The 243793-nt window shown below is 37.3% G+C and overlaps 1 protein-coding gene and 2 long non-coding RNA genes across 4 annotated transcripts; 1 reads left to right on the top strand and 2 right to left on the bottom strand.

Moving 5' to 3' along the window:
- Window positions 1-8362: 8362 nt before the first annotated feature.
- Window positions 8363-179470, bottom strand: LOC131438696 (sideroflexin-2). 2 transcript variants are annotated; one of them, XM_058608873.1, is made up of 7 exons: window positions 179215-179470; window positions 178104-178144; window positions 158218-158375; window positions 151432-151602; window positions 39538-39889; window positions 8646-8785; window positions 8363-8587 (listed from the first exon to the last, which is right to left on the bottom strand). In XM_058608873.1, the coding sequence occupies exons 3-7, from the start codon at window positions 158364-158366 to the stop codon at window positions 8434-8436; spliced, it is 966 nt and encodes a 321-aa protein (XP_058464856.1). In that variant the 5' UTR covers window positions 158367-158375; window positions 178104-178144; window positions 179215-179470; the 3' UTR covers window positions 8363-8433. The 2 variants fall into 2 exon arrangements, with proteins under 2 accessions (XP_058464856.1, XP_058464855.1); XM_058608872.1 differs by lacking the exon at window positions 178104-178144 and having other exon boundaries at window positions 179215-179469.
- Window positions 179471-218325: 38855 nt separating this feature from the next.
- Window positions 218326-219173, top strand: LOC131435951 (uncharacterized). Its single transcript, XR_009230559.1, has 3 exons — window positions 218326-218425; window positions 218712-218990; window positions 219048-219173. It is a non-coding gene; the product is annotated as an uncharacterized LOC131435951 (long non-coding RNA).
- LOC131435950 (uncharacterized) lies at window positions 219163-220024 on the bottom strand. Its single transcript, XR_009230558.1, has 3 exons — window positions 219786-220024; window positions 219364-219639; window positions 219163-219304 (listed from the first exon to the last, which is right to left on the bottom strand). It is a non-coding gene; the product is annotated as an uncharacterized LOC131435950 (long non-coding RNA).
- Between the last annotated feature and the right edge of the window lie 23769 nt (window positions 220025-243793).

The following is a 243793-nucleotide window of genomic DNA, read 5'->3' as shown; positions in this document are numbered from 1 at the left end:
CGACACTGCACTGGAATCGCTAAGCAATCAAATGAATGGTATGACAGATAAAATTGGTGCACTGGAAAACCGAAGCGAGCTTATCATAAGCGGTATTCCTTACAAACCCGACGAAGATTTAAATTTGACACTGAAGGAAATCGGTAAACAGTTAACAGTAAAAGACATCTCTAACGTCCCAGCGGTGATCAGGCGTATGAAATACAACGGCAAATTTAACAACGACAGCCTTATAGTGGTCGAGTTTGCATTGAAGACATCACGGGACGAGTTCTACAGTGCCTACCTACGAAAACGCGACCTTAATCTAAGGCACATTGGATGGGATTCCGATCGCCGTGTGTACATCAACGAGAGTCTTACCTCCGAAGCACGCAAACTGAAGTCGGTGGCTCTACATCTGAAGAAGGCGGGTAAGCTAGCGTCAGTGTACACTAAACAAGGGATCGTCTACGTGAGGACTGCTGCTGGTGCACCATCCATCGTGATAAAATCCGTAGATGACTTAAATAAGTATTCGTAACTATATGTCAGTACTATTATTAATTTTTTGTTCGTTCACTTTTTGAAGTTTTTGTTTATGATGTTAAAATTATTTGTATTGTGAATTGTTGACACGACAGAGATAATTATTGTAAATTTATGACAGAGATAATTATTGTAAAATCCTTTGACACTATGCAGCCCACTAAAAATTGTTTCCCTTATTATACTTGATGGTTCCACCACAGAATCACACCTCAACGAACATTCCTGGAGCGGTGCTGAATGCTGCTCTATTATCTGGAAAGCTAAACATTTGTCACGGGAACGCTCAAAGCCTTTGTGCGCGTAATGCAGACAAGCTTGACGAAATTCGGTCTCTTTTGTCTTGTTCCAAAATCGAGATTGCGTGCTTCACCGAATCGTGGTTGACTTCAAAAATTAGTGACAGTAGTATCGGAATCCCTGGGTTTTCGGTTGCGAGAAACGACAGGGGTTATCGGCGCGGTGGAGGAATAGCTGTTTACTATAGAAAACATCTAATCTGTTCCAAGGTTTTCAACACGGCCTTAGTGGAAAATTCAATGGATAAAACTGAATGTTTGGCTTTAGAGTTCCGAATAAACGGCCAAAAGATATTGCTTTTGACGGTATACAGTCCTCCCGATAACGATTGCTCATCCTTTTTAGCAGAAAAACTGGTTGATTTCGCTGTTCGCTATGAGACAATTTTTCTGGTAGGAGACTTTAACACTGATATGCTTCGTCCTAGTACAAAACGTGCACGTTTTGAATCGATGCTCTTGAATCATTCACTGTCATTCGTGAGCGAAGAACCGACTTTTTATCACAATGAAGGGTGCTCTCAACTTGATCTGTTGATAACAAATAACAGCGAGAAGGTTTTAAAATTCGGCCAAGTAAGTTTCCCGGCATTATCACAGCACGATCTCATCTTTTCGTCAATTGACTGTGACATATCTCGACCTTCTGACCGTTGCACGTATCGTGACTATACGAATTTTGATTCCCAAACTTTGGAAAATGCTTTGTTATCCATTCCCTGGAACCAATTTTATGAAATTGAAAACCCGGACGGTGCCATCGCTTTCTTCAACGCACACATTAAAACGATACACGACTGTTGTATTCCGCTTCGTGTTCGGTCAACCCGTAAACGATATAATCCTTGGTTTTCGGAAAGTGTACGTCAAGCTTTACTCGAACGAGACTTGGCTTACAGGGATTGGTTACAGGCTCCAAGAAATTTGAAAGACGAAAAACGACAGCGTTACAAGGTCATGAGAAATCGCGCCAACACAAGCATAAGTCATGCCAAACAGCAATATTTTAACCGATTTTTGGACAGTAGGACTCCGTCAAAAACCCTCTGGAGACGAATAAAAAATCTTGGTGTTGGTAAAGTAAAAACAACGCTACCGTGTGAGTACGATCCAGACGAAGTAAATCGCGCATTTTTGGCTAGCTATGCGGATAGCACTCCTCGAAGTGAAATACTTGTTACATCAGCACAATCATCGCCACAGAATTTCTCATTCCAACAGGTGGAATATTGGGATGTCGTCAAAGCTCTCTGGGATACAAAGTCGAATGCACTCGGACTAGATGGTTTGCCGATTAGATTTATTAAGATTATCTGTCCGTTAATCGTTCAACACATAACACACATGTTTAATCTGCTCATTCGAACAAGTACATTCCCCGAATGTTGGAAACACGCTAAAGTTGTGCCGCTGAAGAAAAAAGCACATCTGAACGACATCACCAATCTTCGTCCAATCAGCATACTACCGTCATTGTCAAAGGTGTTTGAAAAGCTTCTCAAGCAGCAGTTGACAACATATATCGAAACGAACAATCTGTTGTCGGACTTTCAGGCTGGTTTTCGCAGAGGTCAAAGCATCAAAACCGCCACTCTACGAGTACACGACGACTTAGGAGCCATCGTTGATAAAAAAGGAACTGCCATTCTTCTTCTTTTGGATTTTTCCAAGGCTTTTGACACAATTCCACACAACTTACTGCTGGAAAAACTGAAGGCACAGTTCAATTTCTCATCGGCTGCTGTAAACATGATTGAATCGTACCTGTGTCGTAGAAAGCAAACCGTTTTTTGTGGTAATCGTTACTCAAACAGTGCTGATGTTATGTCTGGTGTTCCGCAAGGCTCAGTTCTTGGTCCCCTACTGTTCTGCTGCCATATAAATGATCTCCCAACGGTATTGAAGTACTGTTCGATTCAGATTTATGCTGACGATGTGCAACTCTATGTTGGTCGGGTTGGACCGTGCGTGCGTGAACTGATAACAATGATAAATAGTGATCTTGAGCAAGTCGAAATCTGGTCTCGACGAAACAACTTATACGTGAATCCAAATAAAAGCAAAGCATTGCTTATAACAAACCGGCGACGTAGAACCAACGGATTTACTCTACCAGTGCCCTCGATTGTCTTGAACGGGCAACAAATCGATTGGTCCGAAAACGCAAATAACCTTGGGTTCATTTTTCAAAGTGACTTGCAGTGGGATAGACTAATAAAGCAACAATGCGGAAAAATTTATGCCAGCTTGCGAACGTTGTACAGCTGTGTTCCTACCGCCCCGTCATCAACAAAACTGAAACTGTTCAAATCGTTGATCTTGCCACATTTCTTGTTCGGAGATGTTCTTCATGTCTCCCCTAGTGCCAACTTATTTAACCAGCTACGCGTAGCATTGAACTGCTGTGTGCGATACGTATATGGATTAAATCGCTACGACCACGTTAGTCATCTGCAACAGAACCTCATTGGATGTACTCTAAATGGATTTTATGCATATCGTTCCTGTGTTTTCCTTAGAGGTCTTCAGAAAACTCAGTTCCCTGCTGTACTCTATGGAAAACTTATTCAGTCTCGAGGACGTCGTTTGGAAAACTTAGTGATTCCTGCTCATAATACGGTGTGTTACGCTAGTTCACTGTTCGTTCGAGGTGTGATAAATTGGAACTTGTTGCCACCTGCAGTAAGACGCTCTCCCTCGGAAACAATTTTTAAAGTTGGCTGCATCGATTTTTTCAATCGTAACTAGTACCTAGTAGTATTTTAATTGTTAAAATAAGAAATTAAAATTAGATATAAGAATGAATATGCGAACGGTGAAATCGGATGTAGTAATAATTAAAAGATGTCTTATCTTACACTACTGGACAATAAACAAACAAACAAACAAACAAACAACACAGAGAGACCTGTTGATAGAAGATGCGCCTCTGAACAGCGAACCCTGACAAGACTGCGAATCGGGCACACTAACTTCACCCACTCCTACCTAATGGAACGAAGCGCACCACCGATCTGCCGTTTCTGTGGAGATCAAACCACTGTAAAGCATATCCTCGTGTACTGCCAAGGCTACGCCCAACTGCGAAGGGAGTATAACATCACTGGATCGATTGCTGATGTGTTATCAAACGATAGTGAGAAAGAAGCATCACTACTAAAATTCATCAAGCAAACACAACTAATCGTTTGACTTAATATCGGTTTCCCAGGAAACCAAACTGACACGAATGCCACAAAGATGGTAAAGTGTCATTATTAAAAAAAAAAAAAAAAATAAAGAACTATATTTGATATTTTGTAATATTTAATTGTGTGTCAGAATGTTTAATGTAACTAATCTGTACTTTAGTTAAGGAGTATCGTTTCAAATTCTAGTTGTCGATCAACTAATTAATATAAGAAAGTATAAAGATAGAGTATCAGTTTTATTCGTATTCACGACATCCAGTTATGTCTCTGACATTACACACCCGTACTTTTTTCTGGTTCATGAATTTATTGTAAACAAATTTCATTTTACTAACGAAAATGGCTAAACTATATTCCAATGCAAAACGAAGCAATATAATATAGGTAATAAACCCGAGATCGACGATATACGATTTAAAAAAAATATAGGTAATACATTTATTCAGTTTACTTTGACGATACGGATGACCAAACCAATTGTTAATTTCCTGGACACTCGAGTTCTCACGTATTTTCGCTGCACGCGGATTTTTCATACGGTTTGCTAGTGCGAGTTCTACTCCGCAATTTACTAATTCTAACGGATTCTTTGTGAAACTTTTGAGGATAAAATCAATAACAATCGATAAAAATAACAGTTAATGTGTGATTTACTACCGATTAGCTGCTTCAACTGAGGATGTATGTTGGTTTGAAAAAACTGATCATCATAGGATATATTCGTTGATATCAAGTCCTTATGAGCAGCATCAATGAACACGACTGTAGCCGATAACGCTTTGGTCGAATGCATTAGGCTATGAACTTTAATCTGAACCGATTTTTTCGGAAAAACTGTTCCGTCCTTAGCATTATCCATGCTATTTTTTCTTTTTTCTCCTACTTCTATCAAATTTGAATATTAACCGCGCTTCGCTTTTTTTATTATCAAAATTTCCGTTCGGTCCAATGATATGCTTGCAATACAAGAATTATCAGTTACTTGTACTGTTTCGAAAAATGAAAATAAGTGTTACAATTTAGAAGAAAACTCCATAAATAAATTTCAAAAAGCACATGGCGTTTGTATGAATCATTAAGTAACATGATCCCTATATTTATAGACGTAATATTCACAGCCTTATAGCAGGAATCGGAACTAATTGGCTCAAGAAAAACGTTCCCCTGATTATTTGGAGATTTGTGCCTTGATGTGACTTCTCATCATTTTCCTGATGGGAAGGTAAGGATAAAAGGAACATTGATGGGAATTGCTAAGTGAGTAAGGTAGGAAAAAAGTACAAAACTAAAAACACCGTTTCTGAAAGTACGCTGCACGATCAGTAGGTGTCATAATGCTCATTTAATAAAACCTTAATTCCATGGAAGCGTTTAGAATTTCTACAAAACCAACACTATTCAGCACTCCCAGAAGAACGAATTACAAAATGCATGAGCAGAAGTAAGTTTGGCGCCTTATAAGAAATCATTCAATCCAAGAAGAACGATGCATCCCTCTGACTATATCTCTTTTTCACATTGGGTGAGAAACAATGGAATAACCTTCAAAAGATGAGTTTCAGTTAAAATAGCAATATCGGCATTCTTCTCTTGAAGAAAGTCGGACAATTCAGCAGTTTTGCTCCTGAGTGAGCAAGCATTCCAATTTACAAAAACCAAATCATTATGCTGCATATTCTATGATGAATTTGCCTAAGGCGTTGATTTGATCTAACCGCGTTCTGCAGTTTCGTAGTTTTGTTGTCATTGTTTCAAAAATGACGATCAGTTGTTCAGCAGAGAATAAATCACCAGAGTCATCCTTTGCTTGTGGTTGATTATTGCCCCATCCAGGAGGGATTTGGAGGAAGAATCTTTTTGTGATCCAGCGGCTGAATCTTTTGGATTGCTGTGAGAAAGTGGCGGCAAATTTTGAATATCCCTCTTCGGTGGGAGCCGTGGGAAATTAATTTCATCCTTCTGTGGAACGTTCTTGCGCGTTGATTGTTCACGGAATGCCTGTTGTCGAATTTTTGTGAACTCAGCACGTTTGGGACACAATTTCCTAGTAGATGGATGGTCGCCATCACAGTTCACACATTTTACTGCGATGTCATCTAGTAGGCAATCGTTGGTATTGTGTGATTCAGCACATTTCCCGCACCGACTTTTCATGTGGCAATTTCTCGCTCCATGGCCGTAGTTCAAACAGTTCGTGCACTGTGTGACATCCCGATGTACCGGTTTATACTTTGGCCATTCGATGATTATATGAAATAACGATTTTATCGTTTTCAGTTGACTCATGGTGATGGAGCCCTTCTCCAGATGAATGAAGTACAGTTGATCTCGATACTTTTGATTGTCCGTGTTGTGTCGTTTCATTTTAAACACCATCACAGGCTTTAATCCAGCCTTCGACAGTGCCTGCTTTAGTTCGGCTTCCATCATGTCGGGTAGTCCTCGAAGTACAACCTTCATAGGTTTGTTGGCGGCAATATCATGTGTGAAGTATTCCGCTTTTGACTGCTTCAGGTAACATTGCACTGCTTTGTAGTGATTCAAAGCCGGAACAGTTATTTTGTAGCCTTCAGTACATAAACGGATTGTTGCCTGTAGTCCTTTGCTGATCAGCGTGTTGAAATCTGAGCGTAGAGGCGGTGGGAAGCCCTTCAGGTAGAAAGGCGGCATTTTTTCCTTCTGCAGTTCCTCTTCGACATCAACTGGCAGATCAGCGTATTGGTTGTTACTCAGAAAACGGTCGTTCACCTGTACATCACTTGGCTTCAGACGCTCAGCATCCTTTGGATCCTTCTCGGATCTATAGCGCGTTTTACCCATAGCGCGGGTAGGTAGGCAGCTGCGAATAAGAGATAAAACAAAATCGAAACTAGTCGTAGCAGGTTATTCGTCTATCTACATCGAGTGTTAGATGACGAATGATGATCGATTTTCAACCAAAGTTTACCTTTTATACTCGTCCAGTAGATAATCAGAACTGCTATGTATTTGACTACTTCAAAACCGTCAGCCGGGTGCGAAAACGGCAAGCAAACATGATGAATTTTCCTCATTATTTTCAAAAGTTTCCATTTGTTTATGGTTCTCTCACACTGTTGAAAATTTAATCACAAATATTTGGTCACATTTGCGATAGCTTGTAGAAAAATAAAGTTGTTTGGTTAAGTACATTCAAGAGATATTCGCGATAAAGCTCTGCCCATTCTTGTACAGGCTAAATTTTGAAAAGGCGCCCCATAGTAAAGTAAGTCGTATTCGCGACAATAAACGCCTGAAAACGACATCATTGAAGCCAATTTAGTTTCCAGCGGGCTACCTGTACGATAATGTTGACACCTCAATATTGCCTGTACGAGCTTTGCATGAGACACAACTCTTAGTCCTCATGAAGTGAATATTGTGAACATCAGCTCCAGATCATCACAACATGTCCTTGAGATGGAACACGAATAACCGTGCATCCAGACAAAGCAGTAACTTTTATTTGACCCGGCCCAGTAGTCCAACCGCCACTTCTCGACATCAGCAACCAACTTACACGCCTGAGTGTCATCAACGAAACATCAACAAATACTTACAAGCATCGTTAAACATCATCAGCCATATGTCAATAATCCTTATCGTATATGATAAAACAACCACTTAAAAGTAAGAAGTGATATACACAGTTAATTACCATGGTTCCTTAAAAGAGTTGAAAACTCACTGGTGCTTATTGTATACATTGTTTGAAAAAAAAGGAAGAACGGTTTGTATGCCTGCTGTAGAAAACTCTAAAGTAGTTCACATCAATAGGCTTTTCTCTATTGAATAGTTATCAATAAATCACTGAATTATTGGAACCTGAAATTATAGGAGAAAAAGTTGTGAATATTTTTACTCCCAGTGTATTGATAGATAATACATTGTAATGCCAAAAAAACTCGTGAGAAAAAATATCACAGCTATAAAACTAAAAGCTGTAACCGTTTTCATTCTGGGAAAATTTTGCTACAAATTGTACTACTCTGAATATGATGAAACACAACTCTTAGGGAAATTGGATTGAACTGATATTGGTTAAATTTTAAGCCTCGCTCCTGTGTTCTTATGTTATAACGAAGGATTTATAATCAAATAAATCTGTGTATCCTTTGTTTTAATATAGACAAGTGATTTTTTTTTAATTCACACACTCTTGTTACAATTTGATCTATGATCTTGTTATTGGAAACAAATTCTTGATTGTTCATACAGTACAAGTAAGCATACTTGATTACTTACCGGCCGCTTCCCTCCTTCTTCATCGTTCCTACAAAGAAATATTGCCTTTGGGTAACATTTCGGCATGAAATCAATATACACTTCTTGAATAGAATGTTTCCGTTTAGCGTAACATTTTACTATTTATTTAACGTTAGGTTGCCAATTTGTACCTATAGACCTTTGTTGAAGTATACTCTGGCAGGAACGTAACCATTGTTCTCCATTTTTGCATAAAATTCAGGTTCTAATATTTTCATCAAACTGGTGTTGATTGCGGCAGTTTGTGGGAACAAAGCACAGGCAATCGGAACCATAAATGTTAGGCTACAATACTATCTACATTAGATATTCAAAATCAATTAACATATTAATGCATACTTACAAGCATCCTACCACCATAACTTGAAATGGAGCATGAAGGAATGAAAATTGCTTGAACAAACGATGTTTTTCTAAAGATTCCATGATAATTGGTAATATTAACATTCCTGGGGCGCACATGGCAATTCTGGAAAATACGACCTAAAAAGATATTATGAAATTAATTGGCTCGTACATTATCGTATTTGGAGATTAGACAAGTAATCTCTGAAAAAACTATAGGTTTTATTTTCCTTTTGATGTGGAACACATCTTTGTTTTCTATTGTAGAAGTGCAAATTAAAAACTCAAGGAAAAATACACGTAGAAATGTAATCAGGATTTGAACACTTACAGCTTCGTCAATTTTGTGTCAATTATTCATTTTATTTTACCATTTGGTTGGAAATATTTCTACCTCTCGACTTGAGTATATCAAGCCATGTATTTTCAATTATATATGATTAAAATTTTGATTAATAGTGAGCTGTGTCCTATTTTGTCAGCTAAAAATCTAAGACGCTATGCTGGCTTACTGAGTTTCCATTACGGAGACGATGGTTTTAAAGAAGTAAGCGATCTATTAGCTGTGAAGCATCGCTCTGATTGGTCAATTATTGCAAAAACGAAGCTGCAGCTAACGTTTCATTCTGTGTTTTGTTTTCAACGAGTACACAGTTAAAACTTTGATACATATGAGTGAATTGGAGAAGATGTCGCTTAAAGTGACCGATTGTGAGAGAGACAGTTCGGGACGGTCCGTGAAGCGGAAGAAAACTACAAGTTCCAGAGCATCATCTGTCGGCCATGTGTCAGTGGCTACAATGAACACCTACGCTTCACTGGATATTGACTACAATCCGAAGCCGATCCGGATAATATGGATAATGCATTCAAGTTATGCAGTTTGGGACCAAGCTGCTTTGCAACTCACAGTACGAGTATGATCTGGTAACGAAACATCTCCAGGAAACGGAAGCGGAATTTTTCATTCATGACAAGAACAGTGAAAACCCATACAAAGTTGTGCTGAGAGGTCTTCCGTTAGTCACCTTATCACCTTATCAAATCTTAAAAAACCGGCTCTGGCAATTCATCGAATGAAACGTCGAGAAGAGGATAAAGCTGTTGAATTGGATACGACGATCGGAAAGATAAAATTCATCACAGCATACAGCCCTAGACAGTGCTCACTGAACCAAGGAACTCAATCACAACTAAGAAATGATCTGCAGAAGCTGACAAGAGGACGAAATAAATTCATCATCGCCGATGATATCAATGCCAGACATCAAGCCTGGGGGAAATTCCAGAAATAATCGAAATGGAGCAGTGCTGAACGACGCCCTTAAAAACGGCTACTACACTATCCTGAGTCCGGATAGTTCAACGTGTTGCCAAATCAGGGACATGCTCCATCATCGACCTGTTTATCACCAATCTTGCTGAGAACATCTCTCGTCCGGTCATCATTGAAGACATCAGCTTCAACCACTATTCTGTTGTGGTGGATGTTGGGTCCGGTGTTGAAACCCAGCAACGTACTCGGCGTGATTATCATTATGTCGACTGGTCAGCATTCAGCAGCAGTGTGGACAACAACATTAACTACGATCGCCATCCAGAATCAGCAGAGGACATCGACAGGTAACTGAATGAAGTTGAGCGTGCCATCGCCAGAGCTCGAGAACTAAAAATAAGAGAAATACCAATATTCCGTAAATCTACCACCACTGATTCTACCACTAAAACGATAATTACGTTAAGAAATATTTTTCGAAGGCAGTACCAGGGAACAGGACTCAGGGAAAAGTAAACTTCAGCCTAATAATCTAACTAATATCATTAGGCCTAATAATCTCATTAATATCATTAGGCAAAGACTAAAAGTTATCAAAAACAGCACGGAGAACCCTCCGATCATAAAATTGCGATATCGCGATCTTTGCGATAGTTGATTCAACTAATTTCTTTTTGATTCAACCAATATGGTTTTTGATTTGGATATATTCAAGTAGTTGAAGAATATGTTGTTTTGAATGCTGTTAAATGCCGGAGACAGTTGAAAGCAAAACAACAATCGCAATGCAAAATCAACAACTTTTTCAGTTGATATTTGTTCGCGTCGCATCAAAATGTCAATGAAAACAACATCGATGATTAAAACGTTTGGTGAAATTGTGTTCATTCGATTTGAGAAATTTATGATTCCATAACAAGAGTTTATCTAACAGCGGTGTTGTGATAAAGTTAACCTTGTTTAAGATGAAAAAGATTTGGTGACAAATTGAAAAATGTTTACTGATTTGGTGTTACAAAAATCAAACAATTCACACATATTTGTACCCCTGAGAGAAATTGAAATTAAAAAAAAGTACAGGTGTGTAATGTCAGAGACATAACTGGATGTCGTGAATACGAATAAAACTGACACTCTTACTTTATACTTCCGAATATAAATTAGTTGATCGATAGTGTGAATTGTGCAAGTTTTGCTCTTTTACACTACTAGAATTTGTAACGATACACCTAAACTACAGTACAGATTAGTTACATTAAACATTCTGACACACAAAGATCACGAATGCTTCTTCCGCTTGCGGTAACAATCTTTGTATTTTGCTTGGAGATTCTTCGATCGCACCATAATTAACACGATGAAAACGACAGCCAAATTCGAAATGAATGGCTTCTGAGTCGGTGCTACGCATTTATATAGCAAATCTGCAAAAAGTTTACTACAAACTACAACTGATTGAAAAATGGGCCGTATACAATATAGTGCAGTAAAATTTCGCATAATTCTTTGGGTATAAACTTATGGTTCTAAATGGCACCTTAGAGAATTTTGATGTCGATTATTACATTTCGGATTTCAATATTTTAGTAAAAGTTACTATCAAAATGCTGTACGGGATTAATTTTCGGCATCCCAGAAGAGCAAATTGTATAATTTTCTAAGATATTGAACACTGATTCGATATAAACAATTTTAAACACTGTTTTAGAACTGTGAAAATTGCAAAAAAATGGTCAAATTATCTTAGATTTGCACTACACTGATAATTTTAATTTACGATTTACAAAGAAGCAATCTTTATAGTTCTTTAGGTAACAGTTAGAGCCATTAGAAGGGCGGATTTTGCAGAATATTCCACATTGTTGTCCATTTTCCGTTGTATTTTGCTCCAATGCAAACGACCACCAACAGGTGACTCTACGACCTGAGCGTTTGAGGTCTGTTCTTATTACTAGCGACTGCTCCACCTGACGACCGAAGTCCAAATTAGAGCATTGACGACTGCTGCTCCCGACGATTGAAGTCCAAATGAAAGCACGACCTAAGCGTTTGAGGCCTTATAACACGCAAAAGGCCTGCTTTCATTGCCAACTGCTCCACCGGACGACTGAAGTCCAAATGAGAGTTGCGACTTGGGCGTTTGAGGTTTTTAATCACGCAGAAAGTGCACTCTCCGAAGCTTCTGGTTGACTAAATCATTCCCACGACGTCCGCTTCCTTTCAACACACAAGAAGAAATGATCGATTTTTTACCACGGTTCACCTTTTATACGCAGTCAGTTGAAGATATGTGCCTGACTACCTCAAAATCGTCGTCCTTGTGTGAAAAACCCAAGCGAAAGTAAAGAGTTTTCCGCGTTGTTTTCAAATTTTCAGAAAATTTAATTTTTGAGTTGTTTGTGGTTATCTCACACTGTTCAAAATATTATCCTAAATTCCTGATCATATTTATGATGAAATAGTGAAAGAATTATGTTGCTGCCATTAACACAAGTCGATATATTCACGATTAAGTTCTGCCCATTCTTCCATATGGCTAATTTTGAAAAGGCGCCCCATAGTAAAGTAAGTCGTATTCACGACAAAAGGTAGCTAATAACCAAATATCATCAATCAATGGGATTATCACTCATTGCGGAAGGCTCTATATTCATTGAATATCGCACCAACATTCAAGTTATGCAGTTTGGGACCAAGCTGCTTTGCAACTCACAGGACGAGTATGATCTGGTAACGAAACATCTCCAGGAAACGGAAGCGAAATTTTTCACTCATAACAAGAACAGTGAAAACCCATACAAAGTTGTGCTGAGAGGTCTTCCGTTAGTCACCTTATAACCTTATCAAATCTTAAGAAACCGGCTCTGGCAATTCATCGAATGAAACGTCGAGAAGAGGATAAAGCTGTTGAATTGGATACGACGATCGGAAAGATAAAATTCATCACAGCATACAGCCCTAGACAGTCCTCACTGAACCAAGGAACTCAATCACAACTAAAAAATGATCTGCAGAAGCTGACAAGAGGACGAAATAAATTCATCATCGCCGGTGATATCAAGCCTGGGGGAAATTCCAGAAATAATCGAAATGGAGCAGTGCTGAACGACGCCCTTAAAAACGGCTACTACACTATCCTGAGTCCGGATAGTTCAACGTGTTGCCAAATCAGGGACATGCTCCATCATCGACCTGTTTATCACCAATCTTGCTGAGAACATCTCTCGTCCGGTCATCATTGAAGACATCAGCTTCAACCACTATTCTGTTGTGGTGGATGTTGGGTCCGGTGTTGAAACCCAGCAACGTACTCGGCGTGATTATCATTATGTCGACTGGTCAGCATTCAGCAGCAGTGTGGACAACAACATTAACTACGATCGCCATCCAGAATCAGCAGAGGACATCGAAAGGTAACTGAATGAAGTTGAACGTGCCATCGCCAAAGCTCGAGAACTAAAAATAAGAGAAATACCAATATTCCGTAAATCTACCACCAATGATTCTACCACTAAAACGATAATTACGTTAAGAAATGTTTTTCGAAGGCAGTACCAGGGAACAGGACTCAGGGAAAAGTAAACTTCAGCCTAATAATCTAACTAATATCATTAGGCCTAATAATCTCATTAATATCATTAGGCAAAGACTAAAAGTTATCAAAAACAGCACGGAGAACCCTCCGATCATAAAATTGCGATATCGCAGTTTTTGATCGTTGCGATAGTTGATTCAACTAATTTCTTTTTGATTCAACCAATATGGTTTTTGATTTGCATATATTCAAGTAGTTGAAGAGTATGTTGTTTTGAATGCTGTTAAATGCCGGAGACAGTTGAAAGCAAAACAATAATCACAATGCAAAATCAACAACTTTTTCAGTTGATATTTGTTCGCGTCGCTTCAAAATGTCAATGAAAACAACATCGATGATTAAAACGTTTGGTGAAATTGTGTTCATTCGATTTGAGAAATTTATGATTCCATAACAAGAGTTTATCTAACAGCGGTGTTGTGATAAAGTTAACCTTGTTTAAGATGAAAAAAATTTGGCGACAAATTAAAAAATGTTTACTGATTTGGTGTTACAAAAATCAAACAATTCACACATATTTGTACCCCTGAGAGATATTGAAATTAAAAAGATAGCTAATAACCAAATATCATCAATCAAATGTATATTCGTTCGTCTAAACCTAATCATTGTCGTTAAATTCATGTTAATTCATGTTAAATTCATGTTAATTCATGTTAATGATGCCTTTCTCATATCAATCATACTATCATATGTAATACATTAGTATTCTTTAGAATAATTTTCTTCGATTCCTGAAAAGAATAACTAAAATAGGTTTGTTTGACCGTCTACTGATAAAAACTATTAATTGGAGAAGATTTGAGGTCGATTTAGAAAACTTTTTACGGTTTTTCGCCCTTTTCAGTGATGGTATACAATTTTTAACACACTTTACCGTATATTTCCGGATCCGGAGATCGAATCGAGATAAAATTCAGGAATTACGTATGGGACAACAGGACCTTTCATTTGAAACTAAGTTTATGAAAATCGGTCGCGCCATCTATGAGAAAAGCTAGAACACATATTTTCATTTTTTTTACTTATTTTACCCCATAACTCCGGAGCCGGAAGTCGGATCCACACAATATTCAGGAATTTTGTATAGGAATACAAGACCTTTCATTTGAACCCAAGTTTGTGAAAATCGGTTCAGCCATACGAATCGAAACACTCTATAGTTCCGAAACTGAAAGTATTATCCACAACGAATTCAGGGATTTTGTTTGAAATCCCTGAATCCCTTTTTCCTTTTTTTAACGTTTAACCCAACAGTTCCAGAGCCGGAAGTCGGATTCAGTTGAAAATCAGACATTTTATTTGGGATTATAACACCTTTGTATACATTGTTGTAAGAGGCGAATTGTTTTTGCCTTTCTCATATAGAAAGGTTATGCAATCACTTGAAAAACCGACTAGTGAAAATTGGCCCGGAGGTCCAAGTGTCATATACCATTCGACTCAGTTCATCGAGCTGAGCAATGTCTGTGTTTGTGTGTGTGTGTGTGTGTGTGTGTGTGTATGTGTGTGTGAGTGTGTGTATGTGTCAAATAATCTCACTAGGTTTTCTCGGAGATGGCTGAACCGATTTTGACAAACTTAGATTCAAATGAAAGGTCTCGTGGTGTGTTCAATATTTCTAAACAGGTCTCAAAACTACACAAATCGAGTCATTATCAGTAGGCAATTAAACAAACCGATTCCGGCTGTCCTGGTTCCCGGTATCCGGTTCCGGAAGTACCGGAAATATTAGTCATATATACCAAAATGGATCTCACTCACTTTTCTCAGCGATGGTTTGACCGATTTCTACAAACTTAGATTCAAATGAAAGGTCTTCCGATCCCATACGGAATTCCTGAATTTCATCCGGATCCGACTTCCGGTTCCGGAGTTATAGGGTAAAGTGTGTTCACTGTTGTACACCGTCACTTAAACCGGCGAAACAAAAAACGTAAAAAAATTTCTAAACCGGTCTCAAAACTACACAAATCGATAATCATTATCAGTAGGCAACTAAACAAACCGATTCCGGCTATCCTTGGTCCCGGTATCCGGTTTCGGAAGTACCGGAAATAGTGGTCATATATACCAAAATGGATCTCACTAACTTTTCTCGGCGATGGTTTGACCGATTTCCACAAACTTAGATTCAAATGAAAGGTCTTCCGGTCCCATACGGAATTCCTGAATTTCATCCGGATCCGACTTCCGGTTCCGGAGTTATAGGGTAAAGTGTATTCAATATTGTACACCGTCACTTAAACCGGCGAAACAAAAAACGTAAAAAAATTTTTAAACATGTCTCAAAACTACACAAACCGATAGTCATTATCAGTAGGCAATTAAACAAACCGATTCCGGCTATCCTGGTGTCCGGTATCCGTTTCGGGAAGTACCAGAAATAGTGGTCATATATACCAAAATGGATCCCACTCTCTTTTCTCAGCGATGGTTTGACCGATTTCCACAAACTTAGATTCAAATGGAAGTCCGGATCCGACTTCCGGTTCCGGAGTTATAGGGTGTAGTGTATTTGACCGATTTCCACAAACTTAGATTCAAATTAAAGATCTATTGGTCCCATACGGAATTCCTGAATTTCATTTGGGATCCGACTTCCGGTTCCGGAGTTATAGGGTAAAGTGTATTCAATATTGTACACCGTCACTTAAACTGGCGGAACAAAAACCATACAAAATGTTGTAAACTGGACTCTAAACCGTTATTCCCAATCTTAGGGTCAATTGAAAGGTCTTATGGTCCTAACAAAAATTACTGCATATTTTCGGATGCAACAAACATTTAAATCGTAATTTAGAGTGCGTAGTAGTAGAGTTTGTATGTCATGTTAGTTGGTGGCCGTACGAACCGACTTTGATTATACCGGTTCTCGGGTTCCGATGCCGGAAGTGAATATAGTAGTGAACCCACTTCGTTTTCTTGAGGATGACCTACGCAATCAACACACTGTTTTATTCTGTCTGTTATATAAGTTATTGTGCAAATAATCTCTTGGTTTCTTTCAAAAATCGAAGATAAATTTTTTGAATAGAATACCACAATATTATACATGAGAAAGGCATCATTACACCACTAGGTGGATTAAAACAGGTTTTTTTTTCTTCCGTGTCAGCTCGTTCTGCATCTTCATTTTATATGGCGGTTTGAGAGCTGCGACACTTACCGCCCTGTAATTGCGGAAGCGGTATGATCCGGATAAAATTTCACAGTAGTTTTTGAAACAATATGAGCTTCAACTTAGATTTGTGAATATCGGTTCAAGCATCGCCGAAAAATCGAAATGTGTTCTACTTGTGAAGTTTTTCTTCACTACCTTCGGTGCTTCCGGAACAGGAAATGGAAAACTATTAGTGCCGAACCAAGTTTTTATGCCTACAAATAAATAAGTTCTGCAAACCAGAAGAATTTATCAACCCATTTTATGGGATTTGTACTTGTGTTTCCCAACGTTTATGAAAAAACACACACGAAATTGAAAACTATCCACTTATCGTACACTAGTTCTGGAACCGAAAGTCGGTCCATTTTTTGACAACAGATACGATAACAGCGAATTAGAGATGGGCAATCCGTTCTCGAACGGTCCAAAAGAACTAGTTCTTCTCGAAGAATGAGTGAGCTGGAATTCTTTATTGGAAAATTATAGTTTTCTAGTCTCTTCAATACAATGGAAGTAATCGACCCATTGAGAGAGTCTCCAAATTATTTGCGTGATTTGAAATGGTCACAGGTTTGAAGAATCTGATACAAATTGCATACATTCACGATCTCTCAGAAAATACACAAATGAGATTGTGAATGTGAGTCACCTGTTATTTTTAAACATTACTCGTCTTTCAATCAATGAATTGTGATAAAATCAAATACAATAGCTTTGCTTCGGCTCCAAGAAGCAATACTGCAGAAAAAGTAAGAAAATTTCATCTTGCTCGTGAAATCAATCTATCGACAATTTTTTTTCCATAAATACGTTTATTTCATAGGCAGTATACATAAGTTTTTCTTCGCCGTGGCATCCAAACAAGAGACACTCTCATTCGCTTTTCGGACATCGTAGCGAACAGTCGCCTTCAACCTGCAGCAGTAGGAAGCTGAAATTTTTATTATATTCTAGAACTGAATTCAGAACCCGGATTCTGGATCACCTTATTTCTCAACTCAGTTTCAATTTCAGAATATAAAAACTATGGCCGACTGACTGAATACTATTTCTGAATTCTGGAACTAGTTTCATGACTAAACTTTAGAACTAAATTTAGTTCCTTAATGTCTGTTCGGAATTCTAATCCAGAATTTTGATTTAGGTTTTCAACTTCAGAATTCATGAACAATATTCATGATATGAATTTTAGATCTGTATTCTGGAACTAAATGTTGAAGCTGAACTCCGAATCTGTATTTTGGAACTTCTAAATCAGAACTTAATTCCTGAGTTCAATTTCAGAACTCATTTCCAGAATTCAGAATCTGCATGCTGGAACTAAATTCGAAACATGGATTCTAGAGCTAAATCTTAAAACTGAGTTCAGTTTCTTTATTAGGATTCTTAATTCAAGCTTAGTATTCAGTTCTTGAACTGAATTCGGAACTTGGATTCTAAAAATGAGTTCAGTTCCTTAATTCTAGAACTATATTTATGACCTAATTTCTTGATCTGGGTTTCGAACATGAATTTTTCAACTATGTTCTGAACTTGTCCCAGATAGTTGGCATCACTGGGAGAGTGATGCGGTACATGGGTGTTGCTCTCAAAAAAGTCAAATTTCAATGTGTAGCAGTAAATACATCATATTAACAAGATATCCAGCTCTCACATTTCCCAAACAAATCATTGGCAACATCCTTGCGAGCATGGCGCCCTCATGCGAGTCCACATCGAGTCTCGTACACAGAAGTAGGGAAGAGAAATATGAGAGACATGATATGTTGAATGTGATGCCGTTCGATGGTTTTGTTGAACTGAAGATTGATTTCGCTCCAAGCGACAGGGTCTGGTATCAGACTACTTATTTTAAAGTAATTGATCGAAGCATTTATTTTGAGTGATAGTGCCGCTGCGGCAAATGTGTGTTGTTTTGTAAGAAGTGTTATTATTGAACATTGCTGATTCGCGAAAACGAAAAATATTCCAGCGACGGAAACTGAATTTACCGCTTAAAATTAAACGACGTCTACGATGCGAATTTGCCGCCAAAAATTAAATGACATCAAAACATCGATGCGCCATCTACATATCATTGTCAAAAAAAAGGAGTATTACCTACTCAAATTTTGCGAAAAACATATTTATCCAAAGTGTCGTAATACCCATTGTACTTAATTTTGGGTAGGTATGTTTTTTACGAAATACACGGAACGACCGAAATCAGCATTTTCGCGAAAAATTTAGTTGATTTGCTGATTTTAGTTAGTTATTTTTTGAGACAACTAAAAAAATCTTACTTTTGCTGATTTAGATTTTTTATTCTCATTCCCTTAATAATAATAAAATATTTGTTGAAATGACTATTTTTTTTAGTTGAATTCACAAATTAAACGTACTGTCATTTCTTAGCTAAGGCACACTTCATATCCAGTCAACTAATTTTTTAGTTGAATTAAAGAAATATAATGTTGTTTTCAACCAATATGAATGGTTGAATTGGCTTCTGCAATCTGCACCTATATGGCGCCCTGTCACCGAAACGGTAACACCTTAATGACTACTAGCCACTAGATGGCACACTACTGCCGAAAAAAATTCAGACGCGGTTGTCTTTTCTATATTGGCAGGTATAAATACGATGTTGTGTTGGAGAAAAAGACATAAACGAAACGTAAACATCTTTTTGAATTTTTTTTCATCTAAATCACTGTTTTCTTCATTCTCACTGAAAACTTTGAGCACTCGGAAAACAAAAACCGAATACAAATAGTACACCGAACGGCGCAGCTCGGAAGGTTAGAAGATACAAAAAAAAACTTCAACACAATTAGAGTGAAACATTCGAAATTCACTTCACTGTTCCGCGTAAAAACATTATTACGCACAATCGCTTCAAGTGCGCACAAATTCTGAATAAATACGATTTCCACTAACAGTTTACGACATTTTTACATATCGGTTTAGAAATTTAAATAAAGATATATCGAACACATGCGAAAAACATCAAAACAATGTTCAAGCAGTTTCAATAAGACTGTCCCTTTTAGCTTTTTAATGGATTGTTTTGCTTTGATACTTCTCATGAGTTTTTGGCTAATAAACTTGTTAATAATACCCATTTCAGTTTTGGTTTTTTTGTGCTGTCCTTCAGTAATGATGGTGATAGATAAATAGAAACAAATTTTCTGATTTTAATAACAAAATTAGTTGTCAATGAGAATTTCGTGTTGGATTGAAATATTGCTGGTTTGAGTCCAGGATATTCACCAACTAAACACATTCTCTAAAAATAAGAGTTTTTTCAGCAAAGTAAATTCTCAATTTTAACTAATTTTATAGTTATTTTGGAAATTTTGTTGTTAAAATCAACTAATTCAAAAACAGTAATACGAATTAGGCGCAGAGCTAATTTCGGTCGTTCCGTGTAGTGCGACTTTTGACCAGATTTTTTAAAACCACAAATAAACATGCTCATTATCTTCACACTGACTGCACTCAAATAAAAATAGTCCGTAGTAATCACTTGAAAAATCACGTGAAATGGTTTCAGAGGTTAAACTGCATATTATACGTGACGAAAATGAATGTTATGCGAACATCCCCTAAAATGAATAGAGTTTAATTAAGAGACGGATAGGGTCTAACACATTTGAAAAATCATTTATTTTTGCTTTATATTTTCTTATAGTAAAACATTTCAAGAATATTCTGTGAAACTTTTAAGCCTTTCGGAACAAAACTCAGCAAGTTATGGGCTTTTATCTTTGCTTATCTCATACTGCGAAAAAGTAAGAGCTCGGCACATAGGCCCAAGATTTCTGCTTCGATTGACTTGAAAACTTGACAAAACAATTTTGAGATGTTTCATTATAACAAATTATAAAAGGAAAAACAAGATTTTTTGAAAATGTTAGACCCTACGGGAACTCCCTTGAGTAACAAATTGTTTCCATTGATTTTATAGACAAAAAACTTTAGGCGCATTTTTCTCGTAAGCAGGTTTTGAAAGTCCGTCTCCATCGTCAATCAAAAACTACTGCACCAATGTTTATAAAATTTTGCGCACGCTTTCTACATATAAAAACCAGACCCCAACGTTTTCCTTTTTGTAATTTGTTACTTTGGGGAGGTTTTATAGCTACAAAATGGTGGATTTTTTTCGTGAAAAATTGTAGTTTTAGCTTTGAACAACGACCAATAAAAAAAACAAAACAATAATCAAACAGAAGCGTTGGGTTCTAGAAAAACTTCTACTCTAACAATGCTGCTTTGATTTTTTAACTTCTGATTAGTCTGCGCTGAGATACAGTGGACACCGCAAATCATGATTTTCAAGAAGCGTTCTCAAAAATACTTCTTCACCGACTTATTTGTCAATTACAAAATGTTGTTCGAATGATGCTTTGTATTATACTAAATGTTTGAGATTATTTTGTTAAACGATATTTCTGAAAAAAATCGCAAAAATGAGGATTTTTTTCATCATTTTAACCCTGTACCCTGTAGTTTCAGAATAGAAAGATTAATGCTTTCGGAGCAGTGAATTTTTCAATCACGACCCGCACTCACGGAGCGTACCGCAGCGTAACTCGCTCGGATACGGGCTTAACTTGTCGACACATATCGTGCCACTGATCGAATCCAAACTTTGACAGTTTATGGTTAGCGACGTTTCAGTTAAGATCGCGGTGTAAAATGACGGATGGGTAATGGGACATAACTGGATGTCGTGAATACGAATAAAATTGGCACGCTTCCTTCACACTTCCGAATATCCGTTAGTTGATCAATTGTGTGAATTGTGCAAGCATTCCCTCTTGTTCTAATACTAGAATTTGAAACGATGCACATACACTAAAGTACGGATAAGTAGTATCAAACATTCTGACACAGAATTAAATATTACGAAGTAATTTTCAATAGTTCTTTATAATAAAATAATGGTGGTTCTAAAAAAAACCATTCATGAAAGCGTTCGTGGTGGAGAGTGATGAGCTGGATTCGAATTCCAATGTATGCCACTGACTTCCGTCATCTATTTCCAAGCTGACCTGTTGTTCGTGGAGATACTGATATGGTACCGATTAGAATATTCCAACGAAGAAAACATTAATTCGTTGGGTTGATCAATCATATAATAGGCCTATGATATGAAAAGTATGAACTATATCTACGGCTTCCTATATTGATGATCCTAGCAAATATGAGATCAATACATGTGCCTCCAAGCGTAGTAGCTTGTTAAGGAGCAGATTTCATATCCAAATTCATATGGGGTAACGGCTCCCTATTTCTTCTCATTTGTAGGGACGTTACCTCAAAAACCTGATTTAGCCACTAAAATCACTATAATTATTTCATATTTCTGCTTAATTCGCCTTGCTCCACATTGGGAATTAATTCACATTTGTTATAAATCAAACTTGTATTCAAAAATCCGTTATAAGCACTTCTGATATGTTAACAACTCTGCTCTTAATTTAATCTCAATGGATTTTATTAATCCTGTCGTTGGTCCTTTATTCATCCTATAAATTAGCAATGTCGACCGCAATCAAAACAAAATATCGCACTATTGCGCTCTCATGTTCAAAATGTCAGAATTCTTCTTTAAAAGGGCCTAATATCAACTATGGGACAACACACGATATTTTTTGAACCAGTTTGGAATAATTTCGACGCCCCACAATTTTTGGGTCGTTTTCGTTACCTTTCTTTCTGAATTGGAAATTTTACTGTAAAGTTAATTTGGTAAACTTAAAAATAAATTAAATTAGTCTTTTCTCTCTGAGTATCTATTGCAGTGATTTTTTAAAAGTTTATTAATCAATTCTAATGAGTGCGGCAATGACTTACCGAATGCCGAATGAAACCAGTGCTACTAGATTCGCCACATTGCACAGTGGTTCAAAAGCGCAATTTCAAGCTCCTAATTGATAACTCATAGAAACGTGGTTTTTGAGGTACAGTATTTTCAGCAAAGTTGCTCAGAATGATAGACGCCATCTTTTGCCAAATTTTATTTGTGTGATTAATCCTACTAAAAGCGAGATAAAAATATTATTTTTGCTCAGGGCCAACATAGGGGCTAAGTTACTTCGACAAATTTATACAGAAAGTTATTTCAAATAATTTTGCTGAAGGTACTATTCCCCTAACTTGAGTGCAATTCATGATATGATGTAGGGATGTCCGAAACCGAGTCGATACTTTGAGGTATCGATACTTTTTTTCAAGAATTTTTTTAGTTTCAATTATGAAGACTTTAGCCTTGAGCCTCTTCAAGCCAGAAAAACCTCGTACCCGTCCCAATGAAACATTTTTGTCGTGAATACGACTTACTTTACTATGGGGTGCCTTTTCAAAATTAGCAATATGGAACAATGGGCAGAACTTAATCGTGAATATCTCGACTTGTATTTATGGCAGCAACATAATTCTTTCACTATCTCATCAAAAATATGATCAGGAATTTAGGATAATATTTTGAACAGTGTGAGATAACCACAAACAACTCAAAAACTAAGTTTTTTGAAAATTTGAAAACTACGCGGAAAACTCTCTACTTTCGTCTGGGTTTTTCGCGCAAGGACGACGATTTTAAGGTAGTCAGGCACATATCTTCAACTGACTGTGTATAAAAGGGGAACCGTGGTCGAAAATCGATCATTTCTTCTTGTGCGTTGGATGGAACCAGACGTCGTGGGAATGAATTAATCAAATAGCAGCGTCGGAGAGTGCACCTTCTGCGTGGTTAAAAACCTCATACGCTCAGATCGCAACTCCCATTTGGAGTTTAAATTTTGGACTTCAGTTGTCCAGTGCAGCAGTTGGCAATTAAAACAAACCTTTTGCGTGGTATAAAGCCTCAAATTCTTAGGTCGTGCTTTCATTTGGACTTCGGTCGTCAGGTGGAGCAGTTGTCAGGTCGCAGAGCCAATTTCCCTTCGAAGAAGATCGCATACATCATCCTGTTGGTGGTCGTTTGCATTAGAGCAAAATACAACGGAAAAAGGACAACAATGTGGAACATTCTGCAAAATCAGCCCTTCTAATGACTCTAAATGCAACCTAAAGAACTATAAAGATTGCCTCTTTGTAAATCGAAAATTAAAATTATCAATGTAGATAATTTGATCAGTTTTTTGCAATTTTCACAGTTCTAAATTCGCAAATGTTTAAAATCGTTTATATCTGATCAGTGTTTAATATCTTACAAAATTATACAATTTGGGTCTTCTGGGATGCCAGAAATTATTCCCGTACAGCGTTTTGATAGTATCTTTTATTAAAATATTAAAATCCGATATGAAATAACCGACATCAATTTTCTCTAAGGTGCCATTTAGAACCATAATTTTATACCCAAAGAATTATACAAAATTTTACTTCACTCTACTGTATATGGCTCATTTTTCAACCAGTTGTAGTATGTAGTAAACTTTTTGCTGATTTGCTATATAAAATGCATAGCACTGACTCAGAAGCCAATTTCGAATTTGGCTGTCGTTGTCATCGTGTTGATTATGGTTCGATCTAGGAATCTTCAAGCGAAATACAAAGCATGTTACCGCAAGAAGACGGAAGTCAGTGGTATTCATTGGAAGTCAATGGTATCCTTCGGAATTTGAACTAAACTCGTCACTCTCCATCACGAACGCCTTCATAAAAGGTTCTTTTCAGAACCACCATTATTTTATCATAAGGAACTATACTTGTTATTTCGTAATATTTGTGTGTCAGAATGTTTAATGTAACTAATCTGTACTGCAGTTTAGGTGCATCGTTTCAAATTCTAGTAGTGCAAAAGGGCAAAACATGCACAATTCACACTATCGATCAACTAATTTATATTCTAAAGTATAAAGTAAGAGTTTCAGTTTTATTCGTATTCACGACATCCAGTTATGTCTCTGACATTACACACCTGTACTTTTATTTCTTCGGCTTCGACGTAGTGCCAAGCTCGCGTATGGATTGGTACGGTGAGGACTAGCCGTCGTTGAAATTCGTTCTCGACAATCTCGCTTTGTCCCACAGGTGCGCTGAAAGCGAGTGCACAAATACTTTCAGAGGTTTCAATCATTTCAATTTTTCACAGTCATTGCACTCTCTTTCGATGCGACTAATAGCGATTAAATAATAGCAATAGGAATTGGCTTTCAGTGTAGTATTCGTGTATCGACATAAAGGTTATGACATGAAAATTGTTGAGAAAATAAGTGAAATGTGAAATCAACACAAAGTGGCGTGCGGAAATTCTTTGACGTGGACCAAAAATCGCGAAAGGCGAAGTGCAATTTATGTGGCAAGGAATATACGTATAATGGTGGCACAACAAATTTATGCACAGCAAAAAAATGTAACAATCTTGATGCGATTATCGATTAATGTGAAAAAATTAAGAAGTACTGAACATCAAATGTAATAATTTTCTATTTTCAAGAAATATTGCAGATAAATCACACGTTATTACATCGAATCAACGTATTGAGTACTTTACAGCACCTTAACTGAATACTGTATATGATTCTGATATTAAATTATGCATCTTTTCGTGTAATATTACAACCTTTAGAACGACACCGAGATTGTTGTGATATTATATTGTAATCGCTGCACATCAGTATTGAGTAGTGATGTGCACAATTTGGATTTATAGGAAGGTGTTCAGTTACCGGCACCCCAACGTAACTTTTGACAGAAAGCAGATGTGTGTGCAATAGCAGCACGGTCTTTTTGTGCCGAATACCGAAGCAAACAAACGCTTTTACATTTTGCAGCATTCAAAACAAATTTTAATTGCGTGAAAATCAACACTAAAGTTTTTTCTGACTTTTTTTATAGTATCATAAATTGAAGAGCATCAATCGGAAAGGTAAGTGGATTGAATATTTATGAGGTGAAATCGATCTATTTCGTGATTTGATACCGGATGCTACCAAAATTTTCGCAACCAAAGATTTGTTTTCAAAATGTCTACCGATTTCGGTTACCGGCACCCCAAGGTGTTCGGTTATCGGTACCCCATTTTTTCGGAAAATCGTGAAAAATTGTCAGTGATATGCAGGCTGCTATCGAGACAAAGCAAGCCAAAGATTTGGCCAAACATCTATCAAACGGATTAACTTAGTTTCTTAATCAGTTGTTAGCTAGGGAATTTAGCTCTTCATTGATGTTAGATGTCCGCATAATGTGCACTAAGTCAGAAGTTATGAGCTTAAAATTATGGGGTGCCGCTAACCGAACACTCTCTCGTATTATCACAAAAGTGTTGGTGTCATTCTAAAGGTTGTAATATTAGACAAAAAGATGCATAAATTCAATTTCAGTTTAATGAAATAGAGCCATTTTTCATGTTTTTTTTACAGAATTCCAACTTGTCTATCATCAAAAGGCGCAGAAAGGTGCAGATGAGACTACTTACATATTAAACTACTTCAAAAGAGCTTTCATACCGTGGTTGAATAACTTGTGCGGGCGAGATATGTTCTTTTCAAATATCCTTGTCCTTGACATTTGCAATGAGAAGGTTAATTGTATATCAGATCAGATTTCGGTATATATTCGTTACCAGGGGTGGCAAGTTCCATGAAATATTGGGAGGGCACAAAAAATTATTATTACAGAGCATTTTCATAAAGGAAACGGAGAGGTTAGAGCAAATAAAAAGCAACCAAGTAAAAATCACAAACATTTTCCTTACTATTCCAGTAATAACCAATATTCGAAAGTGGAAAAGTATAGCACATTTCACATTGTAGTGAATTAGTGCACAAAATTTTAGTAAATTAGTTAAGAAGTCCACTACCAGGGGGCTTCAAATTGAAGCTTTTTAGTATGGGGGCGTGTTGGGCAAAAAAAAATATGAAGGACTACGGAGAAGAATTACGGGGATAACAGAAAAAAAGTGTTATATTATAAGATATTTCTAGCGAATTTTCAAATATTTATTGGGGGGACATGGTAACTCTCACAATAAATGATTTCTATGGACATCGAAGTCTAGAAATAGAAAAGTTAAGTAATCATTACAGACGTTTGTTGAAAGTAACTGTCAGACGTTTTATGAAAGTGAGATAAGAAGCCACGATTTTGAAAAAAAGGCAATCATCATGTCCAGAGCTAATAAAAGTCATATTCATTGACTGAAAAATAGACGAAAATGACAAGAAATTACTGTTACTCTCAGCTTCGCTTGCAAACTATGAGAACGAAATCCATGTCCATTCAATGACATAAGCGGGACAGTAGTTTCAAAATTGTGTTTTTTCTTCCATTTACCCTTTCAGTCATTTGCAGTTTTCAGTGAAAATCCCATAGTATGTAGTGTCGATATTCAACCAAAGCTGTGAGAATTGAAAATGACAGAAAAAGGTTTCACAATAAGTATTAACTGTTGGTGCTCGAATTTGTAGTGGTTTTAGTTTAAAAAGAAGTTCTGGGATGTAATTACTTCGATTTGCCATATTTTAGTCACTTTTTATAGCCAAGCGTCCAAGATTTTCAATACATCGATGAAAGAATGAGAATTAAAATTCTGCTGATGCTCCCTGCAGACGTTGGTTTGGTTTTGTCTTGTCATAAAGGAAAGAGTGACGTTGGTAATTATGCTCTCTCATTTTTCCGATGAGAAACGAAAATGCTTCGTCTTTTTTCGTTTGTTTTGGTGTCGGTCATTCACGAATGAGAAAGTAAAACATTGAAAATGAGACTGTTGGAATGGTTTCTTTCATTGAGAATGCGTGAAAATTTTAAGCTCTGATCATGTCGAATTACGTTATGTCAGATTTTGGTAAGTTTGTCTATAGAAAAGCTCTGTGGATAAATATCCTCTATTCATCAATTAAAGCGGAAATCGATAAACGCTTGCTGTATTGTACTGTTCATAATGATTAAGAAATTACTTTTATACAGATATCGGGAGTATTATACACGCGAGCAATTCATTGCCAAAATATGGCGTCTATCATTCTGAGCAACTTTGCTGAAGATACTGTACCTCGAAAACCACGTTTTTAATGAGTTATCAATAAGAGCGTGAAATTGGGCTTTTGAGCCACTGTGTATTGGTAATTTAATTAGTAGTCACACGCGATTTCTGATTATATTCGAAGCAGAAACAGTTTTATTGAAATATAAATATCAATAATATAATTGAACTAAAGTCACGGATACCAAAAAATACTTGCTACTGCTGATGATAATTTGGAGAAAAAAAAAATTTATTGTAACATTATGAGAAAACTTGGCAACTTTGCGAAACCAAATGAGATGAAAATAAAGTACAATCAATTGAACTCCTTTGAGTGCATTACACATAAATTTTTTCCTTACACTGACAAAATCCATTACCATATAAAAAAGGCGGGTGGGTAATGTCAGAGACATTACTGGATGTCGTGAATACGAAAACAACTTACATGTTCGTTAACACTTTCGAATATCAATTGTATAAATAACTAGCTGACCCGTCGAACTTCGTTTCGCCCAACAATTATTTGTTCGAATTTATGTTTTCGGACATCACAATTGTCAAACGACTAAATGGTTAACGTTTCTCTCCGTTATTTTTCTGATTAACCTACAATGAATGGAATTCGACACACATTCGCTTTAGCCCGAAAAATTAATATCACCAAAAATTAATGTGAAAATGTGAAATACTTCTGTTAGGCAAAAATTGAGCAAATGTACAGATTATCATCTCATTCTTTGAATCAAAATAGTGAACAGAGATCTTTCACTAATGACTTCGAAATAAAGTATATAAGGTTCCTCGTTTTCTCTTCCAGATGTAATTCTTGCTTTCGGTAATCGATGAAGAAGCTCACTAACCAGAGGTTTGTATTGATAAACCTAACAAAATGCTGAATAGTTTCTCTTCTAGAGTTGTTCATTCGGTAGAGTAGGATATGTTTACAGTTTGTGTTTAACCCAAGTAACTAAAAGTTCGTAAAAAAAAAAAAGATTTCTGAAGAGCATTTTGAACAATCCGTTTTTAAGAAATTACTTATACTTGAATGTTCGCCCGACGGAACAGAACAAACTTTGATGCTTTTACAGCTTTTAAGTAGTGAGAAAGTTTTCTCAGAACTTGTTCTGTACGTTCAAGTTGCCAAAAAGTGCCCCGCGTACTTTAGAGCTCAAATAAAGTGGATATTTTTCAGGTACTGTGGAACTTCTGGTTGTTTGGATAGACGACGCTTAAATTTTAATTTGATATTCATCTTACCAATTTGAACCTTCTTCACGGAATATGGAATATAAAATGACAGTCTCGTTCCATTATGGTAATCATCTTGAACATTGATCTAAATGCAACTAATTATGTGCGCTTAGTGTAATCTGAATCATTAGAATGCAAAATGCAGTGAAAATCTCTTAGTTTGATCTTAGCGCTTCTACAGTACAATCTTTTCATTGATTCACTCAAAAATATTCTGATTAGTTGAACTCGCACTTGCGATGACCAATACTATTCATCTGACTCCATTGAACACAATTCATCAACTGGTAAATGATATCAGAACTTTTTCTCCTGGCTGAGCATTTCGTCATTGAGTCATTTGGCAAGCAATAATCTCGATACCCAATTAAGCACGTGGCTCGAAATGAAGAACCACATGAATCATGAATCGTTGCGCGCCAACAGATTCTTTCAACGATCTAGTATTCTTTTCTTCGACCGTCAAACACTTATGCAACTCGTTGCGCGTCAAACATCAATCGTAGATCTAGCAACCATTGGTGACTTGTTCAACGGAAAATTCCATTGTCCATACAAAACAACCCGGTGGAGGTAAAAACTGTTCAAACAAAAAAACGAATCATGTAAATCCGTCCATCCGTTCTTACGTGATGCGATTACAAAGAATGATCTATGCATTTTTATATATAGACTAGCTGACCCGTCGAACTTCGTCTCGCCCGTTTTTTTTAATTTATGTTTTCGGACAGTAGAATTGTCAAACGTTATGCTGTCAATGTATCTTTCCATTATTTTACTGATTACTTGGCTGCGATGAATTCATAAAAAATTGTGAATATGTTAAAAGCTTTTGTTAAGCAAAAATAAAGCGAATGCACCGCGAATCATCTTTTGAGTCAGTGCATCGAATAGCGATGGTTGATCTCTCTCAGACTATGGTTTCGACATGTGGAATAAAAAGTGAAGCAAAAATAACTGAGATGACTACTTTAAATTGATTAGAACAAATTTACAAAAGCTGCCCTCGCGACTTGTAGTTCGCCACTTCTCGCTAGTCTGGTGATATTATTTAATCGTGTTTGATGAATGTTCGTAGCGTAACAATCACAGGAAAAAATTTCCATTAACAATTTAGCGATAAAACTTTATTTTTACTTTTAATGTATGACTTCTGGTCAGCCAGTAACTATTTAGTAAATTTTTTGGCGTGGGGGAGTGTGGTGGGCAAAACAAAAAAAAATTTAACATATCAGAGACTCAGATGTTTCGCATCGCTAAGTTCGACTCCTCTGGTAGACGGTAAAAGTTTAGATGCGAGAAATCTTCTTCTTACTTAAATGAACCTTGTTACGTCGAATTTTCCGCACTTTATCTTCAAATCCTTACTCCTCCTTGAGTACTATGATTAGTTTAATATTGTTAAAAAATCGAATGATAAAATGAGTAATTCTTGGACATTAGAAAGTTCAAATTACCATTTTTTTAAATATTGTATCTCATAACTTTTACATGAACACTGCATTCGTTTAATAGTTTTATCAATAGTCATCTCATTAGTCAACACCACATAATTTTGTTTAGTACCCCACCTACAATTAATGAATGGTGGAGTTCGGCACTGAGAATCTATATCAGAAAGTTTTATATGAAAATAATGTGCAGTTCTTCTGTTATAGAGGAGTGAAGATGAGGAGTGGTTGTACCAGTATGCAGCTTATCGTTTGAGTCAATGCATAAAATCTCACAACTAATGGTTTTCAATCCACCAGAATTTACCCGACGCGAACGAACTTCAGCATGCTAAATTCAAAGCAAACCTCTATGATTGATCTCATTATTAAAACAGCAGCATTTTATCATTGATTCGTACAAAAATCGTTCTATTTATAAGGTGATTTGTTCAACTCACGCCTACGATGGCCAACAATAAACAACTAACCGATTACATTGAACACAATGCATCTTCTGGTAAACAGTATCAGAACTTTTGATCATGTTTACGGTATAGCTAGAACACTCATATGCGTTTCATCATTGAATCATTTGGCAATCAATAATGTTGATACCCAATTATGCACGTGGCTCGAAATGACGAACCACATGAATTCACACAAAACAACTCGTTGCGCGCCAAATGATTCCTTCAACGATCTAGTATTCCTTTCTTCGACGGCCAAACACTTATACAACTCGTTATGCGCCAAACACCTATCGATGATCTAGCAATCATTGGTGACTTTTTCAGTGGAAAATTCCATTGTCCATACAAAATAACTTTATTGGTTTTTCCCACTTTTCCGGTAAGTTTTCCTAATTTTTTTGATGTACGAACCCGGTGGGGGTTAAAACTGATCAAACAAAAAAAGCATCTCAATCCGTCCATCCGTTCTTACGTGATGCGATTACAAAGAATGATCTCTGCATTTTTATATATATAGATGCAAGCATTCCCCTTTTCACATTTTTCGCAAAAACAAAGAGAGCTTCACTTGATCTCGATTACTGTGAATTTCACACAGCGAAAAGTGCACAAATCTAAGCAAACTGTTCTTGATTTGAACTAAACTGAAGATAATTACCTTCGATTTGCGAACAACAAATTCTAATAGTTCTTTAGAAAACTTTTAGAGCGATTAGAACGGCTGATATTGTGTAATGCTCTCCAACGTTGTTTTTTTCCCAATGCTAATGACTGGCAGCTGTGACGTAATCGCTCTTGTCGAAGCGAAACTAGCTGTGCAGACGACACAAAACACATCTGCTCGCAGTGGCGATAGAATCCAAACTGATTCAATTTTTGTTAAGAGATTTTCTTTTATGTGATTTCGTTTGTAGCTTTTTCACTAATGGGCGGTCCTAACGGCTATAAAAATAGCCGCATACAGAATTTTATTGTCGATTATTTCATTTCGGATTTGCATAATTTATTGAAAGAAACTATCAATATGCTGTAGGGATTCGTTTCTAGCATTCAGAAGGACCAAATTGAGGAACTCACTGCGATATTCGCCACTTTTCGGACGATTTGTTGTAAAGCAGCAGATATTTTGTTCTCTTCCTTAGAACGCGTTCTGATTGGCTGGTGTTGACATGGGTCAAATGAGACAGGTTTTTCAATAGTGTACTATTGAAATACTTCAATGCTTTTGCTATACACATTTAAATTGAAAAATTTTGATTCTATTGGTAGTTAGATTATATAAATCCTTCCACAGATCACTAAGCTATGAGCTTTCAAAATACGAGAAAGGCAAACTCGCCTTATGAATTATCCTCTTTGATACTCGTTTATACCAAACATTTCAGAAAAATTTAATTTTGAATTTTTTGAGGTTATATCACGAAACTGAAAATTTTATCATAAAATTGTGATCATATTTCCGATGGCATGTCGCAAGAATTATGTTGATTCATTAGATACAACAATAGATATTCACGATCAAAAACTTATCACTCTCTCAGAGGGTAAATTTGGAAAAGGCACCCCATAGTAAAGTAAGTCGTATTCACGACAAAATTGTCGAAATTTTGAACGTGCGAGTGTGCTGTTATCGGTTTTCTGTTACACGTTTCTGTATTCAATACATTTAAATTTACTGCCCTTAGTCAATTATAGAAGCAAATAGAATTTATCCACCTGCTTCTAATCCTACATAAGTAGAAAAGAAAAAGAAATATTGTAACCAGGCGCGTATACAAGGAGGAGTTTAAGGGGTTCAAACCCCCTACGAAACTCAAAAAATTATTAGGGAGGCAGTGGTTAGACCGGACAGCTTAAATATCTTAGCCTAAACCGGACAGCTTAAATATCTTAACTTAATATAAACCTGCAATTAAATCGATTCATGGATTGACTGTTAAGGCCATCGTCCAAGTACCATGCGCGCGGGTGGTTTTAGGAAATTTTCGATGGAAATTTCGAAAAATTTGACAAAACCAAAAACATACAGACCTTTGAAATACTTTTATCTATCTACAGGGTGAAAATGACTGGGAAATTCGGAGGATTTTCCGAGTCTTATCAAAAATAGCGCTGAAAAAATTAGCTTTTTTTTGTAATTTTTCACAATTATTTGAAAAAATATTTCGATGGAATGAAATTTTTTTTTCAAAAAAAACCTCATGCTGTCAACAAGGATCACATTCAAAAACATTTTTGGAAAACCTTTTCACGTTTTTCATGGAAAATCAACGAATTTCATATAACCGATTTCGTGGAAATTTTTGAAATTCGTGGATTTTCTATGAAAAGCGTGAAAAGGTTTTCCAAAAATGTGTCCGAATGTAATCTGTGTATTCATAATAAGGTATATTTGAAAAAAAAAGTTCATGTCATCGCTTTATTTTTTTCAGATAATTGTGAAAGATCACAAAAACACTCATTTTTCAGAGCTATTTTTGATAAGACTCGGAAAATCCTCCGAATTTTCCAGCCATTTTCACCCTGTAGATAGATAAATGTATTTCAAAGGTCTGTATGTTTTTGGTTTTGTCAAATTTTTCGAAATTACCATCGAAAATTTCCTAAAACCACCCGCGCGCATGGTACTTGGACGATGGCCTTAACAGTCAATCCATGAATCGATTTAATTGCAGGTTTATATTAAGTTAAGATATTTAAGCTGTCCGGTTTAGGCTAAGATATTTAAGCTGTCCGTAAATGTATTTCAAAGGTCTGTATGTTTTTGGTTTTGGCAAATTTTTCAAAATTTCCATTGAAAATTTCCTAAAACCACCCGCGCGCATGGTACTTGGACGATGGCCTTAATGCGCTTAGAGATGACGCGGTGGAGATGACTAGGGAATAAACCCAGTTTTGATGGATGTTTTTTCAATTTCTGATGGATGTTTTACTCAATTTCTAAAAAACGATTTAACCTCGGTCTCCTCTATATTATGAAATTATGACAAAATATTAGCCTGTGTTTTTGGTGTGAATTCAGTACGTTTCGATGGCATGTATCAAATTGATACATTAGAGCCTTTGTGTTACAATTTTTGAGGGACGGATGCGGGTTAAACAAATTTGGATTTTCAGCGGTGTTAAGAAATTCTTTCCTTTCGATGGTTCTTGGCGTGTAAACTGATGACTTCAGCTGGCAGGCTTCAGGTGTGGTTGCGCTGGCTACCCGGCCCGATGTTATTTACGTGTGTGTCTTGCTTCGACAATCGTTGCTCAGAAAATGGAAGAAAAAGTGAAATATTCAGCTTTTGCATCGATGCAGCAGCAGATATTTTGTTCTCTTCCTCGGAACGCGTTCTGGTTGGCTGGTGTTGAAATGGGTAAAATTAGACAGATTTTTAAAAAAATGTACTATTCAAACACTTCAATGTTGTTGCAATACACGTTAAAGTTGAAAAATTTCGAATCTATTGGTAATAAGATTACATAAATCCCCCCACACATAACTGAGCTATGAGCTTTAAAATACGAGAAAGGCAAACACGCGTCATGAGTTTTCCTCTTTGATCCTGATGCCAAACATTTCAGATAAGTTTAATTTTGAATTATTTGAAACTATGTCACACAACGGAAAATTTTATCATAAAATTGTGGTCATATTTCAAGAGTTATTCACCATCTAAAACTTATCACTCTCTCAAAGGATAAATTTTGAAAAGGCGTCCCATGAATTCAAACATCAAAAACATTCGTTGCGTTGAGTTTCTTCTTTCCATCTTGAGAATTTTGATTTTTTGCAAGCAAATGATGTTTTTTGTGGACCGTGTAAGCAGAAAGCGATTATAATTGGGAAAAAGGATTTACGTGAGCAATAAAATAGTGGTGACATATAGTTTAACAGTTTCAATTTTGCTATGATATTTTTTGATTACAACGTTTTACTACAAAGCAAAACTAATTGTGATTTTGATTTAAATTAATCTGTCGACTATGCCCGTCTTGTCAGCCTTTCAAATCCACACCCACGATGTTATCGGTAGCTGGTGGTTTTTACAACTACTGAACTTCAATGCAATTTTGCTGAAATTGCTAACAAATTTTTTCATGGTAGAATCCTAATGATTTATATAAAAATTTGAAAAAAAAACTCCAACCAATATTTAAAACAACAGTTCTCTGGTATCTAAATGTGATATGAGTACTGCACCACATTTTATCTATGAATCACTCAACTTTTATTGGATTATGCATTAAACAGTTTACATTATAACCTACGTGAAAAATAGTGTCTGACTTCAGCATCTTAGAGCTGAAGTTAGATCCTATTTGCCTTATTCAATATATTATTAAAAAATAGTAGAGTGGAAAATATTCACATAACTATGATGTGATCATATTTTGTGTGTGTGTGTGTGTGTGGGGAGGGGGTGTGTGTAGAGAGAGAGAGAGAGAAAAAGATAGAGAGAAATATTGTCACTCACTGCTCTCGGAGACGACAGAACCGATTTTCACTAACTTTGATTCAAATGAAAGGTCTTGTGATCCCATACAAAGTTTCTGAATATCATTTGGATCCTACTTCCAGTTTCGTAATTACAAGGGAATATGCAACAAAATTGTGGAAATGTTGCACCGAAACTGTGAAAATAATGTCACTCACTTTCCCAGGAGATGGCAGAATCGATTTTCACAAACTAAACTTCAAATGAAAGGCTTTACTATCCCATACAAAGTTCCTGAATTTCAATTGAATCCGACTTCCGGTTTCAGAATTACTTGGTGATATGCACCAAAAGTGTGAAATAATGTCACTCATTTTTCTCAGAGATGGCTGAATTGATTTTCACAAACTTCTATTCAAATGACAGGTCTAATGGTCTCATATAAAATTTCATTTGATTCCGAATTCTGGTTCCGGAACTACATAGTGATATGCACCAAAAATGTGAAAAAATGTAAGTCACTTTTCTCGACGATGGCTGAGCTGATTTCCACAAACTTCGATTTAAATGAAAGGTCTCAAGATACCATAAGCCAAAGCCTTGGTATTACATTCCTGTAGTGGAATTTGACCTTCTGTTTCAACAGACTTCGCAGCCGATTCAGCGTGTACAGAACCATTGCATGGCTGGTGCTTCGGTTCTACTGACACTACGAATCCTTCCAGGTCGGGACTCGAACATACGACAACTGGTTTGTAAGACCAGTGCCCTATGCATTGAACCGCCAACCCATACCAAGAATATTCCAATTTTCATTTGACTTAAACCCCTGCTTCAGGAGATAGGGTGCTTAGTGTAAAAATATCAGTTTCAATAATATTTTTTTTCATAATCTCCATTTTTATATTGGCTAGTTAATTTCTCTAGTTTGCAGACCATGAGAGTCTGTAACCAAATAAACCATTGATAATCCCATAAAAGATCTGCTGAATTTTATTCAAGTCCGACTACAAGTACATTTTTTTCCTAGACCATTATTTTGAGTGAATCCAGAAATCGAGGACCTGGATGGCGAAAATAATCTATTCGCCAAACCCTTCTGAAAACACTCATAACTCTATATCCAACAGTATGGAAAAATCCATTATTTACGAAGTTCGAACCTAGAGCTAATTCTTAATAATACTTTAGTGGCTTAGAGAAACCACCAAGAAAATATGTGTTTAATTTGTATATTCCTAAGTAATCCACAAACTATGTCGAAGACACTCTTCAAAACAATTCTCATTCCTAGTTATAAATGCTTGGAACTTCATATACTCACGAACGCTAGATACTATGAGAAGTATTTTATCAATCATCTAATAGATCTTGGAACTTTAATACACTTTTCCAAAGAAACCGTCTAACTAAATCTTCATAATTTTGAGTCACAGAACTAATTCTGCGTCAAATGATCGTAAATTATATGTCTACACAAGAACTAAAAATTTACTGAAGAGATTCTGGTTCTATCTGTGATCAGAAGCGAAATATTCGTTCATTATCCCAATTAGTCGAAAAAACAAATGGTTTGGGATACCTTATTGCCGGATTCCTAATTCACGTTCCCTATGTTGTAGGAGACTTCATTGTAAAACGTTCGGTCTTCAGAGCCTCTAAATTCGTATTTCAAAGTGATTACATGTGCGAGTTGTATGAGATCAAGTAGTTAACTCAATTTAATGTTATTACGTTTGAATGCTACAGCTTTGGATATGAGAAGGACAAAGAGAACATTTTCATACTGTGCTCAAATAGCCACGCTGCTATTCACGGTGGATGCGGGATGGAAGCGATGCAACGAGTGCATTAACAGAAACTACCTGCATACAACTTTGTGAAACAACACTGCTTGTCACATAACCGAACATTTACCGTCTCCTTATAGCTAGCACTTACAGTCCATAGCAATCGCAAAAAGTTCACATTCCAAACCACGTAAGTTCGAAACCGGGATTCTTCCCGCGGTAGTGTGGATATTGCATAAAATCTTTTTTTCTTGCTTGCGACTAATATGGAGATTGCATAAAATCTTTTTTCTTGCTTGCGAGTCATATCGCCTAAATGTATACTATCCCGGACCTGTTTTGGCTGTTCTATTTTTAGCTTATGTTCGTGACGTATCATTTCGATAAAATCTACATCATATTAAGTTTTCAATGTGCTTTCACTGAGAGCAAAACTAGTTTTCAGTTTGATGTCACACAGTATTTTTTTTGCTTTCGATTTTAATCTTTTAACCGTTAAAACGACCAAAACGATAGCAAATTAAGTAAACGATGTATACGAACAGCACAACATCAAATTGAGTTTTCTTTTTGATCTCACAGTCTACTCGGGAGATCACATTATCTACCAAGATAAATCCTAATCATTTCCTCGCCCCACTAACACCACTCCTTTCCTGTGAGACTTGTGATGATGCAGAGAATTCCTCGGTCATTAGTAGCTAACATTCCTTTCGTTCCCATATTGACCTGCATGGGCGTGGCCATCTACGTTATTGATCAGTCCATGTTCTAAGTCAGTTTAGGTTGCACGTTGAGCATGATCTACGACCTATCATGCAGTTGGTTCAATATGCAATTTCAACTGCTCTCTGATCAATTCTGGGAAACTCACGGGCGATCGTTTGAATTGTAGTTTGTGAAAATCGGTTAAGTTATTTCTGAGAAAATCGAGTGCATATTTTATACTTAATTTTGACAAATTTTGATTCAAATCATAGGTCTTATAGTTCTATAGCGTGCAGTTGAATTTGTTTTAGATCCGACTTCTGATTCCCGAGTTATAGGGTAATATAACTCCGGAACCAGAAGTCGAATCTAAAATAAATTCAACAGCACGCTATGGGACTATATGACCTTTGATTTGAATCAAAGTTTGTGAAAACCGGTTCAACCAACTCTGAAAAATGTGAGTGCATATTTTTTCCACATTGTTGGTGTACCCTGTAACTGTGAAACCGAAAGAAGTCGAATCAGGATGAAATTTAATTGAAGACTATGGGATCAAAAGACCTTCCATTTGAATTTTAGTTTGTGAAAATCGGATCAGCCATCTCCGAGAAAAGTGAGTGCATATTTTTGTTACATACATGCACACATCCACACACAGACATTTACTCAGTTCGTCGAGCTAAATCGGGTGGTATATGACATTCGGCCCTCCGGCTCTCGATTGAAAAATCGATTTTCACAGTGATTGCATAGTCTTTCTGTATAAAAAAGGCAAACCACGCCCCTGAAAATGGATTTTTTATACCTATCAGTTTGTAATTTCGGAAACGGAAGTCATATCCGAATAATTTGGTAGAGTTATATGGGTTTGCAAGACCTTTCATTTGAACCTACGCTAGTGAAAATGGGATGAGCGGTGTCTGAAAAAATCGATTGCACGTTTTCGATTAATTTTATACATTTAACCCCGTAACTCCCGAACCGAAAATCGGATCCGAATGCAATTCAATAGCTACCTACGGGATTATAAGACCATTGATTTGAATCTTAACTGAAGGAAATCGGATGAGCGGTCTCTGAAAAAATCGAGTGCATTTTTTTTTCATTTTTTAACACATTTTACCCCGTTACTCGCGAACCGGAAGTTCGTACCGGGTTAAAATTCTACAGCAACCTATGGGACTCAGAGGCCTTCTGTTTGAATCCAAGTTTGTGAAAATTGGTCCACACAGACATTTACTTAGATCGTCGAACTGAGTCGAATGATATATGACATTCGGTCCTCCGGGCCTCGGTTAAAAAGTCGGTTTTCACAGCGATTGCATAACCTTCCTACATGAGAAAGGCAAAACACAAAAATTTGAGAAAATTTATGAAATCTTTATTGGATTCGATAGAACTTTCTCCAACATATCGGCCGAAATTTCACGAATAAATGCTTCATTATTGCCTTCCAATGCGTCAATCGTTGCTGGTGTATATTTGTATACATGAACCTTAATATGGCCCACAAGAAATAGCGTAAGTCGATTCATGATAAAATCATAGACCAAACTAAACAAGTCTGACAATGACACAAGACACGATTCACTCGTGATCTGTCACAAACAGTGTTGCCAACAAGATACCACCAACAAAAGCACCCTTTGCCAAGGCTTTACTTTGATGTGCACATCGGTCGAGCCTTTTTCGAGAAATCCTGGTGAGATGATTTGACACATACACACATATACAAACACGCACACAGACATTGCTACATTCAACAAAGTGCATCCCTCTGGGCCTCGACCTAAAAGGTGATATTTGGTTACCTGTGATATTCCTTTTGCGGCAGCGACTCTACTATACCCAACAGAGTTTCCGGTTTCATCCTGAATTTCAATTCCAAATAATAGTTCGTTTTGTCGCATAAGTGGTATGTTAATGCAATTCGCTACAGCAACAGCCACAAATGGTACATAACGCTGAAAAAATGGACTTGCTGTTCTAGTTAAATAGCCTTTGTAACCAACTGCAGCAACAAGCGCCGAACTGGTAGCTGTGACATATGATACAGCTAATTGTGTTGTTGTCAAAGATGAATTAGCATTCCTATTCGTATAATTAACCAGAGCGTTGAACGATTGATTAACCCATTGCCAGAAGATTACCGCTGGGTTGGTCCTAAAATTTGAAGAAAAGAAATCATAAAATAAAGCTGGATACAAGTATATATACATGAAAAATCAAAAAATTCCACAATTCGCCCAACATAATATTTTTGTGTGCTACATCAACGATTTACAGTACAATTGTTTTTTCACCCTTTGGCCTTTCATCTTTGTTGTTCATACGATTCATTAATAATAGGTGTTTTAGTTACTCTTGTTTTACATACTAATGTTTGATCATAATATTTATTTTAATTGTTAATAAAATATCTACCTACTTATAACTATCTCTAACCTAATACGTACAAATTTCGAATCATTTGTAATAAAGCGATTGAGCACCTCTCTTCAAATTTCGTGCAGTATTGTTCGAATTTTTGTTCTAGTATATCCAGGGAGGCCATCTCATGTACTTCACTAGTCCTTGTTCAAGGGGGCAGATTTAGAATCATCTTTAAGATCTTACTTCGAATGCAAGGATGGCTTTTATCGTATCAAAGAACGTTCAATCTTCACTCTTCACACGATTGAATCAGTGCCATCAAAGAGAAATGGAAAACATCGCAACAACAAACACCCGACATGGCTTATTTAACATAGAATAGACACCAGTGCGAGAGTGAATTTCTCTCGATGACATTTCTGAGAATCAAAGGTTAGCACGATGCTGTGGAGATCCTCTCTGAAGCAACAAACGGTCGCTTATTCTCGTTTCGCGATCCGATTCTGTATGGGCAGTGGATAATTGCGATAGAATCATTTTACTATTGCCGCTTATTCTAACTATGTGCATATAACCTTTGTATAAGTTGTGTCTATGAAAATGTATGTGAATGCTCCACACAAGGGTTTTGAAATATTGCAACCTAGTATGAGAAACATCAAGATGAACCATCGATTCGATTTTCTGCGATAATTGTTAACTCTCTTGGGAAATTCCACACAGCAACGATCATTATCAGACTGTATATTTTTTCATGGGCTGTGAAATACTCAGAGTATGAAGTGGAGCGAAGAAATGTAGAAAAAAATCTCTCGCGGTTCATGCATTGAGAGACTCGAGTTCTTATAGCATCTTCTACCGGATTGAAAATGTTGTACACAATATAGATAGCAATATAGCAGCTTCTGTCAAATTTTCGGCAATCACCAACACTGTTTGAATGTACTGAGGCCTAAGTTTGTGCGTTCGTGCACAGCCCTGCCAAACAGGGACTGCGTATTCAATTGCGGGGTAGATGATTTGTTTATAGATAGCCATCTGATTCTTCAGGCAAAGTTTAGATGTTCTACAAATAAATGAATACAGAGACCTAATGAGTATGCTGAATTTTTAAACAATTTTGTCAATATGTGACCTGCATATCAGATGTCTGTCAAAAGTGAGTCCTAGATAGATAACATCGTAGGACGATTGAATGACCTCATCACCGAATCGTATTCGGCATTCGTCTGATGGAACAAGTTTTGGAGATCTTGAATGTGGAAACAAGATGACCTGAGTTTTTGTTGCATTGATCACAACCTTCCAGCTTGCAAAATATTCATTTAGAGCGTCCAGACCTATCTGTAGTTTATTCTTCAAAGCATTAATTACACGACCTTTGGCAGTATCAACAGCAAATTGTGACAGAACACCACCACCCGGAAGAGGTGGGTTGTCTGATGTAAAAATGTTGTATAGGATGGGACCTAGGATACTTCCTTGGGGTACACCAGTAGGAATAGTAAATCTTGTTGTCCTGTCGAGCCTGTGAATTCTATGATTTAAAATCAAAATAGAAATTTCAGGTTCAAGATGAGTTTCAGTTAAAATAGTAAAAAACCGGTATTCTTCTCATGAAGAAAGTAGGACAATTCAGCAGTTTTGCCCCTGAGTGAGCAAGCATTCCAATTTTCTACAACACACTCATTATATCGCATATTCGATGATGAATTTGATTAAAGCGTTGATTTGATCTAGCCGCGTTCTGCGGTTTCGTAGTTTTGTTGTCATTGTTTCAAAAATGACGATCAGTTGTTCAGCAGAGAATAAATCACAAGAGTCATCTTTTGCTTGTGGATGATTATTACCCCATTCAGGAGGGATTTTGGAGGCAGAATCTTTTTGTGATCCAGCGGCTGAATTTGGATTGCTGTGAGGAAGTGAAGGAAAAATTTGAAATATCTCTCTTCGGTGGGAGCCGTGGGAAAATAATTTCATTATTCTGTAGAACATTCTTGCGCGTTGATTGTTTACGGAACGCCTGTTGTCGAATTTTTGTGAACTCAGCACGTTTGGGACACGATTTGCTGGTAGATGCGATGCGATGTCATCTAGTAGGCAATCGTTGGTATTGTGTGATTCGGCACATTTCCCGCACCGACTTTTCATGTGGCGATTTCTCGCTCCATGGCCGTAGTTCAAACAGTTCGTGCACTGTGTGACATCCCGATGTACCGGTTTAAACTTTTGCCATTCGATGATTATATGAAATAACGATTTTATCGTTTTCAGTTGACTCATGGTGATGGAGCCCTTCTCCAGATGACCCAAGTATACTTGATCTCGATACTTTCAATTATCCGTGTTGTGCCGTTTCATTTTAAACACCATCACAGGCTTTAACACTCCAAATACCAAGCCTCAAAAAAAGTTGGAACGGTAACATTGAGCTGTCATAGCTCAGCTGTTTTTCAACTAATCTCAATAAATTTTACACCCTCGAATTTTGTGAAGTTCGTAGATTGATTCCAAAACTTTGTAGCTGACGATTGGTAAAGGAAAACCAATCAAAATTTGATTTCTCCCGTTCCAAGTTTTTTTCACGCGCCCAATATGCCCTATCGGCTTTTCAATTTTCTTTTATTTGGCTTAAACGTCGCATAGAAAATATTGAATACTTCAACTTTACCGAGTCATAACTTTGTTGTTTGTCAACCGATCTTCAAAATTTGTTTACCATTTTAAAGGTACTACTTCCACAATTAAAATGCACTGAAAAACACTAAAAATAGGGTTGTCTACCCAACGTTATAATGTAGATAGATGACCTAAGAAAAGATGAGACTTTTTACAATGATCGTAAATATCTCGAAATTCAAAGCGATGACCTATATATTTTTATACACCATTCGATTGATAGTGATACCAGCTACAATTTTCGCTCAACTACCATTCCTGCACAATCAAAAGAAAACAATAAACAATCGATGAATTTATAAATATATATGAATTTTTCATTTTTTTTTTCATATGTTTGTATATAACTCAAAAATTAAAGCGATGACATGTACATTTTTTTTTTCAAAATATTGAAATCATTACCAGAAACAATGTATTGATGACCGAAATTATATATCCGTTCAAAGAAGCTCAAGAAATTTGGTACAAATACAGAGAATTTCTATTAATGGGAAAAATTTTCAAAAAAAATACAAATCAAAACTTTGAAATTTTATGACATATATTTTTTGCCTTTCTCTATAGAAAGGTATTAGAATTGCTGGAAAAACCGACTTTCGAACGGAGCCTCGGAGACCCATAGTGTTATATACCATTCGACTCAGTTCGTCGAGATCGGAAAATGTCTGTGTGTGTGTGTATGTGTGTGTGTATGTATGTGCACTTTTCGAAGATATTTGAACGCGCTCAATTTTCTCAGAGATGGCTGAACCGATTTGAACAAACTTGGGCTCGTTTGAAAGCTACTGTCGTACCATTGATCAAGTTCGAAGATCAAATGGTTGTGAGTTTTGGTTCCGGAGATATGATCGTATAAGTGACGTAACCGACAAAAAGCGTTGTATTTGAACGCGCTCAATTTTCTCAGAGATGGCTGATCCGATTTTAATAAACTTGGGCTCGTTTGAAAGCTACTGTCGGGCCGTTGATCAAGTTCGAAGATCAAATGGTTGTGACTTTTGGTTCCAGATATATGATGGTATAAGTGACGTAACCGACAAAACACGTTGATTTTTACCGCTCTTATATATATAAGGGTGCCAAAATTTTGGGATCAACTCTATTTTCGTAAAGTTCTAGTGCTCAAAAGTTTAAGCACCTCGAAAAAAGCCTTCATGCAAAATTTGACCTAAATCGGACATGCTTAAGGGGTGCTGCCCGGTGGTAAAGGTTTGGCAATTTTCGATCTTGAAAAAGCACCATAGGGGGGAGTACATGAAATTTCCAAAATCGAAAATTTTTTTTGATGCCAAAGCTCTTAAAACTGCATAAAACATCGAAATTTAGTGTCATCTCAAAAAAAAATTTTTTTGAAAAAATCAACTTTCTGGGACTTAGAAAAATTTTCATATTTTTTCTAAGTCCCAAAAAGTCGATTTTTTCAAAAAATTTTTTTTTCGAGATGACACTAAATCTCGACGTTTCATGCAATTCTAAGCCTTTTGGCATCAAAAATTTTTTTTCGATTTTGAAAATTTCATGTACTCCCCCCTATGGTGATTTTTCAAGATATATGAAAATCTCACTAAGTGGACTAAGAAGGTTTTTGCCTTTCTCTATAGAAAGGTATTAGAATTGCTGGAAAAACCGACTTTCGAACGGAGCCTCGGAGACCCATAGTGTTATATACCATTCGACTCAGTTCGACGAGATCGGAAAATGTCTGTGTGTATGTGTGTGTGTGTGTGTGTGTGTATGTGTGTGTGTGCACTTTTAGAAGATATTTGAACGCGCTCAATTTTCTCAGAGATGGCTGAACCGATTTTAACAAACTTGGGCTCGTTTGAAAGCTACTGTCGGGCCATTGATCAAGTTCGAAGATCGAATGGCTGTGACTTTTGGTTTCGGAGATATGATTGTATAAGTGACGTAACCGACAAAAGGCGTTGAATTTGAACGCGCTCAATTTTCTCAGAGATGGCTGAACCAATTTTAACAAACTTGGGCTCGTTTGAAAGGTACTATCGGGTCATTGATCAAGTTCGAAGATCAAATGGCTGTGACTTTTGGTTCCGGAGATATGATTGTATAAGTGACGTAACCGACAAAAAGCGTTGTATTTGAACGCGCTCAATTTTCTCAGAGATAACTGAACCGATTTTAACAAACTTGGGCTCGTTTGAAAGCTACTGTCGGGCCATTGATCAAGTTCGAAGATCAAATGGTTGTGACTTTTGGTTCCAGATATATGATGGTATAAGTGACGTAACCGACAAAACACATTGATTTTTACCGCTCTTATATATATATGGGTGCCAAAATTTTAGGATCACCTCTATTTTCGTTAAGTTCTAGTGCTCAAAAGTTTAAGCACCTCGAAAAAAGCCTTCATGCAAAATTTGACCTAAATCGGACATGCGTAAGGGGTGCTGCCCGGTGGTAAAGGTTTGACAATTTTCGACCTTGAAAAAGCACCATAGGGGGGAGTACATGAAATGTCCAAAATCGAATTTTTTTTGATGCCGAAACTCTTAAAACTGCATGAAACATCGAAATTTAGTGTTATCCCGAAAAAAATTTTTTTTGAAAAAATCAACTTTCTGGGACTTAGAAAAATTTTCATATTTTTTCTAAGTCCCAAAAAGTCGACTTTTTCAAAAAATTTTTTTTTCGAGATGACACTAAATCTCGACGTTTCATGCAATTCTAAGCCTTTTGGCATCAAAAATTTTTTTTCGATTTCGAAAATTTCATGTACTCCCCCCTATGGTGATTTTTCAAGATATATGAAAATTCCACTAAGTGGACTAAGAAGGGTTTTGCCTTTCTCTATAGAAAGGTATTAGAATTGCTGGAAAAACCGACTTTCGAACGGAGCCTCGGAGACCCATAGTGTTATATACCATTCGACTCAGTTCGACGAGATCGGAAAATGTCTGTGTGTATGTGTGTGTGTGTGTGTATGTGTGTGTGCACTTTTAGAAGATATTTGAACGCGCTCAATTTTCTCAGAGATGGCTGAACCGATTTTAACAAACTTGGGCTCGTTTGAAAGCTACTGTCGGGCCATTGATCAAGTTCGAAGATCGAATGGCTGTGACTTTTGGTTTCGGAGATATGATTGTATAAGTGACGTAACCGACAAAAGGCGTTGAATTTGAACGCGCTCAATTTTCTCAGAGATGGCTGAACCGATTTTAACAAACTTGGGCTCGTTTGAAAGGTACTATCGGGTCATTGATCAAGTTCGAAGATCAAATGGCTGTGACTTTTGGTTCCGGAGATATGATTGTATAAGTGACGTAACCGACAAAAAGCGTTGTATTTGAACGCGCTCAATTTTCTCAGAGATAACTGAACCGATTTTAACAAACTTGGGCTCGTTTGAAAGCTACTGTCGGGCCATTGATCAAGTTCGAAGATCAAATGGTTGTGACTTTTGGTTCCAGATATATGATGGTATAAGTGACGTAACCGACAAAACACATTGATTTTTACCGCTCTTATATATATATATATATATATATATATATATATATATATATATATATATATGGGTGCCAAAATTTTAGGATCACCTCTATTTTCGTTAAGTTCTAGTGCTCAAAAGTTTAAGCACCTCGAAAAAAGCCTTCATGCAAAATTTGACCTAAATCGGACATGCGTAAGGGGTGCTGCCCGGTGGTAAAGGTTTGACAATTTTCGACCTTGAAAAAGCACCATAGGGGGGAGTACACGAAATGTCCAAAATCGAATTTTTTTTTGATGCCGAAACTCTTAAAACTGCATGAAACATCGAAATTTAGTGTTATCCCGAAAAAAATTTTTTTTGAAAAAATCAACTTTCTGGGACTTAGAAAAATTTTCATATTTTTTCTAAGTCCCAAAAAGTCGACTTTTTCAAAAAATTTTTTTTTCGAGATGACACTAAATCTCGACGTTTCATGCAATTCTAAGCCTTTTGGCATCAAAAATTTTTTTTCGATTTCGAAAATTTCATGTACTCCCCCCTATGGTGATTTTTCAAGATATATGAAAATTCCACTAAGTGGACTAAAAAGGGTTTTTGCCTTTCTCTATAGAAAGGTATTAGAATTGCTGGAAAAACCGACTTTCGAACGGAGCCTCGGAGACCCATAGTGTTATATACCATTCGACTCAGCTCGACGAGATCGGAAAATGTCAGTGTGTGTGTGTGTGTATGTGTGTGTGTATGTGTGTATGTATGTGCACTTTTCGAAGATATTTGAACGCGCTCAATTTTCTCAGAGATGGCTCAACCGATTTTAACAAACTTGGGCTCGTTTGAAAGCTACTATCGGGGCATTGATCAAGTTCGAAGATAAAATGGCTGTGACTTTTGGTTCCGGAGATATGATTGTATAAGTGACGTAACCGACAAAAAGCGTTGTATTTGAACGCGCTCAATTTTCTCAGAGATGGCTGAACCGATTTGAACAAACTTGGACTCGTTTGAAAGCTACTGGCGGGCCATTGATCAAGTTCGAAGATCAAATGGCTGTGACTTTTGGTTCCGGAGATATGATTGTATAAGTGACGTAACCGACAAAAAGCGTTGTATTTGAACGCGCTCAATTTTCTCAGAGATGGCTGATCCGATTTTAACAAACTTGGGCTCGTTTGAAAGCTACTGTCGGGCCGTTGATCAAGTTCGAAGATCAAATGGTTGTGACTTTTGGTTCCAGATATATGATGGTATGAGTGACGTAACCGACAAAACACGTTGATTTTTACCGCTCTTGTATATATAAGGGTGCCAAAATTTTGGGATCAACTCTATTTTCGTAAAGTTCTAGTGCTCAAAAGTTTAAGCACCTCGAAAAAAGCCTTCATGCAAAATTTGACCTAAATCGGACATGCTTAAGGGGTGCTGCTCGGTGGTAAAGGTTTGACAATTATCGATCTTGAAAAAGCACCATAGGGGGGAGTACATGAAATTTCCAAAATCGAAAATTTTTTTTGATGCCAAAACTCTTAAAACTGCATAAAACATCGAAATTTAGTGTCATCTCAAAAAAAATTTTTTTTGAAAAAATCAACTTTCTGGGACTTAGAAAAATTTTCATATTTTTTCTAAGTCCCAAAAAGTCGACTTTTTCAAAAAATTTTTTTTTCGAGATGACACTAAATCTCGACGTTTCATGCAATTCTAAGCCTTTTGGCATCAAAAATTTTTTTTCGATTTCGAAAATTTCATGTACTCCCCCCTATGGTGATTTTTCAAGATATATGAAAATTTCACTAAGTGGACTAAGAAGGCTTTTTGCCTTTCTCTATAGAAAGGTATTAGAATTGCTGGAAAAACCGACTTTCGAACGGAGCCTCGGAGACCCATAGTGTTATATACCATTCGACTCAGTTCGACGAGATCGGAAAATGTCTGTGTGTATGTGTGTGTGTGTGTGTGTGTATGTGTGTGTGTGCACTTTTAGAAGATATTTGAACGCGCTCAATTTTCTCAGAGATGGCTGAACCGATTTTAACAAACTTGGGCTCGTTTGAAAGCTACTGTCGGGCCATTGATCAAGTTCGAAGATCGAATGGCTGTGACTTTTGGTTTCGGAGATATGATTGTATAAGTGACGTAACCGACAAAAGGCGTTGAATTTGAACGCGCTCAATTTTCTCAGAGATGGCTGAACCAATTTTAACAAACTTGGGCTCGTTTGAAAGGTACTATCGGGTCATTGATCAAGTTCGAAGATCAAATGGCTGTGACTTTTGGTTCCGGAGATATGATTGTATAAGTGACGTAACCGACAAAAAGCGTTGTATTTGAACGCGCTCAATTTTCTCAGAGATAACTGAACCGATTTTAACAAACTTGGGCTCGTTTGAAAGCTACTGTCGGGCCATTGATCAAGTTCGAAGATCAAATGGTTGTGACTTTTGGTTCCAGATATATGATGGTATAAGTGACGTAACCGACAAAACACATTGATTTTTACCGCTCTTATATATATATGGGTGCCAAAATTTTAGGATCACCTCTATTTTCGTTAAGTTCTAGTGCTCAAAAGTTTAAGCACCTCGAAAAAAGCCTTCATGCAAAATTTGACCTAAATCGGACATGCGTAAGGGGTGCTGCCCGGTGGTAAAGGTTTGACAATTTTCGACCTTGAAAAAGCACCATAGGGGGGAGTACATGAAATGTCCAAAATCGAATTTTTTTTGATGCCGAAACTCTTAAAACTGCATGAAACATCGAAATTTAGTGTTATCCCGAAAAAAATTTTTTTTGAAAAAATCAACTTTCTGGGACTTAGAAAAATTTTCATATTTTTTCTAAGTCCCAAAAAGTCGACTTTTTCAAAAAATTTTTTTTTCGAGATGACACTAAATCTCGACGTTTCATGCAATTCTAAGCCTTTTGGCATCAAAAATTTTTTTTCGATTTCGAAAATTTCATGTACTCCCCCCTATGGTGATTTTTCAAGATATATGAAAATTCCACTAAGTGGACTAAGAAGGGTTTTGCCTTTCTCTATAGAAAGGTATTAGAATTGCTGGAAAAACCGACTTTCGAACGGAGCCTCGGAGACCCATAGTGTTATATACCATTCGACTCAGTTCGACGAGATCGGAAAATGTCTGTGTGTATGTGTGTGTGTGTGTGTATGTATGTGTGTGCACTTTTAGAAGATATTTGAACGCGCTCAATTTTCTCAGAGATGGCTGAACCGATTTTAACAAACTTGGGCTCGTTTGAAAGCTACTGTCTGGCCATTGATCAAGTTCGAAGATCAAATGGCTGTGACTTTTAGTTTCGGAGATATGATTGTATAAGTGACGTAACCGACAAAAGGCGTTGAATTTGAACGCGCTCAATTTTCTCAGAGATGGCTGAACCGATTTTAACAAACTTGGGCTCGTTTGAAAGGTACTATCGGGCCTTTGATCAAGTTCGAAGATCAAATGGCTGTGACTTTTGGTTCCGGAGATATGATTGTATAAGTGACGTAACCGACAAAAAGCGTTGTATTTGAACGCGCTCAATTTTCTCAGAGATAACTGAACCGATTTTAACAAACTTGGGCTCGTTTGAAAGCTACTGTCGGGCCATTGATCAAGTTCGAAGATCAAATGGTTGTGACTTTTGGTTCCAAATATATGATGGTATAAGTGACGTAACCGACAAAACACATTGATTTTTACCGCTCTTATATATATATGGGTGCCAAAATTTTAGGATCACCTCTATTTTCGTTAAGTTCTAGTGCTCAAAAGTTTAAGCACCTCGAAAAAAGCCTTCATGCAAAATTTGACCTAAATCGGACATGCGTAAGGGGTGCTGCCCGGTGGTAAAGGTTTGACAATTTTCGACCTTGAAAAAGCACCATAGGGGGGAGTACATGAAATTTCCAAAATCGAAATTTTTTTTGATGCCGAAACTCTTAAAACTGCATGAAACATCGAAATTTAGTGTTATCCCGAAAAAATTTTTTTTTGAAAAAATCAACTTTCTGGGACTTAGAAAAATTTTCATATTTTTTCTAAGTTCCAAAAAGTCGACTTTTTCAAAAAATTTTTTTTTCGAGATGACACTAAATCTCGACGTTTCATGCAATTCTAAGCCTTTTGGCATCAAAAATTTTTTTTCGATTTCGAAAATTTCATGTACTCCCCCCTATGGTGATTTTTCAAGATATATGAAAATTTCACTAAGTGGACTAAGAAGGCTTTTTGCCTTTCTCTATAGAAAGGTATTAGAATTGCTGGAAAAACCGACTTTCGAACGGAGCCTCGGAGACCCATAGTGTTATATACCATTCGACTCAGTTCGACGAGATCGGAAAATGTCTGTGTGTATGTGTGTGTGTGTGTGTATGTGTGTGTGTGCACTTTTAGAAGATATTTGAACGCGCTCAATTTTCTCAGAGATGGCTGAACCGATTTTAACAAACTTGGGCTCGTTTGAAAGCTACTGTCGGGCCATTGATCAAGTTCGAAGATCGAATGGCTGTGACTTTTGGTTTCGGAGATATGATTGTATAAGTGACGTAACCGACAAAAGGCGTTGAATTTGAACGCGCTCAATTTTCTCAGAGATGGCTGAACCAATTTTAACAAACTTGGGCTCGTTTGAAAGGTACTATCGGGTCATTGATCAAGTTCGAAGATCAAATGGCTGTGACTTTTGGTTCCGGAGATATGATTGTATAAGTGACGTAACCGACAAAAAGCGTTGTATTTGAACGCGCTCAATTTTCTCAGAGATAACTGAACCGATTTTAACAAACTTGGGCTCGTTTGAAAGCTACTGTCGGGCCATTGATCAAGTTCGAAGATCAAATGGTTGTGACTTTTGGTTCCAGATATATGATGGTATAAGTGACGTAACCGACAAAACACATTGATTTTTACCGCTCTTATATATATATGGGTGCCAAAATTTTAGGATCACCTCTATTTTCGTTAAGTTCTAGTGCTCAAAAGTTTAAGCACCTCGAAAAAAGCCTTCATGCAAAATTTGACCTAAATCGGACATGCGTAAGGGGTGCTGCCCGGTGGTAAAGGTTTGACAATTTTCGACCTTGAAAAAGCACCATAGGGGGGAGTACATGAAATGTCCAAAATCGAATTTTTTTTATGCCGAAACTCTTAAAACTGCATGAAACATCGAAATTTAGTGTTATCCCGAAAAAAATTTTTTTTGAAAAAATCAACTTTCTGGGACTTAGAAAAATTTTCATATTTTTTCTAAGTCCCAAAAAGTCGACTTTTTCAAAAAAATTTTTTTTCGAGATGACACTAAATCTCGACGTTTCATGCAATTCTAAGCCTTTTGGCATCAAAAATTTTTTTTCGATTTCGAAAATTTCATGTACTCCCCCCTATGGTGATTTTTCAAGATATATGAAAATTCCACTAAGTGGACTAAGAAGGGTTTTGCCTTTCTCTATAGAAAGGTATTAGAATTGCTGGAAAAACCGACTTTCGAACGGAGCCTCGGAGACCCATAGTGTTATATACCATTCGACTCAGTTCGACGAGATCGGAAAATGTCTGTGTGTATGTGTGTGTGTGTGTGTATGTGTGTGTGCACTTTTAGAAGATATTTGAACGCGCTCAATTTTCTCAGAGATGGCTGAACCGATTTTAACAAACTTGGGCTCGTTTGAAAGCTACTGTCGGGCCATTGATCAAGTTCGAAGATCGAATGGCTGTGACTTTTGGTTTCGGAGATATGATTGTATAAGTGACGTAACCGACAAAAGGCGTTGAATTTGAACGCGCTCAATTTTCTCAGAGATGGCTGAACCGATTTTAACAAACTTGGGCTCGTTTGAAAGGTACTATCGGGTCATTGATCAAGTTCGAAGATCAAATGGCTGTGACTTTTGGTTCCGGAGATATGATTGTATAAGTGACGTAACCGACAAAAAGCGTTGTATTTGAACGCGCTCAATTTTCTCAGAGATAACTGAACCGATTTTAACAAACTTGGGCTCGTTTGAAAGCTACTGTCGGGCCATTGATCAAGTTCGAAGATCAAATGGTTGTGACTTTTGGTTCCAGATATATGATGGTATAAGTGACGTAACCGACAAAACACATTGATTTTTACCGCTCTTATATATATATATATATATATATATATATATATATGGGTGCCAAAATTTTAGGATCACCTCTATTTTCGTTAAGTTCTAGTGCTCAAAAGTTTAAGCACCTCGAAAAAAGCCTTCATGCAAAATTTGACCTAAATCGGACATGCGTAAGGGGTGCTGCCCGGTGGTAAAGGTTTGACAATTTTCGACCTTGAAAAAGCACCATAGGGGGGAGTACACGAAATGTCCAAAATCGAATTTTTTTTTGATGCCGAAACTCTTAAAACTGCATGAAACATCGAAATTTAGTGTTATCCCGAAAAAAATTTTTTTTGAAAAAATCAACTTTCTGGGACTTAGAAAAATTTTCATATTTTTTCTAAGTCCCAAAAAGTCGACTTTTTCAAAAAATTTTTTTTTCGAGATGACACTAAATCTCGACGTTTCATGCAATTCTAAGCCTTTTGGCATCAAAAATTTTTTTTCGATTTCGAAAATTTCATGTACTCCCCCCTATGGTGATTTTTCAAGATATATGAAAATTCCACTAAGTGGACTAAAAAGGGTTTTTGCCTTTCTCTATAGAAAGGTATTAGAATTGCTGGAAAAACCGACTTTCGAACGGAGCCTCGGAGACCCATAGTGTTATATACCATTCGACTCAGCTCGACGAGATCGGAAAATGTCAGTGTGTGTGTGTGTGTATGTGTGTGTGTATGTGTGTATGTATGTGCACTTTTCGAAGATATTTGAACGCGCTCAATTTTCTCAGAGATGGCTCTACCGATTTTAACAAACTTGGGCTCGTTTGAAAGCTACTATCGGGGCATTGATCAAGTTCGAAGATAAAATGGCTGTGACTTTTGGTTCCGGAGATATGATTGTATAAGTGACGTAACCGACAAAAAGCGTTGTATTTGAACGCGCTCAATTTTCTCAGAGATGGCTGAACCGATTTGAACAAACTTGGACTCGTTTGAAAGCTACTGGCGGGCCATTGATCAAGTTCGAAGATCAAATGGCTGTGACTTTTGGTTCCGGAGATATGATTGTATAAGTGACGTAACCGACAAAAAGCGTTGTATTTGAACGCGCTCAATTTTCTCAGAGATGGCTGATCCGATTTTAACAAACTTGGGCTCGTTTGAAAGCTACTGTCGGGCCGTTGATCAAGTTCGAAGATCAAATGGTTGTGACTTTTGGTTCCAGATATATGATGGTATGAGTGACGTAACCGACAAAACACGTTGATTTTTACCGCTCTTGTATATATAAGGGTGCCAAAATTTTGGGATCAACTCTATTTTCGTAAAGTTCTAGTGCTCAAAAGTTTAAGCACCTCGAAAAAAGCCTTCATGCAAAATTTGACCTAAATCGGACATGCTTAAGGGGTGCTGCTCGGTGGTAAAGGTTTGACAATTATCGATCTTGAAAAAGCACCATAGGGGGGAGTACATGAAATTTCCAAAATCGAAAATTTTTTTTGATGCCAAAACTCTTAAAACTGCATAAAACATCGAAATTTAGTGTCATCTCAAAAAAAATTTTTTTTGAAAAAATCAACTTTCTGGGACTTAGAAAAATTTTCATATTTTTTCTAAGTCCCAAAAAGTCGACTTTTTCAAAAAATTTTTTTTTCGAGATGACACTAAATCTCGACGTTTCATGCAATTCTAAGCCTTTTGGCATCAAAAATTTTTTTTCGATTTCGAAAATTTCATGTACTCCCCCCTATGGTGATTTTTCAAGATATATGAAAATTCCACTAAGTGGACTAAGAAGGGTTTTGCCTTTCTCTATAGAAAGGTATTAGAATTGCTGGAAAAACCGACTTTCGAACGGAGCCTCGGAGACCCATAGTGTTATATACCATTCGACTCAGTTCGACGAGATCGGAAAATGTCTGTGTGTATGTGTGTGTGTGTGTATGTATGTGTGTGCACTTTTAGAAGATATTTGAACGCGCTCAATTTTCTCAGAGATGGCTGAACCGATTTTAACAAACTTGGGCTCGTTTGAAAGCTACTGTCGGGCCATTGATCAAGTTCGAAGATCAAATGGCTGTGACTTTTAGTTTCGGAGATATGATTGTATAAGTGACGTAACCGACAAAAAGCGTTGTATTTGAACGCGCTCAATTTTCTCAGAGATAACTGAACCGATTTTAACAAACTTGGGCTCGTTTGAAAGCTACTGTCGGGCCATTGATCAAGTTCGAAGATCAAATGGTTGTGACTTTTGGTTCCAAATATATGATGGTATAAGTGACGTAACCGACAAAACACATTGATTTTTACCGCTCTTATATATATATGGGTGCCAAAATTTTAGGATCACCTCTATTTTCGTTAAGTTCTAGTGCTCAAAAGCTTAAGCACCTCGAAAAAAGCCTTCATGCAAAATTTGACCTAAATCGGACATGCGTAAGGGGTGCTGCCCGGTGGTAAAGGTTTGACAATTTTCGACCTTGAAAAAGCACCATAGGGGGGAGTACATGAAATTTCCAAAATCGAAATTTTTTTTGATGCCGAAACTCTTAAAACTGCATGAAACATCGAAATTTAGTGTTATCCCGAAAAAAATTTTTTTTGAAAAAATCAACTTTCTGGGACTTAGAAAAATTTTCATATTTTTTCTAAGTCCCAAAAAGTCGACTTTTTCAAAAAATTTTTTTTTCGAGATGACACTAAATCTCGACGTTTCATGCAATTCTAAGCCTTTTGGCATCAAAATTTTTTTTTCGATTTCGAAAATTTCATGTACTCCCCCCTATGGTGATTTTTCAAGATATATGAAAATTTCACTAAGTGGACTAAGAAGGCTTTTTGCCTTTCTCTATAGAAAGGTATTAGAATTGCTGGAAAAACCGACTTTCGAACGGAGCCTCGGAGACCCATAGTGTTATATACCATTCGACTCAGTTCGACGAGATCGGAAAATGTCTGTGTGTATGTGTGTGTGTGTGTGTGTGTGTGTGTGTGTGTGTATGTGTGTGTGTGCACTTTTAGAAGATATTTGAACGCGCTCAATTTTCTCAGAGATGGCTGAACCGATTTTAACAAACTTGGGCTCGTTTGAAAGCTACTGTCGGGCCATTGATCAAGTTCGAAGATCGAATGGCTGTGACTTTTGGTTTCGGAGATATGATTGTATAAGTGACGTAACCGACAAAAGGCGTTGAATTTGAACGCGCTCAATTTTCTCAGAGATGGCTGAACCAATTTTAACAAACTTGGGCTCGTTTGAAAGGTACTATCGGGTCATTGATCAAGTTCGAAGATTAAATGGCTGTGACTTTTGGTTCCGGAGATATGATTGTATAAGTGACGTAACCGACAAAAAGCGTTGTATTTGAACGCGCTCAATTTTCTCAGAGATAACTGAACCGATTTTAACAAACTTGGGCTCGTTTGAAAGCTACTGTCGGGCCATTGATCAAGTTCGAAGATCAAATGGTTGTGACTTTTGGTTCCAGATATATGATGGTATAAGTGACGTAACCGACAAAACACATTGATTTTTACCGCTCTTATATATATGGGTGCCAAAATTTTAGGATCACCTCTATTTTCGTTAAGTTCTAGTGCTCAAAAGTTTAAGCACCTCGAAAAAAGCCTTCATGCAAAATTTGACCTAAATCGGACATGCGTAAGGGGTGCTGCCCGGTGGTAAAGGTTTGACAATTTTCGACCTTGAAAAAGCACCATAGGGGGGAGTACATGAAATGTCCAAAATCGAATTTTTTTTGATGCCGAAACTCTTAAAACTGCATGAAACATCGAAATTTAGTGTTATCCCGAAAAAAATTTTTTTTGAAAAAATCAACTTTCTGGGACTTAGAAAAATTTTCATATTTTTTCTAAGTCCCAAAAAGTCGACTTTTTCAAAAAATTTTTTTTTCGAGATGACACTAAATCTCGACGTTTCATGCAATTCTAAGCCTTTTGGCATCAAAAATTTTTTTTCGATTTCGAAAATTTCATGTACTCCCCCCTATGGTGATTTTTCAAGATATATGAAAATTCCACTAAGTGGACTAAGAAGGGTTTTGCCTTTCTCTATAGAAAGGTATTAGAATTGCTGGAAAAACCGACTTTCGAACGGAGCCTCGGAGACCCATAGTGTTATATACCATTCGACTCAGTTCGACGAGATCGGAAAATGTCTGTGTGTATGTGTGTGTGTGTGTGTGTGTGTGTATGTGTGTGTGTGCACTTTTAGAAGATATTTGAACGCGCTCAATTTTCTCAGAGATGGCTGAACCAATTTTAACAAACTTGGGCTCGTTTGAAAGGTACTATCGGGTCATTGATCAAGTTCGAAGATCAAATGGCTGTGACTTTTGGTTCCGGAGATATGATTGTATAAGTGACGTAACCGACAAAAAGCGTTGTATTTGAACGCGCTCAATTTTCTCAGAGATAACTGAACCGATTTTAACAAACTTGGGCTCGTTTGAAAGCTACTGTCGGGCCATTGATCAAGTTCGAAGATCAAATGGTTGTGACTTTTGGTTCCAGATATATGATGGTATAAGTGACGTAACCGACAAAACACATTGATTTTTACCGCTCTTATATAAAGGGTGATTTTTTAAGAGCTTGAGAACTTTTTTAAACAATAAAACGCATAAAATTTGCAAAATCTCATCGGTTCTTTATTTTAAACGTTAGATTGGTACATGACATTTACTTTTTGAAGATAATTTCATCTGCCACAACGTCGAATTTTCAGTGAATGGGCCCTAGAAAAGTTGGCAGAAAATCCGCTTTTTTATCGACAAATTTTGTTCAGCGATGAGGCTCATTTCTGGTTGAATGGCTACGTAAATAAGCAAAATTGCCGCATTTGGAGTGAAGAGCAACCAGAAGCCGTTCAAGAACTGCCCATGCATCCCGAAAAATGCACTGTTTGGTGTGGTTTGTACGCTGGTGGAATCATTGGACCGTATTTTTTCAAAGATGCTGTTGGACGCAACGTTACAGTGAATGGCGATCGCTATCGTTCGATGCTAACAAACTTTTTGTTGCCAAAAATGGAAGAACTGAACTTGGTTGACATGTGGTTTCAACAAGATGGCGCTACATGCCACACAGCTCGCGATTCTATGGCCATTTTGAGGGAAAACTTCGGAGAACAATTCATCTCAAGAAATGGACCGGTAAGTTGGCCACCAAGATCATGCGATTTGACGCCTTTAGACTATTTTTTGTGGGGCTACGTCAAGTCTAAAGTCTACAGAAATAAGCCAGTAACTATTCCAGCTTTGGAAGACAACATTTCCGAAGAAATTCGGGCTATTCCGGCCGAAATGCTCGAAAAAGTTGCCCAAAATTGGACTTTCCGAATGGACCACCTAAGACACAGCCGCGGTCAACATTTAAATGAAATTATCTTCAAAAAGTAAATGTCATGTACCAATCTAACGTTTAAAATAAAGAACCGATGAGATTTTGCAAATTTTATGCGTTTTATTGTTTAAAAAAGTTCTCAAGCTCTTAAAAAATCACCCTTTATATATGGGTGCCAAAATTTTAGGATCACCTCTATTTTCGTTAAGTTCTAGTGCTCAAAAGTTTAAGCACCTCGAAAAAAGCCTTCATGCAAAATTTGACCTAAATCGGACATGCGTAAGGGGTGCTGCCCGGTGGTAAAGGTTTGACAATTTTCGACCTTGAAAAAGCACCATAGGGGGGAGTACATGAAATGTCCAAAATCGAATTTTTTTTGATGCCGAAACTCTTAAAACTGCATGAAACATCGAAATTTAGTGTTATCCCGAAAAAAATTTTTTTTGAAAAAATCAACTTTCTGGGACTTAGAAAAATTTTCATATTTTTTCTAAGTCCCAAAAAGTCGACTTTTTCAAAAAATTTTTTTTTCGAGATGACACTAAATCTCGACGTTTCATGCAATTCTAAGCCTTTTGGCATCAAAAATTTTTTTTCGATTTCGAAAATTTCATGTACTCCCCCCTATGGTGATTTTTCAAGATATATGAAAATTCCACTAAGTGGACTAAGAAGGGTTTTGCCTTTCTCTATAGAAAGGTATTAGAATTGCTGGAAAAACCGACTTTCGAACGGAGCCTCGGAGACCCATAGTGTTATATACCATTCGACTCAGTTCGACGAGATCGGAAAATGTCTGTGTGTATGTGTGTGTGTGTGTGTGTATGTGTGTGTGCACTTTTAGAAGATATTTGAACGCGCTCAATTTTCTCAGAGATGGCTGAACCGATTTTAACAAACTTGGGCTCGTTTGAAAGCTACTGTCGGGCCATTGATCAAGTTCGAAGATCGAATGGCTGTGACTTTTGGTTTCGGAGATATGATTGTATAAGTGACGTAACCGACAAAAGGCGTTGAATTTGAACGCGCTCAATTTTCTCAGAGATGGCTGAACCGATTTTAACAAACTTGGGCTCGTTTGAAAGGTACTATCGGGTCATTGATCAAGTTCGAAGATCAAATGGCTGTGACTTTTGGTTCCGGAGATATGATTGTATAAGTGACGTAACCGACAAAAAGCGTTGTATTTGAACGCGCTCAATTTTCTCAGAGATAACTGAACCGATTTTAACAAACTTGGGCTCGTTTGAAAGCTACTGTCGGGCCATTGATCAAGTTCGAAGATCAAATGGTTGTGACTTTTGGTTCCAGAAATATGATGGTATAAGTGACGTAACCGACAAAACACATTGATTTTTACCGCTCTTATATATATATATATATATATATATATATATATATATATATATATATATATATATATATATATATATATATATATATATATATATATATATATATATATATATATATATATATATATATATATATATATATATATATATGGGTGCCAAAATTTTAGGATCACCTCTATTTTCGTTAAGTTCTAGTGCTCAAAAGTTTAAGCACCTCGAAAAAAGCCTTCATGCAAAATTTGACCTAAATCGGACATGCGTAAGGGGTGCTGCCCGGTGGTAAAGGTTTGACAATTTTCGACCTTGAAAAAGCACCATAGGGGGGAGTACACGAAATGTCCAAAATCGAATTTTTTTTTGATGCCGAAACTCTTAAAACTGCATGAAACATCGAAATTTAGTGTTATCCCGAAAAAAATTTTTTTTGAAAAAATCAACTTTCTGGGACTTAGAAAAATTTTCATATTTTTTCTAAGTCCCAAAAAGTCGACTTTTTCAAAAAAATTTTTTTTCGAGATGACACTAAATCTCGACGTTTCATGCAATTCTAAGCCTTTTGGCATCAAAAATTTTTTTTCGATTTCGAAAATTTCATGTACTCCCCCCTATGGTGATTTTTCAAGATATATGAAAATTCCACTAAGTGGACTAAGAAGGGTTTTGCCTTTCTCTATAGAAAGGTATTAGAATTGCTGGAAAAACCGACTTTCGAACGGAGCCTCGGAGACCCATAGTGTTATATACCATTCGACTCAGTTCGACGAGATCGGAAAATGTCTGTGTGTATGTGTGTGTGTGTGTGTGTGTGTGTATGTGTGTGTGTGCACTTTTAGAAGATATTTGAACGCGCTCAATTTTCTCAGAGATGGCTGAACCAATTTTAACAAACTTGGGCTCGTTTGAAAGGTACTATCGGGTCATTGATCAAGTTCGAAGATCAAATGGCTGTGACTTTTGGTTCCGGAGATATGATTGTATAAGTGACGTAACCGACAAAAAGCGTTGTATTTGAACGCGCTCAATTTTCTCAGAGATAACTGAACCGATTTTAACAAACTTGGGCTCGTTTGAAAGCTACTGTCGGGCCATTGATCAAGTTCGAAGATCAAATGGTTGTGACTTTTGGTTCCAGATATATGATGGTATAAGTGACGTAACCGACAAAACACATTGATTTTTACCGCTCTTATATAAAGGGTGATTTTTTAAGAGCTTGAGAACTTTTTTAAACAATAAAACGCATAAAATTTGCAAAATCTCATCGGTTCTTTATTTTAAACGTTAGATTGGTACATGACATTTACTTTTTGAAGATAATTTCATCTGCCACAACGTCGAATTTTCAGTGAATGGGCCCTAGAAAAGTTGGCAGAAAATCCGCTTTTTTATCGACAAATTTTGTTCAGCGATGAGGCTCATTTCTGGTTGAATGGCTACGTAAATAAGCAAAATTGCCGCATTTGGAGTGAAGAGCAACCAGAAGCCGTTCAAGAACTGCCCATGCATCCCGAAAAATGCACTGTTTGGTGTGGTTTGTACGCTGGTGGAATCATTGGACCGTATTTTTTCAAAGATGCTGTTGGACGCAACGTTACAGTGAATGGCGATCGCTATCGTTCGATGCTAACAAACTTTTTGTTGCCAAAAATGGAAGAACTGAACTTGGTTGACATGTGGTTTCAACAAGATGGCGCTACATGCCACACAGCTCGCGATTCTATGGCCATTTTGAGGGAAAACTTCGGAGAACAATTCATCTCAAGAAATGGACCGGTAAGTTGGCCACCAAGATCATGCGATTTGACGCCTTTAGACTATTTTTTGTGGGGCTACGTCAAGTCTAAAGTCTACAGAAATAAGCCAGTAACTATTCCAGCTTTGGAAGACAACATTTCCGAAGAAATTCGGGCTATTCCGGCCGAAATGCTCGAAAAAGTTGCCCAAAATTGGACTTTCCGAATGGACCACCTAAGACACAGCCGCGGTCAACATTTAAATGAAATTATCTTCAAAAAGTAAATGTCATGTACCAATCTAACGTTTAAAATAAAGAACCGATGAGATTTTGCAAATTTTATGCGTTTTATTGTTTAAAAAAGTTCTCAAGCTCTTAAAAAATCACCCTTTATATATGGGTGCCAAAATTTTAGGATCACCTCTATTTTCGTTAAGTTCTAGTGCTCAAAAGTTTAAGCACCTCGAAAAAAGCCTTCATGCAAAATTTGACCTAAATCGGACATGCGTAAGGGGTGCTGCCCGGTGGTAAAGGTTTGACAATTTTCGACCTTGAAAAAGCACCATAGGGGGGAGTACATGAAATGTCCAAAATCGAATTTTTTTTGATGCCGAAACTCTTAAAACTGCATGAAACATCGAAATTTAGTGTTATCCCGAAAAAAATTTTTTTTGAAAAAATCAACTTTCTGGGACTTAGAAAAATTTTCATATTTTTTCTAAGTCCCAAAAAGTCGACTTTTTCAAAAAATTTTTTTTTCGAGATGACACTAAATCTCGACGTTTCATGCAATTCTAAGCCTTTTGGCATCAAAAATTTTTTTTCGATTTCGAAAATTTCATGTACTCCCCCCTATGGTGATTTTTCAAGATATATGAAAATTCCACTAAGTGGACTAAGAAGGGTTTTGCCTTTCTCTATAGAAAGGTATTAGAATTGCTGGAAAAACCGACTTTCGAACGGAGCCTCGGAGACCCATAGTGTTATATACCATTCGACTCAGTTCGACGAGATCGGAAAATGTCTGTGTGTATGTGTGTGTGTGTGTGTGTATGTGTGTGTGCACTTTTAGAAGATATTTGAACGCGCTCAATTTTCTCAGAGATGGCTGAACCGATTTTAACAAACTTGGGCTCGTTTGAAAGCTACTGTCGGGCCATTGATCAAGTTCGAAGATCGAATGGCTGTGACTTTTGGTTTCGGAGATATGATTGTATAAGTGACGTAACCGACAAAAGGCGTTGAATTTGAACGCGCTCAATTTTCTCAGAGATGGCTGAACCGATTTTAACAAACTTGGGCTCGTTTGAAAGGTACTATCGGGTCATTGATCAAGTTCGAAGATCAAATGGCTGTGACTTTTGGTTCCGGAGATATGATTGTATAAGTGACGTAACCGACAAAAAGCGTTGTATTTGAACGCGCTCAATTTTCTCAGAGATAACTGAACCGATTTTAACAAACTTGGGCTCGTTTGAAAGCTACTGTCGGGCCATTGATCAAGTTCGAAGATCAAATGGTTGTGACTTTTGGTTCCAGAAATATGATGGTATAAGTGACGTAACCGACAAAACACATTGATTTTTACCGCTCTTATATATATATATATATATATATATATATATATATATATATATATATATATATATATATATATATATATATATATATATATATATATATATATATATATATATATATATATATATATATATATATATATATATATATATATATATGGGTGCCAAAATTTTAGGATCACCTCTATTTTCGTTAAGTTCTAGTGCTCAAAAGTTTAAGCACCTCGAAAAAAGCCTTCATGCAAAATTTGACCTAAATCGGACATGCGTAAGGGGTGCTGCCCGGTGGTAAAGGTTTGACAATTTTCGACCTTGAAAAAGCACCATAGGGGGGAGTACACGAAATGTCCAAAATCGAATTTTTTTTTGATGCCGAAACTCTTAAAACTGCATGAAACATCGAAATTTAGTGTTATCCCGAAAAAAATTTTTTTTGAAAAAATCAACTTTCTGGGACTTAGAAAAATTTTCATATTTTTTCTAAGTCCCAAAAAGTCGACTTTTTCAAAAAATTTTTTTTTCGAGATGACACTAAATCTCGACGTTTCATGCAATTCTAAGCCTTTTGGCATCAAAAATTTTTTTTCGATTTCGAAAATTTCATGTACTCCCCCCTATGGTGATTTTTCAAGATATATGAAAATTCCACTAAGTGGACTAAGAAGGGTTTTGCCTTTCTCTATAGAAAGGTATTAGAATTGCTGGAAAAACCGACTTTCGAACGGAGCCTCGGAGACTCATAGTGTTATATACCATTCGACTCAGCTCGACGAGATCGGAAAATGTCAGTGTGTGTGTGTATGTGTGTGTATGTGTGTATGTATGTGCACTTTTCGAAGATATTTGAACGCGCTCAATTTTCTCAGAGATGGCTCAACCGATTTGAACAAACTTGGGCTCGTTTGAAAGCTACTATCGGGGCATTGATCAAGTTCGAAGATAAAATGGCTGTGACTTTTGGTTCCGGAGATATGATTGTATAAGTGACGTAACCGACAAAAAGCGTTGTATTTGAACGCGCTCAATTTTCTCAGAGATGGCTGAACCGATTTGAACAAACTTGGACTCGTTTGAAAGCTACTGGCGGGCCATTGATCAAGTTCGAAGATCAAATGGCTGTGACTTTGGTTCCGGAGATATGATTGTATAAGTGACGTAACCGACAAAAAGCGTTGTATTTGAACGCGCTCAATTTTCTCAGAGATGGCTGATCCGATTTTAACAAACTTGGGCTCGTTTGAAAGCTACTGTCGGGCCGTTGATCAAGTTCGAAGATCAAATGGTTGTGACTTTTGGTTCCAGATATATGATGGTATGAGTGACGTAACCGACAAAACACGTTGATTTTTACCGCTCTTGTATATATAAGGGTGCCAAAATTTTGGGATCAACTCTATTTTCGTAAAGTTCTAGTGCTCAAAAGTTTAAGCACCTCGAAAAAAGCCTTCATGCAAAATTTGACCTAAATCGGACATGCTTAAGGGGTGCTGCCCGGTGGTAAAGGTTTGACAATTATCGATCTTGAAAAAGCACCATAGGGGGGAGTACATGAAATTTCCAAAATCGAAAATTTTTTTTGATGCCAAAACTCTTAAAACTGCATAAAACATCGAAATTTAGTGTCATCTCAAAAAAAAATTTTTTTGAAAAAATCAACTTTCTGGGACTTAGAAAAATTTTCATATTTTTTCTAAGTCCCAAAAAGTCGATCTTTTCAAAAAAATTTTTTTTCGAGATGACACTAAATCTCGACGTTTCATGCAATTCTAAGCCTTTTGGCATCAAAAATTTTTTTTCGATTTCGAAAATTTCATGTACTCCCCCCTATGGTGATTTTCAAAGATATATGAAAACATCACTAAGTGGACTAAGAAGGATTTTGCCTTTCTCTATAGAAAGGTATTAGAATTGCTGGAAAAACCGACTTTCGAACGGAGCCTCGGAGACCCATAGTGTTATATACCATTCGACTCAGTTCGACGAGATCGGAAAATGTCTGTGTGTATGTGTGTGTGTGTGTGTGTATGTGTGTGTGTGTGTGTGTGTGTGTGTGTATGTATGTGCACTTTTCGAAGATATTTGAACGCGCTCAATTTTCTCAGAGATGGCTGAACCGATTTGAACAAACTTGGGCTCGTTTGAAAGCTACTGTCGGGCCATTGATCAAGTTCGAAGATCAAATGGCTGTGATTTTTGGTTCCGGAGATATGATTGTATAAGTGACGTAACCGACAAAAATCGTGCTATTTGAACGCGCTCAATTTTCTCAGAGATGGCTGAACCGATTTTAACAAACTTGGGCTCGTTTGAAAGCTACTGTCGGGCCATTGATCAAGTTCGAAGATCAAATGGCTGTGACTTTTGGTTCCGGAGATATGATTGTATAAGTGACGTAACCGACAAAAAGCGTTGCATTTGAACGCGCTCAATTTTCTCAGAGATGGCTGATCCGATTTTAACAAACTTGGGCTCGTTTGAAAGCTACTGTCGGGCCATTGATCCAGTTCGAAGATCAAATGGCTGTGACTTTTGGTTCCGGAGATATGATTGTATAAGTGACGTAACCGACAAAAAGCGTTGCATCTGAACGCGCTCAATTTTCTCAGAGATGGCTGATCCGATTTTAACAAACTTGGGCTCGTTCGAAAGCTACTGTCGGTCCGTTGATCAAGTTCGAAGATCAAATGGCTGTGACTTTTGGTTCCGGAGATATGATCGTATAAGTGACGTAACCGACAAAAAGCGTCTTATTTGAACGCGCTCAATTTTCTCAGAGATGGCTGAACCGATTTCAACAAACTTGGGCTCGTTTGAAAGCTACTGTCGGGCCATTGATCAAGTTCGAAGATCAAATGGCTGTGACTTTTGGTTTCGGAGATATGATTGTATAAGTGACGTAACCGACAAAAGGCGTTGAATTTGAACGCGCTCAATTTTCTCAGAGATGGCTGAACCGATTTTAACAAACTTGGGCTCGTTTGAAAGGTACTATCGGGCCATTGATCAAGTTCGAAGTTCAAATGGCTGTGACTTTTGGTTCCGGAGATATGATTGTATAAGTGACGTAACCGACAAAAAGCGTTGTATTTGAACGCGCTCAATTTTCTCAGAGATGGCTGAACCGATTTGAACAAACTTGGGCTCGTTTGAAAGCTACTGTCGGGCCATTGATCAAGTTCGAAGATCAAATGGCTGTGACTTTTGGTTTCGGAGATATGATTGTATAAGTGACGTAACCGACAAAAGGCGTTGAATTTGAACGCGCTCAATTTTCTCAGAGATGGCTGAACCGATTTTAACAAACTTGGGCTCGTTTGAAAGGTACTATCGGGCCATTGATCAAGTTCGAAGTTCAAATGGCTGTGACTTTTGGTTCCGGAGATATGATTGTATAAGTGACGTAACCGACAAAAAGCGTTGTATTTGAACGCGCTCAATTTTCTCAGAGATGGCTGAACCGATTTGAACAAACTTGGGCTCGTTTGAAAGCTACTGTCGGGCCATTGATCAAGTTCGAAGATCAAATGGCTGTGACTTTTGGTTTCGGAGATATGATTGTATAAGTGACGTAACCGACAAAAGGCGTTGAATTTGAACGCGCTCAATTTTCTCAGAGATGGCTGAACCGATTTTAACAAACTTGGGCTCGTTCGAAAGCTACTGTCGGTCCGTTGATCAAGTTCGAAGATCAAATGGCTGTGACTTTTGGTTCCGGAGATATGATCGTATAAGTGACGTAACCGACAAAAAGCGTCTTATTTGAACGCGCTCAATTTTCTCAGAGATGGCTGAACCGATTTGAACAACCTTGGGCTCGTTTGAAAGCTACTGTCGGGCCATTGATCAAGTTCGAAGATCAAATGGCTGTGACTTTTGGTTTCGGAGATATGATTGTATAAGTGACGTAACCGACAAAAGGCGTTGAATTTGAACGCGCTCAATTTTCTCAGAGATGGCTGAACCGATTTTAACAAACTTGGGCTCGTTTGAAAGCTACTGTCGGGCCATTGATCAAGTTCGAAGATCAAATGGTTGTGACTTTTGGTTCCAGATATATGATGGTATAAGTGACGTAACCGACAAAACACATTGATTTTTACCGCTCTTATATATATATATATATATATGGGTGCCAAAATTTTAGGATCACCTCTATTTTCGTTAAGTTCTAGTGCTCAAAAGTTTAAGCATCTCGAAAAAAGCCTTCATGCAAAATTTGACCTAAATCGGACATGCGTAAGGGGTGCTGCACGGTGGTAAAGGTTTGACAATTTTCGACCTTGAAAAAGCACCATAGGGGGGAGTACATGAAATTTCCAAAATCGAAATTTTTTTTGATGCCGAAACTCTTAAAACTGCATGAAACATCGAAATTTAGTATTATCCCGAAAAAAATTTTTTTTTGAAAAAATCAACTTTCTGGGACTTAGAAAAATTTTCATATTTTTTCTAAGTCCCAAAAAGTCGACTTTTTCAAAAAAATTTTTTTTCGAGATGACACTAAATCTCGACGTTTCATGCAATTCTAAGCCTTTTGGCATCAAAAATTTTTTTTCGATTTCGAAAATTTCATGTACTCCCCCCTATGGTGATTTTTCAAGATATATGAAAATTCCACTAAGTGGACTAAGAAGGGTTTTGCCTTTCTCTATAGAAAGGTATTAGAATTGCTGGAAAAACCGACTTTCGAACGGAGCCTCGGAGACCCATAGTGTTATATACCATTCGACTCAGTTCGTCGAGATCGGAAAATGTCTGTGTGTCTGTGTGTGTGTGTGTGTGTGTGTGTGTGAGTATGTGTGTGTGTGTGTATGTATGTGCACTTTTCGAAGATATTTGAACGCCTTCAATTTTCTCAGAGATGGCTGAACCGATTTGAACAAACTTGGGCTCGTTTGAAAGCTACTGTCGGGCCATTGATCAAGTTCGAAGATCAAATGGCTGTGACTTTTGGTTCCGGAGATATGATTGTATAAGTGACGTAACCGACAAAAATCGTGCTATTTGAACGCCCTCAATTTTCTCAGAGATGGCTGAACCGATTTTAACAAACTTGGGCTCGTTTGAAAGCTACTGTCGGGATATTGATCAAGTTCGAATATCAAATGGTTGTGAGTTTTGGTTCCGGAGATATGATCGTATAAGTGACTTAACCGACAAAAAAAGTTGTGTTTGAACGCGCTCAATTTTCTCAGAGATGGCTGATCCGATTTTAACAAACTTGGGCTCGTTTGAAAGCTACTGTCGGGCCGTTGATCAAGTTCGAAGATCAAATGGTTGTGACTTTTGGTTCCAGATATATGATGGTATAAGTGACGTAACCGACAAAACACGTTGATTTTTACCGCTCTTATATATATAAGGGTGCCAAAATTTTGGGATCAACTCTATTTTCGTAAAGTTCTAGTGCTCAAAAGTTTAAGCACCTCGAAAAAAGTCTTCATGCAAAATTTGACCTAAATCGGACATGCTTAAGGGGTGCTACCCGGTGGTAAAGGTTTGGCAATTTTCGATCTTGAAAAAGCACCATAGGGGGGTGTACATGAAATTTCCAAAATCGAAATTTTTTTTTGATGCCAAAACTCTTAAAACTGCATAAAACATCGAAATTTAGTGTCATCTCGAAAAAAAATTTCTTTTAAAAAATCAATATTCTGGGACTTAGAAAAATTTTCATATTTTTTCTAAGTCCCAAAAAGTCGATTTTTTCAAAAAAAATTTTTTTCGAGATGACACTAAATTTCGACGTTTTATGCAATTCTAAGCCTTTTGGCATCAAAATTTTTTTTTCTATTTTGAAAATTTCATGTACTCCCCCCTATGGTGATTTTTCAAGATATATGAAAATTTCACTAAGTGGACTAAGAAGGCTTTTTGCCTTTCTCTATAGAAATGTATTAGAATTGCTGGAAAAACCGACTTTCGAACGGAGCCTCGGAGACCCATAGTGTTATATACCATTCGACTCAGTTCGTCGAGATCGGAAAATGTCTGTGTGTGTGTGTGTGTGTGTGTGTGTGTGTATGTGTGTGTCTGTGTGTGTGTATGTATGTGCACTTTTCGAAGATATTTGAACGCGCTCAATTTTCTCAGAGATGGCTGAACCGATTTGAACAAACTTGGGCTCGTTTGAAAGCTACTGTCGGGCCATTGATCAAGTTCGAAGATCAAATGGCTGTGACTTTTGGTTCCGGAGATATGATTGTATAAGTGACGTAACCGACAAAAATCGTGCTATTTGAACGCGCTCAATTTTCTCAGAGATGGCTGAACCGATTTTAACAAACTTGGGCTCGTTTGAAAGCTACTGTCGGGCTATTGATCAAGTTCGAAGATCAAATGGTTGTGAGTTTTGGTTCCGGAGATATGATCGTATAAGAGACTTAACCGACAAAAAAAGTTGTATTTGAACGCGCTCAATTTTCTCAGAGATGGCTGATCCGATTTTAACAAACTTGGGCTCGTTTGAAAGCTACTGTCGGGCCGTTGATCAAGTTCGAAGATCAAATGGTTGTGACTTTTGGTTCCAGATATATGATGGTATAAGTGACGTAACCGACAAAACACGTTGATTTTTACCGCTCTTATATATATAAGGGTGCCAAAATTTTGGGATCAACTCTATTTTCGTAAAGTTCTAGTGCTCAAAAGTTTAAGCACCTCGAAAAAAGTCTTCATGCAAAATTTGACCTAAATCGGACATGCTTAAGGGGTGCTACCCGGTGGTAAAGGTTTGGCAATTTTCGATCTTGAAAAAGCACCATAGGGGGGAGTACATGAAATTTCCAAAATCGAAAATTTTTTTTGATGCCAAAACTCTTAAAACTGCATAAAACATCGAAATTTAGTGTCATCTCGAAAAAAAAATTCTTTTAAAAAATCAATATTCTGGAACTTAGAAAAATTTTCATATTTTTTCTAAGTCCCAAAAAGTCGATTTTTTCAAAAAAAAATTTTTTCGAGATGACACTAAATTTCGACGTTTTATGCAATTCTAAGCCTTTTGGCATCAAAATTTTTTTTTCTATTTTGAAAATTTCATGTACTCCCCCCTATGGTGATTTTTCAAGATATATGAAAATTTCACTAAGTGGACTAAGAAGGCTTTTTGCCTTTCTCTATAGAAATGTATTAGAATTGCTGGAAAAACCGACTTTCGAACGGAGCCTCGGAGACCCATAGTGTTATATACCATTCGACTCAGTTCGTCGAGATCGGAAAATGTCTGTGTGTGTGTGTGTGTGTGTGTATGTGTGTGTGTGTGTGTATGTATGTGCACTTTTCGAAGATATTTGAACGCGCTCAATTTTCTCAGAGATGGCTGAACCGATTTGAACAAACTTGGGCTCGTTTGAAAGCTACTGTCGGGCCATTGATCAAGTTCGAAGATCAAATGGCTGTGATTTTTGGTTCCGGAGATATGATTGTATAAGTGACGTAACCGACAAAAATCGTGCTATTTGAACGCGCTCAATTTTCTCAGAGATGGCTGAACCGATTTTAACAAACTTGGGCTCGTTTGAAAGCTACTGTCGGGCTATTGATCAAGTTCGAAGATCAAATGGTTGTGAGTCTTGGTTCCGGAGATATGATTGTATAAGTGACGTAACCGACAAAAAGCGTTGTATTTGAACGCGCTCAATTTTCTCAGAGATGGCTGATCCGATTTTAACAAACTTGGGCTCGTTTAAAAGCTACTGTCGGGCCATTTATCAAGTTCGAAGATCAAATGGCTGTGACTTTTGGTTCCGGAGATATGATTGTATAAGTGACGTAACCGACAAAAAGCGTTGCATTTGAACGCGCTCAATTTTCTCAGAGATGGCTGATCCGATTTTAACAAACTTGGGCTCGTTCGAAAGCTATTGTCGGTCCGTTGATCAAGTTCGAAGATCAAATGGCTGTGACTTTTGGTTCCGGAGATATGATTGTATAAGTGACGTAACCGACAAAAAGCGTTGTATTTGAACGCGCTCAATTTTCTCAGAGATGGCTGATCCGATTTTAACAATCTTGGGCTCGTTTGAAAGCTACTGTCGGGCCGTTGATCAAGTTCGAAGATCAAATGGTTGTGACTTTTGGTTCCAGATATATGATGGTATAAGTGACGTAACCGACAAAACACGTTGATTTTTACCGCTCTTATATATATATATATATATATATATATATATATATATATATATATATATATATATATATATATATATATATATATATATATATATATATATAAGGGTGCCAAAATTTTGGGATCAACTCTATTTTCGTAAAGTTCTAGTGCTCAAAAGTTTAAGCACCTCGAAAAAAACCTTCATGCAAAATTTGACCTAAATCGGACATGCTTGAGGGGTGCTGCCCGGTGGTAAAGGTTTGGCAATTTTCGATCTTGAAAAAGCACCATAGGGGGGACTACATGAAATTTCCAAAATCGAAAATTTTTTTTGATGCCAAAACTCTTAAAATTGCATAAAACATCAAATTTAGTGTCATCTCAAAAAAAATTTTTTTGAAAAAAATCAACTTTCTGGGACTTAGAAAAATTTTCATATTTTTTCTAAGTCCCAAAAAGTCGATTTTTTCAAAAAATTTTTTTTTCGAGATGACACTAAATCTCGACGTTTCATGCAATTCTAAGCCTTTTGGCATCAAAAATTTTTTTTCGATTTCGAAAATTTTATGTACTCCCCCCTATGGTGATTTTTCAAGATATATGAAAATTTCACTAAGTGGACTAAGAAGGCTTTTTGCCTTTCTCTATAGAAAGGTATTAGAATTGCTGGAAAAACCGACTTTCGAACGGAGCCTCGGAGACCCATAGTGTTATATACCATTCGACTCAGTTCGTCGAGATCGGAAAATGTCTGTGTGTGTGTATGTATGTGTGTGTGTGTGTATGTATGTGCACTTTTCGAAGATATTTGAACGCGCTCAATTTTCTCAGACATGGCTGAACCGATTTGAACAAACTTGGGCTCGTTTGCAAGCTACTATCGGGCCATTGATCAAGTTCGAAGATCAAATGGCTGTGATTTTTGGTTCCGGAGATATGATTGTATAAGTGACGTAACCGACAAAAATCGTGCTATTTGAACGCGCTCAATTTTCTCAGAGATGGCTGAACCGATTTTAACAAACTTGGGCTCGTTTGAAAGCTACTGTCGGGCTATTGATCAAGTTCGAAGATCAAATGGTTGTGAGTTTTGGTTCCGGAGATATGATCGTATAAGTGACGTAACCGACAAAAAGCGTTGTATTTGAACGCGCTCAATTTTCTCAGAGATGGCTGATCCGATTTTAACAAACTTGGGCTCGTTTGAAAGCTACTGTCGGGCCATTGATCAAGTTCGAAGATCAAATGGCTGTGACTTTTGGTTCCGGAGATATGATTGTATAAGTGACGTAACCGACAAAAAGCGTTGTATTTAAAAGCGCTCAATTTTCTCAGAGATGGCTGAACCGATTTTAACAAACTCGGGCTCGTTTGAAAGCTACTGTCGGGCCATTGATCAAGTTCAAAGATCAAATGGCTGTGACTTTTGGTTCCGGAGATATGATTGTATAAGTGACGTAACCGACAAAAAGCGTTGTATTTGAACGCGCTCAATTTTCTCAGAGATGGCTGAACCGATTTTAACAAACTCGGGCTCGTTTGAAAGCTACTGTCGGGCCATTGATCAAGTTCAAAGATCAAATGGTTGTGACTTTTGGTTCCGGAGATATGATTGTATAAGTGACGTAACCGACAAAAAGCGTTGCATTTGAACGCGCTCAATTTTCTCAGAGATGGCTGATCCGATTTTAACAAACTTGGGCTCGTTCGAAAGCTACTGTCGGTCCGTTGATCAAGTTCGAAGATCAAATGGTTGTGACTTTTGGTTCCAGATATATGATGGTATAAGTGACGTAACCGACAAAACACGTTGATTTTTACCGCTCTTATATATATATATATATATATATATATATATATATATATATATATATATATATATATATATATATATATATATATATATATATATATATATATATATATATATATATATAAGGGTGCCAAAATTTTGGGATCAACTCTATTTTCGTAAAGTTCTAGTGCTCAAAAGTTTAAGCACCTCGAAAAAAACCTTCATGCAAAATTTGACCTAAATCGGACATGCTTAAGGGGTGCTGCCCGGTGGTAAAGGTTTGGCAATTTTCGATCTTGAAAAAGCACCATAGGGGGGACTACATGAAATTTCCAAAATCGAAAATTTTTTTTGATGCCAAAACTCTTAAAATTGCATAAAACATCAAATTTAGTGTCATCTCAAAAAAATTTTTTTTGAAAACATCAACTTTCTGGGACTTAGAAAAATTTTCATATTTTTTCTAAGTCCCAAAAAGTCGATTTTTTCAAAAAATTTTTTTTTCGAGATGACACTAAATCTCGACGTTTCATGCAATTCTAAGCCTTTTGGCATCAAAAATTTTTTTTCGATTTCGAAAATTTTATGTACTCCCCCCTATGGTGATTTTTCAAGATATATGAAAATTTCACTAAGTGGACTAAGAAGGCTTTTTGCCTTTCTCTATAGAAAGGTATTAGAATTGCTGGAAAAACCGACTTTCGAACGGAGCCTCGGAGGCCCATAGTGTTATATACCATTCGACTCAGTTCGTCGAGATCGGAAAATGTCTGTGTGTGTGTGTGTGTGTGTGTGTGTGTGTATGTGTGTGTTTGTGTGTGTATGTGCACTTTTCGAAGATATTTGAACACGCTCAATTTTCTCAGAGATGGCTGAACCGATTTGAACAAACTTGGGCTCGTTTGAAAGCTACTATCGGGCCATTGATCAAGTTCGAAGATCAAATGGCTGTGATTTTTGGTTCCGGAGATATGATTGTATAAGTGACGTAACCGACAAAAATCGTGCTATTTGAACGCGCTCAATTTTCTCAGAGATGGCTGAACCGATTTTAACAAACTTGGGCTCGTTTGGAAGCTACTGTCGCGCTATTGATCAAGTTCGAAGATCAAATGGTTGTGAGTTTTGGTTCCGGAGATATGATCGTATAAGTGACGTAACCGACAAAAAGCGTTGTATTTGAACGCGCTCAATTTTCTCAGAGATGGCTGAACTGATTTTAACAATCTTGGGCTCGTTTGAAAGCTACTATCGGGCCATTGATCAAGTTCGAAGATCAAATGGCTGTGATTTTTGGTTCCGGAGATATGATTGTATAAGTGACGTAACCGACAAAAATCGTGCTATTTGAACGCGCTCAATTTTCTCAGAGATGGCTGAACCGATTTTAACAAACTTGGGCTCGTTTGGAAGCTACTGTCGCGCTATTGATCAAGTTCGAAGATCAAATGGTTGTGAGTTTTGGTTCCGGAGATATGATCGTATAAGTGACGTAACCGACAAAAAGCGTTGTATTTGAACGCGCTCAATTTTCTCAGAGATGGCTGAACCGATTTTAACAAACTTGGGCTCGTTTGAAAGCTACTGTCGGGTCATTGATCAAGTTCGAAGATCAAATGGCTGTGACTTTTGGTTCCGGAGATATGATTGTATAAGTGACGTAACCGACAAAAAGCGTTGTATTTGAACGCGCTCAATTTTCTCAGAGATGGCTGAACCGATTTTAACAAACTCGGGCTCGTTTGAAAGCTACTGTCGGGCCATTGATCACGTTCAAAGATCAAATGGCTGTGACTTTTGGTTCCGGAGATATGATTGTATAAGTGACGTAACCGACAAAAAGCGTTGTATTTTAACGCGCTCAATTTTCTCAGAGATGGCTGAACCGATTTTAACAAACTCGGGCTCGTTTGAAAGCTACTGTCAAGCCATTGATCAAGTTCAAAGATCAAATGGCTGTGACTTTTGGTTCCGGAGATATGATTGTATAAGTGACGTAACCGACAAAAGCGTTGCATTTGAACGCGCTCAATTTTCTCAGAGATGGCTGATCCGATTTTAACAAACTTGGGCTCGTTCGAAAGCTACTGTCGGTCCGTTGATCAAGTTCGAAGATCAAATGGTTGTGACTTTTGGTTCCAGATATATGATGGTATAAGTGACGTAACCGACAAAACACGTTGCTTTTTACCGCTCTTATATATATATATATATATATATATATATATATATATATATATATATATATATATATATATATATATATATATATATATATATATATATATATATATATATATATATATATATATATATGTATATATATATATATATATATATATATATATATATATATATATATATATATATATATATATATATATATATATATATATATATATATATATATATATATATAATTATATATATATAAAAGTGCCAAAATTTTGGGATCAACTCTATTTTCGTAAAGTTCTAGTGCTCAAAAGTTTAAGCACCTCGAAAAAAACCTTCATGCAAAATTTGACCTAAATCGGACATGCTTAAGGGGTGCTGCCCGGTGGTAAAGGTTTGGCAATTTTCGATCTTGAAAAAGCACCATAGGGGGGAGTACATGAAATTTCCAAAATCGAAAATTTTTTTTGATGCCAAAACTCTTAAAACTGCATAAAACATCAAAATTTAGTGTCATCTCGAAAAAAAATTTTTTTGAAAAAATCAATATTCTGGGACTTAGAAAAATTTTCATATTTTTTCTAAGTCCCAAAAAGTCGATTTTTTCAAAAAAAAATTTTTTTTCGAGATGACACTAAATCTCGACGTTTCATGCAATTCTAAGCCTTTTGGCATCAAAAATTTTTTTTCGATTTCGAAAATTTCATGTACTCCCCCCTATGGTGATTTTTCAAGATATATGAAAATTTCACTAAGTTGACTAAGAAGGCTTTTTGCCTTTCTCTATAGAAAGGTATTAGAATTGCTGGAAAAACCGACTTTCGAACGGAGCCTCGGAGACCCATAGTGTTATATACCATTCGACTCAGTTCGACGAGATCGGAAAATGTCTGTGTGTATGTGTGTGTGTGTATATGTGTGTGCACTTTTAGAAGATATTTGAACGCGCTCAATTTTCTCAGAGATGGCTGAACCGATTTGAACAAACTTGGGCTCGTTTGAAAGCTACTGTCGGGCCATTGATCAAGTTCGAAGATCGAATGGCTGTGACTTTTGGTTTCGGAGATATGATTGTATAAGTGACGTAACCGACAAAAGGCGTTGAATTTGAACGCGCTCAATTTTCTCAGAGATGGCTGAACCGATTTTAACAAACTTGGGCTCGTTTGAAAGGTACTATCGGGTCATTGATCAAGTTCGAAGATCAAATGGCTGTGACTTTTGGTTCCGGAGATATGATTGTATAAGTGACGTAACCGACAAAAAGCGTTGTATTTGAACGCGCTCAATTTTCTCAGAGATAACTGAACCGATTTTAACGAACTTGGGCTCGTTTGAAAGCTACTGTCGGGCCATTGATCAAGTTCGAAGATCAAATGGTTGTGACTTTTGGTTCCAGATATATGATGGTATAAGTGACGTAACCGACAAAACAAATTGATTTTTACCGCTCTTATATATATATGGGTGCCAAAATTTTAGGATCACCTCTATTTTCGTTAAGTTCTAGTGCTCAAAAGTTTAAGCACCTCGAAAAAAGCCTTCATGCAAAATTTGACCTAAATCGGACATGCGTAAGGGGTGCTGCCCGGTGGTAAAGGTTTGACAATTTTCGACCTTGAAAAAGCACCATAGGGGGGAGTACATGAAATGTCCAAAATCGAATTTTTTTTTGATGCCGAAACTCTTAAAACTGCATGAAACATCGAAATTTAGTGTTATCCCGAAAAATATTTTTTTTTTAGAAAAAATCAACTTTTTGGGACTTAGAAAAATTTTCATATTTTTTCTAAGTCCCAAAAAGTCGACTTTTTCAAAAAAATTTTTTTTCGAGATGACACTAAATCTCGACGTTTCATGCAATTCTAAGCCTTTTGGCATCAAAAATTTTTTTTCGATTTCGAAAATTTCATGTACTCCCCCCTATGGTGATTTTTCAAGATATATGAAAATTCCACTAAGTGGACTAAAAAGGGTTTTTGCCTTTCTCTATAGAAAGGTATTAGAATTGCTGGGAAAACCGACTTTCGAACGGAGCCTCGGAGACCCATAGTGTTATATACCATTCGACTCAGTTCGACGAGATCGGAAAATGTCTGTGTGTATGTGTGTGTGTATGTGTGTGTGTGCACTTTTAGAAGATATTTGAACGCGCTCAATTTTCTCAGAGATGGCTGAACCGATTTGAACAAACTTGGGCTCGTTTGAAAGCTACTGTCGGGCCATTGATCAAGTTCGAAGATCGAATGGCTGTGACTTTTGGTTTCGGAGATATGATTGTATAAGTGACGTAACCGACAAAAGGCGTTGAATTTGAACGCGCTCAATTTTCTCAGAGATGGCTGAACCGATTTTAACAAACTTGGGCTCGTTTGAAAGGTACTATCGGGTCATTGATCAAGTTCGAAGATCAAATGGCTGTGACTTTTGGTTCCGGAGATATGATTGTATAAGTGACGTAACCGACAAAAAGCGTTGTATTTGAACGCGCTCAATTTTCTCAGAGATAACTGAACCGATTTTAACGAACTTGGGCTCGTTTGAAAGCTACTGTCGGGCCATTGATCAAGTTCGAAGATCAAATGGTTGTGACTTTTGGTTCCAGATATATGATGGTATAAGTGACGTAACCGACAAAACAAATTGATTTTTACCGCTCTTATATATATATATGGGTGCCAAAATTTTAGGATCACCTCTATTTTCGTTAAGTTCTAGTGCTCAAAAGTTTAAGCACCTCGAAAAAAGCCTTCATGCAAAATTTGACCTAAATCGGACATGCGTAAGGGGTGCTGCCCGGTGGTAAAGGTTTGACAATTTTCGACCTTGAAAAAGCACCATAGGGGGGAGTACATGAAATGTCCAAAATCGAATTTTTTTTTGATGCCGAAACTCTTAAAACTGCATGAAACATCGAAATTTAGTGTTATCCCGAAAAAAATTTTTTTTGAAAGAATCAACTTTTTGGGACTTAGAAAAATTTTCATATTTTTTCTAAGTCCCAAAAAGTCGACTTTTTCAAAAAAAATTTTTTTCGAGATGACACTAAATCTCGACGTTTCATGCAATTCTAAGCCTTTTGGCATCAAAAATTTTTTTTCGATTTCGAAAATTTCATGTACTCCCCCCTATGGTGATTTTTCAAGATATATGAAAATTCCACTAAGTGGACTAAAAAGGGTTTTTGCCTTTCTCTATAGAAAGGTATTAGAATTGCTGGGAAAACCGACTTTCGAACGGAGCCTCGGAGACCCATAGTGTTATATACCATTCGACTCAGCTCGACGAGATCGGAAAATGTCAGTGTGTGTGTGTGTGTGTATGTGTGTGTGTGTATGTGTGTGTATGTGTGTGCACTTTTCGAAGATATTTGAACGCGCTCAATTTTCTCAGAGATGGCTCAACCGATTTTAACAAACTTGGGCTCGTTTGAAAGCTACTATCGGGGCATTGATCAAGTTCGAAGATAAAATGGCTGTGACTTTTGGTTCCGGAGATATGATTGTATAAGTGACGTAACCGACAAAAAGCGTTGTATTTGAACGCGCTCAATTTTCTCAGAGATGGCTGAACCGATTTGAACAAACTTGGACTCGTTTGAAAGCTACTGGCGGGCCATTGATCAAGTTCGAAGATCAAATGGCTGTGACTTTTGGTTCCGAAGATATGATTGTATAAGTGACGTAACCGACAAAAAGCGTTGTATTTGAACGCGCTCAATTTTCTCAGAGATGGCTGATCCGATTTTAACAAACTTGGGCTCGTTTGAAAGCTACTGTCGGGCCGTTGATCAAGTTCGAAGATCAAATGGTTGTGACTTTTGGTTCCAGATATATGATGGTATAAGTGACGTAACCGACAAAACACGTTGATTTTTACCGCTCTTGTATATATAAGGGTGCCAAAATTTTGGGATCAACTCTATTTTCGTAAAGTTCTAGTGCTCAAAAGTTTAAGCACCTCGAAAAAAGCCTTCATGCAAAATTTGACCTAAATCGGACATGCTTAAGGGGTGCTGCCCGGTGGTAAAGGTTTGACAATTATCGATCTTGAAAAAGCACCATATGGGGGAGTACATGAAATTTCCAAAATCGAAAATTTTTTTTGATGCCAAAACTCTTAAAACTGCATAAAACATCGAAATTTAGTGTCATCTCAAAAAAAAATTTTTTTGAAAAAATCAACTTTCTGGGACTTAGAAAAATTTTCATATTTTTTTCTAAGTCCCAAAAAGTCGATCTTTTCAAAAAAAATTTTTTTCGAGATGACACTAAATCTCGACGTTTCATGCAATTCTAAGCCTTTTGGCATCAAAAATTTTTTTTCGATTTCGAAAATTTCATGTACTCCCCCCTATGGTGATTTTTAAAGATATATGAAAACATCACTAAGTGGACTAAGAAGGTTTTTTTTAGATTAGCATCACTGTTCTCATACAAATAGGCAACGCAAATGTCAAGCACTGGTTTGGAAAAATGATGCTGACTGTGTGACATAAACTCTGAAGCATGCTTTTGTGACCTACTCGAATCAATCTGAATCAATTGGTGTCAAAATTGGTATCCAAAATTATTTAATAAAAGTATGAAACATATTTTCATGAGACTGTTATGAAAGAAGAGAAAGGCATTATCGCACCACTAGGTGGATTAAGAAGGGTTTTTTTAGATTAGCATCACTGTTCTCATACAAATAGGCAACGCAAATGTCAAGCACTAGTTTGGAAAAATGATGCTGACTGTGTGACATAAACACTGAAGCATGCTTTTGTGAACTACTCGAATCAATCTGAATCAATTGGTGTCAAAATTAGTATCCATAATTATTTAATAAAAGTATGAAACATATTTTCATGAGACTGTTATGAAAGAAGAGAAAGGCATTATCACACCACTAGGTGGATTAAGAAGGGTTTTTATTATTTTAGTTGGAAATTTATTATGAACAAAATTTACAAAAAAACTGAAACTTGGTTTTCACTGAAAATCTTAAAAAAAAATTGTAAATATACTTAAACTATAAAAATAACTATGTTTTTGTATTGGACAAAATATCTAACCAATTTTTATGCGCAACCCAAACGGAACTGATAACTACTAAAATTAGGTTTTTTTGTTTTAGGTTTTCAGTAAAATCTCAAAAAAACGGTAGAAAATCGGAAATTTTAAAATTTCTGGTATATATTGCGTTCCAACGTTTCTGCAAATCAAAGTGAAAATGTTGGAATTCGTGTTGATTTCATCTGTTTCAAAGAGACGTAGAATTTGTTTTTTAATAATAAAATAAATTTTGTGACAACACAAAAATTTTAAATTATTTCAATGGCTTTGTACAATAAGAAATAGAACGTTAAATTATATGAATTTCATATACTAACCCATGGCAAAAGAAACCAACTACAATTTAAAAAAAATTATTGCTTGATTTTTGTTTTACAAGCAATTAAGAACAAAACCAGATATGTAGCATCATCGCTGCAACAAATCAACGTGACATCCGTGCAACATTCGCACTGGTCATCGCAGCGCATCTCATACGATATCACCCATGTCTACCCGAACAGAATTCAAAGGGCATTTGTTCCGTATATTCCCCATCCTTTTTCACGTGATATTCAAATTGAATTTATTGTACATAGACAAAACTTTTATTGTTATGAAATCATATATAAGCTATAGACAAAACTTTTATTGTTATGAAATCACATATAAGTCAAATTGACGCACAGAATAAACCCGTATTACTTTGAAATCGAACACGCTATTTACGTTAAACCCAACGAGAAAGCCCATAATTGGTGACCCCGACGTGATGTCAACAGAAGTCAAGCATGGATCTGGAACCAGTTCTTCGGAGGGATTGGAATCGGGCAACATCGAGATTATCAACAGCCCACGTTTGAACCCGCCGAGCATGACAGCATCGAACATCGAATCATATTTTCTGTCACTGGAGTTCTGGTTTGCTGCTTCTGGAATCGAATATCAACACGACACAAAGCGATACAACATCGTCATGGCTCAGGTGCCCCCGAATAAACTGAGCGAGTTACGAACAATAATCGAAGCGACACCGGCCACCGACAGGTACGCGCACATCAAAAGCAAACTGATCGATCACTTCGCCGATAGTCAGCAGAGACGTCTCCAGCGCGTACTATCCGACATGCCGCTTGGTGATATGAAACCCAGTCAATTATTCAACGAGATGCTTCGATTGGCTGGGAATTCTCTGTGTGAACCAGTGCTTTTGGATTTATGGGCATCAAGACTTCCAACACACGCGCAAGCAGCAGTGATTGCTTCTAAAGGAGATGCAGCGGAGAAAACGGCCATCGCCGATGCGATCGTGGATTCATTGGGTCTTCGCAGTATCACCGCCGACACAGTAGCGATCGGTGCGTGTTCGAAAAAATCAACAACGGTATCTACAGGCCCACTCGGCTCGGAGACCTTTTGTACGATGGAAAGCTGGAAAGAAATTTCGCAGCTATCAAAAAAGTTTGAGCAGATACTCTCTTCACTAAAAAACTCGCGAAGTCGATCAAGATCCCGCAGACGAGACACATCGAACTATCATACCAGCAAATCATCGAGCGAAATATGCTGGTATCATCGCACATTCGGAAGGGAAGCAAGGCAATGCCGAAAACCATGCTGTTTCGGACAAACGTCTAATAGTCAGCAATAACGCTAGCAGACTGAAGCTGTATCGGACCTAAACGAAATATCCGATACAGCACCAATCTTTCGTCTCAAAATTTCGGACACAACCACTAACATGAGATTTTTAATCGACACCGGTCCAGACGTATTTGTGATTCCGAGAGGATCCGATTTGGGCCGATCGAAACCAACCGATATCAAATTATTTGCCGCAAATGGAACGCCGATTAAAGTGTATGTGGAAGCACTACTGAAGGTAAACCTCGGCCTTCGACGTGAGTTCCTATGGAACTTTCTCATCGCAGATGTTACATCAGGAATAATAGGTGCAGATTTCATCTGCCACTACAACTTGCTTATCGACTTGAAGCATCGCCGCCTGATCGACAATACAACGAAGCAGGAAGCAATGGGAGTTCTGGCACGAAGTAGTGAGTACTCTATAATGACGTTTACCACTACAACACCATACGCAGAATTGCTAACCGAGTTCCCATCCGTGACACGATTGGCACCACCCGGCACGATCACCAAATCAGCTGTTGTTCACCGCATCGAAACGACAGAAACTCACAGCAGCACGCAATGAATTCGAATATCTGATAAAACTGGGAATTTATCGTCCCTCATCCAGCAGTTGGGCTAGTCCTCTTCATATGGTGAAGAAAGCGGACGGCTCATGGCACCCTTGTGGTGATTACCACGCCTTGAACGCTCAAACGATTCCCGACAGATACCCGCTGCCGTATCTACAAGACTTCACGACCATTCTGCACGGTAAAACAATTTTCTCTAAAGTTGACTTGCAGAAGGCCTTCCATCAAGTACCCATTCACCCAGAAAACATCCCGAAAACTGCGATAACCACTCCATTTGGATTATTCGAGTTTGTTTACATGATATTCAGTTCGCGCAACCTTCAAATGACTGATACACGAGGTGTTGAGAGGATTTGATTTCGTATTCCCATACATCGATGATATCGTCATTGCTTCGGAACCTCCAGAAGAACACCGTGACCATCTGCGACAGCTGTTCACCCGACTACAAGAATACAAATTAGCAATCAACATAGCCAAATGTGAATTCAGCCGTACCGAAAATTCTTTCGTCGGTCACTCAGTGTTAACCGAAGGAATACGACCATTGCCCGATCGTGTAGAAGCCATTCAAAACTACCAACGTCCATCTACTGTGAAGGAACTCAAAAGCTTCCTCGCCATGATTAATTTCTACCGGAGGTTCATCCCGAACGCAATAGAGCCACAAATACCACTACTTCAGATGACCCCCGGTAACAAGCGCAACGATCGCTGCCTGCTGATTTGGACAGCCGAATCCGCAGCAGCATTCGAGCAGTGTAAGCCTATGATCGTGAATTGACGGGAATCTGTTTGGCAGCACGGCATTTCAAATACACGCTTGAAGGACGAAATTGCCATATTTACACCGATCACAAGCCGATCGTGTTCGCATTTCGGCAAAATCCCGATAAAGCCAGCAATCGCCAGGTAAGACAGTTGGACTATATTGGACAACTCACCACCGATATACGCCACATATCAGGGAAAGAGAACGGGAGCGGGTCATTTCGCCGAAAGGGTCATTTCGCCGAAAGGGAAATTTCGAATACATCAAATTATTTTTTATGCCTCCTGTATAACTGATGTGGCGCAGCCACATAACCGAATCCAAGATGGCTTGGCGGCATAAAGCCGCCGAGGCGACGCCGGCTGAGTTGGCCGCCGACCCGCCGTCGGAAGCGGCGGCCTCTTGCATACAAACCTGTAACCGCCTAGTTTGCCCGGTCTACTCAAAGCTAGGTTTCTTTGCTTTAGTTAGGTCCGAACGAGCGGTAGCGAGGTCGGACAGCACACGAATCATATCGATGTGGCGAAGCCGCATTAAATATTTTTTTATTTAGTAAACGGAAGATACAACATACATTTGCTTGGTAGATATCTATGGAATTGCTTTGATGATTAGTAGTCAACAAGTTTCTTTGCGAACTCCGTTCTGAGGTTCATGCATAAATCTTTATTCAAGAAGTACAATTGTAGGTCAACAAAACGGGCGTTAACGTTATTATCTTTAATTTGTCTTTATTTTAAATCGATTCCCATTACGATTTTAAGACATTTGTAGGAATCGGCGGAATAACCCTTTCGGCGAAATAACATTCGGCGAAGTGGCCCATTCGGCGAAATGACATTCGGCGAAATGACCCTTTCGGCGAAATGACTTTCGGCGAAACGGCTTTCGGCGAAATGGCTTTCGGCGACATGACCCTGATCCAAAGAGAACATCGCTGCCGACTTACCCTCTCGCATAGAAGCAGTTCGTGCAGTACCATCAGTTGATTTCGACGCTCTCGCTGCCGAGCAAGATACCGATGCGGAGCTGCTTGCTAATCTGGAAGGTAAATCATCGTTAAAGCTACAGAAGTTTATCATTCCAGGCAGCACTCGTCAGTTATATTGTGACTGTTCACAAGGTCGCATCAGACCTTTCATCACGAAACGATTTCGTGAACAATGTTTGGATGCAACACACAACCTGTCTCACCCAGGAACTTGAGCGACGGCCAAACTAATGACGCAACGGTTCGTTTGGCCGAGCATTCGAAAGAACAGCATTGCCTTTGTGAGGAGGTGCATCCAGTGCCAGCGGTCAAAGGTGAATCGTCACACGCAATCACCACTTAGCCGATCGTTTTTCACGATGGCCAGAGGCGATACTAGTTCCAGATATGACAGCTTCTACAATCGCCCAAGCGTTAGTTTCTGGATGGATATCGCATTTTGGTGTGCCGAATTACATCACATCCGATCAAGGACGCCAGTTCCAGTCAACCCTCTTCGCAGAATTGACCCGAACACTTGGTGCTACCCATCTTCGAACATCACCTTATCATCCTCAGGCAAACGGCATCATAGAACGTTGGCATAGAACCTTGAAGTCAGCTGTTCTATGTCAACAACCCGAACGCTGGACCGAACATCTTCCGATGATACTTCTTGGATTACGCACCATTCATAAAGAAGACATCAGAGCATCACCAGCAGAAATGGTATATGGAACTACTCTCCGAATACCATCAGAGTTTATCGCTGAAAACCCACACAACAGCACCGAATCGGAATTTGCGAACAACCTTCGTGAAGCCATGCGTGAGCTGCGATTCTCGGATACGGCTTGGCACAACAAACGCAATGTGTTCGTACATCCCGATCTCGGAACGAGCAAGCACGTGTTTATCCGCAACGATTCGATACGACCATCCCTTTCGTCGCCGTACGATGCGTACGATATGCAGTGCTGGAACGAACCAACAAACACTACAAAATCAACATCAACGGACGGACAGCGAACATCTCGATCGATCGGTTGAAGCCTGCATACACAGTTGAGAATGATCAACCATAACAACCTTCCATCGATCGTTCGGCTACAACTACACAGACCGATAGGCCGACGGTAGTCACTCGCTCTGGACGACGAGTTAAGATTCCTCTTCCCTATCACTGATCGTCGCCCAGTCTAGGAAGGGGGTAATGTAGCATTATCGCTGTAACAAATCAACGTGACATCCGTGCAACATTCGCACTGTTCATCGCAGCGCATCTCATACGACATCACCCATGTCTACCCGAACAGAATTCAAAGGGCAATTGTTCCGTATTTTCCCCATCCTTTTTCACGTGATATTTAAATTGAATTTATTGTACATTAAGCTATAGACAAAACTTTTATTGTTATGAAATCATATATAAGTCAAATTGACGCACAGAATAAATCAGTATTACCTTGAAATCGAACACGCTATTCACGTTAAACCCAACGAGAAAGCTCAGTTATATATCTTCAATTTTCCGCTATCCTAAACGACATCAATTATAATCGATAGAATATTAAAATTTAAATATGTATGTATGTGTGAAGCCACCATCAGTTCAAGACATTACCAATGGATGCAGGTAGACTTACAGTAGATCCGAATTTGATTATCAGATAACTTTCATATTACTGCTGTTAAGAAGGCCAAAAAGGGCTTGAGGACCCGGCGCCTTCCAGCAATAACATCCGGCCATATAATAAAAGAATTCGCTGTACCAGCTTCAACCTGCCTGATGGTTTGTTTGTTAGAAGGGTGCGTCTTACTCATTTCAGACCTTCTGGGGAAAACACACAGCTTTCCCCTGTGAATCGGGTTGACATTTCACTCCTTCATCCAGTCATTCACTTGTAAGATACCCTGATGCACTCCCATCCCTCTTCCCTTACAATGTACACGGAGAACCCTTCGATCATAAAATTGCGATATCGCAGTTTTTGATTTTTACAATAGTTGATTTAACTAATTTCTTTTTGATTCAACCAATATGGTTTTTGATTTGCATATATTCAAGTAGTTGAAAAATATGTTGTTTTGAATGCTGTCAAATGCCGGAGACAATTGAAAGCAAAACAATAATCGCTATGCGAAAGCAACAACTTTTTTAGTTGAAATCTGTTCGCGTCGCTTTAAAATGTCAATGAAAACAACATCGATGGTTAAAGCGTTTGGTGAAATTGTTTTCATTTGATTTGAGAAATTTATGATTCCATAACAAGTGTTTATCTAACAGCGGTGTTGTGATAAAGTTAACCTTGTTTAAGATGAAAAAGATTTGGTGACATATTAGAAAATGTTAATAAATGATCATCTCGTAATCTTTCAGGTATGCGCAAGAATTTTATGCTTCAAATTCGATCATTGATTTACTTCCAGCAGACTGTTTTACTTCCAGCTCCGAAGATGATGTTCATGCATTAGCAATAAAACGCTTTTTGACATGAATTTAATTTATAAAAGTAACAGGAGCGAAGGGTTTCAAACACAAAGAACGCGCTGCGATTGAATGGCGCGTTTGAATTGCCGTCGCAAAATTCCAATTCCCAGCGGTCGCTGCACCCAATCTCATATAAATTGACTAAAATTATCAGTGCACCCGTTTGAAGGCATCATCTTTCAATACTCATTTTAGGTCAGGTATATTTTGATTATTTTTGCAAATCAATAACATCGTTCGAGTTGGTTCAACTATTTGCAATGTCTAGAACAAATAAAACCGATTTATTTTTCAACTAACAGAATTTTGTTTCAATAACAACACCAGTTATTTCAACTAAAATATTTGTTGAAATTGAAAGGTATGTGTCCTCTTTAATTGACAGCATTTTTTTTTCAAACAGTTAAATTAGTTGTTTCAACCATCGTTTCTGCTAATCGAAAAACAAAAATGACAGTTTAGTTGAAACAACAATCGATTAGTTGTACCAAATTTTAACCAATCGAATTCAGAAAATCAACTAATATTCTGGTTGAAATGGGATCGCGGGTGGTTCCGTGTACTTGAGCATAGTATTATATAATGTAACATAATACACTTTAATATAATTTCCGGCAGTATAATACAATAAAACACAATATAGTATAAAACGGTGCTAAATCATATGGTACAGTGTATTATAGTCTACTACAATATTTTCTGATGAATATAATAGTATCATAATGTTATGTGACATAATATAGTAAAATATACCATAATATATTATAATAAAGTTTGGTCACTATACGACACTAAATATAATAAATTATTATTATGCATAAAATATAAAAATGTAATACATCACAATGCAATATAATACACTTACAATTGTGTATTAAATAAATGCATTACAATACTATATAAAACAATACCAAACATTGTACCATGATATAGTATAATATAGTACAATGTAATATAATATAATACCGCAAAATATGACGTAATATAATATGACAATTTAATAATATATGTGTAAAGTGAAATGTGTAGTATTGAAATGAAAATGTAGCTGATAATGAAAAAGGTTATAATAATGGTAACAGGTAACAATAGTTATAATAATAATAATAATAATCATAAAAATAATACTAATAGAAACAATAGAAATACTAATAATAATATTATTAATAATAATAATAGTAATACAAATAATACTACTAATAACAATAATAATAATAATAATAATAATAATAATAATAATAATAATAATAATAATAATAATAATAATAATAAAAATAATAATAATAATAATAACAATTATAATAATAATAATAATAATAATAATAATAATAATAATAATAATAATAATAATAATAATAATAATAATAATAATAATAATAATAATAATAATAATAATAATAATAATAATAATAATAATAATAATTATAATAATAATAATAATAATAATAATAATAATAATAATAATAATAATAATAATAACAACAATAATAATAATAATAACAATAATAAAAATAACAATAATAATACTTAAATACCAATGATATTTTCCTTTTAGTTCCCACTAATATCGATTTTCTTTGTGTCAGCTTCGAAACGGTTTTCGACATCTCTCTTTTTTTGTATTCTTTCTCAACCAACCTTATATATACAAACCCGCACACCCACCCACACATACATCCATATGTACAAACCTGCATACTTACATACATACCCCTATACACATGCTTATACACACCTATTCATATATTCTCTGTCAATGTTAATAGTTCGGCGTGCAACCACATTTTTTCTATTGAGTCAACGCAATCTATTTTTTGATGATTTGCAAAAAAGAAACATTCCGTTCCATGTACTACCTAACCCCGCTGCTTGTATTTTTTTGTCTTGTGTTTCTTCTTTTTTTTCAATTATCTCTGCTGTCTTCGGATCCTTCAGAGATTTCGCTGTCTTCATAGCTGTATAATTCTTCTGTTTTTTTTAGCTTACTCTTATCCTTAATTAACTCATTCCATTGCTCCTCTGTTAAATCCCTGTATCGATTCATATCCTGTTTCAGCGGATCTTTCCAAGTGAAACTTGGCCATCCTTCCTTCTTTTTTTATATTAAGTTTATATGCAAGTAACAAAGGGTGCCCATCTTCACGTCTTTTTATATGCCCGTAATAGCTGATTCTGCCCACTCTTACTCTTCTATTTATTGTTTTGCCTTTCAGCTGTTTCTTCACACAAAATTTTTCATTCTTTGGTTTTTTTGTATTATTCCATATATCCTTTAATATCATTTTCTCGTACCTTCCTAGTTGCTGCCTGCTTCTTTTTGTGAGTGTTGCTACCTTGGTTGCATAGAGGATTGATGCCGCTATAACGGTATTGTAAATTAGCCGTCCAATTTCCCAGGATGGATTGTATTTTTTACAAAATTGAACTACTACTTTGGCTGCTCTAACTGCATTGTTACAGCGTTGTCTTGTTGTAGCCGGTCGATTCAATATGCTAGTCAGGCATGTACCTAGATACTTAATCGACTCGGAAACTTTGAATTCGTTCCCGTTCAAAATAATTGAAGTAGGCAAATCTCCATTGCCGTTTGGTGCGCGTATCAATACCTGACTTTTTCCGTTATTAATGCTAAGCCCCACTTCTTCTAAACATAGTTCGATAGCCCTTATGATTTTTTCCAGCTCCTTCTGGTTATTTGTCAGAATTAACAAATCGTCCGCGAAGGCCAATATACAAGGTAAGTTTAGCTTATTAATATCTATTAAAGTTAACTCCGGAACCAGTTCACAAACTTTTTTCAGGATACTTTGCATGATCAGATTAAACAAGAATGGCGACAGAGGGCATCCCTGTTTTATACCTTTGCCGCGTTTGATTTCCTCTGATTGTTGGTCACGCCATCTTACTCGAGTTCTATCTTCCAAGACACATTTGAGAACTCTATCTATTATATGTGACGGAATGTTGAGATCCTCCAGAATTTGTCTCAATTTATCAAGCTTGATATTATCAAAAGCTTTCCTGATATCAAGCGCCGCTACAAACAGTGGTACACCTCCATTCCAAAACTCTTCTAGAATTCTTCTTGCCATAAATATATGATCTTCTGCTGATCTTCATTGCGTGAATGCGGCTTGATGTAGTCCTGGGTCTCCCGTGAATTCTCTCAATCTCTCTCTGATCCATATTGCATAAGGTTTATATCCGACGTTACATAAGCTAATCCTTCTAAAATCCTCAGTGCTTTTCGGGTTACGTATTTTTGGTATAAGCACCTGAATAGATCTTGCCATTTCCTTCGGTATTTCGTTTTTTATCCACATACCTTCCCATATCCGGATCATTTCATCAATCGTTTCTTCATTTGCATATCGAAGGCCATCCGCTCCTGCAGATTTTCTATTGCAAGATTTCCGCAAAATCGTTTTCATATTCTCTCTATTCGGTGGTTCAGTAATAGGGCATGTGTCATATTTTTCCAGTATCTATATTTCAGGTCCAATCGCTTCATTCAATGCGTCATTCCACAATTTGGTAGGTAAATATTTTTCTGGTTTTTCTTCTGTATAAATTGTTTCAGAAATTTGTATGACTTCCGTATTCTTACTGTCACCTCAAAATCGTTCGAATCTTGATAGAATCTTTTGACCGACTTTTCCCTATGCTCTTTGACCGCTCTTTGAAAATCTTGCTTCCTGTCTTTTAGTTTCCACTGATATATTTGTATGTCTGGAAATTTATTTGCAATATTTATTGCTCTCTGTAGTTTATTCAAAGCTGATTTCCTGTTAGGTGTGAGCGGAGACTTAACAGACTTTAGTGCTTCATTAGCTGCTTCCTTCATTTTTGTTGAAACTAATTCATAAGCCTGGTCATAGTTGTTCACCTCCCCTACATTTGTACTTTTACTCAATTGATCCATTAGCGCTCTAATTAGACAATTTCCGTCCTTTTCCATCATCTTAACTCTGAGTTTTGCCGAGTTGTTATAGTCTCTAGTATAATATATATTTTCATTCTTATTCTTCTTTCTTGGGCTGTTTTCTCTGTTTGGTATCTTCCTTTTATCATTTTGCCAGCCAAAGTCGCCTTGATTATTTTGTATAATATCCTGTTTCGAAAAACTATCGTATCCAATCCTATTGAAACAGAGTCGTACGATCGGTGCGTTGTCCTTATCTGGACTAAATATTTCTTCTATCTCACCTCTTGTATTGTAAACTATTATCTGTAGACCCAGTGACTCACTAAATGCTTTTATTTCCGCATGTACTGAATATTCAGTAAATGGAATTGCCATCACTGATGCCCTTTTTAAAAGTTTATATTTAATTTCTTCAATTTCTATCGGTCGTATTTTGCCTGCTACTCCCTGCGATTCAAGTTGATGACAGATACCTTTTTTAACATTTTCCAACCCTCTATCTACGCGGAAAATTGTCCATAAGTTACCTGAAATGCTTCTCGCTCCCTCACCTACCATACCTCCTGTTTCAATCTCTAAAACGCTTCTGAATATCTCGGAATTTCTTTTATCCCACCAAATGTTTATTGTTTTTATATCATTATTACTGCTACATTCTATTTTTTCATCCCAGTAATCTTCCTGCATTATTGTTATGTTTATTTCAAGGCTATTTGCAATGCATAACCAAATACTACTTCCCCTTAACGTACATTACTTTCTCTTATTTTTTGAATGGCATATCAAAGATCTCAGTCTTTCTACTTTCACAGTTATTCTTTCCTTGTTCTCCCCTATCCATAAAAACTGGTGCCTTATTGCTTCCTCCAGAGTGTTAGTTAAGTTAGTACCTCTCACTAATACTCTCCGTCCATATACTTTATTCCTTTCCTCATAATAAACACACTCACTCCAATCCAATCTCACTTCCCTCCTCTGCTCTGTTTTCCAGCTCCTTTCCCCTACCGTTACTATCCAGCACTTCTGCAATACTGCTAAACTTACCATTTATTGTGTCATGTTTATGAAAATCTTTTTTATTTTTTGTGTCATGTTCCTGAAAAATTCTAAATACCGTTGTTGCCCCCTCATACGGCATTGGCAAAATAATATTCACCTCTTCGTCGTAATGCCATACTTGTATTTGTGCTTTAAACATTTCTGCTACTACTACCATCAGATCCATTCCGTCCCAACCACCGTTTTCGATTTTATTTGCTCTCTCTTGAAAGCTCTCTCCCCATCTTACTTTGAATATATCTGGATGCTCTCTTACGAAATCACCCAGCAAAAAACTGAAAGCTCTCTCATTTAGGTTCATGGATCGGAATGTTTCATTCTGTAGAACGCATTGGTGAATCAGTACACTCATTAATGATGCATTATGTAGCGTACTGTTTATTATTATACCGTTTTTAGTGCGAACTGATTTCGCCTTTATTTTTTCCAAACTCATTTTTGAATCAATGGTGTATATTTTACGCGTATTAGTGTAATGAATTGAATGACTCACCCGAAAGTAGTTGCATATCCGAATATTTTTTATCTATCGTTTACCTTTCTCTCTGTATTTCTATCTACAGCTCTCTTATTATCAACCACTCACTTATACCGTCTCACACTTCTTCTGCACAGCTATTCAAACCGCATTCGTATTTTTTCCCATAAATTCTCCACTTACACACTGAATATAATCTGATTCGGCTATCACTAATACTGCCCCCCTGCATACAACTACTTTTTTGCCGCCCTAAATAAATGCGATTAATTTCTGGATAATTTCCCTTAAATATAACTGCATCACCCCATGCATTTCTATTAGTAAACAATTCTGAAAAAGTAGAATTCTGAATTTAGCACAAAAAATCACACGAAATTAACTAAAACTTGTTTTCATCCACCTAGTTGTGTAATGATGCCTTTCTCATATCTCTCTTATTCTCATATAAAAAATGTATTCTTCAAACAGTTTTGTTTGGTTTTTGAAAAACATGAAAGCTAGTGCATGAACTAGTGTAACCTACAAAATGAAACAGTTCTCAGGTCGGTTAGGCCATCTTTCTCAGTGAAGTGAGTTCCACTATTTCAGGTACTTATGAAACTGGAATTGCCCCGAATATTGGCTTTGCAGCAGCCTTTGCAATTAGCACCAATCTATTTGCAGCTTACAGTTGTCTTCGTCTCGAAAAACAACCTCTTCGTTTGAATGCTTTTCACTGAATGAAACCCTGCACCTATGTTATCAGAACTAATTGGCTCAAGTGGCATGTTCCCCTAGTTATTTATAGATTCGTGCCTTGCCGTAGCTTCTCATCAACTTCCTGATGGAAAGGGAAGGATAAAAGGAACATGGAAGGGAATTGGGTGATGTAGGAAAACAAATGTGCCAAAATGCACGGTTGATAAAACCTCCAACCACCAAAATGCACGGTTGATAAAACCTCCAACCACCGAGAGGCCTTATAGATTTTACAAACGCGACACCATTCCGCATTCCCCGAAGAATGCAGAACGATTTCTTCCCGGATATGCAAATAATACCTCATTTTCATATATAGCTAATAAATGACTTACATGATACGAATATTTTTGAATGAAAAAACCAAATGTTTGAACATAATTTAAAAATTTTTTAAAAAATATCTCCTCCGCCATTATTTATAAACATGCTCGAAAATATTTTCTGTCAAATACAAGAAACGGATTTTTTTTCGTTTGCCTCAATGTTAGATATAGCATCTTAAAAATAACCTGTTTTGAACTAGTTTTACTCATAACTTCGGTTCAGAAAACGCTACCTGAATACGCCAGTCATTAAAAAATTGGTTTTAACAAACTCTAAAAGATGTTCAAAGATACATATACGAAAAGAGAAAAATATAAATACTAGAGCAAAAAATCTGATTTTGACACCCTAAGTTGCTGTTTAAAAATAGCTGTAACACTAAAATCGTTGCAGATACTACTATGGTGTCCTCAGCAAAGATGCTCGATATAAGTTTATCTACAATTTTGCCGAAGAATGCAGTCCTCTATCTCAATACATCCGGAAAATAAGTTTTGGATCGCCTTAATAATAAGAGCCACACTAACACCATGTACATCGACATATGGCTTATCTTCACTGATCATTTGTTTTGAAGACATCATAGCTCTAAAGTATAAGGTTAAGCCACAAATGTTTTTGTCCCCCTAAATTGTGGGCCCGGACCACTGTGCAATGCAATTTAACTCCGAAATTTTAAAAATTCCGAATTTTTACCTATTTTTTAGATTCTACGGCAAACCAACAACAAAATCAGAATTTCAGTAGTTATCAATTGCGTTTGGGTTGTGCATAAAAATTGTTTAGATCGTTTGTCCAATACAAAATATAACTATCTTTAGAGTTTTAGGTTATTTACTAAAATTTTTAAAATTTTCAGTGAAATTCAAGTTTTGTAAACTTTGTTTATAATAAATTTCCAACTAAAATAATACAAAAATATATGTCATAAAATTTAAAAGTATTGATTTGATTTTGTTTGGCCAAATTTTCCCTGTAATAGAAATGCTTTGTATTTGTACCAAATTTCTTGAGCTTCTTTGAACGGATATATAATTTTGGTCATCGATACATTGTTTCTGGTAATGATTCCAATATTTTGAATAAAAAAAATGTACATGTCATCGCTTTAATTTTTGAGTTATATACAAGCATGTGAAAAACAATCATCTATCTACAGTTTTCATTATAACTTTGGGTAAACAACCCTATTTTTAGTTTTTTTTTCAGTGCATTTTATTTCTGGAAGTAGTACCTTTCCAATGGCGAACAAATTTTGAAGATCGGTTGACAAACAACAAAGTTACGACTCGGTAAAGTAGAGGTTCTCAATATCCGATTCTCGATGCAGGTGCCGCATCAATGCAGATAGGGCACATTTTTCAGATTTTCATTAGTTTTTCCCAAACGATAGTCAATAAGAATATACTTAAAATAATCTACACACTTCACAAAATTTGAGGGTGTAAAATTTATCGAAATAGGTCAAGTAACAACTGAGCTATGGTAGCTCAAAGTTACCGTTCCAACTTTTTTTAAGGCTTGGTGCTTTGCGTAACTTTTTAGGCTTGGTATTAGGAGTGTTAATCCAGCCTCCGACAGTGCCTGCTTTAGTTCGGCTTCCATCATGTCGGGTTGTCCTCGAAGTACAACCTTCATAAGTTTGTTGGCGGCAATATTGTGTGTGAAGTATTCCGCTTTTGACTGCTTCTGGTAACATTCCACTTCTTTGCAGTGGTTCAAAGCCGGAACAGTTATTTTGTAGCCTTCAGTACATAAACGGATTGTTGCCTGTAGTCCTTTGCTGATCAGCGTGTTGAAATCCGAGCGTAGAGTCGGTGGGAATCACTTCAGGTAGAAAGGCGGCATTTTTTCCTTTTTCTGCAGTTCTTCTTCGACATCAACTGGCAGATCAGCGTATTGGTTGTTACTCAGCAAACGGTCGTTTACCTGTACATCACTTGGCTTCAGACGCTTAGCATCCTTTGGATCCTTCTATGGAGCGTTTTACCCATAGCTCGGGTAGGTAGGCAACTGCGAATAAAAGATAAAACAAAATCGAAATTAGTCGTAGCAGGTTATTCGTCTATCCACATCGAGTGTTAGATGACGAATGACGTCCAACACATGAAATGTACGTCATTTTATTTTAATTTCAGTTGGTGAAAATCTGTTCTACGATCTCCGAGGAAAGTATGTGCATTTATTTTCATATTTTATTGTACATTTTACCCCATGATTCCGTAACCGGAGGTAGGATAAAAACGAAATTCAGTAATTTTGTATGGGACCACAAGACGTTTCATTTAAATCGAAGCTTGTGAAAATGCCACGATAACGCACCGTCAAACAATGCCATCTTTATCCGTAAACATTTTGCTAAAAAAGAAACGAATACCATTCTGCAACCGCCGAATTCACATGATTTGGACTCCACGACTTTTTCCTATTCGGTTGACTCGAGAAACTGCTCCGTAGAATCCGTTTCAGCACCCGAGATGAGATTATGAAAAAACTCGCAGATGGCTCTGATAACCGTACCGAAAACTGAATATAAAAATGTTTCGAGGATGTGATCAAGCGCTAGCATGAGTGTGTTGCAGTCCATGGGGTGCTCCCCTCTGAAGGGGACAATATCGATTTTGACGAATAATCTTTTTGGTGTGGAACACATCTTTATTTTATATATAGAGGTGCAAATCAGAAACTCAAGGAAAAATACACGTAGAAATGTGGTCAGGTTTTAAACACTTACAGCTCAGTCTATTTTGTATCAACTATTAATATTTTTCAACCATTTGATTGGAAATATTTCTAAGTTTCAATTTAAATGTATAAAGCCACGTATTTACAATTATATATAATTGAAATATTGATTAGTAGAAAGCGATGTCCTATTTTGTCTGCTCAAAATCTTTGGCATATCGGATTTCCCTGCCATAGATGACGGATTTGAAGAAGTAAGCGATATATCAAAAGGAAAGCATCGCTCTGATTGGTCAATCGATGCAAAAGCGAACTGTTGGAAGCACGCGAATCTATAAATATAAGCGAAATTATAGCTAACGTTTCAGTCTTACGTGTAGCATGCTAGAGGTAGGTTGTTGCTAGACAGCAAGACAAAAAATGCCATAAAACGATTTAAAGCTTTACTTGGTGTGCTCTGATCTTGTGTCAAGAGAGCTCGGATGAAATTCCATGTTATTCCATTTCGCCTGAGAAATTAAAAACTACCCCAGGGTGCTTAAGATTAATTTCTTATTTATATAAAATGAACTCGATTAATGATGAGAAAAAGATTATCACTTCATCCGAAATCGCAGAATGGTAGAGAAACTTGATGATTAAAAATAACTGCTTGCATACAAGACATGAACACAGACTTGGCGAAAAAAGCTTACATTTCGAAATCAATATCGCAAGTACCTATGTAATTGCATACATTTGGGATATTGATTTAATTTCGTCGGCTATAAAACTAATACAAATCAAGACACTGTTTGGCGTTGGTTCCTAATCAAGATCAATCTAAGCAGACTCTCGTGCAATTGCGGATTCAAAAGTGTGACGATTGATTGAACTGTTCGATTGTAGATCATTAGAAATTTTGCTTGCTCTGTTCCACATCAATGGCTCAAACAACCTCATGGGGCTGATCCTTGTAGTTTTTTTTTTAATTTTCTCAATAAATTCCCTGAACTTTTTGATGAAGGTAGTACACCCTCAAAACATTGGAAAAAAATAAACCTTCTTGAAAATGCTTGAAACATTCCGGATTTTTTTCAAAAATTAAATAAAATGAAATTCAATAGTACTCCCATATCTCCGTCCAAATGTCAATTAAGGGGTTGATTTTTTTTTGGAAAATTGATTCCAGCCCAATCTTTTTCATATAAAGTATAAAGATATGAGTTCCTTTCGATATCAGATTTCGCATACTAGCCCGAATATAACTTTTGAAAAGTATGAAATTTGTGAGTAGCAGTTGCAAAGTGTTCAATGTTAGAAGCATACTCCGGATACATGTCTGGATTTCATTTAATCTTTTCAAATATTTTTTGCACAGCAGTGGCGAAAGTGAGGTGGCAGTTCGAAAACTTGGAGTATGTAATCCCAGAAACATAACCGCGAGATTGATGTAGGACTGCATTCGAGATGTTTGACCGTTTGACTGTTTAAAATTTGTAGTATTGAAACCATTCGGTTTCAAAAGATTGCGTTTGTATTCTATTCTCTCTGTGGCGCTTAACGTGCTCCGCAACTGACATGGCGGACCTCGACTAATTATGCGAACTTTCGTTATCGCGCTTTCTCTTGGCCTTTGCCGTGTCGTATTTTGTCTACATGTATTGTGACATGTTCAAGCTTTCACAAATTTACTAATGACTACTTTTCTTTTATATCCGCAAAATGCTCTGCCCATATTAGGTTTTCAGAACTAAAGCATTTGGAAGGTTGCTTCATGAAAGATTTCCTATATGAATGTCATAATGTTTGGTCTTCATTTCTAGTTCCTAAAGGTGCCATATTATGGAATTTTCTCCCATATAAAACACTGCTCGGTGCATTTTTCTTGAACTCAAAGCAACTGAATGTTGGTTTTATTTGCATTCGTTTATACGCAAATGTCCCGGGTTGGCGGTTCAATGCATAGGACCCTGGTCTTACAAACCAGTTGTCGTATGTTCGAGCCCCGACCGTGAAGGTTTCGTAGTGTCAGTAGAATCGTAGCACCAGACATGCAATGGTTCTGTACACTCTGAATCGGCTGCGAAGTCTGTTGCAACAGAAGGTCAAATTCCACTACAGGAATGTAATACCAAGGCTTGTAATGCGCAGTCCGCACTGCTAACGGTTCTGATTATTTCATTAAATTTTTTTTAAACTGATTTTTTTTACTACCGATTTGCATATGATATTCTGGTAGTGTTTCGAAAAGCCCTTAGAATGGCCGATTAATTGTTTTTCTGCGTCGCTCACATTTCGGTGTATTTTTCCAGATTTGATTTCTTAATAAACTGCTGGGCAAGATGCGTCAGCGAGTGATTGGGTGGCAGCCGATCAACGCTAGGATGTGTAAGTTGAGAATTAGAGGCCGTTTTTTTCAATTACAGCATCATTAACGTGCACTGCCCACACGAAGGAAGACCCGATGACGAGAAAGAAGCGTTCTACGTGCAGCTGGAACAAGCCTATGACGGCTGCCCACGCAGAGACGTAAACATTGTCATCGGTGACATGAATGCCCAGGTAGGAAGGGAGGCAATGTACCGACCGATGATCGGGCCGAACAGCCTGCATGCTGCACCGAATAACAACGGCCAACGATGTGTCAACTTTGCGGCCTCCCGAGGAATGGTAGTCAGAAGAACCATTTTTTCCCCGCAAGGATATCCACAAAGCTACCTGAAGATCACCTGACAAACAGACCGAAAACCAAATCGATCACGTTTTGATCGACGGAAAATTTTTCTCGGACAATAACAACATTCGCAAATACAGCAGTGCGAATATAGATTCGGACCACTACTTGGTTTCTTTATGCATGCGCTCAAAACTTTCGACGGTAGGTACCAAACGCCGGAATCGAACGTCACGGCTTAACATCGAACGGCTCCGGGATGCTGGAGCAGCTCAGGATTACGCACAGCAGTTGGCAGTGGCACTACCAATGGAAGAGCAGCTTGGTGCAGCTACTCTTGAAGATGGCTGGAGAGACATCCGTTTTGCCATAGGTAGCACTGCATCATCAACGCAAGGTAAGGCGGCTCCAAACGTAAGGAACGACTGGTTCGACGACGAATGTGAACAGTTAGTGGCCGAGAAGAATGCAGCTTGGGCGAGCAAGATGCAACACCGGACGAGAGCAAACGAAGAGCGATACAGACAGGTGCGGAACAGACTAAACTCGGTATCCCGTAGAAAAAAGCGTCAACAGGAAGACCGAGATCGCGAAGCGATGGAACAGCTGTTCCGTGCTAATGACACAAGGAAGTTGAACGAGAAAGTGAACCGTTCACGCAGAGGCCATGTACCACAGGCCGATATGTGCAAGGACACCAAAGGGAATCTTCTCACGGACGACTGTGAGGTGATCGAGAGGTGGCGGCGGTATTTCGACGAGCACCTTAATGGCGATATGGCGGAATACGAAAGTGGCGGTGCGGTATCAAACTTGGGAATGCATGCGGAGGACGATAGACTGCCGGCCCAGACCTCCAAGAAGTCAAGGGAGGGGGTAAGCCGGTTGAAAAATAATAAGGCCGCTGGCGTTGACCAACTACCAAGCAAGCTACTAAAACACGGTGGTAATGCACTAGTGAAAGTACTGCACTGGATCGTTACCAAGATCTGGGAGGACGAGATTTTACCGGAGGAATGGATGGAAGGAATCATGTATCCCATCTACAAAAAGGGCGATAAGCTGGATTGCTGCAATTATCGCGCGATAACTCTGCTGAACGCCGCCTACAAGGAACTCTCCCAAATCTTATGCCGTCGACTTTCACCGATTGCAAACGAATTCGTGGGAGAATTTCAAGCAGAATTTATGGCTGAACGCGCTACCACGGACCTCCAGGTGTTGCAAAAGTGCCGCGAATACAATGTACCCACACATCACTTATTCATCGATTTCAAATCAGCCTACGACACAATCGATCGAGATCAGCTATGGATGGATCAAGTGATGTGCGTTGTTCGAATGTTTTTAGAATGTCGGAGAACAACCCGGTTAAAATGATCCTCGTTAATGATCGGACCGGTATAAGAAGAAGAGGTGCGCAGGGGCAAGATGGATCAATCAAACTGAGGACGACCTGCGGACCCTTTGCAGCTAACGAGGCTGGCGGCGAACAGCCATGAATCGAGTTGAATGGAGGCCCCTCCTGTATACAGCAGTGACCCGCGTGGTGTACGACTGAAAGAATAAGAGTAAGTAAGTATGTTGAAACTACGTAAACTGTGCCGTAACGAAACCGGTATTTTCCCCAACTCTGTTGATAAGGAGTGTTAAAAGAGCATTTCCCAAAGATACAAAATTAGCAATGCTCCATGATTTTGGAAAAGTCTCATTGACACGCGTTATCCTTAGTTATAAATTTCTGTAGGATTGCTGTTGTTACTAATTTTCACACCCCTCAGCGGGGGATCAACGATTTCAGACGGGAGTGCCGACTCGGCACGTTAGGACTAACGCCAGTGAGGTCCTAACTATGGCATACTGGCTACCATACCATCCATGGATACGATACGGTAGATCGGAATATATAGAGAAACTAGGGCTGACAGCTGCGGTATTCTACTCCTTCAGTAAAGCAGGGTGGAACCGGCTTGAAATGGTGAGTAGGCTAATGCCGCAGCTGCCTTCCGTCCCATAAAACCGTGGCAGGCCTTATGGCACGCCGTCTCACTTTCAGCCACCTGGTTGGGATGACTGGGTGGAAGTAGGTTCAGATGCCCTTTTCCTGATTTGCGCTGATCCGGCTCTGAGCGTAAAGCCAACCCTCGCATGGCCTCACTGCACCGCATAGGTAACCATGGGATCATGATAGCGACTACTTTCGGCTGGGTTTGACGGTAGCCATAAGGGGGACCCATATAAAACATGAGTTCAACACCATCAACATCGGCGTCGAGTAAGGAGGTAAACCCTTTCGCAAGAGGGGGTTTGAGGAAGTCTCCATCCAGAACGGGTGCGAGAGAGGAGAGCGAAGCAGTAGCTGAGGAGACGAGTGACAGCAATGTCCACGTCAAACCAGTGAACCAGCCTGAGTCCCAGGAGCAAGCGAAGGAAGTAATCAAGCCGAGTATGACAGCGGTCATAGAACAACTCGACGCGATTATTGAATTCGCGCAGGAGAAATCCAACATCAGCAAGGAGCTGAAGGCGAACTTGCTGAAGCTACGTAAGGCCGTGAACGTAGCTAAAAGGGACCAAGAGGCGTTGATAGTGCGGCTAGAGGGTGGCGGAAAGTCGGAGAAGTGTTCTCAAACAGAGCCCTTCACCTTCGATACCGAAAAAAAACATGAGGCGGTCGACTATGCGCTCCGGCTCACGATTGAGCGGAATAAACAGCGCCGGAAACGCGTCAGGGATTCTCCAGGCAGTAAACGCCTGACTCCCAAGGCCAAAGGGAGCAAAGACCATGGCGGAAATGATGGGGCGAAGGAACGTGGCGAGGGGCTCAACCCAAACCTCGGCACTCGAACCCCGGATCCGAGCCATGTAAGCGAACCCGGCGAGAATCCATGGGTGAAGGTCGCGAAGAAGAAAAAGGTCCCAAAAGAGGCCGGGCCCATTCCCGCGAGGAAGGCTAGGGACAAAGGAGAGGCTTTGTTGGTTAAGGCCGACAAAGAAAAGTACGCCGATGTGCTCAAGGCCATGCGGAGCGAGGCAAAGCTAGCCGAGCTTGGCAAAGAGGTTCGCAGCATCCGTCGTACGAAGACGGGATAGATGCTGCTCGAGCTTAAAAAGAGAGCTCAGGGCGGAACGGAGCTTGTTGCGCTTGCCCAACAATTCCTGGGCGATACGGCCGAAGTTAGAGCCCTGCGTAACGAGGTTGCACTCCAGTGCAAACGGTTGGACGAAATCGCCACCGCAGAAGAACTTGCCATGGCCATCAAGGAGCAAGGAGGTGTGGATGTCTCACGGGAATCCATCCGCATGAGGAAAGGACCACAGGGCACCCAGATAGCTACATTTAAGCTATCGGCCACGGATGCTAATAAGGTCCTCAAAGTGGGCAGGCTAAAGGTCGGATGGTCGGTATGCCCAGTGACCGCTTACCAACCGCCGGTGGTCGACATGTGCTTCAGGTGTTTCGAACCTGGCCACAAGTCGTGGAATTGCAAAGGCCCAGACCGGAGCAACCTCTGCAAGCGTTGCGGCAGCGAGGGGCACAAGGCGTATGCATGCGAAAGAACGCCACGTTGCATGCTATGCGCGAGCAAGAAGAAGGCCACAAACCACGTCATGGGCGGACCTACTTGCTCAACAAGTGGAGGGAGTAAAACAGCATGCAAGTAGTACAGCTGAACCTAAATCACTGTCCAGCTGGCCAGCAATTGCTGCACCAGTCAGTAACGGAATGGGGCATTGATGTCGCGATTCTTTCGGATCCCTATCACACACCGGTAGATAACGGGAACTGGGTGTCTGACGAAGCCAAGACGGTGGCGATCTTGACGACTGGTCGATACCCAGTGCAAGAGGTGGTGAAAACACAAACGGAGGGAGTAGCCATAGCTAAGGTAAACGGAGTTTACTATTGTAGCTGCTACGCTCCACCGAGATGGTCAATAGACCAGTTCACTCGGATGGTCGACATGTTGACCGCAGACCTGGTGGGTCGGAAGCCGGTGGTGATAGCCGGAGACAACGCCTGGGCAACGGCTTGGGGCAGCCGCTTCACCAATAGGAGAGGACAGACGTTACTGGAGGCCCTCGCCAAGTTGGACGTCATGTTAGCGAATGATGGACTGAAAAGTACCTTCCAGCGGAATGGAGTCGAGTCGTTTATCGACCTGACTTTCTGTAGTCCCGGCCTAGCTGGAGATCTTAATTACACCCATAGCGACCATCTAGCCATTCGCTACACGATCGGCCAATTGGCGAGAAGCACAAGGAGGAGTAATACTCCCAAAACTCTAGCGTGGAAGGTGGCTAACTTCGACCGCGAAACGTTTTGCGCTGCCCTCGAATTAGAGGAGCACAACGCGAACCTGAGAGGGGACGAGTTGGTCGCTATCTTGTCACGGGCGTGTGACGCGACCATGCCTAGAAAGGCTCAACCGAGGACCAATAAACCACCGGTCTACTGGTGGAACGAGCAAATTGCACGCCTTCGCGCATCCTGCCTCAGGGCTAGAAGAAGGATGCAAAGAGCTCGATCAGCGGAGATGAGGATGGGGAGGAACACGGCGTTCAAAGCGGCGAAGCTAGCACTAAACAAGGCCATCAGCGCAAGCAAAAGAGCCTGTGTCGACAAGCTATGCGAGGGAGCCAACTCCAACCCATGGGGCGATGCCTACAGGATGGTGATGGCCAAAACGAGAGGGGCGCTAGCACCCCCTGAACGTAGTCCGGCAAGGATGAAGGAAATCATAACAATTCTCTTTCCCCACCATGACACGTCCCCCTGGCAGCCAGCTCCGCTACCAGCGAATGAAGTCGTAAAGGTGACGAACGAGGAGTTGCTCACTGCGGCGAGATCGCTCGATACAAAGAAAGCCCCGGGGCCAGACGGTATCCCGAACCTGGCTCTAAAGGCGGCTATAATGACAAAACCGGACATGTTCAGGGAGGTCATACAGAGATGTCTGGACGAGCGTATGTTCCCAGACATTTGGAAAAGACAAAGGTTGGTACTATTACCGAAACCTGGGAAATCCCCAGGGGATCCTTCGGCGTATAGACCAATCTGTCTGATAGGCACTGTGGGTAAGCTCCTTGAGAAAATCATCCTCAACAGGCTAGCCCCCTTCATAGAGGAGGCAGGAGGACTGTCCAGTCAACAGTACGGGTTCCGCAGAGGCAGGTCGACGGTGGACGCCATAACATCGGTGGTAACCACGGCGGAGGTAGCTATACAGCGCAAACGACGAGGGATCCGCTACTGTGCGGTAGTAACGCTAGACGTCAAGAACGCGTTCAATAGTGCTTGCTGGGCAGACATTGCTGATTCCCTACTTCGACTAGGAGTACCGGAAGGGCTGTACAAGATTCTGGAAAGCTACTTCCAGAACCGAGTATTGCTCTACGAGACCGACGAAGGCACACGTAGCACTCCAATCACGGCTGGAGTACCACAGGGATCTATCTTGGGCCCGATCCTGTGGAATATAATGTACGATGGAGTACTGAGGTTGAGGCTCCCTCCGGGTGTCAAGATAGTCGGGTTCGCGGACGACGTCACGCTGACAGTCTACGGCGAATCCATCGAAGAAGTCGAACTGAGTGCATCACACTCAATTTGCTTGGTGGAGGACTGGCTGCGTAGCAGGAAACTGCAACTCGCGCACCACAAAACAGAGGTGATGGTGGTAAACAACCGCAAATCGGAACAGGAGGCGCTGGTACATGCCGGAGATTGCGTGATCCCCTCCAAGAGATCACTGAAGCAATTAGGTGTGATGCTTGACGACAAACTCAGTTTCAGCAAGCACGTTGAATACGCCTGCAAGCGCGCATCAACAGCGATCGCGGCGCTCTCACGTTTGATGGCCAACAGCTCGCCTGTGCGCTCCAGTAAACGAAGGTTACTGGCAGGAGTGGCAGTTTCGATCCTCAGGTACGGCAGCCCGGTATGGGCGTCGGCACTAAATGTGGAACGCAACGCACAGATGCTGGAGAGTACGCATAGACTGATGTGTCTTCGCGTAATCAGTGCATACCGCACTGTATCGAGGGATGCGGCCTGCGTGGTTGCAAGCATGATGCCTATCGGTCTGATAGTGAAGGAAGACGCGGAGCGCTACAGCATGCGAGGAGACAGGAACGCCCGTAGGGCCTCCAAAGCCGCTTCTCTACGCAGATGGCAACAAGAGTGGGACAGCTCAACCAAGGGCAGGTGGACACATCGGCTCATACCTAGGGTCTCGAGCTGGTTAGATAGACCTCACGGAGAAGTGAACTTCGGCCTGACGCAATTCCTCACAGGCCACGGGTGCTTCAGATGGTACCTCCACAGGTTCGGCCACGCGACATCCCCTGTATGTCCTGGCTGCCCAGACGAGATCGAGACGGTTGAACACGTCTTGTTCGCATGTTCCCGTTTCGCGGCTCAAAGGAGTGATCTACTGGAGGCATGCGGCAGGGACACCACACCGGAAAACCTGATCCAGAGAATGTGCCACTGCGTATAGAACTGGAACGCAGTGTCGACCGCGGCATCCCAAATTGCGGGCATATTGCAGCGGAAATGGAGCGCGGATCAACGCGTACCGTAGTAGGCTCAAGAGGGATCAACGAATAAACGTCGGTCCGGGAGAACCTTCTTCGTCGGAGTAGTCTAGATCCATCGTCGGGGACTAGACGAGTAGTACGTAAAACTGCTAGGATCGTCGGGGCGCCAGTGAACCGGAAGCTATTCTCCAACCGGAATCACTGGATCGACCCAGGCATCCTCTCGGTCGGGTGTTGACGGGTATCGAAAGCGTCGGTTTCGGGAGGGCCTCCTTCGTCGGGGAACTCTCCGTCGGTGTAGGCTAGATCCTTCGGCGGGGGCTAGTCGAGTAGCCGCCACAACACCGATTCGAGTCGTCGAGGCGCCAGCGAACCGGAAGCCATGCTCCAACCGGAATCGCGGGACCGACCTCGGCACTCCATCGGGTGTCCCGTGTGGTGTAAGAGACTCGGTGTCGGGAGATTCTCCTTCGCCGGGGAAATCTCCGTCGGAGTAGTCTAGATCCTTTGTCGGGGACTAGATGAGTAGATCGTCGCGTGATACCGATAGGATCGTCTGAGCGCCAGTGAACCGGAAGCCACGCTCCAACCGGAATCATTGGATCGACTTAGGCATCCTTTCGGTCGGGTCGTAGACGCGTACCGTAAGCGTCGGTTCGGGAGGACTTCCCTCGTCGGGGAACCCTCCGTCGGTGTAGACTAGATCTTTTGGCGGAGACTAGTCGAGTAGTTCCGCGACGTAGCATCAGTTTTGGGTCGTCGAGGCGCCAGTGAACCGGAAGTTACCCTCCAGCCGGCATCACTGGACCGACCTCGTCATCCAACTGGTCGATCCCTTGAGAGCAGGATGCTGATCCCCATTCTGCATAAATCTGGGGAGGGTGCTGTGAGCAACGAGCGTTTGGCGAAGATCACAAGCGATCTTCTCCGGCAATGATCTCGATTTGATGAGGTTTTGATCTTTATTTTCTCAGCCCTGTATGCTACACTAAGGAAATATTACTCCTTAGCTAAAGAAATAATATATCTGTGTACCTCTAGGAGAATTAAAACAGATGATTTAAATGTTTCATCAACTCCAATCAAATACTTTTGTTAAATCATATAGTTAATATTAATAAAATAATTTCGATGGCTTTGGAGTTTCAGGGATATTTTTTAATCTAATGACAGCATGTAATAAATAATAAATGATTTTTCCCTCATATTTGTACGGTTTGTCATACATATTGAGTATGTATTGAGATGAATGTTATTTATTTTGAATCCGTGACATGTGACATAGGGGAGATTTTTAATTCTTTGTTGCAATGACAGTTCGTGACAAAGGGAGGGTGGGGAGTCAAAAATGACCAGAAAAATGCGTGACGTCTTTAATGGACTGTAAGTGTATGAAAATAAGGTATTTTTGTTTTCTAAAGTGTTAATTTAATTCAAGTGCATATTCGGGAAAAAATCATTCTGCATTCATCATGCATAATGGTGTCGCTTTTGTAGAATCTCTAAGGCCTCTCAGTGGTTGGAGGTTTTATCTACCGTGCATTTTAGAACCTGCAGGTCGTTCAGCATTCATTCGGGGATGCAGGCCGATTTATTTTTTCATGTTTTGTGCTGTTTTCCCACCTCACCCAATTCCCTTCCATGTTCCTTTTATCCTTCCCTTCTCATCAGGAAGTTGATGAGAAGCTGCGGCAAGGCACAAATCTAGGGAAACATGCCACTTGAGCCAATTTGTTCTAATAATATAGGTGTAGGGTTTCATTCAGTGAATAGTATTCAAACGAAGAGGTTGTTTTTCGAGACGAAGACAACTGTAAGCTGCAAATAGATTGGTTGGTTGGTGCTAATCGCAAAGGCTGCCTCAAAGCCAATATTCGGGGCGATTCCAGTTTCATAAGTACCTGGAATAGTGGAACTCACTTCACTGAGAAAGATGGCCTAACCGATTTGAGAACTGTTTCGTTTTGTAGGTTACACTAGTTCATGCACTATCTTCATGTTTTTCAAAAATCAAACAAAACTGTTTAAAGAGTTCATTATTTATATGAGAATAAGAGAGATATGAGAAAGGCATCATTACACAACTTGGTGGATAAAAACAGGTTTTACGAATTTAGCACAAAAAGTCACACGAAATTATCGTGTGTTTTTTTGTGCTAAATTCGGAATTTTACTTTTTCTGAATTGTTTACTAATAGAAAATTCAAATAATTTTCGAATTCTATACATTCCGAAATAATTCTAAGGTTGTGATATTTAAATTTTATTATAATTGATGTCGTTTAGGATAGCGGAAAATTGAAAATTTATGTTTTTGTTCTTATTTGCTTGTAAAACAAAAATCAAGCATTTTTTTTAAATTGTAGTTGGTTTCATTTGCCATGGGTTAGTATATGGAATTCATATAATTTTACGTTCTATTTCTTATTGTACAAGACCATTGAAAAAAATCAAAATTTTTGTGTTGTCACAAAATTTATTCTAATAATAAAAAACAAATTCTACGTCTCTTTGAAACAGATGAAATCGCATTCCAATATTTTGACTTTGATTTGCAGAAACGTTGGAACGCAATATATATCAGAAATTTTGAAATTTCCGATCTTCTACCGATTTTTTGAGATTTAACGGAAAACCTAAAACAAAGAAAAACCCTTCTTAGTCCACTTAGTGGAATTTTCATATATCTTGAAAAATCACCATAGGGGGGAGTACATGAAATTTTTGAAATCTAAAAAAAATTTTTTATGCCAAAAGGCTCAGAATTGCTTAGAAAAAAATATTTTTGAAAAAATAGACTTTTTGGGACTTTATTATCAAATTGATTTTTTCAAAAAAGTTGATTTTTTTTAGATGACACTAAATTTCAATGTTTCATGCAGTTTAGAGAGTTTCGGCATCAAAAATTTTTTTCGAAATTTGGAAATGTCATGTACTGCCCCCTATGATACTTTTTCAAGATCGAAAATTGTCAAACCTTTACCACCGGGCAGCACCCCTTAAGCATGTCCGATTTAGCTCAAATTTCGCATGAAGGCTTTTTTCGAGATGCTTAAACTTTTGAACACTAGAGCTTAACGAAAATAGAGGTGATCCCAAAATTTTGGCACCCTTATATATAAGAGCGGTAAAAATCAACGTGTTTTGTCGTTTGAGTCACATATACCACTATTATATATGGAACCAAAAGTCACAATTATTTGATTTTCGAACTCGATCAATGGCCCGACAGTAGCTTTCAAACGAACCCAAGTTTGTTAAAATCGGCTCATCCGAGAAAATTGAGCGCGTAAAAATACAACGCTTTTTGTCGTTTACGTCACTTATACAATCATATCTCCGAAACCAAAAGTCACAGCCATTTGATCTTCGAACTTGATCAATGGCCTAACAGTAGCTTTCAAACGAATCCAAGTTTGTTAAAATCGGTTCAGCCATCTCTGATAAAATTGAACGCGTTCAAATATCTTCTAAACGTGCACACACATACACACACACTCACATACATACACACACAGACATTTTCCGATCTCGTCGAACTGAGTCGAATGGTATATAACACTATGGGTCTCCAAGGCTCCCTTCGAAAGTCGGGTTTTCCAGAAATTCTAATACCTTTCTATAGAGAAAGGCAAAACCTAATATTAGTAGTTATCAATTCCGATGTGCATAAAAATTGTTTGGATCATTTTTCCAATACAAAAACATAATTATTTTTAGAGTTTAGGTATATTTACCAAATATTTTAAGATTTTCAGTGAAATCCAAGTTTCAGTTTTTTTTGTAAATTTTGTTCATAATAAATTTCCAACTAAAATAATAACAAAAACCCTTCTTAATCCACATAGTGGTGTGACAATGCCTTTCTCTTTTTTCATAAAAGTCTCATGAAAATATATTTCATACTTTTATTAAATAATTTCGGATACCAATTTTGACACCAATTGATTCAGATTGATTCGAGTAGATCACAAAAGCATGCTTATGTCACACAGTCAGCATCATTTTTCCAAACTAGTGCTTGACATTTGCGTTGCCTATTTTTATGAACAGTGATGCTAATCTAAAAATATATAAGAGCGGTAAAAATCAACGTGTTTTGTCGGTTACGTCACTTATACAATCATATATCTGGAACCAAAAGTCACAACCATTTGATCTTCGAACTTGATCAATGGCCCGACAGTAGCTTTCGAACGAGCCCAAGTCTGTTAAAATCGGTTCAGCCATCTCTGAGAAAATTGAGCGCGTTCAAATACAACGCTTTTTGTCGGTTACGTCACTTATACAATCATATCTCCGGAACCAAAAGTCACAGCCATTTGATCTTCGAACTTGATCAATGGCCCGACAGTAGCTTTCAAACGAGCCCAAGTTTGTTCAAATCGGTTCAGCCATCTCTGAGAAAATTGAGCGCCTTCAAATACAACGCTTTTTGTCGGTTACGTCACTTATACAATCATATCTCCGGACCAAAAGTCACAGCCATTTGATCTTCGAACTTGATCAATGGCCCGACAGTTGCTTTCAAACGAGCCCAAGTTTGTTAAAATCGGTTCAGCCATCTCTGAGAAAATTGAACGCGTTCAAATACAACGCTTTTTGTCGGTTACGTCACTTATACAATCATATCTTCGGAACCAAAAATCTCAGCCATTTGATCTTCGAACTTGATCAATGGCTCGACAGTAGCTTTCAAACGAGCCCAAGTTTGTTAAAATCGGCTCAGCCATCTCTGAGAAAATTGAGCGCGTTCAAATATCTTCGAAAAGTGCACACACACACACATACACACACACAGACATTTTCCGATCTCGACGAACTGAGTCGAATGGTATATAACACTATGGGTCTCCGAGGCTCCGTTCGAAAGTCGGTTTTTCCAGCAATTCTAATACCTTTTCTAATACCTTATTTTTGAAGCCAAAAGGCTTAGAATTGCATTAAACGTCGAGATTTAGTGTCATCTCGAAAAAAATTTTTTTGAAAAAATCGACTTTTTGGGACTTAGAAAATATATCAAAATTTTTCTAAGTCCCAGAAACTTGATTTTTTCAAAAAAAATTTTTTTTTGAGATGACACTAAATTTCGATGTTTTATGCAGTTTTAAGCATTTTGGCATCAAAAAAAATTTTCGATTTTGGAAATTTCATGTACTCCCCCCTATGGCGCTTTTTCAAGATCGAAAATTGTCAAACCTTTAACACCGGGCAGCGCCCCTTACGCATGTCCGATGTAGCTCAAATTTTGCATGGGGGCTTTATTAGAGGTGCTTGAACTTTTGTGCACTAGAGCGTATCGAAAATAGAGGTGGTCCAAAAATTTTGGCACCCTTATATACATAAGAACGGTAAAAATCAACGTGTTTTGTCGGTTACGTCACATATACCATCATATATCTGGTACCAAAAGTCTCAGCCATTTGATCTTCGAACTTGATCAATGGCACGACATTTGCTTTCAGATGAGCAAAACTTTGTTAAAATCGGTTCAGCCATCTCTGAGAAAATTGAGCGCGTTCAAATACAACGCTTTTAGTCGGTTACGTCACTTATACAATCATATCGCCGGAACCAAAAGTCACAGCCATTTGATCTTCGAACTTGATCAATGGTCCCTTAAGCATGTCCGATTTAGGTCAAATTTTGCATGAAGGCTTTTTTCAAGGTGCCTAAACTTTTGAGCACTAGAACTCAACGGAAATAGAGGTGATACCAACATTTTGGCACCCTTATTTATATAAGAGCGGTAAAAATCAATTTGTTTTGTCGGTTACGTCACTTATACAATCATATCTCCGGAACCAAAAGTCACAGCCATTTGGTCTTCGAACTTGATCAATGACCCGACAGTAGCTTTCAAACGAGCCCAAGTTTGTTAAAATCGGTTCAGCCATCTCTGAGAAAATTGAGCGCGTTCAAATACAACGCTTTTTGTCGGTTACGTCACTTATACAATCATATCTTCGGAACCAAAAGTCACAGCCATTTGATCTTCGAACTTGATCAATGGCCCGACAGTAGCTTTCAAACGAGCTCAAGTTTGTTAAAATCGGTTCAGCCTTCTCTGAGAAAATTGAGCGCGTTCAAATACAACGCTTTTTGTCGATTACGTCACTTATACAATCATATCTCCGGAACCAAAAGTCACAGCTATTTGATCTTCGAACTTGATCAATGGCCCGACAGTAGCTTTCAAACGAGCTCAAGTTTGTTCAAATCGGTTCAGCCATCTCTGAGAAAATTGATCGCGTTTAAATATCTTCGAAAAGTGCACACACATACACACACACAGACATTTTCCGATCTCGACGAACTGAGTCGAATGGTATATAACACTATGGGTCTCCGAGGCTCCGTTCGAAAGTCGGTTTTTCCAGCAATTCTAATACCTTTCTATAGAGAAAGGCAAAAATCGATGAATTTATAAATAGATATCAATTTTTCATTTTTTTCACATGTTTGTATATAGCATAAAAATTAAAGCGATAAAGCGTGTATGTGTGTGTATGTGTGTGCACTTTTCGAAGATATTTGAACGCGCTCAACTTTCTCAGAGATGGCTGAACCGATTTTAACAAACTTGGGCTCGTTTGAAAGCTACTGTTGAGCCATTGATCAAGTTCGAAGATCAAATGGTTGTAACTTTTGGTTCCAGATATATGATGGTATAAGTGACGTAATCGACAAAACACATTGATTTTTACCGCTCTTATATATATATATATATATATATATATATATATATATATATATATATATATATATATATATATATATATATATATATATATATATATATATATATATATATATATATATATATATATATATATATATATATATATATATATATATATATATATATATATATATATATATATATATATATATATATATATAAGGGAACCAAAATTTTGGGATCACCTCTATTTTCGTTAAGCTCTAGTGCTCAAAAGTTTAAGCACCTCGAAAAAAGCCTTCATACAAAAAAAAATAAGTTCTAGTGCTCAAAAGTTTAAGCACCCCGAAAAAAGCACCATAGGGGGGAGTACATGAAATTTCCAAAATCGAAAATTTTTTTTGATGCCGAAACTCTTAAAACTGCTTGAAATATCGAAATTTAGTGTCATCTCAAAAAAAAATTTTTTTGAAAAAATCAACTCTCTGGGACTTTTCTAAGTCCCAAAATGTCGACTTTTTCAAAAAATTTTTTTTTCGAGATGACACTAAATCTCGACGTTTCATGCAATTCTAAGCCTTTTGGCATCAAATTTTTTTTTTCGATTTCGAAAATTTCATGTTCTCCCCCCTATGGTGATTTTTCAAGATATATGAAAATTCCACTAAGTGGACTAAGAAGGCTTTTTGCCTTTCTCTATAGAAAGGTATTAGAATTGCTGGAAAAACCGACTTTCGAACGGAGCCTCGGAGACCCATAGTGTTATATACCATTCGACTCAGTTCGACGAGATCGGAAAATGTCTGTGTGTATGTGTGTGTGTATGTGTGTGTACTTTTAGAAGATATTTGAACGCGCTCAATTTTCTCAGAGATGGCTGAACCGATTTTAACAAACTTGGGCTCGTTTGAAAGCTACTGTCGGGCCATTGATCAAGTTCGAAGATCAAATGGCTGTGACTTTTGGTTCCGGAGATATGATTGTATAAGTGACGTAACCGACAAAAAGCGTTGTATTTGAACGCGCTCAATTTTCTCAGAGATGGCTGATCCGCTTTTAACAAACTTGGGCTCGTTTGAAAGCTACTGTCGGACCATTGATCAAGTTCAAAGATCAAAAGGCTGTGAGTTTTGGGTCCGGAGATATGATTGTATAAGTGACGTAACCGACAAAAATCGTGCTATTTGAACGCGCTCAATTTTCTCAGAGATGGCTGAACCAATTTTAACAAACTTGGGCTCGTTTGAAAGCTACTGTCGGACCATTGATCAAGTTCGAAGATCAAAAGGCTGTGAGTTTTGGGTCCGGAGATATGATTGTATAAGTGACGTAACCGACAAAAAGCGTTGTATTTGAACGCGCTCAATTTTCTCAGAGATGGCTGATCCGATTTTAACAAACTTGGGCTCGTTTGAAAGCTACTGTCGGGCCGTTGATCAAGTTCGAAGATAAAATGGTTGTGACTTTTGGTTCCAGATATGTGATGGTATAAGTGACGTAACCGACAAAACACGTTGATTTTTATCGCTCTTATATATATAAGGGTGCCAAAATTTTGGGATCACCTCTATTTTCGTAAAGTTCTAGTGCTCAAAAGTTTAAGCACCTCGAAAAAAGCCTTCATGCAAAATTTGACCTAAATCGGACATGCTTAAGGGATGCTCGAACATTTTTTTTGATGCCAAAACTCTTAAAACTGCATAAAACATCAAAATTTAGTGTCATCTCAAAAAAAATTTTTTTTTGAAAAAATCAACTTTCTGGGAATTTTCATTTTTTTCCCAAATCAACTTTCTGGGAATTTTCATATTTAGTCCCAAAAAGTCGATTTTAAAAAAAAAATTTTTTTTCGAGATGACACTAAATCTCGACGTTTCATGCAATTCTAAGCCTTTTGGCATCAAAAATTTTTTTTCGATTTCGAAAATTTCATGTACTCCCCCCTATGATGATTTTTCAAGATATATGAAAATTTCACTAAGTGGACTAAGAAGGCTTTTTTTTTTTAGATTAGCATCACTGTTCTCATACAAATAGGCAACGCAAATGTCAAGCACTAGTTTGGAAAAATGATGCTGACTGTGTGACATAAACACTGAAGCATGCTTTTGTGAACTACTCGAATCAATCTGAATCAATTGGCGTCTAAAATTATTTAATAAATCTATGAAACATATTTTCATGAGACTGTTATGAAAGAAGAGAAAGGCATTATCACACCACTAGGTGGATTAAGAAGGGTTTTTAGATAAGCATCACTGTTCTCATACAAATAGGCAACGCAAATGTCAAGCACTAGTTTGGAAAAATGATGCTGACTGTGTGACATAAGCATGCTTTTGTGAACTACTCGAATTAATCTGAATCAATTGGTGTCAAAATTGGTATCCGAAATTATTTAATAAAAGTATGAAATATACTTTTAAGAGACTTTTATGAAAAAAGAGAAAGGCATTATCACACCACTAGGTGGATTAAGAAGGGTTTTTTGTGTTTATTATGGTTATTTTAAAATTATTTCATCTTCAATGTAGTCATGATCGGTCGTGTGTTGCATGCAACCCTCAAATTTTTGTTAATGCTTTACTCATTTGAAAGCCCACGAGTTGCGAAGAATGAAATCGTCCACTGTGCCAGAGCTTCGCTTAACACAGTAAGGGAAAAACCCAAGATAATCCGTTTACGACTGCATTTTTTAACCTCCTGCAATCATCGGCACGGAAATACACCTTGACTTGGGAGTTTCTATTTTTGTGGCCTTTTACGACATGGAACAGGAAACCAGTGGATCAATTCTTGGTGAAAACAATTCCGCTGGATGCCACACGGCTTACCTGTGTGGTGAACTTATACCACCGGTACAGGTGGTTCCAGCAAAAACATCCGGCCATATAATAAAGAATTTCACTATACCAGCTTAAGCCCGCCTGATGGTTTGTTTGTTAGAGGTGTGCGTCTTACTCAGGGAGAACACAAAGCTTCCCCCATGTCACTCAGACTGGCAATCCACTCCAACATCCAGTCATTCACTTGTACGATACCCTGATGTACTCCGTGTCCCTCCCCGTCGTCGATATAATTGAGCATAATACATTATAAAATAATATAATATAACATAACGTAATCTAATACAATGTAACATAACAACATAATATTATATAATATTATATTACATAATGTAGTATAATACAGTCTGTTACATAAGAGCGTGGTCACGATTACTCGCGATCGGTAAAGTGGAAGGGTGTAAAATTTTATTTAACATAGAGGGCAGTAGTGTCATTGATGCAATGCGAGAATAAATCAGCTGACTATTGTTTACAATTTGATTTCACACGGAACGCCCGAAATTAGCTCTGCGCCTAATTCGTATTACTGTTTTTGAATTAGTTGATTTTAACAACAAAATTTCCAAAATAACTATAAAATTAGTTAAAATTTAGATTTTACTGTGCTGAAAAAAACTCTTATTTTTAGAGAATGTGTTTAGTTGGCGAATAATCTGGACACAAACCAGCAATATTTCAATCCAACACGAAATTCTCATTGACAACTAATTTCGTTATTAAAATCAGAAACTTTGATTCTATTTATCTATCACCGTCATTACTGAAGGACAGCAGTGTCAAAGCAAAACAATCCATTCAAAAGCTAAAAGGGACAGTCTTGTTGAAACTGCTCGCACATTGTTTAAATGTTTTTCGCATGTGTTACGATATATCCCTATATAATTTTCTAAACCGATATGTAAAAATGACGTAAACTGTTAGTGGAAAGTGTATTTATTCAGAATTTGTGCGCACTTGAAGCGATTGTGCGTAATAATGTTTTTACGCGGAGCAGTGATGTGAATTTCGAATGTTTCACTCTAATTGTGATGAAGTTTTTTTGTATCTTCAAACCTTCCGAGTTGCGCCGTCGGTGTACTATTTGTATTCGGTTTTTGTTTTCCGAGTGCTCAAAGTTTTCAGTGAGAATGAAGAAACAGTGATTTAGAAGAAAAAAATTCAAAAAGATGTTTACGTTTCGTTTATGTCTTTTTCTCCAACACAACATCGTATTTATACCTGCCAATATAGAAAAGACAACCGCGTCTGAATTTTTTTCGGCAGTAGTGTGCCATCTAGTGGCTAGTAGTCATTAAGGTGTTACCGTTTCGGTGACAGGGCGCCATATAGCTGCAGATTGCAGAAGCCAATTCAACCATTCATATTGGTTGAAAACAACATTATATTTCTTTAATTCAACTAAAAAATTAGTTGACTGGATATGAAGTGTGCCTTAGCTAAGAAATGACAGTACGTTTAATTTGTGAATTCAACTAAAAAAAATAGTCATTTCAACAAATATTTTATTATTATTAAGGGAATGAGAATAAAAAATCTAAATCAGCAAAAGTAAGATTTTTTTAGTTGTCTCAAAAAATAACTAACTAAAATCAGCAAATCAACTAAATTTTTCGCGAAAATGCTGATTTCGGTCGTTCCGTGCAGCATTTTACCAAAATGAGTACCGCGTACACTACGCACTTCGAAACAATTTTTTTGTGCTCGCCCCCGAAAGGTCAAAAAAATCTGCCCCGGCGGAATACATGAAAAAGTCGAAGCAGTTTGTGAGTAAGTGGGTGAATCGTTTCATAGGAGTGAAAAATATCGACGACTTTCTAAATCGCGGCTCTCTCGGTGTATTGTCGGAAAAAGACGAAAACGGGATTTGTGACATGTTTTTTTATAATTCCGACGTTAACTTTACGCGAAGATGCTTCAAAATTGACTAAAAAGGTTTGAATATATCGTACGGAACTGTTCGCAGACATTTGATCGTGTAATATGAGCATGTAACACTAAATCTCCTCACACATTTCAGACCATGTAAAATATTCAAGATTAAATCTTTCCCACACTTCAGACCACACGCACTTGACAAATTTACATAAAACACGTACTCGAAAAATTTTCCACTCGACACCATGTCATGAAACCCAGAAACCCACTTGAAATATAAACTTCACCTACATAAAGCAATTAAAATGTCAGCACTTACTTCGACTCAACGAAAACACCGCGTTCATACGACAACAATAAATAAGGAAACATCAGCGTCAAATATCACGAAAAAAAAAACAGTTATGTCATTTCCCGTTTCTCCACGTCCCACACCTCTCTCAAACAAGTGCCATACGACATGACCTAGAATAACAGTAACCCAGGAAAACACACTGACTCGAACCGACACTCACGAGAGTTAAACCTGACTACTCTCAACCTCCCCTTTCTGTATCACACTCACACACTTGTCTAGAAACATTACTCACTCTCTCCTACTCAAATACAATACAATGACCGAGACATGTCATTGGTTAAATCAGATTTACGCTGCGCGTTCTGACTCCTCCCCCCGGATTTTTAACAATCCATACTGTAAAAATCAATTAGCTAAGTTAGGAGAGGATAGGATATAAATAAGTGATTGATTTAAATAAAAGAGGATTATTCGTTTAAACTTGAACACACGAAGTTCACATTAAATGGCGACCGAGTGTTTTTCCGACCAGCGATTCCGTGGTGTGCAGGTGATAGAATTTCTTTCCGGATTCTCGGAACCTGAACTTGTGAAACTATTCAGTTTCAGTTAAAGTGCTATTGACTGTTTTATACGTATATGTGATAAGGCGAAGACAATCAAAGGAATAAATTGTAACGAAACAATGATCAGGATTCAAAATTCGGAACAGTGCAAAAGTGCCTATTTTCCTCCAAGGAAGTTACTACTGCTTCAAAGAAATTGACTTATGAAATAGTTGCATACCTGTAAAAAGTGTTCCTGGCATTCCACAGTGGTGGCAACAAGTTCCTATTATTGGTGATTTGGTGAAGTGAGCAATTTGGCTTTCTGTAAACAAATTTCCAAACGAGAGCTTAGGACACAGAACCTGGTCCCAGTTAAACATTCAAAAGTGAAGGAAATCAAAACCAAACGAAATGTGCGCGTAATAAACAAAATTGTGCATCTACCGAACGAAATGTGTGCGTAATAAACAAAATCGTGCATCTACCGAACGAAATGTGCGCGTAATAAACAAAATTGTGCATCTACCGAACGAAATGTGTGCGTAATAAACAAAATCGTGCATCTACCGAACGAAATGTGCGCGTAATAAACAATATTGTGCACCTACCGAACGAAATGTGCGCGTAATAAACAAAATTGTGCATCTACCGAACGAAATGTGCGCGTAATAAACAATATTGTGCACCTACCGAACGAAATGTGCGCTTAATAAACAAAGTTGTGCATCTACCGAACTTGGAATTTGGAATCTACCGAATTTAGCTAGATTGGAAGCGGACAGCAACCGAGAGATGGAAAACTTGCAGTCAACAAATCAAAGGTACTTAGCTTAAGTAAGATTAGGGACCCCTAGAAAAAAAATTTTATAGAATAAATAACACAAATATTAAAATAAAGTTTAAGATGGGTTGGTTTTCGTCAGACAAAACCATCAACAACACATTAGTCCCACAACAGAGAGAAACCGAAGGCATCGCGCTTTGTGCCCTGGTTATAATAATAGTTGGTTATCTGTTATTAAATGGAATATTGGAATTACATAAACAATTCACAAAAAAATTAGCAATCAAGGCCGCACGACAGGTACAATTGGCCAACGTTTGAATTACTTACTCAAAAAAAAAATTTTTTTTTTTGACGACAATGGAAAATTTTTATAACGAAAAATGACCTTTAACGGTCAAAGAGAAATTAAATGAAATTAACATTCGTACCGAGGAAAAACGCAAACAGCCGATTCCCGACAAACACAAATGTGGTTACGCATGTATATTCATGTCTAGAAAACTACATACCATATCTTATGAATCTTACGGCTCTTATCCAACCTTACGACGGTTCCCCCGAGAACCTAGATACATTTATTGACTCAGCTAGATTGCTGAATGAGTTAGTTTCGTCAGACCACATGGCCATGGCAAAAAAATTTTTAAAAACCAGACTGTCAGGAAAAGCCAGACAAGGTATCCCTGAAACAGTCGATACAATAAATAACTTAATAGAAATAATCAAAGATAAATGTAAAGGCAACCTCACTCCAGAACTAATAATATCAAAAATCAACAATCTTAAACAAAAGAACTCAATTAACAATTTCTGCGAGGAAATCGACATCCTTTGTGGAAAATTAGAAAATACATATTTAGATCAAAAAATTCCGCTATCAGTAGCAAAAAGCATGAGCACTAAGATTGGGGTAGAAACTATGATAAAAGGTTGCTCCAACAACGAATTAAAAATAATACTTAAAGCTGGAAACTTCAGCACTCTACAAGAAGCTATACAAAAGGCACAAGAGTGTGAAGTTAACAAAAACACACACTCCCAAATTTGAACACAAGACTTGCTAATCAACAGCACAAAAATAACTATTTGAGAAGAGGTATGTCGTACGGACCTCCCAGAAGACATTTCAACATCCATAATCAATATGTACCACATCAACCTAACGATTATAAAAGTAGTAATAATAACAATTATAATAACCGTAATAACCAATATTTTAGAAACTATAACCCACATTTTAACAATAACCAAACTTTCGATAGAAACAGTAACCCTAGATTTCAAGGTAAATACCAAAGAAGGAACTACCAAAACCAAAATATCCACCAAAGGTATGGAAATCCTAAAATGTATATAGCTAATGCGGAGCAACCAATCGATGTTGATTCGCCTAATTACCCAAATAATAATCACCCAATACACAATTACAAAGGTATAGAAATGCATAATACAACGCCAAATTACGGCACACAATATCAAACTTCTCAACCACAAAATATTAACCAATACCCAACGAACCAAAATTTTTAAGAAAGACCTTGTATACCATGAATATACACGCCGCTAATTTTATCAAAGTAGGTATAAGAGTGACAAATTCAATATGCACATTTATTATAGATTCAGGAGCAGATACATCAGTATTTAAAGCAAACAAAATATCTCCACAACAACCAATCAATATAAATAATAAAATTAAACTTACCGGAATTACCGATGGCGAGATAGAAACCATCGCATCAACAGAAACAGAATTAATATTTAACAACGAAGTTTCTATTAAACATAGATTCATCCTCGTAAGCCCAAATTTTCCTATTTCTACAGACGGCATCTTAGGTAGAGATTTCCTCTCGGCTAATAAATGCCTAATAGATTATGAATGTTGGATATTAAACTTTACAATTAATAATATTCCAATAGCAATACCGATTCAAGATACAATCGATAAAAACTACATTATACCAGGAAGATGCGAAGTTATCAGAATAATGCAAAATTTAAATATCAGTGAGGACATGGTACTACACTCACAGGAAATTAAACAAGGGTTATTTTGCGCAAGCGCAATTATTTCACCACAAAACCAATTCGTAAAATTTATGAATACTACTAACAAACCTATAAATGTCAGCCAATCAGAATTCAAGCCAATTTTAGAACCCCTAAGTAAGTACACAATTTTGAAAAACAACATGTACAAAAATAACACTAGAAAAAAAAACAAAGTCCTAACTGAACTCGACTTAAACAATGTACCCATATACGCTAAAAACAGCCTGGAAAAATTAATTTCAAATTATTCTGATATATTTTGCTTACCAGACGAAATTATATTGAAATATTTTACAACTCTGGATTTAATGTCAGGATTCCATCAAATACCCTTAGAAGTAAACTCTAGGAAATTTACAGCATTTTCTACCCAATCCGGTCACTTTCAATTTAAAAGGTTACCGTTTGGTTTAAATATCAGTCCAAACAGTTTTCAACGAATGATGACAATCGCAATGTCAGGATTAACACCTGAGCATGCTTTTGTATATATAGATGATATTATAGTAGTTGGATGCTCAATTCAACACCACCTTCAGAATTTAGAAAATGTTTTTGAACGCATTAGGAAGTACAACCTAAAATTAAACCTCAATAAGTGTAATTTTTTTAATACAGAAGTAACATATTTAGGTCACAAAATTACAGACAAAGGAATACTACCGGATAGTAATAAATACGAAGCAATAAAAAATTATCCTACGCCAACAAGTAGCGACGACGCACAGTGGTTCGAATCAATAAAAACGTGGACATAAACCAGTAGCTGCCAAACCGTTCTTTTAATGCATATAGTTGCTTTGAAGAAATTATTTACAAATATATACCGCGTAATTTGATCCTATCATTAATTGTTCATGGCCTACTTTGACAAAAAATGTAACCATAACTTTTTTTTCTGAAGAGATAGAAATTTTTTTTCTTCTACAAAGTTTTAGAACTATTAAAAATAATTTACTTTGTCAAATATACCAAAAGTCTAGGTCGCACCGTTTCGGATATACAATTGGCAACCCCCTTAAAATCAGTTTTTTATTCATAAATTGTTTCGAGTTATTTTGTTATGCATACTTTGTTTGGAATAATTGTAGACTTTATAAAATCGCATTTTTTTGTTGAAGATAGTGCATAGGTTTGTTCTTTCCTGGCAAGGTCTGCAACATTTTATCTTTTTTTTACCTAGGATAAAACCTTGCACCGAAGCGAAATATGCAACTTTATGCAGCTGTTTTTTAAAAAATTTGTAGGCAAAGATGTGGCCAATATCATGAAAAAAAATCTAAGTGGAACTCGGTGGAACTTTTTTTTAGGTCTTTTCAAAGTTAGTTTTAATTACTGAATTATGGCAACCCCCTTAAAACTAGTTTTCTAGTCATAACTTGTTCCGTGTTATTTTTTTATGCATACTTCGTTTGGAATAATTGTAGAAAATATAGAATTTCATAATTTTGTAGAAGCTAATGCATAAGTTTATTCTTTTCTGGAAAATTTATGCATAATTTCACCTTTTTTTACCTAGGAAACCTTGTACCGAAGCGAAATATGCAACTTAATGCAGCAAACTTTAATAATACTTATAGGAGAACATGTAGCTTATCCAATTTATTTTCCAATGAGAATATCTTGAGTACTCTTCGTGTGACTCATTTTCACTATGGCCATGCTGAAACCATGAATGGTTAAGAAACAGAGGGCGTCACGCGTCTGCTATTTCTGTAACTCACTTTTGCAGTGAGCGTCGCCCGATCAACATCTCGTCATAAAAATCGTGTTGCTTCGCGATAAGTCAATTTATTTACACGTTTAAACATGAAATCTCTTCGTAAAGGTTTGTACTTTAACAATACTTTATCATATTTTGTCTAGAAAACATTTTTCCATTTTTTAAATATGTGTTGAAGTTTTGATATTTTTCGGATTTTCAATAATTAAAACTAAATTTGAAAAGGCCTAAAATTGCATCTAGTTCCACTTAGATTTATTCTAATATTGTCATTTGTAAAAAGTAACAAATAAAAATCGCAACAATTTGTTGCGCGTGCAAGCATGAACTTGTTTATGCGTGTTTACGCGCGTCCAGACTGGTAGTCGGAAATAGTATAGAAATATCTTTCATATATTTGCATACGTGCGTAGCATATATAGTAATAATCCATGGGGTATTTCTCACAAAGCCTTTTTTCAACAGCCTGTAAAATATAACAAAGATACAAAAATTCGTCCAAGGCATGAATGCACGGTTTTTTCTTAGGTTTCAAATGAGCGATTTCATAAAACAACCTTTATAGTTTATTGAATGAAAAAAGTTAAAAATTAATAAACAAACAAAAAAAAATCCAAACTTGGGCACGAGGAAAAACAGCCGTGAAAAAACGATGACAGATGTTTTTTGTAGACTCCTAGTACCGTCTGACCCACTGATTTCGAATATTTGTTACAAACCTATCAAAACTGGAAAGAAATTGTCACTGGAAGCAATTGATATGCTAGAACTTACAGCAGAACAAAAAATTAGCGATACGGAAAACTCGGACGATAGCGTGACTGATACTGATTGATCGAATGCAATGCGACTAAGTGACATATTGTAATGATTTATTAGGTAACATTAACTACCTAGTTGATTGATTAGGTTGTGAAAAGTATTGGGAAAAGTTACTCATTTGAATGCTAACTTTGTAGTAGATACTTAGGTAATAGAGATAAATTCTACGTAGGTAAATCCAAAAAAACTGTTTAAAATAAAGCGAATATTTCAAATTTTTTTTTTTGCATAATTCATATCTTTAGCAAAAATACTTGAAATGTTTTTTTTTCTTTGAAATGAGATAGAAAAAAAAAATTTTCGTCAAAAACAAAATTATTTTTTTTCGAAATCGGTACTACCCCCTTAACAAAAATTGCTACCTTTAAAAGAAGCGTTATATAATTTTGTAAAACTTCTTCGAAGACACGTTAGCTCTTAAAAATCAGTGAAAGTCTGTACAGACTTGTGGCCGTCTTTTTCCAGTTTTAGACTATTGTGCGCCCTCTGTTTCTTAACCATTCATGGTTTCAGCATGGCCATAGTGAAAATGAGTCACACGAATATTACTCAAGATATTCTCATTGGAAAATAAATTTGATAAGGTACATGTTTTCCTATAAGTATTATAAAAGTTTGCTGCATTAAGTTGCATATTTCGCTTCGGCACAAGGTTTTCTAGGTAAGAAGTAAAATTATGCATAAATTTTCCAGAAAAGAATAAGCTTATGCATTAGCTTTTACAAAATTATGAAATTTTATTTTTTCTACAATTATTCCAAACGAAGTATGCATAAAAAAATAACTCGAAACAAGTTATGACTAGAAAACTAGTTTTAAGGGTGTTGCCATAATTCAGTAATTAAAACTAACTTTGAAAAGACCAAAAAAAAAGTTCCACCGAGTTCCACTTAGATTTTTTTTTATGATATTGGGCACATCTTTGCCTACAAATTTTGTAAAAATCAGCTGCATAAAGTTGCATATTTCGCTTCGGTGCAAGGTTTTATCCTAGGTAAAAAAAGGTTGAATGTTGCATAACTTTGCCAGGAAAGAACAAACCTATGCACTATCTTCAACAAAAATATGCGATTTTATAAATTCTACAATTATTCCAAACAAAGTATGCATAACAAAATAACTCGAAACAATCTATGAATAAAAAACTGATTTTAAGGGGGTTGCCATAAAAACGCTTTATATATCCGAAACGGTGCGACCTAGACTTTTGGTATATTTGACAAAGTAAATTATTTTTAATAGTTCTAAAACTTTGTAGAAGAAAAAAATTCTATCTCTTCAGAAAAAAAAGTTAAGGTTACATTTTTTGTCAAAGTAGGCCATGAACAATTAATGATAGGATCAAATTACGCGGTATATATTTGTAAATAATTTCTTCAAAGCAACTATATGCATTAAAAGAACGGTTTGGCAGCTACTGATTTATGTCCACGTTTTTATTGATTCGAACCACTGTGCGACGTGCGAAGATTCGTTGCCTTTTGCAACTATTACAGAAAATTCGTCCCAAATTTCGCAACCATAGCCTACCCATTAAATCAGCTACTAAAGAAAAACCAGAAATTTTCATGGACATTAGAATGCCAGCATGCTTTTGTAACCTTAAAATCCTTCTTAATGTCACCAAAACTTCTACAATACCCAGATTTTAATGAACAATTTATTTTAACCACAGACGCTTCAGACGTTGGATGTGGTGCAGTTTTATCACAAATAATTAATGCCAATGACTCACCAATAGCATTTGCCAGCAAAAGCTTTACACCCGGAAAAAAAAATAAATCAGTAATTTTGAAAGAATTGACAGCAACACACTGGCCAATTAATTACTTTAAGTCCTACCTATATGGACGCAAATTTACTATACGAACGGATCACAGACCGTTAGTATTTCTATTTAATATGAAAAACCCAACCTCCAAATTAACTAGAATGAGGTTAGATTTAGAGGAATTTGAATTTAATATAGAATATATTCAAGGTAAAAGTAACGTTGCAGCCGATGCGTTATCACGCATAATAATGTCTTCCGATGAATTAAAGGCAAATAGTATTTTGATGGTTAATACAAGGTCAATGTCAAGAAAACAAGAACTAATAAAAAAGAACAAGATAAATTAAATAATACCAAAAATACTAATTATAAGAATAATTTAAGTAATAATCCTTGCATCAACAGTGAGCCTGATCAACTCTCTGTTTATGCAACGGAAACTCCTAGCGAAGTAAGAAACTTATTGAAAATGCGGTGTTTTTTTCGAAAACAACCACATTATAATTGATACATATCAAGGAATACAAAAACAAAAACCGATGCATCGTGTAATTACAGAAATAAGAGACATCATACAAACACTCGTTTTTGCAATCTCCAAATATGAAGAAGAAATGAGAAAATTAAAAGTTAGCAGAGTAGCAATCTCTTGCAATGATAAATTATTTGAAATGGTACCTATGGAAATGTTTAAAGGTCTCGTCCTAAAAACAATTAAAACATTACAAATTATTATCTACAAACCACCGAAGTTTATTAGTAAACCTCAGGAAATACAAACAATATTAAAGAATCACCATGAATTACCAACAGGAGGACACATCGGACAAAACAGATTGTACCTCAAATTAAGAGAAATATACACATGGAAATTTATGAAAAGTTCAATTGCTAATTTCATCAAGGCTTGTGAAATTTGCAAAAAGAACAAAATTATTAAACATACTAAAGAAAAATTACAAATTACTAATATACCTAACAAACCATTTGAAGTAGTGGCAATCGATACCGTTGGACCATTACCCAAAACAATCCACAATAATAGATACGCTGTAAGCATACAGTGTGAACTAACCAAATACGTTGTATATATACTTATTCCAACCAAAGAAGCTAACATCGTAGCTAAAGCGTTAGTAGACAATTTCATTTTAACTTACGGTAAATTTCTTGAGTTAAAAACCGACAGAGGAACCGAATATAAAAACCAGGTTCTAGAACAAATTTGCAAATTGTTAAAAATCAAACAAACCTTTTCGACAGCTTATCATCCTGAGACAATTGGTTCTTTGGAAAGAAATCACAGATGCCTCAACGAGTTTCTGCGATCTTTTATCAACGAACATCAATCTGACTGGGATGACATGGGTATACACCCTACGAACTAGTTTTCGGCGTAAAAGCCAGACTACCACAAGAAATTTATCCAGACAAAATTGAACCGATATATAATTTCGACATGTACAATAAAGAATTACAATACTGACTACACAAATCACACGAAATAGCAAACAAACATTTAATACACCAAAAAGAATTCAGAAAATCAACAACAGATCACCTGTGCAATCCGATAGAAATACGATTGAACGACATAGTGTATCTACAAAACGAAAATAGACGCAAGCTAGATCCATTTTATATTGGTCCATTTAAAGTTACACAACTCCAAGATTCAAATTGTGAAATACAAAATTTACAGTCAAAAGAAAAAACCATTGTTCACAAAATTAGACTCATCAAAGCATAAAATACAAAATTGTAACATCAAACTTTTAGAATTAAGATTCAGATACCGAGCTTAACACCACGTAAAACAAAAAAAAAGAGAAAAATCAAAAAAAATAATTGCCGTGAGCGTAAGTGAAGTTTTACTCAGCTTCTCTGAGAAAAACTGTAAAATTCGGTTATTTTAGCTATAAGAAAACTCTGTAATATACATTAAAATTGTTAGGCAGTTCGAACGCAACGGTAAACTAATCCCATAAAGCACTACAGAATGATTTCCCTTCGTTACATCATTCTTCCAAAAGGGGGATGATGTAATATGAGCATGTAACACTAAATCTCCTCACACATTTCAGACCATGTAAAATATTCAAGATTAAATCTTTCCCACACTTCAGACCACACGCACTTGACAAATTTCCATAAAACCCAGAAACCCACTTGAAATATAAACTTCACCTACATAAAGCAATTAAAATGTCAGCACTTACTTCGACTCAACGAAAACACCGCGTTCATACGACAACAATAAATAAGGAAACATCAGCGTCAAATATCACCCAAAACAAAACAGTTATGTCATTTCCCGGTTCTCCACGTCCCACACCTCTCTCAAACAAGTGCCATACGACATGACCTAGAATAACAGTAACTCAGGAAAATACACTGACTCGAACCGACACTCACGAGAGTTAAACCTGACTACTCTCAACCTCCCCTTTATGTATCACACTCACACACTTGTCTAGAAACATTACTCACTCTCTCCTACTCAAATACAATACAATGACCGAGACATGTCATTGGTTAAATCAGATTAACGCTTCGCGTTCTAACTCCTCCCCCCGGATTTTTAGCAATCCATACTTTAAAAATCAATTAGCTAAGTTAGGAGAGGATAGGATATAAATAAGTGATTGATTTAAATAAACCACAAGACCTAAAGCAGTTGGCCCTGACAAGGCGAGTTGGCGCCGCCTTTCAATATGCACCTGGCCCAAATCTCTCTCTTCTCGCGATCCTTCAGCGTTACTGCAAGGTTGGCGCAGGTCTAGCTAGCCGCCCATAAAAAGGGCTTGCTCAGGAAGTTCAACAAGAAAATTCGGATGGATCTAATCGGCTCAGACCTTTGCGACGAAAACGGACAAGTGATTGGAAACTCGGTACGTGGAACTGTAAGTTTCTCAATTTCATCGGAAGCACGCGTATACTATCCGATATAGTGAAAGACCGCAAGTTCGACATCGTAGCGCTGCAGGAGGTGTGTTGAAAGGGGTCTACGGTGCGGGTCTTTCGCGGGAACCACACCATATACCAGAGCTGCGGCAACACACACGAGCTGGGAACAGCTTTTATGGGGGAGATGCAAAAGCGTGTGATCGGATGGTGGCCGGTCAGCGACAGAATGTGCAGGTTGAGGATCGAGGGCCGGTTCTTCAATATCAGCATAATTAACGTGCATAGTCCCCACCTCGGAAGTAGCGGTGATGACAAAGACGAATTCTACGCGCAGCTGAAACGTGAATACGATCGCTGCCCAAGACATGACATCAAGATCGTCATCGGCGATTTCAATGCTCAGGTTGGCCAGGAGGTGGAGTTCAGACCGGTGGTTGGAAGGTTCAGCGCCCACCAGCAAACGAACGAGAACGGCCTAAGACTCATCGACTTTGCCACCTCCAAGAACATGGCCATAAAAAGCACCTTTTTCCAGCACCGCCTCCTGCACCGATACACCTGAAGATCACCCATGCAAACGGAGACACAAATCGATCACGTCCTGATTGATGGACGGCATTTCTCGGACATTATCGACGTACGAACCTATCGGGGCGCTAACATCGACTCGGACCACTCCATTGTGATGGTTAAGCTGCGTCCAAAACTGTCCGTTGTGAATAACGTACGGTACCGGCGTCCGCCGCGGTATAATCTGGACCGACTGAGGGACACCGAGGTCGCGACTGCCTACGCGCGGCATCTCGAAGCAGCGTTGCTAGCGGAGGAGGAGCTCAATGATGCTCCCCTGGAGGACTGCTGGACCAGAACTAAAACAGCCATCAGCAATGCTGCGGAGAGCGTCCTGGGATACGTGCCAAGGAGTCGACGGAACGAACGGTTCGACGGCGAACGCCAGGAGATATTGGACGAGAAGAATGCAGCACGCGCAGCGATGTTGCGTCAAGCCACCCGTCAGAACGTGGAATCGTATCGACAGAGACGAAAGCAGCAAACTCGCCTTTTCCGAGACAAAAAGCGCTACCTGGAAGAGTCGGAGAGAGAGGAGATGGGGATGCTGTATCGTTCTCGGGATACACGGGCGTTCTACAGGAAGCTGAATGACCGAAATGTGTAGAGACAAGGAAGGTGGCATCCTGACGGACGAACGTGAGGTGATCGAAAGGTGGAGACAGCACTACGATGAACATCTGAATAGTGCACAGGCGGACAATCAGGCGTTGGAGGAGGAAGATTATGTCAGTGTCGCAGCCGACGGAGATGTACCAGTGCCCACTATGAACGAGGTCAAGGAGGCTATCCAACAGCTCAAGAACAACAAAGCAGCTGGTAAGGATGGTCTAGGAGCAGAACTCTTCAAAAGGGGACCGGAGAAACTGACGGAATGCATGCACCGAATAATCGAAGAGATCTGGGACAGAGAACAGCTACCGGAGGAGTGGAAGGAAGGGGTCATCACCCCGATATACAAGAAAGGTGACAAATTGGACTGTGCAAACTACAGGGCAATCACAGTGTCAAATGCCGCCTACAAAGTGTTATCCCAGATCCGTGTGCTTCGGTGATGACGTGGATATAATCGGTAGAAACAAGGAGACGGTAGCAGATCTGTATACCCGACTAAAGCGCGAAGCGGCACGAGTAGGACTGAGGATAAATGTGTCTAAGACAAAGTACATGCTGGCTGGCGGAACTGAAAGCGATAGGCAACGTCTGGGCAGCAGTATTACGATCGACGGCGACGAGTTCGAGGTGGTTGACGAGTTCATCTATCTTGGCTCACTGGTGACTGCGGACAACAACACCAGCCGGGAGATCAGGAGGCGCATTATATCCGGAAGTCGTGCCTACTATGGACTCCACAAAACATTGAGATCCAGGAAACTTCACCCCCGCACGAAGTGCACCATGTACAAATCACTGATAAGACCGGTGGTTCTCTACGGGCACGAAACGTGGACAATGCTCGAGGGGGACCTGCAAGCACTCGAAGTCTTCGAAAGGAGGGTGCTGAGAACGATCTTCGGTGGTGTGCAGGAGAATGGAGTGTGGAGGAGAAGAATGAACCATGAACTAGCGCAACTCTACGGTGAGCCAAGTATCCGGAAAGTAGCCCAGGCTGGAAGGGTACGGTGGGCGGGACATGTCGTGAGAATGCCGGACAACAGCCCCACCAAGTTGGTGTTCACCTCTAATCCGGCAGGTACAAGACAAAGAGGAGCGCAGCGTGCACGGTGGCTGGACCAAGTGGAGCGAAACCTGGATAGTATCGGGCGCCGACGTGGTTCGAGGCAAGCAGTCATGGATCGAGTTACATGAAGAAGAATTGTTGATCAGATAAAATCCTAAAAGATGTAATATCAGAAATATATATGATTTAAATAAAAGAGGATTATTCGTTTAAACTTGAACACACGAAGTTCATATTAAATTTGAAATTTCAAAGTACTTTTCAAAAAACCGATGTTGAGTGAAAAACATTTGCGAAAACGTCTTGAATGGGCAAAGGAGCAAAATGGTGTCGTAACCTTGGATAGGCCCTCTCAGTCGCCCGATGTCAATCCAATTGAAAACGTTTGGGCTCAAATGAAGATGAAGTTTGGGGAAAACCAACTACACAATTTGAAACAGCTTGTTCGCCGAGTTCACAAATTTGGAGGTCGTTTTCAGAAGAATACGCGCAAAATCTCACTCAAAGTATGCCTCGAAGGTGTCAAACCATTATTAAGGCTGAAGGGATTGGATTTGCATGCAAGTTTTTGGTCCAATAAAACGATACTCAAAAGTATTTTCATGTTCAGTCTTTTCATTTTCTCACAACAGTGATCACGCTCTTAAGTAACAGACTGTATAACATAATATAACACAAAAAATATAATACAATACAATATACAGTAATATAATACAACATAACAAGATGTAAAATAATATAACATAATATAATGCAATATAATATAGTGGAGCGTGTTCGATTAGCGGTACCCTTTTACTTTAAGCTTATAACTTCTGACCAAGGATGGCTTTTTTCGTATCAAAGAACGCTCTCTAGCAACTCTTCACACGATTCAATTAGTGCCATCAAAGATGAACGGATATCATCGCAGCAACAAAAAACCGGCATGGTTCTTTGAACATAGAATGGACATCAGTGCGATAGCGAATTTCTCTCTATGGCATGTCTGAGCATCACGGGTTAGCACGCTGCTGTGTGGATTCTCTCTGAAGCAACAAACGGTCGCTTATTCTGTTTCGCGATCCGATTCTGTATGGGCAGTTGATAATTGCGATTGAATCATTTTACTATTGACGCTTGCATATGACCTTTGTATAAGTTGTGCATATAACCTTTGTATAAGTTGTGTCTATGAAAATGTATGTGAATGCTCAAGGGTTTTGAAATATTGCAACCTAATATGAAAATCATCAAGTCGAATCATCGGTTCGAATTCCTGTGATAATTGTCAACTTGCGGTTCTCTCTTGGTAAATTCCACACAGCACCGATCATTATCAGACTGTTAATTTTTTTAAAGGCCGTACAATACTCAGAGTATTAAGTCGAACGAAGAAATGTAGAAAAATTCTCTCACGGATCATGCATTGAGAGACACAAGTTCTTGTAGCATCTTCTACCCAATTGAAAATGTTGTATACAACATACAAAAATATCGAGCAGCTTCTGTCAAATTATCGGGAACACCAACACTGCTTCTGACTAAGTGCACATTATGCGGACATATATAAATGCAAAGCTTACCCTAACTAATAAATGATTGAGAAACTAAGTTGATTTATTTGATTGTAAAGGTGTTCTGTTACCGGAAACCCAAGACATTTCGCTAAAAATGGAAAAATATTAGTAAAGACTGCAATTATTCAAAGCAAAAATGGAATTTATTCTTTTCGGAGGCGTTTTGGACAACAGTCGTTATTGCCTGATGATGACTTCGCCTTGGCTCTCTTGACGATGATTTGGATGGTGGCGCCTTTGTGTAGATTTGGGCAGTCTTCTACCGGCTTCGCGGCAAGGAATACGTTACTGCAGTAGAATTTATTGGCTTCTTCTCCACTAAGCAACGTTAAATGGCATTAATCAGTGCATTAGAATTCATTTTCCTTGACTCTGATGATTTGTTTGGAGTCGCCATTGCACAGTGGTCCGGATCCACAATTTAGGGGGACAAAAACATTTGTGGCTTAGCCTTATACTTTAGAGCTATGATGTCTTCAGAACAAATGATCAATGAAAGATAAGCCATATTTTGAAGCATATGGGATAAGAGTGGTTCTAATTATTAGGGTGATGCAAACATTATTTTCCGTATGTGTTGAGATAGAGGATTGCATCCTTCGGCAAAATTGTAGGAATACTTATATCAAGCAACTTTGCCGAAAACACTATTGTAGTATCTCTAACGGTTTTAGTGTTACAGCTATTTTATTAGAGCAACTTAGGGTGTTCCTAAAAAAATCAGATTTTTTGCTCCAGCTTTCTTAATTTTCACTTCTCGATTTTGGTGTCTTTGAATATCTTTTCGAACTTATTGAAACCAATTTTGTCATGACTAGCGCATTCAGGTAGCGTTTTCTGAACCGAAGTTATGAGCAAAACTAGTTCAAAACCAGATCATTTTTAAACTGCTATATCTAACATTGGAGCAAATGAAAAAAAAATCGGTTTCTTTCATTTGATAGAAAATACTTTCGAGCATGTTAAATTGTGTTCAAACATTGGGCTTTTTCAGTGAAAAATGCTCTTCCATGTAAGACATTTATTAGCTATATATATTAAAATAAAGTATTGTTGTCTTCTAGCGTGTCAAAACTAATTCAGCTGCATAATCGGGAAAATGGAGTACACTCAAGTTGGTTGTTACTCTGTTCGATAATGCTATTACAGGATCAGACGTTAAAAAAAATCGATTGAATACATCCTCTAGATTCACTAAACGATTGAAGTTCTGCGGATGGAACTGCCTATACTTGCGAATTGATTTATTTCGACTCTCTTGCGTTTCCTTACTGTACATACCAATAGGAAGCAAAGCATGCTTTATAATTGCAGTCCCATGCACCAGAAGTTTATGCACGGTTGGCGACAGAGCATACCATCCATACAGCTCCACAAAACGAATTCTTGTTTGTTCAGCAAACTCCTGGAGAGCAGGTACAAAAATCTTCACATTGCTGTTTATCAACGTTAAGATTATAAAAAACCGTTCAAGTATATTTCCATTTAACTCGATGACTTGCGCTACTGTGTTATATTCTTTGAAAAATCTACGGGCCCAGATACCATCATTCAAGTTGCCGCCTCCAGGTAATGGTTCACCAATGCCAGACCCTGTCAGCTTGGAGCGAAATAAATCTTCAGTATATGAACGCCATCGCACGGCATCACATTCAACATATCATGTCAATTATGTGGGTGCGCAGTGCTGCTATTTTTGCGCGCAAGAATTTGACGTTTCTCTTCTCTACTTCTATGTACGAGATTCGATGCGGACTCACCTGAGGGCACCATGCTCGCAAAAAACGATGTTGTCAATGATTTATTCTGGAAATGTGCGAGCTGGATATCTTGTTAATATGATGTCTTTGCCAATACGTAACCCTAGCTGCTCTTTTAATGCCGTTAGTATGTTTGACATGATGATTTTGTCGGGACACGCACCATGTCGGTTTCTCAATATGCAAACAATAACTCACTTTTAGCAAAAGTTCCATAGATCGAATCATTGCGTGTAGAGGCGAAATTCCAAATTGATATTTGTTTGGATTATTCTCATTTTTTTCAGTTCTTGAAAAATTCAGAGATTTTCCTAAGCGCTTGCATATGTACCAAGTTTGGGAGTGTATTATGTCGTTTAACACTTTCGTATCGTTCGGACAGAACACTAGCTTCGTTGATACAGATACTTTCTCCAGTACTGTGTGAGAAAGCTCTGCAATTTCTGCATTTACATTATCCACTTCCTGCTGTTAGTTCCGTGTTTTCCTTTTGAAAGATTATTATTTTGTCCAGCAAAGGGAAACAGATGAAGGATAACTGTTGTTCCAGATTATCCAGCCTTCTTGCTCAACAATCAATCGCAAGGGAAAAAAACGATAGCAAATAATGTACAGTAAGGAAGCGCAAGAGAGTCGAAATAAATCAATTCGCAAGTATAGGCAGTTCCATCTGCAGAAATTCAATCGTTTAGTGAATCTAGAGGATGTATTCAAACGATTTCTTTTATCGTCTAATCCTGTAATAGCATTATCGAATAGAGTAACAACCAACGTGAGTGTACTTCATCTTCCCAATTATGCAGCCGAATTAGTATTGACACGCTAGAAGACAGCAATACATTATTTTAAAATATATAGCTAATAAATGTCTTACATGGAAGAGCATTTTTCACTAAAAAAACCCAATGTTTGAACACAATTTAAAAAATTTAAACAAATATCTCCTCCGCCATTTTTTTTATAAACATGCTCGAAAATATTTTCTATCAAATGAAAGAAACCGATTCTTTTTCATTTGCTCCAATGTTAGATATAGCAGTTTAAAAATGATCTGTTTTTGAACTAGTTTTACTCATAACTTTGGTTCAGAAAACGCTACCTGAATGCGCTAGTCATGAAAAAATTGGTTTCAACAAGCTCAAAAAGATATTCAAAGACACCAAAATCGAGAAGTGAAAATTAAGAAAGCTGGAGCAAAAATCTGATTTTTTTAGGAACACCCTAAGTTGCTCTAATAAAATAGCTGTAACACTAAAACCGTTAGAGATACTACAATAGTGTTTTCGGCAAAGTTGCTTGATATAAGTTTTCCTACAATTTTGCCGAAGGATGCAGTCCTCTATCTCAACACATACGGAAAATAATTTTTGCATCACCCTAATACCATATGCTTCAAAATATGGCTTATCTTTCACTGATCATTTGTTCTGAAGACATCATAGCTCTAAAGTATAAGGCTAAGCCACAAATGTTTTTGCCCCCCTAAATTGTGGATCCGGACCACTGTGCATTGCGAACAGAATCAGAGAACCAAAGTTTTTACTTATATGACGGATGTATTGAAGCTGTCATTTTGTCCACGTATTGCATATATCCAGAGATGCCAGCTAATCATTAAGTTTAGCTAACAAAAACAGAAGGATCGCGATAATTTTCAAAAGTCTGTAAATTCTGACGAATGTCGGCAAACAATCGAAGTTTCAAGTCAGTAAAAAGTCTTCAGACGAAAAAAGGTTTGCAGGTTAACTACCAAATTTTGATAATTTACAGACAAATTTGTAGATTTGGCATCTCTGCATGTCACTGAAATTTTTTCACGATTTGTCGAAAAAATGGGGTGTCGGTAGCCGAACATCTTGGAGTGCCGGTAATAGGAATCGGTTGACATTTTGAAAATTACAAAAATTAACGAAAATTTTGATAGCATCCGGTATTAAATCACGAAATAGATCCATTTCATTTCATAAATATTCAATCCATTCACCTTTTCGATTAATGCTTCTCAATTTATGATATTATAAAAAAGTCAGAAAAAAATTGGTGATGCTGATTTTCACACAATTAAAATTTTCGGCACAAAAAGAACGTGCTGCTATTACACATACATGACATTGTTCGGAATAACGCTATCTGCTTTCTGTCAAAAGTTACAGTGGGGTGCCGGCAACCGAACACTTACTCCTAATATAATACAATATAACATTATATATCTTATCTTTCTTATCTAAACAATAATTAATATTCTAGCACATAACCAATTAACAAAAGAAATTAATTATAATAATGATAATAATGATACTCATAATAATAATTATTATTATTATTAGTATTATTATTATTATTATTATTATTATTATTATTATTATTATTATTATTATTATTATTATTATTATTATTATTATTATTATTATTATTATTATTATTATTATTATTATTATTATTATTATTATTATTATTATTATTATTATTATTATTATTATTATTATTATTATTATTATTATTATTATTATTATTATTATTATTATTATTATTATTATTATTATTATTATTATTATTATTATTATTATTATTATTATTATTATTATTATTATTATTATTATTATTATTATTATTATTATTATTATTATTATTATTATTATTATTATTATTATTATTATTATTATTATTATTATTATTATTATTATTATTATTATTATTATTATTATTATTATTATTATTATTATTATTATTATTATTATTATTATTATTATTATTATTATTATTATTATTATTATTATTATTATTATTATTATTATTATTATTATTATTATTATTATTATTATTATTATTATTATTATTATTATTATTATTATTATTATTATTATTATTATTATTATTATTATTATTATTATTATTATTATTATTATTATTATTATTATTATTATTATTATTATTATTATTATTATTATTATTATTATTATTATTATTATTATTATTATTATTATTATTATTATTATTATTATTATTATTATTATTATTATTATTATTATTATTATTATTATTATTATTATTATTATTATTATTATTATTATTATTATTATTATTATTATTATTATTATTATTATTATTATTATTATTATTATTATTATTATTATTATTATTATTATTATTATTATTATTATTATTATTATTATTATTATTATTATTATTATTATTATTATTATTATTATTATTATTATTATTATTATTATTATTATTATTATTATTATTATTATTATTATTATTATTATTATTATTATTATTATTATTATTATTATTATTATTATTATTATTATTATTATTATTATTATTATTATTATTATTATTATTATTATTATTATTATTATTATTATTATTATTATTATTATTATTATTATTATTATTATTATTATTATTATTATTATTATTATTATTATTATTATTATTATTATTATTATTATTATTATTATTATTATTATTATTATTATTATTATTATTATTATTATTATTATTATTATTATTATTATTATTATTATTATTATTATTATTATTATTATTATTATTATTATTATTATTATTATTATTATTATTATTATTATTATTATTATTATTATTATTATTATTATTATTATTATTATTATTATTATTATTATTATTATTATTATTATTATTATTATTATTATTATTATTATTATTATTATTATTATTATTATTATTATTATTATTATTATTATTATTATTATTATTATTATTATTATTATTATTATTATTATTATTATTATTATTATTATTATTATTATTATTATTATTATTATTATTATTATTATTATTATTATTATTATTATTATTATTATTATTATTATTATTATTATTATTATTATTATTATTATTATTATTATTATTATTATTATTATTATTATTATTATTATTATTATTATTATTATTATTATTATTATTATTATTATTATTATTATTATTATTATTATTATTATTATTATTATTATTATTATTATTATTATTATTATTATTATTATTATTATTATTATTATTATTATTATTATTATTATTATTATTATTATTATTATTATTATTATTATTATTATTATTATTATTATTATTATTATTATTATTATTATTATTATTATTATTATTATTATTATTATTATTATTATTATTATTATTATTATTATTATTATTATTATTATTATTATTATTATTATTATTATTATTATTATTATTATTATTATTATTATTATTATTATTATTATTATTATTATTATTATTATTATTATTATTATTATTATTATTATTATTATTATTATTATTATTATTATTATTATTATTATTATTATTATTATTATTATTATTATTATTATTATTATTATTATTATTATTATTATTATTATTATTATTATTATTATTATTATTATTATTATTATTATTATTATTATTATTATTATTATTATTATTATTATTATTATTATTATTATTATTATTATTATTATTATTATTATTATTATTATTATTATTATTATTATTATTATTATTATTATTATTATTATTATTATTATTATTATTATTATTATTATTATTATTATTATTATTATTATTATTATTATTATTATTATTATTATTATTATTATTATTATTATTATTATTATTATTATTATTATTATTATTATTATTATTATTATTATTATTATTATTATTATTATTATTATTATTATTATTATTATTATTATTATTATTATTATTATTATTATTATTATTATTATTATTATTATTATTATTATTATTATTATTATTATTATTATTATTATTATTATTATTATTATTATTATTATTATTATTATTATTATTATTATTATTATTATTATTATTATTATTATTATTATTATTATTATTATTATTATTATTATTATTATTATTATTATTATTATTATTATTATTATTATTATTATTATTATTATTATTATTATTATTATTATTATTATTATTATTATTATTATTATTATTATTATTATTATTAATTTACCAATAACAATATTATTAAAAGTACGGGTGTGTAATGTCAGAGACATAACTGGATGTCGTGAATACAAATAAAACTGACACGATTTCTTTATACTTTCGAATTCGAATTGATAGCTGATCGATTGTGTGAATTGTGGAACTTTTGACGTCGATTATCTCATTTCGGATTTGCATATTTCATTGAAAGAATCTATCAAGATGCTTTACAGGATTCATTTCTACCTTTTAGAATGAACAAATTGTGGAATTCTCTACAATATATAGCACAGTTCGGAACATTTATCTCGAACGAATTCGCACAGCGAAAAGTGCACGAAGCAAACCAAATTATTTTGGATTTTCACTAAACTGATGATTTTTACCTTCGATTTGCAAAGAAGTAATCTTAATAGTTCTTTAGATAACATTTAGAGCCATTAGAACAGCTGATTTTATATAATGTTGTCCACTTTTTGTTTTTCGTTTTCTTTCTCACCAATGCAAACGACCAAAAGCTCTGTTGTATGATGCAATCGCTCGTTAGAGTTGAAACAAGCTTTGCGTACAAACCGCAACACATCCGCTCGCAGTGTCAAATGATGCCAAACTGAATCAATTTTTCTCAAGTGGTTTCTTTTTTCGTTATTTCGTTTGTAGATTTTTCACAAATTTTGACGTCGATTATTTCATTTCGGATTTGCATATTTCATTGAAAGAAACTATCAAGATGCTGTGCAGGCAGCGTTGCCAGGTTGACAGATTTGTCTGGAAAATGCGAGATTTTTCTCGCTTCACCAGACACTCAAACTAACCATATCTTTTGCCAGATTTTTAAAATTTTTCCAGATCTCCCAAATTTTTATAGATTTTGTCAGATCTCGCAAGATGTTTACGGTTTTGCCTCTATACGATAGGTGGGAAGATAATGTTGTATACTTTTCGTTTTTCGTTTTCTTTCTCTCCAATGCAAGCGACCAGAAGCTCTGTTGCATGATGCAATCGTTCTTGTTTGAGTTGAAACTAGCTTTGCGCGCACACCGCAACACATCCGCTCGCAGTGGAAAATGATGTGAAACTGGTTTAATGCGTCTTCTCGCCTTGACGACCGGAAAGCAAATGAGAACTACGACCTGAGCGTTTGAGGTTTTTAACCACGCAGAAAGTGCGCTCTCCGATGCCGCTATTTGAATGCGTCTTATCGCTCTGACGTCTGCTTCCATCCAACGCACAAGAAGAAATGATCGATTTTCGCATTTTTTTGCATAAATATCTGTTTATTAATCTTATTTTTGTGTATTACATCAACGTTTTACAGTACAAGTGTTTTGACCCATTGGCCTTTCATCATTGTTGTTCATACGATTTGTTATTAATAATAGGTGTTTTAGTTACTCTTGTTTTACATACTAATGTTTAATCATATTTTTATTTTAATTATTAATAAAATATCTACCTACTTATAACTATCCCTAACCTTATACGTACCAATTGTGAAGTATTTGTATTACAGAGATTGAGCACTCTTCAAATTTCCTGCAGAATTGTTCGAATTTTTATTCTAGTATATCCAGGTAGGCCATCTCATGTACTTCACTAGTCCTTGTCCAATGGGGTAGATTTAGGATCATCTTTAATTCTTCAGGCACAGTTTAGATGTTCTACAAATCAGCGGATACAGAGACCTAGTGAGTATGATGCATTTTTGAACGATTTTGTCAACATGTGACCTAAATCATATCAGATGTCTGTCAAAGGTGAGTCCTAGATAGATAACTTCGTCGGACCATTGGATGACCTCATTACCGAATCGTATTCGGCATTCGTCTGATGGAACAAGTTTTGGAGATCTTGAATGTGGAAACAAGGTGACCTGAGTTTTTGCTCCATTGTACACAATTTTCCAGCTTGTAAAATATTCAGTTAGAGCGTCCAGACCTGTCTGTAGTTTATTCTTCAGAGCATTGATGACATGACCTTTGTAAAGAATGGCAGTATCATCAGCAAATTGTGACAGAACACCACCACCCGGAAGAGGTAGGATGTCTGATGTAAAAATGTTGTATAGGATGGGACCTAGGATACTTCCTTGGGGTACACCAGAAGGAATAGTAAATCTTTATGAAAGTGCATTATTCAGAGAAACCTGGATTGCTCTAAAGACTGTCCCAGAAAGTATATACACACTTTGATTTCGCTGTAAATAATTCACAAGTGTTAGATATTCAGATTTTATTCGATATACTGATAATATTAGACTACCCAAGCAGGAATCCGCAACTAATTCTGATGCGACTAAGTCCAAACTATTTTGCAACAAGAGCACGAATATGTTTTTCATGTTATACTGGTTAAAACAAGGTGACATCAATTTTTCTTCACACCATAACTAGTTACGAAATAGTTATTAAGGTTTCAAATCACCACATCTTTTTGTCATATTTAATTAATTATAAATTATAAGCTATCGTTACTTAATCCAAACATATCTTTAATAACAACTATGCTACTAGCTACTAGTTGAAAATAAGTCTATTTGACTCCAATATTAGCAACCTGTAACTAGTTCTGATACCACTTAGCCCAACTATGTTGCAACAAGAGCACGAACATGTTTTTTTTTCTGTTATGCTGGTTAAAACAAGGTGACAGCAGTGTTTCTTTATAACTTAAACATTGAACTAGCTATCATTTGTAAGTTATCGTTACTTGATTCTAACATATCTTAAATCGCAGCTATGGTTTTAGCTACTAGTTGAAAAAAGGTTGCGAAACCATTATAAATACGTAAGCGTATATGTAAATCGTTACGGTTAATTGATGTAGTAATAACTTAGATATTATAAGATTCTAACATACAATTTCTGCATTGATTCAGATAGCTATCGGTAGGTTTTCCCAACGTAATGATAACGGAAATGCAACCTAACAAACTTTTGTTGGCTTGAACATGGTGATCACACTATGGAGCAATCACGCAAGAAGTGTATAAAACATAAATAAAACCAGGATATTACTTTTTCTAAAACTACTTTTTTACGAAAATAATGAAAGGCAGAATTGTCCTTTCTTGTTCTATGCACTATTATAAACTCTAAGAAAACAATATATGGATTAAACATCGATTGTGATATTACAATTATCATGATAGATGAACTTAAAATAATGAGAAATCACTCTACTTGGATTCATTTTGAGCATTCTGAACATAAAGGTTTTTCGTTATCTATTGTTCATATCTTCATGAACAGATTTTGATTGAAGGCGCATAAAAAACAGTTAATTAAAATTTAATTCCGCTCGATAGTTTTAAAATCGTTGTGAAATTTGTACCTTGTATCAAATTTGTAATTTCAAGTATTATACTGTCTTTTTATCATTGATAGAAAAACATTATGGATTCATTCAATGCTTATAATATCGACGGCAACAAAGTTTCAACTAGTTTACTTGAAAATAAGTTATTTTCAAGTTATGGAAAATAAGTTATTTCAGTATGGCATTACAACGTAACGACAACTTATTTTTAACCGACAAAGAAACTAGTAGAAACTGCGCTTTTTGAGTCACGCAAGTGGTTAGATGTTAGTAACAATAACACAAATTTCTGGTTGCAAACTAGTCACAAATAAGCTAGCATAACAAAAATTGTTACTTGGATACAACAACAGAATATTATTCTCAACATTTGCTACTTAGCCATTGTAGACTACCAGCTAGTCTTGCGAACGTTCCTCATTAAATTCCGTACAGAGTTCTTGGCGACAAGTTTTGACACTTTTTTCAAATCATTTTTGAACTCTTGAATGGTTTCGGCTGCCGAGACATGTTTCCTAAGATGTGCCTTCGTTAATGCCCAAAATTCCTCAATTGGTCGGCCAGAAGACAACAGGATCCAGGCTTCGAATCATGGGTAGAAGTCGTTTTAGTAAACTTTCCTTGATGTATATTTCGCTGTTCATTGAAGCAGTGGCGATGAAGGGTTTCGAAATCTTACCGCAGCTACAAATTGCTTGCCAGACCATAGCTTTCCTACCAAATTTTTCGTCTTCAATCGATGTCTCGGACTGATTTAACACTTGCCCTTCTCGCACCGTATAATATTGTGGTCCCGGAAAGGATTTGTAATCGAGTTTCACGTAGGTTTTATCGTCCATAATTATGCAGCTCAAATTTCCAGCAAGAATCGTATTGTGCATGATAGCGGCCTGATCGATGCTTCTTGTTTCGGACTACGTTTTGGTTGTTTCTGCTTCTTATAGGTTCGAAGATTCAAACGTTCTTTAGCACGAAGAACATTTGACTTCGAAGTGCCCAATTTTTTGGTCACATCCCAAACTGAAACCTCCTTTTTATGCTCGAACGCCTTCAATATACGTTTATCCAACTGAGGGTTAGCAGGACCTTTTTTCGACCAGTTTTCTGTTTCTCCTCAAAGGAGTCATCCTCACCGAACTTCCTGATTGCATTTCGCACGGCTTTTTTACTTACTCCTTCCATTTTTGCTATCTTTCTCAGTGACAGTCTGCGTTCTGTGCACCATTTGTACACAATTTTTCGACGTTGTTCTGCTGAAAGTCCACGCATTTCGAAACAAACTAATGAAAACGAATGAACAACTGCACAAGTGGTTTTAGAAGAGTGTAAATAACAGAACGCAACCATGAAAATTGACAGATTCTGAACCATTGCGAAACGGCAGCTAAGCTTTAGCTAAGAAAACAAATGAGCGAATACTCAAATGTTTCAGCTCAATGTTGAATGTGTTGTTGAAGCTGTCATATGTTGTACTGGAACCGTCCTATCACGAGCAACTGTGATTGAATGCTGGAAGAAAGATAGGGTCGCATCGATTTTCATCGTGGAATCTAGTGGCAAATCGATATTAATAAGTTGGTCGGCGATTCGTTGAAATTGGACCCAGTCGGTGCGATAATAGTTCCTCCGAGGTTGAATAGGTGCTATTTCTGGTGAAGATCCCAACGTCAATATTACTGCAAAGTGGTCAGAAGAGAGCTCGTTGAAGACAACCGGAGAGCTGTCTATGGCGATGTTGCTGATGAATATATCCAAAATGGACTCCTGATCTGGAAAGTCGCGTTGGTTGATCCGGAGCGAGGATGTTGTACTGTCCAGCTTCGTAATCTTCGGCAAGTACGAATCCGTTTCGATTCTGTCTTTTGTTTCCCCACAGCTCTTGCCATGCGTTCAAGTCCCCAGCAATGATGAATTTGTTCTGTCGTCGAGTGAGCATAGCCAGATCTCGCTTCAATGATGCACACGTACCATCTCGAAGATTGGTTTGTTTGGGGCAGTACGCTGCAATGATGATGATGGGTCCCATCATCGTTGTAATCTCAATTCCAACGGCTTCTACAAGTTGCAATTTAAAGGCTGACAGAAGCCTGTGCTAAATAGATCGTTTAATGGCAATGCAACTCCTCCTCCTCTGGTAGTTGTCCTGTCGAGTCTGTGGATCTCGTAATTGGAAATAGAAATAGAAATTTCAGGTTTAAGATGAGTTTCAGTTAAGATGGCAACATCGGCATTCTTCTCTTGAAGAAAGTCGGATAATTCAGCAGTTTTGCTCCTGAGTGAGCAAGCAATCCAATTTACTACAATCAACTCATTATATTGCATATTCAACGGTGAATTTGCCTAAGGCGTTGATTTGATCTAATCGCGTTCTGCAATTTCGTAGTTTTGTTGTCATTGTTTCAAAAACGACGATCAGTTGTTCAGCAGAGAATAAGTCACCATAGTCATCATTTGCTTGTGGTTGATTATTACCCCACCCAGGAGGGACTTTGGAGGAAGAATCTTTTTGTGGCCCAGTGGATGAATCTTTTGGATTGCCGTGAGGAAGTAGCGGCAAATTTGGGATATCAATCTTCGGTGGGAGCCGTAAGAAATTAATTCCATCCTTCTGTGGAACATTCTTACGCGTTGATTGTTTACGGGACGAATGTTGTCAAATTTTTGTGAACTCAGCACGTTTGGGACACGATTTGCTAGTAGATGGATGGTCGCCATCACAGTTCACACATTTTACAACGATGTCATCTAGTAGGCAATCGTTGGTATTGTGTGATTCGGCACATTTCCCGCACCGACTTTTCATGTTGCAATTCCTCGATCCATGGCCGTAGTTCAAACAGTTCATGCACTGTGTGACATTCCGATGTACCGGTTTATACTTTTACCATTCGATGATTATATGGAATAACGATTTTATCGGTTTCAGTTGACTCATGGTGATGGAGCCCTTCTTCAGATGAACCAAGTACAGTCGATCTCGATACATTTTGTCCGTATAGCTTTAGTCCAGCCTTCGACAGTGCCTGCTTTAGTCCGGCTTCCATCATATCGGGTAGTCCTCGAAGTACAACCTCCATAGGTTTGTTGGCGGCAATATCGTTTGTGAAGTATTCAGCTTTTGTCTGCTTCAGGTACAATTCCACTACTTTGTAGTGGTTCAATGCCGGAACAGTTATTTTGTAGCCTTCAATACATAAACGGATTGTTGCCTGTAGTCCTTTGCTGATCAGCGTGTTGAAATCTGAATTGGTGGGAAGCCCTTCAGGTAGAGAAGCGTCATTTTGATGTGGAACACATCTTTATTAGGGGTGCAAATCACAAACTACACGTAGAAATGTGGTCAGGTTTGAAACACTTACAGCTCAGTCAGTTTTGTATCAATTATTAATATTATTTCATCATTTGATAGGAAATATTTCTACGTATTGATTTGAATGTTCATAGCCATGTATTTTTAATTGTATATCATTGAAATGTTGATTAATAGCTAGCAGTGTCCTATTTTGTCTGCAAAAAATCTCCAGCATACCGGATTTCCCTGCCATAGTCGACGGTTTTGAAGGAGTAAGCGATGTATCAAATAGAGAGCATCGCTCTGATTGGTCAATCGATGCAAAAGCGAAGCTGTTGGAAGCACGCGAATCTATAAATAGAAGCGAAATTAAAGCTAACGTTTCAGTCCTTCTCGTAGCAAGCTAGAGGTAGGTTGCTGCTAGACAGCAAGAGAGAAACGCCATAAAACGATTTGAAGCTTTAAAAGCTTGCTGTGCGTATTACATTTCTCTCCATTCTCTCTCGTAAATGTATAAAAAGACTCACGATGTGTCCGGGTGGCCAAGAAAGCTTTGATATTTTCGGTTACAAGTTTGATTACATCACATAAAATCCAATAAAGCTACCGCTTGTTTGGCAACCTTGCTGAGCCGATTTTATTCCTCTCTCATGTTTCGTTACGTTACCAGGGAACTAAAATGGCGCCACCATACAAATCGACTAACCTTTACAAAAATAACTTTCCCTTCACTTTTATCGCGACAACATATATGTTTTTATGCACTAATCGCATCTAAATGAAATTATCTAGACATTGTCAGGATAGATTTTTGATCCATGCTTTTGAAGGCAAGATATTCAGTGAACAATTTGAAAGACGGCGTTTTCAGCTATGCAATTCTTCCTTCAGAAAAAAGACTTTCCCGACCGCTAAAGTCAAACAATCATTCTGAAATTTTCACGGAATAATCTAAACTAATCTTCTACGAGATTGTCAGTTGGGTTTTTTGATAGTCGTCACCGTTTCTGAGAAAATCAGATTTGAAGCGTGAAAATAGCCCTTTAAAACGCCCTAAAACACACTAGTCTCAGCCCTTAATTGGTATGCTCTGATCTTGTGTCATGCAAGCTCGGAATTCCTTGTTATGTCGTTTCCCCATGAGAAATTGACAACTACCTCTGGATAAATTTTGAGTGCTTAAGATTAATTTCTAATTTATATTAGATGAACTCGATTGATAATGAGAAACAGTTTATCGCTTCAACCGAAATCACAGAATGGTAGAGAAACTTAACGCTAAAAAATTGCTTGCATAATAAACTTGAACACAAGCTTGGCGAAGAGAAGCTTAAATATCGAAATCGCAAGTATGTACAAACATATAATTGCATACATTTGGGATATTGGTGTAATTTCGTCGGTCATAAAACTAATGCAAATCAAGACAAATGATGTTCGGTGTTGGTTCGGATTGATTGAACTTTTTGATTGTAGATCATTAGAAATTTTGGTTGCCTTGTTCCACATCAACGGTTCGAACAACCCCATGGGGCTGATCCTTGTAGTTTTTTCCTTCCTCTGTAGTTCCTCTTTGATATCAACTGGCATATCGGCGTATTGGTTGTTACTCAGCAAACGGTCGTTTACCTGTACATCACTTGGCTTCAGACGCTTAGCATCCTTTGGATCCTACTAGGATCTATGGCGCGTTTTACCCATAGCTTGGGTAGGTAGACAGCTGCGAATAAAAGATAAAACAAAATCGAAATTAGTCGTAGTAGGTTATTCGTCTATCCACATCAAGTGTTAGATGACGAATGATCGATTTTCGATCACGGTTCCCCTTTTATAACAATCAGTTGAAGATATGTGCCTGACTACCTCAACATCATCGTCCTTGCGCGAAAAACCCAAGCGAAAGTAAAGAGTTTTGCGCGTTGTTTCATTATATTAAATATATTGTATTATTATTTACTTCAATGTATAATAAATAATGTAATAAACAGCAGAATTATATGTTGTAATATACTATGATAAACATTGCACTTTAGGATGGGCTTTAAATTAAAAGCCATGTCGCACCATCATATTCTGCTACTAACCCAGAACGCAGACAACGCCGTTCTTTTGACCAAATGTCATCATAGACACACGGGGAGGCATGAAATAGGGACTTGTGAGGACTTAGTTATCTCACCGTTTGAAGACCTATATACTGTCGCCACTACATTCATGTATCGCTCGCTCATGACTGTCACATGTTCCCATCACATGGCATTAAAAATAATGTCAGCAGTTTCCAGCACTGATCGAGCCGGTTAATTCTGTAATTGGAAATAAAAATAGAAATTTTAAGTTTGATGTGAATTTCAGTTAAAACGGCAATATCGGCCTTCATCTCTTGAAGAAAATCGGACAATTCAGCAAAGACGCTTTGCCAGTGGCATTGTTACCCAGTGTTCGCGTATATAAAAGAGACTGTTTTGTGATCGGACAATAGCAGTGCTTTCTCCTCTTCGAAGTTTTTGTCATCGAATCAGAGGCATACCGGTTAACCCAAGCCAGCCATTGTAGGCTTTTCATAACTTAAGATAAGTATCATTTTCTTACTCTTTTTTCTGTCGTTGAAATTACCTTGTTGTCTTCCAGGTCTTCGACCCGGGCTGATACAAATCCGTTCCATTACAAACCCTGCGAAACATAATTCTGACCCTCCAGATGATAAAATGTATACAACTGCTAATAGCATCAACCCGCGCGTTAAAATCTATCCCGACGAACTTGCACTCCCGACCGTGTACGGTTCGGTTTATTTCCGGCCCAAATTAAATAGAAAAACCCTTCTTAATCCACCTAATGGTGTGATAATGCTCTTTCTTCAAAACAGTCTCAAAAATGTTTTTTTATCGTTTTTAATTTTTCATACCAATTAATTTAGATTGATACGAGTAGTTCACAAAAGCATGCTTCAGTGTTTATGTCACATACTCTGCATCATTTCTCAAACCAAGCGCTTGACATTTGCGTTGCCTATTTGTCTGAGAAAAGTGATGCTAATCTAAAAAACTCTTCTTAGTCCACTAAGTAAAATGTTCATAGATCTTGAATAATCACCATAGGGGGGATAACATAAAATTTCCGAAATCGAAAAATCATTTTCGATGCCAAAAATTTTCTTTTTGAGAGCATCGACGTCATCGATTGAAAACAAAGTTGATTAGTTTCAAAAACAAAAATTTCGAAGTAGCACTAAATCTCGAAGTTTCATGCAATTCTAAGGCGTTTGGCATCAAAAAAAAAAAATTTAATTTTGGAAATCTCATGTACCCCCTATGGTAATTTTTCAAGATTGAAAATTTTCAAATCTGAACCGCCTGGTAACACCCCTTACCCATATTCGATTTAGCTCAAATTTTGCATGGGGTCTTTTTTTTTTAGGTGTTTAAACTTTTGAGCCTACCACTTTACGAAATTAGATATGATCCCAAAATATTGGCACCCTTATATACATTAGAGTGGTAAAAACCGTGTTTTGCCGGTTACGTCACTTACACCATCATATCTCCAGAGCCAAAGTCACAGCCGTTTGATTTTTGAATTAGAACAATGGCCCAATGGTAGCTTTCAAACGAGCCTAGGCTTGTTTAAATCGGTTCAGCCATCTCCGATAAACTCACGCGGTAAAAAACAACGCGTTTTGTCGGTTACGTCACTCATACAATCGTATCTCTCCAACCAGAAGTCGCAGTCATTTGATCTTCGAACTTGATCAATGGCCCATTACTAACTTTCAAACAGGCCTAAATTTGTTGAAATCGGTTTAAAAAATTCGTTAAAAGGTGCACATACATACACACACAGACATTTTTCGATCTCGTCGAGCTAAGCCAATTGGTACATAACACTATGGGCCTCCGAGGCTCCTTTCGATAGTCGGTTTTCCAGCAATTCTACTACCTTGCTTTAGAGAAAGCAAAAAGTTAAACATTCTCCCATTAACGAGAGACCTGACCAAGCGATGCACTACTGTTCAGAATATTGACAAAGTGCGCCCCGACAAGCTTGGGGTCCAGTTAACCAGTTCAAAATAGGCTAACGAGATCGTTCAATGTATGCTTTTTTCGTGGGAGTATCGTGTGTACATCCCAACTCGTGAAACCAAGATAGACGGCGTGATCACCGATTCCAGTCTGACTTGCAAGGACGTTCTTAAGTACGGGGCGATTTTTTCAAAAACTTCTTACTTAAGAACGTTAAGATTCTGAATTGCAAGCGATTAGATTCATTGTCCATCGCAGAGGACGGTACCAAATCATACTGGGGGTCGAACTCGAGTCGGGTGAGTTTCGTCGGCTCGGCTTTGCCCAACTACATCGTTCTGGGCCGAATTCGTCTCCCTGTTCGCCTTTTCGTTCCGCGTTTAATGAATTGCACCAACTACAAGCAACTGGGACATCACATTGCAGCAATAAGCCCCGCTGTGCAAATTGCGAGAAGGCTCTTGTGGTAAAGATATTGAGAAGTGTCTCTACTGTACGGAGGGTCCGCATAACCTAATGGCATGTCCCGCGTACAAACTGCGATTGAACCAAAAGTTCCTGGCTTTGGAAAACTCAATTTCCTGAAGGAATTCCTACTAATTTCTGAAACACCAAAATACCCAAATATCCCTGAAAACCCGATAGAGAACCAGTTTTACAGTGGAATTGTAGAAGTATCATCCCAAACCTAGAACCTTCAAATTTCTAGTGAACAATCTGAAATGTGACTCATTTGCATGGTGCGAAACTTGGCTGACCTCTGATGTATCACTAAACTTCCACGATTTTAACATTATAAGGTAATCCCCGATCCTCACGGTAGCGATCATCTACCTATCGTAATTTCAATCGCCAGCGGTTTAAGACCATCGGAAAAACTCTATGTTTCGTATAACCTCACACAAAATATCGATTGGAAATGCTACGCAATCTCGATGTCTGAGAAACTTGAAACAACAAAAGAACTCCGGAGGAAGAGTACACGTTTATGTTTGGCTTGATCCTCAATACTACGATTCAAGCTCAGACGAAACATGTACCCGGCGTGAAAACAAACATCAGTTCTCCCAATGGTGGGACAAAGAGTGCTCATCACTGAACGCGGAAAGATCGTTAGCACTCAGAATCCCTCATTGCAGAAAGAATGGAACCCTGGTAATTATTGGAATTACGCGGTACTAGAAATGCAAATATAGAACTTTGTCAAGCAAAGAGATTTGGTTACTAATCACTGCTACGGTCGACAGTCCGACGAATGCGCAACCAACCACGAACGAAAGCGAGGAATATTCTAGCCGTTGGATATTCAATTCCGCTAAAAAGTATGTCCCGATTCTGTTCCGGAAAAGAAGATCTTCCGCGTCATTGAATACAAACGAACCGCCGTTTTCGATGGTATAGTTCTCACTTGCGCTCTTGTCATGTAACAATAAAGCCCGGGATTTGAAAGAATTGAATTCAACTTGTTGAAGAATCTGCCTGACTCTGCCAAAAGGCGCTTGTTGAATTTATTCTACATGTTCCTTGAGGGTAATATTGTTCCACACGACTGGAGACAAGTGAGAGTTATCGCCATTCAAAAGCCAGGGAAACCAGTCTCCGATCACATTTCTTATCGGCCGATTGTTATGGTTTCCTGTATCCAGAGTCGAGACTAATGACTTGCTTTCGAATACACAATTTGGTTTTTCGCATAATGGGGGCTTTTGACTCAGCCTCTATAAACATCTTATGTAGGAAGCTGCTTCAGCATGGTCTTTCACCAGTTTTAAATAACTTTTTGTAAAATCTATTGTCTAAGAAACACATGTATTTCGCACATGGTAATTTGTTGACAATACGATTCAATTACATGGGTCTTCCCCAGAGCTCAAGTTTCAGCCCCCTTTTATACAACTTTTTCGTAAATGATACCGATAAATGTATCCATACACCTTGCTCGCTAAGACAGCTTGCCGACGACACCGTTGTGTCTATTATAGGACCCAAAGCAGCCGATCTCCAAGGACTATTACAAGATAACCTCGAAAACTTACCCACATGGTCACTTCAAATGGGTATTGAGTTCTCCACCGAGAAAACTGAGCTGGTTGTATTTTCTTGTAAGCAGGAAAGAGTTAAATCACAGCTTCAACTAAGGGGTGAAACCATAGCTCAGTCTTCACATTCAAATATCTCGGTGTCTGGTTCCACTCCAAAGGCATCTGGGGATGTCACATTAGGTATATGAAGAAAAATCCCAACAGAGAATACACATTTCTCGTGCAATAACCGGATCATGGTGGGGTACCCACATAGGAGGCCTGATCAGGTTGTACCAAACAACGATATTGTCCGTGATGGAATAAGGATGCTTCTGCTTCCGATTCGCGGCGCACACCCTTTTCATCAAGCTGGAAAGAATTCAGTATCGTTCATAACGATACGTTGAAAAACCGATTATGGGATCTCTCATATTGATTGGTAATCCGATGCGATATCTTGAATGCGATGGTGATTGAAAACTTCGAAAGGCTTGTCGAGCACAATTCTCAGACCCGTTTTATATCCTTGTATTTTGATTACATGGCTCAGAATATTAATGTTTCTTTCTTAAATATAGAACATTCAAATGTGAAAAGGTGTTTTACACCGACGGATCATACATCAACGAGTCCACAGGCTTCGGCATCTTCAATCAGAACATTACATTTTCGTACAAACTTGGTGATCCGGCTTCAGTTAACGTCGCAGAATTAGCTGCTATTCAATACACCTTTGAGATTATTGAAACCATTCCCAAAGACTTCATTGTCAAGGAAAGTATAAGTTCAATAGAGGCTCTCCGGGCAATGAAGCCAGGAAAGCTTCCCCCATATTCCCATACGGGAACATTTGAGAGCTTTATCTGAACGGTCTTATGTAAAATCTTTAGTCTGGGTTCCATTGCATTGTTCAATTCCGGGAAATGAAAAGGCAGACTCGTTGGCTAAGGTGGGCACTATAAGGTGATATACATAAAAACCAATCTGCTTTAATGAATCTTTCAGTATCTCTCATCAGAAAACTCCGCACACATCAGAAACGCACCGTCACACAATGCCATCGTTATCAGTGAACATTTGGCTAAAAAAACGAAACGAATACCATTCAGCCAACACCGAAATCGCCTGCGACTTTTTCCCTATTCGGTCGACTCAAGAAACCGCTCCGGTGCTGAAACACATACTTATATCTTGAGACAAAGCATCAGCAGAGACTTTGAAAAAGTCACATCTATGAAAAAATGTGTAAAATAATGTAGAATTTGAGCTAACGTTTGTGTGAATGATATATTATAAGATGAGATAATTTCGTTCAGAAAAGATTTGTAACAGTGGTTTTTGCATCTATCAAAATCTTCAACACGTAGTATGATGATATCAGTTCATTTGGTTCAAATTTTAAAAACCACGGATTGTAATGGGTTAAAGTTGTAATGGTCATCTACTTTTAACTCAATATTAATCATCTAATAAATTTTATCCCGATATTAAGAACTAAGAACCAATGTGTCTCGAAGCGTAAATCTCCTACCTGTACCATTGCAGCATAGCTCCAGTAATTGCCATACCTCCAGGCATTTGAAAGCTCATTCTTCCAAATATGTTCTGTAATTCTCCACTATCAGGATGAAACGCGCTTTCGTACAGTTTTTTGGCACGATGAATTTCGTCAATTGAAACATTATCTATCCGTTTGTTTTGTCTATAAAAAAATATGGAAGAAATAATACGTTATTAAAATTGTGGCTATGAAAACGTGTAAGATAGGAATCTCGGATGTTGGGTTTTCTACAGGGTCCGCCATGCAACTTGTTTTTTAAACATGCAATAAAACACAAACGGTTCATCCGATTTCAAAATTTATTTTTTCATATTAAAGTACAATCCTTCCGGTTAATTGTGGAATACAATTTCATTCAAATGGCTGCCTCGGCTGGCCTTGCAGTACGCCATACAATCGGTCCAGTTTTTAGTACATTTTCGATTGTATGCAGCTTTATTTCAGCTATGGCTGCACGAATGCTGTCCTTCAAGGCTTGAATTGTCTCTGGCTTGTCCACATAACACTTAGCCCCCCAAGGATAATATTCTAACGGCGTCAAATCATAGCTCCTAGGCGGCCAAACGACATCCAAATTTCGACTGATAATTCGATCTTCGAAGACTGTGCGTAGTAGATCGATCGTAGCGTTGGCTGTGTGGCACAGCGTCTCTAACATATACAAAAGTTGCAAAAACCATAAATACATCGATATACGTCAGCTAGATGAATTTTTATTATTAATTTGAGGTCTCTGAATATATTGATAATGTTAGAAAAAATATTCGATCCACCTTAAAGTGACATGACGAACCGTTTACTACGGACCGGAAAATAACGCATTTTTTAAATAATTAACTTGTGTATCTTTTATTCCGTGATTGATTTGGAGCTTTCACTAATGTTTCAGATACTGATTAAAGTTGTGTGGAAAACGTATACACTGAAAAAAAAATTCCTTATATCTTGAAAACCTCAATTTTCTCCAAAAGGGCTTATCTTAATATTTTTATTTTCCGATATGTTGTAACTTGCAGCTGATGAAGTTTATTGCACTATGAGTAAAGATGGGAGAGTAACAAACGAATAAGTGTTTATTTTGTTTTTCATATAAATATTAATTTTTCATTAATCTATGATATGTTGTAACTTGCAACTGATGAAGTTTATTACACTATGAGTAAAGATAGGAGAGTAGCAAATTTGTTGTAACTCGCAGCTGATGAAGTTTATTGCACTATGAATAAAGATGGCAGAGTAACAAACGAAAAAGTGTTTTTTTTGCTTTTCACATAAATATTAATTTTTGATTAATTTCTGATATGTTGTAACTTGCAACTGATAAAGTTCATTGCACTATGAGTAAAGATGGGAGAGTTACAAACTTGTTGAAACTTGCAGCTGATGAAGATTACTGCACTATGAGTAAAGATGGGAGAGTAACAAACGAAAAAGTGTTTTTTTTGTTTTTCACATAAATATTAATTTGTGATTAATATCTGATATGTTGTAATTTGCAACTAATGAAGTTTATTGCACTATGAAAAAAGATGAGAGAGTAACAAACGAAAAAGTGTTCTTTTTGTTTTTCACATAAATATTAATTGGTTGGAAAATGTTCTGCATTTTACATTTTTAAGTGTTTCGATTCAATTTTATGGAAGAATGCAAATTTTAAATAAAAGAAGCAAAATTTGGTTAAATACTACCGCTTTGCTGATAATAGTAGAATTTTATTACGTTAAAGTATCTTTTTAAACTATGTAAAATGAAAAATAACGCTGAGCAAACATGCATAAAGTGGTTTTCGCGGTACAAATATGGGGATTTTTGTATAGACTGCAAGAAACGATCCGAACAACAGAAGAAGTGTATGTGGTGGGATCAACTAGGCGCTATTTATTATGAGCAGTTCAAATTAGTTGACACCATCACTGGTGCCATATATATATTACACTTGCTGCGTTTGGACAGAGTATTGCATGAAAAGCGGACGCAATATGAAGATCTTCATGACATAGTGTTTTTGTTCATAACAATGCAAGACCCATGTTTCGAAAGTTGTAACAGCTTTTTTGTAATCGCTGCAATCCATGGCGCATAACTTGTCCTCTAGTAGGCAATCGTTGGTATTGTGTGGTTCGGCACATTTCCCGCACCGACTTTTCATGTGGCAATTCCTCGCTCCATAGCCGTAGTTCAAACAGTTTGTGCACTGTGTGACATCCCGATGTACCGGTTTATACTTTTGCCATTCGATGATTATGTGGAATAACGATTTTATCGTTTTCAGTTGACTCATCGTGATGGAGCCCTTCTCCAGATGAACCAGGTACAGTTGATCTCTAAACTTTTTGTCCGTATTATGTCGTTTAATTTTAAACACCATCACTGGCTATAGTCCAGCCTCCGACAGTGCCTGCTCTAGTTCGGCTTCCACCATGTCGGGTAGTTCTGGAAGTACAACCTTCATAGGTTTGTTGGCGGCAATATCGTGTGTGAAGTATTCCGCTTTTGTCTGCTTCAGGTACAATTCCACTGCTTTGTAGTGGTTCAAAGCTGGAACAGTTATTTTGTAGCCTTCAGTACATAAACGGATTGTACCCTGTAGTCCTTTGCTGATCAATGTGTTGAAATCCGAGCGTAGAGTTGGTGGGAAGACCTTCAGGTAGAAAGGCGGCATTTTTTCCTTCTTCCGCAGTTCCTCTTCGACATCAACTGGCAGATCAGCATATTGGTTTCTACTCAGCAAACGGTCGTTTACCTGTACATCACTTGGTTTCAGACGCTTAGCATCCTTTTGATCCTTCTCGGATCTATGGCGCGTTTTACCCATAGCTTGGGTAGGTAGACAACTGTGAATAAAAAATAAAACAAAATCGAAATTAGTCGTAGTAGGTTATTCGTCTATCCACATCGAGTGTTACATGACGAATGAGAACTACGACCTGAGCGTTTGAGGTTTTCAACCACGAAGAAGGTGCGCTCTCCGATGCCGCTGTTTGAATACGTTATCTCGCCCCGTCTGCTTTCTTCCAATGCATAAGAAGAAATGAACGATTTTCGACCACGATTCTCCTTTTATAACGTTAAGTTGAAGATATGTGCCTGATTACCTCAAAATCGTCGTCCTTGCGCGAAAAAACCAAGCAAAAGTAAAGAGTTTTCCGCGTTTTTTTTAATTTTCAGAAAACTTAACTTTGGAGTTGTTTGTGGTTATCTCACACTGTTCAAAATATTATCATAAATTCCTGATCATATTTTTGATGAAATATTGAAAGAATTATGTTGCTGCCTTTAATACAAGTCGAGATATTCACGATTAAGTTCTGCCCATTCTTCCATATGGCTATTTTGAAAAGGCGCCCCATAATAAACATAAATAAATTCTAGAATTGAAATTTCGAAACTCAAATAAGTTCCGGAATACAGTTCCAGAATCCAGTTTCAGCACGCAGGCTCTGAATTCTAAACCTATATTGCGGAACTAAAATCTGAAAATTAACTTCTCGTTACGACTACCGAAAACCAAATGAAGGCAGGTGCTCTCTCCGTCGCTGTTGGTTTAACTCCCGCGATGGCAGTCTGCTCGCCTTGAAGGCCAGCAAGCGAATGAGAGTTGCTACCTGAGCGTTTGAGATTTTAACCACGCAGAAGGCGCTCTCTCCTTCGCTGCTGGTTGATGGTTTAACTCTCGCGATGGCAGTCTGCTCGCCTTGAAGCCCAGCAAGCGAATGAAAGTTGCTACCTGAGCGTTTGAGCTTTTAACCACGCAGAAGGCGCTCTCTCCGTCGCTGCTGGTTGATGGTTTAACTCTCGCGATGGCAGTCTGCTCGCCTTGAAGGCCAGCAAGCGAATGAAAGTTGCTACCTGAGCGTTTGTGCTTTTAACTAGAGCTGTGCGCCGCCACGCCACGCCGCCGCCGCCGATAATTTCGACACACCGCCAATTTAAGAAAAAGATGATCAGCGCGCCGGTTATCACATTTCAATCGTGCCGCCGATTATATTACATCAGCCGAAAAAATGATTTTATCAATGTGGAAAATTCTTTACAGTTTTCATGAAAATTACAGTACAGTCACTTTCCTCCTACTTATACTGAAAATCAGTACTACCGATGTCAACCGAAGCCAATGTCGTTTGATTCAAAGTCTATTTTCTGCCTTTATTTAAAAGGTTTCGAGCTATTGGCACATTATCGGTCGCGACATCTGAAAATGAAAAATGGAACCAAGAAAAGGAGGGTTCTTCCGAAAATTTTCATATCGACAGTAGTGATTTGCAACATTTTTTCCGTTTATTATTGTCCTGTGTGAATCAATATTAAAATTTATAATATGTTTATAATTGATTACGCCGAATCGCGCCGCCTCCGCCGCCGATGTTTTCAGGAAATAGCTTCACGCCGATTCGCCGCCGCCGCTGGTCAAAAAGACGCTTCAGCCGCCGATGTTGACAATTTTGATCGGCGCACAGCTCTACTTTTAACCACGCAGAAGGCGCTCTCTCCGTCGCTGCTGGTTGATGGTTTAACCGACGACACGACCAGCCACTCGTCTATTAAAACTGTATCGTAAATTCAACTACCCCTCAGTAACTGGTAATGTCAAAATGTAATCCCTTGAAAAAATGTTGAAACTGGCAACACATGTTGATAAATTATTGATTTTAATTAACAGTTACCGTAACCTTGGTTACTGCGTTTTGAAGATGTGAGAAATGTAAACAAAACAAACTGCAAATCGGATATTTTAAAGCGAATAATTAAAATGTATTTTCCGAGTGGAAAATTCTTTTCCCGTGGAAACTCTTTCAGCATCAGAGCAGTGGATCGACTAGTCATTCGGGTTTGCTAAAAGAATTTTTCTGTTGTGAAAACCAAAAGGATCCACTTGCAATTGAACGAACGAAGTTTTCTACGGATTTAAAATCCTACATTCAAGTCTGAGTTACGGATTTTTTTTTCATGAATTGTATTGATATGCTAACATTTACAGTCAGCCCATCGATAAAATAATTGGGTTAAAAATAATGTGAGCTGTAAGTGTACTTTCTATTTGCAAGCGATAATCAGTGATCGTAAGACGACGCAAAAATCTTTAGAAATCTTGAAAGTCGAACAATTGCTGATGGAGAAACAAACTAATTTCCTAATTATATTTATCAGAATTATTCATTTTTATTATAAAATCCGTGTATTGCACTTATTGTCAGAAGAAACCAAGTGAGGGAGAAACATTTTCTTCAAGCAAAAATATGCATAAAATAAAAAAATATCTGGTAACTTAAAAGAACTATCTATTTCTTTTGGGCATCCGGATCAATATAATACTTATGGAATTTGATTAATTATACTATTTTTCTTTCGTAACTCTCATCTTGAGATTGAAAGTGCTATCAAAAGTATTGGTTTTGTTTTTTTAGTCATGCATCGATTGTGGCACAACGAATTAGGCGATGATTAGTACGGTTGCTTTGAATACGAAAGATTTTTATAGAAAAAAAACGTAACGTGGAATTCAAAAGTTGCTTATGTTTCATTTTTATTTATTTTACTTTCTTTTTCATAAAAATATTGATATTATAAATCCGTCTCCTGAGCTTTGCCTCTGTAATGACTGTTAATGTCCTACTTCAGGAACACTGCAATGAATAGAAATGATTCTGAATAAAAAAATATGCAATAAACAGGTTGTTCAAGACAATGTTTGGAGTGTTATGATTGTATGTTTACATACAAAATAATTAATGTTCTCAAAATACAGAAACAAAATTGAGGCACCTACTTTAATTGTACTGATGATGGCTGTGGCATTTCATTGGTCTACATCCTCGAGTTGTTCTCAGGAATTCACTGAACGCAGAGGGAACCAAATTAAAAACTTATGGAACGATTCCACAACTTTCACAAAATGTTTGTTTATTTATCCTGGGGATCCTTGGTAACTAGTTCATAGCAACTTAAGCAGTGTTACTCGAGAAGATTATTTTTATCTTTATCAGGGGGTCGCTATATTTTTGGTAACTGGCGGTAAATCGTTAACGGACAATTTTAATGCAAATTTTTATTCGGAGTGCCTGGTCGTGTCGTCGGTTTAACTCTCGCGATGGCAGTCTGCTCGCCTTGAAGGCCAGCAAGCGAATAAAAGTTGCTACCTGAGCGTTTGAGGTTTTAACCACGCAGAAGGCGCTCTCTCCGTCGCTGCTGGTTGAAGGTTTAACTCCCACGACATCTGCCTTAATCGAACGCACGAAAAGAAATGATCGATTCTCACCACGGTTCCCCTTCTATACGCATTCAGTTGAAGATATGTGCCTGACTACCTCAAAATCGTCGTCCTTGCGCGAAAAACCCAAGCGAAAGTAGAGAGTTTTCCGCATTATTTTGAAATTTTGAGAAAACTTAATTTTTGAGTTGTTTGTGGTTATCTCATACTGTTCAAAATATTATCCCAAATTCCTGATCATATTTTTGATGAAATGGTGAAAGAATTATGTTGCTACCATTAATACAAGTCGAGATATTCACGATTAAGTTCTGCCCATTCTTCCATATGGCTAATTTTGAAAAGGCACCCCATAGTAAAGTAAGTCGTATTCACGACAAAACCTGTGTTGGTTTTAACTGTTTGTTGGAGTTTGTGCTAAGACAAAGGTTTGTGATTTTTAAAGTAAACGCCAGTCCATTGAGTTTCTTTCAAACCTTTTCCTAATATCAAATAATATTTGCTTACAAAAAACTATATTTTATTACGCTATAAAAACTTGCACTTACCTCGCTTTTGAAACCATTTCTTTCGCCTCCAGCAGTTCCTTTTCCGACGTAAAACATGTTCTAGGATCAGTGACCCATAAAAAGTGCATGAAACGGCCGCTGAATGTATTCAAATTCCATAACGGTTTGTCGATATCAATTTCAACCATAATATTGCGCTGAAGAATGAAAAAATAAAATAAGCAATTAATGTTTTCGACTTTTTTATACAGAAAGGCCATACAATCACTGTGAAAATCTACTTTTGAACGGAGGTCAAGTGTCATAAACTATTCGACTTAGTTCGTCGAGATCACGATTTGTCTGTGTGTATGTGTGAATATGTATGTATTGCTGTGTATATGTGACAAATTTTATCAGAGATGGATGAAAAAAACTGTTTTAATCCACCTAGTGGTGTAATGATGCCTTTCTCATGTATAATATTGTGGTATTCTATTCAAAAATTTTCTCTTCGATTTTTGAGATAAACCAAGAAATCATTGCTTGTGCATTTACTAGTATAACATACAGAATGAAACAGTCATTTACTCGAGTAGGTCATGCTTCAGAGAACGAAATGGTTCACTATTATATGCACTTCCGGTACCGGAACTCGAGAACCGGTGTAATCGAAGTCGGTTCGTACGGCCACCAACTAACATGACGTACAAACGCTACTAGTTTTTATTCAAATTTTGAGATTTTATACAATTTTGCCATCGCACTCTAAATGACGATTTAAATGTTTGTTGCATCCGAATATATGCAGTAATATTTGGTGGAACCATAAGATCTTTCATTTGAGCCTAATATTGGGAATAACGGTTTTGAGTCATTGCCGTTTCAACCTTCCGAGAGAACGGACATGCCTTGTGTTTGCTGCGAAAGCGTTGAAAACCAGTGCCGTGTGTGATAAAGTGACCGGATGATCAAAACTAGATCGCTATTGTGTAATAAACAATAGTGCATTATACACTGAAGCAGTGCATTGTTGTGAGCGGACGATCGAAACAGTACCGTTAACCGGTGATTGTTTAATCGATCAAGACAGGTCCAGCAGTGTATGTGATATCACTGTGCGGATTACAAAAGAGTGTGCTTTTTCCTCTCGGAGGTTTTTTGCACACCATCTAAGCGGCGATACGCCGATCGACGAGGGCTGGGCCTTGGTGGTCCCCATGGATTTAAGTTAAGTATTATTATTTAGTTTTTTTCCTTCCTGCATTCGATCGTTATATTTCTCCCCGATTCATTTACTTCTGCGCGGAGGTAGCTCCGCAACATGTCAAATTTAAATTCCGACCCCCCACTTCTTGATGATCAGATGGAGAATTCTGTTGGCAGGAATAAGTCTCGCATAAAGAGTTATCCCGATGGGCTTACACTCCCGGCCGGGCCTTACGCGGTTTATTACCGGACCAAGTCAAAGGAAAACAAATTAAATATCGTGAAAAAATCACGAGATCTGACCTCGCGTATTGATAGAATACGGGAAAACAAGCTCAAGGTCTTGTTTACCAGCTCAAAACAGGCTAATGAGTTTGTTCAAAAGGATCCTTTTACGCTGAAGTACTGCGTCTACGTGCCAACTCGCGAAGTAGAAATCGACGGTGTGGTCACCGATTCGAGTTTGACTTGCGAGGACATTCTTAAGTACGGGGCGGGTTGTTTTAAGGACCCCTCACTTAAGAACGTCAAGATACTGGACTGCAAGCGATTTCATTCAGTATCGATCGCCGGGGATGGAACAAAGTCTTATCCCCAATCTGACTCTTATCGTGTTACCTTCACCGGATCGGCTTTGCCTAACTACATCCTCTTGGACCGGGTTCATCTGCCTGTTCGTCTTTTTGTACCTCGAGTAATGAATTGTACTAATTGAAAACAATTGGAGCATACAGCTACCCATTGCAGCAATAAGCCACGTTGTGCAAACTGTGGGGAGACTCATGCGGATGGTTCTTGCGGTAAGGATGCTGAAAAGTGTCTCTACTGCAAGGAGGGTCCGCATGACATAATGGCATGTCCTGCGTACAAACTGCGAGGTGATTAAATGAAGCATTCCCTAAAGGAACACTCTAAGCGTTCCTTTGCCGAGATGCTTAAAAGTGCCACAGACAACGAACCCATATACCTACTTGTCAACTGACGAGAGCGATTCTGATGACCCTTTGAAAGGTCCATCTTCGGCGGTCACTCAAGGCTGTATGAAAAGAATAAATAAATCCTCTCATAAGCTACCTAGTAAGGGTTCGAAGGTGTCTTCCGAAGGGCTTCGAAAATTTACAGCTAACGGGAATCGTGACAAACCACCGAAGCAAAAAGCTCCTGGTCCCTGCTGCTGGACTTATCAAGTTCTCTGATGTTGTGGACTGAATTTTTACAGCTTTCAATATTTCGGACCCTTTTAGAGCATTTTAATTGCTTTCATGCCAACAGTAAAAACATATTTGAAGCAGTTGACTGCAAATTTACCCCTTCTCTCAGCGATTGTATCCTTCGATGGCTAAATCATCCACCGAGGGCACGGATCTAATCACTGTTTTACAGTGGAATTGCAGAAGTATCATCCCAAAAATAGATTCTTTTAAATTTCTAGTAAATAATCTGAAATGTGACGCATTTGCATTGTACGAAACTTGGCTAACTTCTGAAATATTACTAAACTTCCACGATTTTAACATTATTCGCCTGGATAGAGATGATCCCTACGGAGGAGTACTTTTGGGGACCAAAAAGTGCTATTCTATTTATCGAATTAACCTCCCATCGATACCAGGTATTGAAGTTGTCACATGTCATGTTACAATCAAAGGTAAGTACCTTTGCATTGCTTCCATCTACATTCCCCCTAGAGCCTTGGTTGGGCATCGACGGCTCAGTGATATCATAGAACTCCTTTCAGCATCGACGTTGGTTTTAGGAGACTTTAACTCACACGGTACGGGATGGGGCTGTCTTCACGACGATAACAGATCAGCTATGATTATATTTGCGACAACTTCAATATAACAATCTTGAATACGGGAGAAATGACGCTGTATTTATCCCTTTGCTCGACATCGCTACGGTTGGATTGCACGTGGGAGGTAATTCCTAATTACCACGATAGCGATCATCTATCGATCTTAATATCAATCACCAGCAGCTCAAAACCATCGAAGACAATCAATGTTTCGTATGAACTTACACGAAATATTTATTGGAATAGCTATGCGACCTCGATATCTGAGAAATTTGAAAGAACTCAACAATTTCCTCCGGAGGAAGACTACACGTTTTTGGCTGGCTTGATTCTCGATACTGCGATTCAAGCTCAGACGAAACGAGTACCCGGCGCAAAAACTAACATCCGTCCTCCCAACCCTAGGTAGGACAAAGAGTGCACAAATTTAAACGAGTAGAGAGCCCCCGCTTACAAAATATTCAGAAAAAATGTAACACCTGATAATTACCGGAATTACGCGGCGTTAGACGTTAAAACTAGATTCTTAGTGTCAGTAGGATCCATAGTACTAGTTATGCAATGATTCTGTACACTAAGAATCGGCTGCGAAGTCTGTTGAAACAGAAATGCCAAATTCCACAAAAGGAATGTAATGCCAGGACTTTACTTTACGTTAAAACTAAGAACTTGATTAGAGCCAAGTAACGCGGTTAGTGGCGTCGGTTTATAGACGGCTTTATGAAAGAAACATCTATGAGCACTCTTTGGAACACAGCTCGACGAATGCGCAATCATAACACCACGAATGAAGGCGAGGAATATTACAACCGCTGGATAAAAGTATGCCCAGACTCTGGTCCGGAACAGAAGATCACTCGCGCCACGACACCAAATACAAACGAAACACCGTTGTGAAAACATTGTCCCACACGACTGGAGACAAGTGCAAGTGATCGCCATCCAAAAACCAGGAAAACCAGCTTCCGATCACAATTCGTATCGGCCGATTGCTATGCTTTTCTGTATCCGGAGATTGTTCGAAAAAATGATTCTGTTTCGTCTAGACAATCGGGTCGAGATTAATGGCTTACTTTCAGATGCACAATTCGGCTTCCGCAGAGGCAAAGGAACGAACTATTGTCTTGTGTTGCTCTCAACAAAAATTCAAATGGCATTTGCTCGTAAAGACCAAATGGCGTCAGCTTTCCTGGACATTAAAGAGGCTTTTGACTCAGTTTCTATAAATATTCTATCTGAGAAGCTGCATCAGCATGGTCTTTCGCCAGTTTTGAAGTTTGTTTACATAATCATGTACTTCGCTCATGGTGATTTGTCGACAATACGATTCAGCTACATGGGTCTTCCTCAGGGCTCATGCTCATGCCCTTTTATACAATGTTTACGTAAGTAATATCGATGAATGTATCAACACACCTTGCACGCAAAGAAAACGCTGCCGATCTCCAAAGACCATTACAAGATACTCTCGACAACTTGTCATTATGGGCTCTTTAGATGGGTATCGAGTTCTCTACGGAGGAAACTGAGGTGGTTGTAGTTTCGAGGAAGCGAGAACCAGCACAATTACAGCTTCAACTAAGGGATGAAACCATAGCTTAGGTCTTCACATTTAACACGTTGACGGACAGTAGGAACAAGAGAAGTTCGAAAATTGACACTATATGTTTTTGTGACTTTTAGAATGTTAGAAGTATAGTTTTACTCTTTCTGCTTAAATAAACTTAACTTTGATTAATTTAGTACCTTTAATTAGGTTGCGGCTATAACCGTCATGGCGCCAGCGGACTCTATACACTAAGTGATAGGACGATGGCGGCTATAACAGCAAAAATTTAAAAACGTAAATGACAGGTTTAATGGTTCAAACAAGCAATTTTTGTATGCAACTCGTATAACAGGTGAAATATGAACTTCAACCTAAAAAGATGTTTTCAAAACACGACACTATGCTTCTACGTATACGCCAGTAAGTGCACATTTGTGCTGCTATAGTGCCGTAGTGTCTAAAAACGACCGTTTCGTTTTGGACGGCTATAGCAGTCATGCCACATTGTGAACTTCGCTTTGACGGCTATAGCCGCAATTGTCCGTCAACGTGTTAAATATCTCGGGGTCTGGTTCGACTCCAAAGGCACCTGGGGATGTCACATTAGGTATCTGAAACAAAAATGACAGCAGAGAATCAAATTTCTTCGTACCAGGAGACCTGATCAGGTTGTATCAAACTCATTTCATCAAGCTGGAAAGAATTCGGTATCGCTGTTAGCGTATTGCCTTGGGTTGCATGCAATCGACTCATACGATGAATCTCGAAGTGCTGGCGGGCGTTCTTCCATTGACAAACCGGTTCTGGGATCTCTCATATCGTTTGCTCATCCGATGCGACATTTTGAATCCTCTGGTGATAGAAAACTCCGAAAGGTTAGTTGAGCTTAACTCTCAAACCCGTTTTATGTCCTTGTATTTTGATTACATGGCTCAGAATTTTAATCCTTTATCGTTTATTTCCAACCGTGCTCATTTCTTTGATACTTTTGCGCAAGCAATAAAAAAAATGCGGAAAAGTTTATGTAAACTTTTTGTCGTGAATACGACTTACTTTACTATGGGGTGCCTTTTCAAAATTTACCCTCTGAGAGAGTGATAAGTTTTTGATCGTGAATATCTCTTGTTGTATCTAACGAATCAACATAATTTTTGCTACATGCCATCGGAAATATGATCACAATTTTATGATAAAATTTTCAATTGTGTGGCATAATCTCAAATAGTTCAAAATTCAACTTTTCTGAAATGTTTGGTATAAACGAGTATCAAAGAGGATAATTCATATGGCGCGTTTGCCTTTCTCGTATTTTGAAAGCTCATAGCTCAGTGATCTGTGGAAGGATTTATATAATCTAACTACCAATAGGATCGAAATTTTTCAACTTAAACGTGTATAGCAAAAGCATTGAAGTATTTCAATAGTACACTATTGAAAAACCTATCTCATTTGACCCATGTCAACACCAGCCAATCAGAACGCGTTCTGAGGAAGAGAACAAAATATCTGCTGCTGTACAACATATCGTCCGAGAAAAATGTTCCGAAAAGTGGTGAATATCGCAGTGAGTTCCTCAATTTGGTCCTTCTGAATGCTGGAAACGAATCCCTACAGCATATTGATAGTTTCTTTCAATAATTTATGCAAATCCGAAATGAAATAATCGACATTAAAATTCTATATGCGGCTATTTTTATAGCCGTCAGGACCGCCCATTAGTGAAAAAGCTACAAACGAAATCACATAAAAGGAAATCTCTTAACAAAAATTCAATCAGTTTGGATTCTATCGTCACTGCGAGCAGATGTGTTTTGTGTCGCCTGCACAGCTAGTTTCGCTTTCGACAAGAGCGATTACGTCACAGCTGCCAGTCATTAGCATTGGGAAAAAAACAACGGTGGAGAGAATTAAACAATATCAGCCGTTCTAATGGCTCTAAAAGTTTTCTAAAGAACTGTTAGGATTTGTTGTTCGCAAATCGTAGGGAAATATCCTCAGTTTACTGCAAATCAAGAATAGTTTGCTTAGATTTGTGCACTTTTCGCTGTGTGAAATTCACAGTAATCGAGATCAAGTGAAGCCTTCTTTTTTTCTGCGAAAAATGTTCCAGAGTTTAATGTCGTAGGGAATTACGCAATTTGACTCTTCTGAATGCTGGAAACGAATCCCTACAGCATATTGATAGTTTCTTTCAATAAAATATGCAAATCCGAAATGAAATAATCGACATTAAAATTCTGTATGCGGCTATTTTTATAGTCGTTAGGACCGCCCATTAGTGAAAAAGCTACAAACGAAATCAGGTAGAAACAAGCCTCTCAACAAAACTTGAATCAGTTTGGATTGTATCGCCACTGCGAGCAGATGTGTTTTGTGTCGTCTGCACAGCTAGTTTCGCTTTCGACAAAAGCGATTACGTCACAGCTGCCAGTCATTAGCATTGGGAAAAAAACAACGGTGGAGAGCATTGCACAATATCAGCCGTTCTAATGGCTCTAAAAGTTTTCTAAAGAACTATTAGGATTTGTTGTTTGCAAATCGTAGGGAAATATCCTCAGTTTACTGCAAATCAAGAATAGTTTGCTTAGATTTGTGCACTTTTCGCTGTGTGAAATTCACAGTAATCGAGATCAAGTGAAGCTTTCTTTGTTTTTGCGAAAAATGTGAAAAAGGGAAATGTGTGCATAATTCATACAATTGATATTCGGAAGTGTTAAGGAACATGTCAGTTGTTTTCGTATTCACGACATCCAGTTATGTCTCTGACATTACCCACCCGCCTTTTTTGCATCCTCGGTGGTGCAAAAATCTGACTCTAGCGTGTATAACTCGGGTGAAATGCCATCTCTGTGCGCTGCTTTAAAAATTTTTGAAATTGTCGTAAGTGGTGTACTCCTCGAAGCGATTAAAAATCGAAAGATCAGCATGGATTCATGCCCAAGCGTTCAGCGCAACGAATCTTTTAAGTTTCACCTCTACTTGTTTTGAAAATTTGGAACTCGGATTCCAGATCGACACTATGTATACTGATCTGAAAACGGCTTTTGATTCGATCAACCACGACATTCTCATATCCAAGCTATTCAAGCTTGGGGTATCTAAACGATTTACCAATTGGCTGCAATCTTACTTGACGAATAGAACCCTCCGTGTTAAACTCGACTCGACAACGTCTTCGAATTTCACAAATTCATCTGGTGTGCCACAAGGTAGCAACCTAGGCCCATTGTTATTCATCCTTTATTTCAACGATGTGATGCTACGACTTCAGCCTGGTTGTAGGATTGCATATGCCGATGATTTGAAATTGTATTTTGTCGTTCGTACCACCGAAGATTGCATCCGTCTTCAGTCTACTTTGGACCTCTTCGTCGATTGGTGTTATCGGAATAAGCTAACTGTTCGTGTTTCGAAATGTATAGTTGTGTCGTTTCACCGTATCAAGAAGAATAAAAATGGTGCGATCCTCCAAAGAGCTGACCTGATCAGTGATCTAGGTGTATTGCTTGATCAAAAACTCACTTTCAATCACCACCGCACGGCCGTTATCGCTAAAGCTAATCGACAATTGGGTTTCATATCGAAAATTGCAAAGAATTTCACTGACCCGTACTGCCTAAAAGCATTATACTGTACACTCGTCCGTCCAATTCTAGTAAACTCATCTGTTGTTTGGCTGCCCTATCAACTGACGTGGAGTTTAAGGATTGAAAATGTACAACGCAAGTTCATTCGATTGGCACTTCGTAATCTACCATGGCGAGACCCCATAAACCTTCCTTCGTATGATGATCGTTGTAGATTATTGAGCATGGATACATTAGAACGGCGTCGGCGTATTCATCAAGCTAGTTTTGTGGCTAGTTTTTTTGAGGAGTTTCATAAGTTTGGAGAACCATTCACCCGGTTTATTTCACAAATCAAGTCACGTATTTAGTTAACTGTTTTAGTGTATAGTTTTAAGTTTTTATTTCATGTAGACAACAGTCAGATGGAGCTAATAATAAATAAATAAATAAACTATCATTAATGTACGATTCAGACGATGCGTCTCTTTCCGTCACAGTCAACCTCTGTCACCGTCACTTTCTACATTAATTACATGCATTATTATGAAGACATTCACACGTAACGTCACCGTCATGGAATGTACGGACGGAGCATGTGAACGTTCTGGTAGAGAAAGTATTAAACTAATTTTGACGAAAGCTGACGTTCCGTTGACGGTGACGAAAGAAGGCGGACCGTCTGAATCGGACATAATAATTCAGCAAGGCCCACGGAAAGTAAAAAAATAATAGTAAGAAGCCAGCTGCCTCATCTAGTCTTAGGTCTGAACATAAACACGAACAAAATCTTCTACCAAATTATGGACGAATTTAAACTTTTATTGTCAGAATTTTCCAACCCAAGGCTAGAGAAGAAATTCGCCCATCCAAGCTTACAAGAACTATTGGACTGTACTCCTGAACTCGACAGTACAACTTCGGAAACAGAGAAGGAAATTCAATCATGCGATAGTGGCTGGCGCTTCAATGGAAGTAAAAAAATCTGGAAACGAGACTGATGAGAGTATGACAAGAAACAGCGCACTAGACGCCTACAAGAAAAACAAGCAGAAAAAGCAAACCTCAAATGGAACAGCGGAAGCCGAAAAAACAAAATAATACAAATTCCAACAACAGAAACAAATATTACAGTATACGCAGTAAAAACAACAACAGCAAACACGGCAGCAACAACAACGTACACTCAACACAAATAGTAACAATACCTGCCACAAAAATAACAATAACATGTCATAACAATAAACCTAACATTTGGACAAGAACTTACTACTAAACTGGACTACATTTCCTCTTCCATTATACAAGGCGCGTTGCATGCTAATAAAATTACAAACACTAGAAGAACGTCGGAAAGCTTCAAAGCTTTATTTTATCAACGACATTATTTCTCAACGAGTACAATCTGAATCATTGCTTCCCCAATTAAAATTGTATGCTCCTAGCCGCCACCTCAGAAGTCGTCAAATATTTTCGAAAAATAAATAGAAAATAAATTATGCCAAAAATAATCCTGTTAATCAAAATGATGCGCTTTTATAACGAAAACTGCCAAAAATTGAACTAACCAAAGATAAACTCAAGATAGAGTAGTCTGCGATTTCTTATGTATCATTTGAATAGGACCCCTCGATGAGCTCGGTTCACTGTCACCCACACTTACTTTATCGAAATGACGGAATGAGCAATGAATTCTTACTCGACTGCATGATTTTTTAGTGCTCGATCGGTTCAGTGCTAGAACCCACATTATCGAAATGACGGAATGAGCAATGAATTCTTACTCGACTGCATGACTTTTTAGTGCTCGATCGGTTCCGTGCTAGAATTTTCGTCAGAGTTGGCTGCTCAATCAACCTGATTGACAGTGAATGTGTTAGTGTAAAATTTAGACGACTTAAGCCATTTCACTACACTCCAGCTAGAGGCATGGATGATGCTGACTAAGGTAGGCCGTTTTGTTAATTTCCAGTGAATTTCAACAGTTTTTGTTGGGATTCTAAGAACTAGTTATGGCATAGCATTTTGTCGGAACTAGCCGACGGTTATTAACGGAGGGTCAATAAAGTTGTATTATTACTGAACCAATTAGTTCACGATTACTGACCCTACATTTTTCTATGAATCGTATGGGACATTTTAATCTTGAGTTTATCTTTGGAACTAACTATGTCCAGAAAACAAACAAAAGAATAATTGAATATAAGAAACCTTTTTTTTTGTCTGTAGTAGTTTGGCGAATAAATAAATAAATATAAAAAAATAAATAATTGTGTTATTCTAGTCAAATCACCAATAGCGTTCAACCGACGACACGACCAGGCACTTCGAAGAAAAATCGCAATGAAAAGTGTTCGTGAGCGATTTACCGCCAGTTACCAAAAATATAGCGACCCCTTGATGACGATCAAAATAATCTTCTTGAGCAACACTGTTTAAGTTGCTACGAACTAGTTACCAAGGAGCCCCATAATAAATAAACAAACCAGTCGAGAATGTTTTGAAATAGTTTTTTAATTTAATTTTTGTGCCATCAGCGTAAAATTAAAAGAACTCAGAAACTAAAATTGTGAAAGTTGCACGAGACACCGCGAGCTATCGGCAGGGGACTGGTACCCCTGAAAAATTTCATTATTAAATACGACAAAGTTAGACGATTTCACAATACGCTAGGTACGAGGAATGAATTAATAATAATTAAAAATAATTAATATATAATTTATCATGAATTAGAGAATTATCCTGCACCAGAGCCCAAGTTCAATAGTTGATCATGAACGAATTTTAATATTAAAAGATACATTCATCTATCAAGTGAAGGTTACAACGTTCTTTTTGTATTCGCGTCGACCGGAACAATATCCAAATCTGACACTAAATGTAGTGCTACGATAGACAGGCTTCATTCTATATAATCATCAAGTTACGGCCTATATTCTGCTTGAGAACCAATTATAAAATTATTTAAAGTAAATTAAACATGAATTCTATTTATAAGTGTATTCGCATCTGCATATGAAGTGCAATTGCATCTCGTAGAATAGTACTGATATACCGGATTGACTCAGCTTTGTCATTCATATTTCGGTACTAGATCATCAGATTGATAATAAGATTTATTATGACGGATTCAATGACTCTTGCAGTTTGCTAACATTTTAAAACTCATTTATTTAGTTTGCTAACATTTTAAAACTCACGTCACAGATCTGATCTGAAGACTCATTACGTTGAATTATTTAACAAGTATCAACGGATATTGAAATGTTATGTGAAACCGACAACTTTGCCGCGAAATAAGGTTCTTCCACCTGTGGCAGCTTATTTTGTTTACATTCCTCAAGTATTCAATATGCAGTAACCATGGTTTTGGTAACTGTTATTCAAAATCAACAATTCATCAACTTGTGTTGCCAGTTTGAATAGTTTTTCAGGAGATTTCATTTTGACATTACCAGTTACTGAGGGGTAGTTAAATTTGCGATACAGTTTTGATAACCGAGTGGCAGGTCGTGTCGTCGGTTCAACATGAGATATTTCGTGTTTTGTCATCAAAACTAAATTCATTGTTTTTAAGCATTAATATATAATAGAGAAATGCATTCACCAAAACATTTTTCATGTTCATTTCAAATCAAAAACCCAAGGGGCAAATCACTCTAAACTCTAGACAATCTCATACTAATAAACTCATGTCATTCCAAAATAATTTTCTCTAATCTCATTTAATCCCAACTAGTCTAGATAAGTTTGGGTAATTTAAAACTATTCCAACCTAGTTTTGGCTAATCTTGTTTGAAGTGTATCTGTCATTCGAGCTCCCACACAGAGATGCCATTTATACAGATTTATCTGTATTATACAGATTTTTACATGCGCATACAGATTTAATACAGAGTACAGATTTTATACAGATTTCTCAAATAAAATACGGATTTATACAGATACCACAAAAAGTAAGAAAGAAATAATGAAACTTTTCCGTCTGATTGTGTTTGATTGCCCATATTAAAATGAAATTTTTTTCGTACAGCTGTTTAATGATGAACGCTGAAATACATTTAGGGGCTGTCCATAAAAGACGTCACGCTTTTTTTTGACGATTTTTGACTCCCCATCCCCCCTTTGTCACAAATTGTCACAGAATCAAAGAATCCCCACCCCCCCCTATGTCACATGTCACGAATTCAAATTAAATAAAATTCATCTCAATACATTCTCAATATGTATGTCTAACCATACAAATATGAGGGAAAAATCGATTTATTACATGCTGTCATTAGATTAAAAAATATCCCTAAAACTACAAAATCATCGGAATTATTTTATTAATATCTCTACCCGGCGAAAGACCGTAGTAAGGTTAAAACCGGGTATAAATAAACTTTAAATAATAATTATTAATATCAATTTTATAAATTAACAAAAGTATTTGGTTGGAATTGATGAAACATTTAAATCATCTGTTTATCCCTCCTAGGGGTACACAGATATATTATTGATTTTGGTAAAGAATAATATTTCCTTAGTGTAGCATACAGGGCTGAGAAAATAAAGAAAATAAAGACCTCATCAAAACGAGATCACTGCCGAAAAATCTTTTCAAGATCAGTTGATCAGTGAAATTTAAATCACATCGATCAATATCGGTACTGATCTTCTGTCACACAATGGGTAGTGATTTTGAGCTAAAATGATTCTTGATTTATGTAAGTTCAATCATCGGATGATTCGATAAGCTTTGATGTTGGTGGAGGAAAATCACATATGATCAAGATAAGACATGACATGATCTACGTCTGAAATCGTTGATCTCCCGCCCTTTTTCAAATGAAGTACAATTGCATAAACTGCATCAGAACCAGATAAGAGAAATTCTTATGATATACTATTATCAATGCTAGAAAATCAAATTACTGAAAAAATTGTCACTGCATAACTTAAGTTAAACTATTTGAAGGCATCTTTTTCTTCTTATTCATATTGGGAAAAATTTATTAATTTCGCTAATTTACTCGCTCCTCCGTGCACTTTTGCTGATCACAACAGAAATAATTTCCTGCATCATTCATTTCCGAATTTACAAGAAGAAGCTTTTACATCAACAAATACACTTTTCCCTATAGAATGTGAACGTTTATTGTGGAGATTTTTTTCAGGAAATAGGGCAAAGCAGTAATATAATTAGGTATATCAAAAATGCGCTTATTGAAAATATTGGACGTCACATTCCAAAAACCTCCCCCCCTTCCCCCTGTCACAAAAGGTCACGTTTTATGAAACACCCCCCTTTATGGACAGCCCCTTATATCATAATTTGAAACCAATTTGAACTGATGTTCATGGAAGTCATGGCGTCATGAAACTTTATTGTCAGACTGAAAAGTTGTATGACCTGACTTGACGTCGCGTATTGGGCGTTTGAATTCCAAGTCATCATTTTCAAACGAAAAAAGTATATGGATTTACAATTCAATTGTGGTTGATAACAAAAACAATTAAATTTCGTCGTTGAATATTCTTGTCAGTGCGGCAAGGACTTACGATACAAAGGAATTCTCCTTGCATCTGCCAGTGCATCTATAACAATAATCTAATGGAATAACATCTTTAAACATTTTTTTTCCGAAATTTCCTTTCATTAGTGAATAGAAACAAATACAGATTTTTTATACAAAGCAATACAGATTTTCTATGAAAATATCTGGCATCTCTGCTCCCACGTTTACAGCTTCTTATGTCAAAATAATGCTTTTCCAGATCTCGGCTAAACTTCTCTAATCCCTTTCTAATCCAGCGAAATCCCTGCTAAACTTTATTACTCCCGGTAAAACTTTTTTGAGTTCAGACAAAGTTTAGAGTGATTTGCCCCTTGTTTTTTCTTTTCACAATGTGCGGGTAGCAACATCAAAATCAGCCAATCAGAAAATGGTCCATTTTGGAACAAAAGCAGCCCCCCCAGTTGTAAGGTCTTGTCTTAGGTGAAAACTAAGACAAGACCTGACATCTGGGGGGGGCTGCTTTTGTTCCAAAATGGACCAGTTTCTGATTGGCTGATTTTGATGTTGCCATCTGCACATTGTGAAAAGAAAAAACTTTTGCAGGGTACGCGAGCAATGATGCCAAGTATAAAGAAAATCAGAAAAAAAATTTATTAAAATGTATAATTTTAGCTCACCAATGAAAATGAAAATTTTCGGAGAATGTTTCACTTTTTTTCAATCTCTTTGGTAATAAATGTTTATAGTGGCAGGACTGTGAAATTAAAATAGGCATCAAGCCGTTTTTCTTTTTAGTGAATTGAAGTGTAACCAAAAAAGATTTGTTAAATTAGTGTAAACTCGAAAGTGTGTTTAGTTTTACGAGAAGAATGAACTGTTGTGTTACACACTGTGGTCGCATTAAGCATTTCTATCCAAACCTGAATTTTTCCGGTTTCCTAAAGATCCGGTAATACGTCAACAATGGATCCGATTTTTCATTCAACATGAGATATTTCGTGTTTTGTCATCAAAGCTCAATTAATTGTTTTTAAGCATTAATATATAATAAAGAAATGCATTCACCAAAACATGTTTTATGTTTATTTCAAATCAAAAACCTAAAGTCTAAAAATTATTTTTTTTTTCCTAGAATAGTTAAAAAAAATCTGTAAATATGGCTACACTGTAGCCGATACGTTGGTATATATTCCACAGGGCGAAAATGACGAGAAGGATGATTCGGAAGGAAGAATAAGAAGCCAGTTGTCAGGTCTTGTCTTAGGGTGAAAACTAAGACAAGACCTGACAACTGGCTTCTTATTCTTCCTTCCGAATCATCCTTCTCGTCATTTTCGCCCTGTGGAATAAATACTAACGTATCGGCTACAGTGTAGCCATATTTACAGATTTTTTTAATAACTATGCTAGGAAAAAAATATTACATTTAAATTTTTAGACTTTAGGTTTTTGATTTGAAATAAACATAAATCATGTTTTGGTGAATGCATTTCTTTATTATATATTAATGCTTAAAACAATTAATTGAGCTTTGATGACAAAACACGAAATATCTTATGTTGAAAAAAATTGAATCCATTGTTGACGTATTACCGGATCTTTTGCAAACCGGAAAAATTAGGTTTGGATAGAAATGCTTAATGCGACCACAGTGTGGAACACAACAGTTCATTCTTCTCGTAGAACTAAACGCACTTTCGAGTTTACACTAATTTAACAAATCTTTTTTGGTTACACTTTAATTCACTAAACAGAAAAACGGCTTGATGTCTATTTTAAATACACAGTCTTGCCACTATAAACATTTATTACCAATGAGATTAAAAAAAAGTGAAACATTTTCCGAAAATTCTCATTTTCATTGGTGAGCTAAAATTATACATTTTAATAAATTTTTTTTCTGATTTTCTTTATACTTGGCATCATTGCTCGCGTACCCTGCAAAAGTTTTTTCTTTTCACAATGTGCAGGTGGCAACATCAAAATCAGCCAATCAGAAACTGGTCCATTTTGGAACGAAAGCAGCCCCCCCAGATGTCAGGTCTTGTCTTAGGGTGAAAAGTAAAAACTTTTGCAGGGTACGCGTGCAATGATGCCAAGTATAGTGAAATAGAGAAAATCAGAAAACAAGGTTATTGAATTTAAAATTTTAGCAAAGGAAAATGAAAATTTTCTGAGAATGTTTCATCGTTTTTTCAACCTCATCTGAAATATATATATATATATATATATATATATATATATATATATATATATATATATATATATATATATATATATATATATATATATATATATATATATATATATATATATATATATATATATATATATATATATATATATATATATATATATATATATATATATATATATATATATATATATGTTAAATCGCAAGTGTGTTTACTTTTACAAGGAGAATGAAGTGTTATGTTGTACACTGTGGTCGCAATTTGAACATTTTTATAAAGTGATTTGAACAACCCAAAAAATTCAATAGCAGAAATATGCTCAATAAATTGTTTCTAAACGTTACCAATTAATAAAAATAATTCATTCAACAAAACATTTTTCACGTTTATTTCAAATAAAAGACCGAACCTAAAAATTCGTATGATTAATATTTTATTCTTTACATAAAGTTACTAAAAATCTGTGAATAGTCCAATCCACGTGCGAATGTGTTGGTGAGGCTATTGAGCAATTTGACGTCTCTGTTACTCACACCGATGCAGAGTGCGCAGATCTATTCATATACGAAATAAGAATGTGTGCGAGTCGAAGTCAAAGTTTGTTGTGGGTTCAATTTTACACTGAGGTAAAACATTTTTGACTCATAATCATACACTGCGAAAAATGCATATAGAATTTCGTAAGCTATGAACTAATGAACCAAGTAGAAGACAGTTCCATTACGCACGCTTAGAAAAAGTTACTCAGAGTTTGAGTACTAGTTACTCATTTTCAAATGATACATGGAAACGTCAAAAATTGAGTAGTTATCATCAATGATATTGAGTAACTTCTACTCTAAATTTGAGTTTAACGCAACAACTCGTTTTTTTGTCACTATTCGCAAGATCAGTCTAAAAGTTGTGATAACCATTTGTAGCAACAGGTTGTATTTTTTGTTAGTGAGATCGCGTGTTTCGAGGGTGAGTCGCTTAACACAAACGGTCTGCAAAAACCGGAATGTTGTGTCTGCAAAAACCGGAATGATAAAATCCGTGTTTTGGTTCAGAATGGAAACGAATATGCTCAAATGTCATTTGTGAGGAATAAGTGTATGATTGGTGCCTGAGCATAACTGACATGTATGTTAATTTGCGATTGACACACAACTCCAAGCGACCACCACTTGATATAGTATTGAGTTCAATTACCTAATATTTTAATACAATACACTCAGGAAAGGAGCAATTTTTTTGCAAATTTGGTAAATGTGAAATAAAATTTCACTCAAAATTTGAGTGATTTGATTTTTGGTACACGTACAAATTAAGTATTACTCAGTAAATGAGTAGATTTTACCCAAATATCGTTTCCAGTGGAAGAACTCAAATTTGAGTAACTTTGGAGTTACTCTAAATTAGAGTTGTTCCACTTTTTCTGTAGATGAGTGAGATCTTACTCATTTTTGAGTAACTATTTTTAAGCGTGCGTGATATAGAGTTTCATGAATGATTTTATGTCTTTCTCATCTGTTCTCTTGGCATTGCAGTGTTTTTTTATTGCATATATGTCTTCAATAATTGACACGATGCGGCTCGACAAAATTCACTGGGTTATTGCGACATACTCACACTAGCATTAACCGTTCAACTGCTGAGAATAGCCACACCAACACATTCGCACGTGGATTGGTCTATTTTCAGCAGTTGAAAGGTTAATGGTAGTGTGAGTATGTCGAAATAACCCAGTGAATTTTTTCGAGCCGCATCGTGCCAATTATTGAAGACATATATGCAATAAAAAACACTGCAATGCCAAGAGAACAGTTGAGAAAGACATAAAATCGTTCATGAAACTCTATATCACGCAATGGAACTGTCTTCTACTTGGTTCATTAGTTCATAGCTTACGAAAATCTATATGCATTTTTCCAGTGTATGAATATGAGTCAAAAATGTTTTACCTCAGTGATAAAATTGAACCCACACCAAACTTTGACTTCGGCTCGCACACATTCTAATTTCGTATATGAATAGATCTGCGCACTCTGCATAGGTGTGAGTAACTGAGACGTCAAATTCCTCAATATGGCAACACTGAAACCGATACGTAAACAGCCAGTTACACTGACGCAAAAAAGCTATTGAAATCCATAAGAAACAATTATGATATAGTGATTTTCACTATTGAGCAATTTGACGTCTCAGTTACTCACACCGATGCAGAGTGCGCAGATCTATTCATATACGAAATTGGAATGTGTGCGAGCCGAAGTCAAAGTTTGTTGTGGGTTCAATTTTACACTGAGGAAAAACATTTTTGACTCATAATCATACACTGCGAAAAATGCATATAGAATTTCGTAAGCTATGGACTAATGAACCAAGTAGAAGACAGTACCATTACGTGGTATAGAGTTTCATGAACGATTTTATGTCTTTCTCAACTGTTCTCTTGGCATTGCAGTGTTTTTTATTGCATATATGTCTTTAAAAATTGGCACGATGCGGCTCGACAAAATTCACTGGGTTATTTCGACACACTCACACTAGCATTACCCTTTCAACTGCTGAGAATAGCCACACCAACACATTCGCACGTTGATTGGACTATTGGCTAGAAAAGATTGCGATGCGATAAGATAGCGACAAAATGCCGCAAAGATAGCGAAACTGTCATTCGCATAGATTCAACCCCTTCGAGACCACAAGTCAGAAAAAAATATTTTTTAAATTGACCGTTACAATGACTATTTTTTTATTTATTATTAAGAAAACTTCAATCATAATGAATTCATATTGATAATGCGTATGTGGCAGATTACGGCTACAACTTGCACGGATTTTTTAAGCGTTTGCTATTTATTTGACATAATGTACGATTCAGACGATCCGCCTCCTTCCGTCACCGCCACCGGAACGTCAGCTTCCGTCAAAATTAGTTTAATACTTTCTTTATCGGAACGTTCACACGCTCCGTCCGTCAAGACGTTCCGTGACGGTGACGTTACGTGTGAATGGCTCCATAAGAATGCATGTAATTAATGTTGACGGTGCCAATAGCGGAGATTGACTGTGACAAAAGTAGACGAATCGTCTGAATCGTACATAATGATTATTTTGTGGTTAGTATGTTCCCTTTTCATTTATATTTTGTATTAATCGACGCCTTGGTTTTCAAAACCTCGTGCTTTATTCGATTGTGCTATTTGTCTACTCTAAAAAGTTGGTCGTCTTTGACAGATATACATTTGTTGATGCTTTCGATGAACAATGAAATAACAATTGTCGCTAAGGAATTTTACCAGTTGAAAATGCAATTGGCCTCAATCCAACAGCCGATTAATTTTTCTTTTGGCTCTAATGCTAGTTAATTTCAATACAACAGACAGCGAAGGGGTTAAAACCACTGTCTAATTTTCTGGTAGAGATGCCAGATGAAATTTTAGGCGTCTGCGTATTAGAAATGGTCCTACGCGACTTCAATATTTAGAAGTATGATGAAAAAACCAAACGAAAACACTACAGTAATAGCAAAAGTCATTAAAATGGACGATTGTTTATAAAAATTTTGAAAATCTGCAAAAAAGTCGGCTTAATTGCAAAGTCTGCTAACAAACGAAATTGCAAATTTACATATCAATCAGCAAACCTGACATCAGTGGCTCTGACGCTCATTATTTCGCTATCCTGCGACGATTCCGTCGCATTCTATGTCCAGCTGAAAACCACTATATTTCGTTACAATTTTACCATATGGAAATCATAAGTCAATCTTATGATCTTCAGAAAAAAATTTTCATTGACATACTTATGGATTTCATAAATCATACTTATGAAGTTCGTGAGGTAGACTTATGATTAATGTAGGAATGTAGATATGAATGTAATAAATTATTTATATATTTCATAACCCCAACTTATGAAATTCATCGCAACTTTCTTTCTTAGCAAATGATGAATTTCTACATATTGGGATTTTTTTGGAAATCTTTCCAAAGGATATATTTAAGTCATGTGAAAACGAGTCCGGAATAACAAGAGCTTTCTGGATGTTATTTTCTCCACAAACGCAATATTTTCTAATTGCTGTTCCATGCATAAACAAAGTGTTAATATCACGAAATAAAATAATGAATAGAGACTTACATTTCTTTTCCTCCAATCCACAATCCAATTCCAAACAATTTCTGAAAGAACGGGATATTTTGAAACCAACGAATTTATGTCTTCATCTCCACAGGCGATGAACTCTATCAATTATAATTTCGAATTATGAAAAAGTGTTTTGCACGCTTCAGATGGTGCGCTTTGCACAAAGTTTTGAAGCAAAACAACGGTGTCTTCGTTTTCCATTTTTATGATTTGATTGTTCTTTTAAGGAATGACATTTTCACAAGATAGAACGTTATACAATCATAAATTATGTTTTAAGGAATGCATATGTCATTGATATAAATTTCATAAGTCATGCATATGAAGTTCATATGTGTGCTTACTGAATGTATAAGTCTTCAATGAAATAAAAATTGTGCTGGTTCATAAGTCACAACTTATAAAAATATTAAGTTTTTTTTCTTCGGTGTAGTATTTATTCAACAGGGCGAAGAAGATGAGAACTGTGACTCGGAAGTAAGAATAAGAAGTCAGTTGTCAGGTGTTGTCATAGATGATGACTACTAGATATTAGGTTTTGCACGAACATGACATAACCTCACAAAAATGAAAAAATGAATCAATTTTGACAGCTGTCAGTGGTTTATATATATATATATATATATATATATATATATATATATATATATATATATATATATATATATATATATATATATATATATATATATATATATATATATATATATATATATATATATATATATATATATATATATATATATATATATATATATATATATATATATATATATATATTAACACGTATTCAAATTAGAATAAACACAATGAACACACAAACAACCCACTGACAGCTGTCAAAATTGATTCTTTTTTTCATTTTTGTGAGATTATGTCATGTTCGTGTGTTGCACCTAATTGCAAGATAACATCACAGATGAACTGATGAATAAAGTTCATGTTATACATGTACCGGTGGTTTGTTTACATGACATAAGTTCAATGAGATGACAAAGGAGATTTACAATTAAGGATCCTTTCAAGAAGGTCGTTTCAATATTTTTATTGTATTTTGAATAGTAATTGTTAGACATGTATTAACGAGTTGTCTTTAAATACTCACCAAGTTCGATTACGAATTTGTTCTAAAATGCCGGTAAACGTAATGAAATAATGTTGCTTCAATTGGTAGAATCAATTATTGATGATAAACTTCAATTTCTCCAACTACGTTTTCAGTTAGATTGTTTGTTGCAGATCTTGCAGATTCTTCAAACGGCACCCAAAACTGTGCAAATATATAACAAACAGGTAGGTTTTTACGACCACCTATCGATTGTACACAAAGAATATTCGTAAACACTCAAGACTCTCTTTGTGTGGTTATCTATCATGTAACTTTTTATGTGAATTTTCAAAGTAATGCGAATTTTCAAAGTGATGCGGTTTTTATGCGTTTTGTATACGAGTTTTTAAGATATACGGATTTTCAATGCGAATTTTCGGAATAATGCAGTTTTCTTGTTTTGTCGTAGAAATACATGAAACGTCGAGCTCTGTCGTTATCTCAATAAAGTATATTTCGATTTCAAGAAGTGATGCGGTTTCTATGCGTTTTTGCATTTATAGAAAGGTTATGCAATCACTGTGAAACATAACTATTGGCACATTGCCGCGAAACTGAATTACCAGTAGCGACACCTACCAACGCAAAATTGAATCAAGAAAAGCAGGGTTTTTTCGAAAATTTTCATATTGGCAGTAGTGATTTGCAACGATCTACTAACTACGATTAAGCATAGAACATCTTCAGGAATGTGTGAAATTGGGTATGGTTAGGATTATTCGGACAAACATTTTTTTGAACAACCCAGGGTAGTGTTGATTGCTCAAGCATTAGAATGTTTAGCGATCGAGTACCTGTTATTTTGAAAACTTTATTTGTTATTTCCTGACATTTAAAAATGGCATAGAACCTAAGAACGTTAGTTTCCGAACAATAAATTATGATCATCATTACCACCTTGAAGTAAAAACTTTTTCTTAAACTTCTATCACAGACTAACAGACATGACATTATGAGTAAATTCTTATAAAAATAATTTTTCGTGATGCACTTGTTCCACCTATATTGTACTGCGCGAACTATTTACTATCTGTACACCCCTTGTGTTATGTAAAAGTTTTTTTACTAGTTGGTTTTCCCTCGTTTGTCACAATAAATTATTGGATTACGGTGATAATATATTTAACTTTTTTAGCGATGTTGGAAGGTAACCATTTATTTTTCTCAACGTTGTTCTTCTAGACTATTTTTGATTGTAATGGTAATTTTCACTCGAAATCAAGTGGCGGCAGACCAGAAGCAAGTAAATATTGTAACAAAACGGGTTCGAATTGGTATTGCGTTGGAGGATGAGAAGTAGGCACAATTATGTATATAGTTTAGGCAATATATATTATATCTGTATCCTGCATGAAATTCGCATGGACGTATACTAATCAATACATTACAGGTAATTCTGTATGAATGGCAACTCTGTTGGTAAATGAAAAAAATAAACACAGTCTAGATGACAGACAGGATGTTTTTGATAGGGTAACGTGGCGCCATCATGTCCCAAATAAAGGAATATTCGAACTGACCGTTAAAATGATTGAAGAATCTAATTTGAGTGTCCTGTCTGTTAGTCTGTCTGCTTCTATCATAATTTTTCAAATGAATTTGCCCGGTTTTATAAGAAATCGTTGAAAAGAAGGAGTAATCAAAAATTTTCTTACCGATTTGACAGCCCTTGTTGAAAATATCATCTCTAAACAAGTAGTGCCTCTACATTTCATTCAAAAGTCATTGTGCCAATTGAACCGAGCCCCGGAGGGCCGAGTGTCATATATCATTCGAGTCAGTTGTCGAGTACGCAAAATGTGTATGTGTATGTTACGTTTTTTTTTTTTGCAACAACTTTTCTCGGAGATGGCTGAACCGATTTGCACAAACTTAGATTCAAATAAAAGGTCTTGTGGTCAAATACAAAACTCAAAAAAAAGGCTCCGGAGTTATGGGATAAAATGTGAAATCATCTCTAAACAAGTAGTGCCTCTACATTTCATTTAAAAGTCATTGTGTCAATTGAACCGAGCCCCAGAGGGCCGAGTGTCATATATCATTCGAGTCAGTTGTCGAGTACGCAAAATGTGTATGTGTATGTTACGTTTTTTTTTTGCAACAACTTTTCTCGGAGATGGCTGAACCGATTTGCACAAACTTAGATTCAAATAAAAGGTCTTGTGGTCAAATACAAAACTCAAATAAAAGGCTCCGGAGTTATGGGATAAAATTTGAAATTAAATGCATAAATTTTTCCCGGAAATGCTTACTTACCTTACCTAACAGCTATAGGCCTGGGGTGTCCTTTGCTGTATCAAGCATACGTCTCCACATAACTCGGTCCATGGCTGCTCGTCGCCAGCCACTCAAGGCACGGATGCTTCTGAGATCACCCATCACTTGATCGATCCACCTTGCTCGCTGCGCTCCTGTTCTTCTTGTACCAGTCGGATTAGATTCAAGAACCATTTTCACTGGGCTGTCGTCCGACATCCTTATGACATGCCCAGCCCATCGTAGACGTCCGATTTTAGCTGTCCGTACGAGAGGTGGTTCTCCTAGCAGCTGTTGCAATTCGTGATTCATACGCCGTCTCCACGTTCCGTCTTCCATCTGCACTCCACCATAGATGGTCCTCAGTACCTTTCTTTCGAAAACACTGAGGGCGCGTTGGTCCTCAGCCAGCATAGTCCAGTTCTCGTGGCCATAGAGAACAACCTTTCTAATGAGCGTTTTGTAGATGGTCAGTTTCGTGCGGCGGCGTACTTTTTCGATCGGAGGGTTTTTCTGAGTCCAAAGTACGCACGATTCCCTACCAAAATACGTCTATGAATTTCTCTGCTGGTGTCATTATCGGCGGTCACCAGTGAGCCTGGTGTCATTATCGGCGGTCATCAGTTTACACGAACTCGTCAAACACCTCGATATCGTCACCGTCTATCAATGTTCGTGGTGGAAGGCGTAGTGTTTCTTCTCTAGAGCCTCTTCCTCTCGTGTATTTTGTTTTCGACGCATTTATGGCCAGTTCGATACGCTTAGCTTCAGCTTTCAGTCCGATGTAAGTTTCCGTTATCTTCTCAAGGTTACGTGTCACAATATCAATATCGTCAACGAAACCAAAAAGTTGTACGGACTTTTGGAAGATCGTGCCACTCGTGTCGATCCTCGCTCTTCGAATCACACCTTCCAGGGCAATATTGAACAAGATACAAGAAAGTCCATCGCCTTGACGTAGCCCTCTCCGAGATTCGAAGAGACTTGAAAGCGTCCCAGATACTCGGACGTAGACATCACGCTATCTATCGTTGCTTTGACCAATCGCGTCAGTGTATCCGGGGAACCGTATTCGTGCATTATCTGCCATAGCTATTCTCGATCGATTGTGTCGTATGCCGCTTGGAAGTCAATGAATAGGTGATGCGTGGGTACGTTGTATTCACGACACTTCTGGAGTACTTGTCTTATCGCGAATATGTGATCCGTAGTGGCGCGGGCTCCCGCGTAAATCCCGCTTGGTACGGCCCTAAGAATTCCTTAGCTATTGGTGATAGACGACGGCAAAGGATTTGGGAGAGTACCTTGTAGGCGGCGTTCAGCAATGTAATTGCACGGTAATTGCAACAGTCTAGCTTATCGCCCTTTTTGTAGACGGGACATACCACTCCATCCATCCATTACTGCGGTTGACTCGCCTGGCAACTGGTCGTTGCCCGCAGCTTTGTTGTTCCTCAGTTTGCAGATCTCCTCACTTATCTCGGACAGATCAGGGGCTGGGAATCTGTCGTCGGCTCAGCGTGCACCCAGATTGATTCCTGTGCCGTTCTCTGTATCTTGTGCTTCGCCATTCAGATGTTCGTCATAGTACTGCTTCCACCTGTCGATCACCTCACGTTCGTTCGTGAGAAGGTTACCACTGGTATCTGCAGATTTCGGCCTGTGGCGTGTAGCCTCTACGTGAGCGGTTCATCTTCTCATAGAACCTCCGTGTGTCATTTGCGCGGTACAGCTGTTCTATCGCTTCGCGATCTTGGTCTTCCTGGTGGTGCTTTTTTTCGGAAAACCGTGTTTTGTCTGTTCCGCACCTGTCTGTATCGTTCCTCGTTCGCTCTAGTGCGGTGTTGCAGCATCCTCGCCCTTGCTGCATTCTTCGCTTCGACCGATTGCTGACATTCGCCGTCAAACCAGTCATTTCCTGGATTCAATAACCTCGTACCTAGAACGGATGAAGCAGTGCTACTCACGGCGGACCTTATGTTCCTCCAGCCGTCTTCAAGAGTCGCCGCACCAAGCTCCTCTTCCGTTGGTAGCACAAGTTCCAGCTGTTGCACGTATTCCTCTGCAATACGAATGCTACGTAGTTGCTCGAAATTGAGTCTCAGCGTTCCTGTGCGACGAGTATTGTGCACCGTCGATAGATTTGAGCGCATACAAACCGCGACAAGGTAGTGGTCAGAATCAATGTTGGCACTGCGGTAAGTGCGGACGTTGATGACGTCGGAGAAGAATCGCCCGTCGATGAGAACGTGGTCGATTTGATTTTCCGTATGTTGATCAGGTGATCTCCAGGTGGCTTTGTGGATATCTTTGCGCGGGAAAAAAGGTGCTTCGAACTATCATTCCTCGGGAGGCTGCAAAGTTTACGCATCGTTGACCGTTGTCGTTTGTTACCGCGTGCAGGCTCTCCAGCCCGATCACGGGCCTGTACATTGCCTCCCGGCCTACCTGTACATTGCCTCCCGGCCTACCGCTGGATAAAAGTATGCCCAGACTCTGGTCCGGAACAGAAGATCACTCGCGCCACGACACCAAATACAAACGAAACACCGTTGTGAAAACATTGTCCCACACGACTGGAGACAAGTGCAAGTGATCGCCATCCAAAAACCAGGAAAACCAGCTTCCGATCACAATTCGTATCGGCCGATTGCTATGCTTTTCTGTATCCGGAGATTGTTCGAAAAAATGATTCTGTTTCGTCTAGACAATCGGGTCGAGATTAATGGCTTACTTTCAGATGCACAATTCGGCTTCCGCAGAGGCAAAGGAACGAACTATTGTCTTGTGTTGCTCTCAACAAAAATTCAAATGGCATTTGCTCGTAAAGACCAAATGGCGTCAGCTTTCCTGGACATTAAAGAGGCTTTTGACTCAGTTTCTATAAATATTCTATCTGAGAAGCTGCATCAGCATGGTCTTTCGCCAGTTTTGAAGTTTGTTTACATAATCATGTACTTCGCTCATGGTGATTTGTCGACAATACGATTCAGCTACATGGGTCTTCCTCAGGGCTCATGCTCATGCCCTTTTATACAATGTTTACGTAAGTAATATCGATGAATGTATCAACACACCTTGCACGCAAAGAAAACGCTGCCGATCTCCAAAGACCATTACAAGATACTCTCGACAACTTGTCATTATGGGCTCTTTAGATGGGTATCGAGTTCTCTACGGAGGAAACTGAGGTGGTTGTAGTTTCGAGGAAGCGAGAACCAGCACAATTACAGCTTCAACTAAGGGATGAAACCATAGCTTAGGTCTTCACATTTAACACGTTGACGGACAGTAGGAACAAGAGAAGTTCGAAAATTGACACTATATGTTTTTGTGACTTTTAGAATGTTAGAAGTATAGTTTTACTCTTTCTGCTTAAATAAACTTAACTTTGATTAATTTAGTACCTTTAATTAGGTTGCGGCTATAACCGTCATGGCGCCAGCGGACTCTATACACTAAGTGATAGGACGATGGCGGCTATAACAGCAAAAATTTAAAAACGTAAATGACAGGTTTAATGGTTCAAACAAGCAATTTTTGTATGCAACTCGTATAACAGGTGAAATATGAACTTCAACCTAAAAAGATGTTTTCAAAACACGACACTATGCTTCTACGTATACGCCAGTAAGTGCACATTTGTGCTGCTATAGTGCCGTAGTGTCTAAAAACGACCGTTTCGTTTTGGACGGCTATAGCAGTCATGCCACATTGTGAACTTCGCTTTGACGGCTATAGCCGCAATTGTCCGTCAACGTGTTAAATATCTCGGGGTCTGGTTCGACTCCAAAGGCACCTGGGGATGTCACATTAGGTATCTGAAACAAAAATGACAGCAGAGAATCAAATTTCTTCGTACCAGGAGACCTGCTCAGGTTGTATCAAACTCATTTCATCAAGCTGGAAAGAATTCGGTATCGCTGTTAGCGTATTGCCTTGGGTTGCATGCAATCGACTCATACGATGAATCTCGAAGTGCTGGCGGGCGTTCTTCCATTGACAAACCGGTTCTGGGATCTCTCATATCGTTTGCTCATCCGATGCGACATTTTGAATCCTCTGGTGATAGAAAACTCCGAAAGGTTAGTTGAGCTTAACTCTCAAACCCGTTTTATGTCCTTGTATTTTGATTACATGGCTCAGAATTTTAATCCTTTATCGTTTATTTCCAACCGTGCTCATTTCTTTGATACTTTTGCGCAAGCAATAAAAAAAATGCGGAAAAGTTTATGTAAACTTTTTGTCGTGAATACGACTTACTTTACTATGGGGTGCCTTTTCAAAATTTACCCTCTGAGAGAGTGATAAGTTTTTGATCGTGAATATCTCTTGTTGTATCTAACGAATCAACATAATTTTTGCTACATGCCATCGGAAATATGATCACAATTTTATGATAAAATTTTCAATTGTGTGGCATAATCTCAAATAGTTCAAAATTCAACTTTTCTGAAATGTTTGGTATAAACGAGTATCAAAGAGGATAATTCATATGGCGCGTTTGCCTTTCTCGTATTTTGAAAGCTCATAGCTCAGTGATCTGTGGAAGGATTTATATAATCTAACTACCAATAGGATCGAAATTTTTCAACTTAAACGTGTATAGCAAAAGCATTGAAGTATTTCAATAGTACACTATTGAAAAACCTATCTCATTTGACCCATGTCAACACCAGCCAATCAGAACGCGTTCTGAGGAAGAGAACAAAATATCTGCTGCTGTACAACATATCGTCCGAGAAAAATGTTCCGAAAAGTGGTGAATATCGCAGTGAGTTCCTCAATTTGGTCCTTCTGAATGCTGGAAACGAATCCCTACAGCATATTGATAGTTTCTTTCAATAATTTATGCAAATCCGAAATGAAATAATCGACATTAAAATTCTATATGCGGCTATTTTTATAGCCGTCAGGACCGCCCATTAGTGAAAAAGCTACAAACGAAATCACATAAAAGGAAATCTCTTAACAAAAATTCAATCAGTTTGGATTCTATCGTCACTGCGAGCAGATGTGTTTTGTGTCGCCTGCACAGCTAGTTTCGCTTTCGACAAGAGCGATTACGTCACAGCTGCCAGTCATTAGCATTGGGAAAAAAACAACGGTGGAGAGAATTAAACAATATCAGCCGTTCTAATGGCTCTAAAAGTTTTCTAAAGAACTGTTAGGATTTGTTGTTCGCAAATCGTAGGGAAATATCCTCAGTTTACTGCAAATCAAGAATAGTTTGCTTAGATTTGTGCACTTTTCGCTGTGTGAAATTCACAGTAATCGAGATCAAGTGAAGCCTTCTTTTTTTCTGCGAAAAATGTTCCAGAGTTTAATGTCGTAGAGAATTACGCAATTTGACTCTTCTGAATGCTGGAAACGAATCCCTACAGCATATTGATAGTTTCTTTCAATAAAATATGCAAATCCGAAATGAAATAATCGACATTAAAATTCTGTATGCGGCTATTTTTATAGTCGTTAGGACCGCCCATTAGTGAAAAAGCTACAAACGAAATCAGGTAGAAACAAGCCTCTCAACAAAACTTGAATCAGTTTGGATTGTATCGCCACTGCGAGCAGATGTGTTTTGTGTCGTCTGCACAGCTAGTTTCGCTTTCGACAAAAGCGATTACGTCACAGCTGCCAGTCATTAGCATTGGGAAAAAAACAACGGTGGAGAGCATTGCACAATATCAGCCGTTCTAATGGCTCTAAAAGTTTTCTAAAGAACTATTAGGATTTGTTGTTTGCAAATCGTAGGGAAATATCCTCAGTTTACTGCAAATCAAGAATAGTTTGCTTAGATTTGTGCACTTTTCGCTGTGTGAAATTCACAGTAATCGAGATCAAGTGAAGCTTTCTTTGTTTTTGCGAAAAATGTGAAAAAGGGAAATGTGTGCATAATTCATACAATTGATATTCGGAAGTGTTAAGGAACATGTCAGTTGTTTTCGTATTCACGACATCCAGTTATGTCTCTGACATTACCCACCCGCCTTTTTTGCATCCTCGGTGGTGCAAAAATCTGACTCTAGCGTGTATAACTCGGGTGAAATGCCATCTCTGTGCGCTGCTTTAAAAATTTTTGAAATTGTCGTAAGTGGTGTACTCCTCGAAGCGATTAAAAATCGAAAGATCAGCATGGATTCATGCCCAAGCGTTCAGCGCAACGAATCTTTTAAGTTTCACCTCTACTTGTTTTGAAAATTTGGAACTCGGATTCCAGATCGACACTATGTATACTGATCTGAAAACGGCTTTTGATTCGATCAACCACGACATTCTCATATCCAAGCTATTCAAGCTTGGGGTATCTAAACGATTTACCAATTGGCTGCAATCTTACTTGACGAATAGAACCCTCCGTGTTAAACTCGACTCGACAACGTCTTCGAATTTCACAAATTCATCTGGTGTGCCACAAGGTAGCAACCTAGGCCCATTGTTATTCATCCTTTATTTCAACGATGTGATGCTACGACTTCAGCCTGGTTGTAGGATTGCATATGCCGATGATTTGAAATTGTATTTTGTCGTTCGTACCACCGAAGATTGCATCCGTCTTCAGTCTACTTTGGACCTCTTCGTCGATTGGTGTTATCGGAATAAGCTAACTGTTCGTGTTTCGAAATGTATAGTTGTGTCGTTTCACCGTATCAAGAAGAATAAAAATGGTGCGATCCTCCAAAGAGCTGACCTGATCAGTGATCTAGGTGTATTGCTTGATCAAAAACTCACTTTCAATCACCACCGCACGGCCGTTATCGCTAAAGCTAATCGACAATTGGGTTTCATATCGAAAATTGCAAAGAATTTCACTGACCCGTACTGCCTAAAAGCATTATACTGTACACTCGTCCGTCCAATTCTAGTAAACTCATCTGTTGTTTGGCTGCCCTATCAACTGACGTGGAGTTTAAGGATTGAAAATGTACAACGCAAGTTCATTCGATTGGCACTTCGTAATCTACCATGGCGAGACCCCATAAACCTTCCTTCGTATGATGATCGTTGTAGATTATTGAGCATGGATACATTAGAACGGCGTCGGCGTATTCATCAAGCTAGTTTTGTGGCTAGTTTTTTTGAGGAGTTTCATAAGTTTGGAGAACCATTCACCCGGTTTATTTCACAAATCAAGTCACGTATTTAGTTAACTGTTTTAGTGTATAGTTTTAAGTTTTTATTTCATGTAGACAACAGTCAGATGGAGCTAATAATAAATAAATAAATAAACTATCATTAATGTACGATTCAGACGATGCGTCTCTTTCCGTCACAGTCAACCTCTGTCACCGTCACTTTCTACATTAATTACATGCATTATTATGAAGACATTCACACGTAACGTCACCGTCATGGAATGTACGGACGGAGCATGTGAACGTTCTGGTAGAGAAAGTATTAAACTAATTTTGACGAAAGCTGACGTTCCGTTGACGGTGACGAAAGAAGGCGGACCGTCTGAATCGGACATAATAATTCAGCAAGGCCCACGGAAAGTAAAAAAATAATAGTAAGAAGCCAGCTGCCTCATCTAGTCTTAGGTCTGAACATAAACACGAACAAAATCTTCTACCAAATTATGGACGAATTTAAACTTTTATTGTCAGAATTTTCCAACCCAAGGCTAGAGAAGAAATTCGCCCATCCAAGCTTACAAGAACTATTGGACTGTACTCCTGAACTCGACAGTACAACTTCGGAAACAGAGAAGGAAATTCAATCATGCGATAGTGGCTGGCGCTTCAATGGAAGTAAAAAAATCTGGAAACGAGACTGATGAGAGTATGACAAGAAACAGCGCACTAGACGCCTACAAGAAAAACAAGCAGAAAAAGCAAACCTCAAATGGAACAGCGGAAGCCGAAAAAACAAAATAATACAAATTCCAACAACAGAAACAAATATTACAGTATACGCAGTAAAAACAACAACAGCAAACACGGCAGCAACAACAACGTACACTCAACACAAATAGTAACAATACCTGCCACAAAAATAACAATAACATGTCATAACAATAAACCTAACATTTGGACAAGAACTTACTACTAAACTGGACTACATTTCCTCTTCCATTATACAAGGCGCGTTGCATGCTAATAAAATTACAAACACTAGAAGAACGTCGGAAAGCTTCAAAGCTTTATTTTATCAACGACATTATTTCTCAACGAGTACAATCTGAATCATTGCTTCCCCAATTAAAATTGTATGCTCCTAGCCGCCACCTCAGAAGTCGTCAAATATTTTCGAAAAATAAATAGAAAATAAATTATGCCAAAAATAATCCTGTTAATCAAAATGATGCGCTTTTATAACGAAAACTGCCAAAAATTGAACTAACCAAAGATAAACTCAAGATAGAGTAGTCTGCGATTTCTTATGTATCATTTGAATAGGACCCCTCGATGAGCTCGATTCACTGTCACCCACACTTACTTTATCGAAATGACGGAATGAGCAATGAATTCTTACTCGACTGCATGATTTTTTAGTGCTCGATCGGTTCAGTGCTAGAACCCACATTATCGAAATGACGGAATGAGCAATGAATTCTTACTCGACTGCATGACTTTTTAGTGCTCGATCGGTTCCGTGCTAGAATTTTCGTCAGAGTTGGCTGCTCAATCAACCTGATTGACAGTGAATGTGTTAGTGTAAAATTTAGACGACTTAAGCCATTTCACTACACTCCAGCTAGAGGCATGGATGATGCTGACTAAGGTAGGCCGTTTTGTTAATTTCCAGTGAATTTCAACAGTTTTTGTTGGGATTCTAAGAACTAGTTATGGCATAGCATTTTGTCGGAACTAGCCGACGGTTATTAACGGAGGGTCAATAAAGTTGTATTATTACTGAACCAATTAGTTCACGATTACTGACCCTACATTTTTCTATGAATCGTATGGGACATTTTAATCTTGAGTTTATCTTTGGAACTAACTATGTCCAGAAAACAAACAAAAGAATAATTGAATATAAGAAACCTTTTTTTTTGTCTGTAGTAGTTTGGCGAATAAATAAATAAATATAAAAAAATAAATAATTGTGTTATTCTAGTCAAATCACCAATAGCGTTCAACCGACGACACGACCAGGCACTTCGAAGAAAAATCGCAATGAAAAGTGTTCGTGAGCGATTTACCGCCAGTTACCAAAAATATAGCGACCCCTTGATGACGATCAAAATAATCTTCTTGAGCAACACTGTTTAAGTTGCTACGAACTAGTTACCAAGGAGCCCCATAATAAATAAACAAACCAGTCGAGAATGTTTTGAAATAGTTTTTTAATTTAATTTTTGTGCCATCAGCGTAAAATTAAAAGAACTCAGAAACTAAAATTGTGAAAGTTGCACGAGACACCGCGAGCTATCGGCAGGGGACTGGTACCCCTGAAAAATTTCATTATTAAATACGACAAAGTTAGACGATTTCACAATACGCTAGGTACGAGGAATGAATTAATAATAATTAAAAATAATTAATATATAATTTATCATGAATTAGAGAATTATCCTGCACCAGAGCCCAAGTTCAATAGTTGATCATGAACGAATTTTAATATTAAAAGATACATTCATCTATCAAGTGAAGGTTACAACGTTCTTTTTGTATTCGCGTCGACCGGAACAATATCCAAATCTGACACTAAATGTAGTGCTACGATAGACAGGCTTCATTCTATATAATCATCAAGTTACGGCCTATATTCTGCTTGAGAACCAATTATAAAATTATTTAAAGTAAATTAAACATGAATTCTATTTATAAGTGTATTCGCATCTGCATATGAAGTGCAATTGCATCTCGTAGAATAGTACTGATATACCGGATTGACTCAGCTTTGTCATTCATATTTCGGTACTAGATCATCAGATTGATAATAAGATTTATTATGACGGATTCAATGACTCTTGCAGTTTGCTAACATTTTAAAACTCATTTATTTAGTTTGCTAACATTTTAAAACTCACGTCACAGATCTGATCTGAAGACTCATTACGTTGAATTATTTAACAAGTATCAACGGATATTGAAATGTTATGTGAAACCGACAACTTTGCCGCGAAATAAGGTTCTTCCACCTGTGGCAGCTTATTTTGTTTACATTCCTCAAGTATTCAATATGCAGTAACCATGGTTTTGGTAACTGTTATTCAAAATCAACAATTCATCAACTTGTGTTGCCAGTTTGAATAGTTTTTCAGGAGATTTCATTTTGACATTACCAGTTACTGAGGGGTAGTTAAATTTGCGATACAGTTTTGATAACCGAGTGGCAGGTCGTGTCGTCGGTTCAACATGAGATATTTCGTGTTTTGTCATCAAAACTAAATTCATTGTTTTTAAGCATTAATATATAATAGAGAAATGCATTCACCAAAACATTTTTCATGTTCATTTCAAATCAAAAACCCAAGGGGCAAATCACTCTAAACTCTAGACAATCTCATACTAATAAACTCATGTCATTCCAAAATAATTTTCTCTAATCTCATTTAATCCCAACTAGTCTAGATAAGTTTGGGTAATTTAAAACTATTCCAACCTAGTTTTGGCTAATCTTGTTTGAAGTGTATCTGTCATTCGAGCTCCCACACAGAGATGCCATTTATACAGATTTATCTGTATTATACAGATTTTTACATGCGCATACAGATTTAATACAGAGTACAGATTTTATACAGATTTCTCAAATAAAATACGGATTTATACAGATACCACAAAAAGTAAGAAAGAAATAATGAAACTTTTCCGTCTGATTGTGTTTGATTGCCCATATTAAAATGAAATTTTTTTCGTACAGCTGTTTAATGATGAACGCTGAAATACATTTAGGGGCTGTCCATAAAAGACGTCACGCTTTTTTTTGACGATTTTTGACTCCCCATCCCCCCTTTGTCACAAATTGTCACAGAATCAAAGAATCCCCACCCCCCCTATGTCACATGTCACGAATTCAAATTAAATAAAATTCATCTCAATACATTCTCAATATGTATGTCTAACCATACAAATATGAGGGAAAAATCGATTTATTACATGCTGTCATTAGATTAAAAAATATCCCTAAAACTACAAAATCATCGGAATTATTTTATTAATATCTCTACCCGGCGAAAGACCGTAGTAAGGTTAAAACCGGGTATAAATAAACTTTAAATAATAATTATTAATATCAATTTTATAAATTAACAAAAGTATTTGGTTGGAATTGATGAAACATTTAAATCATCTGTTTATCCCTCCTAGGGGTACACAGATATATTATTGATTTTGGTAAAGAATAATATTTCCTTAGTGTAGCATACAGGGCTGAGAAAATAAAGAAAATAAAGACCTCATCAAAACGAGATCACTGCCGAAAAATCTTTTCAAGATCAGTTGATCAGTGAAATTTAAATCACATCGATCAATATCGGTACTGATCTTCTGTCACACAATGGGTAGTGATTTTGAGCTAAAATGATTCTTGATTTATGTAAGTTCAATCATCGGATGATTCGATAAGCTTTGATGTTGGTGGAGGAAAATCACATATGATCAAGATAAGACATGACATGATCTACGTCTGAAATCGTTGATCTCCCGCCCTTTTTCAAATGAAGTACAATTGCATAAACTGCATCAGAACCAGATAAGAGAAATTCTTATGATATACTATTATCAATGCTAGAAAATCAAATTACTGAAAAAATTGTCACTGCATAACTTAAGTTAAACTATTTGAAGGCATCTTTTTCTTCTTATTCATATTGGGAAAAATTTATTAATTTCGCTAATTTACTCGCTCCTCCGTGCACTTTTGCTGATCACAACAGAAATAATTTCCTGCATCATTCATTTCCGAATTTACAAGAAGAAGCTTTTACATCAACAAATACACTTTTCCCTATAGAATGTGAACGTTTATTGTGGAGATTTTTTTCAGGAAATAGGGCAAAGCAGTAATATAATTAGGTATATCAAAAATGCGCTTATTGAAAATATTGGACGTCACATTCCAAAAACCTCCCCCCCTTCCCCCTGTCACAAAAGGTCACGTTTTATGAAACACCCCCCTTTATGGACAGCCCCTTATATCATAATTTGAAACCAATTTGAACTGATGTTCATGGAAGTCATGGCGTCATGAAACTTTATTGTCAGACTGAAAAGTTGTATGACCTGACTTGACGTCGCGTATTGGGCGTTTGAATTCCAAGTCATCATTTTCAAACGAAAAAAGTATATGGATTTACAATTCAATTGTGGTTGATAACAAAAACAATTAAATTTCGTCGTTGAATATTCTTGTCAGTGCGGCAAGGACTTACGATACAAAGGAATTCTCCTTGCATCTGCCAGTGCATCTATAACAATAATCTAATGGAATAACATCTTTAAACATTTTTTTTCCGAAATTTCCTTTCATTAGTGAATAGAGACAAATACAGATTTTTTATACAAAGCAATACAGATTTTCTATGAAAATGTCTGGCATCTCTGCTCCCACGTTTACAGCTTCTTATGTCAAAATAATGCTTTTCCAGATCTCGGCTAAACTTCTCTAATCCCATTCTAATCCAGCGAAATCCCTGCTAAACTTTATTACTCCCGGTAAAACTTTTTTGAGTTCAGACAAAGTTTAGAGTGATTTGCCCCTTGTTTTTTCTTTTCACAATGTGCGGGTAGCAACATCAAAATCAGCCAATCAGAAAATGGTCCATTTTGGAACAAAAGCAGCCCCCCCAGTTGTAAGGTCTTGTCTTAGGTGAAAACTAAGACAAGACCTGACATCTGGGGGGGGCTGCTTTTGTTCCAAAATGGACCAGTTTCTGATTGGCTGATTTTGATGTTGCCATCTGCACATTGTGAAAAGAAAAAACTTTTGCAGGGTACGCGAGCAATGATGCCAAGTATAAAGAAAATCAGAAAAAAAATTTATTAAAATGTATAATTTTAGCTCACCAATGAAAATGAAAATTTTCGGAGAATGTTTCACTTTTTTTCAATCTCTTTGGTAATAAATGTTTATAGTGGCAGGACTGTGAAATTAAAATAGGCATCAAGCCGTTTTTCTTTTTAGTGAATTGAAGTGTAACCAAAAAAGATTTGTTAAATTAGTGTAAACTCGAAAGTGTGTTTAGTTTTACGAGAAGAATGAACTGTTGTGTTACACACTGTGGTCGCATTAAGCATTTCTATCCAAACCTGAATTTTTCCGGTTTCCTAAAGATCCGGTAATACGTCAACAATGGATCCGATTTTTCATTCAACATGAGATATTTCGTGTTTTGTCATCAAAGCTCAATTAATTGTTTTTAAGCATTAATATATAATAAAGAAATGCATTCACCAAAACATGTTTTATGTTTATTTCAAATCAAAAACCTAAAGTCTAAAAATTATTTTTTTTTTCCTAGAATAGTTAAAAAAAATCTGTAAATATGGCTACACTGTAGCCGATACGTTGGTATATATTCCACAGGGCGAAAATGACGAGAAGGATGATTCGGAAGGAAGAATAAGAAGCCAGTTGTCAGGTCTTGTCTTAGGGTGAAAACTAAGACAAGACCTGACAACTGGCTTCTTATTCTTCCTTCCGAATCATCCTTCTCGTCATTTTCGCCCTGTGGAATAAATACTAACGTATCGGCTACAGTGTAGCCATATTTACAGATTTTTTTAATAACTATGCTAGGAAAAAAATATTACATTTAAATTTTTAGACTTTAGGTTTTTGATTTGAAATAAACATAAATCATGTTTTGGTGAATGCATTTCTTTATTATATATTAATGCTTAAAACAATTAATTGAGCTTTGATGACAAAACACGAAATATCTTATGTTGAAAAAAATTGAATCCATTGTTGACGTATTACCGGATCTTTTGCAAACCGGAAAAATTAGGTTTGGATAGAAATGCTTAATGCGACCACAGTGTGGAACACAACAGTTCATTCTTCTCGTAGAACTAAACGCACTTTCGAGTTTACACTAATTTAACAAATCTTTTTTGGTTACACTTTAATTCACTAAACAGAAAAACGGCTTGATGTCTATTTTAAATACACAGTCTTGCCACTATAAACATTTATTACCAATGAGATTAAAAAAAAGTGAAACATTTTCCGAAAATTCTCATTTTCATTGGTGAGCTAAAATTATACATTTTAATAAATTTTTTTTCTGATTTTCTTTATACTTGGCATCATTGCTCGCGTACCCTGCAAAAGTTTTTTCTTTTCACAATGTGCAGGTGGCAACATCAAAATCAGCCAATCAGAAACTGGTCCATTTTGGAACGAAAGCAGCCCCCCCAGATGTCAGGTCTTGTCTTAGGGTGAAAAGTAAAAACTTTTGCAGGGTACGCGTGCAATGATGCCAAGTATAGTGAAATAGAGAAAATCAGAAAACAAGGTTATTGAATTTAAAATTTTAGCAAAGGAAAATGAAAATTTTCTGAGAATGTTTCATCGTTTTTTCAACCTCATCTGAAATATATATATATATATATATATATATATATATATATATATATATATATATATATATATATATATATATATATATATATATATATATATATATATATATATATATATATATATATATATATATATATATATATATATATATATATATATATATATATATATATATATATATATATATATATATATATATATATATATATATATATATATATATATATATATATATATATATATATATATATATATATATATATATATATATATATATATATATATATATATGTTAAATCGCAAGTGTGTTTACTTTTACAAGGAGAATGAAGTGTTATGTTGTACACTGTGGTCGCAATTTGAACATTTTTATAAAGTGATTTGAACAACCCAAAAAATTCAATAGCAGAAATATGCTCAATAAATTGTTTCTAAACGTTACCAATTAATAAAAATAATTCATTCAACAAAACATTTTCACGTTTATTTCAAATAAAAGACCGAACCTAAAAATTCGTATGATTAATATTTTATTCTTTACATAAAGTTACTAAAAATCTGTGAATAGTCCAATCCACGTGCGAATGTGTTGGTGAGGCTATTGAGCAATTTGACGTCTCTGTTACTCACACCGATGCAGAGTGCGCAGATCTATTCATATACGAAATAAGAATGTGTGCGAGTCGAAGTCAAAGTTTGTTGTGGGTTCAATTTTACACTGAGGTAAAACATTTTTGACTCATAATCATACACTGCGAAAAATGCATATAGAATTTCGTAAGCTATGAACTAATGAACCAAGTAGAAGACAGTTCCATTACGCACGCTTAGAAAAAGTTACTCAGAGTTTGAGTACTAGTTACTCATTTTCAAATGATACATGGAAACGTCAAAAATTGAGTAGTTATCATCAATGATATTGAGTAACTTCTACTCTAAATTTGAGTTTAACGCAACAACTCGTTTTTTTGTCACTATTCGCAAGATCAGTCTAAAAGTTGTGATAACCATTTGTAGCAACAGGTTGTATTTTTTGTTAGTGAGATCGCGTGTTTCGAGGGTGAGTCGCTTAACACAAACGGTCTGCAAAAACCGGAATGTTGTGTCTGCAAAAACCGGAATGATAAAATCCGTGTTTTGGTTCAGAATGGAAACGAATATGCTCAAATGTCATTTGTGAGGAATAAGTGTATGATTGGTGCCTGAGCATAACTGACATGTATGTTAATTTGCGATTGACACACAACTCCAAGCGACCACCACTTGATATAGTATTGAGTTCAATTACCTAATATTTTAATACAATACACTCAGGAAAGGAGCAATTTTTTTGCAAATTTGGTAAATGTGAAATAAAATTTCACTCAAAATTTGAGTGATTTGATTTTTGGTACACGTACAAATTAAGTATTACTCAGTAAATGAGTAGATTTTACCCAAATATCGTTTCCAGTGGAAGAACTCAAATTTGAGTAACTTTGGAGTTACTCTAAATTAGAGTTGTTCCACTTTTTCTGTAGATGAGTGAGATCTTACTCATTTTTGAGTAACTATTTTTAAGCGTGCGTGATATAGAGTTTCATGAATGATTTTATGTCTTTCTCATCTGTTCTCTTGGCATTGCAGTGTTTTTTTATTGCATATATGTCTTCAATAATTGACACGATGCGGCTCGACAAAATTCACTGGGTTATTGCGACATACTCACACTAGCATTAACCGTTCAACTGCTGAGAATAGCCACACCAACACATTCGCACGTGGATTGGTCTATTTTCAGCAGTTGAAAGGTTAATGGTAGTGTGAGTATGTCGAAATAACCCAGTGAATTTTTTCGAGCCGCATCGTGCCAATTATTGAAGACATATATGCAATAAAAAACACTGCAATGCCAAGAGAACAGTTGAGAAAGACATAAAATCGTTCATGAAACTCTATATCACGCAATGGAACTGTCTTCTACTTGGTTCATTAGTTCATAGCTTACGAAAATCTATATGCATTTTTCCAGTGTATGAATATGAGTCAAAAATGTTTTACCTCAGTGATAAAATTGAACCCACACCAAACTTTGACTTCGGCTCGCACACATTCTAATTTCGTATATGAATAGATCTGCGCACTCTGCATAGGTGTGAGTAACTGAGACGTCAAATTCCTCAATATGGCAACACTGAAACCGATACGTAAACAGCCAGTTACACTGACGCAAAAAAGCTATTGAAATCCATAAGAAACAATTATGATATAGTGATTTTCACTATTGAGCAATTTGACGTCTCAGTTACTCACACCGATGCAGAGTGCGCAGATCTATTCATATACGAAATTGGAATGTGTGCGAGCCGAAGTCAAAGTTTGTTGTGGGTTCAATTTTACACTGAGGGAAAACATTTTTGACTCATAATCATACACTGCGAAAAATGCATATAGAATTTCGTAAGCTATGGACTAATGAACCAAGTAGAAGACAGTACCATTACGTGGTATAGAGTTTCATGAACGATTTTATGTCTTTCTCAACTGTTCTCTTGGCATTGCAGTGTTTTTTATTGCATATATGTCTTTAAAAATTGGCACGATGCGGCTCGACAAAATTCACTGGGTTATTTCGACACACTCACACTAGCATTACCCTTTCAACTGCTGAGAATAGCCACACCAACACATTCGCACGTTGATTGGACTATTGGCTAGAAAAGATTGCGATGCGATAAGATAGCGACAAAATGCCGCAAAGATAGCGAAACTGTCATTCGCATAGATTCAACCCCTTCGAGACCACAAGTCAGAAAAAAATATTTTTTAAATTGACCGTTACAATGACTATTTTTTTATTTATTATTAAGAAAACTTCAATCATAATGAATTCATATTGATAATGCGTATGTGGCAGATTACGGCTACAACTTGCACGGATTTTTTAAGCGTTTGCTATTTATTTGACATAATGTACGATTCAGACGATCCGCCTCCTTCCGTCACCGCCACCGGAACGTCAGCTTCCGTCAAAATTAGTTTAATACTTTCTTTATCGGAACGTTCACACGCTCCGTCCGTCAAGACGTTCCGTGACGGTGACGTTACGTGTGAATGGCTCCATAAGAATGCATGTAATTAATGTTGACGGTGCCAATAGCGGAGATTGACTGTGACAAAAGTAGACGAATCGTCTGAATCGTACATAATGATTATTTTGTGGTTAGTATGTTCCCTTTTCATTTATATTTTGTATTAATCGACGCCTTGGTTTTCAAAACCTCGTGCTTTATTCGATTGTGCTATTTGTCTACTCTAAAAAGTTGGTCGTCTTTGACAGATATACATTTGTTGATGCTTTCGATGAACAATGAAATAACAATTGTCGCTAAGGAATTTTACCAGTTGAAAATGCAATTGGCCTCAATCCAACAGCCGATTAATTTTTCTTTTGGCTCTAATGCTAGTTAATTTCAATACAACAGACAGCGAAGGGGTTAAAACCACTGTCTAATTTTCTGGTAGAGATGCCAGATGAAATTTTAGGCGTCTGCGTATTAGAAATGGTCCTACGCGACTTCAATATTTAGAAGTATGATGAAAAAACCAAACGAAAACACTACAGTAATAGCAAAAGTCATTAAAATGGACGATTGTTTATAAAAATTTTGAAAATCTGCAAAAAAGTCGGCTTAATTGCAAAGTCTGCTAACAAACGAAATTGCAAATTTACATATCAATCAGCAAACCTGACATCAGTGGCTCTGACGCTCATTATTTCGCTATCCTGCGACGATTCCGTCGCATTCTATGTCCAGCTGAAAACCACTATATTTCGTTACAATTTTACCATATGGAAATCATAAGTCAATCTTATGATCTTCAGAAAAAAATTTTCATTGACATACTTATGGATTTCATAAATCATACTTATGAAGTTCGTGAGGTAGACTTATGATTAATGTAGGAATGTAGATATGAATGTAATAAATTATTTATATATTTCATAACCCCAACTTATGAAATTCATCGCAACTTTCTTTCTTAGCAAATGATGAATTTCTACATATTGGGATTTTTTTGGAAATCTTTCCAAAGGATATATTTAAGTCATGTGAAAACGAGTCCGGAATAACAAGAGCTTTCTGGATGTTATTTTCTCCACAAACGCAATATTTTCTAATTGCTGTTCCATGCATAAACAAAGTGTTAATATCACGAAATAAAATAATGAATAGAGACTTACATTTCTTTTCCTCCAATCCACAATCCAATTCCAAACAATTTCTGAAAGAACGGGATATTTTGAAACCAACGAATTTATGTCTTCATCTCCACAGGCGATGAACTCTATCAATTATAATTTCGAATTATGAAAAAGTGTTTTGCACGCTTCAGATGGTGCGCTTTGCACAAAGTTTTGAAGCAAAACAACGGTGTCTTCGTTTTCCATTTTTATGATTTGATTGTTCTTTTAAGGAATGACATTTTCACAAGATAGAACGTTATACAATCATAAATTATGTTTTAAGGAATGCATATGTCATTGATATAAATTTCATAAGTCATGCATATGAAGTTCATATGTGTGCTTACTGAATGTATAAGTCTTCAATGAAATAAAAATTGTGCTGGTTCATAAGTCACAACTTATAAAAATATTAAGTTTTTTTTCTTCGGTGTAGTATTTATTCAACAGGGCGAAGAAGATGAGAACTGTGACTCGGAAGTAACAATAAGAAGTCAGTTGTCAGGTGTTGTCATAGATGATGACTACTAGATATTAGGTTTTGCACGAACATGACATAACCTCACAAAAATGAAAAAATGAATCAATTTTGACAGCTGTCAGTGGTTTATATATATATATATATATATATATATATATATATATATATATATATATATATATATATATATATATATATATATATATATATATATATATATATATATATATATATATATATATATATATATATATATATATATATATATATATATATATATATATATATATATATATATATTAACACGTATTCAAATTAGAATAAACACAATGAACACACAAACAACCCACTGACAGCTGTCAAAATTGATTCTTTTTTTCATTTTTGTGAGATTATGTCATGTTCGTGTGTTGCACCTAATTGCAAGATAACATCACAGATGAACTGATGAATAAAGTTCATGTTATACATGTACCGGTGGTTTGTTTACATGACATAAGTTCAATGAGATGACAAAGGAGATTTACAATTAAGGATCCTTTCAAGAAGGTCGTTTCAATATTTTTATTGTATTTTGAATAGTAATTGTTAGACATGTATTAACGAGTTGTCTTTAAATACTCACCAAGTTCGATTACGAATTTGTTCTAAAATGCCGGTAAACGTAATGAAATAATGTTGCTTCAATTGGTAGAATCAATTATTGATGATAAACTTCAATTTCTCCAACTACGTTTTCAGTTAGATTGTTTGTTGCAGATCTTGCAGATTCTTCAAACGGCACCCAAAACTGTGCAAATATATAACAAACAGGTAGGTTTTTACGACCACCTATCGATTGTACACAAAGAATATTCGTAAACACTCAAGACTCTCTTTGTGTGGTTATCTATCATGTAACTTTTTATGTGAATTTTCAAAGTAATGCGAATTTTCAAAGTGATGCGGTTTTTATGCGTTTTGTATACGAGTTTTTAAGATATACGGATTTTCAATGCGAATTTTCGGAATAATGCAGTTTTCTTGTTTTGTCGTAGAAATACATGAAACGTCGAGCTCTGTCGTTATCTCAATAAAGTATATTTCGATTTCAAGAAGTGATGCGGTTTCTATGCGTTTTTGCATTTATAGAAAGGTTATGCAATCACTGTGAAACATAACTATTGGCACATTGCCGCGAAACTGAATTACCAGTAGCGACACCTACCAACGCAAAATTGAATCAAGAAAAGCAGGGTTTTTTCGAAAATTTTCATATTGGCAGTAGTGATTTGCAACGATCTACTAACTACGATTAAGCATAGAACATCTTCAGGAATGTGTGAAATTGGGTATGGTTAGGATTATTCGGACAAACAGTACCTGTTAGGATTATTCGAGTACCTGTTATTTTGAAAACTTTATTTGTTATTTCCTGACATTTAAAAATGGCATAGAACCTAAGAACGTTAGTTTCCGAACAATAAATTATGATCATCATTACCACCTTGAAGTAAAAACTTTTTCTTAAACTTCTATCACAGACTAACAGACATGACATTATGAGTAAATTCTTATAAAAATAATTTTTCGTGATGCACTTGTTCCACCTATATTGTACTGCGCGAACTATTTACTATCTGTACACCCCTTGTGTTATGTAAAAGTTTTTTTACTAGTTGGTTTTCCCTCGTTTGTCACAATAAATTATTGGATTACGGTGATAATATATTTAACTTTTTTAGCGATGTTGGAAGGTAACCATTTATTTTTCTCAACGTTGTTCTTCTAGACTATTTTTGATTGTAATGGTAATTTTCACTCGAAATCAAGTGGCGGCAGACCAGAAGCAAGTAAATATTGTAACAAAACGGGTTCGAATTGGTATTGCGTTGGAGGATGAGAAGTAGGCACAATTATGTATATAGTTTAGGCAATATATATTATATCTGTATCCTGCATGAAATTCGCATGGACGTATACTAATCAATACATTACAGGTAATTCTGTATGAATGGCAACTCTGTTGGTAAATGAAAAAAATAAACACAGTCTAGATGACAGACAGGATGTTTTTGATAGGGTAACGTGGCGCCATCATGTCCCAAATAAAGGAATATTCGAACTGACCGTTAAAATGATTGAAGAATCTAATTTGAGTGTCCTGTCTGTTAGTCTGTCTGCTTCTATCATAATTTTTCAAATGAATTTGCCCGGTTTTATAAGAAATCGTTGAAAAGAAGGAGTAATCAAAAATTTTCTTACCGATTTGACAGCCCTTGTTGAAAATATCATCTCTAAACAAGTAGTGCCTCTACATTTCATTCAAAAGTCATTGTGCCAATTGAACCGAGCCCCGGAGGGCCGAGTGTCATATATCATTCGAGTCAGTTGTCGAGTACGCAAAATGTGTATGTGTATGTTACGTTTTTTTTTTTGCAACAACTTTTCTCGGAGATGGCTGAACCGATTTGCACAAACTTAGATTCAAATAAAAGGTCTTGTGGTCAAATACAAAACTCAAAAAAAAGGCTCCGGAGTTATGGGATAAAATGTGAAATCATCTCTAAACAAGTAGTGCCTCTACATTTCATTTAAAAGTCATTGTGTCAATTGAACCGAGCCCCGGAGGGCCGAGTGTCATATATCATTCGAGTCAGTTGTCGAGTACGCAAAATGTGTATGTGTATGTTACGTTTTTTTTTTGCAACAACTTTTCTCGGAGATGGCTGAACCGATTTGCACAAACTTAGATTCAAATAAAAGGTCTTGTGGTCAAATACAAAACTCAAATAAAAGGCTCCGGAGTTATGGGATAAAATTTGAAATTAAATGCATAAATTTTTCCCGGAAATGCTTACTTACCTTACCTAACAGCTATAGGCCTGGGGTGTCCTTTGCTGTATCAAGCATACGTCTCCACATAACTCGGTCCATGGCTGCTCGTCGCCAGCCACTCAAGGCACGGATGCTTCTGAGATCACCCATCACTTGATCGATCCACCTTGCTCGCTGCGCTCCTGTTCTTCTTGTACCAGTCGGATTAGATTCAAGAACCATTTTCACTGGGCTGTCGTCCGACATCCTTATGACATGCCCAGCCCATCGTAGACGTCCGATTTTAGCTGTCCGTACGAGAGGTGGTTCTCCTAGCAGCTGTTGCAATTCGTGATTCATACGCCGTCTCCACGTTCCGTCTTCCATCTGCACTCCACCATAGATGGTCCTCAGTACCTTTCTTTCGAAAACACTGAGGGCGCGTTGGTCCTCAGCCAGCATAGTCCAGTTCTCGTGGCCATAGAGAACAACCTTTCTAATGAGCGTTTTGTAGATGGTCAGTTTCGTGCGGCGGCGTACTTTTTCGATCGGAGGGTTTTTCTGAGTCCAAAGTACGCACGATTCCCTACCAAAATACGTCTATGAATTTCTCTGCTGGTGTCATTATCGGCGGTCACCAGTGAGCCTGGTGTCATTATCGGCGGTCATCAGTTTACACGAACTCGTCAAACACCTCGATATCGTCACCGTCTATCAATGTTCGTGGTGGAAGGCGTAGTGTTTCTTCTCTAGAGCCTCTTCCTCTCGTGTATTTTGTTTTCGACGCATTTATGGCCAGTTCGATACGCTTAGCTTCAGCTTTCAGTCCGATGTAAGTTTCCGTTATCTTCTCAAGGTTACGTGTCACAATATCAATATCGTCAACGAAACCAAAAAGTTGTACGGACTTTTGGAAGATCGTGCCACTCGTGTCGATCCTCGCTCTTCGAATCACACCTTCCAGGGCAATATTGAACAAGATACAAGAAAGTCCATCGCCTTGACGTAGCCCTCTCCGAGATTCGAAGAGACTTGAAAGCGTCCCAGATACTCGGACGTAGACATCACGCTATCTATCGTTGCTTTGACCAATCGCGTCAGTGTATCCGGGGAACCGTATTCGTGCATTATCTGCCATAGCTATTCTCGATCGATTGTGTCGTATGCCGCTTGGAAGTCAATGAATAGGTGATGCGTGGGTACGTTGTATTCACGACACTTCTGGAGTACTTGTCTTATCGCGAATATGTGATCCGTAGTGGCGCGGGCTCCCGCGTAAATCCCGCTTGGTACGGCCCTAAGAATTCCTTAGCTATTGGTGATAGACGACGGCAAAGGATTTGGGAGAGTACCTTGTAGGCGGCGTTCAGCAATGTAATTGCACGGTAATTGCAACAGTCTAGCTTATCGCCCTTTTTGTAGACGGGACATACCACTCCATCCATCCATTACTGCGGTTGACTCGCCTGGCAACTGGTCGTTGCCCGCAGCTTTGTTGTTCCTCAGTTTGCAGATCTCCTCACTTATCTCGGACAGATCAGGGGCTGGGAATCTGTCGTCGGCTCAGCGTGCACCCAGATTGATTCCTGTGCCGTTCTCTGTATCTTGTGCTTCGCCATTCAGATGTTCGTCATAGTACTGCTTCCACCTGTCGATCACCTCACGTTCGTTCGTGAGAAGGTTACCACTGGTATCTGCAGATTTCGGCCTGTGGCGTGTAGCCTCTACGTGAGCGGTTCATCTTCTCATAGAACCTCCGTGTGTCATTTGCGCGGTACAGCTGTTCTATCGCTTCGCGATCTTGGTCTTCCTGGTGGCGCTTTTTTTCGGAAAACCGTGTTTTGTCTGTTCCGCACCTGTCTGTATCGTTCCTCGTTCGCTCTAGTGCGGTGTTGCAGCATCCTCGCCCTTGCTGCATTCTTCGCTTCGACCGATTGCTGACATTCGCCGTCAAACCAGTCATTTCCTGGATTCAATAACCTCGTACCTAGAACGGATGAAGCAGTGCTACTCACGGCGGACCTTATGTTCCTCCAGCCGTCTTCAAGAGTCGCCGCACCAAGCTCCTCTTCCGTTGGTAGCACAAGTTCCAGCTGTTGCACGTATTCCTCTGCAATACGAATGCTACGTAGTTGCTCGAAATTGAGTCTCAGCGTTCCTGTGCGACGAGTATTGTGCACCGTCGATAGATTTGAGCGCATACAAACCGCGACAAGGTAGTGGTCAGAATCAATGTTGGCACTGCGGTAAGTGCGGACGTTGATGACGTCGGAGAAGAATCGCCCGTCGATGAGAACGTGGTCGATTTGATTTTCCGTATGTTGATCAGGTGATCTCCAGGTGGCTTTGTGGATATCTTTGCGCGGGAAAAAAGGTGCTTCGAACTATCATTCCTCGGGAGGCTGCAAAGTTTACGCATCGTTGACCGTTGTCGTTTGTTACCGCGTGCAGGCTCTCCAGCCCGATCACGGGCCTGTACATTGCCTCCCGGCCTACCTGAGCATTCATGTCGCGGATGGCGAGTTTTACATCCCGCCGTGGACAGCTGTCGTAGGTTTCTTCCAGCTGCGCGTAGAATGCTTCCATCTCGTCATCGGGTCTCGTCTCATGTGGGCAGTGCACGTTGATGATGCTGTAATTTAAGAAACGGCCCATGATCTTCAATACGCACATTCTATCACTGATTGGCTGCCACATATTGCCCAACACTACAAATACCGTTCCTAGAACGTTGGTTGTGCCGCAGCTCTGGTACAGGGTAGCCGCTCGATGCCCACTTTTCCACACCTTCTGTCCCGTCCAACAAAGTTCCTGCAGTGCTACGACATTGAAGCCGCGGATTTGAAGCTCATCATGCAGCATTCGGTCGTATCCTGGGCAGCCAAGCGATTTGCAGTTCCATGTGCCAAGCTTCCAGTCGTAGTCTTTAGTGCGTCGCGTAAGTCTTTGCCGATTATTCCGAGTCGTATTTCTTTCTTGATTGTTCGTAACTTCCTTTTTCCGGGCGGCTTGTTAGGCCTGCACCAACCTCATGCGTCGCCGGAGGGTAATCGTGTCAGCACTGTTTAAAGTCCCACACTGACACAAGGACGGTTATCAGCTGCTCCTAACATGGAGAACAGAAGCTGTTTCGAGCCGCCCCAACATGGGGAACAGACGCTCGGGTAGGCTCGCTCTCCCGGAGATGCCCAAACAGATTTACACAAACTTAGATTCTAATGAAAGCTTTTATGGTTATACAAAATTTTAGAATTTTGTTTGTACTCGACTTCCGGTTCCGGAGTTATTGGGTAAAATATGCAAAAAAAAATGAAAATATGTGTACTAAATTTTCTGAGAGATGGTAAGACAGAATTTTTCAAACTAAAATTCAAATGAATGTTCTTTTGGTTCTTTACAAAACTTCTAAACTCTATCTTTATCCGACTTCTAGTTCCGGAATTACAGGGTGATTAGTGTAGAAATCCCGATTTCAAAATTATTCTCAGAGATGGTGTGACCGATTTCTACGAAACACAATGAATAGTCTTATGATTCTATACAACACTTTATAATACTCATCTGGATCCGACTTGCGGTTCATTATCAATATACGGCCAAACAAACCGATTCCGGCTATTCCGGCTCCCGGTTTCCGATGCTGAAGGCACCGTTGCTTTGCCAAGTGGTCTCCCTCACTTTTCTCAGCGGTTTGACCGATTTCCATACTCTGGTTCAAATGAAAGGTTATGTGACCCTTCGCAGAATTCCTGAATTTCATCTGTATCCGACTTTTGGTTCCGGAATTATTGGCATGAGAATGGAAACTCTACACTACTAGGTGGTTCAAACAGGTATTTTAAAGTTATACGAATTTCTCATGCGATTTTTTTAAGTAATGAAGTTTTCTTGTTTTGTCTTAGAAATAAGGAAACATCGATATCTGTTGTTATCTTGAAGAAAAAAAGTTCAGGTGTGTAATGTCAGAGACATAACTGGATATCGTGAATACGAATAAAACTGGCACTCTTTCTTTATACTTCCGAATATCAATTGATTGATCGATTGTGTTAATTGTGCAAGCTTTGCCCTTTTACACTACTAGAATTTGAAACGATACATCCAAACTACAGTACAGATTAGTTACATCAAACATTCTGACACACAAATATTACAAAATAACCAGTATAGTCTTTATGATAAAATAATGGTGGTTTTGGAAAGAACCTCTTATAAAGGCGTGCTTGAAGTGCCATATTGTATAATTTTCTAAGATATTAAACACTGATTGGATATAAACGATTTTGAACACTGTTGCGAATTCAGAACTGAGAAAATTGCAAAAAAAAAACTGATCATAGATTTGAACTGCACTGCTAATTTTAATTTTACATTTACAAAGAAGCAATCTATATAGTTCTTTGGGTGACATTTAAAGCCATTAGAAAGGCTGATTTTGCATAATGTTCCACATTGTTGTCCATTTCTCGTTGTATGCAAACGACCACCAACAGGATGATGTAATCGATCTTCTTCGAATGGAAACTGGCTCTGCGACCTGAGCGTTTGAGGTTTTGTACAACGCAAAAGGTCTGCTTTAATTGACTACTGCTCCACCTGACGATTGAAGTCCAAATGAAAGCACGACTTAAGCGTTTGAGGTTTTATACCACGCAAAAGGTCTGCTTTGATTGACGACTGCTCTACTTGACGGCTGAAGTCCAAATGAAAGCACGCAAAAGGTCTGCTTTCATTGACGACTAATCCACCTGACGGCTGAAGTCCAAATGAAAGCACAACCTAAGCGTTTGAGGCTTTATACCACGCAAAAGGTCTGCTTTAATTGACGACTGAAGTCCAAATGAGAGTTGCGACCTGAGCGTTTGAGGTTTTTAACCACGCAGAAGGTGCACTCTCCGAAGCTGCTAGTCCCACGACGTCTGCTTCCGTCCAACGCACAAGAAGAAATGATCGATTTTTGACCACGGTTCCCCTTTTATACGCAGTCAGTGGAAGATATGTGCCTGACTACCTCAAAATCGTCGTCCTTGTGCGAAAAAGCCAAGCAAAAGTAAAGAGTTTTCCGCGTTGTTTTCAAAGTTTGAGAAAACTTAATTTTTGAGTTGTTTGTGGTTATCTCACACTGTTCAAAATATTATCCTCAATTCCTGATCATATTTTTGGTGAAATGGTGAAAGAATTGTGTTGCTACCGTTAATACAAGTCGAGATATTCACGATTAAGTTCTGCCCATTCTTCCATAAGGCTAATTTTGAAAAGGCACCCCATAGTAAAGTAAGTCGTATTCACGACAAAATTAATTCGATGTCAAGAATTTTTTTTCAGTAACACCAGACGATTATTGAAGAATAATGTATGTAATGCATTTTGACAGTGTAAAGTGCATCTCTCCAAACAGCTATTCCGTGAAATTGTCCGATGCCAAAGCAGAAAAGCAAATAGCGCCAGAAGTGAGTATTTGGGACTACGCCAAAGAAAATGATGGATCATATCAACAAGCCGATCAAACCGATGAAAAAGTACAAATAGAAGAGTGCGAAATAAATGTAGACTCAAATGATGATGCTGGTGAAGATACTGTTAAGCAAACCGATCGCGAGACGAATCCACATAGTGTGCGAAAGCCACCGTCGTGGTGTAAAGATGATGACATGAGCTTTGCTGGAGTTGCGCTTGGTGCCATTGATTATATAAATAATTTTCCGGATACTATAGCCGAATTGAAAACGCGAAATGACTGGCCGATGTGGAAGTTGGCCGTTCAAGAAGAACTAGATTCGTTAAAAAGAAATGGAACGTGGGTCATTTGCAGACTTCCGGAGGGGCGGAATGCGATAACATGTAAGTGGGTATTTCGTATCAAGCCTGGTGATGATGGACAGCCGAACCGTTTTAAAGCAAGGTTGGTTGCCAGAGGTTTTTGCCAGAAGAAAGGGTTCGACTTCATGGAAACATACTCGCCAGTGGCTAAGTTAGACACCCTTCGTGTTATGTTAGCAGTTGCCAACCAGGAGCGAATGTCAGTCCATCAAATGGACGTGAGGACGGCATTTCTGAATGGTGAGATTTCGGAAGATATTTTTATGACTCCGCCTGAGGGTATGTGTTTAGAAGATGGTTTGGTCTGCAAATTGCAGAAATCGACATTGGGTTTCCGACGAACAAAGAGCGATCAGTGTTTGTATGTACGTGGCACTGGAAAGAAAAAGATATTTCTATTACTATATGTTGATGACATTCTTATTATTGGTCACCTTCCAACTGAGATTGAGGTTGTTAAAAGGAATCTTGCTAAGGGGTTTGAGATGACGGATGGGGGAGAAATTAAAAGTTTTCTTGGAATGACGGTTGAACGAAATCTGGAATGTCGAACGATGAGGATAAGTCAGCGTAGATACTTGGAGGCTTTGCTTGACCGTTTCAATATGGCTGACTGTAAGGCAAGCTCTGTACCGATGGAATGTCGCATCCGTTTAGACAAAGGTAGCGAGGCAAATCGCACGATTAAGCCATACCGGGAGTTAGTAGGTTGTCTCATGTACTTAACCCTTACTACTCGACCAGATTTATCGGCAGCGGTAAATTATTACAGTCAGTTTCAATCCTGTCCAACAGATGTGCATTGGACACACCTAAAACGTGTGTTACATTACATAAAGGGGACTCTGGATTTAGGTCTTCAATACACAGGGCAAGACGGTAATGAATTGATGATAGCCTACTGTGACGCTGACTGGGCGAACGATGTAAACGACAGGCAGTCGATTTCAGTCGATCTTTTCAAGGTGTTTAATTGCACAGTGTTATGGACAACACGTAAACAACGTGCCGTATCATTATCTTCTACCGAGGCTGAATTGTATGCTCTTTGCGAAGCAACTTGTGACGGAATATGGTTGACACGATTACTTGAAGATATTGGATACAAAAGCGAAACGCCAATACCGTATCATGAGGACAACCAGTCCGTGATAAGGATTATTGAAGAACCTCGTGATCGCAGTAGGTTGAAGCATATTGACATAAAGCATTGTTTCATTAGAAACTTGGTTCAACAAGGAACTGTTGTGTTAAAATACGTCCCGACGGAGAAGCAGGTAGCAGACATCCTTACTAAAGGTGTGGCCGTTGGTCAGTTCAAATGTCTTCGAGATGCCATAGGGTTACGAGATTCCATAAATTAAGGAGGGGTATTAAGGAATAATGTATGTAATGCATTTTGACAGTGTAATGTGCATCTCTCCAAACAGCTATTCCGTGACCCCTCACGAAACCTTCTTTACTTCTATTCATTCTGTATTAAAGTTAGAGCAATAAAGACGCGTTTGTTATATCTAGCAAGTTGTAAGTCTTTATCCAAAACGTCCGATTGTCCCATTAATGATGACATTTATGCATTTTAACACGCTTGGCATTAGAAAAAAATATTGTAATTTTTAAAGTCGAAATTTTTAAAAATAATTTCTGATTCAGAAAATCAGGCAAAACAATTTTTTCACTTAGTTTTTCGCTTTTTTTTAAATTTTCAAAGTTATATGAATTTCTATATGAATTCGCAAAGTTATGGGTTTCTATGTGATTTTTTGAAGCTATGTTGTTGTTTTATGTGGTTCGTATTTCCTGCTTCAAAGAAGCTTGAGTGTAAATATTGTTTGACACTGCACACCAGCGTTGCCAGGTCATATTTACAAAAATCAGTATTTTTCTCAAAAATCTATATGTATCCATATCGGTATCAGAAACTCTGTTGCAGGTATCATAGAGTCAAACAGGAAAATGTCGCGGGAGCTTGTTTGAGTGAGCAAAAGAAAAAAGATCCCACGACAACGTTTTCTCATGCTTATTCATGCAAAAACCCTAAATCGGTATTTATCTGTATGATCCGTGTGTTATTGGTATTTTTGGAGAACATATCGGTATTGCGGTATGGAGGTCAAAAATCTGTATAAATACCGAGAAATCGGTATACCTGGCTACACACTTTGTCGTTTTCGTTTGAGAAAAATGTAACTGACTCAGGGTAGTTCAGCCTCCTGCTATGACGTCATGAGACTGTGACCAGCATCTTTCTGCAAAAACCAAAACAATTAAGAATGGCTAAATTGGATATTACAAACTACTTGTTTATTCAGTACCCTTTACCGCACTTCCCCGCAAATTATCGATCAGAATATCATCACTACGATAAGGAAATTAAGATTTTACTCGATTTGAAATGCTCGAATGTTTGTTTACTATACTCTGAGCGCTTTGATTGCCCACCAAATGCCCCAGATGTTGGCTACGATCAGAGATGCCATTTTCACAGATTTATCTGTATTACACAGATTTTAACACGCGCATACAGATTTAATACAGAGTACAGATTTTTTACAGATTTCCTAAATTTAATACAGATTTATAAAGATTTCACAAAAAGTAATAACAAAAATTAAACCTTTCCATCGAAGCTATTTATTAGAGTTTGATTGCAGTAACGAGATAAAACAAAGACAAATCATAAATTGAAATGGATATCCTTTGTGCAGATATTTGATGATAAACACTGAAATTCATTTATAATTTGAACTTTGTCAGACTGACAGTTTTATGACCTGACTTGACGTTGCGTATTGGGCGTTGAAATTCCACAAAGTCAACAACATCAAACTAGATAAAAGTCAACATTTTCAAACTAGATAAAAAAAAAACTATTGAATTCTTGGAAGCGCAATAATGACTTACGAAGATATGAATGAGGTATGCTCAATAAATTTGTTATTCTATAACCATTATCTAATTGAATAACATTTTTAACATCATTTTCTTGTAGAAATTTTATTTTATTAGTAAATACAGATAAGTACAGATATTTTTACAAAACAATGCAGATTTACTACGAAAATATCTAGCATCTCTTTACGGTCTGAAGCAGGCTTCTAAAGCATGGAACGATAAATTTCATGGCTTCGTGACGACATTGGGTTTCCGACGAACAAAGAGCGATCAGTGTTTGTATGTACGTGGCACTGGAAAGAAAAAGATATTTCTATTACTATATGTTGATGACATTCTTATTATTGGTCACCTTCCAACTGAGATTGAGGTTGTTAAAAGGAATCTTGCTAAGGGGTTTGAGATGACGGATGGGGGAGAAATTAAAAGTTTTCTTGGAATGACGGTTGAACGAAATCTGGAATGTCGAACGATGAGGATAAGTCAGCGTAGATACTTGGAGGCTTTGCTTGACCGTTTCAATATGGCTAACTGTAAGGCAAGCTCTGTACCGATGGAATGTCGCATCCGTTTAGACAAAGGTAGCGAGGCAAATCGCACGATTAAGCCATACCGGGAGTTAGTAGGTTGGTCTCATGTACTTAACCCTTATTACTCGACCAGATTTATCGGCAGCGGTAAATTATTACAGTCAGTTTCAATCCTGTCCAACAGATGTGCATTGGACACACCTAAAACGTGTGTTACATTACATAAAGGGGACTCTAGATTTAGGTCTTCAATACACAGGGCAAGACGGTAATGAATTGATGATAGCCTACTGTGACGCTGACTGGGCGAACGATGTAAACGACAGGCAGTCGATTACTGGCAATCTTTTCAAGGTGTTTAATTGCACAGTGTTATGGACAACACGTAGACAACGTGCCGTATCATTATCTTCTACCGAGGCTGAATTGTATGCTCTTTGCGAAGCAACTTGTGACGGAATATGGTTGACACGTTTACTCGAAGATATTGGATACAAAAGCGAAACGCCAATACCGTATCATGAGGACAACCAGTCCGTGATAAGGATTATTGAAGAACCTCGTGATCGCAGTAGGTTGAAGCATATTGACATAATGCATTGTTTCATTAGAAACTTGGTTCAACAAGGAACTGTTGTGTTAAAATACGTCCCGACGGAGAAGCAGGTAGCAGACATCCTTACTAAAGGTGTGGCCGTTGGTCAGTTCAAATGTCTTCGAGATGCCATAGGGTTACGAGATTCCATAAATTAAGGAGGGGTATTAAGGAATAATGTATGTAATGCATTTTGACAGTGTAATGTGCATCTTTCCAAACAGCTATTCCGTGACCCCTCACGAAACCTTCTTTACTTCTATTCATTCTGTATTAAAGTTAGAGCAATAAAGACGCGTTTGTTATTTCCAGCAAGTTGTAAGTCTTTATCCAAAACGTCCGATTGTCCCATTAATGATGACATTTATGCATTTTAACACGCTTGGCATTAGAAAAAAATATTGTAATTTTTAAAGTCGAAATTTTTAAAAATAATTTCTGATTCAGAAAATCAGGCAAAACAATTTTTTCACTTAGTTTTTCGCTTTTTTTTTAATTTTCAAAGTTATATGAATTTCTATATGAATTCGCAAAGTTATGGGTTTCTATGTGATTTTTTGAAGCTATGTTGTTGTTTTATGTGGTTCGTATTTCCTGCTTCAAAGAAGTTTGAGTGTAAATATTGTTTGACACTGCACACCAGCGTTGCCAGGTCATATTTACAAAAATCAGTATTTTTCTCAAAAATCTATATGTATCCATATCGGTATCAGAAACTCTGTTGCAGGTATCATAGAGTCAAACAGGAAAATGTCGCGGGAGCTTGTTTGAGTGAGCAAAAGAAAAAAGATCCCACGACAACGTTTTCTCATGCCTATTCATGCAAAAACCCTAAATCGGTATTTATCTGTATGATCCGTGTGTTATTGGTATTTTTGGAGAACATATCGGTATTGCGGTATGGAGGTCAAAAATCTGTATAAATACCGAGAAATCGGTATACCTGGCTACACACTTTGTCGTTTTCGTTTGAGAAAAATGTAACTGACTCAGGGTAGTTCAGCCTCCTGCTATGACGTCATGAGACTGTGACCAGCATCTTTCTGCAAAAACCAAAACAATTAAGAATGGCTAAATTGGATATTACAAACTACTTGTTTATTCAGTACCCTTTACCGCACTTCCCCGCAAATTATCGATCAGAATATCATCACTACGATAAGGAAATTTGGATTTTACTCGATTTGAAATGCTCGAATGTTTGTTTACTATACTCTGAGCGCTTTGATTGCCCACCAAATGCCACAGATGTTGGCGATCGGTTCAGTGCTAGAATTTTCGTCTGACACCACTGTATTAAACGTCATTAACTACATGCGAAAAACGTGAAAAAAGTAAAAAAAAAGTTTGTGTTCGTTCAGCTTCGAAGGTAAATTTTGATTTTTACTATTATTATGATTATAAAACTCTATATTAGTTATAAAAATGTCGAGAAGCACCCGATATAGAAGAGTGCAACGTGAAATCGATAGAGCCGTACGTTTACAGGAAAGTGGGGTTCCACTAATTAGACAACGTAATGACGAAAGATCTGTGCTAATGGACGACATTGTTGTCTACGATGAAAATTTCGGTGATTCTATGGATTTTCGGAACGAAACAGTGGAATTGTACGAGACTGGACCGTTAGAAGATGATAATAATGTTATGGATCAATTATTGGATCGGGATGAAGAGAATGAATACGTAATGGACAGTGATTCGGATGATGAATCTGCTACTGTAGAAGTGTATGATGTAGCCAACAAACTCATATCGTGGTCTTCACATTACAATATATCAACAATAGCAGTAAATGATCTATTGAAATGGTTTCGCCAAGGTATTTTCCCTTCTTTACCTAACTCGATCAACGTAGAGCCGTGTTAAATAAAAATATAAATGGGAAGATGAACTCAACATGTTATTTTGCAGTTATTGTGAATTTATGTATAAATAAATATCGTTGAAATACAACCTCTATTTGCTCTATTTGTATTATATATATATATATATATATATATATATATATATATATATATATATATATATATATATATATATATATATATATATATATATATATATATATATATATATATATATATATATATATATATATATATATATATATATATATATATATATATATATATATATATATATATATATATATATATATATATATATATATATATATATATACATATATATCAAAACAAAACCAAAAGAAAAGAAAGAAGAAGAATCTTAAACGTCAATTCATTAGCTTTTCTTACTCGATTCTGAATGATTTCCAAACGAACCGGTTATTGGAGATATTTCATTCGGAATCGGTTGTTGCACTGGAGTTGGAATTGATTCGGAATTCATTATGATTTCCACATGAAATTCCGAATGAAAATTTCTCGCCGATTCGGAATTGATTCGGAATTGATTCGGAATCCATTCGGAATTCATTCGGATCTGATAATGTGGGAAAACTTTTACTAACACTCTCGTTCAATGTTACTCTAAAGCGAGTACAATTTCACTCACTTTCGTTAAAAGTGGAACTACTCCCCTCTCAGCAGGCCGTTCAATTTTGTTGATTTTTGAGCGCTTGTTGAACGACATATTGCACGAAATATTCGTTCAATTTGCTGGAACGGTTTGTTGTTGTTTTTTCTCTTGCGAAAATAGTGTGAAAATTAAGTGTTACCTTTACATAGAAAGAAAATTTGTTGTTATTCTACGTGAAGTAGAAGTATTGTGCAGGTATGTATTGTTAGTTTAAACAAATAATTGGAGAAAACTTCAGAAATTCTGCAGTAAAACTAGTCCAACGGGGCTCCAACTCCTCATGTTAAAAATGGCTCAACAATGGACTAGAGGTGTGCAAAACAGCTCATTTTGGTGAACAGCTCCGAACCGATCAGCTCACCAAAAAGAATCGATTCGATGTATCAGCTCATCAGCTCTTTTAGTTCAAACTTAAGGTTCGTTTTGTGCGCCGTTTTTCTTATGCACCGGTTTTCTTTCATATGCATGATCGAAATTGAATCATTGATTTGCAATGAATGCAATGAGAATTAACTTATCTTTAATTGATGTCGACTAAATTGAATCTCTTAAAGAGCCGAAGATCCGATCAGCTCGTAGCGTGTTCCCTTCGTCATAATGCAGTGAACTGGGTAGCAAATGAGTGAGCTGGTGAGCTGCGGTTCTTTTGAAAAGAGCTGTGAGCTGTCAGCTCACTTCAATGATTCGATTCACTGGAACAGCTCAGGAGCGAATTGCCCATATCTTCAATGGACCTCCGTCTGCCGGGTTTGTTGAACGAAAAAATGGCATTCGGTTCAACGGTCTGTTTCAAAATCGGCAAACGAAGGACCCGTGTTGGCCTCCCGTTGAACGATTGAATGGACTTTCATTGGACCAATGATTCAACGTATCGGACCAATGAAGGACCACCGTTGAACATTTTTTTCTAAGTGGGTCTATTAAGGTTTCTATGCCCGGTAAAAAATGAATAGCGGCCCTACTGAAAATTGGGTGGCCAACACGTTTCCTGATAAAAACAAAACAATATGTAAAAGCGATTCACACGCTGCATCAAGCGACTATCGCCTGCATGGAACGATTACGAAACAACAACATTAATAGTATGCAATTAATCTGAACGGACACTACGTCAAGTTCACGGAACATTTTAACGTCGGATACGTGAGCAATATTCGGCTAAAATAATTAATAAATTAATCTGGACGTCGACCGAAGTTGATTGATTGTCTGAATCGTGTTTAAAGCATGCGTTTCCTGATGAAAACATCTCATTTGCATTTGTGGTTGGAAGTGAGCTGTCAGAGAGCTTAATATAAGTAAAGCTTGTTTACACACTTTTGAATATATATGATATTTGTCAAATTCTGAGTAACATTTACTCAGTCCCACTTGTACGCGGCGGGCAGATTCCCCCCAGACGGCTGGCTATGTCTGCCAGCCCTTTTTGCCGGAGTTCTGCCAGAATTCCGGCAAAAGTCTGGCAGCATTGCAACAACCGTTTTCGGCAGAGAATTTCGCCTAGCGGTTATTATCGGTTCTGTTTCTGTCGGATTCTTGCCATACAAGATTGCAGAGCCGTTTTGAATCGGTTCTACATTTTTTGCGTCTTGGTTTTATTTTTTCAATAAAAAGTACATATGAAAGACAATCAGTTATTGCTTTTCATGTATACTAACTCATTGCCAATAACATTACTTTTTCACTACCAAACATACCCATATTTCAATCTCATTTACCTCGTCTCAAGATTCATTTTTTGTACGTACATTCGGGATTGACGAATATCAAATGAAGTCGAAAAAAGAAAAAAGAAAGAGGAGGGAAATAGACAAGACACGTACGGCGAGATAATGATGCAATTTCGCCTAGATAATTTTGACAGCAGCCGTAATGCAGCCAGCCTTCTGACGGTTGCCAGAATTCCTCACAAGTGGGGTGCTACAAATGGGAAAATTAGCTCGAGTGAGTAAATATTACTCAATATCATTCGAATTGAATAAGGAATTCTTTGCTTTAAACAAATACTAACTCACTTCTATCCAACGAATAAAGGAAGCCGTTACCTGTTCATCGTTCATTGGAAAAGATCCGTCTGCCTTCCTACGTTGCCCACGTACTGGCATTTTGTACAGCAGTCGTAGAAATGCTCTGATGTATTCTTATGCAGAAAAAATAAATAAAATACTTGCTATATGACTGAACACGAATTGCTTTGAGGTGTGTAGTAAGCATTTCGATAATGTGCCCTTATAATCTGGTTCCGTCTCCGACAAAGGGAAAAGTTCAGTGAACGTCGAGTGAACGTAAATTTTCACACATTTTTAAAGCACTGTGAGTAAAACTTGTTGTCAATTTAAAAACTGAGTAGAAGTTACTCAGTCTTCTAAATCAATATTACTCACTTTTTGACATTTGAATTTAATAAGCAAAAATGAGTACAAATTACTCACTTGAGAATAACATTGAATGAGCGTGTATATTCTCGATATATTCGCGACTATGAAGTTGAGTTGGCCAGCTTATGTGTGTAAAGTGGAAGTAAACAAGCAAAAAGTGATAAATTTTCAAACGTACCGTTTTCTTCGATTTTAGTATTGCTGGTTGAAATGGTAAGTACTAGTGTTATTCAAAAACTTTGAAGATACAAATTCAGTATAGAAATAAGAAATAATCGCTTTGAGTGATGTCTATTTTCTCGTGTATAAAACAAGTGATCGGTATGTGAGAAAAAGTAAACATAATTTCTGAACAATATTTATGAATGAAAATCTTCTGCTATTTTAAAAAATTCTTTGAATTGCATCAAAACTGCATGTTTTCTACTTGTTGTGCAAATTTTTCGTCGAAGTGTTCATTTTAAATGTGATAATAAAGCATTTTTCGATTCATGTTTAGGATCCTTCAAAAGGTGATACGTGCACTGTGTTGAACTTGTCGGATGTTTTCAACTACGCTTCCGGAGGAAACCGTTAAGTTAGTTGGAGTAGAAGAGATCTACAATGATGGATTTGTCTTATATTCGACTTGGTTACAGTCATTCTCTCCAACTGTCGAGCCGCACGCAATAAAAGTTTGCACTAGAAGTGAGCTTTCTGATTGATTATTTTCATGTTCTTTCAAAGCCAGTAAATAAACATGCAAACATGAGATGGCTATTTTGAATCATTTATTAAGGTTTTTTTAATATCTGTATTTGAGATCACAAAACTATTAACATTTTATATGTTACAGAAACACGACTCTATAGAACGATTAACATCCAACGAGATTACAACGAACAGCGCTAAGATATTCCGAACCGATAACATCATGCTTGAGGACATTTGGGATTAATTCATTAAGTATATTTTATTGTCAGATGAATAAATTTATTAAATACAAAAATATATAAGTAAACAAATTGGAGGCATGCATTGAATTACAATCGATAAAAGCAACGGGTACAGAAGCAGTCCTCAGAATTACTCGTTTAGTTGTAGGGTTCACACCTGGGAACAGAAAACAAACAGTTGTCTAAATTTGAGTTAGAACAATATTTGAAACTTACTTGGGAGAACGAAGTTTATTGCCGAGCAGTTTTCGTTGGATCGATTCTGAGTCGTTCAATCTATGTTATGCATCGTTTATTTCACGTTTCTTTGTGCATCGTTTATTTCATTTCACATGATGAAATCGATATACCCGGTCGATACCCTTTTTTTTAGCAATCATAACATACAATTTAGCTCAACAATTTGCATTTGTTGCTGTTCTTGTCAGCATAACAAGCACAGTGAGGAAATGTTTTAGCAAGCCTATTCCAGCAACTTTTCAGATCCATGATCTACAATATTCGGAGAAAAAATTTCTTAAATTATTCTCAATTACCTTCTTCTGTATTATAATGCACTGGTTTGCTGCATTAGATTAACTAAGAATAGTTGTTTTGTCAGAAAAATCTGCATAGGTAAGAAAATATTTGATTCTTACCTATGCAGATTACTAGTGCCAGAGAAGAATTTTTTCCGCTTTATACTGACGAAATACCAGCTACGATACACCGCACAATATGTTCTAATGGCTAAATAGTAATCATTCAAACAATTTCGTACTTCAACGCACAGAACATCAAATAAGAAAACAGAGAATTAACTATTTTAACTTGAGTGAAAAAGTACCCTGCTTTATTTACAATTACTTCACACACAGATTAAACTTTCATAGGTAGCAGCACTGCTCCTTCTAGGTCGCGAATAGGAGCTGTCAAGTTGTCCATGGGTTGGCTACGATCAGAGATGCCATTTATACAGATTTATCTGTATTATACAGATTTTTACATACGCATACTGAATACAGATTTGATACAGATTTTCTAAATTTGATACTTTTTCGTATGAGCAATCTATTAGTATTCGATTGCAGCGACGAGAAGCAAAGCCTTGGTCTCATTGAATTTACCGTTCTACAGCCATAATGTGTATGTTTGGTAGTGAGAAAGCACTGTTATTGGTAATAACATTTTCCATAATTAGTATGTATGAAGGACAATAATTTATTGGCTTTCATATGTACTTTTTAATGAAAAAATGAAACCGAGACGCTTAAGATGCAGAACCGATTCATCTGGGGCATTTGGTGGGCAATCAGAGCGCTCAGAGTATGGTAAACAAACATTCAAGCATTTCAAATCGAGTAAAATCTTAATTTCCTCATCGTAGTGATGATATTCTGATCGATAATTTGCGGGGAAGTGCGGTAAAGGTTACTGAATAAACAAGTAGTTTGTATTATCCAATTTTTTGTTAGCCATTCTTCTTCATTGTTCAGATTTTTGCAAAATGATGCTGGCCACAGTTTCATGACGTCATAGCAGGGGGCTGTTTGTATACGTCCATGCGAATTTCATGCAGGATACAGATTTAATACATATTGCCAAAACTATATACATAACTGTGCCTACTTCTCATCCTCCAACGCAATACAAAATCGAACCCGTTTTGTTACAATATTTACTTGCTTCTGGTCTGCCTCCACTTAATTTCGGATGAAAACTACCAACACAATAAAAAATAGTCTAGATGAACAACGTTGAGTCAAATAAATGGTTACCTTCCCACATCGCGAAAAAGTTAAATATATGATCAACGTAATCCAATAATTCATTGTGACGATTCATTTTCAAATATTTTGATAAAATCAGGCATCCCTGCAAGCAGCTGATCGGTGTTGACAAACGAGGGGAAACCAACGTTTACATAACACAAGGGGTGTACAGATAGTAAATAGTTCGCGCAGTACAATATAGGTGGAACTAGCGCATCACGAAAAATTATCTTTATAAGAACTTACTTATACTGTCATGTCTGTTAGTCTGTGATTAAACTGCAACAATCAGTCTAAATATCGCCAGCACTAGCACAAAAGATAAAAAATGAATACAAACACCCACGAATCTACAAATATCAATACAATCGAATATACAATATGCTAATTCAATTAATCACGATATGAATTACCTTCACAGTACATTGGTGTAATTAGTAATAAACAGAAAACTAGTAGTGAATCATGTCTCGTTTTTGTATATTTTCATTTCACTCCAGTTTTAACTGTAGAAGTCGTTCACCTAGGTGTGAGATCTATTTATTCCGTGCGGCTCTTTCCTTTGAAATATGGAGACGCATGGTATACAACAACAACAAAAACGCCCATTACAATGATTTATGATCAACCACGCGGCTCCTCCCATAACTAATGTGCGAACGCAGAGTGTTAAACATATTTACCAGTTTGTTTCAACCTAAAATATTCATGGTGGCTTAACCATTCTAGATTATTCACGCAGAGAAATCGAGCTTGTTTAAAATAAAAAAACAGTCAGTAGATTTTTAAATATGATTTCTGTTAATTTCAAGCTAGAATATGATTGTTTTGGACCAATTTCTCCCTAATACATCAACAATTATATCTATTTGATTTGAAGCGAAATTCTCATCATGGCTAACGAAAACTTCTCCTGAACAATACAGACTTAAATGTTGCGGAAGGAAAAAATTTCTTAACACCGTAATGTACACTCTAAGAGAGAAAGAGAGATAAGTTTTTAACTTGAGTAATAAATACATAGTGCTGAACTCCTCAACTGAGGGCAAATTTTCTAAAAATAGCGATTCCTCATTCTGGATACAGCTTTCATTGAAAGTGCTTGTTATGGCGAGATGACGGTATCTTCAAGAAAAATATCTTGCTAACCATCGCAAGAGGAAGCGACAGGTGCCTCCATCGGAACCTACTGAAGAAGAACCGAGTCGTCTTTTGAAACGAGTGCATCAGAAAGTAGCAGTGTCCAGCGATGGCCTGGAAGCGCCAATCGAGTCGTTGAGTGCTGGAGTGAGCGGGATTCAAAATCCGGTTTTGATTGGAAGCCGATCTGGTATGTTCATGTTAAACTTTACTATCATGTCTGGCATATTTTTGTCATGAATACGACTTACTTTACTATGGGATGCCTTTTCAAAATTTACCCTCTGAGTGAGTGATAAGTTTTTGATCGTGAATATCTCTTATTGTATCTAACGAGTCAACATAACTTTTGCTACATGCCATCGGAAATATGATCACAATTTTATGATAAAGTATTCAGTTGTGTGACAATCTCAAAGATTTCAAAATTAAACTTTTCTGAAATGTTTGGTATAAACGAGAATCAAAGAGGATAATTCATAAGGCGCGTTTGCCTTTCTCGTATTTTTAAAGCTCATAGCTCAGTGATCTGTGAAAGGATTTATATAATCTAACTACCAATGGAATTGAAATTTTTCAACTTAAGCGTGTAAAGAAAAATCATTGAAGTACACTGAAATGAAAATCTTATTTATATTCATTAGATTTGTCATATGAATCATATGCAGAATATACTTCATAGAAATTATATGGAAACTTATAATCTTTATTTAATGTGTACGTCAAATCTATATGGACGTTATCATAATGAAAGTTATAAAAATATCCCATATAATTTATATGGAAATCCGATGGAAGTCGTGAATCGTACTGCTTGAAGCTGAAGAAATAGTTGTGTCCTCGATATTCATCAACTGCTCCAGACCATTTTTTTCAGGAAGTTCCGCATCTCAATGTAATTTCAAATCGCTGACAAGACAGCTCATCCAACTTCGTTCAAGGATATGCGTTAACGGACCATGAAATATATATCGGGTACATTTCATTACTCTATCTGTTTAGTAAGATTAATTTTTATTTTCAGTCTCGGGATCTCACTTCTCTTTCGCAAATATCATGAGGTGCTCCCTTACCGAACGGAATACTAGTAAAGCTTGAATTCTCAAAGAAAAGTAGTAGTTGGCGATTATCTACTATTCTTATGAGCTCCATTGAAAGTTATATATATATATATATATATATATATATATATATATATATATATATATATATATATATATATATATATATATATATATATATATATATATATATATATATATATATATATATATATATATATATATATATATATATATATATATATATATATATATATATATATATATATATATATATATATATATATATATATATATATATATATATATATATATATATATATATATCAAGGGGAGAGTCGCTTAACACAAACTATATTGTGCCTCTAAAAACTCCCGTGATATACTGTGAGTCTAAGTGTGCCACGCTGTGCTCCATGAAACAGCTACTTGTTAAAACTGAGCCCTTTGTGTGCCGCATCTGTGCAACTGCATGAAAACGAAAGTGCCAATATTGATAAATGCACCAACGCATTGTGTTAATGTGTGATTGGCACATTGTTCTAAGCGTCCTCCCCTTGATATATATATATATATATATATATATATATATATATATATATATATATATATATATATATATATATATATATATATATATATATATACATATTTTTTTTTCTTTTTTGACGACTTAAGTCAATATTTCTTTTTTTCTCTTTATGCGATATTCGCCTAACCAGAGACATTTTTTGTAGAAACAGAAAATGAAAATTTTAGAATGATAGTACTCAAGAGAGAGCAAGGATGTGAATATATAGAACGGAAAATGAGAGACGTGACAGAGGGTCATTTAGGCAAGCAGAAAACTTTTAGTAACTTAACTTTTACCTTCTACCAGAGGAGTCGGGCTGATTTCGTTTGTAGCTTTTTCACTAATGGGTGGTCCTAACGGCTATAAAAATAGCATACATAATTTTAATGTCGATTATTTCATTTCGGATTTGCATAATTTATTGAAAGAAACTATCAATATGCTGTAGGGATTCGTTTCTAGCATTTAGAAGGGTCAAATTGCGTAATTCTCTACGACATTAAACTCTGGAACATTTTTCGCAAAAACTAAGAAGGCTTCACTTGATCTCGATTACTGTGAATTTCACACAGCGAAAAGTGCACAAATTTAACCAAACTGTTCTAGATTTGCACTAAACTGAGGATATTTCCTTTCGGTTTGCGAACAACAAATCTCAATAGTTCCTTAGAAAACTTTCAGAGCCATTAGAACGGCTGATTTTGTGTAATGCTCTCCACCGTTGCTTTTTCACCAATGCAAATGACTGGCAGCTGTGACGTAATCGCTCTTGTCGGAAGCGAAACCAGCTTTGCAAACGACACAAAATACATCTGCTCGCAGTGACGATAGAATCCAAACTGATCCAATTTTTGTTGAGAGGTTTGTTTTTACCTGATTTCGTTTGTAGCTTTTTCACTAATGGGCGGTCCTAACGACTATAAAAAGTAGCAGCATATAGAATTTTAATTTCGATTTTTCATTTCGGATTTGCATTTCATTGAAAGAAACTATCCGGATGCTGTACGGGATTCATTCCTGCCTTTTAGAAGGACCGAATTGTGGAACTCACTACGATATTAAACACTGTTCGAAACATTTTCTCGAACGATTTGTTGTACAGCAGCAGATATTTTGTTCTCTTCCTCAGAACGCGTTCTGATTGGCTGGTGACATGGGTCAAATGAGACAGGTTTTTCCAAGTCCCTGCTAGGCCGCCATGTTTTCGTGACCATCATCTTTTCCGCAAAGACGAAAACAACGAAGAAGTATATAAGTTCGTTGTTGCTAAATATCTGTGATATTTAGCTGTGAAAGTTGATTTTTTATGTTTGATTATAAATGTGATATCGTTATAAAACGTGCGCTGCTAAATTGTAATACTGACTTTCACAATCAATGAAGTGCTGTATTTTACTTCATTTTGTTTACTTTGCTCTCACTGACTTGCTAGCTTTGATGGCCCCGAAGCACTGAGATGTTGGTTACGATAGCACTAGCTGGAGCGCTTTATTGTTGCCACCGGGCTGGGTTTTTCAATAGTGTACACGCTTAAAAATAGTTACTCAAAAATGAGTAAGATCTTACTCAACTACAGAAAAAGTGGAACAACTCTAATTTAGAGTAACTCCGAAGTTACTCAAATTTGAGTTCTCCCATTGGAAACGATATTTGGGTAAAATCTACTCATTTACTGAGTAATACTTTATTTGTACATGTACCAAAAATAGAGTAACGATGACTCAAATTTTGAGTGAAATTTTATTTCACATATAACAAATTTGCAAAAAAATTGCTCCTTTTCTGAGTGTATTGTATTAAAATATTAAGTAATTGAACTCAATACTATATCAAGTGGCGGTCACTTGGAGTAGTGTGTCAATCGCAAATGAACATACATGTCAGTTATGCTCAGGCACCAATCAGACACTTATTCCTCATAAATGACATTTGAGCATATTCGTTTCCATTCTAAAGCACAACATGGAGTTTATCATTCCGGTTCGAATAGTAAATGGTAAAAGACCTTTATCACTACTTTCCGACATACCAGAGACTTGGGCGATTCGCATTGTTCAGATGCCTAAGCCCGACTCCTCTGGTAGAAGGTAAAAGTTAAGTTACTAAAAGATTTCTGCTTGCCTAAATGACCCTCTGTCACGTCTCTCATTTTCCGTTCTATATATTCACATCCTTGCTCTCTCTTGAGTACTATCATTCTAAAATTTTCATTTTCTGTTTCTACAAAAAATGTCTCTGGTTAGGCGAATATCGCATAAAGAGAAAAAAAAAAATATATATATATATATAAATTTTATAAAACTAGTCATATGGTATATATGAACCTATCTAAATAAAATCGAAGTGAATATAATATGCGCTTCATAAATTGTTCCAATGTATGTTGTGCGGATATCTAGTAATGGTTATAAGACGCGCCTATAAATTTGACTCCGACTGGAAATTTCATTCGTTATATGGAAATCCTGTAAAAATAACGTTAAGAAGAGTTTTATGTTTCATAAGATTATCTCATATATTTGACATGATGAAGAACACATCTTGTAACTATTATTGGAAATGCTAATAGTGCAAAATCATTAGAATATCATATAATGTGAAAAAGAAAATTTAGCTCAGTGTATTTCAATACTACACGCTTAGAAAAAGTTACTCAGAGTTTGAGTACTAGTTACTCATTTTCAAATGATACATGGAAACGTCAAAAATTGAGTCGTTATCATCAATGATATTGAGTAACTCCTACTCTAAATTTGAAATTAACGCAAGAACTCGTTTTTTTGTTACTATTCGCAAGATCAGTCTAAAAGTTGTTATAAACATTTGTAGCAACAGGTTGAATTTTTTGTTAGTGAGATCGCGTATTTCGTGGGTGAGTCGCTCAACACAAACGGTGTCTGCAAAAACCGGAATGATAAACTCCATGTTGTGCTTTAGAATGGAAACGAATATGCTCAAATGTCATTTATGAGGAATAAGTGTCTGATTGGTGCCTGAGCATAACTGACATGTATGTTCATTTGCGATTGACACACTACTCCAAGTGACCGCCACTTGATATAGTATTGAGTTCAATTACTTAATATTTTAATACAATACACTCAGAAAAGGAGCAATTTTTTTGCAAATTTGTTATATGTGAAATAAAATTTCACTCAAAATTTGAGTCATCGTTACTCTATTTTTGGTACATGTACAAATAAAGTATTACTCAGTAAATGAGTAGATTTTACCCAAATATCGTTTCCAATGGGAGAACTCAAATTTGAGTAACTTCGGAGTTACTCTAAATTAGAGTTGTTCCACTTTTTCTGTAGTTGAGTGAGATCTTACTCATTTTTGAGTAACTATTTTTAAGCGTGTACACTATTGAAAAACCCAGCCCGGTGGCAACAATAAAGCGCTCCAGCTAGTGCTATCGTAACCAACATCTCAGTGCTTCGGGGCCATCAAAGCTAGCAAGTCAGTGAGAGCAAAGTAAACAAAATGAAGTAAAATACAGCACTTCATTGATTGTGAAAGTCAGTATTACAATTTAGCAGCGCACGTTTTATAACGATATCACATTTATAATCAAACATAAAAAATCAACTTTCACAGCTAAATATCACAGATATTTAGCAACAACGAACTTATATACTTCTTCGTTGTTTTCGTCTTTGCGGAAAAGATGATGGTCACGAAAACATGGCGGCCTAGCAGGGACTTGGAAAAACCTGTCTCATTTGACCCATGTCAACACCAGCCAATCAGAACGCGTTCTGAGGAAGAGAACAAAATATCTGCTGCTGTACAACAAATCGTTCGAGAAAATGTTTCGAACAGTGTTTAATATCGTAGTGAGTTCCACAATTCGGTCCTTCTAAAAGGCAGGAATGAATCCCGTACAGCATCCGGATAGTTTCTTTCAATGAAATGCAAATCCGAAATGAAAAATCGAAATTAAAATTCTATATGCTGCTACTTTTTATAGTCGTTAGGACCGCCCATTAGTGAAAAAGCTACAAACGAAATCAGGTAAAAACAAACCTCTCAACAAAAATTGGATCAGTTTGGATTCTATCGTCACTGCGAGCAGATGTGTTTTGTGTCGTTTGCAAAGCTGGTTTCGCTTCCGACAAGAGCGATTACGTCACAGCTGCCAGTCATTTGCATTGGTGAAAAAGCAACGGTGGAGAGCATTACACAAAATCAGCCGTTCTAATGGCTCTGAAAGTTTTCTAAGGAACTATTGAGATTTGTTGTTCGCAAACCGAAAGGAAATATCCTCAGTTTAGTGCAAATCTAGAACAGTTTGGTTAAATTTGTGCACTTTTCGCTGTGTGAAATTCACAGTAATCGAGATCAAGTGAAGCCTTCTTAGTTTTTGCGAAAAATGTTCCAGAGTTTAATGTCGTAGAGAATTACGCAATTTGACCCTTCTAAATGCTAGAAACGAATCCCTACAGCATATTGATAGTTTCTTTCAATAAATTATGCAAATCCGAAATGAAATAATCGACATTAAAATTATGTATGCTATTTTTATAGCCGTTAGGACCACCCATTAGTGAAAAAGCTACAAACGAAATCAGGTAAAAACAAACCTCTCAACAAAAATTGCATCAGTTTGAATTCTATCACCACTGCGAGCAAATGTATTTTGTGTCATTTGCAAAGCTAGTTTCGCCTCCGACAAGAGCGATTACGTCACAGCTGCCAGTCATTTGCATTGGTGAAAAAGCAACGGTGTAGAGCATTACACAAAATAAACTGTTCTAATGGCTCTAAAAGCTTTCTAAAGAACTATTAGAATTTCTTGCTCGCAAATCGAAGGGATATATCCTCAGTTTAGTGCAAATCTAGAACTGTTTGATTTGATTTTGCACTTTTCGCCTTTTTCATAGCAGATCACGAGAACGTTGATACTGTCGTCGACGAACATTCTTCAACCGAATGAGCAGTTGAAGATTGTCATCGATGACAGGAGAATTTGATTTAGTTTGAGCTTTGGGAACTGAAAGATTTCTAGCTTCGATAATATAATGATTCAAATTATCAATTGTTGTGTCGATGTCCGTAGAATTTTCTAAAATAGTTTCATGATCCACATGATTTTCAATGTGCGAACTGTAATCCAACCAATTAGCCCTATGATAGTTGAATATGGAACTAATTGAATTAATTATAGCTTCCTTGGAAAGTCTGAATGTTACAGAAAGATGATCTGAGTCAAAGTCAGCATGTGTAATCGGTTCACTACAAATGTGACTTTGATCTGTTAGAACCAGATCAATTCTAGACGGGTTTTTCACGGAAGAAGAACTGTGAAGTAATCAGCTGAGAGTTGATTCTGAAGTATTTTACCATTACTGTTATTTTGCCTACAACTCCACTGGACATGCTAACCATTTAAGTCTCATATTACGAAAAATTTCGGTCGATATCGTGTGAGTTTTTGCAAATCGCTGTAAGAAGAGACATCGAAGTTTGCTCTGGCATCACGGCCGACTCCAAGTAGCAGTATAAGCAAATTTGACAGCAGAATAGACGGAAGTAAAATAGAAGAGATAGAAACGTCAGTGACAGGATATAGAAAAGTAAAATTTGATAGAGTAAAAAGATCACGTTGATAGCAAAGAAGGTACGCTATAAGCAAAGAAATAAGGTAGTGAAGAATAGATGAAAATTAGTGGGTGAAATTGAATTTAAATAAACCTATCTTACCAGGTATTAAAAATGAATTATTATCGAACTTTTAACTTAACCTAAACCAATCGTATTTAGAAAGCTACGTGTGTTGAGGTTAGCGGATCCATTTGGCGCCGTACGGATCGACCGGTAGGAATTTGATTGAAAGAATACCGAGGTTCGGTGATAGGGAAGATATCTGCAGGAGGAAAATTAACAGGAACACAAAATCGTATGTATGAATTTAATAATCAAAACCTGTTCTAAGAATAAATAAAATTGTAGCTTTGATCTACTGGAAGTTGATACAAAGAGGTGTTTACTGGATATATACCGAACAAAATCAAAGGATTTTTGGCTTCGGACCTCAAAGGATGGCTTCTATGTCCTCGAAAGACGAGTGCGAACCTCCGGCTATCTGTATTATCTGTGAAGGTCCAGAGGAAGATGACTACCACATGGTAGAATGTAAGCAGTGCAAATTATGGTCCCATTTCAGTTGTGCGGGGGTAACTGAGGAAATAAAGCATATAGATTGGCATTGTCCAAAATGCTCTAAGGCTGCACAGAATCAGCTGCGTGTTCCTAAACCTGGAAGGAAAACAAGTAAAAAAAATACCACAAAAAGTGAAGGAGATTCGGTTCGTAGCGATGGTGTAAATGCCAATCTCATTACCCAGCATTTAGAAGAAGAGCAAGTGGCAAAACAAATTGCATTTGTAAAGGAATTAAAACTTCGCGAAAAACGTTTAGAGATGGAGAGATCCTGGAAGAAAAAACAATTACTGCTAGAAAAGGAAATGCGAGAACGTGAACTCAAGCAGGAGAGAGAAATGCAAGAGCTTCAGTTAAAGCAAGAAGAAGAACTGCTGGAACGGCAACTGGCTGCAGAACAGGAATTCGCGGGAAAACGCGAAATGATTCGTCAAAAGATGAGAATTAGTTTATTGAATATTAAAAGGCTGTCGGAAGAAGGTACTGCTGAAAATGGTTCAACAGAACCAGATATTCTCAACGAGCGAATTAAACAATGGTTAGATCAGAATAAAATGAATAACAAACCGCTTCCGGGTGGTAATAGCAAAGGTTCTCTACAGGGAGGACAACCCGGCTCAATCAAGTCAACTACGCAGCAATCTAGTAACGTGAACGATGACTTCATTGAAAGTATATCAGATGGAGACTTTCAGAATGAATGGGAAGACAATGTTTCACTTAAGACAGTTCGTTCAAAGCATAGTGTTCGACAAACGTCCATACACCGAACGATTAGATTAACGCATGAACAATTAGCAGCTCGTCAAGTGGCTTCTAAACATCTTCCAACGTTTCGAGGCGAGCCAGAGATATGGCCCCTCTTTATAAGTAGCTTTGAATACACAACTGAAGCTTGTGGGTTTTCAAACTTAGATAATTTAAAACGCTTGCAGGACTGCCTACAAGGAGACGCTCTAGAAGCTGTCAGAAGCAGACTTGTTCTTCCGGACTCGGTTCCGGACGTTATTCGTGATCTTCGTAATCTATTCGGTAAACCAGAAAAACTGTTGAAAACGTTACTAAGCAAGGTTCGTCAAGCTCAAGCTCCGAGAGCCGACCGCTTAGAGTCGTTCATCCGTTTTGGAATCATGATCATCTGAGTAATCCCATGTTAGTACAGGAACTGGTCGAGAAACTGCCACCTAGTTATAAACTAGAGTGGGTTAGGTTCAAGCGTGGTAAAATCGATACTCCACTTCGGATATTTACTGATTTTATGACGGATATAGTGTCAGATGTCTCTGAAATTTTTACCTTTTTTTACCTCTTAATGAACCAGTCGGCAGAAGTAAAGAAAAAACTAGGAGAAATGAATTTGTTCATCTTCATAATAGCCCTACGTACAAACCTGGAAACGAGTCTCATAGTATGAATATGAGCCGAACATGCTGGGTCTGTAAAAGTAGCGAGCACAAAGTTAGATTTTGCGATGACTTCAAGAGAATGAGCTTAAGTGATCGACTGAATGTAGTAGAAAAATTGAAACTTTGCTGTCTCTGCTTAAACAGTCACGGAAAAAGTAAGTGCAAATTCAGTTTGAAGTGTACAGTACAGCAAAGGAAATCATCATCCCCTTCTGCATAGACGCGAAGAATCCGTTCAGCTAATGCAAATAGGATGTAACGCCCACAATGTTCAATCCTCAGTGATTTTCCGAATAGTTCCAGTTGTTTTCCACGCTGGGAAGATATCGTTTGAAACACTAGCTTTCTTGGATGAAGGATCGTCTAGTACACTAGTAGATGAAAAAATAGCTAAGGAATTGAAAATAAAAGGAGAATGTGAGCCATTGATCATCTCGTGGACGGGTGATGTTAAACGCCATGAAAATGGTTCCCGTCGCATACAATTGATGTTGTCTGCAATTGAATCGGATCATAAGTTTTCTTTAGAAAACGTAAGAACTGTTGCCAAGCTGGAACTGCCGAAACCGAGTGTACGATTCACGGAAGTTGCAAAACGATACTCCCATCTTACCGGATTATCCGTCAGCTAGCACTCGTCGAATGTACCTACCATATTGATAGGTTTAAACAATTTACATCTTTTTGCACCGTTAGAATCTCGTATCGGCAAACCAGGTGAACCAATTGCTGTTCGTTCAGTATTAGGTTGGACAGTGTATGGTCCAGAAAGGGAGAAGCCCAGAGTCGAGACCTTTCTCAATTTGCATCTAACTAGACCAGCTAGCAACCAAGAGCTACACGATATGATGCGATCTCAATACGTACTCGAGGAGCAAAACGATGCGTTATTCGTTGAACTAAATTCAGAAGAGAATAAAAGAGCGCAACTGATCTTGACAAAAACGACAAAGCGTGTAGGTAATCGCTTCGAGACCGGACTACTATGGCGTAGTGAAGAACGGCAATTTCCGGATGGCTACCAAATGGCCCTTAGACGTATGAAAGCGCTCGAACGAAAACTCGAAAATGATCAAATGCTGAAAGAAAATGTATATAAGCAAATAAATCAGTACCAAGTCAAAGGCTACGCCCACAAAGCCACCAGAGAAGAACTTTTTGATACACCACAGTCGAACATATGGTACCTGCCATTAAACGTTGTTCTGAACCCCCGGAAGCCGGGAAAGGTACGTCTCGTGTGGGATGCGGCAGCATCAGTTAAAGGCGTTTCTTTGAACTCAGAGTTGATGAAAGGTCCGGATATGTTGGTATCTCTTCCCGGTGTAATCTGTCGCTTTCGGGAGAAACCGATCGCATTCGGGGGAGACATAGAAGAAATGTACCATCAAATTCGAGTTAGATCGGAGGATAAATCGGCACAACGCTTCCTGTTTCGCATGAGTGCTGATGCAGAACCGTCGGTGTACGTCATGGATGTTTTGACGTTCGGATCGACTTGCTCGCCGTGCTCGGCTCAATTTGTAAAAAATCTAAATGCTAGGCAATTTGCAGATAAATACCCGAGTGCAGTCGCTGCTATTGTCGACCGTCACTATGTTGACGACTATTACGATAGTATGGATACACCAGAGGAAGCGATCCAACGCGCAAAGGAAGTTAAATACATTCACTCTCAAGGAGGTTTCCGAATTAGAAACTGGGTTTCAAACTCAAAAACACTCTTGAGCGAGCTAGGAGAAGTAAGCGAAAATTCTACAGTACATTTCAATCGGGATAAAGTCACAGAGTATGAGAGAGTTTTGGGAATAATTTGGGAACCCAACGCAGACGTGTTCACATTCACTACTAACCATGGATTTGGCGCGATTCTTCAGAATAACGACCGGCCCACAAAGAGAATGATTCTAAGTTGCGTCATGTCTCTTTTCGACCCGTTGGGTCTATTGTCACCATTTACCGTGCTAGGTAAAATATTGTTACAGGATATCTGGAGATCGGGCTGCGAGTACGACGACAAAATCGATGATGTGCAATTTTGTAAATGGGTAGAATGGTCAAACTTACTATTAGATGTTGAACGGTTCAAAGTTCCACGATGCTCTTTTGGTAATGCTAAGTCTCATGAGATTGAAGACTTACAGCTCCATATATTCACGGACGCTAGTGAGCTTGCTTACGGATGCGTGGCTTATTTTCGCGCAATTATAAACGGTAAAGTTGTTTGTCCTCTGATAATGAGTCGTGCCAAAGTGGCAGCACTGAAACCGTTATCGATCCCGCGATTGGAGCTTCAAGGAGCAGTCTTAGGTGCTCGTCTTGCTCGAACAGTACAAGAAAATCACAATCTAAAAATAGGAAAGCAGTTCTTTTGGACAGATTCGCAAACGGTTCTATAGTGGATACGGTCAGACCAACGAAGGTACAAACAATTCGTTGGATTTCGAATCGGTGAGATTCTTAGTTTGACAAACTTACATTACTGGCACTGGGTACCAACAAAGATCAACGTGGCGGATCAGCTGACTAAGTGGAATCGGAATTTAAATCTGTTTTCCGGTAGTTCCTGGGTGCAAGTACCATCGTTTATACTTCAAGACGAGAAGGAATGGAAAATGTCAGCGTTACCTCCAGTAAATACAACCGAAGAGCTGCGAACTCATCTACTGTTGCATGATGTTGTCGTGCAGCAAGCTATAGTGGATTGTCGCCGATTTTCCAAATGGACGGTGCTAGTGCGGACTATAGCATCGGTATACCGGTTTGTGTCAAACTGCACCAGAAAGTCGCAGGGTTTACCAGTTGAAACCCGGAAGGCTACGGACCGACAAAAGAAGTTTCTTACTAAATATAACATTCTCTCGGTGCAGATACCTTTAAAACAAGAAGAATATCAAAAGGCAGAACGATGCCTAGTAAAGATTGCGCAGGCGGATTCATACATGAAAGAATTAAAAATTTTGTTACGAAACAAGGATTGTCCTTCTAATCAATGGCTTCCTATTGAAAAATCCAGCACGTTGTATAAAATTACACCATTTATAGACGAAAACAATATGATTCGTATGGAAGGACGAGCCGATCAGGCGGAGTTTCTTCCGTTCGATATGAGGTTCCCAATTATTTTACCGCATGAACATCTGGTTACCAAATTGCTGGTTCAGCATTACCATGAGAAATTCGGGCACGGGTATCGAGATGCAGTGAAAAACGAGTTGAAGCAACGGTTTTACATAGCGAAAATCAATTCGTTAATCTGGAAAGTTTCTTCCTCGTGTCCTTGGTGTAAAGTTAATCGCAACCGAGCACAGACCCCCAGGATGGCCCCGCTCCCAGTACAAAGAATTACACCAAATCTGCGTCCATTTAGCTTCGTCGGAATTGACTATCTCGGACCATTTGAAGTGACCGTTGGTCGACGGAAGGAAAAACGATGGGCCGTATTATTCACTTGCTTAGTTGTCCGAGCAGTGCATTTAGAAGTCGCGCACGGATTAACAACACAGGCGTGTTTAATGGCCATAAGGCGATTCATATGCCGACGAGGGGCTCCACTTGAGTTCTTTTCCGATAATGGTACCAATTTACGCGGAGCTAGCAAGGAGCTAGTTAATACTGTTCATGAAATCGGAATCGATTGTGCCGAAGAACTAACAAGTGCAAAAACTAAATGGACTTTCAACCCGCCAGCTGCTCCCCATATGGGCGGAGTATGGGAGCGTCTAGTTCGCTCAGTTAAAGATATGTTGATTGTGTTTAACGACGGTGGAAGGTTGACTGATGAAACGTTACTAACTTCATTAATCGAAGCTGAGGACATAATTAATTCGCGTCCTCTTACTTATGTATCTCAAGAGTGTGTAGATGCGCTTACTCCTAACAATTTTTTACGAGGAGTTACTTTCAACGATACTTTCGCTACTCCAAGTATCCCGAATGCTGCGGAAGCTCTCCGAGACACGTATAAGCGATCCCAACAGCTCGCGACTGAGCTATGGAAACGTTGGATTAAAGAATACATTCCGTCGATAAACCAACGCAGTAAGTGGTTCGAAGAATCGAGGCCTCTGAGGGTAGGAGACCTGGTCTACGTAGTTGAAGGCAGCAACAGGAAGTCTTGGATTCGCGGTATAGTTGAGGAGGTTATCTTGGCACGTGATGGACGAATTCGTCAGGCATGGGTTCGCACCAAAAGTGGCCTATACAAAAGAGCAACAACGAATCTAGCTGTACTAGAGATAGGTTCTGGTAACCCTGAACCGAACAGTGATTCCGGATCAGAATTACGGGCCGGGGAATTGTAAGAAGAGACATCGAAGTTTGCTCTGGCATCACGGCCGACTCCAAGTAGCAGTATAAGCAAATTTGACAGCAGAATAGACAGAAGTAAAATAGAAGAGATAGAAACGTCAGTGACAGGATATAGAAAAGTAAAATTTGATAGAGTAAAAAGATCACGTTGATAGCAAAGAAGGTACGCTATAAGCAAAGAAATAAGGTAGTGAAGAATAGATGAAAATTAGTGGGTGAAATTGAATTTAAATAAACCTATCTTACCAGGTATTAAAAATGAATTATTATCGAACTTTTAACTTAACCTAAACCAATCGTATTTAGAAAGCTACGTGTGTTGAGGTTAGCGGATCCATTTGGCGCCGTACGGATCGACCGGTAGGAATTTGATTGAAAGAATACCGAGGTTCGGTGATAGGGAAGATATCTGCAGGAGGAAAATTAACAGGAACACAAAATCGTATGTATGAATTTAATAATCAAAACCTGTTCTAAGAATAAATAAAATTGTAGCTTTCATCTACTGGAAGTTGATACAAAGAGGTGTTTACTGGATATATACCGATCATCGCCTTCAAAGAAATTTAATTGTTCGCCGGTGCATTGGAATGGCAAATATGCTCCAGCGATGGAATATATTCCATGAATGGTTTCAACTTCGATTCCCAAGCTCTCAATAACTTTAGTATTGAAAGAAGGTAAAATTCGATGTTGCCGTTGGACAAAAATGGCAACTCCTCCACCCATTCCAGTAAACCTGTCAAAAGGATGAACCACATAATGTGGATTGCTTTTCAATTTGACATTTGGTTTAAGAAAAGTTTCTGTCACAATGGCAATATGAATTTTGTGAACTTTGAGAAAATTATAAAATTCATCCTCACTCGATTTTAAAGATCGAGCATTCCGATTTAAAATATTCAAATAATTATTTAATATCACTTATAAATTTTAAATTCATTGTTGGATTGTAGTCCGGCATCGATGTAGCCCTCGTTATCATCTACTGATAACATCCACAAGCGATCAACAAAGACTATTTCACTATTGTTCATTTTTCCCGCGCTTGATCGGCGTCTCACTTCAGGCAGTATAAAAAGAGCAGCGGCGATGACAAAAAGAAGAATTTCATGTGAGTGAGTGTGCTGTATGAAAGCGAAGAGTTTACGTACATTTTATTGTTAATCGACTAGTTAAGAATGCGAGTAATGAAAAAATTATTTTAAGTATTTGGTGTTTTCGGTATGTCGTGAGTTGATATTATTTGGAAAAGGTCACAAAACTATGATTTGACCATCGGAGCATTGCACCGCCCTAGAAACAGTGCGTTAACATCAAACCGCCCTAGAAACAGTGCGTTAACATCGAGCCGAATTACAAGGGCTCATCATCATAGGAATATCACGATATCGCTCGCAATTTCCAAGATTGGTCACTATTTTATTGATTCAACAAAGCAAGGAAGCTTTGATCTCTACACTAATCGGCGCCATCGCGGTTTGGTTGCGTTTTGGCGCTAGGTTGAATACAAGGCATCATTATTATATCAAGCAGGTTAGTTCAATCTAACCTACACAATTGGTTTGTGCTATTCTTGGTTTTCGCTTTCATATGCACCATATACGGACTGGCGGATTAAACGCGGATGGCATCTGCATGAATGGCTGCGGACAACCTACATAATCGGTGTTAATATCTTAAACAAAATACAAGGCCAGCAGAGAGAGTAATTAAGAGCCAACAGATAATTGGCTCTCCTATATTTCTAACCTTTGGAGGTTGCGCTACTGAGGTCTTATATTTTCGGTTCATCATCGCACTATGGCGCCGACAACTTCATCGAAGGAAAAACCGCTCACACTTAAGGCGCTGCAAACTAAACTAAAAGGACTGCAAACTTCGTTTATCAATATGTATCAATTCATCGAAGAATGCACGGAAAGCACCAAGATTAGTGAGTTTGCTGTACGGTTGGATCGGTTGGAACCATTATGGGATAAAATGAATGACATTATCGACGAGGTAGCGACTCATGAGCACAATACTGATGCGGAGTCGACCGTCAAGGAAAGAGTGGATTTCGAAAACACATTTTTTGTGTTGAAGGCGTTTTACTTGATAGATTGAAAGATGATCCGGAGGCTTCGGCTCTCAATCAGTCGACCAGAGCAAACGATTCAGCACATGTTCATACACCCCACGCGAAATTACCACAAATAAGTTTGCCAAAATTTGGAGGCAAAATCGACGACTGGTTTAACTTTCGAGACCTTTACATGTCACTTATTCACTGGCAAACGGACCTTCCGGAATAGAAAAATTTCATTATTTGAGAAGTCAATTGGAGGGAGAAGCCTTAAATCTAATTAACTCTTTACCGCTTACAAAATCAAACTACATGGTGGCTTGGGATATGCTGGTTCAACGTTATTCCAACACAAAATTATTGAAAAGAAGGAAAATTCAGGTACTGTTTGAGCTACCACACATCAAAAGGGAATCCGCAGAGGAAATGCATGCCCTTCTGGAGGCTTTTGAAGCAGAAGTGAAATCACTAGATCATATTATTTCACAACAAACAGATTATAAGGACCTGTTATTGCTACATATGTTGAGCGCGCGGCTTGATAGCGCTTCAAGAAGAAGTTGGGAGGAACTGTCTTCGTCGAGAGAAAACGATACACTGAAGGACTTAACCGATTTTATACGCAGGCGAATTCAAATGATGGAAGCTATTTCAAGTAGGGAGATAGTTAGGATGGATTCAGCTCTACCAGTCAAGAAGAAAATTTCCATTGTCGTCGAAGGTATGCAACGCAGTTTTCCAAAATCCATCGACCAGATCTTGCCCGGCCTGTCCGGATAGTCACTTGTTGTATCAATGTTCGGTTTTCAAGGGTATGCCAGTACACGACAAAGAAGGTTTGTTACGTTCGAATTCGTTATGTCGTAACTGCTTTAGGCATGGACATCAAGCTAAAGAATGTTCTTCTAAGTACATGTGCAGAAGGTGCAAGGGTCGGCATCACACGTTAGTATGTTTTAAGGAAGATGGTGGTAAAGGGAACAACACAGCCAATAATTCCAAAGATTCGAGTAAAACGGTAGATGAACCGAATAGCAGTACTAACGTGAATTTAGCAGCAGTGCAAGTAGTGAGCTGTAGTTCCGCTCACGTTCCAGTTACGGGTGTAATGCTTTTAACGGCCATGGTGATAGTTCAAGATGAATCCGGATGCGAGTACCCCGCTAGGGCACTATTAGACTGCGCATGCCAATGCGATTTGGTTTCCAAAAGGTTCAGCACAATTCTTAAATCAAAACGACAAACTACCGACCTAGACATAGTTGGAGTCAATGGTAAGGTCGAGAAGGTTAGCAATTATCTCAGAGTAATCATCAAATCTCGGGTCTCTAAGTTTCAAATGCCATTAGAGTTGAATATACATCTTCGTCTATCTACAATTATTCCGGGTATACCGACGAACATAAGAGATTGGAAAATACCTGAAGGGATAGAACTTGTGGATCCATCATTTTTTGAGTCACAACAGGTGGATTTAATTCTTGGAGGAGGATCATTCTTTGATTATTTTCCCACTGGGCAACGAATCTCTCTTGGAGACAATTTGCCCTTGCTGGTTGAATCGGTTTTCGGATGGGTGGTGAGTGGAAGATACCCGGTCGCATATGGGAATCGTTCTGCTGCATGTAATGTCGTTGTGGCGGATTGTTTAGAAGAGATGCTTGCTCGTTTCTGGCAATGCGAAGAGATTAGTGTAAACAACCCTTACTCGCCGGAGGAGCTACAATGCGAAGAGCATTTCAAGTAAACCTTTAGAAGAAGAAAAGATGGCCGATACGTTGTATCATTACCGAAACATGAAGACTTGGTTCTACGATTGGGAAAGTCCAAAGAAATTGCTCAGCGCCGATTTCTTCAATTGGAAAATAGGCTTGATAGAAATCCGGAGTTGAAAAAACAGTACCACCAATCTCTGTTCGAATATGAGAAGCTAGGACATATGCGATTAGTCCAGGAGGCGGATGTAGCTAAGGTGCAACGTTGCTATCTCCCTCACCACCCGGTAGTGAAGGAGTCAAGTTTGACGACACGCGTAAGAGTAGTTTTTGACGCGTCATGCAAAACGACGTCTGGTGTATCCCTAAATGGTGCACTGCTTGCGGGACCGGTGATACAACAGGATTTACGAAGTATAATTCTACGATGTCGAACCCGGTTGGTGATGATTGTCGCGGACGTTGAAAAAATGTTTCGCCAAATATATATCGATTCTAATGATGCTCCTCTGCAATGTATACTATGGCGTTCAAAACCTGATGTACCACCACCATGATGCTATTACGGGTACAAACGACCCGTCCCAAGCAATCGAGCTTAGAATTCAGTTGGATAAACTACTCAGGAGTGGCGGTTTACGACTACGAAAATGGGCTTCAAATTATCCTGCTGCACTAAATGGGATTGATGCAGAGGATTTGGCAATTGCAACAACTGAAGGAATACAATTAGATTCAGATCCTTCAGTGAAAACACTGGGACTAGTATGGTACCCAAATACGGATAGTTTTACTCTTCAGATACAAGTTCCAGCAATTACAGTAGAGCAAAGGTTAACGAAAAGGATTGTATTATCGTTCATAGCAATGTTGTTTGATCCTTTGGGTCTTATTGGAGCGGTAATAACAACAGCCAAAATTTTCATGCAGATTTTATGGCGACTCGAAAATGAGAATCAGGAGAAACTCGACTGGGAATCCGAACTACCGCAAGAAATTGGAAACAAATGGCGTCATTTCCATGATCAACTTCCAATCGTCAAACTTGCCGGGTGGAGCTCTCATCAAACATCAATACGCTATAAAACTACTAGTGGCTCGCACATACGATTCATTCCATTAACGAACGGCTCAACGGACGGACATCAACTTCAGTAGCAAAATCTTCTGCTCTGAAATCGAAATTTTCGATGGGCAGTAGGCCACAGTTACGGTAGTCGCGAGTCCCCAGTCCAGTGTCAGTATGGCGGAACAATGCAGTCAACCTTCAACCGAAAATCACGACAATGGCGCAGACGGTATCATTATAATTAACCGGTGAGTAAAATAAAATTCAACATGAGAATGCTTATGTGGAACTGTAGTCGAGACAGTATCCTCAATAAACTATGGGAACCCTGGTAGTTGAGACAGGCTGTCCAAGTAGAAAATTTTAGTAAAAACTCTGATAGTTGAGACAGAGAACTGAATATTTGAATTTTCTGCATCAACAGGAAATCGAAATTGACAAAGAAAAAGCTACTAGAGGAAATATCAGCGCTCAAGACTGAGCTTTCTAATTTGCGATCCAAGAAAGAAGACAGTGTTAGTGTGAGCACCGCGAATAACTTTGCCGAGCGTTTCGATTCAGATGATGTGTGCCAACAGCAAACATCGGGAAGCGAATCTTTAATGTTCACTATGTCTCTTGGATCAATGAATATTTCGGAATGTAAGCCGTCGGAGGGAGAGACAGGCGTAGATAAGAAAGCATACGAGCAATGGAAGGACATAATGAACGCATCATTCAATCTGGTTCGCGTTTCTGACGAACAAGCTAAATTTAACGTATTTCGGATTAAAGCTGGTCCAAAATTATGGGAAATTTTTGAAGGAACTTCGTCTACGGCAGACATGTCTGATGCTCGCATTATGCCATTTTCCAATGCCATCGCTCGACTGGATAATTTCTTTGGATCGCGAACCTACATTATTGGTCAACGGGGAAAGCTTATGAATATAGTGCAGCAGAAAGAAGAAGCCAATGTTTCGTTCGTACGTAGAGTAGCAGCTGCTGCAAAGTTGTGCGGTTACAAACATGACGAAGAAATGGAAGCGGTTGTACGCACTATCGTCAAAGGGACCATCGATAGTCATGTCCGAGTTCTTGCTCACCGAAATTGGGTGAACCAAGGGGACATGAACAGTTTGATCGAGTTAGTACGTGACAGCGAGATGGAGAAATTTAATAAAGAGGAGTATCAAAAATTAAATCGCCAGAAAAACGTTACAATTGCTACCGTAACACAACTACCAAACTCAAGAGACAATTTCAGTCGTAGTGCTGCATCAAGAGTCAGAGGTATTCAAAGGGGAAAAGGAACATTTTGGCGAGGACAAGTTCTTCAGAGAACCACTCGAAATGCATGCTGGCGATGCGCCAGTGTATACCATGACCCTTCTCATTGTCCTAATATAGACAAGGTGTGCCACAATTGTAAGCGTCGTGGACATTTAGCTCGTATTTGTGCATCTGTTCCGCTGTTTGAAGGTGGTCAGAAACGGTCGCATGACGATTCACGAGATATCGAGCCCCAACCGAGATTGGCAGCGATTGAGCAGAAGGATGAAGAAAATGAACCTGAGGTAATGAACAACGACGATGTAGAATAATGTAAAATGTAAAGCTATCTCATCTAAGACTTGAACAGAGTAAAAAAAAATTATAAAAAAAATAATAAATGAATAAAATTGAACATACTCCTTACAATATGTCTACCAATATCAAAAAGAAATCATCCATTCTCAAGTTATTTCTATGCATTGCATTGTCCTCATCGGAGCGAATTTTTATTGGTAGGTTTTTTTGTCTCTAGCAATTGCAAGCTTAACATGAAATAATATCGAGGTAGTATTGTTCAATTTAGAGTGTGTTATTTTTCTGATATGAAAAAAAAACTACTGTTTCTAAATGAAGTTAGATAAGATAGCTTTATCGAAAAATAAAGCTTTCTAATTAATATAAATGTTTCAGATACTCGAAAATTCCGATACAGAGAAGACAAAATGTTTGATACCTGCTTATAGACCACCAATAGAAGAAGATGCGTTCGTGGTCGGACACATAGCTGGGAAACGAGTTATTTTTTTCATTGACTCTGGGGCACAAGTAAACACCATCACGAAAAATATACTGAATAAGATACTTCGTGATAACTCCAAGGTGGACAAATTAAGCTACACATCGGACAAGACACTACGTGCTTATGCTTCGAAAGGTAGCATTAACGTAATTGCAACATTTTGGACGAATCTGTATGTTTCTAAAGATAGACCAGTTTACTTAGAAAAATTCTATGTTGTTGAGGAATTACGATCTTTATTGAGCTTTAATACGGCAGCGCGGTATAGCTTATTATATATAGGACTAAGAGTACCAGTTGGTTATCATGAGAACATATGGAGAAGCGAATTCGCGATAAAGATTTACCTCCTGCAAGAAATGTTTATACTCACATACCGGCAGGTTTCAGAACATTAGCACAGCAGAAGCTTAGCGAGCTTCTAGCGTCGGGTATTATTGAACCAGTCACGGAAGGTATGGACCGGTCATTCTGCTCCTCCCTGCTAGTGGTACCAAAAGGAAAAAACGACATTCGGCTGGTCGTTGACTTGAAAGGCCCAAACACATGTATGTATATATCGAACTCCGTTCAAAATGCCTACATTTGAAGCTATATTGATGCAATTACATGGATCTCAATGGTTTTCAACTATCGATCTCAAAAATGCTTTCTTTCATGTGGTTCTTGACGAGCAAAGTCGCCATTTTTTCCGGAGATCAATATAGGTGTCGTAGACTTCCATTTGGATTATGTAACGCACCAGATATTTTCCAAGAAATAATGCAGTCTATCATTCTCTTGGGCTGCAAGGGCACAGTCAACTATTTGGACGATATATTAGTATTTGGAGCTACAAAGGAACAGCATGATGCGAATCTTAAGGAAGTGTTGAAACGTTTGGAAGACCATAACGTCAAAATCAATGAAAACAAATGTTTGCTAAATCAACGGGAAGTACCATTCCTTGGATTTCATTTATTGGCAGCAGGATGGAGTGTAGAAAATGAAAAAATCCAATCTATTAAAAATTTTCGCAAGCCTCAAACTCAAGATAAAGTTAAAAGCTTTCTGGGTTTAATTAATTATATTGATCGATTCATACATAATCGAGCGGACAAAACGTGGCGGTTGAGAAACTTAGCCAAAGCAAATGAATTTTATTGGTCTGAGGAGTTGGATCAAGAGTTTGAACATCTAAGACATTTTGCTTGGACAAATATCAAAACCCTGGGTTACTATAGTCAGGGTGACAAAACAGAACTTTATGTCGATGCGTCTCCCCATGGGCTAGGAGCGGTTCTAGTTCAAATTGATGATAATTCCAATCCAAGAGTCATTGCTTGCGCTTCAA

Source organism: Malaya genurostris, chromosome 3 (genome assembly GCF_030247185.1).
Source record: "Malaya genurostris strain Urasoe2022 chromosome 3, Malgen_1.1, whole genome shotgun sequence".
Classification (NCBI taxonomy): Eukaryota; Metazoa; Arthropoda; class Insecta; order Diptera; family Culicidae; genus Malaya; species Malaya genurostris.
The sequence above is the reverse complement of the archived record's forward strand: the minus strand, read 5'-3'. Positions and strand labels throughout refer to the sequence as shown.

What these genes read in the sequence shown, in the direction of transcription:
- LOC131438696 (XM_058608873.1), bottom strand. Translation starts at nt 158,366, where the DNA reads ATGGTTGAAATTGATATCGACAAACCGTTATGGAATTTGAATACATTC. An exon ending in GAAATGGTTTCAAAAGCGAG is followed by an intron (nt 151,603 to 158,217) that starts GTAAGTGCAAGT and finishes ATTTTTTTATAG; the next exon opens with ACAAAACAAACGGATAGATA. An exon ending in GCTATGCTGCAATGGTACAG is followed by an intron (nt 39,890 to 151,431) that starts GTAGGAGATTTA and finishes TTCAAATTTTAG; the next exon opens with GACCAACCCAGCGGTAATCT.